The 225,775-nt window shown below is 39.7% G+C and overlaps 7 protein-coding genes and 1 long non-coding RNA gene across 16 annotated transcripts; 6 read left to right on the forward strand and 2 right to left on the reverse strand.

Moving 5' to 3' along the window:
* Nucleotides 1-3,398: 3,398 nt before the first annotated feature.
* caln1 (calneuron 1) lies at nt 3,399-61,461 on the forward strand. 3 transcript variants are annotated; one of them, XM_085244161.1, is made up of 7 exons: nt 3,399-3,614; nt 3,881-4,010; nt 12,135-12,256; nt 20,527-20,670; nt 28,103-28,215; nt 51,149-51,305; nt 57,528-61,461. In XM_085244161.1, exons 3-7 carry the CDS (start codon nt 12,142-12,144, stop codon nt 57,653-57,655), a joined length of 657 nt encoding a protein of 218 aa, XP_085100287.1. In that variant the 5' UTR covers nt 3,399-3,614; nt 3,881-4,010; nt 12,135-12,141; the 3' UTR covers nt 57,656-61,461. The 3 variants fall into 3 exon arrangements, with proteins under 3 accessions (XP_085100287.1, XP_085100286.1, XP_085100285.1); XM_085244160.1 differs by having other exon boundaries at nt 3,399-4,010; XM_085244159.1 differs by lacking the exons at nt 3,399-3,614; nt 3,881-4,010 and adding an exon at nt 5,211-5,597.
* Nucleotides 61,462-65,407: 3,946 nt separating this feature from the next.
* On the reverse strand, nt 65,408-88,419 carry galnt17 (polypeptide N-acetylgalactosaminyltransferase 17). 4 transcript variants are annotated; one of them, XM_085244163.1, is made up of 12 exons: nt 87,993-88,418; nt 87,168-87,880; nt 85,912-86,095; nt 81,050-81,216; nt 76,095-76,269; nt 75,013-75,210; nt 74,408-74,525; nt 70,334-70,519; nt 70,027-70,164; nt 69,586-69,681; nt 67,964-68,125; nt 65,408-66,950 (listed from the first exon to the last, which is right to left on the reverse strand). In XM_085244163.1, the coding sequence occupies exons 2-12, from the start codon at nt 87,409-87,411 to the stop codon at nt 66,816-66,818; spliced, it is 1,803 nt and encodes a 600-aa protein (XP_085100289.1). In that variant the 5' UTR covers nt 87,412-87,880; nt 87,993-88,418; the 3' UTR covers nt 65,408-66,815. The 4 variants fall into 4 exon arrangements, 3 of the variants coding, with proteins under 3 accessions (XP_085100289.1, XP_085100290.1, XP_085100288.1); XM_085244164.1 differs by having other exon boundaries at nt 87,168-87,671; nt 87,784-88,418; XM_085244162.1 differs by having other exon boundaries at nt 87,168-88,418.
* An 835-nt stretch (nt 88,420-89,254) lies between these two features.
* LOC146560228 (uncharacterized) lies at nt 89,255-90,762 on the forward strand. The gene is made up of 3 exons (XR_014888221.1): nt 89,255-89,342; nt 90,078-90,138; nt 90,625-90,762. It is a non-coding gene; the product is annotated as an uncharacterized LOC146560228 (long non-coding RNA).
* Nucleotides 90,763-96,325: 5,563 nt separating this feature from the next.
* LOC146560229 (rhomboid-related protein 4-like) lies at nt 96,326-102,974 on the reverse strand. Of its 2 annotated transcripts, XM_085244166.1 has the most exons (9): nt 102,721-102,974; nt 102,014-102,102; nt 101,739-101,903; nt 101,133-101,412; nt 100,805-100,937; nt 98,889-98,977; nt 97,995-98,060; nt 97,729-97,866; nt 96,326-97,615 (listed from the first exon to the last, which is right to left on the reverse strand). In XM_085244166.1, the coding sequence occupies exons 3-9, from the start codon at nt 101,889-101,891 to the stop codon at nt 97,509-97,511; spliced, it is 966 nt and encodes a 321-aa protein (XP_085100292.1). In that variant the 5' UTR covers nt 101,892-101,903; nt 102,014-102,102; nt 102,721-102,974; the 3' UTR covers nt 96,326-97,508. The 2 variants fall into 2 exon arrangements, with proteins under 2 accessions (XP_085100292.1, XP_085100291.1); XM_085244165.1 differs by lacking the exon at nt 102,014-102,102.
* Nucleotides 102,975-103,762: 788 nt separating this feature from the next.
* Nucleotides 103,763-106,779, forward strand: LOC146560230 (tubulin alpha chain-like). Its single transcript, XM_085244172.1, has 4 exons — nt 103,763-103,889; nt 104,557-104,779; nt 104,859-105,007; nt 105,553-106,779. Exons 1-4 carry the CDS (start codon nt 103,887-103,889, stop codon nt 106,528-106,530), a joined length of 1,353 nt encoding a protein of 450 aa, XP_085100298.1. The 5' UTR covers nt 103,763-103,886; the 3' UTR covers nt 106,531-106,779.
* Nucleotides 106,780-108,694: 1,915 nt separating this feature from the next.
* LOC146560231 (tubulin alpha chain-like) lies at nt 108,695-112,395 on the forward strand. Its single transcript, XM_085244171.1, has 4 exons — nt 108,695-108,849; nt 110,744-110,966; nt 111,046-111,194; nt 111,278-112,395. Exons 1-4 carry the CDS (start codon nt 108,847-108,849, stop codon nt 112,253-112,255), a joined length of 1,353 nt encoding a protein of 450 aa, XP_085100297.1. The 5' UTR covers nt 108,695-108,846; the 3' UTR covers nt 112,256-112,395.
* A 1,862-nt stretch (nt 112,396-114,257) lies between these two features.
* Nucleotides 114,258-146,157, forward strand: eml2 (EMAP like 2). Of its 3 annotated transcripts, none has more exons than XM_085244167.1 (22): nt 114,258-114,536; nt 125,624-125,851; nt 126,321-126,438; nt 126,800-126,901; nt 135,468-135,496; nt 136,817-136,946; nt 137,445-137,594; nt 138,525-138,594; nt 138,775-138,885; nt 139,421-139,516; nt 139,681-139,815; nt 139,946-140,045; nt 140,776-140,930; nt 141,142-141,267; nt 141,363-141,494; nt 141,595-141,662; nt 141,819-141,907; nt 142,021-142,118; nt 142,377-142,464; nt 142,626-142,721; nt 142,995-143,125; nt 144,554-146,157. In XM_085244167.1, exons 1-22 carry the CDS (start codon nt 114,464-114,466, stop codon nt 144,677-144,679), a joined length of 2,451 nt encoding a protein of 816 aa, XP_085100293.1. In that variant the 5' UTR covers nt 114,258-114,463; the 3' UTR covers nt 144,680-146,157. The 3 variants fall into 3 exon arrangements, with proteins under 3 accessions (XP_085100293.1, XP_085100295.1, XP_085100296.1); XM_085244169.1 differs by lacking the exon at nt 114,258-114,536 and adding an exon at nt 119,812-119,933; XM_085244170.1 differs by lacking the exons at nt 114,258-114,536; nt 125,624-125,851; nt 126,321-126,438; nt 126,800-126,901 and adding an exon at nt 129,895-130,013.
* Nucleotides 146,158-164,566: 18,409 nt separating this feature from the next.
* On the forward strand, nt 164,567-217,166 carry gpr4 (G protein-coupled receptor 4). The gene is made up of 4 exons (XM_085244173.1): nt 164,567-164,776; nt 211,008-211,703; nt 212,885-213,149; nt 213,804-217,166. Exons 2-4 carry the CDS (start codon nt 211,569-211,571, stop codon nt 214,517-214,519), a joined length of 1,116 nt encoding a protein of 371 aa, XP_085100299.1. The 5' UTR covers nt 164,567-164,776; nt 211,008-211,568; the 3' UTR covers nt 214,520-217,166.
* The last annotated feature ends 8,609 nt before the right edge of the window (nt 217,167-225,775 follow it).

Genomic DNA, 225,775 nt, shown 5'->3' on the forward strand with positions numbered 1-225,775 from the left:
AGATTCCATTTTGAAAAGTTACATGAAGCCACAGCAAAACCAGAGACATTGTGACTCATTCCATCAAGAACACACACACACACACACACACACACACACACACACAGGCTCAGAAATGCTGTCCCACTGACACATGCACATACACACACCTCATGGTGATGAGCTTTCTTTGGCTGAACTAAGCACAGATTGGTTTCGTGATGCATGGTAGCTGTATGTGCATGTTCGGATGTGTGTGTGCAGAAAAGCTAATATCAAAATAGCTTTCAACGCTGCCTGCTTGAGGTGTATCCTAAGCCCAGAGCTGAAAAAAACTGCTAAGACTGCAATTTATTCAAACATACTTCCTCTAAATTGCTTGGTTAATGACCTACCAAGCTTACTTGTTTACCTATTATAGGGGTTTCTTTATAGCACAGCCTCAATGAGAAGCTCCTTTTCAATTAGTTATAAGACAAACAAAAGATAATCTTGAGTTGGATTAGTTGTTTGTCTTCTCTTGTTGTTTTTACATTCACAGAACCAGCATAACTCCCATCCTATAAGCTCCTTTTAATCAATGGAATATATTTTTGTCACAACATCCACGTAAATCCAAACAGTAACCCTCTAATGCTGGTGTCACAGTGTATTTAAGCAGCTACGGAGTTACAGGCTGTTCCTACCAAAGAGTATTTATGTATGCACTTCTAACAGCATGAGGGTCAATCTGCAGGTAAATAATAGACCTCACCGGAACTCACAATCAGCTGGATCAGGGTGATTTCTCTACTCTGATTGCAATGTACAGGACACTGTAAAAAAAAAAAAAAATGAACTGTTTCATAAAAACATTTCTGCCTGTTGCTGATGTCTAGAGTCCAGAGCAGCAACACAGTAGATATGTGTTGAGGAAACATTACTGAACATAATGAGACATTAATTTTATAAATTCTGGTCCTCATTATAGTCATGGCAGGTATACTGTGTTACTGACAAGCTGTGACCCTAAAAACAAGCACTGTCCCTCACATTGCTCCTCCCTCATCACATCTGGATTCAAAACACCAATATGGCAACATTGAAACCACTCAACGTAAGACATGAAAACAGGATTCACTAACAGATGTGTTGATCTCATCCATCTTTTATATTCACAAGTAGTTTCTTGATAGTCTGTAACAGATCATGGACTGTGTATAAAACCTTTGTTTTTGCCTTGACCTTCTTGAACAAGAGTCACATGTACACTTGCTTCTAATAACCCCATGCAGTGCGTGGCAGCTTTGCAATGCACGGGGTTTTGTGCTCGCTTGATAAAAAGGAATTTCATGTTTATTGGAGAAAACTGTTATTAGTCAATATGCAGTACATCCAGCGTTTCTCAGACTACACTGTAACCAAATTGTCTGCCTGCTGACTCACTCCAAGTCAGACCGGGTGACTCCTTCCAAATGCCTAAAATGTGAAAAATAATTGTTGCAACCCTGACAGTATAAACGTGGGTGGCACTTTTGGCAGGACCTTTTTTGTCCTTTGGCATTCCTAGTGGGCACATTACCCTGAATCTAGAATACCACTATTAAACATACAATGCTCTGTTAGACATAGGCATTCATTTGATTAAACTGACAGGAATAGGAATAAAGAAAGTGAGTGGGTGTGTGGAAAGAGCTCTGCCGTCAGCCTCGTAGCCTTCAGCAGAAAACAGCCGCTGACTTCTAATCATTATTGAACAGAAAACCACGTATTATTTTCATTACTGGTCAGCTTCTTTAAATGACTTTAGCGACTCATTTGGAGATAAGTTCCCATTGTTATAGTCTTTCTGTATATAAACACTGCCTCAGAACTGAAAAAAATGTCAAGGTAAAATTACATTTGGTTAAAATTTTGTATTTGTATGCATAGAGGCTGCAAATAATCATCAAAAAAGCATTTCACGTACTGTATTGCAACAAAGCTGGGGCCTCCGGTTGCTGAAATGCTGGCTAATTGCAAACAAAGTCCTCATATTTAAACACAGACACTGAAAAGTATTTTCACCTGCAAATCACCAACTAAATACTAAGTCTCTCTGTATTTTGATTCCTTTGAAGAAAGTTTATTTTCTGGGAACAGCTTTCATTAACTATTAAAATGTGAACTGGCAACACTGAAAAGTAAAACGTATATCACTCTCACGTTAACCTTGAACAAAAAGCAACCAAACTGAAGGGCCACGTGGGCCTGCTGAGACATGAGAACCTGAGAAACACCTATCTAATGAGGTCTGCAGTGTATTCTGCTCAAACTGGTATAGTAAAGGAGGTTGAGGTAAACAACTTCCTTTCTCATATTAGGTACCAGATACTCTCAGACTTTCTGGGAGATGTCCGTGGTTTGCTCACGGCTGTTCTCTCACAGTATTTCTCCTCATTAAGGTAAACTAATTCCCTGTTTCTGTTTGAATCTGCCTGCATGTCCGCCAATAAGACAAAATATCCTTAAGGCAATATATCATATACATGATCAGTGCACCAAATATGGACATTTAATAGCGTGCAGTGAAAAAGAAGAAATTTGGGAATGTGGTGGTGGTAGTGATAAACAGAGGGGTGGAAAAAATCTGGGAAGCCTTTTAGTTAATGAGACACATCATAAAAAAAAGACTAATAATGACACAATGGGAAGTAAATACATCCATTTCTTTTCTTATGGGCTTTTTAGGGGTCTTTCTTTCTTCACATCATATTATACTGTATGGTAGATGACTGTCTGGCAGTGCACTAATAATCAGAATTGCTTTAGCTTTTTGTTTGGGCGACATATCAGGATAGTAACGTTATTTTTAGCAGCAGCTTTCAGCTATAGATTTCTTCTTCTTCTACTTCTACTCCTATACAGGATAACTTCATTCTGTAAATGCATGTCTTTGCTCAGTTCTGAACTTCATTCATTATAAATTTCTCTTTTTCTTAAGGAGACATGTTGTTCAAAAGAACACACTGCACCTGCAGAATGTCACTGCAAGCCTTTCTGATATATTCAGTCATTCATCAGAGAGTTTGTTGCCGTTTTTAGTCATCAGTCTTGTTTTGGGTTCTGGTAAACATAAGCCATTGTTCAGCAGTCTGAAGTGGAGAGAGAATGTGTGATTAAGGCTTTGTTTGGTGAAGCAGGGCAGAAATGATGACTGAGCGTTGGTGAAAAACCTGTAAAAACTAAGCTCTCTGAGGAGCAAATACATGAATATTGGAGCAGGGAAGAGAAATTGTTGTATTGTATTGGAAACAGAATGTATTAGGAAATATGTTTTCTGTTGCTGGCAGTAAATTAATTTGAAATAATCCTAACACACAAACTTATTTTGGCTGGTTTGGCACGATGTCACGTCTGAAATTCGGAGAAGAGGCGGGGTAACCAGAAGAAATGTGTCCGGTTAGGTGTTTTCAAAACGGTGCAGGTGTTTCCTCCGCTTGAAAATGAGACGATAGACCACGATATAAGCAAACAAGTAAAAACAGCCAATCCGCTGCTTTCCTGCTCGGTTGCGTATTGGTTTGGATTGAAGCGTCTCTGTTGGGCACTGGGCTGCTCTCATCAATCGTACTGACGCTCGGCACTTGTGTGTGTGGATCTTCACTCCTTGGATTGTGAGTTTGAAACAACAGACCCAGGGCAGTGATTTTTTTTTTATTAGATTCCGCAGTCTCTGTGAGTATTAGGGGCTACAGCTAGATGATAAAATATTTTAAATGCTGATGAGAGTTTGGCAAAAAAAGTGCAACTCGAATAGATGTGTCCAACTGCTGCTGGACTTCAGAAGCTATTAAAACACACGCTGCCCTGCCGGTGTAGCATGGCCACGCTGCACTGTCAAAACAAAGGAATAACTAACTAATAAGAAAGCAATCAACAGGATCACCGTCGTCAGGATCGATCGACACGGCTGATTGAGGAGTCCACCCCAAGTCTCTAAACTGGAGCCTACTGCGAGCATCGATTAACGGATTTGACAGCTCACCTTCAGACATCTAACAGCCTCAGAGGTAAGCAGTGGAATTCAGGGTATAAAATATCTTCACTGGGCAATGAATTGGCTGCAGCGTATCATTGGAAAATGGGGATTTTTTTTCTTTGTCCACATTTAATCACGCAAGTGCTGCGCTCAGCCCCACACCTGTTGTTGTTTGGCCCCGTCAGAACCAGCGGATGTCCACTCGTAAGAATCTGCGGGTGATTTTCGCTGCAGTTTTTTGTGCCTATGCAGACACTGTGGAGACTGGGTGAAAAATAGGCTTGAACATAAGTCCGCATGATACTTCGTTTTCCCTTCTATGCACTGACATTTGCGCAAGATTTCAGTCTAATAAAGTCTAGCACATTGTTCCTTAAAACAAAAACATGAATGTGGTTTAGCTTAAGCAAAATCGGGTTGAGATATATTTTCGACTGAAGTAGGTGTTTCTGAGACGCATGTGAGCTTTGACTCAAACAGCATAAGATCTGAGCTGAAGGTGTTTAAATGAGAGGGTGGATGCTGTTAGTGATGATGGTAGCTGTTGGAAAATGTCATTTCTATCACACTGATGACAAGAAAGCGCGGAAAGTGTCTGTCTTGTATGTATCTTGGGTCGATGTGAGGAAGGACTTCTCACTGTGGACCCCCTGCTGGGACGCCGCCCCCCTTCCACCATCCCCATCCTCCTGTTGCGAGGCGTCCAGCGCGCACTCCTGCTCCACACGGTGGCGCACGCTCTTATAAGACTCTCCCAACATGTTCCGCTCTCTGTGGTTTCTCCCAGCAGGTCCCCGTGTAGACCTGCAGAGCGCACTGTAAGCAAAACCCACTGGGTTATTGGGACCGTCTGTACAAAAACACCCTTTCAGCCTTTTTCACGTTACCTATCATTTTTCTTTCAATTTCCCTGTTTTTCGTCTTTTTTCGTCTCTAATTAATCTCTAATAATTCACGTGTCTTTATTTTCTTTTTCTTCCTCTGTATCTCTCCCTTTCTTTTCGCCTCGCCCTTTCTCCCTCTCTGTAGCTTCTCCGTGTGTACTTTGCCAGTACAGCCGCAGGCAGGCAAGCAGAGCTGAGTCTGTCATCGGGACTCACTAATGAGCCCTCACTCCATTTCCCCATGTGGAGGAATGTTTGCGCTGTAGAGTGAGCGAGCGAGTAAGGAGGGGGGGAACGAGGGAGACAGACAGGAGAGGGAGGGACGGCGGGAGTGAGTAAGAAGCCAAGAGTGGAGTGTGAGAGGAGCTACCGTACCTGCTGCTCTCACTGCTCAAATATTAACAACGGATTTCAGGGAACTGATGCTGCTGCTCTGGGACAAACCCAAACTGTGGAGGCAGCCGGGTTCAGTGGTTTGTGGACAGGCACTGTACTGCTGCTGCTGGAGGCACTGCATATAAAAGACTGATGGAGGAGGAGGTCACAGAGCCGGATCCTCAGATGGTGGAGCCCTCCAGCATGCCATCGCCAGAGACACATGCGGAGGTAAATGGAGACTTGCCGGGCAACCCATACCTGAGGGATGATGGGACAGTGGACGTGGTGGAGAGTCCGGCAAGAGAGCCTGTTGTGCTGCAGTATCCTACAGAGTACAATCTCAGCCACCAGTGTGGGTAAGAATCATCATATGGGAGAAACAGAGAAATGGTCTGTTGCTGCAGGGAGCAGCTGATAATATGTGCAGAGAGGTGGCACTTCTGTGGAACACTCCCGTCTTTTCTTTTCTCAGTTTGGAGATTGAATTCAGCTTTGTAGTGATGGTTTGATGAATTGGCTTTGCACTCACTTGGCCAATGTTTAAACCCCTTGTGTGCCTTTGCTGCCCAGTCGATGGCACTGGAAGTCATAGAGCCATAATTTAATTTCACAAAAAGTCCATATTTCATTGACAAATGGAAATGTTTTTCACGTTATGATTTCAACAGAAATTTGTTTCATTGCCTGTTGTGACTTGTCACCTTGCACACCATTCGAATAGATAAAGTTGAATGATCAAAAGCAACAGGCAATTAAATAAGTGTCACCATGACTTTTGAGAAGGGATTACTTTGTTTTCAGGTCTGTTTTAGCAGCTGTGTTGTGCATTCGCTGTATTGTATAATATCGTCTTATGGTCAATGTGTTTACACAAACTGAGTCATCAGATGGCACCAAAGAGCCTCACACCACAGAAACACCATTGTAACCGAAATGACCAACTTCTGGTTTGGTCTGGAAATTATTATTTTTTTCATTGTTTTTATTTTAACATCTGTCATTTCTCTAATTGGCAATTTATTTTATGACCAGTTGACAGACTATGCTCTCATTTTAATCTCTGTGATGAAAAATGATCTAACTACACACAAAGTTTCTGCTGCATTTATTTCTGTGGTTGGACCTTTTCAAGAAATCTGCCAGTGTAGCCAAACTTCAGTCTGTGACATCGCATCAGGTGGTTTTGTTTTGCTGTTACATCTTTGATGGAGAATGTATTTTTACACAAAGCTGTCACTGTATTATGTCCATTACGAAGCTGATCTTGTGGCTGGAGCGGCTGCTGTTGGTACACATTGTTCTCCTCGTGTCCCGCTCTGTATTGGCCCATTGCTGTTGGCTGTTGTGCTGCAGGGTCTGATGTAAGAAATTGCCATCTGGCCTCCTTGTCATGCAGGAAGCTCTGAGTAAGGCTGTGCTCTTTCATCAGGTTTTGCTTTTTTTCAAACGTGAACCCTCAGAAATGAGGACGGGCTGCTTTTGCACTTTTGATGCGGTCATGGGTCAATTAGTGATTTCTTATAGGAGAAGAGAGGTGAGGGATTCAAGGGACTGAGTTGTTTGTATAGTTATGAGGCAAAGCATCAGTATATTGGTGAAACTCAGTTTGATCATTTATATCACATCATATATTTTTTGTTCAGAGAGATAGTGACTGTTTCTGGACATTTACATACAGTTACAGCATGAATACACCTTAAATGGAAGTCCATTGTGCTTAAATTGTAGTGCTAAAATGGTATGAAAATTATTGAATTGAAAGAACGTATTTTTATTACAGCTCAATTCCATTATATTCAAACAAACATTAAAAGAGAGTATCTGCCCATAAAAATGAAATATTTAGTGGTTTATAATTTTTAACATTTGGGATTGTTTTGGCTTTTGATGTGCATGTTCAACATTTTTTGTGACTGTAATCTTTGGCATCCAGTTGATGGACAGTTTGCAGTGGAATGAGTTCGTCATGTCTTCCTGCCAGTTATTTGAGGACATAAGACATTTTAATGGCAGCTGCATAATTGCAGCTTCCTGCTTCTTCCTTTGAGGTCAAACAGTTTTGATTAGTCATGTCACCTTTGTATTATCCTTGAAGTGTCAGCACAAGTAATGCTTTCCCCGTAAGGCATGCAACTTTAGTGAGATTTTATTTATGTCTCAGGTGTAATAGGGTTCATTTTTGCAGTGACCCAGTCTTTACAGGACTAGAAAGTCTTAAGAGTATTAAATTGGTGCATTAATAGTTTGTTCTCCCTTCAGCTAATGTGTAATACTAATATTTAAAGTGATTAAAATGCTTTGAAAACAAAGCTGTGAATGCTCCAAATGGCATTTAATTTTCTTAGAGTTGCCACCTTCAAATAAAAAGTGGCTTTTAAAATGTCTTTATTATATTACTGATTGTCATCCGTATTTACACAACCATCTACCATGAGTCATCTGTGGGAACTTTAAGGAAAAAGGAAACATGAGCTTCACTTTGCTCATACTCAACTTCAGCCTTTTTTTTGTTTTTTGTTTTTTTAAAGCATGACTGTTAAAAACATTCATGGACTTTTATCCATCTGAGGAAGATCTGTTTTTAAAATCATGTTCGTGGTTAAGTTTTAATGTCAAGGTTTGTGGTTAGACATTGCAGAACAGTTCTGTGTTCTTTTTTTGAGCTTTTAATCTTATTACTTTTATCTTTGGGATGAAAGTTGAGGATCTAAAAAAATTAGAGACTTCAGACTTTTATCTGTGACCAACTCCTTCTCACCTGTCATATTTAGCTGTCACCTTTAGTACAGAACCTCTTAAAAAATCAAGACTCTTGATGTGACCGCTCGGCCCATGATTAAATGCCACAGGTCTAATCACAGCTAGTGCGAACATCAACAATAGTGTTCAGTCAATTCATACACTGTCCTTGAGCCAGATTCTGACTCCTAGCTCATTCCCTCACAGACTGAAAGTCACTTTGTGTAACAGCATCAGCTAATGGCCTCAACCTATTGTAAAATTTGAGTTACTATCCTATAAAACTAAAGGGCGGGTTTCATCTGCTTTTAGTGCCATGTTCTTTTGTGAATTTACATAAAATGTACTTTTGGGCAAAATATCTTCTAATCCATTCTAGTAAAAATGAAACAATTAGTGGATTAATTGCTTTATGGATGGTCTCTTAAATGTGTGAGGATATGGTGCTTTTCTTAATTCTTTGTCATTGTGAGCTGGATTTTAGGCTTTTTGTCAGTCAGAACGAGCGCAGTGATGACATTCGAGCGGATCATGTTGTAATATTTCTAAAACAATCGGTGATTTAAATAAGTAAACGAGTGAAACCAGTTGTTTGTAACGGTTTGTAATCGTCCATCTTCAAATACATATACAGAATTTGTCATTCTGTGCCATTTCAGTAAAATCCTCAGGAACATCTGCTGATTTCTGTGGTTCACTTTTATCAGGCACTCGATCTGAGTATTAAATTCCATGATCTTGCCTCCTTTTCCCGTTCATCTAATATATATATCACAGCATGCAGAGAGTGAGGATTAGATGAAGGGAAGATCACTTCTGATTTAAGTGATTACTGCATGCTTTGTTCCTGAAGGGCAAATTAGCTTCTTCAGCTGAGACCTTGATCAATTTAATCAGATCTAATGATGCTGAAAACTGTGAAGCGCTCTGTTCTACACTGTCTTTTTAAGGGGTTGAAGGTCAGTGTTTCATGGTCTCAGCACATTATTTCACACTTTATCTTTTCCGTTATTAAACACCATATCCTTGAGATATTTTAGTAAAGTGTTATCTAAATCGTATCCTTTCTTAATGTCCCATAGCCTTGATGTACGGAGCCCCGCAAGGGATATGGGAGAAAATAAAATTACGATAAACTTTTGCGACATCTCGCAAAACTAACTCGGGATCTCGCAAAAGTTTTGCGACATCTCGCAAATGTTGAATTCCAACAATGGCGGCAGCTACTTAGTTGTAATATTACTCTTTCTGGGTCACAAAATAAACTTTTAAAATATTTTGAGGCGTAAATGTAGCTGTGTAAACGTCAAATATCTGCTCGGATTAGAAGATCACATATTTGAAAAAGTGCTCCGACGTTTTCGGAGATGTCTGACACGCACCATCTCGAAGCTAACGGGAGGTCGAGACCTACTACAGCCGAACACCGTCCTCCCAGTCGGCTTTGAGCTGGCGGCCTCCGAAGAATGCGGCTAAAACGTTTGCAAGATCCCGAGTTTGTTTTGCGAGATCTCGCAAAAGTCCGTCTTAATTTTTTTTTCTCCCATGTCCCTTGCGGGGCTCCGTACCGTATTGATGTGTAATTACATTAGTCTATATTTATTTTTATATTTCATAGTCGTTTTTTTTCTTTACATTTTGAAATTGAAACGTAAATGGACATATTTGGCATGAATAAATATTTTGTGCCATTAACTGTAAGATGTCAGTCAGCTATTTCAATTTTAACATTTACATTAATTTCCACTGTCACTAAAAATACTGTATTACACCATAAATATGTGCAGTGGTAGGAAGACTGCAAGTAGCCAGTATTTACACAAGACAGTATATTCCTCTACAAACCTATCAGGAAGTGTTTTACAGTGTGCATTTAATTTAACAAATCTTAGTCAAATCAAATGATAGCATGAATAGCACATGAGGAAGAGATCGAAGGAATTGTGATGGAGTGGTGTGGGCATAACTGAATCAGCAGAGTGATAGCGGGAAGTGTCAGATTGAAACGTGTGAAGATCTGAAATGGCTAATACCACTGACTTCAGTGCTCTGCTTGAACTAACATCATGCTTCATTTATGTATTCTAAAATGATTCTTTACTCTATGAATGTGTGGAAATAATTGAATATGTCTGCCACAGCAGCATACCAGGTTAAACCTAGTATAACTTAAAGGTCATGCTTGATTTAGGGAATTTAAGGAAAAAATGTCACCATGTGATTCATTTTCAACCAAACAACTACTAAACTGGGTTTTTGGTGAGATCAGGTACACAGATGACTGATTTAAAAAAAATAATAATAATAACAACTCAACAATTTAATTACTGCTGGTGTTTAAAATTCCAGCAATCCAACAGACTAATAATTCTAGCTTGCACATAAACTCTTACTACCTGTTAAGATGCTCAACAACCATCCCAGGAATGTAAAAAGTAAGAATTGGATTTCTGCTGCTGAGTGTCATTATGTCATTCATTCTTAGTCTTGATTAGTGTGAGCTTTTCTGCTGAATGCAGAATCTAATGAAAGTGAGAAAACTCACAATGGAAGCCACAATTTCCCTCCACCCTGAGAGTACACACAGTGCTGTTTCATCCTACAAAACCAAAAGTTTGCACCACAAACTGCCTTTTAATTAATTTGTGTCTCCATTGTCTGCTTTCAAAATATTTTCAATATGATTCTTGTTATCATAATAAGCCATGTGTTGATTTCTGATATGAATTGAAAGTCGCCCTTACATGGTAGCCATTCTGATCAATAGTTCCCCAGGCAACACAAATGCAGAAAAGTACCTGTGTAAATCAGCTGATATCATGTGGGTTGGCTCGTAGCGATAAAGTTGAAAGAGCGGACAAGAGGGATGATTGTAATATTCAAAATGACAGCTGAGAAATGGCTGAATAATTGATGAATTAGGAAATGAAAAATCCTGACATTACGCGCAAGAAAAAGCTGCTCCTAATAGGCGGAGCTGCAGACGTCTTGATGTGCATGCTTATTAAACTGACAAACATGCAAGATGCAGAGGCCGGTTGTGAACTGCGAGGCGACAGATGGCTGATTGTTGTTGCAGGATGTAGGAAAATAAACCTTTCGAGATAAAAGAAACAAACAAAGAGGGAAATATTAATGTATAACTATAAACTCCTCTAAAACCTTCAGTGAAGGCTAAGAAAAGATCACCCCTGGCTTATGGTTGTTGTTATTTTGGTTTTGCAAGAAGAATGAGCAGCATGCCTTTGTCATAAAAACCTCTAAATATAAACTAACAGATTTTGAGGGCATAAAATTACTGTAACCCTAAGAGTGTAAAATCTTTTCCCTTTTCACATTTAAATGTATTCTAAATATTTTTGTCTAAGCTCTCATAACTGTGAGATGTATGAAACTCTGCTCTGCTGTCAACTTAACCCGTAAAGGAGATGAAACAATGAAAAATGTGATTCTTTAGTTTGGTGCAGATCATTCAGTTCATTCTAAAAATCCTCCATTATGTCAAAGAAGCATTTCCTCAAAGGGCTCATCTAGATGAAATCCTGTCGGAGATCTTATCACTAAGATCTCAGTGCTTTTACTTTCCCCCTGTGCCCTTGAGCTTTAATTTATTGAATAATTAATTACTTCAGACTCATTTGCACCTACATTGCACACAGGCATGCTCATATGCACCTAACGTAGACATGAATTCAGCACATTCACCTTGAGCTACACGCTGTGTTACTTTCCATTTAGTGAATGAGTTCTGTTTCATTTATGAAGCATGTTTATGCCGCACCTATTGGATTTGTTTTAGCAGTGCCAGAGTCACAAATGAGCGAAACTGTCGCTTTAAAATCTGATTATTTCTTATTTTCTTCTTGACTTAATTGTAAGTTTTGTTTGAAAGGGAACCTGCGCAGCTCGCAAATCAATTCTCAGTTTTTTCTTTTTCTGTGGCTAATTTGAAACCCTAATAAGTCAATTCTACAGTGATGTTGTGGGGACCATGAAATGTCACAAACAGAAGCTGCTGTTTTTAGAAATGTGTAAGGTGGGCTTTTAATGGTTTGTTTGTTTTTGGAATTAATCCTCCAAGAGAGAAGACTCCTGTACAGCTCCTCTTTTCTACCCTCACTGCTGTCTAAATGATTTCTTCTATTGTCTCTCAGGGAGAAGATGCCGTTCCACCATGTAACGGCAGGCCTGCTCTACAAGGGGAACTACCTGAGCCGCTCGCTGTCCGACAGTGACAGCGATGTGTTGGCCAGCATCTCTGTTGAGGAGCTTGACGGTAGGACTCTTCTGTAAACTGGCTACTGTCCTCCCTTCCTTATCCTTGATGATTTATTCAAAGTGAATAGGCTGCTTACAATCTTCCTACCAACATAGTAATTGGCAACATCATGCAGCTAATATATTAATATTCATTACTGCTATATGTTGTTACTCAAACCTGAGAAGAAAATCATCCATAAAGGATCTTCTATTAAAAAATAAATAAAAAATGATGTGTTTTGTGTCTTCAGCAAAAGCAAAGCCAGGTTTAGGCTTTTATTCACCAACTGTTAACTTATTTATGCAACAAACACAAGTCCAGGCCTTGAGTTAAAAAAACAAAACACACTTTTTAGACTTAAATAGTGTGACCTGGAAATGTTGCTGCATACAAATGATTATAAAGCCACTGTGGCTTCATGTTTAGTTACACTTCATGCCAGCTTAAGCAGGGTGTAGGAACAGAGTTAACCCTCTCCAGGCAGACGTTGCAGATTTGCAACAGTTAAGAACTAACAACCTGATTACCCCACATACATATTTTACGAGTTTTTTTTTCTCAGAAGTACCACTGCAGGACATGGTTGTGCATTAGCAACAAAAAACTTAGGAAAAAGTTACAAAAAGGTCAGAGAACAATTAGCCTGTAATTGAAACCCAACAAAGGTATTGAACATTTAAAGAATATTTGACTGTGTGTAAAGGGAAAAAATTATGTGTAAAATAAAAAAACAAGTATTTTGGACGATAAGCCTGTCCACACTGTAGACTCTAAATCTATGTGGATCTCTTTTTCCCCCCCAAAAGAGTCTGTTCTGTTCATTTTATTGCCAGAAACGCTTTGAGAGACAATGCGGCGCTACAACACGAGCAGCATCTGCCTCACCGAGTCAACCAGCCACAGAAATGCAGTATTCTCTACATAGCTTATCTTACCAGGAGCATTTGTGGTCTGCTGGCCTCTCTCTGTCCCAGACGCTGTGTTTATGAACCCTTTGTTTTGCAGTATGTCTGAGAGTAATCACCTGGGCCCGTACAACACAAACCTGATCAATAATGGTCTGCTGGAGTCAGCAATAGCAACCTCACAGGTAGCAAACAAGCTAGACTTCCCAAGACCTTGAAAATATTAATCTTTTGATGCAACATTAAGCTGCTGCCTGGAAAATTGGCATTGCAAGGCATGGTAATGGCCAGATACTCTGTCAGGACGGAGTTTTAATATGCACGAAGGGATTTGCTGTGTGTGAATTCCTCATTCCTGTTTCAATGGGTTCACGCTGTTTAGTGAATACGAAATGATCTGTGGTTATAGGGTCCTGATGAGGTCCATTTAAAAACGCTATGACTGAGTCACTGTAGCCTGCCAGCACTGTAATTACTGCATAAGTATTTACCCTGAATTATATGCTGGATGGTATTACAGTGGGTTTGCAGACAGGTCACTAGTTTGAATAGTGAAAGTCAGTAGAACCAGGTGTGACTCACTTAGGCCCTCATAACTGATATTGTTAACAAAATGTGTCTCAGTCGTGCAGGTTACTTTTCCCAGTGATGTCTGTGATTGCTACCAATGTCCACTATGTCATTTAGAAATTAAAGAAGAAACAAGAAGCTTTTCTGGGGAATTGCATGTCGGAATAAAACCACGACTTGTGGTGAGGGGAGCAACTGTGTGCTTGGCTGTCTGCAGGTGCAGTGTGAAGTTTTGTGCCAACTAGAGGAGATAAAGAGGGGACTGTCGGTGATGATCCTAATTTTTAGTATTGATTAGTTTTTGTTTTTTAAGCCATTTTTTAAAAACAACTATGGTGTGGTAAGGTAGTTCCAGAAGTTATACATCTTACAATATTCCAGAATATTAGCCTGCTTTCATGTGTATTTGGGATCTTTGTCCTGTTGGAACATCCAGTTGTGTCCAAGTTTTAGCCTTCCAGATGTTGATTTGAGGTGAAGTTGAGGAATTTGGAGGTAGTTCTCCTTCCTCAGTACTCCATCCACCTGTACCAGTACCACTTGAAACAAAACAGCCCCAGTGCATGCTATTACCACCACAGTTGATACAGAGTTTGAAAGCCTCACTTTTTTTTGCATGCAAGCACATCTTTTTTCATTGAGGCCAATCTTTATCTTGTCTGACCATAAAACTTTTCTCCAGAAGCCATTTGGCTTGTCCAAGTGGGCAGCTACAAATTTCAGTCAAGTTTGAAAGTGTTGATTTTTGGAGCAGGAGCTTCTTTTTTAAGCCGCACCCTCTTAGTGCATGGTGATATAAAACTCAATTTATTGTGGACAGTGCTGCTAGTGATCCAGCAGTTTCCTGGTCCCTGAACATCTCAGGCAATTTCCTCTCATCTGAGGGTGACAGTTTCAGTGTTCATCCAGACTTTGGTAAAATGGTGTCCAAATAACTTTGAACTTTGAATCTACAGTTGTTTAAAATTGACTCCAAGAGACTTTTCTATCTTGTGTTAATCTACAGTTTTCAATCATTAGAAGATCTTTAGATTATCACTGTCTTCACTGACTCTGACTTTCCCATTGTTATGAGTATTGTTTAATCCAGTGAGTGCTGTCTAACAAATCCTTCTTATCCTGACAAAGACAAACTGCCAGCTTTATTCAATAGTGATCACTGATAGGTTAATTGGCCTTGGCCTTGTAAAGTTAAACAACATTATAGAATCTTCAGCACTACTATTTGAGCCTGTATGTCCATCCAAAATAAATTCAAATGTGTGCACCCAAATTTTTTGGTTTTTAGAGTCATTAAAGATATTTGTGGGGCAATCATTCCACTCTGGAAAAATAACAGACTTGTAAACTTTTAACCCCTGTAGCCCTTCAGTTTCAGTCCCCTGATACAGATTACTCAGCCTCTGCGTTCTGCACATGTAACACTTCTGCTTCACAATATTTACTGTTTGTCCAGGGGTATTAAAAACCTTGCAGCTGCAGGCTGAGCTCTCATATGACTGGTAGTGTGGAATCATTCAGCTGTTGAGTTTGTTGTTTAGTTTGTTAATGTTTTATCTCTCAGGAGGAGCTGCTGCTGCCAGCAGGGATTACTGAAGATAACAGCAGGCTCTTAAGTGTTTCTCACAGTAGGTACACCACTGTGAGATTTAAAATATGTCAGTCATTACGAGACTGCTGGCAGTTGTTCACCAGAAGCTGCACTGGAAGAAAGGCAACTTTAATATGTGAGGTTGATCCTGACCAGTGTTTTCACTCCATGTTACAGCATCAAAGAGAGTTCACGTTTCCGTGTATTTTCTTATAACTAGAATGGGGAAAATCTCTTGTAAGATGTAGGATTTATAACTAATTCTCAGAAACGCACTCGATAAGCTGTTCTCTGATCATCTGAATGTGAAATATTGTTCATGCCATTCCACACAAGCCTTTTTGCAGCGTTGCCCTTGCTCTGTGACCTGAGTGTAATCTTAAGAAGCTCTAAAAGCCATTTGTAACCTCTTTGCACCTCATTGGTTTCTTTAAAAGTGGACAGTTTTTGTCTTATTCGTTACATAAATTTAATTATGGTGTAAGGAAGGCCCAGAAAAGAGCTTTTTGCAGAATAATAAGCCTTTCCTTACCAAGTACAAGCACAAACAACAAAACTTCAAGACTTTTCCTTCCCTGTGTACTCTCTGGTCCATCCGGAATATATCAGGGAAAACCATGTTAGTCTGTGGCGTTAGATCCTGGAAGAACAAACTGAGCATTTATTACAAAGATGTTATTATTACATGACTCTCAGTAATATTGGGGCTGTGAAGTTTCACAAAATTGATCATAATCTCATAATATTTGAAAACTGCTACTTACAGAAGATCAAATGATTAACTGTATGCTTTGACCTTATGTGATCTCTTAGTCATGCTGTTGCTGAGTGAGGTTAGTACTCCAGGGTGAGAGTTGCATGAGGTCATTGACCTTTGGTTGCATGTGTGAATTTACAGAAACTCCTAGAGAGTCTTCATCTTTCAAGTTTTATGCAAATCAGATGACTTCATCTGTTACCACAGGGCAGCTTGAGAGAACTTAAACTAGTTCAAAAGTTTGAATTTCAAGACATAATGAATTTTTAAATCTTTTATGACTGAAAACTAAATTTATTGAACTATTTTCATCACACAGCTGACATTTCATTCAGTGTAATTCTGAAGGTGCACTGGGACAGTTCTAATGTAATAGCCCGGATGACAGACACCATAATATCAAATAGTATCGAAACACTCCACCACAAATTCAGATGAATATGCATCCACAGAGGCAGACCTGGGTGAGTTCAGTTTTTTCTAAAGGTTTTGTGAGGGTGGTGCAAGAAATTCTTCCTGGCTCTTCTTTCACAAAGCATGCTGAGTTAGAGCAGATGGCAGGAAGTCTACGGGTAATTTAGAGTTCCTTCAGCCAACCTGAAGAGAGACTCAAAGAGACACACAACAAACATTTCCAACTCCAGTGGGATAAAAGAAGCTGTTCCCACTTCTGTTTTCTACGAGCACCAGGACAGTTACCAATAGGGAAGAAACTGGTTGTGCAATTAGCGCGGAGAGTACCTGATGTATAGTTCTTGCATCCTGCAACAAACACAAAGAATCACACATACAGTCACAGTTTTCAATAAACAACTCATCTGAGGAGGAGCTTGGGGAACTGTCCATGGTGCTGCCTGTGTTTTCCTTTACCCCAGTCACACTGGATAACACAGTACAGAATCCAATACTTAGTCATTAACACAGCACCAAACTCTAATAATAAGAGTTGTTGTTGTTGTTGTTGTTGTTATTTAAAAACGGTTAAAATTATAATTTAAAGTCAGGCAGCCTCTGAAAAATGTCTTCAGACATTTATCTAACAATGTAATGTTCATTCATTGTGTCTGCATCAATCAGTTATTTTATTCTCTCTGAAAATTGAAGTCAAACTGCACTTGAGGTATTATAAATATACCACTTAATTTTTTAATAATGTTCTTTAAACAATCCCACAATCCAAATCAGGCCTTTTGAGATTTCAGAAACAAAAAACATAATAAGAATTAGTGAAAAAAAAAAATGAAGGTACAAATGAATAAAATCGGTTTTCTATGTAACACAAATATACAACAATTTGTTAACATTAAAAATACTTAAATACATTAAAACAAATACCATTTTAAAAATACCCATGTAATACTGTGTTGGGGGTATGAATATAAGACCTCTCTCTAACACAGGGAGACAGGCATCTGCTCACACACACTCACACACACACACCCACACACACACACACACCTACACTTACAACTAATTAGAATCATAAATCAATCATTTATGCATGAGGTACACTGCAGGCAAACTAATATGTATGCCTTTGATGTGATGGGTTGTTAGCATTTGTGTGTGTGTGTGTGTGTGTGTGTGTGTGTGTGTGTGTGTGTGTGTGTCCTGGGACACATTATTTCCAGAAAAGTGTCTCGTGTTCTTGCAAACGATGATGATGTTTTACGTGCTCAGGACCAGCTGGTTGGGGAAGGAGTAGCGTGCCATTTTGAAAAAGGTCAACAGGGACAAAATCCTCTTATTTATCTACAGTTGGCACTCTTCTTTGCTTAATGGCACAATTCATTATTTACACACCATTTATCCTTTATTATTCCCAATCATTTGCGAGAAGATAAAATGCTTTTAGTGTGTTGCTTTGCAAAGCAGTTAATTGCAACACAATGTCATTTATTTAAGACTTTTTTTTTCTTTCTCATTTGTCATTAAAATATTTGCTATCATCCAACCATTTTTTGATTACTTTTATGCACTTGTGAGAATATTACAAAAACAAACACTAGCTACCATCAAATATACATTTTGTTTGCAGGGATTTGATTCTGAGTCTCGGATGTGATGTAAACTGATTGTGACTGTTTTTTATTGTTGTTGTTGTTGCTTCCATAGTGATTTGGTAAATGTCCTCTGCTTTTACATTTCCTGGGAAGGATTGGGTTAAACCATGGTAAATGGCCTGCATTTGTGTAGCGCTTTTCTAGTCCCTAAGGACCCCAAAGCACTTTACACAACCAGTCATCCACCCATTCACACACTGGTGATGGCAAGCTACATTGCAGCCACAGCCACCCTGGGGCGCACTGACAGAGGCGAGGCTGCTGGACACTGGCGCCACAGGGCCCTCTGACCACCACCAGTAGGCAACGGGTGAAGTGTCTTGCCCAAGGACACAACGACTGAGACTGTCCAAGCTGGGGCTCGAACTGGCAACCTTCCGATTACAAGGCGAACTCCCAACTCTTGAGCCACGATCGCCCCCATAAACCATCTACTGTGCTCTCCCGTCTCAAATTATTCAGTGCTCAACAGCGTGCTCATGCATGTCATGCAGTCATAGTGTTCTTCAGAGAAGTGACATTCCTCTTCTATTTAAAAAAAACACCAGACGCCTGTCCGTCTCTCTCCCTTTTCTTACCATGCATCCTCTCTTATCTGTAGGCACACTTATGAAATATGTATTTATTAAAGCACAGTGAAGCCTGCTGACTTCTTTTACTGATGGCTTGATCACACATCAAGCAGTTACTGAACCTGCTGTGTAAAAATAAGGCATTTTTGTCTCTGGTCTGAGAATTGGTGAGCTCAGCTTCAGTTGCTCAGATGACTAAAGAAGTCATTTGGATGAGTGATGAAACGTTTCTCCTACTGAAAACGGTACATCCAGATAAATGGTATTGAATATGCATGTTCATTATCAATTTAAAGCTTTCTCAAATCATTCTATAAAGCAGAAACAGTTTTTATATGACGAACTTATTCTCTTATCAAATGATGTGACCAGTGTGGGAAGCCGCATCTAGGAAGTCACCGGGTAACATTTTGGGGTTTCTGGTGTATCTGGGTCAAGATTTTCTGATGGTCACTGTGTAAGAATGCAGATCCACTCATCCCTTGTCTTCACTACACTGTCTTCACTGCTTTACTACACATACATTCACACCTGTGGCTGTGGGAATAAACTTTTTTTTCGTTCTGTGATGATGAATGGTCCATTAACAGTGCAAAATTTTTACATACCTTGTGAGTTTAAAAACACTGTGCAATGATAAACGGTGGCGACAAAAGTAGTCCTTCTCTGACTGTATGTTTGCAGTCTTATTCAACAGAAGGCAAACTACACTGTAAAATGATCATTTAGCTGAATCAACATTGCTTTCAATCGCAAAAGGAGCTGAACGTTACACAGGAGCTTCACCAAATTGGTATTTTCAGTTTTATTATTCCCCTGTAGTTTATCTTCCCTGCTGTTACATGTATTCTCATAAGCACTGGTGACTCGAACAGCCAGAACATGCTAAACCACACTACAGCAAAAAACAAGGCTTCAGTGTTTATTAGGCAACAACAAAGAAGGATGTTTAGCAGGATGGGAAGATGAAAATGTGTTTTTCTCTTATCTGTTGAATAGCATAGGTAGGGGTGTTATTCTACACAGTAAATGGTTCTATCGACTGAAGGAAAAATCCAATATCCTAAAGGTATCCTAAAGGACGTAATATACAGTTAAAAATAATAATAATTTGCCTCATAATCGGCCTCAGTGCAGTTCTTAAGTTCATTCATTGACTTAAATGAACAATTTGAATGCCTTTTCTCTCCCACTTTGAGCCAAGTTTCTCCTGATTGGCTGCCCCTCATAGACAGAAGGTTTAAATAGAAGGTGGATTCAGCTTTTCTGTTCACAGCCAGAACTACATGTCTGCGTTGACCCTATTAGGGATATTAGAGCATTCTGAAGTGTGAACCTTTGGCTCAAATTGATTTCTTTTTTGTGTACATTCCTCAAAAAGCGCCAATCAAAGATAATATCATATACCAGCAGGTTACAGTGGAGAAGGTGAAATCATGAAAAGCTGAGGTGACAGTGGCTGTGACAGCAGGTGGAGAAAATGAATCAATGGTCTGAATTGATCTTGTTAACTTGAGGCAGTGGTGCGAGACCAATTGCATCACACAGCCCAAAGCTAGGTCAGACAGGAAGTAAGGGAGAGGGAAGAAGATAGAGGAAGGACTGTGGATGATGATGATGATGAATGAGGTGAAAGTTTGACTTCATTGAATGTATTGTGAAATAAAAGTCTCAAGAAGCATATCATTGCCAAAGAAAGGAATCCCAGAAATGCGAAAGACCAAGAAAAATAACTACGCTGAATAAGTGTTTGATTCCCCAAACTGGGAGCAGGAGGGGTAAGCCCTATTTATAGATGCTGAGTCGATATCCTGTTTGTCTTGGCAGAGATCAGAGAGGCGTTTAAGGTGCTGGATCGTGATGGAAACGGGTTCATTTCCAAACAGGAGCTGGGCATGGCCATGCGGTCTCTGGGTTACATGCCCAGTGAGGTGGAGCTGGCCATTATCATGCAGAGACTAGACATGGATGGTGAGTCACATGTACACACACACACGTAAAAATGCTCTGTGCAGTGCAGAATGGGATCTTCCCTCATGTGTTGCATAATAAAAATGTACACACCGTCAGTTTTTATTGTCTTATCAACGGGTAACTTCACAAATATCTACGGTAAACTGCAATATTTCTCTGTTCACTCTTTAGGCTTCAGATGCACTGATTACATCTCCCACCGTCTCATGCATAAAACATTTATTCATGCCTGCATGACTTTGTACTATTCTTGTTTTCAGCTACTTGCTTTATCCTCTTGACACATTGAATTATCAAAGTGAAATTGATGCCCAAGGAGAGCAAAGTAAATGAAGAAATTTGGAGATTAATCAAAAGTATGCATGCGTGAGATGGGCATAGTTTTTGTCGGTTAGGTGGGTTTTCACAATGGTTGCCCAGCAAGTACAATTTGTATAATGTCATTGTAGTTCCTTCATAACTTGACAGTCTGGTGTGTGAAAGTACATTTAAAAAAATGCATTATAACAACAACATGTATAAGATTCTTGCAACATAAAGAAATTAGCTGAGTTTTATTTCTGCAGCACTGTCCTCACCTGAGACATTTGAACTTTTTGTCCTCAGAGAGAACACTCTCAGCACCAAGAAAATACAAACTTAAGCTTTCTCTTCTTTTGCACAGAGCATTTCTGCCAATACGGTCGTCTACGTTAACTGTGACTGACATTTAATAAAGGGTAGACTCTTAAAATTATATAAGACTGGGATGGGAAAATGCAATATGCAAATGTCAGATTGCTGAAAAAATATTCACATTTTTCATGTTTCTATCAGAGGCTTTGATAAGTGCTTTTCAGTCTCAGAAAGAGTGGAATACTATAAATGTTCAAGGCTGAATATTAAAGTTTAAGAAGTTAGACTGCCTTTATGCTTCTGACTCATCCACCACAGAATCCCCGGAGACCCTAACTGCTGCTGTGCCTCAGGGCCGGATCTTGTTGCATCGTCTGCCGCAACCAGAAGTTGAGGTTACTTTTGTCACAGCAGCTTTTGTCACCAACGTCCAGAGCTGTTTGTTTATTTATTCCCTTTCTTGTCATTTATCTTAGTGTATTGAATCTGAGTTTGCTGTGGTTTCAAAAACCTCTTTTAATCAACTAGGTCAATTTGTTTGTATCGATAAATGTCTTTAGCAAAATACTGGGGATTTTTCTTTATTTGGGCAGTATTGAATGCTGGAGCTGGCTGAATACAGAGTCAGGATACAGTCTAATTTTGAAAATGAACTTAGAATAAGGTAACTCGGATCAAAAAAGAGATGGCACTAATGCAGGAGGCCAGTAGGAGGTAGGTTGTGTTTCCAAATAGGCTTAAAACATGGAACTGTGGAGTACTGGGAGCTTAACTGGAAATGTTATGGGTATTGTCATCTGCCAACACACACATCAAATCCTGCATGAGCTAAATGACCTCAAAGAAACACACAGTGCACAAACAAATATAAGAAAAAAATTCAGCACATGTTGTTTGAAAGAAATTATTTTGCAATTCAGCAATTCTCTTCTCGTGTGTATGTCCAGCAATGTATTGATGAAGAGCGTCAAGGGGGCGCTGAATGAGGGAGAGTAAGGGTATTAGCAGATGAGTGGGAATGGATGATGGTGATTGTATCCTGGCCAGGTGGGCAGCTGTGAGGCTCTTTCACAGCCATTGATTCTTTGCCCAGCTGCCAACTCCAGCTGATCTCCAGAAGATACTGATCGGTTATGTGTTCTGCTTCTCTCTTCTGCCAAACCAATCCATGTGATAGTTGCTGAGCTCTGTTTGCCCTTCATGCAGAGGTGTGACTCCTCTTCTTTGTTCCTAATCACAGCATTGTACCAGTCTTTGTTGTTCACTCAGATTACACTTGTTCTTTGTTGTACTGATAATGGTCATGTCTTCAATCTGTCAATTCTGAATACCAACATTTGCTTTTATTCCCTCCTGTCATTTGCCTGATTTGTTATCTTTACATTGAGCAGGATTCTGCATATTTCTTTAATAATTCATTGTTCTGTTTCCAGCTGAAATGAAATGCTTGGTTGTGACATAACACAGGAAGAAACTGTTCAAAAGCAGGTGGCTTGGGCTATGACAGACACAGAAAGTGACTCAGCGACTTTGTGCATAATGTTCAGCTGTCAGAAACTGCGGATACATCAAAATGGGAGCTGAGATGCAACTGTGGTGTTTTAGGGAAGAGTGAATTACCCTGTACTGTGGTTTGTTTGTTTTTCTTTGAGGCTTTGTGCATGTTTGGTACAGCATCGAGGAATAATTTAAACAGTAGTAATTATCAAATTGGACAATCAACATGGCTTGTTGTCATTCAGTTTGCACACGAGTTTTTATCTGGTTTATCTTCTGTAATGGAAGTAAAAAGTTTGGGTGCTACTAAAACAACTGAACTAATGCATGTGTTAATGCACGTTGTAGAAGTATTCATGCACACAGGCTTGGAATTACATAAACCGATACAACAATGTAGCAAGAAGCAAACTGAACACATTGTTTCCCAGAGGAGCTGCCTTCCTGACAGCACCACTGGGGAGAAACACCTTCTTAGAAGTGGAGGGAATAAAATGTACAACACTGGGGTAAACGATTTAATGCTCGCTGTAGTAATATGCACATAAATCAGTGGATTTTGTGTGTATTGCTAAATCCTGAGATTGTTCATAGCTCCGCTTTCTCACACTGGAGATAATTTTTTAATGCCCTTAATTTTTTTTTACTGTTTTCAATTTCTGCAGGTTCATGCTTTCTTTTGGTTTTCAGACATTAAAGCTCTATATTCTTTATAGTTTTCTTTAAGCGTGTTATTTTTGGCTTTTTCGTGTTTATGAGGTTTTTGTTGTCTGTACCTTTTTTAGTTCTTGTTGATACCTTTTGTGTTGCCATTGTGTTTCTTCAATTTTGTCTCCTTGTGTCAAGTTAGTCTTGTTTTTCTGTTCTATTTGGTTGTTGTTGGGTTTTACTTCCTTTGTCTTGTTTTCTATATTCGTTTTAGCTCTCCTCCCACCTTTTACCTCTCCCCTTGTTATCTGACATATGCACACAAATCAGGCATAACACTGTGACCACCTCCCTAATATTGTGCTGGTCACACTACACTAGACTCCTGAAGATGTGTTGTGTATCTGGCACCAAGATGCTGGCAATAGATCCTTTGAGTCCTGTAAGTTATGCGGCGGGGCTTGATCAAACTTGTTTGTCCAGTACATCCCACAGATGCATGATTGGATTGAGCCTGGGAAACTTTTGAGGCCAAGTCAACACCTGAAACTCACTTTTGTGCTCCTCAAACCATTTCTGAAGCACTTTTCCTTTGTGGCAGGGCACATCATCCTGCTGAAAGAGGCCATAGCCTTTAGGGCAGGGGTGGACAATTCCAGGCCTCGAGGGCGGGCATCCTGCAGGTTTTAGATCTCACCCTGGCTCAACACACCTGAATCAAATGATTAGTTCATTACCAGGCCTCTGGAGAACTGCAAGACATGTTGAGGAGGTAATTTAGCCATTTGAATCAGCTGTGTTGGATCAAGGACACATCTAAAACCTGCAGGACACCGGCCCTTGAGGCCTGGAGTTGCCCACCCCAACTTTAGGGAATACCGTTCCCATGAAAGGATGTACATCGCCTGCAACAATGATTAAGTAGGTGGTAAGTGTCAAAGTAACATTCATATTCAACATAAATGGCAGAAGCCAAAGTTTCCCGGCAGAACATTCCCCAAAGCAGCACACTGCCTCGGTTGGCTTGCCTTCCTCTTATAGTGCATTTTAGTAGCAGGTATTCCCCAGGTAAGTACCCGACCAGCCACATGATGTGAAAGAAAACACGATTCTTCAGACAAGGCAATCTTTTCCATTGCTCCATGGTCCAGTTCTGATCCTCACATGCCCATTGTTGGTGCTTTTGGCAGCTGACAGGGGTCAGCCTGCCTGCAGCTATGCAGTCTCATCCAAACTGTAATACATTGTGTATTCTGACACCTTCCTATCAGAACCAGCATTGACTTTTTCAACAATCTGAACAACGGTAACTCGTCCGTTAGATCGGACCACACAGGCCAGCCTTTGCTCCCCACATGCATCAGAGAGCCTTGGTTGCCCATGACCCTGTCTCTGGTTCCCCACTGTTCTTTCATTGGGCCACTTTTGATATATGCTGACCACTGCAAACTGGGAACACTCCACAAAAACTGCAGTTTTGGAGATGCTCTGATCCATTTGTCTAACATTCACAATTTGGCCTGTGTTTAGACTCACTCAGATTGCTTGCCTTTTTTCCCCCCTGCTTCTAAGACATGAACTCTGAGGGCAAAACATTCATATGCTTCCTAATATAACCCACCTGTTAATAAAGAGACATCTTTTGTTATTGTTTTAGTGGTCACAATGTTATGCCTGATCTGTGTATATATTATCTCCTATTGTCCTTTGTCATGTCATCCCTCTTTGCGGTTTGTTTCCTTGCCCTGTGTGTTATGATTTTTGTACATTTTGGATTCCCTGCTCTGTGAATTGGATTACCTGTGAGTGATCAGCATTAAAGGTGGATTTTGCGTTTATTTTCTGTCTGCCAAGTTCTGCATTTGGGTCCACGATCTGCCTTCCATGCAGCAAATCCTTAAGAGTCACTTTAACTCACTTTTTAGTTGATGGGTTTCTGAGGAGCTGTCAAAAGAGAGCGGAAAGTTTTAAAAATGTTACATTTTTGGCATGACAGACAAATTGAGCAAACACAGAGAGGCAAAGATTTCAGTGACAAATTAATTTAAACCACATTTCTCAAAGATATCAGTCAAAAAAGAAAAGTTACCACCTATGTTCAGTAGTTTAGGCGTACTAGTTAAAAGTAGTAGGAGGAGGATTTTGGATTATTCCATAAGGTTTAATGTTTGTAGGTGTTATGGTTTGTGTGTTTAACAGTGTCTGTCCTACTTGGACCTCAAATAAAATTGACACAATCGTACGGGCATCTCAGGGCATCTCACATGGCCCCAAATGCCTTCAACAGCTAATTAACAGCTGACACAACCATTTAATGCAAGTTATTCCCCAGCTTACATTCTCCTTTTTCCTTTTTTATCACATTCTTTTACTATTTACAGCATTAAAAAGAAAATAACCTTCTAAAAAAAGAAAATAAAGGAAAACTTTTCTTTTAATTCTTTAAGCCCATCAATTCGTTCCAGTAAATGCAGACTGTCACTCCTGGGAAAGCAGGTGGCTGAGTGGAGTGCTATTTTAGTCATTACTTCAGAGCTACTTTAGAATTATTCATTCTGAAGCGGTTTCCTTCATGCCCCCATGCTTTGTGAGGAGCTTCTTCATATTCCCTAGAGCAGAAAATATCCTAGGATTGCCGCAAACAGGTATTTAACTCGCTGATCATTCGTTCATTCATTTATTTTTTTCTGCCCACTTGATTTCCACTCTGGACCTCCAGGGGGGCTGCAGCCTCTGCAGTGCAGAGTGCACCTTGTGTGGGAGGTGCATGTTACAATATGGCATATGGAGTATTATGATTCATCTTTGGTATTGGTGGTGGTGTCTTTTTTCCTGAGATGCTTTAGTCTTACCTAGTATAAAAACAATAGTGGCGCTTTAAACAACTTCCCATAACATGTGTGTATACTAGTCTGTTCTAAATGTATGCATGATTGTTTTTCATCCTGTCTTACCTTGAACCCTTTCACCCAGTCCACCTTCACCTCTACTGTCATCCATCCATCTTCCAAGCTTGACATCCTCAAATCCTGATGTTGCTTCATCTGGCCTGTAGCCCTGCATTTGCCCTGCTGAATATGTATGGGCAGAAGTCAATGACATGTTACTGTGCCAAGCATCCTCCAGAGTGGGTGTCGCTATTGAAGGGAGTGGTAGGGGCAGATAGAGGTGTCCTGCATCAGTAACTTTCCACTGACAAGGCCCGATACTCATCTGCACATAAAGCAGGAGCAGGTGGGAAGAAGAGAGAAGAGCAATTAGTTTACAACAGTGACAGAGAAACACAGGACACAAAAAAGAAAAGAAAGACAAACTAGGTTTTGAAAGACCAAAGATGACAAAGAATTCAACGTGTTTTGTTGTTCAAAATCAACTTTCTCTTTATTTAGGTTTTATGTCATGCCTTTGTTCAATAGGACTGAATTCAGAGTGTGTCTGTGAGCAAATTTATTTGAAATCCGGAGACTGCAATTCTCTATGGGCTTTGGTGATTTTGTTTCCAACTCATCTCATTTTTCACAATTCCCATAACCTATAATGTGCAGCAACTATTGTCAGTGTAGGTTTGGGTCATTTAAACACTGAAACTATGAAACCGGGCAAACGCTACAGAGGGAAGATAATGAAACCCTGCTGGGGGTTTCATTATATAAGACAAAAAAGGCTATACATTTAAGGGCATTCAGCTGGATCAATATAAAACTCTGATCTGTTTGTTTGAATTGTTCCCGTCTTCAAAGTTTTGATGCTTTGTTCTGGCAGTAGCTGTAACAACTATCAGCAGGCATCTGAGATCAGTGCTGCTGGAATTGATGTTCACGGCAGGACTCCATGTTTTGAGTGATGAAGTAGCTGCAAACTTTGATCTGCTCCACAGTCTGCATTATAGATCTAGTCAGAACTCAGTTTTTTTTCTTATGTCTCATCTCAATAGTAAATGTCATATTGAACTGTGTTATTTGAAGCATGCTGGCTCAAATAATATAGGGCGAAGACAGCGCAGCATCCAGAATTCTGTTTATGGTGGAACAACACTTTCTCCCACACATTGTAGAAACCTTTTGAATCCCCAGAGGCCTCAAGACTGTCTATACATTCACTTTTTTCCAAGAGGCCAGTCAAACTGGCCACATTCTTAATAATGCATAAATTAACTTTGTATTTAAACTGTAAAAACTGCACCCTCCACATGCTTTTTAATGAAAAGGAAGTTGCTGCATAGATCAAAATTTATTTTTTCTACCAGGCTGTAAATATGTGTATTTGTCCTTGATGTAAATATGTAAAAATTATTTATGTTTCTGTTCTGTGTCTTGTGTACTGTTAGTTTGTATATGTGTCTTCTTGCTGCTGTTACACCCAAATTTCCCCTTGTGGGACAATTAAAGGATTATTCTATTCTATTCTATTCTATTCTACTATATCTGCCACAAGTGGCCATTAGAGGAACTGCACTTGATTTTTCAGCTCCACAGGTTCCTGCTTACTAATAACTGCTTTCCTTTGTGCATCTGCAGCTCACAGAAGAAAAATAAATCACATTATAGGATAGAAAACAACTAACGATGATGGATTTTATTATTGGGAAAATTTTTAGATGTTTGTTAGATGACAAATGCCATGAGTGCTTCGTCATTGATCAACAATCTGTCCTCTCTTTCACCATCAGGGGACGGGCAGGTTGATTTTGAGGAGTTCATGACGATTCTTGGTCCCAAGCTCCTCTCATCTGAAACAAGAGAAGGCTTTCTGGGCAGCACAATCGATACCATCTTCTGGCAGGTAAATCTTGATTCTTTTTTACCTTTATTCTCTGTCACACATCTGTTTTGTTACCACTTCTGAGTCATGAAATGAACTGGATGTGATGATGAGACAGATGCTATATGTCTGAGCTGAAATATAAATGCAGCATCATTCTTCTACATCTTTGTTTTAACTGAAAACCAAGGAGCAGGATTTTTAAATCTGTTTACAAAAAAAAAGCTGCATGTTGGTCCAGGAATGCTGTCCTCAGTCTACTGTTCTCAGCCTCCTGTTATGTTGCGGGTCAGATTGACCCAGAACAGAAGAGATGTCACATGTCATCTGCATCACTAAAGGAAATGAAAAAAATCAAAATTATACAAGAAAATTGTAAAATAATCAATGCCAGGGTTTCTCACACTTTTGGATGAGTAAACATGCACGGGTCAAATTGACCCAGGAACATAATTGGTGTTCCTGGAAACCAACATAACAGGAGGGTTAAAAAGTGTGGTCGAGTTTGTCTGGTTTCCTCTAGATCTCTCACATTACATTACATGATTGGTTACTGCATCATTACGGCGCAAATGATGACCAACTGAAAAGGTACATTTTAATTTTAGTATTAAAGAATTAAAAAATAACAAAACACCAATGCCAAATTAACCTAATTACACTAATTAACTGTACTATGAAAGCAAAATAGAGCTCATATATATTCTACATCTTTAATGAAGCTGTGCAGAGTTTTAATTATTTTTGTTCTTACGCAATCAACTCTGTGAATATATTTTAGATTTTATGTTCCCGAAAAAGAATATTTGTGTTAAAGTGACGACATCCTGGAGCAGCTAAAGTGTGACGTGTCTTCTGTGCACTAATGGATTCTGCAGTGAAATACAGTCTTCTGAATTTAACTCCATTTCCAGATTTTTTCAATCCTTTTTTGAAGGGCAGTGCAAATATATATCCATCCATCCATCCATTCGCTTCCGCTTATCCTTTTCAGGGTCGCGGGGGGCGCTGGAGCCTATCCCAGCTGTCATACGGCGAGAGGCGGGGTACACCCTGGACAGGTCGCCAGTCTGTCGCAGGGCTGCAAATATATATATATATTATATATACTGATCTCCGTTGAGTTGTACTGTGACCGACTCACAGCATAAAGGGGTTTCAGAATCTGAGAACAGTAGTAAAAAATGTCTGAGTAAAATAGTTTTGCTTTGAGTGAGCTAGAGTGTTTAACACACACAGACACACAATAGAATGGAGGACAGAGCCTGAATGGGCATGTAGACAAATCTGGTATGTGTGAGAGAAAGAGCAGAGCATTTGGCACTGATAGTAACACTTGGCAAGCCTGCCCCCCTGATGTAATCATCAGCTTGACCCAGGCTTTTTCTCAGGGGAATGAGCTTATGGTTTACACCGTGAGGACACAAGTCTTTAGAGGTATGAGTGCAGGACGGCAAATGTACTGCCAGCCACATTTGGCCGATGCAGTGACCTTGGCTTGTAAAGAAGAGCGGTTGGCTTGAAACAGTGTGTTTCTTTTTTTTTTTTTTCAACCCCTCAAGTAAAACTGGTTGTGGTTTACGGTTTGTTACTCCTGCACTAATAAACCCACATTTCAAGTCAAGACGAATGCCCAGACGCAGAAATCAAACACCTCATCAAATGTGTGGAGCACATTCAGAGGGAAAATGCACTGCAGACCATCTTTTATCATAATAATTTCTTCACTCACCTCACAGATGATTACTTGCTTGAGACATTACAATTTTGTGCCTAGTTTATTGTTAATAGTGTATAACTGAGCCTTATTCAAAGAATTTGCTTCAGTGTTCCTCTTTGAATACATAAGTGTTTTTTTCCTAATTATTAGAATATTGGAGTAGATGTTGAATTTTTTACCTTGCATCCTAGTACCAGGGTGTTAAAAGTGATTTTTATGAAATATCTCAATAAATCTTGCATCCACTCTGCAGACAGTAACATGCAGTGTTTTGTGTTTGGTGGGACAATTGAAAAATGAAAATGATCTTAGCAATGCAAGTATGCATGGAGAAAAATAACACTATCAGCTCAAAAGCCTTCCCATCAGTTCAGCAGACGCTGAATAAACCATCAGCTGAGACAACTCATGCTGCTGGCTCATTATGTCCCACTCATTAAGATTCAGAATCAGCACTTCAAATCAACAGCTCTTACATGCTTAGAAAAATGCAATTCCTTTGTGGTCGTAAACAACAGGATAAAAAAATATATCACATTCATTTAAAAAAAAAAAGAAAGAGAGAGAGAGAGAGACAGGGAGACAGTAGAAATGTTTTTTTTCCTTCTTGCTGACAATGATGCTTAATGCATTCTAGTTTTACTCGCTGAAGATGCACAATTCAGTGCCATTAACAGGAAAGAAACATAATGACTATGTGAAATGTGAAAGATGTGGTAGAGATGAACCAAGAGCACATTATGAGTGTTTGTTGGTTTTTACTGCAGTAAAAATAGGCTGTTGAAGAAAATAACATCTGTTGTTTCAGCCCAACCATATTTCAATAGAAGTTGTTGGAGACAAAACAAATGCTAAGGAGAGTTGGTGTCAGATATAAACTGTAATCTTTAGTTCCAAATTAATGCTAGCTGTGATTTGCATCGGGCATAATGTGCAAATTGTCAGAGAATGCAAAGTTTTTAGCCATAATAAGCTTTTTAGTCGAATTCCATCCATTTTTTTTTACCTAACTAGAATTGCAGGATGTTGGAGTCAGTCCTAGCTGGGCGACGAGCAGGGTACAGCCTGAACATGTGTAATACAAAGACGCTGACAGCTGTTCACACCAACAGCTAATTTAGAATCAACCTAATATGTTTTCAGACACGTGAGAACATGCAAACTCTACACAGCGGACCAAGAGGTACAAACCCATGGTATAAAATGACATTGCTAACCATTTCATTATGGTGCCAAGGTAAAGACCTTAAAATATTATGCAGCACAACCCAGTCTGGCAGAACCAGACTGAGGGAAGATGGTTAAGCTCTACAAAATCTGGAATGAGAGGGAAGTCAAGAGAGGAGAGCAAAGACTAAAAAAATAAGTAATAATAAAACAAATAAATGATATAGTAAGTCAGTCAGCTAATATGTAATTTTTATTTTCCCCATAATGGTAACTTAGAGAAACTGGCACAAGTATAGTTCAGGAAACAACAAAGTAAATATAATACTCCACTACATTAGGAAACGGTATACTGTATGTGCAAAGTTGGGCTTCAATAATGACATTCATAATTCTCATCATGACATAAAACATTTTAAATTTTCAGTAGCTTTTAAAACCGTTGAATATATAACAGTTAAGAATAATTTCAATGATATAGACTCACAGCTGCAGATTTGTCAGTTTTATATCCATGAGGCAGATTCCCCAAAGCTCTGTTGAATGGAGATCTGTAGAGGTCATCTAAGTACATGGAGCTCATGCAGAAGAAACCAGTAGGAGGTGATTCGAGCTTTGTGACATGGTCCGCTAGTTTGCTAGAAGCAGTGATCAGATTGGTACACTGTGGTCACAAAGGGATAGTTAGGTTTCACCATTTAAACGATGCTCACATGGTACCAAGGGGCCTAAAGTGCCAAGAAAATACCCCCCACACCAGTAGACCATCAACAGGATGAACCGCTAATAATAGACAGGATGGAGCCATGCATTCATGTTGTTCATACTCAATTCTGAGGCTATCCTCTTAATGTTGCAGAATAGCTCGAGACCCATCAGACCAGAGACCGTTCAAGCCCATCTGCTTGAGGGTTCAACATGTTGTGTGTTCAGAGACATACCGTGGTTGTAATAAATGGTTATTTGAGTTGCTGTTGCCTTCCTATCATCTCAAAGCATTTTCACCCAGAGAACTGCCACTGTCTGGATAATTCCTTTACCTCATTCACTATAAACTCTGCACATGGTTGTGCAGGAAAATGCCAACAGATCAGGAGCTTCTGAAATAATCAGACCAGCCTGTCTGTCAACAACAAGGATGTTATGCTTACCTTTCTTACCATTCTGATGTTCCGTTTTACATACTTGCACTGACCATGTCTACATGCCTAAATGAACTGAGTTGCTATCCTGTGATTGGCTCCTTAGACATTTGCAGAGAGTTAAGAGCCGTTGAAGAGAGGTACATAACAAAGGGGCTGGTGAGTGTAAGTTCAGGTATAACAGTGATGTCTGCAACTGAATAGAAATCTTTAAAATCTTTAGAATATAGTATGTAGTCCCATGGACTGGACCTGAGGAGTCAAGAAATTTGTTCTGCCTTTACAACCAAGTAAAGCAGTCTCTGGCTGTATAGTATATGCTTACTATATGTTTCCCAGAACCTTTCCCAGACATGCTTTATATAACTTTTTATAATTATGCTTATAATTATTAGAATTAACATCCTTCAAATCTTGAACTTTACATTGATTTGGCACATCTTAATAATTTGCTTTGATGGAAGCAATATATTCAATAATCGTGACAAGGAAACAACGTGCACAATACTGATAATATTTTCGCTGTAGGCATTTTGTGCAACACTTAAACAAATTCAGTTTTCAAAGCATTTTACGGAGTACACTTTCCTTCTTTGCCAGCATTTGTTTTCTGTGCTCGTCCATCAGAGCAGAGCGGGATTCGTTCAGCAGGAGTGTGACACAAGCACACCCTGCACTCAAATGAACCTTATATTTTGTTGTGGTTCAGTCCTTTTGAACCCTGAGAGTAGCTCTGTTCTTGACTTGGAAGAGAGATTTTTTCATTCCAGCGATATCAAGCAAAGTGTCACATCCTCACCAGCTGGGGTGATGGGATAATGATTCACTCGCTGTCACACACTCACTTTCCTACTCACCCGTATCTGCTCCTGAACAGTTTGTTAATGTATCTAATTATCCCATTGGATAATTATGAGCTTGTATTTTAACAACTGCAAACATTAAAGTTGTTTTTTTAAGTCAGCAGCAGCAGCCTGATTAACAAGATAAACGAATAGTAAACAAAACAATGAACATTCGAAAAATCGTTTTTCAATGCCTGCTTGATTGAGATCAACATTATTTTAAATTTTCATTTTTCATGTGCAAGCACTTAATTCCTTCAACTGAAAATTACTGAAGATGTATGGAATACTTGTTATATAAGATCAAAGCTCCTCTGCACTTTAATTGCAGGTCAGTGTACCTTGCATTGTGCTAACTAATCCCTGAGTAGGATGGTGACTCACCAGTGAGAATAGTAGAAATGGAGATCATATAAGTTGTGAAGATAATGAGTCAGAGGTCAGATCTGGTCAAACGCAGTGTGTTTCCTCTTTGTGCACTTGAGATTTATCAGTTTTTAATTAGTGAACTTCAAGGTAATAGTGTGTACCTTTTCAAGGATCATAAAGGTACAATAAAACTTACTTATTTGCACCATTTCTCAATATTAACTATACCCATATGTTTTGAAATTTATATTCTGTTAAACAAAAATAAAAAAAATAATTTAATAAATTTCATTCAATAGACCATAGATTCTCTATCAGTCTTGTATGTCAGTGGCACGGAGTTACACTCTTTCCTAACAGCAAGAAGGTCTTTTTACTTTTGGGGTTTTCTTCAGGTGTTCTGGTTTCCTTTCAATTCAGTTCATAATTGTAACTTGGTGTACATGTTGATATGAATTGGATAAAGCTTTAGAGCAAGAGATTTTGGAACATGTACAAAATACATGAATTAGTGTTTTTGTGTGCATTTTATTTAAAGGTACTGTTGCATTAGCGTATAAAATTGTAAAGTTTGGTTTCTGTAAGTTGCAAACCACAAGGGTAAAAAAAAGCAGACCTGTGAAGGGTTCATCAGTTGGCCTCTAGAGCATACGCCCAAATGGCGAGTAAAACTTTATTTTCTTAGCCTACGTGCAACAAAATAACACCCTGCACTGGTACTAAATCCAAGGAAGCTTATGATAATGTTTGCAGTTTTTCAAGCCATGTAAGCAGTTCTTGTTCGGGAAAACTTGGCAGACACTTTCATGGTCCCAGACCTGACAGCATTAAAAAATAAAAAAATAAATAACAGTTTAGTTTGTCTAACGCTTTGGTACTGCTGAATAAGCTGTTTGTGAACAGCAGCAACAAACATTATATTCAGGTTCCAACATTTTACACTTGGTCAACAATCACACCAACCATAATAGACAGTCCCGTGTGTGTGTGTGTGTGTGTGTGTGTTTAAACAGCTTTGAGGACCAAAAACTGGCATTCCACTGTACTTGTGGGGACCAACTATCACTTGTGGGGACAAAGTTGTTTTAGTTTTCCTCATTTTTGCACATTTTTCACGCATAAAGTTAAATAAACTGAACATGAGCAAGATGATCAGGGATTTTAAGTTGTTTTTTCTTCACTGTGACACTCTAGAATGTATTTTTACATTTTTACAAAAATCAAAGGACCACTGTCAAAAAATAAAAACTATACCAATAGCCTTTCTCAGAAGTAAAACTGGCAGCCAGGAGAAATGAGTGACCAGGTTTCCTGTACCTCTTTGACAGGACACCAGGGGTTTTCTTATTTTAGAGCTATTTACCCTATAATTACCCCATGTGCTGCACACCCACTTTAAATAAGAAAAAAAATACACCAACAAAGTTTGGCTGTTATTGTTTAGCCTTCTGGCATGTAATTTGTTTCTTTCTTTCATTTATGATGATTTCTTTATTTTTTCTTAAAGGTAATAAGATAATGTTTTTTTCCTTATCACGTTGATTTATTATGGGCTGTTTCCTTTAAGCTTAGAGACAAAGTCATTTAGTCCAGTCAAGAAACCGAAGTATCTCCAGTGTTGTTCTTGTTATTTGGTTGATGCTAACTGACCGTGTCTTAAAGTCATATTTGTATACAATGTAACTCCACAGAACCGACTTGTAGTGCCTAATGTGAATACAAGTGTTAATGTAATCAGTGTTATTTCAATAGAATAGATCTTTATAAGTTTTATTTGTCGATCTTTTTTCTACTTTTAAAGACAAAGAGACAATACACATAAAAACTAGTTTTATGTGGTAATGCTAAATATAGCAGACCCTGATTTGGGTCTTTTTTTGTTTATTTTAAACCAATATGTGTCAGAGTGCCTCTGGGTGCTTTAACCCTGTGATAAAATATTACATCCCGCAAAAATGTCAGCTAATCTTCCCTGAAAGTTATTTTTGATGGAGAGACTTTAGTGTTGGTTTCTCTGAGGTGTAGCATGGTTTGGAGAGCAAATGTCAGGAGGAAGCAGTGCACAGCAGAGAGGTGTGAGGAGCAGTCAGTCTAACGAACAGGTATTCACCTCCAGGTTATGAGGACTCCTCAAATGAACTGAAGCGTGAGAGGACTTTGCTTTTTTTTTTTAGGCTGCATGTTGATCAGAAAACAAACCGCAGCCTGGACTGTAAAGTGTTGTTTACATGTTAGAACTGTTGGGCAAAAAATTTGTACCTGGTGATTTTGTAGACCTTAACTAAAAATTACTTTTAAACTACCACAAGTTAACAACTGTAAGTTGCTATGCACTGCTGTTCCTTCTTTCTAGATATGAGTGAGTTTGAAAGAGCAGTTAAAAGGATGCTGGGTTCTGAAACATAATCTGTTTCTCAATAGTGCAAAAGCTGTTCCTCTTTCTCAGCAATATATGCCTCTGGCATTTTGTTACACGTGACCAAATAATCGTTTATTATTAAAATTCAAAATGTTACAGTTGGCACGTTCCATAACACATTATCAGAAGTGCTTTTTAATGTAAGTCTACCAGTCATGTTAAAGTCATGGTGAAGAATCCAACTCCGGACATTTAGACATGTGGCCTGTCTGGCTTGTAAATGGAGATTTTTGCCTTAAATCAGATCCATTAATCATCTTTTTTTTCTCCCCTTGGCGCCAGGGCACAATCTTGGATTTATAATGACTTTAGAAAATCATCTGTGATGAATAATATGCATGTCACAATGATTTTTCTTGAGACATTTTAGATTAGGTTAATATTTGTGTTGGCCCCTGCAGAGTTACCCTGGAAGTGAAAGTCTGCCATGAGCGCTGTAATTGTTTCTGTGCTATGGTTGTCTCTGTGGTGTATGTAAAGATCATATGCAATATCATATAATAGGCTTATTCCAAATGGGATGTCCAGGTCAATTTCATTTATCAGTTGGGATGGTCAAATTCTTATTACAAACTTTTATTGCATCGAATACAGTGGCTTGCACTTTTCAGTTATTTATTTGTGAAAAATGTTTGGAATCATGTATGATTTTCGTTCCACTTCTCTCGTGTGCACCGCTTTGTGTTGGTCTTTCACCTGGAATTCCAATAAAATTGATTCATGTTCGTGGCTGTAATGTGACAAAATGTGGAAAAGTTCAAGGGGGCCGAATACTTTTGCAAGTCACTGTATTCCTATCATATATTAAAAATATATTTTTAACAGCATTAGTGGTTTTATGTTTTTTATTCAGTTCCCCTTTGTTTTGTTTTTCCATCTAGCTTTTGCAATAAAAGAAAATGGTTGCAGTTTTCAGCAAAGTGGCATCATAATTTAATCAAAATCTTGTTTTTGAGACTGGCTAAATCTGCTGGTGCTCTAATCTGCCTGCTTTACTTTCTGATAATGCTCTGCATCTGCTAAATGGGTCCGTTATGGACCAATGGGCTTGTTGAATGTTTCAACAAGCCCATTTGCTGCTGATTAGTTAGTAAAAATAATATCCAAAAACATCCGAGCCTTTGAAAGATTTCTGCAGGTACCCACCAAAAGGGAATGGTTTGTAGGAATGTTTTTGAGGCTTTTCTCCTGCCTCAGATTGTTGTGTAAGTGTTCTGTCAGATAGTGCTAACAACACAACAACCACTCACAGCAAAGCATCCGTCCACATGACATTTCTTTTCTGTTATTTATCTGGTCATACACTGCTTACACATGTCTGTGGTTTTGTTGTTGAAGTTGAATGTTTAACATAAACCTCTGCTGTACTTGACTTTAGCTTGACTTCCTGTGCCCATGCAGGTAGAGCCTTCAATAATATCCATGCCTTAGTAATACAGCAGGCTTGAACTGATTCAGGATCAGCGTTTGAATTTGCCAAATAGATACATTTGATAAATGTCCTCAATCATTTTCTTTTTTCTTTCTCATTCATTGCAATGATTAGTTATAATTCCAAGTTTCTCAGATTGCCTTGCTAAATTACTGAAATTTAAATAAGATGTCTGCTGATGAAGAACTGCTGACTGTCAGATGTCCTGCTCCAGGCAGGTAGTATGAGAAGAGCCAGCACTTCTCTAACAAGCAGCTGCTGGGTGCTTGATAGATTCAAGGCCAACGTGCAGGATGTAAACAAATTCTAAGGGCGTTCACTCACCGGCTGGGAAGGCTGAGACGAGCGAAAAATCACTTTCCCTCGCCAGGCATGGCCTTGAATGGCAATGAAGGTGGCACAGAGACACAGCGTTACAGACAGCTAATCAACACCCACACGTGTGCACACGCATGCACATGTTCTCCGTTTCGTTCCATATGCCTAATCATCCTCCTTCCAGCAGTCTGATCTACTCTAATGTGATCCTCCTCACATTGAAGCACAGAGGTTGGGGGGTGAATTATAGAGGATTATCAAAGTGAAAATGACTCAATTTGTCTCATGCATCAAGAAGGGCATTACTTTTGATCCCTGGCCAGAATCTTTTCCTTGAGGCCGTCAGTGCCTTTGCGAGACAGAAATGTATTTTCACGATGACCTCCACCTGAGTTTTCAATGCTGACTTTGAATGAGAGCAAGCAGTAATCTCTTCATGCTTAAAAAAGAAGCCAGTGTTGTAGTACCAAAAACTGTAGTTCTTCAAGTCAAACCCTTCAGTGTTACCAAGAACAACTTCAGCCATAAAAATGGCATCTTTAGAGCCTAAATGGTTTTATCTCCATGTGAAATTTCCCTCTTTGTGGCCATTTTTATTCTTTTGAGCCTTAAAGCTTTGGGCGTGGCCATTGTGATTGACAGGTACACCATTACGGGTTGCTGTAGCCAATCACAGTGGCTCCACTTCCTGAATAATAATAGTAAAATAATAATAATAACTTCATTCAAATAGTCAAAGGAGCTTGCAAAGAAAAGCGTCTGGACTTCTTTAAGTTGCTTGAAGACGTTTCACCTCTCATCCGAGAAGCTTCTTCAGATCTAAGGTCAAATGGTGGAGAGTCCCAGATTTAAACCTAGTGGGAGTATCCCCCCACAGAGGGACAAAAGGACCCCCTGATGATCCTCTAATCGCCTGAGCCAAGGTGTGAAACTGGGTGTGGGTCCCAATCAGCCAGAGTTTCGGGTGAGCTCATTGTGAAACCTGGCCCCACCTTATCATGCGATTTCCTGAGGTCAGATGGCCCAGGATGTGAGTGGGCGTTAAGACGTCTGGGGAGGGATCTCAAAACTGGATTATAGATGGCAGAGAGTTGGTGTCGTAAACCACCGCCTCTGTTCAAAGATGGTCGCTCACAGTGGACATAGATGGCTTCTTTCATAGAATTAGTGCTTCACAGTTTGAATAATTCAATTTCAATTTAATTTAAACAGCGCCAAATCACAACAACAGTCGCCTCAAGGCGCTTTATATTGTAAGGTAGACCCTACAATAATAGATGCAGAGAAAACCCAACAATCATATGAGCCTCTATGAGCAAGCACTTTGGCAACAGTGGGGAAGAAAAACGCCCTTTTAACAGGAAGAAACCTCCAGCAGAACCAGGCTCAGTGAGGGGCGGGGCCATCTGCCACGACTGGTTGGGGAGAGAGACAGAAGATGGGAGAAAAGACACGCTGTGGAAGCGAGCCAGAGATTAATAACAGGTATAAAAGTATACAAGTAATAAAAGCTACACATTAAAGATAAGTGTATGCAACAAACATATACACACACATAATCAACCACATGGCCTCACATTCATTCCAAAATACACATACACACAACTGAACTGAACCTTTCAACTGTCTTTGGGCTGTCGGTGCCTTTTAGAGTGTTTTTTAATTACCTGATAATTTGCTGACTTCTTTTTTGGGCTGTAAGCTACACATCAGTGTTCCAATTTTGGTTTGTGTTATTTTAGTCTGCTACTTGGCACTTATTAGCAGGTATTAGTGTCTGTGTGATCCAGTTATACGGTCTTTGGATGCCGCTTATTAACCAAGTGTTAATAAGTTAGCACTCCATCTTCATTTCTAAAATTGTCACATCCGTCTCCTAAGGACAACAGAATGCATCATGTCAGAGGGGCTGCTTCCATCTGTAGTTGGCACATTGGTTTTATTGTTTGTTGGCTGTTTTCATTTTTCTTTTTACGTAATCTTTGGGAACGCTGACACTTTTCTCGAGACACCTCACCTCATGTTGCTATTGATTATAAAGTGGCAGGTTGCAGTAGGATTATGACTTTATTTATTGGTTAACAGAAATATATAACATAGAATACGCTGTATCAGTACGACCATTAATAGTAGTAAAACTTTAAAGCCTTAAACTTACTGTATCTACATCCATGCTGTTCGTGATGAACACTATATTGCTACTGTACTGTTGAGTCAGGCTGATAACTTTTCTTCTCTTAGCTCTGAAACAAGAAAGCTGCTGTTTGAAGTTTTGCTGCTCGTGGAAAAGCAGCAGCAAGCACCCTCAGGCCTCCTGCTTCAACTCTTAATTTGATTCCTGCCTCTGCCTGCTCCCTTCATCATTTGGAGCCTCGTGTTTTTTGTTTTTTTTTGTGTACACTATGACATTTTTGTTCCTCTTCCTTCATCCTAACTCACGCTCCTTATGTTCCATGTAGCTTTAATTGCGTGTGAGTCAGCTTGGCTCCTTCAGTGATTCACTTCATTACAGCTCTTTCTCATCCACGATGCAGCTCTGAGAAGTGTCAGCACCACATCACTGTATTTTCTGCACAATTGCTTGACTTAAAATATGCACAAAATTGCATGTGCACACACACACACACACACACACACACACACACACACACACACACACACACACACACATACTGTGGAGGAGCATTTGTGTTATTGAGTGTCCAGAATTTTAATGATGTGTCTGCCAATCAGAATAAATTTCTTTGACTACATTACACTGACACTGATTTACTTGAGGCGATCTTATTCATTTTTATCTACCAAGCAATCACAGCGTATAGCCCTATTTAGATATATATAGAGAAAATCATTTGTCAGCTAAATGTAATCAAAAAGACATAGGTCTGTTTCCCACTATTCATCATTTCACAGCGCTGTACTTTTATCCTCCGAGCTGCACTTCAAAGTCCCATCAGGCCTGCAGACAGAAAGGATGAAGAGTGAATATGGATGTATAGGACTTCAAAAGATTTGCACCCCATTCACAAAACCTTCTTTATTTATTTATTTATTTACACAAAATAGTCAGAGTTCAGGCGTTTTTACTAGCCAAACTCACAATACTGCATGAATTAACATTTCCCCTTGACTTTTAAGTACAGGCTTGGTGATGCAGTCCTTGACATACTGAAAAAGAACACCTTATGTGACATTTCTTTGAAGATGATTTTAATTTCTGCAACACAAATAAGCAGGTGGGTAGACAGATCTCTCAGCTTTCCCCTGCATCTACAATGACGTTGAATGTTTTCTTTGGGGAATTATTACATTGGTGCTTCTCCAACTTTTTCCATGTTACAGACTAAAAAAACAAAATAATTTTTTGTGATAATCTGCAAAATTTTCATTTTGCAGTACCTTATAAACTGTATAAACTGAACTTAAATTGAAGGTTTCGATGGAAGTTAGAGTTGCCTATGTTGCACTAGCCGATATAAGAAAACTTCTCTGTTTGGATCGAGCTTTAATTAGATTTTTCTACCACTTTAAGATGAGAAATACAATATATAACCAGTCGTCCTTTAGCAGGGGTCCTGCTACACCGTGGGTTTAATTAAACCATGTTTTAATCTGTACTATCAGCTATTGAACTGCAATTCAATGCCAACACCTCCAAGTAAAATTGTGCTTACGATTTATTTGGTTGTTTACATTTCTTCCTCATCTTTGTGTGTCTCTCGCTGTACTTCATTCTCATATCTTTTATCTCTCTTCCCTGCTGTCTCCTCTGTTGTTCATTCTTCTGCAGTAAAAGGTAATGAATTACATGAGGCACACCACATAGATCCACTGAAAGCCAATAATAAGGGCAGTGACCCTCAGGCTGCTCCTGTAGTCTGCTCCAGTATAGGGGTTAATGGGAGTAATCTCACCTTGATTAATCATACTAACAGTAATTGGCTATTGGTAGCTTTCTAAGTGGCCTTAGGCATTTTCCCTTCTTCCCGTATTTTCCTCAAACTGTCTGTGAAATAAACTGTCTAAAGTCTGCTGTCCTGATCCAAGTATCATGCCAGGATTTGCAGACTTTAAGTGCCTAATATGAACATTTATCTGCAACTGTTCAATCAGATATTACTGCTTGTATATGAAAAAGCTGTAAAAATTCTTAGGATGAGTTTTTTTGTTTTTGTTTTTTAATCTACCGTGTGTTGGTCGTGGGGCTATAATGAAATGTGCACTGGAGCGTAGAGGTTACAGACCTCAAGACAGAAGTAACTCTTTTTGTGGCCCATAAGAGTCTCACTGCAAGTCATTTTCGTCAGTTTCATCATGTGGCCAATGTTTGTGTAAATTCAAAACACTACATGACTGGTTCCAGAAATGAGCTACAATTCATTTTCCCGCCTGTTGTTACCCTCGTGGTACGTGTTATGTTTTATTTTGCTCAATTAATCTTCTGGCCTTTGACGGCTTGGTGACGCAGCGGTAATGGAGACATAAATTTCTCCTGAAGGCTTTGGGCCTTTTAACGGAAACAGATAGGCTGCAGAGATCGATAAAGACGCTGAGCATTCATTTTAACAGGGAAGAGAATGTGTGCATGTTAGACCTGGGTGTTGAGCAGAGGAGGGCATAAATAATTGACTAAACTGAATTGCCTTACAGGTTGCATACTTAGTGTTAGTGAAGATTTCTATTCTCTTTACTTTACACTTCCAAACTGCACCATCCCACACTGCAACAAGTGTACCTGTGTGTAGTCACAATGTCGATTGTTGAAGGGTCTCTTAATAAGGAGCAGGGTAGAAATACACCAACCAGCTTTTGGATGCCGTCACTTTTCTCCAGTGGAACTCACAAATAACATCTGCAGTAATTTATATACTGCTGTCAGACTGATGTTTTAAGATCAGGGGCTGAACTTGCTTGAAAACACAGCTAGTTATTTACAGTGTCAGTCAGACAATAAATCCAACATTTACGAAATGCTTCCACTTCTAATCCTCCTTTTCTTCTTTTTGGTTTCCTCATCATTAGCATTTATATTAATAAATTGAAGCGCTAATCAAAAACGTCTATAAAGTCATATGATTTAGTCTTCACTGAAATAATTACACAGAAATCACACTTGTAAGTTTGTGGAGTTTCATCTGTATTTAACATAAAACAGATGTGCACCATCACAAGTTTTGGTTGTTAAGGATGTAACTGTGCAGACTCCGTAGTGGAGGAGTCTGTTTCCATTTAATACTAGTTGGATCAGCAGTCTTTCTTTGCTTTTTCTTCTTCTCCCTCTATCTCACTTCCCTTACCTTTGATTTTGTTGTCACTCTACGGCTCTTGTTTGTTCTTTCTTTATCACTCCCGGTCATCCCGATTACACCAAATCGCTCCTCATTTAACAAGAGAACTGCCTTTTTCTCACACTCTGACCTTTATTAGTTTCAGTCTTCAGCTCTGCTTTTGTTTTCTTTCAGGAGTCAGTTTTTTTTCCATTTGTGTTCTGTAACTGTAATTTACTTTAGAAAAAACATTTAATTTTAAAGGTCTGTAATTTCAATGCTTTCTTTATTCCCTTTATTCTAATTAGATGCATGTTTTGACGGTAAGCCTTTTTTTCTGAACATCCTAATTAGGACAAGTATTTTAATTTTCAGATTTAGAAAATTTATATTTTTAAGCAGACATGATATCGTGAAAATACTGAGATTTGGATATATGAGTAATGGATGAGTGTTTTTTGTTTTGTTTTGATTTTGCAGACAGTGCACAGCTGGGAACACCATACGTGCACAGCTGTTTGCGTATAAACCTCCTTTCAGTATTGCACGTGTGTGTGATCTTGCACTATAGAGGCCATGCCAGGTGTCTTAATCAACTGTAAGTTTTTGTTACTTACAACCATTTCGTCGGACTTGGAAATCACATTACATATTTGACATATTTGAAGCCTTGTCTGTCAAGCTTCTGTAAAATTCTCCCCCAAAGTCCAGAACTCTCCTTTCTCCAGCTTGACAACAGCATCCACAGATTACATGATCAGTTTCTGTTACTGTCATGTTGCCCTGCAAAAAAACAAACCAAAACAACAAAAACCCTGGTGCAGTCAGATCCCTGGAAAACCACCACCTCACACTTTCTTATAATCAGCCTCTGACAATACACTGAAATGAAAAAAATGAAATATCTCTTATTTCTATAGATAGTGTTTACATTAAAACAAGCATAGAGCATGTTCTTCTGCATTCAAATCAAACAGGGTTCAAGGATGTGCCTCCTCAGCTGCAGCACGTTTTAAATGGATTAATATTTCTACCATTTGGAAAAAATAGGACTTGCAAGTTCATTGCATTAGATTTACATTAGCAAATGCATATAATTGGATTCGTCAGTGTGTGGAGAATGTTATCTGTAGCTCTATAATTTGGCTGTACTGCAAAGGGCTGAACTCAGCAGATGGATGGATGCTGGCTCTTGGCACCTTCTCACCGCCTGTGTGTGTGAGCAGCTGAGTACGCCTCATTTATGGGTGTAAAGATGAACATGGCTTTCTCCACAATCCCAAATCCACTTTGCGGTCTTAACAAATATTCAAGAGTTTGCAAAAAGTCAATAAATTCATGGTTTTAATTCAAGGATAGTGCTTCTGTATGTGTGGGCAAATACGATCTCAGTGCATCTCCTTACACTGATTTTGATGAATTTTATGGTAGTTACAGTTTTAATGAACTTCAAGACTCTTTTAGTAAAAGTGTTTCTAAACCTTGCATCAAAGGCTCTCACAGTGACTCAGATATGTTATAGTACAGTTATAATATACCCACTGTTCCCATGAAATAATTGAGGAGAATATTAAAAACAGAAAATCCACATTTTGAAATATAACCTGTCCACTTCTTAATAAGTAACTGTATTATTTGAGTCTTTATGACACCTCATGCATTTATTAAAATGGTATAAAGTTATGTCAATGCAGTAATATTATTAGTGGTGTGATTGTAAGGGCCTGTGTCCATTTTCTCTACTCAAAGATTTGTCAGTTGAAAACTTTTGGAACAATTTCTCCCGCAAGCCAATCAAATTCAGAAAGGAGTGGGACTTATGTTATCAACACTGTAAAGAGTTTATCAGCATTATACACTGGACCCTAAACTTCTGTGAGTCCAGCTATAATAAACAAACCCAGTCTCTCTTGCAAATAGTTTGCATCTGTTCTTGTTGAAAATCTTTGAACTTTAGCATTGGAGAAGAGGAAAACCTGACAACCACAACAGGTGGTTTTTCACACACAGTGTATGTGGTGCAGCATGGAAGCGCGATGGTTAGCACTGTTGCCTCACAGCAAGAAGGTCCTGGGTTTAAATCAACCATCTGCTTCTGTGTGGAGTTTGCATGTGTCTACGTGGGTTCTCTCCGGGTACTCCAGCTTCCTCCCACAGTCCAACGACATGCAGATAGTGAGGTTAGGTTAATGTCAGTGTGAATGTTGTTTGTCTCTCTGTTAACCCTGCGACAGGCTTGTAGGTTTAGGAGTCACAGTTATGGTATATCCCTTAAATGTTCAAAATGGGAGGGACTTCCGACTAATGGCGGTTTGGTGCGAGTAGCGCTTTTGGTGAGCTCTTGCAGGGTCGGCCTTTTTTAAATTATTATTATTCTCTGACTCGACCCCAAGCGATATCTATCTCATTTTAAAATAGTACATTTTTTGATTTTGCTCACTAAAATGCCACCAAAGCTGACTAAAGGAGGAAGCTCGGTCTGGCCTCACCTGCAGCCTGCTTCTCCTGACTACCCTTTTACCCGTCCTGAATCGGGGACTGCGGCCCAGGCCGCCACCAATAGCGATGTCAGCGCTCTCAAAGCGGTGCTGCTTTCGGCTCTCCGCGAGGACTTTGCTGCTACACTTAAAACGGAGTTTCAAGCTATCCTTGGTGAATGTCTTTCCTCCATTAAGTCCGAGCTGCTCTCCTTCAAAAAGGAATTAAATGTTCAAAATGTAATTGTAATGCCTGTGTAACATATTGGTTTAATAACCCCTGGATTTGTCCGTCAGTCATACATGGCTTTAAAAAATATGCCAGTTGTCCATGTCGGATCCAGACCAATCAACATAAGGTTTATTATATATATTTGATCTGTTCATTTACTTTTACCAAAGCTCCTTGTGCTGTACAACACATATCTACCTTAGAGTCTAAACGGGGTCCTGCAAACTTTAGTAGTCCCTAAGTTCCTTCAGTTTGGACACACAAAAGAGGAACATGTCTTTCAAGAGTTGGAACAGCTATGAAAACTTTGCCAAAAGCACCTACCAGAAATGGTTCATGCTTTAAAGATTAGTTCAAAACGGCACAGTAACATTCCTGCTATTTGTTACCAGACATTTTTCTTCTCTTTAAATATCAACAATGAAAATGTCAGTTCAATCACAGGATGTTAATGATCACGTGAATCTGTTTTATCCCCATCACTCTGTCACGGATTCAATTCATTTCAATTCAAGGCTCCTTCTGAGCTTTGACCACAGCAGACCTTAACAGTATGTGACATTTCCAACTTCTCCAAAGTCTCCATTAAAGTTCTCTGTGCCTGAGGCATGTGATTGCACTTCAGACTGAACTTCTTAGGAGAATGTGTAACAAAGAAGACTGAAGGTTTCCAGCGTGGGCTCCAGTATGAAGCTGTAGGTCACAAACCACTGGGTGTCCTACTAAAGGTCTTTTCTGTGGGAGTCACTTTAGGTTCAGGTGTGTAATTCTTTTCTACTCCCCTTTCTTTCACCATATTCTCCATAAAGGTCAGTCCATGCTTGAATGTGAATGTAGGTTGAGAAAGTCTGTGGGATATGGGAAATGAAAATAAAATGGCTTTTTCTTATCTTCTACTGTAGTGCTCTGTGAATAGAGCTATCCTCTGGCTCATCCCTCTTTTTCTTGGCAAATGAAGTTCTGCCAGTCTCTTGATGGGTGCCAGCGATGCCGTCTTTATTGGGAAGCGAGGCCGCATAAAGGTTGGGTAAACACAATTAGGCTGCCGACCTTTTCCTTTGGGGGGGAAGTAACACAAAAGTTGGCAGTAACTTTAAGTGACAGATGCTGCAGGGGCACTCCAGGTAGATCTGTCTGTTTAGTACAGATCCTCTCTCTGTTTTCCAGAGGGAGATGCGAGGAGAAATAAACAGAGCTCTGCAGTCTGTGAAACATCGCATCCATTTCTGAAACAGGAGGCAAAACATCTTTTTATGCTGCTGTACATGGTGGCTGATGTGAGATTGTTGCTGTATGAGCTTTCCAGTTAGGACCACAGCAGCAGCAGTGTCCTGAAGAGAGCAGGCGCATGAAAATGATCAAGTCTAACACATACAAAGGAGAATGATGGGTTGTGAAGAGGCTTGCAGATGCATGGCTCTGTTTGAGATTCACTAGTTGGTTGCTTGGAAGAGTATTAGCTGAACGGCTGGGATTATGGGCTGAGCTCGACTTTGTTTCCTGCCTAAACTAATGCCATACTCTATTTAGTCTCACAAAAAGTTTGTGTTTGTTTATGTTTGTCAATACTGAACTGTGGGGCTCTTTATTATCTGAAAAGTATGTTCAATACTAATGTAGAAAACTTTGAGTTTGGTGGTCAACAAGGAGTCAGTGTTTGAGTTTCAGTGGTCATCATAGTTTTTTCTGCTTACTGTGTTATTCTTTTAAATGATTGATAAATTTTATTATTTTCTTTTTTTATCAGTTTTTTTTTTACACAGTATAGAGTAGAAAGGCAGATGGGTTGTATGTGAGGGGGAATGGCACATAGAAAAGCACCTGGAGCAACCTCGAACCTGCAGTGCAGCACTAAGGACTAAAGCCTGCACAGCATGGGTCACCTGTTCAACCAGGTGATGCATCGTGTTGCTCCTTCTGTCTTTTCACAAAAATGCAGTAAAATGAAGAAAATCAAATAACTGAAGAATATTGAAGTATCAGTTGTTGTATTGGTATAAACCTTTAGTTGTACTGGTGGTTTCAGGGGAAATATTTAGTAACTGTACCTTCTTTTTATGGGTTTATGTTTTCTGTCACTGTTATATTTACATTTCCACTGGATTAACTGTACCTGCTTTTAAATTACATTTCACAATGTATGTGATTTATTAGTCTATTGTTGCATAACTTTATTTTACTTTTGTCTTGCCAACATTTACATTTACGTTCACCTTTGATTAATGAGCCGGCAAACAAAAGACGAAACATTGACCCAAAATTTTAATTACCTCTGATAATGAATCTTCATGAAGGCTGATTAACATTTGAGGTGTGATTGGTGCGAGTGTTCATTAGCTCACTCTGAGAAGGCTGAGCGATAACAAATCTCATCGATGGTAAGTGTCCAAGTGTGATTTATGCAGTGGGCTTGCCAGAAAGTCCAGTGAATGTTACCCTTCACTCTCTGGACGAGTGTCATTCATCATAATATCACCGAGTGCACCAAACACAATCTGGATTTGGTGTTTGTAAACTGAGATCAAATGTGTTGAGAAGCTGGATAAATTTAGTAAATCATATAAACTCTATATGAATGAATAGATAGATACATAGATAGATGTAGATATATATATATATATGGTCTGTGAAGAAGCTCTCTGGAGTTGCTTGACTGAACCAGAATGGAAACCTTTCTGTTTATACTAATAATTATGTTAATAATAAAAACTGTATTTGTATAGCAGAGAGAGATGTGGTGTTTCTCACCTCGTTCACAAAGTTTCAAAAACAACATGTTCAGTGAGAGCCTTTTATGATCATCAAAAATGTGAATATGCATTTACATTTCTTTTTTATGTAAATGCTTATTGATGTTGTATTTTCCATCATCTTATTTCCTGTTTTTGTTAAAAGAATGGGATCATTGTTGATTGCATATTTTTGATATCACCAGGTATTTGAACCTTATTGTTTCCTCACGCACATACTTCACTCTCTCTTCACTAGCAGGTCTGCATTAAAGAAGACAGATCGGGGACTGCTGTAGCCCGAGGTCATTCACTCTCTCCCCACTTTCCTGTCTATCCCTCTGCACTGTTCGGTCTCATAAATTCAAAAAAAAAAACAGGAGACCAGGATTAACACTCATTCAGCTCATGAGACTTGATGAGACATGATTCCTTATCTAAAAAGATTATATGTTTATTACAAATTGATGTGTCATATTTGGTCATTTTACTGTACTAGTGTCACAGTTTGAATTTGTGCACTCCATACTAACACATATGAGGCCACAGAGCAGGCAAAATGAAATTATTTTGTAATAGAATGACTTGGGCCGATGTTGTATTTTGTTATTAATTATTTATGTTAATTAAGTTTTTTTTTAAATATTTGGTTGGTTTAATATAACAGAGTTTTCTGCTTAATTTTTTTTAGGTTTATAAAGATAACAGTGGAACTTTTGCAATTATTTCACTGTTATCATTGTTGTTATTGCTACTATTTTAATGAAGACAGAGCTGGTGTCCCGTTAACGCTGACTTCCTAGATCTCCTTGTGCTTCTGCCTGTCGTAGCTTTTTATGCTCCACTGATTTGGCTCAGCTGTTGTTACACAGCTTATCAACTTCAGGGTCATACTGGGGCAGTTCCCATCCATGCATGTCCTGGGTACCGCGGTGAGTGTGTAATACAGATAACAGAGAAAAGGCCTAACCACCTGATGTGTTCAAGGCCATGGTATTTGACAACAGCGGCAAAGGTGATAACCACTGAGTAAAGTAGTCTAACCTGTTTGAAATGAATGCGTGGACCATTTTCCCAGTTTGAGATGAGAATTTTCAAACTTTCAATATGTTTTGAAGTGTGTGTGTGTGGAGGGGGGGGGGATAAAAATGAACGCATTTTTGGAACAACAACAAATATTTCTGGTTTCTGCAGAGCTACAGAGAGACCGTCAAAACAGAGTACTCCTCCAGAGTAGAGAGCTCACACTCTTCTACATGAAATAGTACACTGACAAAAAAATCTATGCATATAATGTGCATTTTATAGATTGATACAGATAAATATCCTCTGCATAAGAATGGTAAGATATATTATGATTTCTTTATGATAGTACAAAGTGCGAGTGTGTAAAGTTTAAAGAGTAGCAGACCAAGAATTGACCCTTGCGGAACCCCTCAATTTTTGAATTGAATTGAAACATAAAATGTTCTGGTCCTTAGATATGATGAAAAGCAGTTATGAAGGCTTTGGATTAAAATATCATAATCAAGAGTGTCGAAAGGCAGTGGTGAGATCAAGCATAACTAAGACTGAACGACTGTAACTCAGTGCTCTTAAATAATCTTTCTCACTGCAGAATGATGGACTTCAGTTTACTTGTAAGGTAATTACTGATATCTTTCCTCGTTAGCATTGTGTTGGCACACACCTGAATCCACCAAACCTGCAAACTGCTAAAATATCTGCTTTTATAGAGGTGATCACACTTGCTGATGATCAGTTAATTAAAGCGAATTTGAATAGCAGCATCTGGCAGCTACTCATGTCTTAATTCCCATGGAGGCAGTAAGGATATACTTAATACTTAATGACATGGTGTAATATGTTATCTGTTGTTAATCTGATGCTGCACTTACCAAAATTTAAGACCAGAATAATTTTGTAATATCCTGATACATGAAACCTGGGAATTGAAAGCAGATGCATTTTGCTTTTACCATGACTTTCTTAATCCATTCATTCTTTTCTGTAGCTCTATAAACTAAAAGTGTTACCAAATTTTTATTCCTACATGTGCACAATGGACACAACATCAATATAGGAACAATATACGTTGCCTTTGTTGAAAGTAAATATCAGTGAGTTTATACAAGCGTTTAGACGAATTCAGAGGAACTCGCTGTCCTCGCAACTGGCTCGGGACACACTGCTCTTTGTGATTTCATTATGAGTCAGGTTTGTATCATAGTCCGGCTCTGAAGCTTTTCTTGTTGCAGAATAAAAAGTAAATTAAATTATCCTACTGCTCCTAAGTAAAGCACTGCTTTCCAGCAAAGCATCGCTCGCCAGCAAGATCTTCTTGATCTGACCTTCAGACACCTCTGGTTTAAAAGTGGGTGTGTCTGTAAACACTCAAACAGAACCATAAATCAGCCACTCTTTGAACATAACTCTACCTCATTCAATTTAATCAATGCATCAGCGTTACGCAATGCTCAGATTAAAGTAAATGTATAGGAGTGACATCTGTAAGATGTACAGGGACGTACTGGAACATGAAGAGTGATTTATTCATTTGAACTTTTTGTCCTTTCTTACAGGGAACATCACTTATTGTAAGTCGCCCTAAGCAAAAATCTACTCAGATTTCTTTTTTTCTTTTTTGTACTCCCCAGCTTAGGGCGATAGAGACTGTATTTGTAATGTTTTATTGAGGTTTGCAGTCTAGTGGAACTCCTAGTGGAAGGATTGTGTCACGCACTACCCTGCCAGGCACGTACGGCAAGCTTATTTATGTGAAGGGAAAATGGTCTCTTTCTTTTTAAAAATCTCCTCCTCATCTCTTTCTCCCTCAGTTCGACATGCAGAGAATCACCCTGGAGGAGCTGAAACACATCCTGTTCTGCGCCTTCCGTGACCACCTCACCATGAAGGACATTGAGAACATCATCATCAATGAGGAAGAAAGCCTAAAGGAAAACTCTGGCAACTGTCAGACAGAGTTTGAGGGAGGTGAGCTGAATTCCCTGAGCTGGCTTTGCACATAGGCACGAAGATATATATATATATATATGCCGGCGTGTGTGTGTGTTGGGCTAGTCGTGTGTAGGTAGAGACAGAGAAAGTAATCCATTCTGTCAGGAAGAATTTGATCTGTCTCATTGAGATCTAAAGCCAACACAGTCACAGCACACCTGCTGATTTATTAATTTGGGGGCTTTCGTGGGAACTGGTGTCAGCTGGTCACCTGTTTAGAAGCGGCACAGATGAAATATACATGAATTCACTCTGCAGAACTATCCAAGATCCATCCAAGATTCATGGATATCAGAGCAGCAGAGCGTATTATAAGACTTTCACTCTTATCATAAAAACAGGAAATGCAATTGTTTCTTTCAAAACCATTTAAAATGTTTTTTAAATGCCAGGTTTGGAGTCAGATTTGATGAATCATCCCTTTCAGTCATCTCTGCTTTGGGTGCTGAGAGAAATACATTTTAAACAGACCACAAAGTGACTCAATTTGCATAAAACATTTGCAGTTTGAAATGAAATGAAACTTGGCAGTGTTTTGTCACAGCACTCGGCATTCAGGCCAGGCAGTTCTGAGCATGTATGTGGGGGGGATCGTGTTAATAATCATCTGTTTGGCTGTAACTGAACAGATGCTCTGCAAGCGAGAGATATGTTCAAGCAAACTTTGTTACTAGAATGTATTTATCTTCTGCTCCCCACTTAAAAAAGCTTCAGCCTCTTCAAAACTGCACATAAAAAGTTATGTTTTGGAATTTTTTTCCCAGTTTCTCACCTAAACTCATGTGTCTATTCAGCCTTGTTACATTTTAGCATGTGCAAATTAATTGATTCCATGTGTGTTTTGAAAGCAGATTAAAAAATGGCATCTATTGTGTTTCAACACCAGAAACATGACTTTTAGAAGCACAGAAATCTGAGTCATAACACCAGCAGCTTCTACATGTCCCAAAGCAGCGTCCCAGCCTGCTTCGTTATGCAGTGAGTCTGTGCTTATCAGTCTCTTAGGTTAATACTGTGTGAATTAAATTCCAATGTGTTGAGATTTGTCTTTGTAGCCACGGCCGTTTATATTTCTTCTGTGGACCAAAATGACTCTCAGAAGCATAAGAGACTTTAATGTCTCTCACAAACACACGTGCCTGTGAATAAAAAAGGGATTTACTAGGCCAACACTGGTGTCACTGAGAATGGACAAAGATTGCACAAGCACTTTATCAAGCTCTTAAAACTGGTGTAGAGTGATGACAACATGATGACCCTACTAGGTTTATGATTAAGGCTGCCCACTGCAGAATCTATTGAGCCCAAGGTCTTCAAGTACCACCTGCCACACAGGGACACCAAAAAAGTGCTCAGTCATGGAGAAATCGATACATCAAGTCATGGTGTGATTCATACTGAATACGATTCATCATGCTACACTTGTGCTTATTACTTCAGCTTTCTGATATATGAGGTAGCACAAGAGGCAGTTGATTTCCCTCTGGCTTTTCCTCGTTCTGGATCAATATGGTGGGAGGCTGAAAAACAACTGGAAAAAAATGTAACCACTGATCCATAGAAGTTCACCAGACGCTGATTCATTGCTGAACAAATTGCACCAATAGCATAAAGTGCGGAGAAACATGCTGGAGCTGCAGCAGCCATCCAGAGTGCCACTTGCAAGTGTGGAAATCAACTGCGATCCATGAATGTCACAGCTGCCTCACAGGTGTGGAGATTTAAGGGCATATAGATTGAATCTCTATATTGCATACGCTGGTTAGTTTGTGCACTTGCGCTATGTAAGGTGTGATTTCTGACTTTTTCAAAATATCAGCGTTGTTGTTGCTGCTTTCAGCATAAAAGAAAAATCCCCCTGGAACACATTTAACAGGTTCAACTAAAAAGCAACTAAATTACGCAGCAATTCCCAGTTTAGCCCTCAAAACTCTCTTTTAACTCGCTTTCCTTTTTTAATGCCTTTATCACCATTTTGCACCACAGATTCTGCTAAAGGCTTCAGGGCGATTGTGGCTCAAGAGTTGGGAGTTCGTCTTGTAATCGGAAGGTTGCCAGTTTGAGCCCCTGGCTCGGACAGTCTCGGTCGTTGTGTCCTTGGGCAAGACACTTCACCTACCGCCTACTGGTGATGGCCAGAAGGGCTGATGGCGCCATATGGCAGCCTCGCCTCTGTCAGTGCGCCCCAGGCCAGCTGTGGCTACAACTGTAGCAGTGTGTGAGAGTGAATGAATAGTGGTATTGTAAAGCGCTTTGAGGGGTCCCGAAAAGCGCTATATAAATGCAATCCATTATTATTATTAAAGCATTTTGTGTGCTTTATTAAACCTCAACTCTTCAACTGCAGCCTACAGCCTGACCTGCTCATATTTAATTTGTGACAAATATGTTTATAATATTTATTGTGACAAATCATACTTTTGCACCACCGTTCTTTTGTAGCCATGAGGTTGGGAATCTATTACCTTTTCAATATTTCTTAAACCTTCTTAATTAAAAATGCATGGTGTTTACAAGCAGTCAAGCACACATTTACTTTTCTGCAGGAGTCAATGTATTTTGATTCTTCTCAGTACTGAACAAGAAGAAATGTTGCTAGTAGCTGAACAAATACAAACAAATACAGAATCACTGCATCATAGTCTGCAAATGCTCTTTGATTGTCTTTTAATAGCAGTTTGGAAATCAGCATCACAACAGTAACAAGTGGAAGTGTCATAAATTAAACCAACACAGTATGGATGTCAGCTAAAGTTACCCCGCTGGATAAGGACAGAAGGATGAATGCATTAGTCAGCAGCCACTAAGCCACCGAGCACTTTATTACCTTGAGACCACAGTGGCCCGGAGAAAGTCCTCTGTGGATATTTGGCAGTTGCATCATTAGGCTGGGCGGCTGCAGAGGTGTTTTATGAGGCCGACATTGGATTCAGTTGACTGGACTTAGAACGATTGTCTAGACCACAACTCTCCTCCCATCTTCAGTCCAGCAGCTGAACACATGTTCTTTCCATTTGTACCCTGCTAGCTCATCCTCAGAGATGTATGTGAAAGATTGGGCAGATTTTGTTTAAGCAAGACTTTAAACGAAACTGATTTAACAAAAATTGTGACATGTGTAAAGTCCCTGAACTCTATTAACGCCATAAGATTTAATTGACTTGTTTGGAGCTGGTTGGGGATAAACTGCCTTCAGACGTTGTGGTAACATTCAACAATCACAGGCTCCTCTGAAGAAGAAGAAGAACTTAAAAGAAAGCAAATTTATGACTACAAAGCCGGGGAAGGCTATGAAAAAGATTTAAAAGCACTTCCAGCTTGCAATTTCCACTGTCCAAAATGTCTTTAAGAAATAGTAGCTTAGAGAGATGGTGGAAGTCGTGAAAAAATGGGAAACAGGAAGATTTAGCTGTCTGAAGACTCATGGTGCACTTCTCCACTGAAACTGCAAAACAATTAAAGATCATTTCACCTGCCAGCAGCGCTGTTTTGTAACAGATGAAGACTTTCATGTTGTGTCAGCAGTAGATTAAGATTTAGGGAAACAGGTTTATGGAGGGTAATACTGAGCGGAGAGTGATTTCTCTACCAGCTCCTTAATTTCCATCTATGTGACACAAATGTCTAACAGATGACACTGTGAATGTGAGTAACTGTCGGTGTCAGCATGCTGTTCCTCAAAAGAAGCAGCCAAAAGATCTGTTCTTAGAAAACTACCCTAAATTGTTTGTGTACAAGGAGCAAACCACATTTAGACTCTTCACTCACCCAGTGTTGGGTTATGTAACCTTGGCATTTCAGTTTGTGGTCTAAGATGTGGATAAAATGACAAGTTTTATATAAATTTGAAAGCCTGGAAAATAATTATTCAGCTCAAAATTGCCAAGTAATGAAACCACCTCAGCCAAAAATGATGCAGCCTTTTCTGTCCCACATTCCACATTTTCTTTGGAGCAGCACTCAAGAAGCATTTTTGATGACTTTTTTGTGTGAAAGTTAAGAATAGTGCCGTGTGTCTGCAGGTCTTTGGCTCAGCCTCCCTAATTACTGTGGCCCGGAAAATCATTTCACTCACTGCAGGGAGGATGAGCTGCTAAATAACTGGTCAGGGAAAGAAATTGATCGAGCCAGAAGTAAAAACCTGGCCTGCTGTTGTGAAAATGTGTGTCAGTTTGAAATCCCATTTCATGACCTTCAGTTCAGCATCCTGTCCTTTAGTCTAAACTCAGGGTTTATGGAGACGAGATTTTAAAATCCTGAGTTTGAGGTTTTTCGATGAAATACAGAAATCTCCCCCAAACACATTATACCCCCTCACTGCTCATTATTATACAATAATACTCTTCCTTCCTGTTTATGTGAATGAGTAGAAAAAATATTAAAACCTTCTCTCAGTGTGATGCGGTTAAAAAACAGCACAAACTGCAGCTTTCAAATGGCTCAAGAGTCGAATCGCTACCTTTCAGACAGTTTCAATTAAAATGAAAGAAAGAAAAGAAAATTATTACCTTTGAGAAGGTAATTAGGATTTTTTTGCATGTATTAGACTATATTAGCCATGAATCTGGTGTTCCTGACTAAAGGTGACTGGGTGGGTTTTTCAGTCTGAGCCCCCGAGCTCTGAAACTCCCCTCTGGTAAGCTGCACAATAGGTGAAATCATTAAAAATACTTTTTTTAAAAAATCTGTTTTTCTCCTCCAGTCCATGTTCTGTACTTTTCTTTGGGTTTTACTGACCCGTTTCTGCTGGTTTTATCTGAATATCTCATGTAAAGGAGTTATTTAAAGGTGCTTCAGGAAAAGAGTTGATATATAACGAGGTACAGCGAGCCTGTTTGACAGAGTTAAAAGGAAATGTTAGAATACATGCTATTTATTTAAATAATCCAATCTTTAGCTTAAAGATTCTCCTATCACTTTAAAGCCGCTAGACTAATTGGGCTCTGTTTTGTGAAATTTGGCTGTTGCTGTGATGTCTGGACCGCTGAGTTGTGGCTTAGTGGGCCTCTCTGTTGCTTCTTTCAGCTGGGATCCAGAGCAATAATTCTCCTTGTCATGGCCTATGGGAGATCACACCTCAGGGTTATTTCTTTTGTTCTCGGCTATAGTAAAACATTTCACAATAAATTATATTTATGTGCTGAACCCAATTCGAAGTAGGTTTGTTAATAAGTTATAAGTTAACGGAGGAAGCTGGGAAGGAAATGTGGAAATTAAATGCTAGAGATGGGAATGAAGGGAAGGGAGAGGGCACAAAAACAAGGAAGCTCACAAAGAGACTGAAGTAATGGACGAAGACGTAAAAAAAATTAAAGAAGAAAGGCTTCAAGAAAGAAGGGAAGGAAACAAAGAAGGGAAGAAGATCGGAAGGAAGGAAGGGATGGAGAGAGAGATGAAGAAGCTACCACTGGCTGCTCTCTTATTCAGGAGTCACCACATATTTGATTTGGCAGATTTTTCCAAATTAAATATTCATGCAACCCACAAAGGATTTGTGTGTCCTTCTGGGGTCAAGCTGGGAAATCTTTTGTTTGTTAGCCGATGGAGATGGTACGGATATGAGGAAAAGATGAAGATGGTTAGGAAACAAGGAAGTGAGAAAGGGAGGGACACATAGCAAACCAGGAGTGGAAGGAATGAGGTAGGAAATGAGGAAGAAAGGAACGGAGGCAAGGCGACCAGCGAGGAAGATGAAAAAAAGAAGGAAAAGCCAATATCCTGAATGCTTCTTGTGCGTGGGTGTGCTCATATTCAGATCTTTTTCCTCCAAGCCCCAGAATTCAACATCTGCCCTCTAATAATCCGGACTCTTTCCACGTGGGACCATCCTTTGCTCTTGGTCCAAGCTGAGTTCTTATCCTCGACACCAAACCACAAAAAAGACAACAGAGCAAGACTTACATTTTAAGCATCTTAGGGCACTTTGTAATACTATTCAGCTTTGAATGGCATTAATCTTTCCTGGGAGAGAAGTGTTGACCAATGAGCTGAAAAAGTAACACTTCACAGCAAAATAAACCATTGAAAGTCTGATGTGTGTCAGTGAGCCCTCTGTTTTTCTTCATTATCGTTGTCTGGGCACAATAAATGATTTATCCAGAGTCTTATTAGAAGCAAAAGTGGTACCATCATTTAAATCTGCTTATTTTTTATTTATGTCCTTCATTTGTGTTTGTCCGCTTCTCACATCTCTTTCAGTTCACCCCTCAAAGAAGAACCGTCAGACGTGCGTGAGGAAGAGCCTCATCTGCGCCTTTGCCATGGCATTCATCATCAGTGTCATGCTCATCGCAGCCAATCAGATGCTGAGGAATGGCATGGAGTAGCTGTGCCCACTGTGAGCTGGAAACAAGCCAGCCTGCATGTGCATGCCAGTGGGTGAGGTCGTGTCCCTGTTGATTGGAAAAGAACTGCAAGGAGCAACGCTCGAAATAATCAACGAAATCTGTTTTTAAAATTGTTTTTAGTGTTTTTGAACGAGGGCCACGTCTCCACCCGACGTCCAATAAAACCATGAAGCCAGCATGAGGAGTCGCGCAGGACTCCTCCCCCTTTACTCTGACAGGGACACTCAAGGGCTGACATTACACATAACATACTGTTGTCTCTGTTTCCCTGGTGTAATAAAAAATAAATAAAAAATCCGACAACGATGCAGGAGTTAAGAGCTGTTCGCTTTCCCAGCAGCCGAAAGTGATGCACTTCTGCTGATCTGTCACCCACCAGAAGACTCACGAGCTATCAGGGCTGCAGTCTGGCTCCCAGGAGAGAAAGGAAGGAAGGAAATATTTGCCCTCTTATTAGTGCTCCTGAGAAAAGATGATGGCAAAGCTTGCCACCACTGAAGCAGGAGGATCTGTACAGGCCACAGCTTCTCTCACGTTATAATACTCCAGCACTCCATCTAACTACTCTCTCTGGGGGCTAGTAGGTGCTGGCATCAGTTCATCAGCCCTAGAAGCCAATCAGTCAAGCATCTGAAATGTTATATGGTAACTCCGGGCTTGTCTTTTGAAAGAACAGAGAACATTGGGAAATATGTTATTTTTTCCTCTTCCTGGACACTGTTGGGTGAACAGTGTGCAGAGTGTGAAGAAAAAGTCCTATTTACAGAAAAAAAATCCACCCTCCAATGCTCTAGGTACTGTGTGTGTGTGTGTGTGTGTGTGTGTGTGTGTGTGTGTGTGTGTGTGGTATACAGGTGTGAATCCATTGCATTCAACTGTGTCATAATGTGTAGGTGGAAATAGCGAGGATAATGGTAGAATCAGAGTGGCGAGACGTTTTTCCAGCTGAGAAAACTTGAATCTTGCCTTTTAATCTAAAAGTAAAATGTCTTGTGGCGTTGAAGCATTCAGGCTTCATGTCAGAGTTCCAGCACCATGTCTTTTGCTACTCTTTGATGACAAGGGACTGCTACCTAACCCTAACATATCACTGTTTTAAATACTTATTTAACCAAGATTTTATGATCTGGAAATACATCTGTGACACCATCATGTGGCATCGTCATCATAACTCGTTTAGGAAGAATACAACCAACCAAAGACAAGTCACCACCAAGAGAGTGATAAAGTGTTTCAGGGTGGATTTTTTTCATTTGAATTTTGGGTGTTTTTTGTTTTTTTTCTTGTCCTTTAAATCACCCCACATCAATTTAAAGATTTCTTAATGCTGTGAAAAATTGCTGAGCAGTTCTAAAACCCAAATTTAAAAGTTTAGTATCATCATAAATGTGGTATATATTATTAAAATCAAAGGGTTTTTCAAAATTAACAAGGTACACTTAGATTTTTCAGCTGTATTAACTTAAATCTGGGTGGCTCCACAGTGTAGCGCTTTATGCATTATTTGCCTTCTAAACAAAAACTTTCAGGTTTGATCCCAGGAGGAGGTTTGAGTCCCTTCAGGGCTGCGTCAGGAGGAGCATCCATTATGGAAAAACTGACAAATCGAACATGTAGAGCTACCTGCTGCAGTGACACCTTGTGATTAAGGGAGCAGCTGAAAGTAGCTTGCATTATTTTAATCTTAATCCAGTCACACATGACTGGATTATCTGCAGAACCAAAACTGTACAGAGTCCGCTGATTTATAAATCTTCTGATTTATAAACTATTTTTAAAAAATCCTTATTGATTTTAATTACTTTTCACAGCAAGAGTAACTAAAAGAGTCCACTCGTACTCTTGTTTTAGATAACTAGATCTTTATTTCTGTTCTTTAAAGATGCATAATGCTCTCTGTATCTGTTTGATCCTGGGAAATTTCCCTGGACATGACAGTTTTAGATCACACCTTCTGACCGCTTGAAGAAAAAAATCTGCAAATTAATTGATACTAATAACAGTTTTAAGTTGCAGCCCTTTGGCTGCAGAATAGACAGAATAAGAAAAATGTAATCATGTGCACATTAAATGCAGCTTCAAGGCTAGAACCCAACTTGTGTGGAAGAAAAACATGTCACTGACTCACTGACTCAAGTACTCACCATAATGAAGACTATATTTTATGACTACAGCGATAGAAGTCAAATCGTGCCACTCTTAAATAATTCGGAGGCAAAACAAACTCTCTAAGGCGATGTACAAACATTCTCACAGCACTGAATAATTTGACGGTTCCTCTCCCACCGAGGACAGCTCTGAACTCCTGCACTGACTCCCCCCCAGGGGTCAGAAACACCCCTATTATCAAGTGCATGCGATCAAGTCAGTGTCTTCTGTAAATACTGTAACCCATGTCTGAAATGTCTCCAGTGTCTGTTGAAGTGTACAGTATCTGTGTGTGTGCATGACCGTCGGTGCTCTCTGCTCACTCGGGTTCAGAGGTACAGGGAGGAGGCTCAGCAGGAGTAGAGGCGGCTGCTTCATCACAAACATGCCAGGTGCAGGCGGTAAAGGCCCTTTCTGTTTCCTCTCAACCCTCCTGCCAAAGCCATAGAACTCTGCCGAGGTGAACCAGACAACACAATATAGACATTTTTCCCTGTTCCTACATGGAAACACAAGATCAAACGGGCATTTTTTTTTTTGGCATAAATATGTATATCATATCGGACTCAGTTTGTTCCTGTTATTGTTTTTGCACTGTACCTGTCATCCATTCCAGTGAAACGATGCAGAAGGTTGTAGGTTTGTGCAATAGTGCCATCTAGAGGTGAAGTAACATCACACTGGCCGTGCTCTTGTCTCGTCACGGTGTTTGCATGTTTCTCCCTCTCTGCACACTCATGGGAATGTGCTGTCAGGCAGGACTCAGCGTTATATTCACAATATGTGGAAAATATATTGATATTGAATGTTCAAATATGAGGATATGTATAATGTATAGGTTGACTTTGCTCTACCTACACTTCTGGCAGAGCAGCACTTGCAATGCGAACACATAATTAAACGGTGTATTTATAGGAACAGATTTCTTGCCTATGGCAGACAAAGTGATTTTAAACGTGTAAAAGGTTTCATTCACAGATGATTTATTACTATCGCACCCTGGAGACTTCATAAAGAGCACTGCTGCAAAAGCAGCCTAAACAAACTTGTACAGTAGGTCACGCTGGTTTAGTTTTTCATCAAAATGCTTTTTTTCTTTTACTATTATTTTTGAAAACGTTACAGCACTGGTGGACATTTCCTACCAAAAAAGAACTAGACACTACTGTTATGTAGTGGTTAATTGGAAAACTGTTTTATCACGAATTTCTTATTTAGAAATAATTAAAATTTTATTTGATGTTTTTTTTTTTTTTTTTTTGGGATGGATACTGTTATTGCAGTGATGCTGTAATTAAACTGTCTTCACCCCAGTAGAATGATTGCATGACTCCATCACTGAAGTGGATGGTTTGTTTTGGAGGGGAAACGCACAGTGTCTCTTTAGTAGCATGGTGGTTGGATCCCACATTTGTTTCTTATGTAACATTGTAAATAGCTACTAAGACAGCATATCTATTGGACAAGCACATATTATACATACTTTGCACGTGCAGTATTTAAACATGTAGGCTAGAGAATGACTTTCAGTTGTACTATTTATTAGAGGAATACTAATTATCACTGTAAATATGAAAATCTGTACAAAACATCAAAGCATTAAGAATACTTGCAATAAAAAGACATTTTCTAAATGGTGCTGTTTGTCTTATTATGCAGTAGACTTGAGATCTCAGTAGTTATTAGTTCAAGATCAGGACACAGTGTTTAAGGGATTGTACATTTCAAAATATAATTTACTTTGAAGCTATCTGATCCTATGCCATGACATTTAAAACATTAACATAATGCTCACTTAAATTAAAAAAAATCTCTCACTTTGTGATTTTTAAAAAAGCAAATAGAATGCATTTATCAAACACTTTTAGTTAATGTTTGTTATGGAGTACTGGCAGAAATCTTTAGCCATTCCTCGTTGCCTCAGGGGCAATGATTTATTTGAACATGTGCAAACATAAATGGAAATATACGTAAAATAGAGTTTATAACAATATAACAAGCTTGAAAGTCAATATTTGGCATTGTAACTGTTATTCTTCAGTTCTAGTTTTCTTGTCATTTCCACAGGAACAGTTTTCCAGGCTTCTTGAAGGATATTCAGAGCTCGTCTTTGGGTGTTGTCCGCCTTTTGTTCCGTTCTCGTGTCACAATTATCCCACACTGCTTCAGTAATATTGAGGTCCGGGCTCTGGGGAGGCCAAGCCATGACTGATGCTGTTCTATTGTACGTTTTTCTATCCAGGTATACTTTTACTGTATTGACAGTGTTTTGGGGATCATTGCTATCCTGAAAAATGATGCATTTGCCAATCATATGCTTTCCAAATGGCATTACATTGTGGATTAAAATCCATTGTTACTTTTCTATATTCAAGATTCCATCAATCAAGAGTTTCCCATCCTTAAGAATAGCTGCTTCTTCTTCTAACAATTTCTGACAAGGGTTCAGCAAACGGTAGATGAATCAGCTGAAGGGCTGTCTTGGGTCTTAACTCGATTTTTCCCTCTTATTTCTTAAGGACATGACTTTCAGATATTGTTAATATGCTGTAGAGGGTGTGTGTGGTTGAAAGGCAAGGCCTGAAGAGGAAATGAGGGTTAGGTGAGAGGAATGGTGGAAACATTGGGGTAAAACATGGATTCACTTATTATTAATTATTAAACACTTATTATTAATGGAGCAGTAACACTGAGAAAAAAATCATCAAACTTTTACTCCTACTGACAAAATTAATCAAAAGCATTTTTAACTATGCACATTAAAAGTACTATTGAATGGGAAAAATCACATCTATCTGGATTTCTTTGCTTGTTGATTTCCAAACTAATATAAGTATTTTTCTGTACCTTTGCACTGATTTTCCCCTTTAACTGAATTTATCCTGCCAATGCTTTTTTGCATGTGCCATTTGCTGCCAGAAATCAGATCATCTTTTTCATATAAATCTATGTACAAAAAAAACAAATGTAACCATCCCCCTTTTAAAGCTGGAATCGGTCTTTGACTTTTCCTTTATTCTTCATTGCTGTATTACCTTTCCTCCTTCTGACCTTACTCTTTATGGCCACTTTTAGCATAAATATAGCATCTGGTTTAGCAAACCTTATAAAGGGAAAATTGATCTGAGGAATGGGAACAAAGCAAAAGTCATCATGAACGTGTCAGTTGAGGCTGTTAATCAGTGGGATACTGCAGGTCACCCTGCTTAAAAGCAGTCCAAATCCCTCTTTACGTGAAGCCTTTGCTTTTATTATATACTTCATATAACATATCATATTTATTTCTAACCACCATGACACCACAAGAGGGAAGCATTAGGCACTGAGATGGTGAAACTGCAACTGATAAAAATGCAGTTCATACATATAATGCAGCAAGCTAATCGATCTGTTGAAATTCACAAACACTTCTGCAGAGTAGATACATTCATTTCATTTTGTAGAATAAAAATATAATTTCCTGCCTTGTTTAGTATCACTATAATAGAAGGACACCGGCGCTAACAGCACCCTGAAATCTACTCTGCAACAGCAATGAAACAATGATGGAGATAGAAAGATAAAAACCATACCATAGACCATAGAACCTTATTTTGGTGCAAAGTCAGCAAATTTTATAATTTATAAATTTTTCAATTTTATATTTTATATTCCCCTTGCCATAAGAGCTGGGTAACACCCAAATTTCTCATCTGTGCAGTATTAAAGGTTTATTCTATTCTATTCTAAAACTTTAAAACTGTTTTTATTCTAGTATATGACTTTTATGATCACTGAAATTAAAGTTAATATAGATATAGCTTAAAAATAATTGGACAAATAAGTGCCTGGAGATGTTACCAAAATGGCTCCAGAGTGTGAGAACATGTTTAGTACAAAAGAAAGAAGAAACAGATTTTGGTTCTCACTGTGAAGTGAGGATATAGTATAAAAATAATTGGTATCAATAGCTTTTACTCAACAATGAACACATAAGGTGAAGTAAACGTAAATCACAGTCTGATAAAACCCTTTAATAAAGCACATTCAGTACATGTTCTGAAGCTATTACTCTGGCTCTGTTTGGGGTCATTGTCACGCTACAGAATGAACTTAAGCGATCTGATTATTTTGCATGATAAAAGATCTAATTGTAGTTCTAGTCTCTAGTTTTGACACGCTCTCTGCAAAAAAAACCCCAAAACAACAAAAACTAAAACAGCGGGATGCTTCACCATGCTTCGCTGCCAACATCTGTGCCTAAAGAGTTGTGCACAGTATTGTGTGTTGTATCATCTGTTACCCTTGCTGCAGTGGGTTTTATGAAATTGTCACATTTTCATACAGTGTTGCTGTTCTGTCAAGTAATTACATCTGTATCTCTGCTGCTTTTTTCCCGAGGCAGAGCAGAGAGCAGGCTGGGGTGACAGCTGCAGTGACACTACCCTCCAATCACAGAAAACATACAGCACCACATGGTGCATATTAGAGCAAAATCATATTTGACAACTGTGAGTTCTCTGCTCTGACATTAAACCATAACCTCTTTCATTAAGTGCTCACAGGGAGCTGCAGGACACTGCTGGTCAGAACAATGCAAACTATGATACAATAATGTCAATGAATTACATTCATTTTCTAGATTTTTTGTCATCCTTTAAAAATAGCTCCATTTTTTTACATGCTAAAATCTACAAATTATACAAATTTCCATCCCCATAAATACAACCTTATCTAAGTAACGCAGCGAGTTTATTTGATCGGTTTGTCCTTGTTAGTATTTACTGCTGGCTTACATTTAGCAGGACTTTAACCAACATATGGTAATCCTATTTCACGCCAGAGAACGATGAGCAGTCTCTTCGTTAAGAGTCTGATCAGCATTCAGTGTTATGTTAGCATGCAGGCTCTGTCCCTCAGAGCCGCCTCACTCCTCTCTCCCCCTCTCTGCTAGAAACAGGCCCTTGTGCTCCCAGCAGTCTCCTCCTGTTTTATTTACATCTTAAGCATTTAAGCTGATGCTTCATCCAGAGCAGTTTAGCGAGAGTAAGCAGTAGGAGGTCAGTGTCTGATTCAAGGACACTATTTACAGGACATATGGTTGCTTCAGGATTGAACCCATAACTTGTCATTTATAGCACAGTCCCTTTAATGTTCGGCCACCTGGCTACTTCATTTGTGGCTGGGTAATATTGTGTAGAAGCGCTTTTATAAAAAATGTGATGAAAGTACTCTTAAGTCGAGTTGGTGTAAGTTACAGCAGATGCCATGCAGCTGGAAGCTGAGGGTGAAATCTCTTTTGAAGTAGTCTATTTTGGGGGATGATTTTGAGGACTAATCTCACAGCATGGGGAAAATATTTTGACCACAACCATGAAAATGGATGGAGCAGTTAAAAGGAGAGCAGCCCAGCATGGTAGCTCATCTTTGCTGTCTCTACCTTATTTATAGTCCAGAAAAGCAAAATAAAGCATGAGTTTAGCAGCAAAAAATTACAAACAAGCTTGAAAATAAAATTAAACTGAAAAAAATAAGCATACTAATTAAAGTATGACGAATTTAAAGACTGCAGATGTATCCTAAAACACAGTAACAAAGCACAACCCAGGAAACCAGTTGTTTATTGGAAGACAATCTTGGGAGCAAAAATCCAGCTGATCACACTTATGCAATTTAATATATGACATCATATACATCTCAGTACGTTAATAATTTCAGCCTTTAAGGCCTCCTGCGTTTCCACTATTGGTACTTTTGTGCATTCCTGATTCAATCCTCCTCTCTCGTTCATGTTCCAACCCTTTGTCCAAAAAGTGCTTCCTATGTTTGACTAGGTTTTCAGTAGTTATGGCACACAGCAGTTAACCAAATAAATTAACTTAGCGCAAAGAAACTTTGTACCCAACTGCTTATAGTACTTCATGCTACGAGATATATTGCATCTGATGCTACAGAATGCTTGGTGGAAAAATAGCAATAAAAGTCAGAATCCATAAAACATAGAAGTGAGATTTAGCCCAAAGTCCTTGTTGGGGTGATTTGAAAAAAAAGTACACCAAGTAATATTTTTAGCATATTTTTCTTCAAATTATAAATATTTACAAGGATTTGAATTTTCTGAAAAACATAAGAATCACTTTTCAGGCATTTTTGCTAAACTGTGTAAAATTTTCTCCTGTCACGAGTAGCCATTCCTTAATTTCTAAGTACCATAGACCAGCGGTCCCCAACCCCCGAGCCATGCACTGGTCTGTGAGTCGTTTGGTACCGGGCCGCGAGTGTTGAGGTTCAGGTGTGCAATTTATGGTTTACCGGGGTTTTTTTTCTTCGCTTTATCGTTCATATTTATTGTTTTTATCGTTACCTCAGTTCCCCTGTGTCTTTTCCCGTGTGTTATGAACACATTTTAGTTATTTAGGGCCGGTCCGTGGCACAAAAAAGGTTGAGGACTGCAGCTATAGACTAAAACCTTCATGATGTTGAAAACTACAAATGTAGTTTGATCAGTGCATATAACTGAAATTTAATTCCAGGTATTTTATTGTTTTTTTTTTTTTTAATATCTCAAAAGACAAAGTACGTCAGTAAGAATGAAATATTGCAGAAAGACTGATGGAAGATGGAAACTTTTTTTCCCCTTCACATAAGAAAGAGCACGCTTTTGGTCGATTAAATGTCTACTAAAACTTAAACACTGTAAAGAAGTGGCACACAGGAATTATGGCAACATCACATTGAAAGTTTGTAAAATTCATATAGAGAAATGGTCCTCATGCTAAACTTTCACCACGTTGAATGTCCATGTTTTTTTTAAAAACTAACAAAAACAAAAAAACATCAATTGTTTCCAAACCACCTCATCACTCGTCTCCTTAAAGCCATCTATTTTTGAGTCTTATTTCAAAAGCTAAGGAGCCCCCGCATCATTGATTGTCCACTGGCCAAGGTAACGTCAGGTGACAGCTCTTGGAAATAGCCTTTGTAATTGGTCCCAATGAAACTGGCCAGGCGATCACTGCTTCATAGTGTTCTTGATGGTCCACCTCTGCCCCGAGCAGGGCTGCAGGACCAGCAGGTGGCCGAAGTAAACATTAGCCGGCACCACCTCCAGACAGCGTCCAGTAGCCCGATTTATGATCAATTCGTTCTGCAAGGCAGAAGGAGATACAATACTTTGGTTTTAACAGATTTCACAGATGGTCTGTGAACAATGCGTGATGGTGACAGAACAGTATGTAACCAGACCGGGCCTTATGTGAACTGTTGCAACCTCTTTCTTGAACAAATGGCACTAACTTTTTACCTTACATCTATATAAAATAAGTAAGGTCTCCCTATTTCCCTAAGACTTCTACGTCTGCAGGACTCTTCACTGCTTGTCCTGCTGTGTGACAAAGAATCGATGTGGCAGAAGGTCTGCAGCATCACTGTTCAAGCTCTCCTCTTCCCGTGCAAAGACAGCTACAGGCTGTGACTCTTTAGTTTTTAAAGGTTACCCAAACAGAACTAAAAGACCAATGGAAAATTGACTTACAAAAGGTTTTTCACATTAAAAGAAAAAGAGAATCAATGCCAAAGTAAAAGGTACATTGAGTCGCTTGTTACCCTTTAAGCAGTCTGGGTTTAGTTCTCTTAAAAGGAGCCCTTATTTTCTAGCATAAATATAATTTTACAACAGTTATTGTTCATATTAATCATAGCCAAAGTCTCAGTTTATGTGCAAATAATCCCCGTTAACCAGACTGCTTTGATTTCAGTAATAGCAGAGATGATATCCTAATATAGTCATCACAAACAGACAGATCTATCTGTGAAGTCCTACTGGCCCCGGTGTTAAAACCTTCTGTTTGTGAGGGTTTTAACACAAAGAAAGGTGGCTTCAACGGAGGTATTCGGAATATAAAGGCGGTTCTGTCAGATAAAGCATGAACTACGGGGCTGCAGCAATGCTGAGTATGAGAGAAATGAAGATTCATGCAAAGCTACTCTCATATTAGAGTCCAAGAGAAAAAAGAATGGACCCAGACATGAGCTCAATAGGTCCCTTTTAAAATCTGACATATAGATACTTTTCCTCTCAACTCTATGCCAGTAAATTTTAGTTGTTCTTATAAACACTCAGTTATATCATTGAAAAAGAGATTTCTTTACACTTCTGACCTGAGAGAAATGCCATGTCTTCTGTTTCACGTTGGTCACCTTTTCACAGTTGAGGAGCTGAGGAAAGTTGCTGATCTGATCGTCCACCACACAACGAGTGTCCTCACCAGTGCTGCCTAGGGGTCCCAGAAACAGCTGACCTTCTTTAGTGTAGCGTCCTAACTAAGAGAAAAACAGATACGTCACACATACAGTAAACGGAAAGTTACTGAACTGGCTGAGTGAATACTGTTCTCTTTATTAGCTAACGATGAAATAAGTATGTGATGATGTACAAGTTGAAGGTAAACTAGCAGGAATTTTCCTTGATTATGCAAGCTGTTGGGTTTTTTTTTGCTGCTTTGAACAAGAGGATGGTGTTGTTCCCAATACTGCTGAGAGGCAAAACATGTCTTTGTTCTTCACTGAGTGCTAAACACAAAGATGTTCCTGTACATCACTGCTAATCACAGTGTTGTTTCAGCAGAGTTCTAACCCACATATAGCCCTAACATTTTATATACACCAAATTCTGCAGTTTTCTCAACTTGACAGAAAGAAAAAGCAGAAGTGAGTCAGATTCTTCCCGCTCTGTTTTCTAACCTTTGTGTCTTTCACTTCAGCTTTTTCGTTCAGATTAATAGTAATTTCCACTTTAGCAGTGCAGATAAAACAGTTCCTTTGGTTGCATCTAAAGCTCTGAGGCTTTGAGTGTGGTGTGAATAGTGGTTGCAATGCCTTGCAAAAGATATAAAGATAAAGCTTTCCATCAACCACCCAGTCAGCCCAGTTTGGGTCTTTTTGCAGAGTAACTGCATCCTGTTTGCAGTACATCATACAAAAGTTAGGTGCTTTAACAGCGTTTGGACTCAAAATCTTAAAAAATCCCACTTGTGGTCCCTAGATGTCACTGCTTCTTCTTAAGAACAGAGTATTTATTAAAATGTTTTTCTAGTATCTCTGACCACTACAAGTTACATTCATCTTTTCACAGATATTCATATCGCACTTTATTTTATGCACTTATGTGCTTTATCTGTTTTGCATACACACCTACAGCCAGTCACCATTTAACCTAACGTGCATGTCATCGGACTGTGGGAGGAAGCCGGACTACCTGGAGAGAACCCACGCTAAGACACCATGGGGTCGCTTTTATCTCCGTGGAAGTGCAAGTGTGAAAAACTGGTGGTCTAATAAAAACTGAAGACTTTTTGTTCCATGAAAAGGATAACTTTAAAAAATGCAACTGAAGCATGTCTTGTGAAGAAAGTGTGATGCGGCACTCATTTTTCCAGAATTGAATTGAAATTTTAGCTCTTTTGGCATTTTACCACTGAAGCCTTGACTTTCTGCCTAAAGCACCTGTTTACCACTGTGAGCTAAAAAGAGAGGCCCTTAGGGCTGAAGGGATGAAGAGCTGACACTGGCTGACTCAGGGCTTCAACACAAAAAGTGCAAGACACAATTTTATTCTGACAGCAGAACTCGCTCCTTGGAGGATTTCAGCTGAGCCTGTGATTGAGACACAGCTGCAAATCACATCACCGGAGAAGCTCACTGTATGTTTTCATGAGAAAGCAAAGCAACTGGAAAAAGATGGAGTATACTCTTTAGTATGGTGGTGAGGAAGAGTGTTGTACCTGAGGACCCCACCCATGGCATGGGTGCAGGGTGGCTGTGTGGTTCTCCTTCACACCCTGATCCATACACAGGTGGCTTGCTTTAGAATTGCGGACCTTAAATACACAAAAAAAAGAGTCAGACATAATTCATAAAATATGAATATTCCCCAAAATAATTACTGATTAAAAATGTATAAAGGCTAAAAACAAGGATGTGTCAGTGTGGATCAGACAAAGTTCTAAATCTCATTTCTTTTCTATTAACAGCTGAGAAGATGTGGATGTACATGCTCTCTGAGTCCCTGCTTTCTTGTTATATTTTGGTCTGTGGAGGAGATACACAAAGTCCTAAGAAACTTGTAAGTCTCATTTATTTAATTTCAGTGGTTTAATTTGTACATCAGATCTTACATCTACAAACTGTTACTTTTTCCTGTGTCTTTGTCCTTCATGGCTCACCTCACCGTAGAACAGCGTATCGTTGTACCTCCTCATCTCTGGGTAAACGTTGTCTAGGTACCAGTGAAAGCTCTTACATTGCAGACTCTTCCTCAGTGCAACCCTCTGTGATATGTCTCCGTAATCAATACCGTGGTTCTGCAAGAGCAAAGGAAGTTATTATGCCTAAAGTCTCTACATAAATTGTGGAACCAAAAGAAAAACTGTTTGGCTCTGAACATGGACATCTGATAGTCACAAACAGACAAGCATGACTGACAGCATCCTCTCTAAGAGAGGTCTTGCTGCAGAAAAATGCCGTTCTCACCTCCATGGGGATGTTCCAGGCCAGGTAGACATTGGACTTGTACTCATCCATCCAGACCTCTGCCACACGCAGGGCATTACGGCGTGTGTGGAAAGCTATGTTACTGTGGTAAGGTTTCTTCATTCGTGCAATATGAGCCACTCTGGAGCAAGGCAGCACCTCCATACTGCCTCCACACAGCCACACCTGTGGGTAGTAGGAGTATGAATTAAAGCTCACAATAATATACTGCTGGCTGCTGGGCAGCAGGAAATATAAATAGGCAGATGCACAGTCGCCGCGATGTCCTGATTTATAAAGTCAATTACAGCTAACAGCTGGAGCATAGAGCACCTGGAAGGACGTGTTTTCTTTGTGCTGGAACTAATGAAAGCTATATCTGTACATTTAGCAGTCCTTCTCGGTTTTTCTTCTTTTCTGTTATATAAAAAATATCTAATTGTTGCTTTTATTCATTTTTTTCTAGCCAACCTTAAGAGGCATCAAGAGGAGCTGAGGTTTTCGGCACTTCAGGACTGGGTTAACTTTTAAGCTCCAACTGTGAGTATACATACATAAATGCATGTTTTTTTACTTATATTGTTTGCTGTGACAACGTATCATCCAGGGCACTCTCCCAGTCAGCGAATACACCATGATGAGTCCAGGCATGTCATTAAAGATCAACAAGAAGAGACGGTCAGAAGCCCAAGTCATGCTTGAAATGTGGCCAAAACATCTTCTACAGTTCACCATGCTATTTCCCAGCTTTGATGTAGGACAGCGGGCCAGAACAATAAGACATGAATGCTAGCATAGCCCCAAGAGCTACACAACAACAGCTTGGTCAAATGATTAAAGTTACTATTGCAACCCTTAATAATAATAATAATAATAATAATAATAATAAATTTTATCTGAAAGCGCCTTTCAGAACACTCAAGGACACTGTACACGGCAGAATAAAAAAAGAAGCATAAAAGCAAGCAGTTTACACAATCATAAAAGCATAAGACAACAAGTGAGTTTTGAGTTGGGACTTAAAGAGAGAGACGGAAGAGATATTTCTTAAATCAGGAGTTAAGGAATTCCAGAGTCGTGGAGCAGAGCAGCTGAAAGCCCTGCTCCCCATGGTGGCAAGACAGGGGGAGGGGACGGAGAGAGAAAGGGAAGAAGAAGATCTAAGACATCGAGATGGGGCAGTGATCTGAACCAGATCAGAGAGATATGGAGGAGAGAGATGATGAATAGCCTTAAATGTGTACAAGAGTATTTCTTCTTCTGCCACCTTTTGTTGCTTCTCATTAACAGAGGTCAAAGAAAGTTTAATGATAAAGTGGAGAACTACTGGACATCATTCATTTTTGGTGCTAAAGGTTTAAGAATGAACTGCAGCAGAAGAGCTTCACCTGCTTGTGAAGTGGTTTAGAAAAGAAACCTCAGAGCATGAAGGTTGAATCAATTATCTCCTCATACAAACCACCCAGCAGCTGAGCTGAAAATGATATCAGAATGGCTAGAACAATGTTATGGTGCATGTAGAGCTACTGAAACAGCTCTTAATGCAAAACTTTAAAAAAGAGCTTTTTGACCTAGCAGATTTGCTATTGAAGAAATAGGAAGCTGAACAAGATAACTTCCTCCCAGTATCCTCTCTGGAAACAGCCAGTGGTACTCATCCCTTTTTCCGAAAGCTTCTACACAACCTCAGGAAAAATGGACATGCCCAAATAAGGGCATCATGTAGCTATAATCTCTAAGTTGGTGGAATCCAAATTTGAAATGACCTAGCTGTAATCCTTACTTCATTCACAATGATAGCCATCAAAATCAGCAGGTCAAGACTGAGGTATCCTCTGCAGGTTTGGAGAACAAATGTGCAAAGCCAGCAACTGACCAATTAGGAACTATCCCAGCCACAGAAAAACACAGCCCTTAAACAAACACAGAGGCTTCAGAGGAAAACCCCTTGAAGAACAGATGAGAACAGGACATGGTGCTGTGAATTCATTCATGCAGGACTGTGAGTGAGATCAAACCACTGGACCCTGAATTGACCTCTCACTGTTAGGTAGAATTGTTGTGCACATCCACACGCTTCAAAAGGAGATTAACTGCTCTCATAATGAATAATTTACCCAGAAAGTGGATCTCGGCAGGGTACTCACAGAAGAACTGAGCATCAAAATGGAAAAGAAAGAAGATTTAAGACACGTTAGGCATGGTTGTTGTTGACAGAAGGACTGGTCTGAGTATTTTGGAAACTCCTGATCTACTAGGATATTTCTGTATTACCATCTCTAGGGTTATCCCAAGGGATGGTCCAAAAAAGAGGAAATATCCAATGAGAGACAGTTCTCAGGGTGAAAATATCTTGTTGATACCAGACCCGACCAGAGACTGCTTTGAGCTGAGAAGAAGGCAACAGTAAAACAGATAACTCCTTCTTAAAAACCACTTTTGCATTACTTTGAACCGTGAACCTTGAAGAATTTGGGCTAGAGCAGCAGAGGACCATATCAGGTGCTACTCTTGTGAGCTAACAGGAAAGTAGTTTCTTGAATATGACAATGAGTCCAATGGTTTCAAATGGCCTCCACAGTCAGGGGATCTCAATCAGATAGATCACCGTTGGTATATGGCGCAATGGGAGATTCCCATCGTGAATGCACAGCTGACAAATCTGCATCAACTGCATGAGGCCATCGTGCCAAGATCAATCTTTGAGGAATGTTTCCAGTACTTTGTTGAATCTATGCCATGAAGAATTAAAACAGCTCTGAAGGCAAAAGAGTGTCCAACCTAATACTGACAAGGTGTATCTAATCAAGTATCTGCTGAGTGTGTCCAACCCACGAGCCTTCTGCTGTGAACATAATGAAGACATGGATATCCAAGCTATCTGAACCCACGTCAAAGTGATGTGAGCGTAACAGAAACTTCAAACTGACAGGTCACCAAACAATTGCACAGATGCAACCTATTTCACTCCTGACAAACATTCCTACTGGATAAAAAGTAGGTCCGTCAGTCTTTCTTCACACTGGGAACAATATGAAACATGTTCCATCCACAGATAAGGAGCACTACAAACAGAAAATGGGCACATAGGTTTTAAAGATAACCTATGTGTTTCTGTTACACAGCTGCTAACCAACAGAGGGTATGCCAAAAAAAAACATTTTACTGCTCTCTGCCACACTCTAAGATAAATAAGCAGTACTATGATTTCATGTAAAAGATGTTGGACAACAACCATGCAAAATTGCCCCATAGAGGTGCTGATATCTACCGCTTAACATTCATTATCCCAAGAATCCTGTTAAAACCCAAACAGTCATTGATTCAAGTGCTTGTTATGAAAGAGTTTCTCTGAATGAGGGCCTTCTCCCTGGACACATCCAAACAATCCTCTTGTAAGGGTTGTAGTGAAATGTAGAAATGTTGTTGTCGCAGGGCGAGTGTGTCCCACTGCTTTGTAGTAAAAGAGGAACAGAAAGAAATGTGGTTCTTGAGATGTGACATTGTGGGCTAGATTCATGTCTTTGCTAATACTTCATCTCCAGCAGTTGTAATATATTTATAGGTGCGTTGAAGCTGAATTTTAGCTGTTTTATTGCATCTGTACACGTTTACTTATCTAGACTTAATTTTGGGGGGAATCTTGATATTTTTGATGACAAGATATAAGAACTTTCCATTTCAGATTCAAGTTATGACCAAGTCAACTCAAAGACAAGTTTTTGTCTTTCTAAAAATATTTGATTGTTTAGCTTGCTGGATAAAAGCCAACACACTCGGGTTGTGAAAATGTTTGATGTTATTTTTTCAGGAAAAATCTAATAACCTTGCAGAAAAACAAAAGACTCTCCAATCTCTCAAAATGTACAGAAACAAACTCCAACCTTCCTGCTCTACATGACCTATTTATCTCCATTGCCCTGCTGTGAGCTGCTCACACAGGACTGGTCCTCCAGGACTCTTAATGGGGCCTCATTTATCAGTGGTGCCACGCTACGGTGGCCACTGCTCCACTTAAAACCTACAGGGGTAAAGAGGGAGCAGGAACAAGAGGAAACTGGGTGACACACAAACCCTGATGCCTAGTTCGATGTTCTCCCCTCCGTAGACGTCCATGCCTGAGTCGAGTAGACCGAGTTCTCCAAAGTAGTCCCGATTGGCCACAAAGGAGCATCCAATCATGGCAGGCGTCCTGCAGCCAGGAAAACACACTATCATGTGACACTGAGCGTTTGCAAACACCAGAATGTGTTTTTTTGTGGCTTTATCTGATGTTTATTTTGGAGTACTTTTCTACAACCCAAATCTCCACTATGCAAAGTTTCACACTTTATATTTCAGCCTATCTAAACATTTTTGTGCATACTCATGCGATTTATTCTTATTTTTAATTAAAGAATGGAAGGAAATCCAATTTAACACAAATATATGGGTGATAATCAGATAATTAAAATCCTATTTTCACTCTCCACTCTCTAATTTAGGCTGTAATTTTTTTATTGCTTTAATGAAGTCTGGTTTCCCATCAGGAGCTTTTTTTCTTGTTTTCCCCTAATCTTCCCCAAAACTAAAAAAAGAACTTGGTGGCAGTTTTATTGAAAATCTTAAAGAAGTGGAAAAAAATACATCTCAGAAGTGTGAGATCTGTGTTCACGTTTAAATGGGAGAAGCTGGCGTACCTTATTGGTGCAGACATGTCTCCCTCCTCCCACCACTCTTTGGGTGGATTAATGTACATGCACCACAGTTCCCAGTTGTAGCCATGGCCAGAGTTCTCATAGCGCTCCACCTCGAAGGTATCGTGCTTGATGTTGTCGATTGACGGCAAGATAATCCTCTTGTGGTTTTCTTTTATTCTAGCTAGAACTGGTTCTGCCCTGAAAAAAGTGCAAACACACACACACTCACACATTTAGTTGACTTTACTTTGTGCAGAAACAAATTTTATAACATCTTTTAAGAGCACCACTTTTTTCATCCACTTCAGTCAAATAGAAAGTTCCTTGTGTCGTCCCAGTTTTATCACTAATTCTGTTTGATTCAGCCGAGTTGAGCTCTGCAGGGGGCAGTGAGAGAACTGCACGGTATACCTTAAGTTATGCACTGAGCTCGAAAATGAGATCCACAAAAAGACATCAACAGGATGTGGCAGTTGTCTTAGCGGGGTTAATAAGATCCCTCATTGCAGGCTAATTTCTTGACAGTATTTAGCCTTTGATTCAGTTCACCACCAAGCGCTCAGCTTTTTTGAATCAGTACAAAACCTTCATTTTTTATGGTTACTAAAAATTTACTTTTACGACAAGTTCTCCAAGAGGGGTCCTGTTTTGGTGTGTGTTTTATGTGTGCTTGTGATGTTTTTTTTAAATAAAATCCGTTCAACCTGATCCCACAGCCTCAAGTGTCTCATTTTAAAACTTCTCAGGCGTGAAATAGCTTGGCTCTTCCTTTTATGCAGCTTCAGCTATCCTTTGTCTTTTCTTTCCATGGTTTCTTTGCACTTTGTAGCACTCTTTTAACACTGATACCCAAAGCTCTATTATTGTCATTGTTGTTATCATGAATAAGTTATTCCAATGTTCATACATTTGGCAAAGATATGTTTTTTTCCAGATTTAATTTTGAGTACATGTCATTTTTGTTTTTGAATGCTTTGTTTCACTTTAATTTACACTAAAATAAGCCTTTTTCCAAATACCAAAAATTCACTCCTGACTGTTAATAACACTGTGCTTCCCGCTAGATGATAGGACCCACTCACCATGATGGGGTGAACTCCACATGGGCATCAAAAAATCCTGTCACCTCAGCAGTGGCTACCTTCCAACCCTCGATCCTGGCCCTGATCAATCCCTCTCTCTTTTGGTTCCTTACAATCTTCACCAGGCCGGGATAGCGTTTGTTCACATACTCCTCCAGTGGACCTTTCAGTTGCTCTACAGTTCAGAAAATGAAGATAACACATCAAACAAAACAAGTCAGAAATGCTTATAAAGACTGATCTTTAGTTGATCTTTGAATCTGCAGTTTAGCTTATAATCTGCACATGTATCCTTGAACAGTCTGCCAGCTGGAGTTTTCCAGTATTTGATCTGATGTCAGGACTAATAAAGCCTGAAAAGAATATATCACCATTGCAGCTAAGTTGGCGAGTTTAAGAAGAATCTCTACATGCTAAAGAAAGTGCTTGTATTTTTTTCTTAGCTTCTCTAACATCAGATCCATTGCAGCCCTCTTTACTGAAGAAAGGAGGAAAAAAGAAAAATGCTGTTCCAGAGTCCCCTCTGGCAGCAACAATCAAAGCCTGACACATTATGCCTAGCTTGCATAATTATTTTCATGCAATCATAATAATTGGAATTCATGTCGATAAATATGAAAGGACAGCAGAGTGAGCTTAAGCAACCATTCCCAGTATGACAACTCTTTTGTCTCACTTCTCTCACTGGCAGCCTGCACTCCTTTATAAACCTCACATCAAGCCTTAGTATTGGTTGTGTGAAACAACATGATAAGAACACAAAGGGCAACCCACTAAGCACTAAGCAGTGTTTTTTATTTTTATTTTAGGCTGTCCAGAGACAAAGAACTAAAAAATATTTAATATACCTATGAAAATATACCTACTGTATATATATAATCAAAGCATTTCTTTAGCAAAGTGCACATACTAGCCCTTTTTAAGTTCGTTGACATATGTGCACTCAAACAGGCCCAATGAGATTGAGGGTTATACCCCAATTATTTGTGTTAGGTTTGTAAGCTTTTCCAAATGAATACACAAAATCAGCAAAACCACCATAAAGAAAGCTTATTTAAATAAAGCTGATATTGGGAGAACAAAACCCAAGGGGTGGAAAATGAGTAAAAAACCTGTGAAGCAGAGAATAACACGAGGGACTGTTGCAGAGCGCATGAGTGAAACAAGCTCACAGATGAGCTGACAAAGATTGGCAGAAATCACTTTAGAGCAGCCGGGTAATAAGGAACAGGTGAACATAGAGTGGAGCAGATAATTACGAGCAAAAACCCAAACAAATACTTTCAGACAATCCTAAAGCTCTTATGTAGTTGCATAGAGCCATGTGTGAACATTTTGTCTTTACATTTTGCTTCCAAGGAACCGAACTGTCTTTTAATTCTGTAATTTATTTCACGTTCTTCAGGCTTTCTGAAGGTTCTTCAAATTTTTCTTTGGACATCATTTTATTATAATTTTCAGTGCAGTCCTTTATTTGTTTGTTCCTATGAATCATTCACACATAATAAAAGCACCTAACTCAAGGGACAAATTCGTTACTGGCACATTACCAGCAGCTTGTCACAAATACACAATTTGTTTCCTGCACAAAAAATGACAACGATAACACACCAGCAAGGTGATTAGCAAAGAGCTATTAGCCAAAAACTTGACATATGTCAAGAAACTAAACAAGTAGAGGACAAAAGAACTGGCAGCTTAAATAAAAACATCTACAGCAGACGAACAGAATTTGAAAGTTGTGTCCTTAAGAAATAACAAAAAACTGACACACAACCTGAGAGATGCATCTGGCATCTTATGTTTGCAAGTTTCAGTAAACTGCTACATCTATTTCCCATTTTCCTAGCAAAATACAAAGACATGACGGCTTATTAGCTCATCCTATCCTAAATAACCACTAATGTATGCCAACTATTGTCAGCTTTTGCTACACTATCAAAAGCTGAAAACAAACATAAAAAACATACAAATTCATCACCACAACAACACAGTTTATAAATAAAGAAATAAAGAAGCACACATACAAATAGAGAGATGACATAAAAGTTCTCACTCAGCTCCCTGCGGTGCTGTTTTAAGCTCCAACTCACTCTAAACAACACCAACGGGGGTCTACGGCTTCCTGAGCATCAACGACCGCGCCACCTTTGATCTCTCAATCAACTCATCAGCCTTTTCCCTCCGGACCAAAACACTCACAGCCCTTCTTCCTCTGTATCACACACACACACACACACACACACACACACACACACACACACACACACACACACACAGAGCAACATTCCTTCAGAGAAAAACACATTTCTCGTGCTCTGTCTTCCATTTCTTTCTCTCTGTTCTCGTACTTCTTTTTTTTCACACATACTCTTCATCACAAACTCATTTCACATGCGTGTTTTTTTTCACATACAAACATATATGGCAAGAGCATGGCGGTGGGTGTCTTTCAGGCAGTAAGAGGGGTAAGCACTATTTGTTCGCTCGCCTCGCCCTGTGCGCCACTGCAATGTCTTCCTCTTTGTGATGGATAGCTGGCTGTCAGCCAACCAGCAGTGTCAAGTGAGAGAACGCCTCAGCTGTCTCAGTCCTTTCACTCTCCCACTGTGTAGCTCCGTGTTTCTTATACTAAGTCCCATTGTTTTATAAGAATGATTAAAATACATCTGTAAGCTGCACTGTCACACATGCTTCTTGATAATGTATAACTTGCTGCATTACCAGATGCCAAAAAGAAATTAACACTCAGACAGCACATTCATGGCTAAGACTAGTTTTTGCGATCCACATCAACACATCCACTTCCATTAAATAAAGCGATCCACATCCACAGCAAAATTTCTTCCTATTCTTTCTTTATCCGCGATGCACCACTCCACCGGGTTTTATAAAATCTCAGCAGGTAGTTATTGTGTATTCTTGCTACAGACAAACAGCACTGACAACAATCATCTGCCAAGGTGATTCTTGGAGTATAAATTACACCAAAAAATACACAAAGAAGTCCAAAAATGTGATAAACATGAATCACGAATGAAACTAGTTCAGAACCAAAGACCCATGTCCAATTTTCTATTTCCTGCTTGGGCAACATTTTGTAAAAACTTCAGCACACAGCACTTTTAGAAAATGATGTACCCTTTGTATAAGAATGAAATCATGTATTTGCGACACTAAAAGCCAATTGGCTTGGGGAGTGAAACTGAAAAGGTAGGGAAGTCAGAAAGTGTTGGGTGTGAGACTAAGGCGTTGTTGGCTTTGATCTTTTCATGGATTTGTTGACAGTACATGAATTAGACATTGGCAGCCTAATCCCCTAAAGCCTCGACTATCTCATCTCTTTCTTCCTGTTTCCTTGTTATTTTTCTTTGCTTTCTGTTGCTTTCCGTTCTGTTAGATTGCTTCTTCTCCCTCTTCTAGATATTCATTGCCTGCGCTCTCTCCCCTCCTCTCTGTCCGACCTCATTTATCTTAGAGCCTCCCTGTCTCTCATCCTTTCCCTTTCTTGATGCCACTTTCTCTAATAGCCTGGTTTGCTCTCTGAGCCTCTCCTTCTCATCTCCCTTTTTCTCTGTTCTTCATTGCCCCTCCTTTCACTTTGCCTGTTTTCAAACCCTTCAGCTCTCTTCATTCTTTGACCTTTTCTGTCTTCTACGTCATCCCCTCTTCTCTTATTTTTCTCCACCAACACCTCTTTATCTCTGCTGTGCCTCCCCTCTCCTTTTCACTTTTCCCGATTTATCTCCTCGCCCTCTCATCCCTTGCCGTCTCTTCATCTTCTCACCCTGCCCGGTAAATATGACAGAGACATCTCTCCTGTGACATCCAATTGTGTGTTCTGCCTCTATCTGCCTGTCTGCCTCCACAAACACTTGACACCATCAGTCACCTCAGAAAATGCCTCTTTTCAAAAGCAATGACCACAGCTTTTGTCAAGGAGACACTCGTCCCCATGACATGCAAACACAGCCCCATCAGAAGTCTGATGCCTTTCATCCTTTAGAAACAATGTTTCAATATATCTGCATGTTTAAGTGTAACAGACATGAAAAAAGTATGAACACATGCTTTGTGTTACATTTATAGTGTGTTTGTGTCTCATTGTGATCTGCCCCAAATGATCAGTTAATGTACATGTCTGCATAGTTATGGTTGTTCCCACCCTCAATCCTAGCCCAGGTTCAACAGTAGCCATGTCTACTAAAACATAATTACTGGGAACAAAAATGTGCTTTGGTGTGTTGCTATATTTAGTTTATTAAAGTCCTTTTATGTCTTGCTTTCAGCTCCTTTATCACAGTGAAGCTGGGTCAGATTAGGACACAAATTTGTCATGCCAAAGTCAAAGAGGGTAGCTCTATAGGAGACTGTGTATGCAATAATCTTCAAACAATACTGGTTTTAGAGGGCTGTAATGCTTTGCCCTAGTTTCCAATGATTGTTTTGACATTTGTAAAACAAGTCTTTTGCCTGGTTGTAACTTCAATCTACAAAACTCGCTTACACAAACTCAGAAGCATTTAAAAAAGTAAAAATAAAGAAAATACTACACATATATCTAAAAACTGGAATCCTTGATGCTGACAGATTGAAATCATTTCTTTGTAACATTGACAAGAATATTTGTTTTCATATGCCGATGCCTGTATGAGAAAAAGTATTCAAATATTCTCTTTTTCACTCACTAGTTTCAGTTTTATAATATAAAACTTAATTATATAATTATATTCACGTTACATGATACTTATTGTATAAGATAATTATTTCTGGGATGCTGAATGACAATTTGATGTGTATTTTGTTGCTTTCAGTAGAAATCCTGCTGATGACTCAGTGGATTTTAGATGGAAATTCTGTGTTTCACTCACTATAAACCATCTTCTAATCAGAGGGCGAAAAAGCCACTCTTCTTATTTGGTATTAGCTGAAGAAAATATTTAATCTATACTGACCGTCATCGCTGTTGTCGTCCACCAGGATGACCTCCTTGAGCAAGTGCGCCGGTGTGTGATTGACAGCTGAGTGGACTGAGCGCAGGATCACTGACAGAGCCTCGTTGACGAAGATGAAGATGAGGGAGATTTGGGGAAGGTCTCTTGAGTAGCTGACCTTTCTACATCTGTAGAAAGACACGACACAACACCTGTAAACTACTTGCATTAAGTAATACGAGGTGCCAGTGGAGCACTAGAGTGATGGTTTGGGAAAATTAGTCTACAAAGTTATACAATTAAAAAGACAATCATGATTTTGTATTGATGAGCCCATTTACCATGATTTCTAACATTTCTGATCAATTGAATGTTATATTAAATAACAAGGAATATGCCTTTCTTTTTAAAAAATGAGGACATTTCTCAGTGAACCTTAATTTTTGAGTGCTCGCATATTTAATTTTGAATTTGTAAAAAAGACCAAACTACCTCCATAGAGCTGCTGACGTCTTGTTCAATGGGGCTGAAAGGCAGAGCAAGTGCCGCTTCCTGTTCAACTATAATCGCAAGGATTTTTTTTTCCACATTGGCCTTTTAACTGCATGTGCTGCTTCAGATAGAAACCCTATTTTTAAGTTGTTTTGTTTAAACAACTCTAATGAAGCGGAAAGCGGCAGGGTGAGGCTTTGGCTCTAAGTTTAGCACATGTGGGAAAGGAAGGGGCTTCTTTTATTGTCTCCTTTTCACATCTTTTTTTCTTTTATCGATTATCTTATTTCCTCTGTGAAATAATAGCTAATTAGAAGTTATTCTATAACAAATCCAGTGTTTTCAATTCACGAGGTTGGAGAACACTTTTTTAGGGTTTTTGGCAGGAAACCATTAGAAAACAGAAGGCAACATTAACAAGATTAACCACGAAGAACTGGGACATTTGTCACCTTTTTTCTCCTTCTGATACAATATTGCAAAAGTCTTGAGGCATCCTCATTTCTTTATATTCTGCTGGGAAAATGGGAAATAGGCAGAGCAATTCACTGAAACGTGCAAACATAAATGGAAATACAGTACATAAGGCAAAAATGTACTTGAAAGTCAATATTTGGTATGGCCACCTTTACTATCGAACATAGCCTGAACTCTCTCTTTCCTGAACACACTGCTTTAATAAATGTTGAGGTCTGGGCTCTGGGGAGGCCAATCCATGACTGATCTAGGTATACGTTTACTGCATTCACCGTGTGTTTGGGATCATTGTCGTAATTAATAAAAATATGCCTTTTCCAACTAGATGCTTTTCAGCTGGGACTGCATGATTGATGAAAATCTTAATATGTGGTTCATATTTCCATCAGCTTTCTCAAGATTCCCAACACCACTGGCAGAGCCTTCATCGTGTTTTACAGACGGATGTAAACACCCTCTGTTGGAGTCATATCAACAATTATTTGAACCAAAAATGTCAAATATGAATTCATAATGCTGTAAGACCTGTTGCCACTGATATAGTCCAGTTCTCGTGTAATTTACCATACCTCAGCCTTTTCTCCCTGTTTCTCTTCACTAAAAATGGCTTCCTGACAGCCTTCCACTGAGAACATTTCTGATGAGGCTTCAGCAAACAGCAGATGGATCCATTAAAGGGCCAGTGCATCTCTCAGGTACTTCAGGTCTTTGCTTTTCTTTATCTTTTTCTACATCTTAAGGACATGATTTTCAGATACAGTTCATCTGCTGTACAGAGTTATTTAGTCCTGCTACTTTTCCAGTTTCCTCAATTTTTTTAAGGACTCACAGCACGCCAGATTTTTGGGAACCACCTAGTTGGTTCAAAATGTTATTTTTACCTATCAGATTTTGTTATCTTTTAGATTCTTAAAGATTCAACTAAACGAAAAGAAAATCTGGCTCCTTGAAAGCAAAATGTTTTTAAAAATTAGGCACATCTGAATATTTTTTGCACTGTGCCGTATATGTGACAGAGAGGATTCCAGAAGATCCCTTAGGTTCACATGAATAAGGCTTAAAAAAAATCTACAAACATGATCACAGTCTAGTGGAAATATAAAATGTCCAAAAACATATTTTAAACCCCTATATTACAATCATGGAGGGGATATACTGCATGTACATACACTGCAGGTAGGAGATACTACAGCAATTTTGTTAATACAAATTGAGAACAGGAGGAGGCAGTGACGGTGCAATCAGCGTAACCAGTTCCAGCAGTGTGTAGGAGATAGAAGGGAACAGCATGAATGATTGCAAAAGTGGGAGTGTGAACTTGTCACTTTACAAGTACAGCTTCATTGATTAATCTGAGTATGACTGTGATTATGGCTGTAGGAGTCAGCTCATCAGCTGATGGCCATCCTAATGGCACTTATCAGACTTAACATCACTACAAACTAATGCTGTCACATCTATGATCGGTATTGATGTGCAGTACGAGTCCACTTTTATTTCTACACATGTACCACATTGCTGAAAAGAGAAGCAAGTTTAATAACCCTAGAAAAGCTGAGCAGGTTGACAGAAGATCATTTAAAATGCTGTTTTTATTTTTTCCTATTTCTGTTTCTCTTGCTCCTCTCATACTTCTCCACAATCTCCTTCAGTCAAACAGAGTAGACTCCTCTGACCCCAGCTTACATGCTGTCTATGTCTGAAAATGCCGCACCCCAACGTGCTTCACTGGCCACATTGATCGAAGCAACATAAAAGACCTTCTAGAAGAAAAGTGAGGGCACTGGAATTTCATCTAGACCAAGGATCCAGTCTTTCTTGTCATCAGTGATTTTCAAAAAAAGGGTCTGTGACTTGCTTCACTATCAGCTAGCTGGAAGCTACAAACCCTTAACTAAGAATTACTGAAGACATAATACACACGGCTGTTTGTATATGACGATAAGACATGAAGACCATACACATAGAAACGTGCAGTCATTACATAAATAAAACCATGTGCAAACGTGAGGTAAGCATTTTGTACCCAGGCACTGACTTACACATGCACACACAGCACACTGTGAATGTGTACGTGAACGCCTGCTGACCGATGTCAAACCAAGACTTATAGTGCAACTTCATCAGATATGAGCATAAGAGGCTGGGGGAGAGTAATAAAGACTAAAAGGGGGGGACGTGAAATATATGGAAAAATGAGCCAAAGGATTCATGTATGCTGTGAAAAGCAGCTGGTACAATAAGAGAGCCACCAAAGCACATACTCGACCCAAACCTCTGCACCTCTGTGCATATACTGTTACTACCTAATACTATAGGGTTGGGATTTTCCTATGATAAACTAAAAATGCAAAACTATAGCATATCGAGCACAGATGAGGCTGCCTGGGAGAGCTGCGTTACACCACTGTGCCCCCTTATAATGGCTGTGCTCTACACATGCATGGATATGATTAGACATGACTAGTCTGCTGATTGCCACACAGATGTGAATTACTCAGTTACTGTGAAGCATGAATGAAACAGCTGATACCAATCAGCTAATGCAAGGCCAACCTCAGTGCTCTATGCAAAAGTGTGGGCACTCCTGGGAAAATCACACATTTATCAATTCACTTATTCAACAAAGAGCAGTTTGACACAGCATATCTCTGATGCACACCTTTCCATGATGAACAAATTGGATCCTTGGATTCAAACAAATATCTAGACTCAGATTTGTTTGGGTTATTGCCTTAAAAACATCAAGATAAAGTCTCTCATTTTTATTATTGATATTTGATAGTTTTTGTTATTTTTTTTTTTAAAACATAAAAAAAAAATTACATTTTGAGCTACCTCACAATGGTAAAGAATCCAGAACCAGGCCGACTCTAGAAGTCAATCCTTTCTACGTTAAGCCAGCCCCTTAAATTAAATTTTAATGCACATTCATGCTTCACTTTTTGAGCTATACTGCTATCAAACAAACAAACAAAACCAATGAGCAATCATTTATTCAGTTGTTAAATATACGTCACTTTTTATTTTAGGATCTTAGAAATAGGACTGGAGCATGTGCAAACATTTGGGCTGGGCTATAAAATAGTGAGAAGTCATTAAGTCGTAAGGCTGGAGGCAGGTCAAAAATTCTCATCTGAAGTTCGCAGCTGATGGCATTTCCAGAGTTGATAAAATCTATGAGTCGTCGAACCTTGTGGTGACACTCAACAGCTCTGGGCTCCTCTTAACAGATGACTAAGGATCAGAAAATGAACCTATCTAATGCCTACAAAGCAGGGTGGTGCTATAAAAATATCAAAGTGCTTCCAGCTTGCAATTTCACCAGATGAAATAACATAATGAAAAGGGAGTTGAGGGGCACAGTGGAAGTTAAGACAAGATCTGCGAGAGTAGAGAAACTCTGGTGAAACTGAATATTTTCTGGGGAGAAATGAAAAACAAATCTTACATATGGTCGCAAAAAAGTCAACATCTTCAGTATGCAAGCACAACATTTGGATAATGCAGGCAATAAGTTTTAAGACTCATTAGCTGAGTATTACTGACGTGTGTGTGGGGGCTATATTTAGAAAATAAATAACACTGCATTAACATTAAAAGGTGTGTTATCTGAGACTGAATTTATTCATACATCCACACGTACATCAGTTTTTACTGGAGCAAAATAAAAATTAGGACTGTTTTCAGGGAGTTCTACATTATCCAAAGCAACTGAGACACTGATTATGGAAAAATTATGCTGCTCATGTATTTTCTTTTTAATGCTGAAACGACCCCAAGTGAAACGTCAACCGTGTCCACTGTGTTAGGCTCGAGGAGGCTATCTCAGAAGCAAAGAAAAAAATGTAAAATTTGGATGACTCAACCATCTGAAGCGCAATTTAAAGTTTCCTCACTTGACTTGTACTCACTTGCTAGGCCGATGGTCTGGTATTGTGCGATCCAGAGAAATTCTGTCACTGAGGTAGGCATTATAGCCGTACTTCTCCCTAAGGTATTTAGCGTCACTCTCCTCAGCCGGTGACAGCGTGGCGGGGAGGCCGCCTTTACCCCGACCCCCAAAGCCCTCAATCAGGCCCAGAGATTTGGACAGACCTAAGCAAGGCAAACAAGAGAAGATTACATGTCAGGATCCTTTAGTGTGCCTGAGTCACTCTCCTCTCAGTAATGCATTATACTGCCCACAGCTGATAGCCTGCCTTACCATCACAGCTCCAAACTCACATGAATATACAGTATTTTGTCAGTGGCTGTCAAAACAGGTGAACTTCTGGGCCGAGTTCATTAGAACCAGAGTTGGCACAGAGTCACAGAGAATATCTTCAATCTATGGACACAATTTACAAATAGGATGTGTGAAATATTCCCAATCCAAACCCTCCTATCCATTCTGAGGTCAGTAAGCCTTCATTTAATGATGGGGAAGAAAATTAAACTCTAAACATAGGCTAAACTACACAAGTGAAGGATTTAAAGCTTTCGCTCTGTCTGTAGGGGGGACAGAGAACAAACACATACCACACCATCCTTCACAGTGTTTGAACCTCTGTGTTGGCAAACATCCGGCATCCTGAAGACACCAGAACCCTGAAAGCTCCTTCTCGGAAGTTAACATTAAACTCTAACCTCCCGGAGTGCAATAAAGACATTGTCTTTTCAGAGATTAATTAAAGTACAATTCTGGATAACCTTACTACTGTTGCAGGGAAAATCAATTCACTGGATCCTATTGTAAACAGCCCCATGTATCCATTTAAACCCAAACCCGACACACTTGTATTTAAAATTAAACATTTTATTGGAAACTTAATTACCATTGGTGATCTCTGCTGCTCTACGCTGGAGTATTAAATATGCTTGGTAGTTGCTGACTCTTTCTTCAGTGGTTCAGTAGATGTAGACTTTCTAACAGAGAGCACACTCTCATCATGCATGACCCATAATTACTGAAATAATGTGAGAGGAGTGCCAGATCCAGCAGCTGACTGTTAGACAATATTAGGGACAATGCAGGGAGGCTTATTCATTAGTTTCTAACATGTCATGTCAGGGCTCCAGAGGGAGTAAAAAAAAAGTCAGACAACACTGACTTTTAACTTTTTCAGATTCTTTGAGGGGAAATCAAGTTGACACGTTCTTTCACTTTAAATGTTAACGTGCTCTTTACCGTTTAGCTGCCTGTACACCACGTCCTCCAGAGAGCTGAGCCTTTTCAGCAGCACCTCATGGCTGACGCTGGGCCCCTGTGCCGTCCCGTTGCCCCGGGCTCTCTTCCCATCACCCGCGGCCTCTGGACCGGTGGTCTGGATGCTGCGTGCGTTGTTGCACTTGGCCCAGAAAGTAATGAACCCGGCAACCGCGAGCACGTTCAGCACCAGTAAGACCCTCCATCTTCTGAACACAAAAGCCATTAAAAAGTCACCAGTGTCCGGGCTTCCAGTGCGTAAGAGGTCAGGAGGAGGGACAGTCTCAGGAGAAACCTGAGGCGCGTTATAGTTACAATGCGCCAACTATGCATGCGCCCTTCACCCTGACTTCAGAGAAGTGTGACAGAAAGCAATGCTCTCAACCGCGGTGTGTGTAGCTGTCTCAGTCCGCAGCCGCAGCAGTATACACTCGCCCCGTAACGTGTCGAGATTCAGGTCTTCTTTGCCTTGCGTTGCGTGGAAAGCTGCAGGGATAATTCACATCAACAGACCTTACGAGAGCTGCAGAAACTCACAGTTTTTTTTTCTCCACTTCTGAGCAAGTGCACGGATTCTCGACATAAGCTGCGCTCTTACCATTTGACACTGGGGTTATTCTAGGTTGCATCCCCCTTCTGATGAAATTCGGGGCGCCTGGCCATCGGCTTTCATCCGTGTCACCGCCACTTCGAGCCTTGCTTTACAATCATGTAAGACAAAGATACGAGCATATGTTGGGCTTGAGGAACAGATACTCCTAAATAATTTAACAGAGAGGAGAATATCAAGTGTGTCTTTTTTTTTACCCTCTCCTTTGCGTCTAACACAAGTCGGCAGTGATGCGACTGAAGCGGGCAGCGCGCAAAAAAATTCTCTCGCGGATGCTCAATGAAAACCTTCTTAATGTTCACTCCAAATTTCTGCTCCTTGTCTTGTTCGCACGTCGTCTTTTACTCCCGACACTCGTTAATCACAGTGAAACGTAACTGAGGAGACTGAGATAATGAGCGGAGGGCAGCGATTCCGGGGATGCAGCATCCTCTCCCCGGTGAAGGTAGTCCGGAAACGCAGCAGCGGCAACAGAAGCAAAGAAAAACGACGCTTTCTTGTTATTCTCTAAGCGCTTCTTGTTTGTTGTGCTCTGTTATTTCCTCTAATTCTCCCTACAGTGTGTACAGCCCTCATCAGGAACGCAGGAATCAATCCGGCAACGTTTCACTTACAGCAGGTCAGGGTGGTGGTGGGTGGGGTGTCTGCTTACTGGCACCCAATTAGCTGCAATTATCCAACATTAAATACTGGATTTTACAGCAGGTCACAAAACGTGGCACAGTTTTAATTGATAATTTCACCACAGGAGTCTGAACAGTTTTTCTTTTTCTTTTACACATCTGTTTCACACATGTCGTTAAAATCACAAAACCCGAATAGACAGTAACCCAGTTCTGCTTCTATACTAAATTCTCTCACGTGGCGTTCCTGTTATTTTCTCTAGTTCTCGGTTTAAAATAAGATCTTCCACTACTGAGCAGGTGAAATGAGAAACCAGCAATAAAATTATAGTAGCCTGTGTTATTATGATTTTTTATTGTAACAAAACTGCAAAAAAATGTCTTCTAATTTTACGCATAAAGTCAGTAAATTTAAATATAAAAAATGAAAGCTGATTAAATTTTATCGACACATTTTGGATGGTGTTTTGCAGGCGCTGCCTAATTACATCCTAAGGAACTTGGAAAGAAAACCGACTGGACTTCTTTAAGTTTCTTGAAGACGTTTCACCCTCTCATCCCAGAACCTTCTTCAGTTACACTGAAAAAAGTCTAACATGCAGTCATTCATTCAATCTAATAAGTGCCATTCAAAACAGAATAAAATCATTGATTTGATTGTGAAACCCTTTCTTTTTGCATTTTAAAATACCACTTTTGATTTGGATGAAACTAAATATCTGTACAAAGGACACAACGCAAAGTTTTTGATTTCTCTCAAAACATATATTTCTTTTCATGTTGAACAGATAATATCTTTAATTTGAGTCAAAGTGATTTGCACTTGAACACGCCCACCAGAAATAGACCGGGACCCATTTTAATTCTGCATGGCTGCTGGAAACATCATGTCACATCTTTGATTAATTTCATCTGAAAATAAACGTAAGTAAAGCCAAGTGTGTTACAAAAGCTTTTATAATTTGTATTGCCAAAATTGCAGAAAATAACCCCATTTAAGCTGGGTCGACAGCCACCCCTAATTTTTGCATGATTGTAGCTGCTAGCTATAAGCTAGCTAGCTATCCTGCGCAACGTTAGAACTGGTTACCAGAAACCGACCATCACAGTCGGGAATACAAGTTAGTATACTGGTAAAAAACGGCTTTTTGCCTAACTAGCTAGCGTTACCACGATGTATCGGTGGTGGATAAAGCTAGCTAGCATAAGTTCATAGTTCATAACATTCATAGTATAACTCCGTGCTCCGCTTCGTTTGAATTTTTCTGGTGAGCTCGCGGTTTCTAGACACAAGCTTGTGTTTGTGCGCGCACGTTTGTCTCTCTTCATATAAATATCTGTGTGTTATGTGTGTGTACACCGAGCGCAAAAGATAATTATTAATGTGCATGATTTAGAGACAGAAATAACAAGCCAGCATATAAGATCAATGACATAAGACTAATTCCTTCAATTGACTTTCAGGCGCGGCTCGGAAAAATGTGCATTTTCTGAAGAAATTGTAATTTTAACAGCAAAAAATTGACCCTATGCCAAACTTAGTCGCTAATGGCTGGTCTGTAGACTGTTTGGTATGTCATGTTACGTATTTCTTGGTTTTTCTATGTAATGTGTTTTATAGAGAAGTAACATTATTCTTTTTTTTCTGTATGCTTTCAGAACCACAGATCGCTCCATCCATTCCATGGCTGAAGCATACATTTTCATTTAATCTGAACAGGTATCATTTTGCATTTACACTGCACATCCTTTTTAAACATTTCATAATAATCTAGACTCTCCCTCATTATCCTCTCATTCACCTTGCTGACGTGTTGAGGACTTGATAAAAGAATACATGGTATGTCCATATCTGTTCTGTCTCTACATGAGATGCAGTCTCTTGATGTAAATTTGACAACTCTGCTATTAAATGCAGTGATTAATGTAGGACAGCAACGATTAATCAACTCATCAAGTTAATATCTTAGGGTTCTGTATTGTTTTCTTTTTTTTTTCTTGGGCTTTGTGGAACATTTATGAAAATGTTCCACCATTGATTTAATTTAATGATTATGCAATTCACAATCTGATTAGTCAAATAATTGTTCTAATAGTCTGTGACCAAACAACTATCAAAATAGTAGTTTATTATGGTCAAAGATTTATCAGGTGTGCCAGACTTCAGTTCTTCACTTGTACATTTTGTTCCATATTTTACCTCAAGATATCCCAGAAAGATGAAGCTGAGGAAGAGCTGCAGAGTACCACCATGGCACTCTTCGTCTTCAGGGACAACTCAAGCCTCCTACATCAGCCTCGAGACATCGGGATAATCATTGATGGTGTGGAAGTCCTGAATGAGTTGCCTTCTGTGGCAGCTGGAGTGGCAATGGTCTTTGGACTCTGTTATGCTCTTAATATGGAATATCCACGAGGATTCAGGTTCACCTTTGAGGCTCTTCAAAAGATTATGATGGAGCTTGACTTTAACAAGATGACCTCTAAGATTCGCAAACTTAATTGTGAACTTAACACTGCACAGTAGTGTGTTTGCATGCATGTGTGCATGTGTATGTGCACATGCATGTGCATGTGTGCTTGGTTATTTTGCTTGGTTGGCCTGCAGTGGTATTCTACATTCAAAATTTATAAGAACACCCATTTGAAAGGGAGATTTAAGTTGATTTCATTGATACATGTGTAGATTTTTTTTTTTTTTTACATTGTACAGGCACAGTGCACATATAAACATTTTTGAGTACTTGCAAATTGGTTTAAAAAGAGTTTTTATAATGGTTTTATGCCAGTTTTAGACAGGTTGCAGGTTTTATACTGGTTTTCAAAAGATTGCAGGTTTTATACTGGTTTTCAAAAGATTGCAGGTTTTATAAAACAAACATTTCTCTAATCATTTCTGCCGTAGCACTAAATCTGTATATTACTAATCCTCTCTATTGATTATAGTTAAAATGGTTTGGAACAATAAATAATTTTGAAATAATTGGTTGGCCAACTGTCTTGTTTTTTATAGGAAATGCAGAGCATTTTTGAACTGAAATGAAATGTAAAAAATATAGTTTGAATATATGTAAATCAATTACCTGGCTTCAACACAAACATATTAGTTCATGTTAATTTGGTTCGATGTGAATACATTAGGTTGGTTAAATTTCAATATATTAGCTTGGTTCAATAATTAAAATATGGTTCTATGTAAAAAAATCAATTTGGATCAATGCAAAATATAAAGTTTCAGTCAAGTCTAGTAATATTGTTTATATCAACATAAAAGTATCAGGTCATATCAAGTGACTCAATTTGGATTCTATAAAGCCAAATATTTTGGATGTGACAACTGGACATCATTTTTTTTAATTTGAATAGGGTTATTTTTTTTACAGTGTATAAGACCAAATGGCGGAGAGCAGGTGTTTAAGTCCAAGTGGAAGTTCACCCATTATTCACGTGTCTCATCACATGAGCCGAGGTGGGAAAAGGGTGTGGGTCATTGTCGGCAAAGGTTTCCTGTAAAAACATTGTGAGACCTTGCCTCACCCTATCATGTGACTTCTTGAGATCAGCTGATGCAAGATGTCACATCTGCTCATGATCACCTTTCTGGTCGTTTTATATTTTTCCATTTCTACATAACTGCAGAAACAGTTGTCACTTTCTCACAAAGCTCTTGCTGATGGTCTTGCAGCCCATTTCAGCCTTTGCAGGTTGATCTAGTCCCTGATGTCCTGTGATAGCTCTTTGGTCTTGACTATGTTGGTGAAGAGGTTGGAATGTAAGAATCTGATTCTCACAGGTGTGTTTTATCCATGTAACAAGCTGGTATCAGGAGTATCAATAACTGATTGAGTGATTGATTGAAATCTCTGTGCCACGTGGGTAATCTGTGGGAGTCAGAATTCTGGCTAGGATGTAAAGGATTACATACTTATTTCACTCAATGACATGTTTTTTTCTGGATTTTTGGTCTCTCGTGGTCTTGGAGTGTCTCTCTTCATTAAAATTAAATACCAAAAAAGTTAGCGACTATTCATTTAAGCTAGCAAACTTACACATTCAGCAGGGGACTGAATGATTATTTCCTCAATTATAGTTCCAGCTAATATATAAAGTTCAGTCAGGTTTTAGACCAGGATACTCTACCGATACTGCTCTTACGTACCTTTGTAAGATTTAATATGACTTGTGGTTTGTACACTGGTTCTGTTTTAATAATCTTCCAAAGGCTTTTGAGACTCTGGATCATTCTACAAACAAAATTAGAAGCCACAGGTTTACAGAATATATTTGTAAGATGTTAAAACAGTTAAATGCTCCAATGAGGGCAGACTATTTCACATAAAAACTGCTCCATCATATTTTGTGGCATTGCCTCGCTCTCTCATGGTATCCACATTTGTCACGTTACTCCAAATGTCTTTTTTTTTTAAAACAAAATGAAGACTACATAATTTTAATATGTTTTTTTAAGTGAAGTGTATTAGCATTATGTGATGGTTAAATAACATGTAATATTTGATCTTGATCTTCATGATTACTTTTTGCTGCTCCTTATTCTGGTATTTACTGCATGTACTGTATCATGGGCTTAATTTATATATGTTTTTTCTGAGATATGTACAGATAAAAAATACAGTTAATCATTTATAATCAAGCTATAAAATAGCAAAAAGGGTTCTATCCTTTTTTATCTTGTACTAGTGGTTCCCAAACTGTAGGGCACAGCATTAGTTGAGCACAGAGTCAATGCAGGGGATTCATGGATGATCAGGACCCAAACTAAGCTGAATGAATATGCTTTATGACTTTATTTAGCATGTTTAGTATAGTCCTCATAACAAGGTCTACCTCCACATGGTGGACCATGCGGTCGTCCCCCCACCCCCACCCCCACCCTCCCCGTACTCCACTGAATGTGCCAAACCCAAATTCAGATAATCAGAAAGAAAACCACACTGAGGTAGTTTACTTGTAGATGTACTGTTGAATTAAAGCAATAAAAACACAGCACTGTGAGCTTGTGCAGAAATGGGTCACCCAGATAGCTGGTATGAATCAAGAAGCTTGGTAACTCTGCAGCTTACTGAGAGACACGCCAACTGTGATCTGCAGGCAACTTGTGAGAAGAGAGTGTCTGTATGCGTATGTGAAACCGAGAAAGACTGAGAAAAAGAGAGACCTAGTGAGTTCAAAACCAACGCTAGATAGTGTGAGACGAATCAAGAGACAAATGGAAAAAAAACATCAAGGGAAAAGCAGAGAAGAGCATCAGTGAGATGCACAGAGGAAAGGGGAAAAGAGAGTTTTTAGAAAAGGTGGGTGGAGAGACACTGGGGAGGAATCAAAATTCAAAGGAAAAAAATTCCTAAAGCAGTAGAGAGAGACACGCTGAGATGGAGGGGAGAACAAAAGACAGGAATGTAAAAGGGAGAGATTGTGTGACAGCAACACAGAAGGCAACTGGGTGCAAAAAAAAGTAGGTGTAAGAGTAGACTTGACTTGATATTAGAGGAACGAGTGAGCATGATAGGCTCAACTCAAGGACTCCCGTCAGCCCCTCAAGTTGCTGTCGAGAAGCTAGTCAAGTGGTGGACAGTTCAGGGCTGAAGCAGACAAGTTGAAGCAAATATCACCACTGAAAAAGAATAAAGACTCTAAGCTGGCTGTGCTCGAGGGAGCCAATCAATTCCATGTTTTTACGTGTCTGTCAGTGTTTATGTTTGCTTTATTTGCCTCGCTATCTTTAGAGCGTGCACTACATTTTGTTGTGAGCAAACACATTTCCCTGGCTGGTCTTGCGGTGCAGTCTGAGCTGAGCGTATACACCAGAAAGAGAGGCTGAAAAGAAATCTAACACTAGGCAGGCAGTTTTTAAACATACAAGGTGCATTCTGCAAAGTTCAGTTTCAGATTTGGAAAACCACTCCAATGTACACACAGACATAACGCGCTCATCACATATTATTATAATAAAGAGCACTGATGCATTAGCCTACTGCAGAACACAGGTATCGTATTGTATGCGTCACAGAATATTGAAATACACAGTTACTGGAGTTTATATACTGTGTGCTACATAATGAACACAAGCAGGACTAAAAGAAAGAATAGTTCACTACTATTACAAGATTGTGCAAATACTAGTGTTATTAGTATTTGCACACTGTATACATTTATAATCTTCCATCTCAAGAGCTTTTTATAAATTTTTTCAAAGTAGGGGTAATCTTTGTATGAAAAAGACTTATTTTAGACTACATGTGCCTATATTTACAGACAGTGCAAAACCATTCCTATTATTTGATTGACCACATATCAAAACTGTGTGTTTGAAAAACATTTCCTGCATCAGGAATCTTTTGCTTATTGTTTCTTTAATCAAAATAACTAAAAAATACCCGCGTTGACGTGCAGGACTGTTGACCGTGAAAAAGGATGGTCCACATCGTTCTACTGCGGGGCAGGGAAGAAGAAGCAGAGAACAAAATCAGCAGGAAACTATGTGAGGTCAAGGGTGGACTTGGAGTGATAAGGGAGATTTCACCCCAGTATGTAACTCTGGCACACGGGTGACATAACTGTTCTAAAAGTTATCCCTGGGCTTATACCTCTGCACAAGTTAATACCATTCTCCACGAGACTTTACGAGTTGCTGAGCAGGATTTGAGTGTGATGAAGTTAATCACAGTGCAGTGGGGAGGGGGAAGAGTCATTAAAAAAATGAGAGCTTCCTCTTTTAGCATGGGCTTATTTCATTTATGCAGTGGCGCTGGTCCCGTGGGACTCTATCGTGATCTCGGCTGGCTTTGGCGGATGCAAAGACAAATTGACCTTCACGCCGGATCGACTGGAGTGGGTGTTTCTTTTCTAGTGGATTAGAGTGGGTATGCAGAATGTGTTAGCCAGGTGGCCCTGCTTGGCTAATAAGCACAGTCAGAGAGCTGACGGGTATTTTAGGCTAGTCACTACCAGGTTCTTTGGCCACTTACAAAAGAAATTTTATGGTGTGTTTGGTCACCGGTGGTTTGAAATTGACCCACAAGGCAACACATAAAATGATTTTATATTAAAAAAAAAATCACATATCTAACACTCCAAACCTTTGATTTAGGATCATCTGGTTTGTGTGTATGTATCGCTGAACCTCTCTAAATCCTCAGCCGAACTCAGCCTCCATGGGTGAATCAGGAGATGAGCATTTCTTACTGTTTCCTCTCTAATGCTCAGTGACAGTGTCACAGCAGGTGGAGCTCTTCACAGAACTAATCAGTCAGATCTGTTAACAGAGGAGGTGCGATGTGAGATGACGAACTGAAACAGAACCGCCAACATGTCAACAACTGCCTTTAATGTGCACCCGCGGTCCAGACAGACAACTCAGACACCTCTTCCTCGTCCCCATCCTGTCATCCCCTCTGTCACTCTTCAGCCTCACTCATTCATGTTCTGCCAGGCCCCCTCTGCACCGTTCAGCTCCCACGCTCCTCTTGGCAGGTTGCAAAAATCAATCTATGTAAACTGTCAGCACACATCTGATATAAAAATATTTAAATCCACCTACTGTGATAGTGAGCCCGGATGTGTAATGCCCAACCTTTTGAACCTCTCACCACTTGAAATGGTAAGACTTTATCAAATCTACTGTAATATTATGGTTTTGGACCCATGTGGGCTGAGGTATGGTTCGTTGGGTTTCTTAGCTCTAATTTTTAAGCTGTCCTACTTCCCATCATGCCTCAGGGTTTTAGGGGAAATCTGAGCCAGCAATGTACTTCTTAAACGTTCCCTCCTAACTTTACTTACAGACAGCATCAGTCTAGCTCGGTGCCTTTTTACAAAGGTTAGAGTATTATGGTGTTGGATTTGTTTTGTTTAAAAAAATTACACATAACTCCATTTTATTTCCTATAAAAATATTTAATTGCGTATACATGATGTAATTCGGCTGTAGGTATACATGGATTATTTCAACTCAAAAGAGTGAATGAGCAGTATGTATAAATAAATGTACGACTGCAAAGACATACTGAGCATTCATGAAAACAGATGTTTTGTGCACCAAAAAGCAACATTTATAACATTTATAAACTTCAAGAAAACAAAAAAGAAAGCAAAAACATCAAGAAGAATTTAGAAACTTTTGGCCCAATGTGGCATATTTTTGCAATCTAATGATAAATGACTTGAACTTAAACATGACATAACCAGTAAACTTTACTGAAGAGCGAATGCATCATGAGCACATTGTTCATATCTTTTGCTGAACTTTGCTGAACTTTCTTGAAAATACTGGCCTGTTAAAAATCTAAAGGGATCTTAGGGGAAATTAAAAAAAAGACATAATTTAAAATTTAATACCAGCTTCATTTTTGCCTTTTGTAGTTGAGTAATATAAGTAGAGGCTTACTGAGATCAGAAGTCTTGCTCACCTCCAGGATAGCTCCTGCAACATTATGTTTCAGATGTCAGTGGATTTCATCATCCAGACTCTTAGAATTTACAATCACGGCTTTCCGAAGTTTGGAGCACACGGATAATAGCTCTGATTCTATTGTCTTGTCGTTGGATCTCTAAGTTGATGAACATATGCTGAAATATCACAGTAAACATTTTGTAGCCATTTAAACAAAACCTTGTCTCGTCTTTATTGCTTGTGTGAAAAAAAGAACACTAGCCGACTGGAGTAAATATAGTGGTGTTTAAGTAAGACTTGTTGCAGTTCTCCAACTCAAGTATAGACGTAAAGCAGCATTAAACAGCATTTTTAATACCATGTCTGCTACCTACTTCAAAACTAATATTACCTTTAATCTCTGCTACCGACGTGCATCTAAAGTTGTCTTCAGCGTCATCAGACAGATCAAAAACTGCTCATTAGCCTTTGAACTCTTATAAAGCATCACAGCCATTTTCCATAGGTGACATTAATTCATTTTAGTGCCACCTTAACAAAAAGCGCCACACAACAAAGACCTCTTAAATATGTCAGCCTGTGATTTTGGATCTTCTTATTCAGGACACTCATCCTCAGCTTGTGGTTGCAATATTTGGAACTTTTCAGTAAAAAATTCTTCTTCCTTGCCGCTGTTTCATTCATCTGTCAAACCTCCTCAGTCTCATTTGCCTGATTTGCTCAGCTCTGGCATCTTCGGAGAGGTGGAAACCATAAGGAGGGGGGGCTCCTCTCTGCCGGGTTTGACCTAAAAAAAGAAAAGAAAAGAAAAGAAAGATAAACCAGTGACATCAGATAGATATAAAAAATAAATCACTCTAACCCTTTTCCACTTATCAAAACTGTCCCCTCCTGCCTTACCTCTGTCATTCAGGCTGTTTCTGATGGCTTCCTCTAACTGCTCCTCCTCTGTCAGTCCACCTGTATAAGATGGATCTGCTGTGTAACCTGGTGCATACTGATAGTTTCCTGAGAGTCCTCTACCAGTGCCAGTGTAGCCTGAGACACACATACACACCAGGTTAAGTCTGGCATATTGTATACTCTCGTTATTGTCTGTAAATCCCGTGAAGACAGCAAAGCCTACAATATATTAGTCAGTATACAGTCATTTTCTGCCATCATACCCGAGTAGCCCGAAGATCTGTAGTAGGCACCGGGCTGTGAGTTATATCCATTCGATGTCACAAACCCTGGTGAAAATATATGCAGATTATTTCAGTTTTCCTCTCAATAAGCAGATTCTATATAAATATCAGGTACTTGTAGGAAAGGTATTGTAAGAAAGCTTGATCTAGTCCATTTGTAGTTTGCTTTAGGTTGAACCTATTGACCAACCTCTCTGTTTAGAGCAACCGAAGAATGACACTAGCTATCACCTGATGACAATTTAGCTTTCAATTCGCCTCACAAAGTTTAGCTGCATTTACGAAAGTCTTGCTCTCATTTGAGGGAGCTCCGGTGTAGCTCCCCCCAGGGGCTTGTCAGCAGAGCAACTGAAGGGCTCCCACATTGTTTCCATTTAAACAAATCAAATCAAATCACTTTTATTGTCACATCACATGTGCAGGTACATTGGTACAGCACATGTGAGTGAAATTCTTGTGTGCGAGCTTCACAAGCAACAGAGTTGTGCAGAATACAATAATGTAAACAAGCAAAATTATTGTATTCTGCACAACTCTGTTGCTTGTGAAGCTCGCACACAAGAATTTCACTCACATGTGCTGTACCAATGTACCTGCACATGTGATGTGACAATAAAAGTGATTTGATTTGATTTGTTTAAATGGAAACAATGTGGGAGCCCTTCGGTGTTACTTCAAACAGTGTTACTGACAAATATTTATATTTGTACATAGATTAATTCTCAAAGCTGACTCTAGTGTTCTATCACATATTTTCTATCACACTTGAATCTTTAGACTTTGGTCCACTGTGTTTTTGCCATCTTACGAGTGGCTGCGTTAATATAAATGTAAGAAAACAGGTGAGAAAAAAAAAAAAACATGAATTCAGACCTGCACATTTCTTCATGATTTTCTTCAGTGGTCCGGTGGTGTAGAGGAGACCTACCAGGATCCCTGACAGGTGACCAACAAAAGAGGTCCTGAAGAAGAGAAGCATAGATTATTGCTATTTAATCAAACACTGCCATCTACAGGACATTTTAATTCAACACCTCAAACAACAGGTTCCTAAAATAAAACATTAGTAAGTAAGTAAGTAAGTAAAATTTTATTTATATAGCACATTTCTAGATAAGAGATCACAAAGTGCTTTACAAGGTATAGGCACAGATTAAAAAGACAAAATACAGTCAAAAGTTAACAAAATGCAATTTTAAAAAGATGTTTTTTTAGCTGTTTTTTAAAAGTAATCAGTGAATCAGCAGATCTTAAGTTCTGAGGAAGAGAATTCCACAGTCTGGCGGCCACAGTAGCAAAAGCTCGATCACCCCTAGTTTTCAGTCTCGTATACTTAATAACAAGTAGGCCCTGACCACAAGACCTCAGAGACCTACTAGGGGCATAGGGCTGTAAGAGTTCAATGATGTATGATGGTGCTTGTTCTTGAAGAGCCTTAAATGTGAGAACCAGAATCTTAAAGTGGACTCTGAATTCGACAGGGAGCCAGTGTAACTGTATAAGCAGCGGTGTTATATGTGAGTATTTCGATGTTTTCGTCAGAAGCCTTCCTGCAGCATTTTTGGACATTTACTAATTTACTAATTGTCATTGAGCCTAACTGCATACTAATCACACATCAGTGAGCAGAAGAAATTGTATCTGAATCTGGAGCAGTATTAGATTAGAGAGAAGTCGATGTGTATGTTGATTCAGTCATGAAATGACATCATATAGCCTTACCCTCTGTGGATACTGACTGATACTAAAATATAATTAAAAAAAAAAAACAGAGAACAGTTGAGCCATTTTCGGAGGAACCCGTTTTGCATTTTTATTATCTGTAACACAAATACCTGATTCTGTTCAGCGACTGTACCGGAGTACTTGTGCTTCTTAATGCTTCTTTCAGGTACCATTTAAAAAATATATTAAACATCCCCATCCCCTTTTTATATCCACTTGCAAGTAGGGCTGGGTATTGTCACTGATTTCTACAACTGACTCAATTCTGATTCACAAGATCCTGATTGAATTGGATTAAATGCGATTCAATTTTGACTCAGAAATATTGTAATTATGATAATTTATCTTGGATTTGTACTGTCGAAAGAAGCCTCTAAAACTTGTAAATTAAATATATTCTTTTTCAAATTAATAACACATCCTAAAGCAGTTACAATATTGCACTTTTTATTTTATTCCTGGGGCTTAACAGTTTAAGCCCCAGGAGTTTTTCTAAGGTTCCTGCTGAAAAATAGCATGCCCAAAGTGAATCGACTATTTCTCTGCAATTACAAACTCAATATAACTATAAAAATAAAGGTGACACTTTGAAAATTCTTTGGTATTGAATTGGTCTTGAAGTACACTGAGAGAGAGCTGTGCAGGAAGTGCAATTTTATCGTGGTGGAAGCAAAACAGCAAAAATAAGAGGGAATTCATTGCAATGTTTTTCAAAAGTCTGGTTTGTCTCCTTTTGCTGCTGGTTCAGTGAATTTTGGTCAGAGAGTGACGTGCAGCTTTGGAATCTGTCAGATGTCTACTTTCAACACCCAATGCCATGTTTTAGCTGAGATTCTGATGCTTCTGGCAAAATCCATTTAAAAATGCATTTCAGGATTTATCGAATCGATGTTGGATTATTCAAATTCAAATTAATTTGAAATAGAAAATCAATTTTTAAAGCAGAAGAGCTGTTGCCCTGCTAGGTGCATCAGTGTTCACACTGGTATCTCTATATTTTAACTGTGTAGTAAATCCATAGTCCTGATTAATTTACAGATACGAATTACAGACAGGTAACTCACCCGGGTGATGTTATGTGGATAAGCACCAGCTCTACCCAGCTAGCATAGCGACTAGACACAGATAATCCCATCACATAGGTCACACTTCCGGGGTAGTAATGGTTATTGAGTACCTTCAAAGCAAACAGGACACCTAGAAGCACAAACGTTGCAAAGATAAATACACAAGAAAAAGGAAATGTTGCCATTTTCGGAAAAAAAGATCAAATAGTTGGTCATGACATATGGAGGAAGATAATACAATATATGTTTACAAATATAGAGTGATCAAATCTTCTATATCAGTTACAACATAAAGGATTATAGAACTTTCCCCTATAATTTATACCTGAGAAGCCAACAGCACACGCCATGCTGTACGACTGGTCCTGCATGAGCTCTGTTAGCAACGCCTCCAACACTAGATAGACCAGTCCAGTAAGCAGAGAGAACACTGAGAGCAGGTAAAGGAACCAGGGCCCACCCAGCCGTTGCTCCAGCCTTCTACCTTTCCAGAGGAAGGACACCATGTTGAAGTAAAGATGCCAGTCGTCTGCATGGTGCAGTGGGGACAGCAGGAGTCTGCGCCAGTCTTTAAACCAGTAGGCCTGCTGCACACTAACACAGGCCTAGGAAATTAGGAGATAATACATTTTTTTACATTTTTTAAATACTAATTAGAATACTATCATAAAAAGTTATTATTATTATACTTTAGTTATTATGAGATCTGCACATAATCTTTCTACTTGATAAACAACTTTCCCATTAATGTAATAATATCTTCCTTGTTGATTATATTCTAACATTTTAGTAACACAGTTTAAAACAATTATTTCAGGGCTACTGCACTGTATAAAACAAAATAGCCAACCTTGTGCTGTATAAATATTGGTCGACATTAAAAATGGACAAACTCTGTCTCCATCATTAGAAGTGTATTTGGTGTATTTACCTGAAACAGTGGGGCAGCAGGGAATAGGTAAAGGTACACATTGAGAGCCAGGACAGCCAGAGTGATGGGAGGGATATTGTTCAGACCCAATTGAAACACCTGGGAGGCAAGGAGCAGCAAGCCCAGCTGGGATCCCCTCTGTCTGTTTCGCATACTGAAAATAACCTAGGGAAAAACAACTGCCTGATTATTTTTCAGACATTTTCGGTTACCATAAAATTCACATTTATAAGTTATTAGAGAAAGGCTGAAGATTAAATCATGGTAATGCTCACACAATCTCTGAGTATCAGCTTTGAAAGACTCGGATGCACGGAAACTCCCTCTACTAGACTATTAGTTGTATTAATAAGGAAGTGTTGGGCTGTTGTTAAAACAAAACACAAACATTAGAAATTAGAAAGAAATGTCAGAGAAAGCTCAAGTGGTTACAGTTCACATTAATTCAATTACTAGCAGAAGTCCAGACTGTAGATTTGATCTGAAGCCTTTATAAGAAAAAGAATACCACTGCTTGTCGTGCTTTAATATGATGAGTTAAAATGCCTTTTGCTGATATCTAACACATAAGAAATTTAACTAATATTCATTATTAAAGACTGAGTCCTCCTTCCCCCATGAGCTTATAAATGTTCAGGAAATGTCAGTCACATGGCGGTGCATATGTACAGTCAAACCATACACACAGCCTTAGATATCATACAACCCCAACACCGCGATCCAGAGTATAAGTAGTAGTAAGTAGTAATATAAGTAGTATAAGAAAGGTATCCCTCTGGTTAATGTTATTGTAGTTGAACAGATACAGTCAATAATAATTAGCAATTAGAAAAAAGTCTGCAAGTCAGTTTAAAACATTCAGTAGCTTAACAACACTGATGCTGATGTTCTTTGGAAAAAAACAATATTCCATTACTAAAGAATAAAATGCCCCACAACATACAATGACATTCACTTCACGGGGAACTAAAAGTAAACTTACTGTCAGCGCTGACAATCGTTGGAAACGCTTCCTCGTTCAGTTACTTTCGCTACCGCAAACTTTAACGTCAGCCCGGTGTTTAACCAGGTGAGCACAATTTAACGCTGATAAAAAACATAAAGTTTCACTTATATAACTCTTAATCAAACGTCAGCAAAACGTATTACTAGATATTTCATCATTTCTAGCATTTACCAGTAACAACTCGACAAGTTGGCGCTGTGTAAACGTCAGAGGTCACGTGACAATAACAAAGCGCAGCCGCATTCGGGTTTGCGAGGTAAAGGTCAGTTTTTCCTTCTTCTTCTTCTTCTTCTTCTTCTTCTTCTTCTTCTTCTTCTTCTTCTTCTTCTTATTATTATTATTATTATTATTATTATTATTATTATTATTATTAACAAAGGCAATAAAACAATACCTACAAGAACCTATGATAATAACAACAACAATCACTCTGGCCAAGACAGGGGAAAAAGGGAGAAAGGCGCAATAAGAACAGTAAGCATTATTAGGGTAGGGTAAATCTACAAGCTGGGTATTTAGAAAAACAGTATTTAGATGGATCGTAATAGATATAGTAGACTGAATAAACTTTATAGTTTTGAAATTAATCTAAAAACAAACTTTGCCACTTGATAGTGATCTTAGTATATACATGGAATTAAGAGAACTTTAGAGCTTGAAGAAGCTTATCGGATGAGAGGTGAAACGTCTTCAAGAAACTTAAAGAAGTCCAGACGCTTTTTTCCCAAGCTCGTTAGACTACGTTCAACATCCAGCGGGCGGTACGTAAAAAACGTTATAGAAATGTGGTCAGAGCGATTCTAAGGCTTTGTGAACTAGGGGGGGTTAAGAAAGATATAGATTCACTAAAAATGTCGCTTTTAGTTATTATAATGTTAAATTATTATATTTTAATTTATATACGTTATTTTACTTTATTCAGAATTAACCTGGCGGTTAACTTTCTTTTCTAAATTTTGGGGGGTTAAAATTAAGCATACCAGTGATCCACCTCCACCCTATTGTTCAAGAAATGGTTCAATCCTCTTTAGGCGGGGAAAGCGTCATCTGCTTCATTATTTCCTGTTACGTCGACGCTTAACGGTCGGTTTGTAGGACTGAGATTTTTCAGCCATTTTTTAGCGTAAACACCAAAGAGCAAAATGGTAAGAAACCTTGTAAAAGCAAACTTTTAGTAGTCAGTTACGGGCGATATGTTTCTTCCGCATTTTTTGACCTCCTCCCAGTTCTAAGGAGCGAGGAGGGAAGTGTTGCCTTTAACTGCAAAGTAGAAATGGGAAAATGATGTCTCTACACTGACATTTACTTTATTCTGTGATGGTTATGCAAGAGGTGTGGTTTAAATATATAAATGATTAGGGGGGGTTATTGTGTTTTAGGTTAGTAAGTGTCTTGTAAATGGTGAGCAGATCAGATATGGGGAAAAAAATAGTGGTTGAAGTGTGAACGGAGAGAATTGTTTTGTTTTGTTCACGATCACTTGAATATTCGGTTTCGTTAAAGCGTTTTTTCAGTAATAGATTCCAAGTGAAAAGGGCGCACATTTTGAAATTTCAACAGCACGTACGTCATCGGTAGTTAAGGAAGGAAAGATTTGTCGCATAGCAACACAATGTATGGAGAAAACAGTCAAGTGAAGACTAGTATGCTTGTGATTGGGATACTTTTTAAAGACTGTTTGGCCCAAAAGCAAGGAGTAATTGGCATTGTTCCCATGTATGCAGTTTTTCAATTTGTGTCCCTTTACTCTGATCTAAAAGAAAAAGGTGTACATCTAATTGACTCCCCCCCTCTCCCCCCCCCCCCCCACAGCGTGAATGCATCTCCGTCCACGTTGGACAGGCTGGTGTCCAGATTGGGAATGCCTGCTGGGAGCTTTACTGCTTGGAACATGGCATTCAGCCAGACGGTCAAATGCCCAGTGACAAGACCATTGGCGGAGGAGATGATTCCTTCAACACATTTTTCAGTGAGACTGGAGCTGGAAAGCATGTCCCTAGAGCTGTTTTTGTGGACCTTGAACCCACTGTGATCGGTAAGCGTTGTTACCATTGGCTAAATGTAGCAGTGCAGTATGTGAGTCAGTTTAAATAACTGTCTGTCTGTTTCCGTAGATGAGGTGCGGACTGGGACGTATCGCCAGCTGTTCCACCCTGAGCAGTTGATCACTGGCAAGGAGGATGCAGCTAACAATTATGCCCGTGGACACTATACCATTGGAAAAGAGATCATTGATCTTGTTCTGGACAGGGTTCGCAAACTGGTGGGTAAATTCAGAGCCATTATCGACAAAGTAAACTAGATAACTGTATCGCATGAACTTTGTCTTTCCCTCTCCATCCTTTTTGTTTTTTTTTGATTTGATTTTTTATTGATTAGCATTCAAATATCTCAGTGAAGACAGAACAAAGATCTACCACAAAGCAAGAAAGCATGAGACAAGGCTAATCAAAAGGTATTGGCTGAAGCATTTGCTTATTACGCCAACCCTTTTAACAAAAGATCTTTTTGCATGCAGCTCCTGTACACAGGGCTGGAAGCAAATAATAAAACAAAGCAAAAACAAACAAACAAACAAGAAAAAAAAAACAACAACAACTTTCCACCACACAAGTAACTACATCAAAGCAAAAGAATCAAGAGGGTTTTTTTGCTCTTTTCATTCTTGATATATATTTTTCTAATACTCTATTTTTAAACATATTTTTAAACAAGGAAAATGAACTACACCTTTTTAAATCACTGTCATGACTATTCCACAGGTTAACTCCTCTAACAGAAACACATCTCTGCTTTATATTTGTCCAGGCTGACCAGTGCACTGGTCTTCAGGGCTTCCTGGTGTTCCACAGCTTTGGTGGTGGGACCGGCTCTGGTTTCACCTCCCTGCTGATGGAGCGCCTTTCTGTCGACTACGGCAAGAAGTCAAAGCTGGAGTTTTCCATCTACCCAGCTCCCCAAGTGTCCACTGCTGTGGTTGAGCCCTACAACGCCATCCTGACCACCCACACCACCCTAGAGCACTCTGACTGTGCCTTCATGGTAGATAACGAGGCAATCTATGACATCTGCCGTAGGAACCTCGATATCGAGCGTCCTTCCTACACCAACCTGAACAGGTTGATCAGCCAGATTGTGTCCTCCATCACTGCTTCGCTCCGCTTCGATGGCGCCCTCAACGTTGATCTGACAGAGTTCCAGACCAACTTGGTGCCCTACCCTCGTATCCATTTCCCCCTGGCCACCTACGCCCCCGTCATCTCTGCAGAGAAAGCTTATCACGAGCAGTTAACTGTATCAGAAATCACAAACGCTTGCTTCGAGCCAGCCAATCAGATGGTGAAATGTGACCCTCGCCACGGCAAGTACATGGCCTGCTGCCTTTTGTACCGTGGCGATGTGGTGCCCAAAGATGTCAACGCTGCCATTGCTGCCATTAAAACCAAGCGCACCATCCAGTTCGTGGACTGGTGCCCCACCGGTTTCAAGGTCGGCATCAACTACCAGCCACCCACTGTGGTTCCTGGTGGAGACCTGGCCAAGGTCCAGAGGGCTGTGTGTATGCTGAGCAACACCACCGCCATCGCTGAGGCTTGGGCACGACTTGACCACAAGTTTGACTTGATGTACGCCAAGCGTGCATTTGTTCACTGGTATGTGGGTGAGGGAATGGAGGAGGGTGAGTTTTCTGAGGCTAGAGAGGACATGGCAGCTCTAGAGAAGGATTATGAAGAGGTTGGAGTTGACTCTGTTGATGGGGAGGGAGATGAGGAAGGTGAGGAGTAGGTTCATTGCAATAAAATCATCAAAGTTATGCAAGTTCACTCAGAAGCACTGTTACATTGGTCTACCAAATCTTGTTACACATTCCTGTGTATAATTTTCAACTTTAAATAAATGTGGTGTTTTAATGCTATGTGAGAGTGTAACATGGAGACATGACCACTTTGTTTTGTAGTTCTGTTCTGTCAATATCAGCACTTTCTTTTATTAAGGTGCTGCTTAATAAAGAGTACATGAGCTGTTTAAAGAGAAGGTGTCAGTGCATTAATTTTTTTAAAACACTAATACTCAAAAACTGTTAAGAACAGTTTTAAAGCTTTACACCTTAAATATTTAAATACATAAAACAGCAGTTGCTTGGGGCTGTAAAATTTAATCTGGTTTCATCTAATTATGTGTTTGGGGCCTAGTGTGGAAAGTCTATAATATTTAAAAAAAAACTAATTTGGGAATCAAAGGTGTGCATCCGGCAGTATATGCTGATGTGTCGTAATGTTTTTTTAGTTCTATCCCGAACGGCCACCACAGAAAAATGGAAAATAAAATACATCTTAAACATACATGCACAGTCAGCATATAAAACAATCATATTATTTCATCTAAAAAATATTTACTTTAGATAACTGAAGTGTGTTTTGTCGATACTGCCGCTGTTATCTTGTTTAAAAATAAGTTGGCAGAACGTTTAAATACCAGTCAAAATTCTTACCTCCTTCCATGTTTGTATATTGTTATCAAACACCCATGCTGATTCCCCACAGTGGTCACACTTAGAAACTACAAAACAGAATTAATCACATGCTTACAGTATTAAATATTAAATATATTTAAGGCTGTGTGCTTTATACAGTCACTGGTACACTAATTTATTATTAAATTAAAGGACAATGATTTGGGAAATAGTTACCGCCACCCAACGGAGATATTAATATTATTTTAAGTTTTCATTATACCATCTTTTAGTAATGATGGACGGATTCTTTGATTCAATTTACTTTTTAAAAGTAATATTTCTGGGCAATATTGCCCCAAAAAGATATACCTAGTAAATAGGTCAAGTGATCAATTAAATTATATTTATTTTAAAAAGATGAGTAAACAAATAAATACTTTAAGTGGTTGTAAGTAGAAATTACTTAATAATCGTAACTACAAGCAGGCACTGCCTGCCAAACATGTTCAGAGGCTTCAGCGGAAGAGGTTTAACCTCCCGCTCTGTCTCACCGGTTTCTGGCATCGATTGTAAACACGTGCGCCAGGTGTAGCTCACCGTTTCTCCGTCAATTATTCAGGAATCCTACCTAGGATCAGCTTTCTCGTCTCACAAACACAAACCTGTTTCATTTAGCTCGCAGTTTTCTACACTCTACAAACTGTATAGCTTTCCTGCCGCCAACGATCATTACCCGGACTGCCGGAGCATCTGTTGCTTATAGGAACAGCGGCATATAGATGGGAAGTTTTTGTTTTGTTTTGTTTTCATAATTTTGAACTTCGTATTGTTGGCTTAAAAAAACCTTTCTGTAAACAACGTGATCATTGAACGACAACACAATAATATAGACATAATAATATAAAGGGAAATGTGAGTAAATGTGAAGCAGCGAGTATACTGTGTTTTTATGAAGAAAATAAATACGTATAAAAAGAGAAAGAAAACAAAAACACATCAATTTATACAAAGGGATTGCTTGGTGGGATACACCTTTGTATTTTTGCATCTAACAATAGTCTTGATCGATTTCTTTTCGCAGTGTGACCTGTTTGGCTGTTTCATCTTTTCACGTATGTAATTGAAGGCAGAGCTATGAAGACACAGAAAGAAACACATTTTTAAATTCAGTTTTATTGTACTAATACTGTATTAAAATTTTAATTACTTGGTTGTACTCAAATTGTTAAAAGTTATACATGAGTTACATTTATCATCCAAACCGCCAGGAGGCGATACGTAAAATGATTCTAGAAATGCGGTCCGAGGAAGTCAGGGCGAATCTAAGGGTCTAGAAATTAGGGAGCCATTAAAGATATTTGTACGTTTAAAATTTACATTTTTTTATTATATAATTAATAGAAGACGCATTTGCTTTATTTTGGATTAATCTAGTGATTAGTTTTTTTGTTTTTGGATAAAATTAAGCATATTGTAATCCGCGCACCTCCTAATTTATAAGAAATGGTTCGGTCCCGTCCGCAAGCCAGGCGCGAAAGCGCTGTCTGCGTCATTATTTCCTCTTAGATCGGCTCCTAACGGTTGGTTTGGAGGATTTGTTGTCGAGTTTTTCTTCCTATTCTTTACTCTAAGGACCAACGAACAAAATGGTAAGAAATTTAAAAACCGCTGCTAAATGTTGGCAGTTGGTTATTGATGATATGTCGGTGCGCAATTTTTAATCTGCTGTTCTAAGGAACGAGGGAGGAAGCGTTGCCTTAAACCGAAAAGTAAAAACGGGAACATGGAAGGCAGTATACGGAACTACGTTTTACTCTTTGATAATCAGACAGGTCGCATAATTTTAGGTATCAGTAAGATTGGAGGGTATAACTGTGATTTGGGGCGTGGGGAGATGACTTTGCGCATTTTTGGTGGTTGTGACAACCCATTCCTCCCCGCTTTCCGTTCGGCCTTTTGTGCACCGGAGAGGTGTGGTTTATATCCAGTCAGTGACAACATCTGGCCCAGCGTCCCACTGGACTGTAAAAGCTCTTAGTGATTGATTGATTGGTAATTTATTTCAACATGTGAACAATATACAAGTACATTTAGAAAAGAAATGAGAGAAAAAAAATATACTATACAAATTACATACAAAAAAACATTCTGATTAATTTACATGTTGAAAGGGAGTGGGAAGAAGTATACACTTATTTAATCCCACCCCTGTCCCATAAATTATCAGTGAATATTTAGTCAGCTTCCTTACTGATATAATTTGTAATAAAAATAGTGAACAGATTTCTGATATACTATATACTATAATATCACATCATGAATTTTTTGTTTGTTTGTTTTTAAATAGAGACATTCACTTAATTTAAATATTTTCCTTTTCTTTATAGATCGAGAAGATCATATTTTTATAACTCTTTTTGAACAGTTTTATGTTTGGACATTGCTTTAATTCCATATTCAGTTTGTTCCATAGTTTCACTCCTTGAACAGAAACACAAAAGCCTTTTCTTGTAGTACGTACCTTCATTGTTTTGAAGTTACAAAAACCCCTTAAATTATAACTTCCTTCTTTCAAAAAAAACATACTCTGAATATTACCTGGCAGTTCTTTATTTTTTGCTTTGAATAGAATTTGTGCTGTTTGGAATTTCACTATATCGTCAATTTTCAATATTTCAGACTGCAAAAATAGTGAGTTTGTATGTTCCCTATAACCTGCATTGTGGATGATTCGAATTGCTTTCTTTTGAAGAGTAAAAAGTGAATGTAATGTGGTTTTATAGTTATTGCCCCAGACCTCTGCACAATAGCTTAAGTATGGTGAAACCAGTGAACAGTAGAGAATATGAAGTGATGTTCTGTCGAATACCTGTTTTGCCTTGTTTAGTGTTGCAATGCTTCGTGATACTTTGGAATGAATATATCTTACGTGAGCTCTCCAGTTAAGTTTTTCATCTATTATTACCCCCAGAAATTTATTTTCACTGACTCTTTCAATATCAACACCATTTATTTGAATCTTTGCATTTGTATTTAAACTACTATTTCCAAATAACATAAGTTTAGATTTATTCAAATTTAATGATAATTTGTTTTTATCAAGCCAGAACTTCACTTTACTTATTTCATTAGTCATATCCTCCAATAAATTCTGCAGATCATCACCAGAGCAAAAAATGTTTGTATCGTCAGCAAAGAGAACCATTTTTAATACTTTGGACACTTTACAGATGTCGTTAATGTACAAGTTGAAGAATTTTGGACCCAAAACTGACCCTTGGGGTACACCACAAGCAATGTCCATACATAAGGAGCAACCACCATTTATTTTCACAAACTGCTTTCTGTGCTCAGTTGTTGGGTAGCTATCTTCTCTAAGACACCTTTTGAATTAACTTGCTCTTTAGTTTAGGTTTTAGGTTTTTGACCTGGATAAATGGTGAACAGGTCGGGAGGGGGAAAAAGTGATAAGGTTTTTGGTACCCATATCATCTGTAGTGAAAAAAGTGTGAACATCTAAGTGACCTGTCTTTCTTCCCACAGCGTGAATGCATCTCCATCCACGTTGGACAGGCTGGTGTCCAGATTGGGAATGCCTGCTGGGAGCTTTACTGCTTGGAACATGGCATTCAGCCAGACGGTCAAATGCCCAGTGACAAGACCATTGGCGGAGGAGATGATTCCTTCAACACATTTTTCAGTGAGACTGGAGCTGGAAAGCATGTCCCTAGAGCTGTTTTTGTGGACCTTGAACCCACTGTGATCGGTAAGCGTTGTTACCATTGGCTAAATGTAGCAGTGCAGTATGTGAGTCAGTTTAAATAACTGTCTGTCTGTTTCCTTAGATGAGGTGCGGACTGGGACGTATCGCCAGCTGTTCCACCCTGAGCAGTTGATCACTGGCAAGGAGGATGCAGCTAACAATTATGCCCGTGGACACTATACCATTGGAAAAGAGATCATTGATCTTGTTCTGGACAGGGTTCGCAAACTGGTGGGTAAATTCAGAGCCATTATCGGCAAAGTAAACTAGATAACTGTATCGCATGAACTTTGTCTTTCCCTCTCCATCCTCAGGCTGACCAGTGCACTGGTCTTCAGGGCTTCCTGGTGTTCCACAGCTTTGGCGGTGGGACCGGCTCTGGTTTCACCTCCCTGCTGATGGAGCGCCTTTCTGTAGACTACGGCAAGAAGTCAAAGCTGGAGTTTTCCATCTACCCAGCTCCCCAAGTGTCCACTGCTGTGGTTGAGCCCTACAACGCCATCCTGACCACCCACACCACCCTAGAGCACTCTGACTGTGCCTTCATGGTAGATAACGAGGCAATCTATGACATCTGCCGTAGGAACCTCGATATCGAGCGTCCTTCCTACACCAACCTGAACAGGTTGATCAGCCAGATTGTGTCCTCCATCACTGCTTCGCTCCGCTTTGATGGCGCCCTCAATGTTGATCTGACAGAGTTCCAGACCAACTTGGTGCCCTACCCTCGTATCCATTTCCCCCTGGCCACCTACGCCCCCGTCATCTCTGCAGAGAAAGCTTATCACGAGCAGTTAACTGTATCAGAAATCACAAACTCTTGCTTCGAGCCAGCCAATCAGATGGTGAAATGTGACCCTCGCCATGGCAAGTACATGGCCTGCTGCCTTTTGTACCGTGGCGATGTGGTGCCCAAAGATGTCAACGCTGCCATTGCTGCCATTAAAACCAAGCGCACCATCCAGTTCGTGGACTGGTGCCCCACCGGTTTCAAGGTCGGCATCAACTACCAGCCACCCACTGTGGTTCCTGGTGGAGACCTGGCCAAGGTCCAGAGGGCTGTGTGTATGCTGAGCAACACCACCGCCATCGCTGAGGCTTGGGCACGACTTGACCACAAGTTTGACTTGATGTACGCCAAGCGTGCATTTGTTCACTGGTATGTGGGTGAGGGAATGGAGGAGGGTGAGTTTTCTGAGGCTAGAGAGGACATGGCAGCTCTAGAGAAGGATTATGAAGAGGTTGGAGTTGACTCTGTTGATGGGGAGGGAGATGAGGAAGGTGAGGAGTAGGTTCATTGCAATAAAATCATCAAAGTTATGCAAGTTCACTCAGAAGCACTGTTACATTGGTCTACCAAATCTTGTTACACATTCCTGTGGAGGAGAGTGCATATTTTTCATCTGTGAATAAATGCGTATGAAAATTAAAATGCATTGTTTTTATTTGACATAAGAGTGTAACATGGAGACATGACGACTTCATTTTGTAGTTTTATTCCTTCAACGTCATCAGTTTTTTCTTCCAGGTGCTGCTGATCTTTAACAACGAGTACATGAGCGATTAAAAATCAAACTTGATATCTACTTGACTAGCGATTGAGATGAATCATTTTCATAATTTCTACATCTACTCAAGAGCTCCAAAGTGTTTTACAGGTTTGCTTTACAATATAAAGAACAGAGGTATTTATTGTCTGAAAAGCTGAACTCTTAACGAGAGTGTTACAATGGAAGGTGGCTTCTGATTGTAGATTGTATGACTAAAATAAGATCTGAAGGTCAGGATCAGCCCACAGACCATCTCAATATGACTTCTGATGTCATTTAAAGGAAAACTGGAAACAAACCCTCCTGAGAGGGAAAAAAAATGGATAGCCTTGGAGCTTGAGATTAAATCAATTTAATAAAGTTGTACTGCCACTGACTCATTTCAACAGACTAAACTGTGTGCAAATAAATTATCAGTGACAAACTGAAACACCTTTATTTATGTAGCACTAACCAACCATAAAGATTTAAAAGTATTAGATCAAAGTTGTCAGTAACAGACACAAGACAAGTCAGCTTCTCTGACATGCTGATCATTTCTTCGTGCTCTATCAAATTGAATCTAGTTTCATTTAATTATGCATTTGAGGCCTGGTGATGAAATTCAGTCACATACAGTCTGCATTTTAAACCAATCATTATATTTATTCAAAATGTGTCCTTTAGCTAACTGAAATGTGTTTTGCTTTGTTAGCAATAAAAACATTAATACAGTTTTTGAAAGCATTCTTTCTTTTCAATATTTGTCCCAAAGCATCTACCTAATAATAATAATAATCATCAACATCATCATCATAGGGCAATTTATTAAATTATGATTTTATTACTTACTCTTAAAAAAAACCCCCAAGGTATTCATTCGTAAGTCGAAATGTTAATAATCGTAACTAAAAGCAGGTACTGCCAGCCGAACATGTTCAGAGGCTGCAGCGGAAGAGGTTCAACCTCCAGTTCTGTCTCAACGGTTTCTGGCATCGATTGTAAACACGTGTGCCAGGTGCAGCTCACCGTTTCTCCGTCAATTATTCAGGAACGCAACGCCTCCCTGCGATCACCTTTCCCGTCTCACAAACACAAACCTGTTTCATTTAGTTCGGTGTTTTCTACACTCTACAAACTGTATAGCTTTCCTGCCGCCAATGATCGCTACCCGGACCACAGCTGCCGGAGAGGCTGTTGCTATAGGAACAGCGGCACACAAGGCAGACAGACAGACAGGAAGATGTCAATTAGATTATTGCCGGAAGAAACATGGTTCTCCCTTCAAAATAAAAGCGGGTCCCATCGCAAAGGAGACCCAAAACTAAGGAAAAACAAAAGAAAGTAAATAAATAAATAAAAGTAATGTAAAAAAGATAACAAAAAATAAATAAAAATGTCCCCAGAAATATGAATTTAAAACATTACAGATAATTACCTTTTTATTTACTTAAAAGAAGAAAAGTCAGATTAAACTGCTTATATCCTGCTGACCAGTAGAATTGAATGTCTTTTAAGTTACATAGTGTTTCAAAATAACTTCACTACAGAGTCTTTGTCATTTGTATAAATTAAGGTGACTATATATATATATATATATATTTAAATATATAAAATTTGAATCTGTATTGTTTTGATATTGTATTAAAATCTACATTTAATCTAGTCCAAAATTGACATCACAATCGCATAAGTCTTCCAAATCATATTAAGTGGCTAAGAAGCATTGTTGAATATTACTTTGAAAGCAGGCAGAGGAAGTGCAGTTTGTCCCACAGGTTGCACTTGACGGTGACAGTAAGGCTGGAGCGGGAATAGCCGGAGAGCCGAGGCAGGTAAAAGTGTGTATGTGTTTGTATGATGAGACAGAAAGGGGTAACGGCGTGAAGAAGAGAGGGAGAGAGGTGAAAGGAGGACAAAGCAGACGAGTGAGAGTTGGAAAAACAGAAGAGATAACAAAAGGAGGAAAGGATGTCGGAGCGGGTAGCTTCGTGTGGGAGCCTGTATGACAGCACCAACCTGCTGCTACAGTACTGCAACAACGGTGAGCTGCCTCTCATTCCTCTCCATCACACACAACAGGGGGAAAATAAAAAACCACCGCCGTCCAGACAGCTGCACAGCTCTCCAATTTCATTCAGAAAAATCGAGAAAACAAACAAACATGTTTTTGCATTCTTCTAGAGGACGTTTTAAAATATATTTCAAAAATATCAGAAGAGATGTTGAAAATATTTAGTGTCTTCTGATTTTGCTTACGTGGTTTGTGTTTGTGTAATGAGCTTTGTATGATTTTACTCTTTTATCATATTAGATTACTGCTGGCTCTTACACACACACACACACACACACACACACACACACACACACACACACTATGTGTATATGCGTGTATATATAATGTACATAGCTGTCAACGTACAGTTTTTTAGTTGCAACAATAACAACAGATGAACACATTTTAAGTGAACTGCGTTTGAAGGCACAAAGGTTTCGATTATTTTAATCTGTTTATTTATTTATTTTATTTATTACAATTTAGATATGGCTTATATTCATTTCAAAAGTTCCCAGCTGTTTGACACTTTCAGGATCTCTTTCTGACAGCGTTGTGTTTTTAATAGTTAGAGAGTAAAATTTATTGAGTTATCATCACTAAGTCATTTACATGAGTGAAGAACCACACTTTAGGGCTACAAACCGCTGTTAGAAATACAATTGACCTGTTGCCTTTAGCACTAAAGTGGTGGAGGGATTGTGGTTGCCATCATGAATAGGAACTTTGTCTTGTTCGCAATATCAGCAGCTTAATTTTTTACACTCATGGCCATTTGACAGTTTCCTTACCCCCCGCCTCGTCTGCCTGTGTCGGTCACATCCTGGTTAACAAATATGATGCAAATGCTCGCCTGATGCTGCTAGAATAGATCGTATCTGTGGTCACGCTGGAGGATTGTGACAGGCGTACGAGGTGGTGATGAGTTTCTAAGGCTGTTTTAGACAAATTGTCTCTGTGGAGAGATTCATGTGGAGATGCGAATACCATCAGTGGAGCAGTTTAAGGCGTTTGAACTGTTGTTATCTTAGGGAAGTATCTGTGGATTGCATTAACCCTGCAGTCAACTAAACTTCACAGACAGCCATATTGAGAAGCAGGTGGGGAGACAGTGAGGGGTCGTGAGAGTCTGATCAGAGCTGTGATGTGTGTTATCCAAGAAGGAGCATGTGCCAATCAAAGCATTTGGTGGAGGCGGTGGTCCAAAGCCTCCTGCAGCTTCCTGGATCATAACGATTTCAGTTAAACTGTAAGACAAATGCACAGCCTCGGCTCGTTGATCTTCACAGTAGCTGAGCTCAAATTAAAACAAAAAGAGGAAAATTTTGCTTGTAAGTTACAGTGGAGGCTTGTTGAGTGACAGCTGGTCCTGCAGCTGAGGGTCAACTGCTTTATTTGGACCACTTTGGACGCATAATGACTGGCTTTTTGGCTTCTTCACTTTAAATGTTAAAACAAAAATAGCACTTTGATTTAAATCAGCAGTTAATAATATGAATACATTGCTGTTTTTTTATATGTAGGTTATTGTCATCTGATAAAACTGACAAGTTTCCTTTTTGGACTATTTATTTGAAGGACAAGTGGGTACGTTAATGAGGTGTCACAGTGTGCCATGAAGGCTGTAGGTTCTCATCCAATTAAATGCAGGCAGATTTCGTACATTATGGTTGCTGTATTATTTTCAGACTGTATTTTTTTTACCTGCTATTCACCACAGCATTTTCATGCACGGACATGCCATGGGGTTGTTTTTAGCTGGTTTGGATTGTGACTTTGAGTGGGGACTCTACTGCTAAAATTATTGAAAGCAAAAACAGAAGTAATTTGCACCCTCCTTGGTCAACAGGGTGAAGCACAGTATTTAATCTGTGTCTGGATACTGCAGTCAGACAATAAACAGTGTTTAGTTTTAAACTAGGTGCTGAAATATGCCTGTGTGAAGTGTGAATCAGTCATAAGAATAACATGAAGGTGTCTTATTGCAGGTAGCAGGCTGCAGGTAGACAGGAATGAGCTAAGTGGAGAACAGAGTGTGTTATAATTCTGTTATTAGACTCTGTTAGCAACAGGAAGCTCTAGAGAGTTTAACATAGCCAAAATGTGTAATCTTTTATGTGTCTATTGAAGCACCCTGTTTCGTTCCCTTTCCTTTGACCTGTCTGTCAATCTTCTTGTATCTGCCATCTGTCCTCTCACTGCTGTAACCAGAGATCCTCCATCCTGATCCGATCTGTTGTTATGTCCTGGTCAACGCTTGAGCCAAATGCAGTTTGGATTCTCCAGTGTTTAAAAAATTTTCTAGTCAAATTAAACACATAGTCTCTTTGAACATGTTGAACGTCTGGCTCCAATAAAGCTGGATGTTCTATTTGTAGGGCAGTATAATGAGTTAGTTTAGCATTTCCAGTACTGACAGGTTTTATAGCTTTTATCTAAATGATGCTGTTGAGGTAAATACAACACATCAGGCTTCTTTATACATTCTGTCTCAGTCCTCAGAGCTTTTACTCTTGAGCTCATTTCAGAATTGCACAGTTGTCCTTTGAATCGAATATACTTGTTCATATTGTGACACTTTAGCACAGAGACATATGAGGACACACTGTACAGGCATTAAGTGATTCTCAGCTATTAAAGTCTGCACACAGACGTCGTTAATGGCCTCACAATAAATTTCAGTGTGCCTCACTTCTCTCCGTGCTGTTGTTTTAGAGTCGACAGGAGGTTTACGCTACTAACTAGCAATTTAGTTTGTTTTGTTATTTGGGTTCCGGTTTTAATAATAGTTTGCATTTCATATGCAAATTTAATTTGGTCATCAGTGGGGAATGAAAAAGATTTTTAACTAAATCTCATATCTCACTATTTTATCTGAAGAAACAAGACTCTAAATGGGCCATTTCCCTTTGCACATCCATATTTTATGATTCATCTTTGTTGCAGTGGTGTATTTAACAACATGCACCTGTTACAAGGTGACAAGGTGATTAGCAACACAGGGGCACCACAGGGGACTGTCCTCTCCCCCTTCCTCTTCACCCTCTACACCACAGACTTCAGCCACTGCACAGAGACCTGCCATCTTCAGAAGTTTTCTGATGACTCTGCGGTGGTTGGATGCATCAGCAGGGATGATGAGACAGAGTACCGGGCTATGGTCGACTCCTTTGTCACGTGGTGTGAGCAGAATCATCTGCAGCTCAACGTGGCAAAGACCAAGGAACTGATCGTGGACTTCAGGAAGACCAGGAAACACTTGACCCCTGTTTCAATCCAGGGGGTCAGTGTTGACATTGTGGAGGACTATAAATACCTTGGAGTACACATTGACAATAAACTGGACTGGGCTAAAAACACCACAGCACTTTACAGGAAGGGCCAGAGTCGTCTCTATTTTTTGAGGCGACTGAGGTCCTTCAACATCTGCCAGAAAATGCTGAGGATTTTCTATGAGTCTGTGGTGGCCAGTGCGATCCTCTATGCTGTTGCATGCTGGGGGAGCAGGCTGAGGGTCGCAGATGCCAACAGACTTAATAAACTGATCCGTAAGGCCAGCAATGTTGTGGGGATGGAGCTGGACTCCCTCAAGGTGGTGTCGGAGAGGCGGATGCTGTCCAAGATAAAGACAATGTTGGATAACACCTCCCACCCACTCCATGACATGTTGGTCAGTCACAGGAGCTCGTTCAGTGAGAGACTGAGATTACCGAAAAGCACCACTGAACGACACAGGAAATCATTCCTGCCTGTGGCCATCTCCCTGTACAACGCATCCACTTAACACACTGTTTACTGCTACAACTACACATGTTTCTTTTCCAAATATTTATTTATAAGTGACTTATGTATGTATGTATGTATATATATGTATATATTGTACTATTCTTAGTTAGCGTATTGTCTGTCTTGTCTTAATGTTGGTTTAAAATGGAGCACTGTAACAAAAAATAATTTCCCCCAGGGATCAATAAAGTATTCTGATTCTGATTCTGATTATCTCTATGAAAGTACGCACATGAGTGCATGAATCCATACTGACATCTGGACCACGTTTACAGTGCAAAGTGATGCTGTGCAACCTGCAGAGTGCCACTTTACCAGTGCAGAGTACAGTCTGTTCCTCCAGCTGAAGACTGAAATGACTAGCGGCTGAAGCAATGTTTGAGCGTTACAGCGACAAACCCATCAATCGTGGCATACTGTATGCTGCACAGCTGCCATTTGCAAACTCTGTTTAGTGGCAATAAAAAGAAAAAAGCGTCACGCACCAGTCTGCTGAAAAATTCCTTTCTTCATGGTACGCTGAGGTTTCAATTCAAATGGCAAGTGTTTAAAATGTAAGATTTACTGTATTATTTATTTAAATGTTGGTATAGGGTGAGGAAAACACTTCACAAACACATATTTTATGTTGTGAAATGAGGTTTCTTCTTGTTGAAGGTTCTTCCTCCCAGTTTTCACCAGGTGCTGCTCATTGGGGATCATGCAAGGAGTGGAGTTCTCTATAATATTGTGGGGTGTTGGCATTATAATCTATCGTCCCTTAAGCAGGCTGCAACAGCATACAGTGCAGCACAGAAGATTAAGCTGTGTCACACTTTAGCTACATAGACTGGAAATCCATCTGTTATCATTGGTTTTGACCTTTTCCTGTCTGTAGAACATCACAGACTCATCTTTTAAAGCACCAAAATCGGCCATACTCTTGTTACCAGTTTGAAACATTTCCAGATGAGTGCATGTAGATCTTGAATGAGAATATACTGCATGGTAACTGGACAGTTTTTACATTTTTACCTGCAAGGACACAGACTACAGTGGTGGCATTTATTCTCATGTGGTGTGTATCCTTTATGTGGGTGTGTGAGTGCATGTCATTGATCCTGGACGTCGCAGCATCTCTTCCTGGTGGTGCCTGGCTGTGCTGATGCTGATGCTGGTGCAGTGTGTTTGTGTGGCCCTAAGCCAGGCTCCACCCCTTCTGCCTCGGCTTTCTCTCTGCTTGTAGCTAATTAATGAGACAGGAGGAGGGATGTAAGGGAAGGAATAGAAAAAAAAGAGGAGAGAGAGAGAGGCAGAGCAGGGGATGGGAGGAGGAAGAGGGAGTGGCCCAGGAAGGAGGAAGTGGAGGTGGAGGAAGGAGTGGGTCAGCAAAAGAGGATGGCAGATGATTTATTTTTGTGTGTGTGTGTGAGATAGAGAGGGAGCGAGAGGGTGAGCAAGCACCGGTCATAGATGGGAAGGGGAGGGAGTGGGAGTCCAGGAAGTCTCTAAGGAGGAAGAGTGAGGGCAAGTGGACTGACTGACTGACTGCTCTGTGGATTGAGTGACTGGTTGATTGACAGGAGGAGTGACCAGGCACTCAGTGTGGCAGTATGGCAGGTAGGCACGTCGAGCTCCACCTTCATCATCACTTCACTGCAGCATAAATATTCCAGCAGCCAACAGTCTTCTTATTGTCCTGTGCCGACCTCCCTACCTCTTTGACAGGATCACACTTACACATTCCTCTGAATTTCATCATCCACATTTTTCTTCCATCTGTTTTTCTTTTTACTCCATTCCCTCTGATTTCTTCTTTGTTACTTTCTCTTTTCCATCCATCCTTTTCTTTTGTCTACTACCTTTTTCCATCTGTCGGCATGTTTCTGTTCCCTGATAGCAGCCATGTCTGTATTATCCTCACGTCAGCTTTGCTTAAAGTACAGTGCTGTGCTGGGATGGAGATGGAAGTTAGCTCGTATTGTGTGTGTAATGCTTACTGAATGTCAAATAGATCCGGGCTTAGGTTTATATGACAGCAAGAGAATACCACTGAGGTGTGTGTGTGTGCGTGTGCGTGTGTGTGATGATTCAAGGGCAAATTGAAAAGTAGCCGGTGCTGCAGCGCTCTTTAAACAGGTGTCCTGTCAGTAGATGAGATAAAATCAGCAGAGGTGAACTCTGCTGATCTCTCTTTGTTTACAGTTTCCTGTGCCACCATATGCCTCCTTGATTACTTTGTCTCTTAAGTAACATTTAACAAGTCTAGTGCAAACTCTGCAACTCATCAGGCAGCAACACAAACGCACCTCAAGGGGAATAAAGTTAGATCTGTACACATCATATAGGTGCACAGTATCGACTCTTACAAATGTGTATTCTCATATTAAACGTGGACAAAGTTTCAAATAAAATCAGTGTACAGTAGGGGCAGAGGCTGTCTTGTTTGCGAGGCGCAATCAGTCAGAAAAGGTTGGGTTAAAGCAGTGGTTTCAGGCAAAGCTTAAACTGGAGGTTTACACTGTATTATGGGATAAATATGGATTATTTTAAGTTGCCAATCATGCATTTTCCAATAAAATCTGAAGCTGGAAACAAGTGTAATATGTTTCCTTTCATGACCATATGACCAAAACCAGTGGATTTTGTTTTTCATCACAATATTCACCATGTTGGTACCTTGGTTACCACTGTTCCTTAGAGCCAGAAGGTCCTGGGTTCAAATCCAGTTGACCAGTCCAGGGTGTACCCCGCCTCTCCTGTGACAGCTGGGAAGGCTCCAGCCAGAACTGGATAAATGGAAGAAAGTGGATGGATGGTCACAAAGCTGATGTTAGCAGCTTTATGACCAGTGTTAGCAGCACAGCACACAGTGCAATTATGAAAACAACAAATAAACCTACAGCAGTTTGTGTCTTTTAATATTAAATGCTTTTTACAAGTTTCGTATAAACACTTTTACGAGATGCTCGCATGAATGGCTGCCATGTATGTCAACATAATAAGGTTAGCACATTAGCATCAGATTACACGACTGAAGCTCAGCTCAATCTGTTGCCAGCTGATAAAGCTCTGACATGAAGAGGCTTGTGTGAGCGGTGCTAAAATAGCCCCTGTAAAGGAGATGAAATCCTCTGATTTAGGGACCTGAATTTAAGTTACAAATATTCATACCCTTAATATGATCCAAAATCAAACTAGGAAAGTATTTTATATTCTAAGGAGTTCATGTTGTAGCTGTCTGAGTATTGGACGATTGCAGACAAAGCCCTGTTAAGGCAAAACTGTTCATTCTAGGTTCTTTCATTTAGTCTCTGCAGCAGTCTCTCCTGCCTTCCACCTCATTCTGTTTGTCTCCTCAATTAAGTGCACTCAGTAGTTGCAGTAGTTTAGATAAACGTGATTACTGCAGTAGTCAGATAAAAATGAATCATTCTTCTCCCACCTCTTCATCCTTTCTCGGTTAGTTCAACTCGTGATCTCCTCCCACCTACATTCTGGCTTCTCCCTCTCAGCTGACAACTATTCCTAGTTTTGTGTCTCCATTTTCAGCTTGTTTTAATTATTTGTACTCATTCCTTTTAAAAAGAACAACAAACAAAAAAAACATTATTTGGGGGAAAAGTCAGCAAACATTGTAAACAGTTTCTATTGGGGCTGAGTGGCAACTCTGTACATGCAGTAATTATGTCCTGGTGACACTGAAATGACATTATTTAATTTATACAATGTGTCAATATAACTGCATTTTAAGCCAGCGGGAGAGTTTCTTGCTTCTTTCTTGTAGATGGACTTTTGTAAGTATTGTGAGTTATAGTAACTGTGATGGTTCTTTTACTTTGCCTGTTTATTTTTGAGTTTTCAAAACCAACATTTAGGTCATTATGATGACTAGCTGTGTTAAACAGGGAGACCCAAACTGCTTTTTCATTGAAGAAGAGAAACAATGATGGAGGCCTGAGACAATCTTACCTTAGATGCTGGTCTGCGTAGGTCAACTCTGCCATGCAAATCTCCCCTGAACTTCATGTTTGTATGTAAATCTGAAGCTTAATTTCCTCATGGCTTCTTCCTGTGTCATTTGACTATGAAATGTAATACAGTAAGGGTAACAGTACTGCCTGTGTCTCAGTTTACAATGCTGAGCATTGTGTTGCCTTGTGCTGAAGCAGTGTAAAGTATAAAATCCCTTTTTGAAGAGTGGCGCTCTTTTACTGCAAGTTTATAAATAAACATTTTTGCACAAATGCTGCGATCACATGATGACTTAAAAATAACACGGATCAGGGAGGAAGTTTGTGGTAGATCATCTCATTTTTTTCCATTTATGATATTTCTGGGTTATATGAACATGTCATGGTCTTTTTTCTGCATATGCATCTTTAATGCAGCCTGGTTGTTTTTGTTGTTGTTTTATGGTGATATTTGAATTATTTGTAAATAAACGATAGCTTCAGCTGTCTTTTCCACACTACTACCACTGTGTAAAGTTGGAGCAATACCTGATGTTTACAAATATTGCTTGTTTTGTTTGTGATCTCACTGTTTGTTCCAGTGAAGTAGAAAAATCTTTATTATACCTATTAACATTCATTTAAACCCTTTTCAGTCTTTCAGCAACCAGTTAATGAAACTAGATCTCAAAGATAAAAGATAATTATCATCTTACACTCACACATTGCTTTGTTGGGTACACCTCATCTATTCAGCCTGTCCATTTGACAGGCTGAAGCAGGACCTCCTTCTTTTTCCATACTTATAAGATTTTGAAAGCATTAACGTATGAATGGAAATATGTATTTTTGATCTGGAGATGGTGGCCGTGAGATCAGAATTCAGACCTCATGAACAGTTGTGATGATGTGTCCAACTGAAAACTTGTCTTTCACTTTATCAGGTTGTAATCGGATAATGTGGGTCACAGATTTAAATAATCCACACCGGGCAGTTTACCTTTGATAAGCTCGCCAGCCCACGATGATGTCATCACGGTGGGGGGAAAGATGATGTGCGATTAGGCTGAAAAGAGTTGGAGAGGACCGGAGGTAGTCAGCTTGGTGGATGTGTGTGGGTTGAGGTCAACAGGAGCTTATATGAATTCCTGTACGTGTATTTATTAGCAAAAAGTATTGCTTTAAAAAATGCATGTTTTTACTAATACATACATTTACTGAAATACTCATTTTGAAATATCACGTTTCACACTGAACCAGTTAGTCACTATACCAGGCTGTTTGTACTGTAAATGATTTGGGAAACAAAAGTGTTATACAGCATATCCAAACCAAAAAGACTGAGTAACAAATTTACAGTCATGTTGAATTCATGTTTTCATCGCTCACATCCGTGTTTGTTTCAGCCAGCAGTCGTTTTCCTCTGATTACTGCCCTCTGCAGTTGTCAGCAGTGGTTGCATAAACAAAAAAGGCACAAATGCTGCAAACAAATGCACAGACTGCACAAACATGTCGGGTCTGCCAATCAAAAGATTTTTCCACACAGCAAGCTGTGGTTGATAAAAATCCTCAGGGTACCTTTAAGTTTAAAGGATAGTCTCCAAGAACGCTGTTAAGTCACTGTCTTACAGTAATGTATTAATAAAAAGTCTGTGCCTGTGGTGGCATTTCTGGAAAAATAAATGCAGTTTAATTTACTGTCCTCATGCTGCAGCTCCACAGATAATGTAATATGTTTATCTGCGCTGAGAACTTGCCAATATTATTCATGGAAAAAATGCATCTACGAAGAGGAAACGAGGAGCTAGTTTGTTTTTCTGCTTCCAGATTTCTCTGACCTGCAGTGTGAAACCCCATTTTCTAAATGTTCTAATATATTAGAACTTAAATATTCATAATTTCCTCTTTAATACACAAAAACATAATAAAAAAGCTTAGTTTCTCTGTCTTATCCCTCTTTGTTTTTTTCCTCCCCGTCTGTATGTCCTTGATTGGTTTTCCTTCCTGCTGTTATTCTTCTTCTGTCATTTACACTCATTCTCAGTCTAAATTATTGAAAATGGTCACAATACCTTTAAGCTCTTGTCCCCACCTAGAAATTTAACACCACTGATTTACAAAGCAGCAGCCACAGCAGTGGATATCCATAACACCGAAACAGATGCTTGCTTTTAAAGAATAACCCCAAGAGTTCCCGTATATAGCTGCGGTCATTAGTTTACATGCGCTTATCATGGGTATGAATGTCATGGTAATCCTGGGCTTTTAATGATTTCTTTGAACTCTTCTTTTTCCGGCATGGAACGATTGTACGACACACATCTTTAATGACTTTGAAAATTAGGTGCACATGTTGGGATTTATTTTTGATTTTCTGTTATCCACACAGGATCAAAAGTCCACCTCCAGGCTGCGTGCACTCACTAATGAGTAGTACTGAAGGTTCTATAGTGTCCTGTAACTTACCAAGGCCTATTAATGTCTCATTAATGGTCATAATTGACTACAGTTGGTAGTTTCTCTTTGTCAGCATAAAAAAGATTTGTTTGACAGCACTCACTGAATTCACTAATCCTCTGAAAGCTGGGAAAGCCCCCCTCCCTGAGCCTGGTTCTGCCTGAGGTGTCTTCCTGTTAAAAGGGATTTTTTTCCTTCCCACTGTCTCCAAGGGCTTGCTCAAAGGTTGTCATTTGATTGTTGGTCTTTACCTTACAATATACAGTGCGTTGAGACCAATCCGCTATATAAATAAAACTTAATTGAATTGGAAATCAGTATTTTCTGAAGGTCTAACGTGAGCTTTGAAGCACCATAGACTGGGAAAGTGCTGACCAAGAAAGAAGCTCCTGCTCCAAAATTAATACTTTTAAGCTCAACTGAGTTTGTGGACTAAAAGCGGGGTCCATTCAAGAAACCAATCACTTTAAGTGAACTATAACAATTCTGCCAAGAAGATTGGTCAAATGTGCAGCCAGAATTATGCCAGCAGCTTGTTGATGGCTACCAAAGGGGTTTGGTTGAGGTGCAGCTTGCTAAGGGACATTTAAGCAAATATTAGTGGGTGTTTGAAGGTGTATGTATACTTTTGAACCTGTGTGGATTAGAGAAAATCCAAAATAAATTAAAAAATGTGCACCTCAAGTTCTGAAAACTCATTGTGATATTTGTTTGTTTGTTTGTTTTGTAAACATTTTTAGGTTCTTTTTTATTTAAGTTTTTTATTAAGTATTCTTTTCTCACAATCCCATATGCAGCTGCATGTGACTCCTTTATCTCTATGGTTTAACTCTTAAAATCTACATTATAACCCCTAGAATTCATTAAAACTAAAAGGTTAAACACTTAAACTCTCCAGATGACACTGTGTCGGCGAGCAGTAACATGGACATGGAGGACCGGGTGTCTCACCTGGAGCAGAGGCTGCAGTTGCAAGAGGACGAGATCCAGCTGCTGAAGGCGGCTCTGGCTGATGCCCTGCGCCGGCTCGGCTATTGTGAGGAGCAGAGCCAAGGGAAGCAACCAGCAGGCGTTCATGCTGGGAGGAGATCTCTGGCCACTACAGCTGCGGCACCACCTACCAAGGGTAGGTAACATCAGTGCTTCTGTAAAGCTGAAATATGTTGCTGCTTTTCATATTCCAAGATAAATGTCATTGCTCTCCAATCAGGTGGTTTCAGATCCCAACTATATCTGTGCTGCAGTTCTTAACTTTTACTATGTTAGTATTTAGAAATGATATAAATACCTTAAATTGACTTAATCCTGCTACTGCTAAACTATTCACAAAAAATACATGCTGATATAAAATCATACTTTCTTTTAATTTACGTTTGTCACAAGTCAGAATGGCCAGCCACCGCTAAAATGAAAGCTTTGTGTTGTCAGTTGAACAAGCTGAGCATGCAAATCACATTTGCTTATATGCCAAATATAGAAATCTTCTGTTTCCCTTGATGACATTGATCTGGAAGTGGTAAATTAAAAGTTTAACTGGGGTCTGGAACTGGGAAGCTGTACGCACTTTGTGCTCATGGCATTTTCTTTTCTTTCAGTGCGACAGCTCCTGCAGGCTCTTCCCTCCCGACCTCTGAGTAATGGCTACATTCAACAGAAACGTCTCCTTTCTTCGCCTTCATCTCCAAAGAAAGAGGTGCTACAGTCTATAAAGAGGTAGGATTAAGAATGGAAAGCAAAGATGCTGAACACAACATAACAAGACTTTTCATTTTTCGTTTGCAAGGGTGTCCTATTTTTTAATCCCCTATTCACGTTAATAAAAATGGAACTGCAATTTGATGTATTCTTTAATTGACAGTTAAAGTTAATTTACTTTTATGTAAAATAGCATCATCAAGTACACTTTACTTTCTCTTGTTTGATACTTTAAGTTTAATTGAATAGGCATTAACTTAGCAATCAACTGTTGTTTTTAATCCTCTTTTAACCCAATTGTAACTTCATGTAAAAAATGGTAATGTTACAGTTTGTTCATCAAAACATCAAGAGTTCTCCCTCCTCTTCCCTTCTTCAGAAAGAGTATGTCCACAGAACGTCTCACCCTGGTGAGGAGAGAGATGGGGGCGGAGAGTCGGAGTCGAACAACATCCTCCAGCAGCTCCTCTGGTGGCAAAAGGTAACAGCCTTTATCTGAGAGCTGGTGTGAAAACATAGACGTTTAATGCAAAATCTATGGACAACTCTTAATGTTTGGGACACTAAAGTACTGACCACAGAGTAAACCCTGTTGTTTGTCAGATAATGCAATAAAAGTGCTCCAAAAGGCAACAACACACAAATATTTTAGAGCGAGTCAAAGTGGTGAAGCTGAAATCCAGCAGAGAGCCAAAAGCCTTCCTGCTTCCCACAGGTTTATCCCTAATAATGCATAACTTAAAGCCTTAATGCTTACATGGGTGAGTTATAAGAAAGGTTCTACCTCTACATTTGTCCTTTAGGGGAAATCTACCAAAATAATGCTGCACATGTTCTGCTCATACATGCCACCCCTTCAGATTTTTCCGGGGGAATCCCGAATTTCAGTGCCCCTCCCGAAAATCTCCCGGAGCCACCATTCTCCCGAATTTCTCCTGTTTTTCCACCTGGACAACAAAATTGAAAAACCATATCACAGCCAATTCCAGTTTCCAACAATGGCGGCAGCTACTTAGTTTTATTACTCTTTCTGGATTGCAAAATAAACTTTTAGCACATTTTGAGGAGGAAATGTAGCAGTGTGAACTTCAAATATCTGAGCCGGCGAGAACAGCAAACTCCCGGCACATCGTTTTCAAACCCCCGCGGTCTTTCGCTACTCAGGTTAAACATGATATATAAATCACTTAGATAACCTAAAAATGATATTGTTTGACTTTTTTCAAGGTTCTATTTGTTCCTCAGTAAAACGGTTTGGCTGAGATTAAAGTTATTACATTAGATTAAATACAACTTTATTAATCCCTCGGGGGGGGTGTTCCTCCAGGGGTTTTCGCACAGCTGAATAAACGTCAAACAGAAAACAGAAGTGTGAGATGGTCCCAAATTTGCGCCAGCGTCCGGTTATATCTGGATAGCAAGGAGCAGACGGCAGAGTTTCACTCCACCGAGAGAGCCCGTGACGTAATTCTGAAGGCTAGACCGTCACAGTCACTCACTTCCGGCCTACCTGGCTTTTAGAGGACCTGGCCCACTTAAGCCACGGAGGGGTCCTCACGTGGATGCAGCCTCTGAATTTGGAAAGCCACGGCTGGGGACAGTAATAACGGTGACATTTAACTTTAAATAAATAGTGTTAAATAAATAAATACTGTAGAATGCCAGTTTTTTTTGTATATGTATAACCTACACTCCCCTTTTTGAATGCCTCCATAATTCTGAGGTCTTAAGATTGGCAAGTATGGTTCTGCTGTGAGGCTGAGCCTTGCAGTGGAAAAACAGTCATTATAAGTCATTAGGTTTGGGCGTTACAGCATGGGAGTCTGTCTCAAGTGGTCATTTTAGGGATTGCAGTTTTCACCACATCCAAGCAGGCTTCATTTTTCATCCCTGGAGATTGCTGCTCGACTGCGTTGCCATGACAACCAGTCTGAAAACTTTTTTTCTAACAAACTGTGGGTCAGAAGGACTGTGATGAAGTTCAGTGGGTTAGTCGTAATGAGCTGTCTTATCGCTGCACTGTCTTCTGTCTGTAGGCAGACTCAAGTGGCAGTAATTGAACCAGTCTGGCAGTCTGTCCCAGTCAGATGCTGGAAAAACGGTGAAGAACGAGTAAAATAATAAGCAACCTGACCCTTTACAATGTATGTGGAGATACTCTCCTCCATTGTCATCCCGGAAAAATGCAAAAAAATTGTTATTATAAAGAAAGCAGTGTCAGTGTAAATTTAAGTCCTAATATAGTATCTAGAGAAGATCATAGTATTTTAGGTATAACAGTAGGTTCAGTGTCGTTGGCGTTCCTCCGGACAGGCTGGAGGAGGCCATGGAGCTTCTCTGCTTAGGCTGCTGCCCCCGCGACCCGGCTCCTGATAGGCGGAAGAAGATGGATGGATAAATGGATGGATTTTTCATCATACATCAGTTCAGTCTTTGGTTTTACTCGTGTTGTTTTAAATCATCCTCTCAGAGGTGTTGATACCATCTAAAACTGGGAAACAATAAAAATGTTGCTCTTTAATAGGATTATTTTTTTTGACAAGGGCATAGTTACATTTTTGAAAAGGCAATTTAAAAGAGAGAGCACAATTTTGGGGGGAATTTCAAGGCACCGGTGTTTGTTTGTTGATTTTTTTATGTATAATGACCACAGTGATCACCACTGACAAAACTGCAGAAAGCGCATAAAATGGGCCACATACAAACTACTTTAATCTTAGGTGGGTCAGACCAATGAAACTCTGCTTCCTGTCGGCTCAAGGAACTTTTTTACACATTTAATCGCTGCGATATCTTAATATAAGAAAAAGAAGATGCATTTCAGCAGTGCGTGTCAGTTTTTTTTACATGATAAAGAAATGCTGCTGTGGTAAATTAAAGAAATCTGTTAGCAGAACTCTCTGGTTCAAATTGGAAGAAACTGTAAAAGTAAAGTAAAACTTTACTTCACTGACTGTCCTTAATTGGAATTTTACTGCTGTGTAACCATGGTTTAAAAAAAACCCCACAAAACAAAACAAAAACAAAAACCCAGAAATGTCTAAATAAACATTTTCCAAAGCATCCAGTGGACTCGATTATAGTCTTTGGCGGCCTGATTCTGATCCTTATCTCTACTCTGCTCTACTCTACTCTACTCTACTCTGCTCTACTCTACTCTGCTGTCTCCTTTACTCCTTTCATTCAAGTATCATGTTTAACAGTTCTTGGTAAAAGGGAGGTGTGGTAGTTGTGCAGAAAGGGGCGTGCCTGTACAGTAAGGAAGTGGATTCTGATTGGATGATATGACCTGATTTCTCTCCTCTCCTCTACTGTCTCCTTTACTCCTTTCATTCTGCTGATGTATCATGTTTCTAACAGTTCTTGGTAAAAGGGAGGCGTGGTAGTTGTGCAGAAAGGGGTGTGCCTGGACAATAAGGAAGTGCATTCTGATTGGATAATATGACCTTTCAGGCTGAGCTAAAAGTTTGCAGAGTGAAGGAGGAAGTCCGTGTGTTGGTGTGGCTTTGGACAGGAGAAGAATCGCTCTGACTGCTCACCAGTGTTGACGTTTAGTGTAACGGAAACCTTGCAGACATGAAGAAATCACCCAGGTAATTTGCTGCTTTACAATGAGTAGTCAATGATTGACTAGAATTGAGTAGAAGCAGACTTTAAGCAGAGATGGTATATTTGGGAATCATTTGAAAGGCAAAGACATGCTAATTACGACCTAAGTTGTTTGCATGTCATAAAGGAAACTGTGTAGCTTTAAACCTTGGATGGCTGGTTGGTATCTCCATTATGGAAAATGAATACACAGCTTTTATAAAGAGAGGTACTTGTTTTTGTTACAACTAGTCCCTCAGCTGCAGTTTAAATGAAAAGAAAATTAAATACAGTTTTTATTGGTAGGTAAATGCATTCAGGCTTTACCCTCTGAAATGCTTGGTTGTTTTCACTCCAAACAAAGTCAGCAGTCAGTGCTTAGGTTCGAAGACATTCAGGGGAAGTGGTGCTGCTTTTTGAAACCGTTGTCACGCAAACCATTAGATGCAGTCGGGTTCTCTGTCTGCAGGGCTGTGGGGAGGGGCAGCTGCATGGTTACATGAATAAAACAACACAGCTTGATGAGTTCATCGACCATGAGCCTAATGGCAAGGGGCAGGTCTTATGAAAAAATGCTAAACTGTGTGATACTTTGAGTTTTAAATGTTTGGTTCAAACAAATATGAATAAGGTGAGTTACAAATGCTTATTTATTTAGCTAACATTCACATAACAACCGCATTCAAAGTAAAAACCATCTATCTGGCTGTTGTGAAAATATTTATTTTCCTGAAGTGTATTTCTTTATTACAAACTCATTACATTATGCAAATGCTAAACCATTTTAGGCGTAAGCTGCTGTTTTGGCTGCTAATGAACATTTCTGCCTGGTTATGAAACGCACACAGACAGATGGGACTCAGTGAATGTGATGTGACATCGGACCAGTCGCTCTGTACTCAGCAGATCTGTCGGCTAACTCATTATTCTGTTAAACCTGACTGACTCTGACAGCAGATCAGACAGAGCTCCTGCTTTACTGGACACCCTGAACTTCAACAAGAATATTACACATGTTCAGGTTTTACAAAGTACCCGTCATCATCTGCTCTACTTTAATTTGCTACTGAGCTTGGTGCACTTTTATATACTAATTAATTTTCAAGTTTTCCAAATTAATTCATTGATTTCCGAAACAAGTTAAAAGTAGCTAATTGAGCATCAATTCAAAATGCTACTAAGACTTTTGTTTTGTAATCCTCTGTAGCATTATGACCAGAGATGGGAAGCTGTGGGACTGATGTTACCATTATCAATTCTGCACAGCTTGCAGAAACATTGATAACATTGATTGAACATCCTGCTCTACATGCAGCAAACATACTGAGCATGTGTCTGATTGGAGAGGACTATTTTGCACCACATTGAACCAGTTTAACATCAATGTGTCTGTCTTTATTTTCATATAATAAGTCATTTCAAAGTTAGGGTAGCACGAGTATTGTACAGGGTTTGCATACACTACGGAAAAGGAAAAGATTCATATCACGTTCAGTCTGTCATCTCCTTTTTGTGTTTGTATCACTTGGATCTAGAATGCATTACATGGAAAAACTGTGCCTTCCTTCTTGCTTTTTGAGGTTTATACTTTTACAGGAAATCTGAAGTTGGTTAGATGAAACTCTAATGATTGTTAGAATCAGAATAAAGCATAACATTGGATTAAAAATGCAGATTTTTCTTATTTTTCTTCCTCCCCTTTTGCTATCTGGACACTGTCTGATGCCTCATAAGTGTCAGAGTTGATTAGTTTATGACTAAAACAAAATACACTAATGTATTTTGCGCACAAGTGAAAATATGAAGAAAGTCAACTATGTTCATGTCTATTGTTATAGCTGCTGCAGTACTTAAGTCCTAATTGAGCAGGAAATGGATGCATGCACTCTTGACCGCTCCCACCACTCCCACCACAGTTCAGGGGGATGAGTCCCATTACTCGGACCACAACATCTTCTGCCTCCCTGTGTGCATCACTCTAATCTCCCAGATGGATGGAACTAGTACTTAAGAGTTCCTATAAGAAAGAGAGAAGGTGTCTCTTGTAAACAGCAAAAAATGATAACCAAACAAATGCTCTTTGCAAGTTTGATCTGCAGGAGTAAAAATATCCGTTTATTATTTCAAACCACTAAGTTTAGGATAAAATATCCTAAACTTAGACTTAAAAACTTAAAATATCCTGATTTTGTTGCTTGCAAAAAGTGGTTTAAGTTCAATATATTCAAAGTGACAAGTGGCCCAGCACAAAAATGTCGGTCCTTTTAATCTTTCTGCAGATGCACCGGTGCTCATTAGTGCCCTCTGGTTCTTACAAGAACCCTTTGTGTTTTCAGAGAGCCCACAGAAAAGGCCAACTACACCCTCGGTGCTGCATGTTAATGAGAGGTCTGTTTGTGCGTTCCCTCTGCCTGGAAACCCGGTGACTAGTGACGGCCGCTGCCGTTGGGTTGTAGAGGCAGAGTTATGAGCCCTGTCCGGCTGCCAGTTGCGCAGCATGGACCGCCATAATTACAGGTTCTGGATCAATTGTGTTCTGTTATTGGCCAGAGCCATGCCACGCCTCATCTTCCTGGCAGACCACACTTACACATGCACACAAACAGAAACACATGCTCGCAGTTCAAGGAACAAACAGGGCTTTATGTGGTTGCTTTAAAGAGCCGAAACCCCTCCTGGTCGCCTCTAACTGCCCAGAGACACAACAGACGCCACACAGGCCCTCGGATGACTCGTCTGTTTGCTCTGCTGTCCTTTAATCTTCTTCAAACACACACGCAGGCTCTCATCTCATTTTCCTGTTTTCTTTTTGCATAGGTCCCTTGTTCACATTGTAACAAACCTATAAAAGAAATCTCAAATCATTGTTTCAGTTGACCCGTAAGCTTAGAGAGCTATTGATATGTCTCAATACTGTCAAGATTTTATTTAGTAAACTCCCCATTAAACAAATATCAGGATACACACGGCACAGCCTGGGGTCTTTTCATGTTTGTATGCCGCAGTCTTTCCCACTCACTCAGTTTCTTTATGTGTTACTTTCATAATGCAGCCTTGGTAAAGCTTCTTTTTGTCAACTAGTCTGTTTTTTTTGTTTTTTTTAACCGACCCACCAGGTATGGAGGTTTCATGCTTTCAGGTTTTCCCTCTGTGGTGTTAACAATTCTTTTGAAAGCCTTCAGGGAGTTTCCTCATATTTGACATAAATGTTCAAAGAGGTAGTGATTAGAATATGTGGCAAAATGTCTCCTCACAAAACGCATATCACCAGGAACCAAAAGATAGCTTGTGTCCAAAATCATTCACCTAATGTGGAACTACTGGAAAAATGAAAAAGGTTGAAAAAGACACATTCCAGGTTTTTGTTTGTTTGTTTTTCTTAGTCATACTCCTCCTACAGATCCATGCATAACAGATCAAGGCTGGATAACTTAATAAGTACAGCAAATAAATGGATATTGTATTGAAATTATTAGTGAGTACTCAGGGTTTCAGACCAGCCATGTGTGGTTGGTGATGATCTTCAGTGCCTGCTTATTACATTCTTCCCTTATGAGCCTGAACAGATATTGGATTTAAATCTAAACTAACTTTGCTATAGTAAGATGTTGATTCTAGTTTGAGTGGTTTATCTTTGTTTATCTGTGAACCTGAGACAAATGTTCTGTGTCACTGCAGTTTTCCTCATAGTACTCTTCTGTATTATATGACTTGCTCTGTGGTTGTACAATAAATCTACATGAGAAGAAGTGTGTTCGCTGCTGTTATTTGTTTGCCTGTGTTTCCATAGAAATACTCAGAAAAGTCAAGCACGTCTTTCTTGATTCGCTTGTTGCTTTGCGAGGACCAAACATCCATTTCCCTCTTATCATATCAAGCCTTACCTTTATTGCTGTTGCCATGGTGACATCCAGCTGTCAGCCGAGGCAGCGCTTCAACATCCCGATTGGTTGATAGCATCCAGACAGGTTAGGTTGAGTTCTCAGCATGCGCTGAAATGCTTGGCAGGCAGTTCTGATTGGGTGACAGCAGATTCAGGGACATCTGCAGCTCTCGCTGATGTGGCAGGTTTTGATTGGCAGGTCTAATCACGGATCCTGGCAGAGTGGCTGACTCGCCGGTTGTCATTTTTACTTGTAAATGCATTTAGCTTGTCTGTGTGGCATCTTTTAATTCTGACCACTGCGATGCTTCTCTGTCACACTGTTTCACATCTGCCGTGTGTTTAACTGATAGGCGCTGACACTGTCTGCGAATACAAGTGGACTTCTGTTTGCTTTGTGTCTGCTGACTCGTCTTTACAAACCTGTTTACACAGCAGAACTAGCAAGTTGGAAAGTTTTAGGCATCAAAGATAATGTTAAAGAAATGTGTATCAACTTGCCCGGCCCGGGGCAAATACAAGCTACTTTGTTGTTTGCTTTATTTGTTTCGCCAAGTTGAGGATAAAAGAAATTCATCAAATTTTTATCAAACCAGCCTTTCAGTATCAGGTCTTCTGGTCCTCTGTGTATCCAGGCCTGTTACTTACTATTCCCAGGTGATAGTTTATATTCATATTCTAGGAATATAAGAAATGAACCTTTAAATCCTAATCAAACCTTTAAGACCAGTCGCTGTGTTTGATAACTGTGAACCACAACAAAGCCGCACGATTTATACCCCAATTCCTGTTTTGTTTTATGTTTTTTCTATGAATGTTCAAAGAAAATTAATCTGTTAGATATTCTTTGATATGTTTTTTGACACGGCATGAGTTTGACCAGACTACTGGTCAAAGCCATCCATCCTATGAATGACCTACCCGCAGAAATCTCTACAGCACCACTATTTCTTTTCTCAGGTGAAGACGTTATTTACATTAAAGTGTGCCATACTGCATCGTAGCTATAATCGTATGCACCAGATCTGATCTTTCCAGTTCCTGCCTCAACTGTCAGCTGGTTGTTGACATGTCTGGGCTGATTGAAAGCTCCTCAGGCCTCTGCTTATAGTCCTTGCCATCAGTGGTGCAGTTTCTAAAATAATCTAAGGAGTGTAAATAATCACTTTTCTCAAAGGTCATACTGGAAATGTTGCGTGTCAGGTATGACTCGTTTTGTTAAAAATATGCTTTTCACTTTGCACATTTTAGGTCTTATAGTATTTAGTGTGAATGTAATATTCAAACAGGATTTCTAAATAAATGGGTCTAAATCCTGTCTTCAGACTACATCATCTGATCCTCTGAAGGCGAAAAGTTGTGCACATCTTTGGACATGTGTGGTACACTCTGTGTGTGTCTGCCCTCTATTTTCAATTAACTGTGGGTAAGAGATGTAGCATGAGTAAATAATTTATAAAGACATAATATACCCACCTCTCAGCACTTTCGGAAAATGATTGTAACCTTCATGCTGTTTATCGTGTAATGTGCAAAATAATATTAATTGAACACCATTTTTCTTTTTGTGTTCCAGCAAATCCAAAGAATGCACTTTCAATGCAGGTAAAATAAAATTTTAATCCCACCATTGCTTTGCTTTTGTCTGTACTGTTCTCTGTGTGTGTGTGTGTGTGTGTGTGTGTGTGTGATAATTGCGTTAGCTGTTATGTCTCAGCCTCCAATTACTGTCACACTTTAATTTGCTGTAAAGGGGATGAGCAGCCTCTCATGTGTGAAACTCAATTAGGCTTCAGGAGTCCTCGAAGAACTCTTGAAGGATTCTTCTGACTGTCATTTCAAAGAAATGCATTTTCTCATTAGAGATAGTGATGTCCCATTTTAATTATTTTAGAGGATGTTGGAAATGCAGAGGATCTCCCATTAAGATGAGTACGAGACTACTGGAGATTTTGAATACGTTGTAAAACAAAAGATCTGTAATTGCTGGAAAGTGTTTAAGCATGTGAAGCTGTTTGTCTGTTTATACATTTTCCCATTAATATATATATTTAACAAGCAAAAATGTGACATCTTTTTAAGCACTGGTAAATTGTGAGGTGGTGTGCTGTTTTGCTATTTTACGTCGTTGTTTTTTTTCTGTTGGACATTTATGCAAATTAGGTCAAATTAATTAAACTTATGCCTCATTGCATGCAAGACTTTATATGAAAAGATAATCGTCTACATGCAAGGAAGCAGCTATGAAAGTTTTATGCTGCGTTACTGTATCCTTGTTACATTTTATACCAGCAAATTGCTTTTTATTCAATTAAAAAAAAAAAAAAAGGTATAAACTTTATATTACATGGATTTAAAGTCTTTTAGAAAAACTTCAGCAACTCTTACATACAACAAATTTTCCAGTTTTAGTCCTGTCTGTATTCTGAAAGGATTTTTTGTGAGAGGCTGTTAACAATATTTCCTCATTTCCATTTTGAAGTCTTAATGTGCCACCAAAGAGACATGATAATTATGAAGCTGGCTTTATTCAGTGTTTAATTTTCTCTTCTGAAGCATGCAAAGTAGCACAAATTTAGAGAGAGATGGCCTCGTATGCATATTTAATCACAAAGTGTCTGAAAATTTATACCAAGCACCAAAGAAGGAAAAATTATTCTGATGTCAGGTGTTGAGTTGGGAGGTTTCTAGACTTCCTGCTGCGTCCGCTGTCTTCAAATTGGCATTACTGGGGTGAAACTTAAAGAAGTATTTCAATCAATTATGTTCTTACTGACACAAAATCATTTTGGTTATAAAGTTAGTAAAAAATGCTGTCAAAGCTAGAGAGGGTGATGGTACAGAGGTCAAAACTAGTGTTACTTTGTCCTTCTCTCTTTCTTTAACTGGTGATCTTGCTTTTCCTCCCTCCCTCTTTAACTGCAGAGGACAGCTACGTGAGGATGTTCCTCCGCGGCCGTCACGTCACCATGCACGTCCCAGACCAGCAGAAGGGGACTTACAGCCTTGACCAGAAGGTGGCGCTGCCTGACCATAAGCTCAAACTGCAGTGGGTGTATCCTTGATCCAGACAGAGAGAAATTAAGAAGTACACGAACAGTTTACTTAAAGATTCGGATGGTTTAGATATTTAAAATATCTGATTAATAGACTCAGGCTAGCGTTACTTTATTTTTAGGTTTATTTAGATTTATTCTGCTGTGATTCATACAACATGCAACTGTCTGTGGCTCACCAATCAACCTGTTAGACCATATAAACGTAATGGACGTGACCTCCGGTGTGGAAGTACATTTTTCTAATATAACTAATAACTAATGATCATATCTTCTGTTTTCACAGCTGTTCTGACACATATTTGTCTGTAAGATAAATAATAGGGGTGAAAGCACAAACTGTATCTCTGAAAACCAAGAAATTACAAAAAATAAGATTTGGTGTTTCTAAGTTATCTTAGTAAGAAGCATCAACAAAATATATAAAATAAAATTGCTGAATATTCTGGTAATCCTGTCCAGCATCAGCCATCTTCCTTAATCTAACCGTGGTCCAGTTATGGCTACCGTGGTCGTGACTGCCGCTCCAACCTGTACCTGCTTCCCACGGGAGAGATTGTCTACTTTAATGCTTCAGTGGTGGTGCTGTACAACACAGAGGAGCAGCAGCAGAGACACTACCTGGGCCACAACGATGACGTCAAATGGTGAGAAAACAGCAGGCTGATGAGAGCAGCCATTAAAGTGTTTTAATCTTTACAGAGACTGTGCATTTTCCTGCATCATCTCTGCTTTCCTCATTTACTCTAAGTCTTGTAAACAGATCCCGTTTGATCAAAAGCTGTGTTTAACTAACACACCGTGATATAGATGGTTTTGTTTAAACAGACTCACTTGATGTTATGTCTTTTCATACAGAAGAACTAACATAACAATCATCATTCAAATGAATAAAAACTAGAGGAAACCTCTTTAAACAGTAAAAATGAAGCTAAAATGAGCAAATCTCCTCCCAAAAGAAATTAAAATGAAAAGAAAATGTAAAAAAGCAAAACTCTATTCGACCCCACACGTGAGACAAAGAGAGAAACGAGCTGCTCAGAAGTTGTTTTTGTTTTTGCGTAACACGTCATCGACAGCTTCTGTGTTTACCATCAGTGAAATTTGTGCTGTACTTAATGAGCACCAGTTGACATCCTGTGCCTGGAGACACTGGGATGTAAACATTAAGGCCCCCTGGGGCATGCTGGGAAAGCTACTCCGCTCTGCAGGGAAACAATCGTGCTCTCCTCTCCCACGCCGTCACGTGGAATCCGCCTCTTCACGTTGTCATTTTTTTTGTGTTTTAGAAATGCAAACTATGATTCACATTGAAATAAATATTGTATATTTGTTTTTATTGACTTGGAAAATGTGAGTCAATCGGTTTGTTTATATGCCTGTTGTTTATACGTGTCAAGTGTCTATAACGTGCTTCTGAAAAATACTCGAGATTTCCTGTAAAAGTCAGAGACCAGAGAAAACGGCGTGTGTCACGATAAACATTTTTAAAGGCATCGTGTGAAAGAAGCAGAATGAATGAGAATTAATAATCACAAAGCCACAAATATAATTAATATTTTCTCATATCTTCTTAGCCTGAGTGTGCATCCTGACATGGTTACCATAGCAACAGGACAAGTGGCTGGAAACTCTAAAGATGGAAAGGTACTGCGAGCATCTCCAATCCTGCCGTAGCGTTGTCTCCTAATCACTAAATATGAAACTGAAAGAGCTTTAAAACTTCAAATAAAGTTTTGTTTTGTTTTTTGTGGAAACCAGAAGAAGGTTTGATATGAATCAAACAACTTTACTATGTCTCCTCTTTTTTTGTGTGTGTTTGTTCAGCTGCTGGCTCCCCATGTTCGCGTCTGGGATTCTGTGAGCCTCAACACGCTCCATGTGCTTGGAACGGGAGTGTTCGATAGAGCGGTCACCTGTGTGGCTTTCTCAAAGTCGGTAAGGAGCGTCTCACCCTTTTAGACTAGAGGTGTCAACATCATTCTAGTTCAGGGAATTACACCAATGAATAATGACCTCTAAAGAAAAAGGGGATGCATTTGGAGGTGTTTTATTTTAGTGTAAAGACATATATTCCCCTAAAACTTCACATTTAATCAGCCAACTATTTATGTGTCTCAGTTTTTCTACATCCATCATCTACGTCAGTCGGTGTCATAAATCACAGGCTTAACAACGTTACTTGAGTGTGTTTTGGCAGGCGATGGTTAATGTCTTTGTCAGTAAGAAGCCCGTTAAACTGATGAGTCATAGTTCTGGCTCAGATATAATCAATGCTTTAGTCAGCCAGACTCATGATGTGATCTATATATAACACTGCAAGTGTAATGCTTCCTGCAAAATATAATACAATCCCAATAACTATGCACTTATCCAAATACCCAGTTTTTACACAAGTCATTCAGGCCCCTTTCTATGTTTTCATGCTTTATTAAGATTTAATCAGTTATTTATTCATTCATTCATTCACCAGAATGGCGGCACCTTCCTTTGCGCTGTGGATGATGCCAACGATCACATCTTGTCAGTCTGGAACTGGCAGAAGGAGAAGCAGCTGGCTGAAGTCAAGGTATGGCCACCTGAGTCTGATCTCATTCATACAGCTGTATCATTATTGATCTCCTGGTTTTAAATTTTTTTGATAACATGCATGGATGAAGGATTTTAATGGTATGTTTTCATGAACGTAGCAAATAGAATGAAACAATAGCTTCCTGGCTTCTGTCCCTGCAGTGCTCCAATGACTCTGTGCTGGCCGCTGTGTTTCATCCCATGGACACCAACCTGATTGTTACCTGTGGAAAATCTCACATCAACTTCTGGACCATGGAGGGGAACACTCTCACCAAGAGACAGGGCCTGTTTGAGGTATCGCAACTATACACAAGTTGTTTGTTCTTAAAACCCTGCTGTATATTTAGTTTTATTTCTTAAGGTGCAGTCTATGACAGCAGTCTTTTCTGTAGTCCTTGAAATCCTTATTTGTCTGGCTTTGTAGAAACACGAGAAACCAAAGTATGTGTTGTGTGTGGCATTCGCTGAGAATGGAGACGCCATCACAGGAGACTCCAGTGGGAACCTCTACATCTGGGCCAAAGGTACGATCAAAGTGAAAGTTCTGATCCAGCTTTTTTTTTTCTTTTCTTTTCTTTTTTGACAAAATTTAGAGATTCAATCGCCAATCACAGAAATCCTGGCTGCTTGAATTAACGAAGGTTTGAACACGTTTATATTCATATATGATTGTTTCAATAAAACAGGAATAACAGAACATAAAATTAAGCATTTGTGGAAACAGCTAACAAAAAAGAAAAAAAACGAAGGGAAACACAAAAACTGGTTACATTGAATACAAAACAGAACTTCTCACGTTAGAACATAGGTTAAAAAAATTAACAAAACTCCAGAACTCGGAAAGGTCGATTGGTACTAACAAAACCTTTCCTTGCAAACGACACTAAGTTAGCAGCAACACAACTGAGCTTCACATTCCCATTAACACAGTAAAGTTGTAGGTCATCGGCCCTCGATGGAATAAGCAAATCTGTTAGTCAACAGGAACATCCTTAAATTGAAAGTTAGAGAAGTTTGTCAGAAAAAGACCCCAGATTTTACCAAATGTGCCCTTTTAATTCTGGGTGGATCTTTTCAAGACTGAGACACGACATAAGATCAGCAAGCCACTGATAATGGGGGGTGGGGCATCTGACATAGATACGGCAGTCTGGATTTTAAATGAAATCATTCATTTATCATTACTGTGAAGCACAAATGTAAAGAGGCAGGATATCTGCTGCTCACTCTCTGATTCCCTGTGTCGTCTGACAGGTGGTACCCGCATCAGCCAGGTGGTGTCAGCGGCGCACGAAGGCGGCATTTTCTCAGTGTGTGTTCTCAAGGACGGCACCATGGTGTCTGGAGGGGGGAAAGACCGCAAGGTGGTGCTGTGGGACCACGATTACAGAAAAAAGGCAACGATGGAGGTGAGCGAATTCTCCTCTGAGGGGAAATCGGAGGTCGTGAAACTTCTGTGGAACCCACTTAAATATTATTTTAAACTTTTCTCAGTTTAGTGATTAAACTGTCAGTGGGTGTCTCTTGTGCTGCAAGTAAATAACTCCAAAAAAAAGTTTTATTACTTAATGTTTTGAATATTGTGCTTTCTTTGACTCTGTGCTGCATGTGTGTGTCCAGGTGGGAGAGTCCTTCGGTCCTGTTCGTGCTCTGGCTGAAGGTAAACCCGGAGAACTCTTTGTTGGAACCACCAAGAATGCAATCATCAGAGCTGCCTTCCCTGATACATTAACACCTATTGTGCAGGTACATGCTGATAACATTCACAGGCTGACTACTAACAAATATTTTAACTTTATGCATGCTGCATTTTAAATAAGAAATGATATGATGTGCTACAGGGTCACACCGATGAGCTGTGGGGTCTGGACATCCATCCCACCATGGAGCAGTTTGTTACCTGCTCACAGGACAAACAAGTTCACCTCTGGGATGCCCACTCCCACCAGCCCCTGTGGAGCAAGACCATCGAGGTGAGGAAGATTTTTGTGAATGAAGACAGCGTTAGGGACTGAGCTTCCCGTTCAATCACAAGTACTAAATAACAAGTATGTCGTCTTCTCTGTGCTTTAGGATCCAGGGAGGTCTGCAGGCTTCCATCCCAGCGGGGCTGTTCTGGCTGTGGGGACCATGACTGGAAAGTGAGCCTTACAGCTGAAACAAGTTAAAATTCAGAAACTGAGCATTGACAAAACATTCACTAACACTGATCTCCTTTAATGCTGGAGATATTAAAGCCTTCCTATTTGGATCCTTGTCATGTGCATTTTCCCAAATCTCTGCCTTGTGTGTTGCAGGTGGTTGGTGCTGGACACTGACACTCGGGATCTTGTTTCTATGCACACAGATGGCAATGAGATCATTTCCAATGTCAAGTACTCTCCGGGTAAAACATCATCTGCTCACCTCGCTGACACAGATCCATAAAATGTTAAAGTTCAGACAAAATTTCATATTTCAGTTCATTGATTTTCTGCTAACTTCACTTTGTGTCTGCAGACGGTAACTTCCTGGCTGTCGCTTCCCATGATAACTTTGTTTACATCTATGCTGTAACTGAAAACGGCCGAAAGTACAGCCGTGTGGGGAAATGCACTGTAAGTAGATGCTCACATGGAGCGCCAGTTGTAAATGTCTGTTTGTAAATGAATTCCCATTCTTACAGTGATCTCTTTTCATAAAATCAGATCACTAGTGTCTGAAGGCTTAAGTAGTTTATGGAGGTTGAAAAGTGAATTGATATATTGCTGTTCTTTGGATGAGAATTTCACTCAAAATTAACATCAATAACATTAAAAGAGAGTTTTAACAAAAAATGTTCAATCGTCACTCTGCATGATCTGCCTCTTCCCCAGGGACACTCCAGCTTTGTTACCCATGTGGACTGGTCGAAAAACAGCCAGTACCTTGTCACCAACTCAGGAGACTATGAGATCCTCTTCTGTAAGTCATACTTCATGTCTGTTCATGTGCACTTTTAGCTCCACCCTCTGATTTTACTGTCAATATAGGAATCTGGTAAAATATGAAACTCATATCACTGACTTCTCAAAGTTATGTTCATATGTCAAGGAATCTTTTGGGGGGGTTTCTTCGGCTTTTAGGGGAGGCATCCAGTGGTAAACATGTGACCAACATGGACACAGTGCGCAACCTGGAGTGGGCCACCTACACCTGCACTCTGAGCTTCAACACGTTTGGTAGGTTGATAAAACTTTTTAAATTCATCTATTTTATCACACTAGTATTTTGCAATGTTTGCCTGAAGCAAGCGTAGCTCTCACACAGTCGTTTCTTCTTGCGAATTTGTTTTGATGGAGAAGAGCACGGTGTTTTTATGTGGCCGCAGCTAAAAAAACACGAAGTGACTGAAGATGCTGTTCCACTGTCTTCGTCGCCCTCGTGCTAACTCTGCCGCTGGCGCTTTCTTTTTGGGGTTTTTTTTTTTTTTTTGGTCTTTTTGTGTCTTGCAGGAATCTGGCCAGATGGAGCAGATGGCACAGACATCAATGCTGCGTGCAGGTCACATGATGGATCCCTGCTGGCCTCTGCTGATGACTTTGGCAAAGTGCACTTGTTCTCCTTCCCCTGCTCTCAACCAAGGGTCAGTCATGTTAACTCACAGTGACAAACACAAAGCACATCAGAGCCGGGGTCTGCGTGTTTGTATGCTCGTGTTGAAATTTGTTCCACTTCGCAGACACGCTGACTTTCAACACTGCCAGAACTACGTAGCTATGGTGTTTGTCTCTCAACTGCATTGTGATTAAGTTTTAATGAAGACTGGGGAAACCCAATGAAAGCTCAGCAGAAATAACAGAATACCTTATCATTATCAGGCCTGTAATGTGCACAATGTCTGCCAGGTGTTTATATTGTGCTCACAAACCGTTGCAGGCTGTTAGACACCTTTTTTACAAGTTTTCAGTTAAAGCCTTCTAAACTGGGGCTGTAAACTAAATTGTCCATTAAGACAAACTGGCTGCCATTAGCGCAGAAAATCACAAGCTGTAAAAAGTTACAACATATTTTAAACAGATTTGGAATGAAAATGAGTGTTTAGTGGCTTAAACCAGACAGTTGTGTTTCATGAACAGCTGGTACGAATGTAAAACCCCCCACATTATACATTTGTTTTTCATTGCAAATAACCTTCATGATTATTGAAACTTAGAAGGTTCATGAGGTGATTTATGTGACCAAGAAGGTTAACGTTGTTTAAAGAAGATAATTTTCTTCTCCAGTAGTTTATATTTGGTATTATTGGTATTGGACCGCTGTTCCTGTAGCTTCCATGCAAATAAATCTAAAGCTGCAATAAGAGCCCCCGTCAAGAGGAGAGCATGGATTCGTAGATTAAATAAGTCAGGCTCCTATTGAATCAATGGAGTTGAGGTCGAGATGGGTTGCAAAGTGGCTTGCAGGGGCAGCAGCAGCTCTAGCAAGACTACAGCAGCTGAAATAACTTCCCATATGAGATTGTTCAACTTTATCTGAGTAAGATGTCACTGGCTATGATGCACACAAATTTACACATGCATAAACAAGAAAAAGAAAAGGGTTACTATTAACAATGGAGAACTTAAACTCTGTTATTGCTCTTGGACTCTACTAGAGAATCTTTGCTTGAGTCACAGTTCAAAATAAAACTTTTGTATCTTGTACTTGGTTAAGCACCTCAGTTCATCCTGAGTCTGGAAGGATCAGTTTTAGCTCCTCCTTCCTTAGGTCAACTCTCTTATGATTGGCTGCCCCTGACAAAAGGGAAGGTTTGAACTGCAGGTGATTGGGGATTATTATGACTATATTATCATTTGCTCTCCATGACATCTTACAAAGCACAGAGTAGGATGAAACCGAGCATTTAGTGCAGTAATGTATCCACCAGGTTAACAGTGCATATAGTTTATACATCCTTCAAATAAAGAAAACCGTGAAACTTTCATTTAAAATTCCCAAAAGAGCATGTTGTTCACTTTTAATTAATTACTCCTTAACTTTTTTTTTTGTCCTGCTTTGCTTTGTTATCCAGGCTCCAAGTCAAGAATACGGTGGCCATAGCAGTCACGTGACCAACGTTGCCTTCCTGCACGATGACAGTCACCTGATCTCCACTGGTGGGAAGGACACCAGCATCCTGCAGTGGGTGGTTGCCTAGGCAAAATTATACACCTGCATCTCTGACTTCCACTGGAATCCTGTCTGACCCTCGTCACATCTTCTTCACCTCATCTTTATCCTCGGGCTACCACGGGGCAGCAGCTCCTCTGTGCCTACTGGAATTTAAAAAAGTAAAGAAAAGGAAAAAATGCACCACCGTAACTTGAGAAACCCAGAGATGTGACACCAAATGAGTATCACTGGAATAGTTTAAAGTGTACTGCTGTTTCTTATAGACTGTAGAGAAATTACTTGTTGTAATGGAGGAAATTACTAACTTTTACCATTACAAAAAATAAATAAATAAATCAACTACTGTAAATCCACCTCATCTGACAACACAATAAATCTGCAATTTTTCCATTAATACTAACTGGGCCTGAACTCTTTCAACCCTTTAAAGGGAAGTACATCTGTTCTAAATTACAAGCCTGTCAGCAAGGTTAAGATCATGTATACTGCAGTTTGTTAACCATTTTAAATGCATGCAACACAATGAGGGTGAAAGATACATTAAGATTTTAGGGTTTGACATGATGGTATTTTTCAGACGTTGGTTTCCATAAAGTGTACATTTCTTGAAACTTGTTTGGGGTGTATAAACTAACACAATACAAAAATAAAGGAGGCGTGACACGTTGAACTGAGGTACTTAGATAAATTTTTTCATATCAAATTTAAACCAAATTTTATTTAGTTCTGTAAAATATCCATGATTTGTAATAACAGAATTAAAACATGAACCTTTTAGGAGTGCAAGATTTTTTTTTTTTTTCTCCCCCAGGAGTGTGGAGTAGATCCCTGTGAACATGCAGTGATCTTTCCTACACCTGGAAAATCACAGATAAAATTTCAAACTTGTGCAAAGATTAAGTACAGCAATACATGAAGGTGTGATACTCTAAAACCATAAAGAGTGATAAATATTGGCCTGCATTTGAGCAAATTAATATTGCATTAAATGGGTGAAATCTTCCTTTTAAAATGCTTATAATAACCCCTCTGCCTTCTTCTCTTCACTGTTACATCACTCAGCATTTCCATACTCTTAAGGTGCAGATTGTAAGTATAGTACAGATTGCTGTTGGAGATTGTAAACGGTACAAAGTGTCTGTTTTGTCCCGAGCCTTTTGATTTCTCCTTCTACTGCTGGGCTGTTGTGTTTCTGATTGTACTACTACTGTAAATGTGCTGAGATGGCACTAGATGGCGCTACAGCGCAAGAGAATGAGCATGACTTGGGCTCCCCTCCTGTAGATGTTGTCTAAAAGGTCTTTAGAGTAAATATATATTATGCAGTATATCCGAGTGGCTGTGTTATTTTAATATTTAACTGTAACAACGATGGATGTTAGAATTATTATACTCGTGGCACTTTTAGTGATTGACAGCGAGGTAATGTAGGCTGCTGTGCCATGGAAGCTTGGGCTGTGCTTTGCCTTCTTGTTTTGTTAATAAAGTTTTTACCCAAATGCACATGATGCTTTTTTCCCCCCCCTTTATTTCATCAGCCAAAAAGCCGAACATGATGCATTGATGTCAGTGATGTAAATGAATAAAAACTAACACAATATTCCCAAAAGTATTCACTGATCTGCCTTTGAATGCATATGAACTTGAGTGACATCCCATCTTGAATCCACAGGGTTTAATATAGCAGCTTCAACTCTTCTGTGAATCTCCAGAAGTGCATTTTATTCCTACAGAAGCACTTCTGTGAAGACTGCTATTGATGCGGACACATCAAACATGTCTCCGCTCCAGTGGTGGTGTGCTTTACACCATTGCATCCTACGCTTTGCATTGCACTTGGTGATGTAAGGCTTGGATGCAGAGCCGTTCCGTGAAGCTCTCTACCCACTGTACTTGAGCTAATTTGAAGGCCACATGAAGTTTAGAAGTCTATAGCGATTAACTCTCCAGAAAGTTGCAGACCTCCGTGATTTTACATTGCCTACTACAGCTGAGTCGCTGGAATTCTCAATCACTTTGTTAAAATACCGCTAACAGTGGAATATTCAGCAGTGAGGAAAGTTCACGACTGGACTTGTTGCACAGGTGGCATCCTGTCACGGTATCATGCTGAATTAAATGAGCTCCCGAGAGGGACCCATTCGTTTACAAATGTTGCAGAGGCAGTCTGCATGCCTAGTTACGGTACTTGATTTTATACATGTGTGGCCATGGAAGCGACTGGAACAACCATTTACTTGTGCTCCTTCTTCCTGATGCTGCTCTCTGCTAAGATTGCCACATCTGTCACAACTGTGGTCTTCTGTTCCTTTTCAGCCACCACTATGTGTGGTTGGTTGGCCAACAGATGCTTGTCTGTCTGGAATGAAGGTCCTTGTTGTTCTCAACCACCTTTGGGGGCGTCTTCCATCGGGACTAGGGTACTTAGTAGTCCATATGTGGCACAGATGTTCATGTGCACTATCCCAGTCACTTGGTTGTGCCTCTGTGTCAATTAGTGTTCACATAAACAAGCAACTAAATGCAACACATTACTCACCAAGCTCATGATATCAGATTTACATACATTTTCATATGATTAATAACAGATGGAAAATATTTGACATGAATACTGGGATAGTTGAGAGGAAATCAGCAATCAGTGGTATCAGTGGTAATCAGTGATGGTTATTTGCAACAACACTTCCAACATTGTTATGATGTACAGCAGCAATTCTGCAGTTTTTTACTTTAAAAAGCATGAAATGGAAACCCAAAGAAGATGATTCCAGTGTTTATCCAAAGAACAGCAGAATGCAATAAGCATAGTGACACTGCACTGGTGTTGTCATGACGGTCAAGTTTACCTATATCCAATGTTCCCTTCGTAAGAAGAAACAGGGCACGGTTTATCAAACAGGCCCCAACTGCTGCTGGCACAAATGTACTGTCCTCTTATGAAAAGTGCAGACTCCTTCCTCCATTTCCATTTCCATGTGGCCTAATGCAATCTTCTCTCACAAGGATTCTAAAAATAATAGTTTAATCTCATTAGAAAACCCAGTCAGCATAGAGAACTCATGGTACTCTTTTCTGTGCTGGTAGGTTCCTAATCTTTATTTTTTTGTGGGTATGCATTTTCATTTTACTATTTTTACGTGTTTAAGGGTTTGTTTGTTTGTTTTGTGTATTTGCATTTGATTGTTTTTAGTTTTTCTCTTGTCTTAGATGTTATTAACTTGAGCCCCACTTTTCCCTACCAACTGTTGCCCAGTAGGTGAGAATGCAACCGGTCTTGAGAGATTTATATTTTTATCAAGTCTTGTTTAAATTCCTTCTTTTATTGGATATGTGGGACATATAAATATATAAATAGGGTCATAAAACTTCAGAGTTAAGATAGTGAGTTTAATTGCACCAGCGAAAGAATTAAATTTGGGCAGTTAGATAAAATCAACAGAAATTACAGTAGTTTGTATACAGTCCTTTGATATACAACGTTTTTGCAGAAGTCTATACTCTGTACTGAAAAAAATAAATAAAAATATGCCCATAGAGGGAAAGTAGCAGCCAGGTACTACTAATGAAATGCACAAGATTCACTGATGATCAGCAAGTGTCACTACCTCTGTGTGTTAACACAATGCCATGATCCCAACAATTTCACCCCAAGGTCAGACCGTGCAATTCTCAGAGAATATTGCAAAAGCCCAAGAGCTCCATTGGAGACTCTCCAGGCCTTAGTTACCATGCTAAAGGTCATGATTGTAGTGATTTACACATTCACTAAGCAAGTGAAAGGCTGCTGTTTTGGAGAGACAAATCCCTTTGGTGTTCAGGCAACGGCTGAAAGTGAGCATTATTTTTTTATGATAGTAGAATAATTAGAAAATGCTCTGAGCAAGTCATTTGACTTGCTTGTGAGGAGGAAGCCTCTTCTCTCTGAAGAAAGCATGAGAGCATGACTAAGACTGCAAAGGTGCATCTGAAGAAACCACAAGATTTCTGGAACAATGTCCTTTGGACAAGGTAGAAATGTTTGGCCAAAATACGCAGTGAGACAAAAAATAGAACATATCAGCTCTGTTTGTCAGGTCATATCAGTATGCTGGTAGTAGATATCAGCACAAAAATCTCATACCAGCTGACAGCACGGTGGTGGAGGGGTGATGATTTGAGTTTGTTATGCAGCCACAGGACCTTAGCCGGTTGCATTAGACTGTAGCAGCGGACCATGAACTCCTCAGTATCCTAGTATTTTAGAATCAAACATGAGTCTTTCTGGCTGAAATGTTATTGTGACCCCTGAGGACACGAGTGCATAAATAAGTGTTTGAAAACATCCAGAATAATGTGAGAGTCTGATAAATTCATCCTTGAAATTGTTAATTTAAGTTATTGCTGCTGGACTACAGAATCGTGACGTATACTTACAGTATACGATATAGTATAAGTATATCTGATGTGTCCTACATGAACATAACAGCTGACCTTATGCATTACTGAGGGCATTCACAAGATATATGCAACATATACCCAGCTCTACCCGATTAAATACAATAACACTTATGTTTCTATTTATATTTGTAGTTTATATTTGTTTTCATAACTCAACTGTGATATGACAACAAATATAATGAAATCATGAGGCCAAATGATCATGTGATGACTGTGATTTTAACTAGAAGGGTTAAAATAAGCTCAAGAACTGGAGGAATACATCCTCTCAGTCCTGCATAAAGCATTTATTAAATCAGCTTTTGGCTTTGCATCGGACCTGAACGTCACTCACAAAAGTGAAAATCTTCTAATTAATCTATTTCACTATCACATTGTATTTCCTGCATGCTCTTTAGTCTTTATACAACACAAACTACTCTTCCGATCTGGTCTGAGGACCTTTGATTGTCAAAGATCCCTATCACCAGCAACACTTTAGTTAAAACCACTTGAATTGCAGTCTTGAATGAGTATTATAGATTTCTTTTTTCCAATTACACTAAACAGCATTTTGCCTGCCCCAGCTTTAATGCTACTGTAGAGAAATACTGGTGTGGACAAAGTGATTACAAAGTGAACTTTAGAAGCTGCAGAAAAAATCAATGAAAGTCAGAAGCAGACGCAAACTAATGACAGAATTAGCTTTTTGTAGCATGACTCGTGTAAAGACCCGTGAGCTGAAAATAGTTCAGTTTGAAACCAAATACTTAGAAAGCCTGTCTTAACTCAGCAAAATCGTAAAATGATTGAATAGAAAATACTGATAAAGAGTTATTCATGTTGTTATTTTTCTTTTTTAGACTTATTCTTTCTCTTATATCCTTCTATAGAAAAACACTTTCACATGATCTTCTGTATTATTGATAGGGTACAATGTAAAGCGCCTTGAGGAAACTGTAGTTGTGATTTGGCGCTGTATAAATAAAACTAAACTGAATTCTGTAAACAAAGTAAAGCGTAACAGGTTAGCATCCTTACAGTCACTGATAACAGATCATCTTTTTATCTCTGGATCACCGAGGCCTGCTTTCTCATGATCAATCTGTGAGTATTTACTGTTCTGGTGGGTTCTTCTAAAAATGGCATTAGATTCTCTGAAAACATTCAATTTTCTGGAGGGGCTGTAGCAGTAGGTGGTGGAGGTATTATTGATGTATGATTCATGGTTGGGGATGATTCATCGCTAATTCAGTTTTATTAAGATACCAGCAAGTGTTTTATTCTTGCTGAGCTCCCTCGACGGGGGACGCACATTTCCTGTACATGGAAAGGATGAGACCGAGACATACAAGACCCTAAATGTTAACATAATAAACATCGATGTGTAGGAGGAGGGGGCATGGAAGAGACAGGAATGCTTGGGCTTATTAGACACATTCGAAGATGGAAGATAAAATATTCCAAGTGTTTTAGTAAGCTTCTTGTAGTTTACTTTGGGTCTGTACTCAAGGACAGGGTCGTGCATACTACAGGAAGAAACTGGAGCTACATGAATATGCATACCTGTTTACTTTAAATCCTTCCCACAGCGCAGTGCTAATGCTAATTCTGTGTTGACCGATCGGACCATGAAAATCTGTCTGTAAAGACATAATGTTTGCCCATTAACTGATTCATTATGCTTTCACGGCACATTACTATGAACTGGCTGATGTATGTGAGTGTAAATAATTCACAGATGAACTGCACTGTCTTTCAAATGTGTCTTACTGATTAAAATAATTATTTTTAGTAATACATCAATCTTATCACTTGGCCCACCTGTGGAGGGTTCATGTGTTTTATGTGCAGCAGCAGCATCTGACAGACTCAAAGCTGCAAAGTGCTCTGGATGTGGATTTCATCCCAAAGTCATTTGTGTGGGATACACAGCCAATGTCATTTTATACATACCACATGTCCTCCAGAGGTTTAGAGAGCGAGAAAGCTGGACCCAGATGTGCTATACAGAGACTGGCTGTGACCAACATCAGTTTCATCTTAGACACACTCTGATGTAAGGGTCTGAAGATGTTCAGCTCTTGTGGATGAAAGAGACAAACAGAGATGAGGGTTATACAGGGAGTGCAGAATTATTAGGCAAATGAGTATTTTGTCCACATCATCCTCTTCATGCATGTTGTCTTACTCCAAGCTGTATAGGCCCGAAAGCCTACTACCAATTAAGCATATTAGGTCATGTGCATCTCTGTAATGAGAAGGGGTGTGGTCTAATGACATCAACACCCTATATCAGGTGTGCATAATTATTAGGCAACGTCCTTTCCTTTGGCAAAATGGGTCAAAAGAAGGACTTGACAGGCTCAGAAAAGTCAAAAATAGTGAGATATCTTGCAGAGGGATGCAGCAGTCTCAAAATTGCAAAGCTTCTGAAGCGTGATCATCGAACAATCAAACGTTTCATTCAAAATAGTCAACAGGGTCGCAAGAAGCGTGTGGAAAAACCAAGGCGCAAAATAACTGCCCATGAACTGAGAAAAGTCAAGCGTGCAGCTGCCAAGATGCCACTTGCCACCAGTTTGGCCATATTTCAGAGCTGCAACATCACTGGAGTGCCCAAAAGCACAAGGTGTGCAATACTCAGAGACATGGCCAAGGTAAGAAAGGCTGAAAGACGACCACCACTGAACAAGACACACAAGCTGAAACGTCAAGACTGGGCCAAGAAATATCTCAAGACTGGTTTTTCTAAGGTTTTATGGACTGATGAAATGAGAGTGAGTCTTGATGGGCCAGATGGATGGGCCCGTGGCTGGATTGGTAAAGGGCAGAGAGCTCCAGTCCGACTCAGACGCCAGCAAGGTGGAGGTGGAGTACTGGTTTGGGCTGGTATCATCAAAGATGAGCTTGTGGGGCCTTTTCGGGTTGAGGATGGAGTCAAGCTCAACTCCCAGTCCTACTGCCAGTTTCTGGAAGACACCTTCTTCAAGCAGTGGTACAGGAAGAAGTCTGCATCCTTCAAGAAAAACATGATTTTCATGCAGGACAATGCTCCATCACACGCGTCCAAGTACTCCACAGCGTGGCTGGCAAGAAAGGGTATAAAAGAAGAAAAACTAATGACATGGCCTCCTTGTTCACCTGATCTGAACCCCATTGAGAACCTGTGGTCCATCATCAAATGTGAGATTTACAAGGAGGGAAAACAGTACACCTCTCTGAACAGTGTCTGGGAGGCTGTGGTTGCTGCTGCACGCAATGTTGATGGTGAACAGATCAAAACACTGACAGAATCCATGGATGGCAGGCTTTTGAGTGTCCTTGCAAAGAAAGGTGGCTATATTGGTCGCTGATTTGTTTTTGTTTTGTTTTTGAATGTCAGAAATGTATATTTGTGAATGTGGAGATGTTATATTGGTGTCACTGGTAAAAATAAATAATTGAAATGGGTATATATTTGTTTTTTGTTAAGTTGCCTAATAATTATGCACAGTAATAGTCACCTGCACACACAGATATCCCCCTAAAATAGCTAAAACTAAAAACAAACTAAAAACTACTTCCAAAAACATTCAGCTTTGATATTAATGAGTTTTTTGGGTTCATTGAGAACATGGTTGTTGTTCAATAATAACATTATTCCTCAAAAATACAACTTGCCTAATAATTCTGCACTCCCTGTATGTACGTTCTTAATCAATGCGCATGCTTCAAGACACTCGTGCTGATTGTGTTTCCCACTGACACCTCGTCTGTGACACAGGAGGTAGAGCAGGTCATCTACTAACTGCAAGGTTGGTGGTTCGTTCTCTGGCTGGCCAAAATAGTCTGAGCCTTGAGTTTCTTTAGATGGAGTTATCAGCAAGTGTGAATGCCTGAATAACGCTCTTGTAGAATAGAAAAGCACTGCATAAGAACCAGCCTGTTTACCATTTGGATTTCAAACCTGGGGTGAGCATATTGAATGGTCCAAATTTTGGTTTGCGAAACAGAATTGATCCTGTGTAGGTGCCCTGTACTGGAAAATGTGCAGTGAAATTGTTGACATCAAAAATAGAAAATGACAGACTGCACACAAATAAACTCCAGGGGCCTTCTCTGCTTCAGTGAAACTTGAGTCATTAATTTCCTTAAAAGGCCGATTCAGTTCATGAGCACAAAATAAGGTTAGGTCTCAATGTCTTCCTTAAGGTCACCTTTGGTTTGTGTCCTCTGGTGTCCTTTGAGGTAAGGGCTGAAAACTGGAGTTGGTTGGCAGCTGCTTCCTGTTTTCTTAAAGTGGCAGAAGATGTGAGTGTGAATGGTTATCTCTGTTGCCCAGTCACAGAATGACAACATGTTGAGGGTGTAACTCACCCAAACAGATAGGCACACACCCTCTGTGACCGCAGTTGGATAAAATATTTAAGGAAATTAGGAAAATGATCGTATTGCATGGCTGCAGTTTAGCCGTAGGAGACAGAGCCATCTGTGTCTCGTGACAAACACTGAGAGACTAGCAAAACTATATTAGCAGATTTAATGCAAATCAGGGAAGACATGGGCTGCAATTTATTGATTTTCAGTCTGGTCTGGTTGGCCTTTTCTTCACTGTGACAGCAGAACAACGGAGAGGTTGACTGGAGAGTGGGGTTTAATCCAACTATACCACTGGTGTCTGTCTGCTGGGACCAACAGAGCAACAATATACTTAAATTAGGACAAAAAAGCGGAGCAGACTGACCTCGAGACAAAACTGCAGAAACCAACAATCACTTAATCATCTGACATCACAAAACTAATTCATCCAAACAAAATGTAAGTTTTGCACCACTTTGCACCCACACTGTTGGGTCTGAGGGACAACTGTGAAGGAGTTACTTAGAAGAAATAAGTCACACAAAAACATGAAAAATGTGACACTTTTCTGATGGGAAACAAGTCGTGAGAACAGAGAATAGACGGAGCCGTTCTCAGAGACCCTACAAAATGACACAGGATGGAAGATTCTGACAGTCTGGGGTCTCGTCCGCAAATGATACAACCCTGAGGCTACAACACTTGCACACATACAGACACACATGCAGACCATTTCATTAAAACTACACTGACTCACAGTTCCCGATCACTTACACAAACCCTAAATAGATCATCACCTCCATGTTATTTCTTCTTTCGTGTCCTCTTCCTGTTTTAGTTGCACATGTTTTTACTGGGAGATTTCACAATTTATGCCAGAATTAAACGCTTGGAGAGACGCATTCTTATAGTATTCGTTTCCTATAGTCATTACAGAGTAAAATCTGCATTTACTTCATGTGATTATCAGGGGGAGTCAAGACAATGTGGGTGGAAGTTGACTAAAAACATTCCAAGGAATTCTAAAAATATTTTGATTTTTTTGCATGAAACTGTAAGTACTAAATCACATATCACTTACTGGAAGCTTTTTAGCCGCTTACACGCTGAACTCTTGCACCGCTCGACTGTTTACCATCCGTGGATCTGTTCCGGTTTAGTTACTGGAGGGTCTGCCAAGATGCTGTGTTTGGCCTTATCAAAACATCAATTAATATTCCAGACACAAAACAATAACGGACACAGACTGAGCAGGAGGGTGTCAGATAATCAAAACATGATAAAAGTGACATAATATGTCATAAAATTAGTGCATGAAATGTTGGTGTGTGTTCAAATACTGACATGCTCTTTCAATTTGTTTACTGCATTGTTTAGGAGGAGCAACGCTACCCATCTTTACCTCAAGAAACTGTTCTTCACAAGGACGGAGAGCAGGTAGTTGTGTTTGAAAGAGGCAGAGGGGTAAATCTAAGGAGCGAAGAGGAGAAGACATAATGGAGCTGGGAAGAGGAAGAGCTCATGGAGAAGGCTGATAATGCAGAGCATATCGAGCTCTCCATTCTTTACCACCGGGGTGTCTGAGCTGCTGCCGACAGCCTGTTGAGCAGTGTGTTGATGTATGGGGTGTTGCTTAATAACAGCAGTCTGTCTGCTGGTCAACCCACAGAGCGGAAAAAACCGCCAGGAGTCATTTTATGTACTGTAGGATTCAAGTGGCTGCATAAAAGAGTCACGCAGCACTTGTCTTCTATTCTAACTACTATGTACTGTAAGCATCTGTACAGCTTTATGGCTGCAGGAACAGATTGCACGTAATCCTCGATCGATACCATTTTGTTGTCATGTAGAATTAGTAGATTTTTTTCAGTACTTTGTTGTTGTGAAAGGCAAACAGAGCACAGAGCACAGAGCACAGGCGGCTTTGACATGAAAATAGCTCCAAAACATCAAATACTTTTCAATAGGATGTAATATGTTAGTCAAAGCAGGAGTTTGGAGGTCAGGTCTGCTTGAACTTGAGCTGTGTGAACCTAAACAAGACTAAACACACACAAAAAAACATAGTTAGCATTTTCCAGCAATGCATTTACATTTATTTTGCACGAAGCCTTAAAGCTTCAAAGAGATCCAGACTTACTGTGCAGCTTTGGTACTGAGTTTTGCATTATAATTAATACAAACATTGCATGTTAATATGCTCACATACTGTCTCTCAAGTCCTGTTCTTCCATAAATGCATTCATGCCCTCAATTGTCACCATGATGACAATGATGTGGATAGGGCCTCATTGTGATTCATTGTGTAGCTAACAGACAAATTTTTTTAAGACATTTCAGGTAAAACCACACATCATCTTTGTTTTGCTGTTAGCGGTAATGCATTTTAAGCTGGCATCTTCACTGCAGGAATTTAGAATAATAAGTGGTCAGATGTTTAGGGTTCAAAAAGTGCTGTAGATAGCACGACGACACAGTCAAACCAGAATGTGGCACTCACACTTTCTTTTGGTTAAGGTTCCAGACTATAGAAGCCTCAAAAATGTCTGTCACATTTCATGCCACTCCATCTCATTAAGATATTTTCAGTCAGGTCAAAGTTTGCCATGATCAGTCAACTGACTCCATTTCCTCTATATGTAACATGGGCCAAAGTGGTAGACTCAAATTTCCCACTCAAATATATGGCTATTCCAGGGCTGCAGATGAATATGCTGTATTACAGAAGAGTTTTGTTCCAGGCTCACCCACCTCACTGAAAATACACCAGGTTTTCCTGAAAAATGCTGTGGACTGGCCCCAGATGAAGAGGAAGCTTTAATCTCTGCAGGGTGTTTATTTTGTCTGTGTTTCATGGTGATCTGGATCCACTCCAGTGTTTGGGAGACTCCACCTGTCTCAACAGAGCTGGTACTGCTCAAGGGTGTGACACATGTGGAGAAACTAAAGTACATGCTGATGTGAGCACTTTAGATAACATAATGCCACGACAAAAGCACACAAAGTTGGGAAGGGAATGTTCAACCGGCACAGTTTACATTACTCATACAATGGAAGATAGTTGTGGAGAAAAGATTCAGTCCTCTTATTAATCTGCAACGTCACTAATCTTGTGACGTTATAAATAAAACGAAATAAAAGCTGCAAACATTGTCCAAAAGATTTTTTGGCCTTCTCAGTTTCAAGATGCAGTTTATGTGAAAACACGATTCAACAATAGTGATTATTTAACATTTTTACAGTGGATGAAAGAGCTGCTTATTGGGGTCAGACTGAGAAAACAGTGGCCACGTAACATCACCAGTGATGACTCAACTAAGTGAAATGCTGGTCACTTCACTAAAGATGCACATCATTCAAGCACAGCAAGATTTCTCATTTAGCTGCTCATACCTGTATTTTTCCAGCTGTGACATCCACCCCACTGCTCGAAAGTCAGAGGTCACTAGAAAAGAGCCATGCTTTTTAAAGAAAATCGTTGGATTACATTTGAGATAATACATTTGACTAGTTGAGTATCTGGAGCATCAGTTTGATTAAAGTTGCCAAAAAAAAGGAAACAAAAAAACCTCTTTTTCAAAAACAAAACGCTGTTATATCAGGGGAATTGCCAGAATAGTTTTAAAACTGCCTAAATTCACAGAACAGCACAGAGGTGGAAAGCTGCAGTGTACCTCTGACCAAGAAGGAAAGTCCATCAGACTCTCAGTTTGAGGAATAGACATCTCACAGTTCCTCCGCTGCCAGCTTCATTATATAAATGCAATCCATAAGAGCCATATTCTGCTAGATTGTGAAGGAAGTAGTACACTGTTGCATGAAATCTTCAGTTTTTAGTCATTTTTATCTACAGTCAGCTGCCATATTTTTCGGACCATAAGGGGCACCAGATTATAAGACGCACTTTGATAAACGGGTCTGTTTTTATACATAGGGTACCCTGGATTATAAGGCGCATTAAATCAAGCAAAACAGTCAGATAAGTCAAACTTTACTCAACTCATTCTTCTTGCCTCTTCTACTTCCGTACCATTGATTCATTAATGTTGAATTCTCTAGCAGCTGCTCTATCCCCATGTTGTTGCAGTATATTAATGAGTAACCTCGTATCGTGGATGGATTATCTCAGTTGTTCTCCTGACTGAGGTTTGGTCTCTTTACAGCATCCTGCCATGTGATTGCATTTGTCCCTAACCATTGGGAACCCTCATGTTAACTTTTATCGAGTGGAAAAAGGTTAGCATTAATCCTCCAGCTTCACTGTGTTTATGTTATGCTAACATAGCTGTGTTGCTAGCGATCACGTAGGATAACGTTATATACCAGCTAGCACAACTTCAGTAACCCTACAAAAGTCACTGCTGTTTAGTTTTCTGTCTTCATTCATGTTAGAAGTGATAGCAGAGATGTACGTTTTATTTTTTTCAGAAATCTCTCAGTCAGAACATGCTATATCATGTTTAGGTGGAAACTAGCGAGCTAACTTCCTGCTAACTTCTAACTCCGTTAAATTTAATAAATTCTGTTTTCATGGATGCCTGGATGTTAAACACAATTGTTACACCTGATAAAGCAGCAATGCTGATCATTTTATTAAAGATGAAAGAATTTAGACAGTTTTTAACTCTCAGTGATGCCACAGTGCTTGTTTGACTTTGGGACCTGAAGCGGACGGAGTTTTGGACCCGCGAGGCTCTTGACTACCGTAGCTGTAATGCTCCGACAATCCATGAAGCAGTGCGGCTTCATAGCTTACCAAAGTCGTACTAAAACATTTTTTGATCTATTTTTGAGTGCTGTGTACCACATAAAATCGGTTCGAGGTCAGTAAGCACAACCAGAATTCATACATAAAGTGCACCGGATTATAAGGCGCACTGTCGATTTTTGAGAAAATTAAAGGATTTTAGGTGCGCCTTATAGTGCGGAAAATACATTATTTAAAATTGTTACTTCTAAAATTGTTACAATTTTCAGCCCCTGCTAATGTGATTAATAACACTTTTAACATTACAAACTGGAAGAAGACTGGAACGAAGGTTGTTGAAAATAACCCTCTACACCTGGGTAGATAATATTGCCGTCAACAGTTTATGTAAATGTTTATTAGAAATGTTTATTATTTATATAATAAACTATGACTATTACAATGCTTGTGCAAAAGCTGACTTATTTAGTATGCTGTTTATACTGTTTTTATACAAGACAGTATACAGTTGGTATAAAGGCTGAATTCAGTGAATGAAGCTAAGCATCATCACCTTAAATTCAAATTAATCGCTGCTGGATTTACCCTAACACTGACCATGAACACCACAGCTGCTCAACAGAATGGCTGTGGTTCAGGAGTTAGAGCTGGCCATCTACCAATCAGAAGGCTGGGCAAGATACTAATCCTCCAGGTTGTTCTCCGATGAATCCATCAGAGTGTGAATGGGTGAATGAGGCAAGTTGTATGAAGTACTTTGAGTACTCAGAGTAGAAAAGCAATGTATAAGAACAAGTCCATTTACCATTTACCAGTCAAATGCAGTGCATTTCTCTAAATTTGCCACAGTACAGCACTAAACTGTATTCTGATGCAACCTTTGAATAACACAAAGTTCATATACCTTAGTTTGTTTTGCAGGATGTTTCACCAATCTTTGATTTAAAGAACTGGGATATTACATGTAAGCTTTAAATTTCCTCTAAGCAGTCCCTACCTTTAAATATAACTGCTCGTGTCCGGTCTTTCTTACATCTTTCTCCCTCTCTGAGAGAAGAAGCTCTCATTCTTTTGTCTGCTTGGGAACTACAGCAGCTGGACCTTTAGCTAGCAGATACACTGTGATGATGTTGATGTTTGAAGGCAAACAGTGAATAATAATATCTTCCCTCAGCTTAACTATAAGCTCTTTTTTTGGTGCTTGAACTTTACAGAATGTTTTTTTCATTTCACCAATTTTCCCTGTAACCAAATATAATTTTTGCCTTTTTGATGCATTCAATATTTTAAAAATCTGTGATTGCCTTTTGTTGTCTTCTGACTTTGGAGCGAGCGTGTACACTGCTTCATTATACTTAAGTAGATAAACAAAGATGTTATAAAGGTCTGGGAGCATCTTGCAATGTTTATAGCAACAGATAACAGGAAAAACAGTGCGATCAACCATGTAAATAAACAGAGTTGACTGGTGGGAGACGTTTTACATCTTCACAAGAAATTAGATTGTATGTCTTACACCGAAAGTCAAAGTTGTGCTTTTAGTGTTTTAAGTCACCTTTCCCTAATGAATATAATTCCGATGCATGATGCTTATTAGCACCTGTAATCTTTTATATGAAACCCAAACAAAGAGCTTTAGAGTCTATTTAAAATTTTAATTGCTTATTTGTGCAAAGTTAAATCAGCTGCACCAATCAAAGGGTGGCATGTTTTATCTTTTATTTACTCCTGCCCGATAAGTCAATTGAACCAGAAATGAGGCCATGTTTCCAGAAAACAGTTCAATCACAAATGATTTACTTTTTGACAGCAGTTAGATGTCATTAATTTTCTCACCATGCGGTACATCATTTCTCATAAAGATTCAAAATACTCTAAAGAGTTCCCCACAGGAAATCATTTTAGTACTGAAGCACCAGATTATTCCTGTTTACACCTTTACAGGGTTAGAATAACAAGAATGTCCTCCACCGTGTTCGTGGTGTTTCACCCAAAAAGTAGATTTGATGTTGACACGCTTGATAAGCATTTGACAGGCACTGCAGAAGGAGTGAGGGTGCACAGAGACATCCTCCCACAGCTTTCACACATGTTAATCATCAAACACAAAATACATGGAAGCCCACGTAGCAACGCACAGACATCAGTTTGTGATTTCCCACAGAAACAACACCATCGTCCCCCATCTCCAGACTGTAGAAGGGACACGAAAGTGCCTGTTATAAGAGACCGTCATGTCCAGAGAACAGTCCTGTTATTGCACAAAATGACACAGCCTGCAGTAAAAATTTCCTACCTCCACACACACACACAAATAAAAGCTTCTGTGACTGTAACGTAAAATAAACTGAGGATCACCAGCGCTCTTCATAAAATCGTCTCTTTGTAAAAAACTTGTAAACAAGAACAAGAGCAGTGCTTCAGTCTTGTTCAACACAAACCTTAAACAGATGCAAGAACAATCACAGCAGCACTCCGTCAGACCTGCATGGTGGTTTGGCTAGATGAAATCCACTCTTGAGTAAATGACATATGACAGCCCACTTGGAGATTGCCGAAAGTAACTCAAGAGGCATGAAGACAAAAGATTCTCTGTTATAATGAGCCAATAAAAAAAAATCAGCTTTTCTTTAAGCAGAACTCCAAACAGCTGTCTGATACAGACTCCTGCAGTGAATCTTTGTAGAGCACTAATTGGGAGTTTATGGATCGGCAGGAAATCTACCATGTAGCTCCTCTGAAACCCCACGCCGTAACCTGACGTGCATCTCACTACAAATTTAATTACACGTCATATTAATGCAGTCTGCATCTAATGTGATTGGTCTGTTCAGTGTTGTCAATTTGTCCTGTGTGTTTCTAGTGCTGCAGTTTTTGAAGTTATCAGTGACGGTAACAATAATCATCTCACTATAGGAATATTAATCATAGCATCAGTGTAAGGACTCACAAATGCCAGCATATTACTGCAGAAACTATCAGAATACACAAATGTGATTGGCCCCGAAAACCCCCCCAAAACTGACCACAACAAAGAGCCGGGATTGAGAGGGGAAAAAGTCCCGGCTTTTTATCCCACGTAAACAGCTGACGTTGTAGCATTTATGCTTGTGTTGGTGCATTTTGTTTTAATTACCTTGTGGTCACGTCCAGGTGTTTTTATGTGTCCCACGAGACACAGGAGAAAAAAAATATAATGCCAGGGCTTTTTTCCCCCTTGGAGTGGAGTGGATGCCCACTCTTTGTTGTGGTTAGTTTGTTTTGGGGGGCTGCAGACATATTTGTGCACATCCATTCCGGTAGATTTATCAATCTCCTTCCAGGAATATGCTGAGATTTGTGAGTCCTGATCGGGACTATTTAATGGAGCTGTCAGTAAAACACATAAGAGTTTCAGTTAAACTGACACGACAATTCTCTATGGTTTGACATTTTGAATGTATCGTATCAAATTGTATTGCATTGTATCGTATTGTGTGGTATCATATCATCATATCCTAGTCTATGACATCACATCATATTGTATCACATTAGGTCATATTGCACTGTAGAGCAGCGGTCCCCAACCTTTTTCGCGCCACGGACCGGTTCATGCCTGACAATATTTTCACGGACCAGCCTTTAAAGTGTTGCGGATAAATACAACAAAATAAAACTAGTACCGGTACCGTAAAAAAGAAGATTTATTCATAACACACGTGAAAAGACCCAGGAAAACCGAGTTAACGATAAAAACGATAACAAAATAACGCTCAAAACCGATAAAAACCCTGAAAACCTGTCATGAAACGCTGTGTGGCAGGCAGGAGATGAGGACTCAAAGTGCAGGACTCAGACTCAGGGATGAACTCAAAATCACAGCCTTTTTTTGCTGATCACAGAAAAACGAGCATACAAAGTAAAATAGGCTAAACTGGGAAACAATGAACTAAACCACAGGGAGATCCACACAGCATGAGGGACGACGCGACACTGACTCAGAGAAACACAAGGGTTTAAATACACTGGGAAGTAACGAGGGGAATGAGACACAGAAGGAGAGCACAGCTGGGAGAAATCAGAACTGACGAGACAAGGGAGCAAAGTAGGATACACTCACATGAGACACAGACCTTCAAAGTAAAACAGGAATTAGCACAGATGCAAACTAGCCAAGGGAGACAGAGCAACTAAGAAACACAGAGGGCAGCTACTAAATACTCAGAGAACTAAACAGAATACAAGAAAACCAAACTAAGACACTACACTAAAGAATAAGCTGGGACAACAAAGAGAACTAAGAACATAATACAGAAAACTCAGAGGCACAAGAAACTCAAAACACTGGGTCACTGACCCAGGACCGTGACGAAACCATACATTTCACACCTGAGCCTCAACTCTCGCGGCCCGGTACCAAACAACTCACGGACCGGTACCGGTCCGAGGCCCGGGGGTTGGGGACCACTGCTGTATAGTACAGGGGTGGGCATTTCCAGGCCTCGAGGGCCGGCGTCCTGCAGGTTTTAGATCTCACACTGGGTCAACACACCTGAATCAAATGATTAGTTCATTACCAGGCTTCTGGAGAACTTCAAGACATGTTGAGGAGGTAATTTAGCCATTTGAATCAGCTGTGTTGGATCAAGGACACATCTAAAACCTGCAGGACACCGGCACTCGAGGCCTGGAGTTGCCCACCCCTGGTATAGTATGATATGTTGTCATATGACATTGCATCATATTTCATTCTGTTACATGGTAATGTGTCTCATTGTGAGGCATCTTACAGTATTGCACTATGTTATCTCATATTGTTTCACATTGCATCATATCTGTGGCAGACAGGTGTGCCAAACTGACAAGTGAGACTTTTTCTTTTTTTACTCCAAGATCCTTTGAATTGAAGATCATTTAACTGGATTTCATGAGTGGGACAACACCGCACACATTCTCTGTCTATATATGAGCCCCCTGCACTGCAAGCTGTTTGTTTTCGTTTTATGCCCCATCCCAGCCCCCTTTTTCAATTCATTCACCTCTCATTAGTGCATGGGGATCTGCAGTCCTCAAGGCATTCACACTATTGAGATCCTGTTTCTCTTTAAACTTTATTCTACCTTATTCTAGTTGCTCCGACCTTTGCTGGTCAACTACTCCCTCAGTTTTCAGCCGATTTCCACATTTAAACTTTAATCTGTTCTGCTCCATGCTAATGCCAGCTCTTTTGGTGCTCATACCTTTCATACTTTTTGAGATATTAAGCTTTTTTATGCCATTTTTTGGCAAATCCCGCTTATGACAAAAAAAATTGCAGTAAACAGTTCAACTTTTTTTTTAACTCTTTTCAACACAAATTTCAGCTTTTTCACCTCTTTTCAGCAGAATTTTCCATTTTTCAATACTTTCCAGCACAAATTCCTGCTTCTTTAGCTGTTTTCACTGCAAACTTCAGCTTCTTTACCTCTTTTCAGCAGAAATTCTGCTAATTCACGTCTTTCTTTCTTGACTCTCTTCAGTGTAGTCTTTCAAATAAAGACGTTTTCAGCGGAGTTCAGCTTCTACACAGAGTTTTCAGCGGAGTTCTCCTTCTGCTGTTTTCAGATTCCACTACACAGCATTCACACTGCATTTTTGCAGGAAATGCAACTTTTTCTAGTTTTAATACTGGGAACGTTAAGCCATACTCAAGCCCAAACATTGGTAAATTTCAGAAAAATCACACCGTCATATTTTACACTGTTGACTGTTTCCAAATGGGGGGGAAAGGCGTTCTTCAGACAGAGGATAGAAAATGCAGGTGGAAGTATGTGTGAGTTTATTAGTGATATTATTCAAAACCATGGGCTACACATCCTGCAAACTTTGTACTAAGGGACCGCTAAGTTAAAAAACTGGCTAATTTCAGACACAGCTGAAGTGGGCGTGCGATCTCACATGCCCTTCTGCTCGGTGATGTTCAGAAAAGGTCAGGGCAGCAGCATGTGTGAAAAAAGCATTAGACAGACAGACAGAGGTAAAAAAAAAAAAAAAAGCAGACACACTCCAAAGTTTATATATAGCAAGGTGAAAGGTCATAAGTTGCTGCTTTTTATATATATCAACATATGCCACAACCTTAGGGACCTGGAATGACACACAACAACACAGGCATGCAGGCACATCCGCACACGCACACACACACACACGCACACACACACACACACACACACACACACACACACACACACACACACACACACGCACAAACAATTAATGTATGAATCTATAATTTTAAGATCTCAATTTTCTGTGGACTATTGTCTAAATTATATTTTGCTCGACAATATTACTTATTTAAATGTTTCATGTAAAGGCGCATTGAAGCGACGTAACAGAGTACAAGAAGAGAGGGAGGGAGGCGGAACTTAGAGTCTCACTTAGTGACGGTTACTCTCTCTCTGGCTCACTCTCTCCCTCTCACTCCGTCTGTGTGTGCATGTGTGTGTTTGGCTGTGTGTGTGTCTCAGTCTGCCGGCTGTTGTCGCTGTGCTCACACTGTTTGGTACTTTCACAGCCACTGTGCCATCTGTCCGAGCATTTTTCGCGGAGGTTGAATGAAACTAAACGAGTTTTCGTCCCCCTATCTGGATAGTCTCCTTTTTTGGGAACTGACTCCAAGACTCCAGGAACCTAAACGTGAGTACAGCATCGCATCGTTTAATGACAAGCGTCTTTACCGCTCTATTTGCGCTTTGCTTTAAATGCAAGTGAAACTGTCTTCTACAACAGAAAACTAGAACTGAGCTCGGTCGTTGAGGATTTTTCCTGATAGATCATTAGATCACCGTTTTCACATCCTGTAACACAGACATCGCGACAAAGTTTAGCGTCTGCATTAAATAGTGATATAAAAAACTAGAATTCTTGATGCACAGAAATAAAATAAAGGGAGATTTTACTATTCATATTCACGGTTTTTGCTGTTTCCTTTTTATTGTCAACTTCCCAACATCCCATCCACTCTGGGTGTTATTTTTTGTGATCCCATTAACCTGTAGCAGCGGGAAATCAGCTGAGCTGGCACCACTGACATTGCGGTACAGCAGGCACTAGTGTCCCTGCCACAGCTCCAGGGGTAATGAGTGCAGACAATTAATAAATTATCAGATTGAACGATTAAATCGGCTGCTTGTGTCACTGAATCCCTCCAGCTCCATATTACTCTGGGAGCGACCATGCACTGTTTGTGATGTTGCAGAACCAGCTTGGGCACTGTCAAGAACCGTTCTGAGTGCAGTTTATTGTGTGCTGAAGCAGACTGGGAGCGTTCTGTAATGAGTTTGTGAACTTTAAAGGGGGATGCCTGTACTAGTAAAGCCCGTAGCTCATTTATCACCCCTAGCAGAAAATGTCTCAGTTGTGCATAAATGAATAATAATATTGTCCTTTTTCACTTTAAAAAGGACAATGGAGAGTGTGCATTAGTTAGTATTACAGTACCAAAGTCTGCTGTTCAAATGACAAATATCACACAGAGGTTACATCTAATGCAAACAGACTGCTTCTAGCAGAGAAAACAGTAGATTGGTCCTTAATTCATGCATTCTTTGGCCTACTTAGGATCTTTACAGGAAAAAAGTGTGTTGAGGCGACTACTGTGTTATATAAATAAACTTGAATTAAACTCAATTGAATCTGTCACATGCAGATGATAACAAAAGAAAATAAAACATAAGTGTCAGAGTCAGAGGTGATCTGAGCACAGCGTGCTGTAGGTTCACCTCTGAGTGTTGTGTGTGTCAGTCTGAAATTCACTGCTTGTAATTCTTATCATTTAAAAGAAGAATTTGAGGATTTATTCACTAATCAATAATCTTCCACTTATTGTAGTGTATCTTAAAAAGAACAAGAAGCTATGAAAACTATGAGGATGAATGACCAATGATGAATTATTGATTTATGCTAAGCGTGATGAATGATCTTCACATGCAGAAGTGATTTTCTTGCTCTCAGTTCCTGAAAGGTATCGATACTTTGTTTTTAACTGAACATTTTGAGATCAATTATATGCATTTACAAAAATATCTGTGTATGAAAATCTACAATGACTTCTGCACTTTCATTAGACACTCGAGCAGCTGAGCCACCTCAGGCAGAGAGAGGGAGAGAGAGACACAGGGACAGCGATCTCGGAGAAAATGTCATGCTTCACTAGGATGCGGGGAGATGTTTCGATGGACCTTAATGGTCTTTTTTAGTCGAAAATCGAAACCATGAATCCTCTGTTCCTCCTGAAGAATTCCTGTTTTCTACTTCTACAGTTGTAATGTTAAAATCAATAGGATCTCATCTTCTTCTCCCCTGTGTCTGCACCGCCCCCCCTCCCCTGTTTTCTCTTTCCTCGGTGAAGATGGATACAGTCAGTCTGTCCCTCTCTTTCACGTATTTCATCTTTCCCTCTTTTTCCTTTCCTGGTTTCCTGCTTCACTGGCTCATTAACCTAAAGTGTATTACAAAGCAGTGAGGGGGAAATTACATTTATTTTTAAATGATCCATTAAATTTAAATGCAATTCTCCCTCATTTCTGTATTGGTGCATGATTTAAAACATTGCAAGTAAACATCCCCTCCTCATTCTTGACCCCTGTCACCTCACCGGAAAGATAATCTGTGCAGGTTTAGCTCCGACCTTCAAGGCAGATGGATGACTGTGGTTAGCCGAGCGCCAGCTTTACTTACCTGAAGTTCCTTTTTCCACCACTTCACGCCCTCTCCTTTCACCCTTAGTCCAGATGAATCTCTCCTCTCCTTCCTTCTTCAAGGTTCAAGGTTTCCCTTAGAAGTCAGATTTTGATGTGACCTTTAAAAAACCCTGAACACTGAACAAAAACCCACTTACATCTGACTTTTGTCTTCAGTGTGAAATTGTATAATAGGGATTCAGTCCGGGTCAAATGACTCTGCAGCTGTCACAGTTATTAGCGGTTCCAGCTCAGATCAGCAATGATAGAAACATGACACCCAGGTTTTGACCCCCTTTTCACGCTGTGATGGGCGTTTGTGTTGTCATTCTGTCTTAACTTATCCAACTCTGTCATCTCAGCCCCAAATTCCATCAGTCTCCATTAAAGCAGCAAACTAACATTGTTTAGTCAGCGCTGAAGCTGAAGAGACTAAAGTAAAAAACACCAAAAACGTAACCACAGTAACACTATCAGTGGACTCTATGTGGCTCAGTAGAGTTTACTGATCTTATTTTCAGGTTGTTTGTGAAGTTAAAACACAGCTGAAAAACAACCGTCTAACTCATCTTGTGAATATCTTTTACAAATTAAAAAAAAAAAGCATATATGGCACACCTGTCAGTGCACGTGTGCCATAGTTTTTATGATTGCCAACAATATTTAGTTCACTGGATGGATTAAGATTGGCACAAACACAGTGTTTGGTGCTTTTAGGGTTTAGAGTATGGGCTATTCTTCACTTTTCCAACAACTCTAGCAAGTCACAGCTTTCACTCATCTGTGTAAAACGTCAAAGAGGATTAAGAAAATTGGATTAAGAAATGTGATTCAAGTAAAGGTGATGTGGGACGAAGAGCTGAGAAATGAGTAGACAGGACAGAGTTTTTAAAGGACAGGAGAAACAAAACTGAGATTAAAGTAGGTGAGGTCAAAGGGAGTGGAAAGTGGAAGATGGATGTTAGGATGAGGACTGGAGGATAAAAAAAGAACTTCAGAGGTGGGTTAATGTGAACGAGATAGCAGTGAAGGTGTAATTGGTCTCCAGAGGAGCTCTGATAAGCAGCACTTAAGAGCCTTTGTGGTTAAGTAATCACTGTGATTAACGGCTACAGCGCTGGAGAACGACACTAACAAGTAGCCTGACTGTAGGATCGCCACCCACCGTGGTAAATTATCACATTATATTGAAACATAACAGTGTTGTGGTGTGGTTTCCTCTCCAGTTTTTTGCAATTTTCTGAAAAGACTTAGACTTCAGATCCTCACTTCAGATCCTGCGTGGATCTGAAGTGAGGATTTAAATGCAGCTTTACATCAGAACTCTTATTTATCTGAGTTTGTGGCTCATCACAGAATTGCTTGGTCATTGCTTCACACTTCATTTTATATTTGCATATTATGTGTTAACTATCTTGGTACAACATCTTCTCTGGTTCCTTTGGCCCCACACTTACTGCTTTTTCACACATGCACAGAGGAGGAAGTTTGTTCTGCTCCACCAGCATTTGACAACATTTGTCTGCAGTGCTTGTGTGGCAGATTAGAAGTGTGTTTCCATGCAGTGCCATTATCCTGTGAATAGCTTTTAGCGCATCCAACTGAACAACTACCCACCATTATGGGCCAGTTATGTGTTGGTTGTTTTTACAAATGGGGTAAAATTAACTGGCAGGCAGTGGAATAAAGCCTTACTTTATTCCTCTAATGGTGGGCGTTTCCTTTAATGATACAACATCACATGAAAACTGTTAATAGAGTCAGTGTGCAGCTGACATACTAAAATGAGGTAAAAGATGTGTCTTGCTATTTAGAAATCAGAAAGGTCAAGATTTTTTACCCTCTACTAATGTCACGGTCCTGTGTCGGTGACCCAGTGTTTTGTGTTATTGTTAATCTTAGATTTCATCATGGTTCATCATTTTTGTTTATGGTTCAGTATTTCTAGCTCTAGAGTTCTTTTTTGTTTTGTGATTTCTAGTTCTTGGGTTTTGTTCCTGTGGCCCTCATGTTTAGTGCAGGTTTAGTTCTGTCTTCATGTTTATTTTCTTGCTCCCCGGTCAGTCGTGTGTCATGTCGGAGTTTGTCACTCATGTCTCTGTGCTCCGTGTTCAATCTGTTGAGTGTCAGGTCCATGCCTGTCGTGTTTTTCCTGTTTTATTTTGATAGTCCCTGTCCTGTGTGCAGTGTGCCTGGTTTTGCTTCCCTTGTCTCGTTGGGTCTGATTTGTCCCAGTTGTGTTACCACCTGTTCCCCATCCTCTCATTGCCCTCATCATGTTGTGTTTTTCCTCTGTGCTTCTGGTAACGTTCTGGTTCTCTGTTTCCTGGTTTTGTTTTCTAGTTTCTCAGTTTTCCAGTTTAAGTTTTGTGTTTCTAGTTTAGCTTTCCTGTATTTCATATTTGAATGTTCCCCTGCAAGAAAGCTGCTGCTTTTAGTTAATTATTCTCTCTCCGAGTCCTGTGTTGAGGTCCTAGACACAGCAAACCCTGACAATTAACCTGATTGTTTTATGTAGGCTTATATATTGATGCTGATGATCTAGTTATTGAATCGGGGGAATGTGTGCATGCAAAGTTTTACAGTGTTTATGTGCTTTGTGAGTGAGAGTTGGGCAGGATGGCTTTTATACTATGTTTACATCAACCAAGGAGGCGATGTTTCTGGTAGCGTTTGTGTACATGTTTGTAAACACGATAGCTTTGAATAAATCAATGTTAACAGTCCATTAAAATTCGGCTGACGTCCACCAAGATATTCTGATTTATTGGTTGAAAATTGACAAAAAGCCTTATAACTTAGAGACTATGTTTCTTACAAGTGTGGTGTGCATTGTCAACACATTGAAAGGACTGTATAAAGATTTAAAATGTGTCACATGTGACCTCTGACCTCTCCTTCAAGGCCAATATCTTTAAAGAAAGTCTTGCCAAGAGAAAATGACTGAGCTGCCTATTAGTTAAAAATGTTCTGAATGTATTATATAATAAACACAATCAATACAGATGATCCATTACCTACTCTACATAATGTTTGTGTAATCAAAATAAATGTGTCATGCTAGGCTAAAGTAAATACTGCCCAGAGAGTGAGCTCTCTTGTACTCTCTCTTACGCTAATACTTGGATATTTTTGTATTTTATGCCTTTGTTAGCTGTTTTAATGCTCCGTGTATCTGCCCATGGTGTGCAGATGCAATTCAGGAAGTACCTAAATTGGTTACACAGCATCTTTTCTCCCATGAGATCAATTTTTGTGCCTGTTCCCTGACAGAATAAACCTACAACTAAAGTATAAGTGATGCATTTTGTGCTGTTTGATCAACACTTAAACCAACATTATTATACAGACAATCAAAAACTTTTTAGAATACAGACAATAACATGTGAGTTTGTTTACTGGCCACGATGTACAGACTGAACATTTTCGGTAGATAGATAGCAACCTCTGGGTTCACAGCGTGCCTAATTGGACGATTGTTCTGGAGATGGCATGTGCCACAGTCCTGGTTTTTAATTAGGGGGGTGACTCATAAACGAGTGTGCGTAGTAGTGCTTTGTGTCACACCTATAAATCCACCCACTCTCACCCACGCTGAGACTGGTCCGGTGCCACGTGTAGCTACTTGTTTAATTGGAAGTCCCTGTGCAGAGTTTTGTTTTTGGCCAGTGCAATTTGCTGTGCTTGCTTTTGCTTTCCTGTAGTCAAGAGCTCATTTGCAGGAGCAACAACACCTATGACTAATTTATGCTTTGTTGGTTGTCAAGATAATTATTTGTCTGTTTTTTCCACAGCGTATCGGAAATATCAATATATCTTTAAGCAATAGAGGGTTTGTAACTTGCGTTAGTCATTTATTGAACAATATTTTAAATATTAGCTGGTCCAACATTAGTGGTTTGCCATTTTACTGCCTCATTACTTCATCAACTGAGTGAGATGAATTAGATGCAGCCTATTATTTTCTAATTATGAAGATAAGGGCAAAAAATGTAATAACCCTTAATTAGATGTTGGACAAGAATTAATATGGTTATAAAGTTTTGTGTTAGTTACAGAATTTCATTGTTTTGGAAATCTATGCAGCAACAACAACAAAAAGACAAAGGAAAACGAGATAAAACTTTATTTGCCGTTCTTATTCGTGCTGTCTTGTTCTTTTAAACCCTGTCTGTGGTGAGACTGGTCTTGCCCTGGGAAAATATGAATAACTCGAATAACCACTGAGGTTAAACCTTGTGTGACTGGCCTGGTGTGTTTTCAGTTGCTTTAAGAACAGTACCAGGGAATATTGCATGACTTGCATCTGCATAACAAAACATTTGTTGTTAGAAGGTGGTTAAGTGAGGAATCCATGTTGTATGAATAAAAATGCAGTTTTCCCATGCACCGCAGTTGAAATCCACACAAATGAGACTTATTATAGGCCCTATAGTGTTCGTATTTTTTACATTATAAATGCAGATCCCCACTTTTTCCACACTAAACTCTGGTTATGGTTGATGCAATGGTCACTGCTTGTATGACTTGTGAAATCAACACAGTGTCACAACTCACAAGTACAGTCTTTTTGGAAACAAGAAGTGTTTCATAGAGTTTTTAGTACTCTGCAGAATACCTAATCTTTTCCATGTGTTGCAATAATTTCCATTTGTGCCATTTGGCAATCATTTTGGGTCCCTGCATTTATAAATTGCAGAGACAGACCAGCTTGCAAACCCATCCCTTGTGCAGGTTACAAAAATTTGAACACATAGAGCAAACAAAAAACAAACAAACAAAAAGGCAAGAATAACAACACAACACTCTGACATAGCTAGTTTGAAAAACCTGTTCGGGAAGGCCAATGTTTGAGTAATGATAACTTACCCATAACCCTAACCCCTAACGCTAACCGTGCATTGGGTAAACAAATTGGATAAATAAATACATTTTCAAGGCCTCATACAATTTCATGTTTGTCTGGCCAAACAATGACCATCAGGCCATCAGGGCAATGCTTTGGCCAGTCAAAAGTCCAGAGAGTGCTGTTGCAGTTATAGAAGAACATGCTGTTATTTAAACTTTTTTAGGCCTTAAAATGCATTATTACTATTTAGACTGGATTTCCTGGTTCCTGTTACATTTCATCAGAAGCTACTGGCATCTCAGATAACCTCAAGCTGTCTTTAGTATCTGTCCTGATTTGCTTTGTGAATAAATGCTGTTTGCTTTCGCTTTAGCTGCTTGGTTAGGGTTTGGGAAAGATCAGGGTTTGGCTTTTTTTTATGCTGCATGTTTAAAAGTGATGCTAGCTTCTACATTACAGACCAAAAGGAACTAAGGGATACATAGTGTACATAAGTGATAAGAATGGGATTAGACCTGTGTTACAGTACTGTAGATATCTCTGACATGCAAAGGATTTTAGCAGAATGGCAGTGTCTTGACTGTTGTGCAAATGATAATAATTTTATCTGCCAGCACCTCAAACAAAAGACCACCACACACAAACCACTGTCCTGTTTAAAATTGTGTTGTGTTTTGTGGTGTTGTGTTGTGTCTCCAGCCACTTCCACTAAGTGAGGTTGTTCCTGATCACGCATTACTGAGTGGCAGTTCAAGTTTGTGGCTCCTTTTTTTTAAATGGAAAAAAAGACACCCTGGCATGTACATATTTTGAAGGCCTTCCTGGAACATTGCTGTGTGAGTTTAGTAACGTAATGCAATGGAGCGCATCTCTGTGTGTCGACCGAGAGGGAAATTTAAACAGGAGAGGACAAAGGGAAACGAAGGAGGGACACACAGACACAGAGTTTAAATGTGTGTTTGTGTCTGACGACACTTGTAAATGAACCAGGTTGTGCTGAGGTCACTGCTGTCTGTCAGTAAACACTGTTAGCCCTGTTAGGCAGACACACACACACCTTCACACACATACTAATGTTTCCACTGAGGAGACAGCAGCACCTGTGGCAACCATTAGAGCAGTTTCAGATGGTCGATAACCATCTAACCATCACGCCGGTTTTTTTTTTCCCCATTAAATGTTGAGCTCTCTCCACTTCTACAATATCAATGTCACCTCTATTTCTCCTCCATTGTGTTTATCTCCTTTTTTCCTCCCAGGTTAACTTTTTCCGCTCTTTCTTCTTGTTCATCTTCAGTCTCCTGCATCTCTTCTATTGCTCTATCTCTATCGTTTGTCCAGATAACATTACCAAAAACTCCTTTTCTAACCATTTAGCCGTACACACTTTCTATCTCTCATAGTATCTCTTTATCTTTTTCCACTTCTCCTGTCTCCTCTTCCAGTTTATTCATCTATTTGTCTTTCATTTTCTGTTCATCAATAGTTTTCTTCTTACCCATTCTTCTACTTTGTCTTCATGTTTCTTAATTTCAGTAACTCATATGATCCTGACTTAGACAATCTGATGATGTCAGAAAAATTAAAGTGCAGGAAAGGAGAAGCTATCCCTCTCTGAGTCACTTTGTTTCTTTCTCATATTCCCCTGTCTCTCCAAGGTTCCTCATCAGGTCTGTGGCTATTGATTGTTTTAATAATAGATTACCAAAGATGATCAGATGAAACTCTAATGATACCTGAGGAAAGAAAGTAGACTGTAGCCAGTTTACAAAAACAGAAAGAGGCCCAGAGATCAAAATAGAAGACATAATGGATGAATGATGTGCCTATATGGACAGGTTTAGGTTTATATTTTGTGGGAGGAAGGCTTGTGCATGAGCATGCTCTCATTTTGTTATACAATATGAATGCAAAATGCAGGTGCCTCTTAATACTTTGATTTTAAATGTTTAGTTAATAGTGTATTTTTTAATATATAAATTGAACAAAATTTTGGATTGATTAGTATCTGAGAATTGATTTTTGGCAACCCTAATTGTTACAACTCTAGCAGGTTTCGCGTTGTGTAGGTGTGTCCCGAGGAGCCAGTGGACAGCTGGCTTCATGCAGCAATCAGCCACACAGCAGTATATAACCTTGTGAAGAGCTTCTCAGTCAGTGTTCGGACTAGTCTTGGCTGGTGACTTTTAATGGCATATTCTGCTTATTTTTACTAAGCTTGGAGGTTTCTTTGGGCTGCTAGTGAGTAGCAGGTATTTGCTGGCAGCAGAAGCATACCTTTTAATTTGGTTAACCATCTCTTTTGCCTATCGTTAGGATATTTTAGTTTGTAGATGGCTTTTGTTTAGTTGAAATAGTGGTGTTCCCGTATCGTTATTCTTTTTAATAAAAATCTTAATTAAACAATTTGCTCTGTTTGGCTTCGTCTTTTCCTGATCATACCATTGTTCCTCCTCTCATCCCGTAGCTTTAGTCTTGAGGACGGAACAATAATGATCAATTACAGAGTGCTCACTTACTTGCTATCACTAGCTCTATTTCCAGAAACGCTCAGATCACAACTGATCTCAGAGCAATGAAAGCAATAGCTAGGAGTAGCTGTTCCAGCATTCTGGTCTCCAAACAGTTCCTGACAAAGACCAGGGATTCATTCACAATGTGCATGAAGGCAAGCAGAGAAACAACAGGCTACTCCAGCAACAAGATGGCAGATGCTTGTGTTAGATTTCACTGGATATAACACTACAAACAAGGCTTGCCTTGCTTGCCCTGTTGGAATACCATCCATTCTAAGCATCATAAAGGAGGATTATCGATGATATGTCTGCTGGCAAATGATTTGTCAATCACAAGAACGTGTGGTTCTTAGAGAATGATTAACAGAACACAGCACTTTGACATAGCTAGTTTGAAAAACCTGTTCAGAAAGGCCAATGTTTGAGAAATGATAACTTAGCTGTAACCCTAACCCCTAACTCTAACCCTGCATTGGGTAAACAAAGGGCCAGCATGGGTAAATAAATACATTTTCAAGGCCAAATACAATTCCATGTTTGTCTGGCCAAACAATGACCATTGGGGCATCAGGGCAATGCTTTAGCCAGTCAGAAATCCTGAGAGTTTACCTTAGCAACTCCAGCAACAACATGGCAGATGCTTGTGTTAGATTTCACCGGATGTAACACAACAAGCAGGGCTTGCCTTGCTTGCCCTTTCGGAATACCATCCATTCTAAGCATCATAAAGGAGGATTATCGATGATATGTCTGCTGGCTAATGATTTGTCAAATCACAACAAGAACATGTGATGCCATAGTAAATGCACCCCTTTTCATTATATCTGGTTTAAAACACCAAGGTTATGATACAAAGACTTTATAAACCAGTGAGTGAAGTCATACTAGCTATTTCTATATGTATATCTTTTATATTGTCAGTGGATGGAGCTTTTAAGCTCAGGCTTTTATTGTAGTAAGAACCAAATCTGGGTAATCTTCATGAAGGGATCTTCAGTTATATTAATAACTTAAAGGTGGTTGTAAATTTATATAATAGTAAGTTACTTTTTACCCTTATGTCCCTATGCTTCATTATTGACTTGGTATAGACATCTTTCTCAGCGTTTCAGTTCATTTTTTAATTGACTCCAACCAATATATTGGCCGTCATTAGCTTTCTAGATATTTAGATATGACATTTATAACGGCCAGTAAGTGAAAAATTAAAAAGTAAGAAAGAGATTAGAGAAACACGTTTCAACCATGTTATGAGAGTTGATCCTGCGTTGTTTGTCCATCATTAAAAACTACGTGTTTAGAACAGTACAATAACAACAGTTAGCTGATCTGAGTCAGCTAGAGCATCAACAAGTAACTCACGACTTGTTGTAACTGTAAAACAAGTTTATTTTTAAACTGCACTTATATATTATTTAGTAAATAACCATACATGACATAAACCTTACGTCTTTGGCAGCAGGATGTCTAATTTTATGTCATGTACTTAGATCTGAGGGGAAAAAAAGCTTTTTAAGACTTCTACATATCACTCAACACCATGAACTTCAATAGAATTAACCAATCAGATGAGATGAGGCACAACAGGAAGTGCCTCAGGAAATAACCGCGTCCTCGCAGCCCACCAATGTTGGCAAACACATAGATATCGAAACTAGTGTAGACCTTCACTGACATTACGCTTTCCCCAAACACTCGCTAAACAACTTTTAGCCAACTTCTATTAACCTATTTGAATATCAGTTTACCACTGTGACACAGGCCAATGTGTCTTCATTCTCTATGTCTAAAACCTTGGTGCTCGTAATATGCAAATGAAACAAAATCTTGATATAGTTTAAAGATTTAAAGTTGGCTGAATCTGTCGGGTAAAGTTTGGGATTTACAAAGTGTCTGGTTGATAATGCTTATTGCAAATAATTTATTTCTATATGCATATATTTATTAGTTTATGTCCTCTATATGACTTTATTTAAAAGTTTTGTTTACATAGAGAGGCATGGATTCCAAACTAAGGCCCCTTTGTGTGTGTGTGTGTGTGTGTGTCTGTGTATTGTAAGCCAGCCATATCTGTCATCACTCACATACTCACTCATTTACACACCCACACATACTCTCGACTCAACAGAAATTCAGACAGTCTTACATTTGTGAGTGTGTACTTGACAAACACACACACACACACACACACATGTCTGCCTTGCTATCCTCGTGGGGACATCCCATTGACATAATGCTTTCCCTAGTCGCTTACCCTAACCCTAACCATCAAAAATAAATGCCTAACCCTTACCCTTACCCTAAATCTAACCATAACCTAATTGTAACTCTGAAACTAAAACTACATTTTGAGCGTGAAAAATGCCTTCAACCCCGTACATACACACACACACACACACACACACACACACACACACACACACACACACACACACACACACACACACACACACACACCAGGCCTCAGTGGGATTAGTCTGACAGGCTGCCTCAGAAATGAGTGCAGGTTTTCTGCAGCCTGTTATTAAAACTGCTGACACCTCCACATCCAGACCTCCACTGGAATATCATTTGTCTGAGGTGCACTGAGCAGTGAAGGACTTAGTTTACAAATCATCATGTCACACCGGCACAGTGCAAAACACTCCCAGCATACTGCAACATACTGCTGTGTAGAAAACAATGTGAATCTCATTATTAGGTGCCTGTTTCCATACTGTTGTGGCAGAAATATTTTTTTACCAGTATAAAAGCACATCTGCTAATTCAGATGGCAGTTAATCAATGGAAATGTCTCTACAATTATCCCCGATGCATCTAAGTGTATGTGTGCCAGTGTGTCAGAAGTAACCATTGACACTGTTTTGTCTCGACACCAAAATAGTGTGAATGGTGCAAATAGCATTACTGAGGAGTTTCGATATCAATAAGCATGGGTATCATTAAAAGCCTTCTGATCCTGATTGATAAGCCGATAGATTACAAGTGTTCAGCCTTAGAGACACACGTAATTCATCTTACCTCATGTATTGGATGTAGTCTCATGTTAATTATTTGTGTATTCATGCAGACACACAAAACACTTACTGCATGTCTGAAAACAAATTAACAAGCTCTGGTCATCTGATCAAAGCCAAATTTGTCCAATAAGGCTCGATGCGGGAGGGATCACGGGAAAACATGGCACTTTTAATGAAGTCATTAATTTTCCCTGCAGGGTGTCAAGTCAAGCCTACGAAGGCTCTGACACATTGATGGCTACATGATCACTCAAGCATGAAATGAATAGCCAAGATTAACTACCTGCAGCCTTCAACTTTCTCTCTGACTGCTTCAGGGTCTGGACTGCATTTCTTTTTACTAGTTTCTGCTTTTCTGCATTCCTGTCTCCTTCTTTTCCTCCTGAATGTGCACATTCAGTTCTTTTCCTCCTGCAAGGTGAGGATATTGAGCAAATGTGCCACATGTGCTAGCTGCATTGTCTATATTAAAACATTAGTAAATTAATGGTTTTGAGAAGTATTTCCCCTTAAAGCAATTTTGGGTGATCAGGTTTGTGCATCAAAAAGTTGGAAGCTTTGTGTTCTGTTTAGTTGAAAAAGAGGAATGTGGGAATATGTGATGTAATAAAGAAAAAATATCATAAACTATTTAGCCTAACCATTTTCGATGGGTTAATCTTGGTTATTGCCAATCCATCCATCTCAACCATGTTAAGGAACTTTGGAGCATGTCCTAGCTATCATAGGGTGAAAGTTTGTTGTCATTGTTGTCAAAAATGAATATTTCTCCTCTAGATGCACAAATTAAACACTTGCTCTACTAGATGTGTTGATTTCTCTTGAGTTATCTATGTTGGCATGATGTAATTCATAAATGCAAAACTTAAATTCCCCACTCAGTGTGTTGTGTTTGTGTATGGACAAATACAAACCCACTTTTATCAAGAGAGAGACATTTGGTTTCCTCCATGAGTCAATAAATCATCCAGATACACCAGGGCAGTTTTGCATTTGTAATACAACAAAGTTTACAAGTTCACTTTCTCATGGTGTGAACCAGAGAGCATTCTCTACCATGTTTGTCAAGTAGCATCGTACATTAGGCAGGATAGATGTCCTGTCTAAAAGTTTGTGTTTTTCAGCAGAATCTCAAACATTTTTTGGTTTCTAGTTGTTGTTCCACTTTAACAGAACCAACGAAGAAGCCTCACTTCACTACTAACTCCTACTTCCATTACAGTAAAAGTTTATGAAGGGTCAAATAAATGAGTCAGTGAAAGCACTAAGAGAAAATATGGAAAAGGTTTCTAGAGGATTGTTCTGTTTTTGTATCCAGTTCACCTTCGATGAATATCTCTTTGTTTGATTTTATAGCTCGGTGTTGCTGTAAACAGGCTGCTGGTCAGCAGAAGGCTGTGGATTGAGTTTTTAGGCTTCCTGGAGCCTCACATAGAAACAGGAAGTGAAACCTGTGGGTGCAGAACAAGTTCTGAGCTCTACATTAGAGAAAAAAACAAGCCTGTTTCAGTAGCCACGCCCCTTAATTGTTAGTTATTGAATAAGTGTGATATAAACATACTGTACATACAATAACAGTATTCGCATAGTGTAGAATCCTTTGACCAAAACCGAGAGATAATGCATGCTGTTATGGTAATGAGTTTGACTCTTAAACCATAATTTACAAAATGAACATCCCACTGTACTTAATAAGACTTTAAACTAGCGATGGAGACTGTGGAGTCACCAGGAAAGGCTGGATCCATATTTCAGTATGGTTCATGAAGCCCAAGGGCTGGTTCCCCATAGACTGCATATATAGTGCTTTGAAGAAGAATTTGCCCCCTCCTCATTTTTTCTCTTTTTTGTGTACTTGTCTCATTTAAATGTTTTATATTATTAAACAAATTTTAATATTATTCAAACACAACACAAGTAAACATAAAATGTAATTTTTTAAATGATGATTAGCTTTATTTAGGGAAAGAAAACTATTCAAACGAACACTACCTTGCCCTACGTGAAAAAGTAATTCCACCTCTTGGTAAATCAAAAACTCAAAAAGCAACATATCATAAACAATTGATCCAAAAAAACCTCAAACAACAGATGAACGGAGTTAATGGAATCTATCTTAAAAGGATTATAAAGTCATTGCTAAGGCTTGGGACTCCAGCAAACCACAATAAGAGTCAATATCCACAAATGGAGAAAAATTGCAACAGTGGTGATGCATCCCAGGAGTGGCCGGCATACCAAAATTACTCCCAGGAGTGCATTAACGACTCATCAAGGAGGTCACAAAAGAATCCAGAACAACATCTAATAAAATGCAGGCTTCACTTGCCTGAGTTAATGTCAATGTGACTGAACAATAAGAAGGAGGCTGGCCTAAACAAAAAGAAGAGTTCAAAGACCAAGAAGTAAACCAAGGTTTGTCTTATATTTGACAAAAAGCATCTCAATCATCACCAAGACTTCTGGGAAAATTTTGGGTGAAATGACAAGACAAAAGCGGAACTTTTTGGAAGGATTGGATCCCATTAATCTAGCATAAAAAACACAGCATTTAATGGAAAGAAATACCATACCAACAAGTATGTTGTAAAGCCAGTTGAAATGCTTTAGCCCGACCTTAAACCGGCCATTCATACTCAAAAACCTTCAAATGTGGCTAAAAAACCCAAATTCTGCACTGAAAAGTGGACCCACATTCCTTCACAGAGATATAAGAGGCTCATTGCCAGTTACCACTAATACTTGACGGTAGTTCCTACTGCTAAAGGTGGCACAAGCAGTTATTAGGTTTAGGGAGCAATTACTTTGTCACACACTTGTATTTACTTGGGCTATCTTATATTTGGGTTATCTAATATTAACATTTATTAAATCTTTTAAAACACATAAGTGGAACCTAAATCAGGAAATTGGCAAATACTTTGTCATAGCACTGTAAAAGATGGATGTAGCTATTGTGTCAACATTAGCGTTTTGGCCATGTTGGTTATTTTGCAGCCAAAATTGAGTATATTTAGAGCTAAGGGTGGCGCGATATTGTGCTAGCTTATGCTAACATGCTTAGCTAACTATACAGGTGCAGTACACAGACAGACATACAGCACATATCTACCTTGTAATTAGTGTTAAATACAAAACTGTAGTACTATATAAGACTTAAATAATATCATTGAATTCACCAAATTTTAAGCACAAACTTCTTATACAGTGTTTGACTCAAATTATCGAAGTTGAGACCGAGGCCTAGCGGACAGCTACCAGCTACACCCCCTCTGTACCTCCAGCACACATGTCAGTGATAAAGCCCATACAGGGTTGTTACAATGGAGTAAACAATTCATAGCTATCAAAACCATTTATGTACTGGCCTGTATTTTTGTGTCTTTGGTAAGAACAAAACACGCAGCTTGTTCATGTCTTTTTAATTAGAGTCAGTTCAAACACTGCAGTTTGAAACATCACAGACTTGTGCTTCAGACACATGGGATGTTTCTTTCTCTGCTGTGAATACTTTGCTCTGTTTTTCTTTCATTCATTTAATCTTTGTTGTTCTTTTAACATCTGTGTGTAAGTGTTGTTGTTTTTTCTGCATACATAGAGAGGTATTCTTGTTTTACTTGACAATGCCTGTGAGAGAAATTGACAAAACTCACTGCCCTTCTGTTTCTTGCTCTCTCAAACACATTACATATGAGCATAGTTAACCAGGTGAGACGGCCACATGACGAGGAGCGCGGGCCCTCAGGCTTCAGTCTAATGACTCAGCACGGCAACTGATGACGGGCTAGAAGCTGTTATCATGTGGTTGTTCCTGGTTGTTGTTCTTTGTAGCTCTCAGCAGTGCTGTCATCTTATCTAACATGTATTGTGGTGACAGACGCCATGTTCAGAACGTGCCATAACAGCAGCACATCCTGTTCTGATTATTGTTTTCTCTCATAATGTAGTTGTGTTTGCTCATATGTAGTCGTTATGAGTCTCATTGATGATCTGTTGTGGAAAAAACTGACTCATTGAGAGTTTCATTTGTTTTTTTTGTTGTCAGGATAGTCAGGATAGTAACATGTAGGATTATTAGGATTTCTTCCTCAGCATTGGCACTATGAATTGAGTTTATTTTACATACTTTATAAACTACTTATTAGTTGCACAATGCAGGTAGAATTATTAGCACTATTGATTTATGTAGATGGAGGATACTTGTGTGGCTCTCACCACTAATTCCTACCAATGCAGTCCTCCTTCTGTTTATCCCAATTTGATGCATCGCTTCCTGTTGTAATAAATGTTTTATTTTTTTCCCAGAAAACAACTTTTTCACATAATAATTACTGTCTGCGTGGCTTCCTGATCACTGGGCCTCCTTCAAGAACCATACACACATGCAAATTCTTGATCTTCTACTTAGGTGAAAGTAATCCAGACTTGTTTTATTTATTATATACATAGATACACAGCAGTATGAGGAATATTTTAACTTAAATTTTCTTAACTGTTTTTGGAGGAGGACTAAAAGTTACACCAGTTGAGGTTAGGCAGGAGGCCTGGATATGTTGCCATTTCATCATAGGGCTAACACAGTGAGAAACAACCATTAAGACCTAGTACCAGTGTACTGACACTAATTAACCTTACATGTGTCACTGTAAGAAAAACCCAGAGCACCCAAAGGACATGCAAAATTCATTCAGCAGGGCCCGGGCTGGTGTCCAACCACATTCTTTTCACAGCGAAGCAATTGCTAACCATCCCACGACTCTGCTGTCCCACATTTAAGGGCCCATTACACCCGCAATTGTCGGCCTCAGAATGGCAGCGCATGCCAAAGTGACATTATATCTGATGGTGCAAGGTATACCTTGGTGCCATTTTGATACGTTGTGCACCTCCCAATTCTTGGAACCTTGTGTAGGTTCCACACCTCGTACGCCCTAGCTGAAGACACAAGTGTGCCACTGTTTCGATTTTTACTACAAAGATGTACTAGAGCAGACTCAGACTCCCAAATTATATGGATGATACTGCAACAGCATAAAATATAAGACTTCCTGGGGAAATCTATTAAAAAAATCTATGCTTTCTACTCCTTTACCTTCACTGACAATTTGGAGAATACTGGACTGCACTGAATACCCATGCCCTCAGTGCTGGTATAAATGGTGACAGGGCTGTTTTTTGTGCCCAGTATGATTAATGTGGCAACTTTAATGAGCTTGTTAGGCTGTTATGCTTTAATCAAAGTGATTTTGCTTGAAATATAGTGCAAAAACAACTAAAATAAATTAAGTACATAAATAAAGCTCCCTTATTCACAGTTTTCGCAGAAAACTCTGCATATTTGATTTTGCAGATTTTGCAGGATGCCCTTCATGGTGCAAACCCAAAGGAGTTTCTGTCTCCCCCTGGGACTGATCAATTGATCACATAAACCAAATAACTGTAATGCAAATTGGATGTTGTTCGATAAATCTAACGCAAAGTGTGTGACGATGTGTATCATTATCAAGGTTTGCAAAGCCAAGAGTTACTATATATCTTAGTAAACCTTTAAAAGTTTGCTATCCAGTGTCATAGCAAACTCCTCTAATATACGTTTTATGCCCGACAGAGTATCACCAGCTTCTGTGATCACCTTTAGTATGCTAATGTTCTCCTGCTCAGTTTCTGACCGACACGTTCCTTTGGCTACCTGCTATTTATGGCACTGACCACATTGTTTCTTAAAGACATTTTAACAGTCTATTAAACTTAATGTCCCTCTTTATCTCCATCACAGTATGGCTCTGCTCTGATCACGTCCTTAGCAGCTGAATTAATAGACCAATTTGGAGGGGCCGTCACGGTAACATGATTACAAAATCCAGACTTTGTTCCCTCATCGTTCATTTATTCAAGGCACAGTTGCTGTATGGAAGTGCATTGAGTTTACTTTCAGCTCAGTTGTGTCCTTGCCTCTGGCTATAAGCACTAAATTAGTCAGAAAGGACAGTCAATAAATCTTCGAGGTAAATATCGAAAAAACGTCTCTGATTTGATTTGCAGTTTTTCCAGAAACATGCTGCTCATAGTCACTTTCCAACACCCATTTGGCTTTGGTGACACAATATGCCATACTGATTTTCAAACATTAAAAAAGTCTGTATTTTACAGTTACTGTTTATAGACAAAATTATATATTTAAATGTATTCGAGGGTCCAACGACTCATGGGTAGGTAGCATTTACAAAGTTGAAATTTAGATTAGAAGTTTTGAAGTTTGTGCAGTTTTAGTTTTAAAAACCGGATTCAAATATTCGGACAGTTCATTTCATGCATCAAAATGAGAGGACAATCACAAACGTGAGCCAATAGCATTACACACACATGCATGCACACACACACATCTGATCCTGACACATTACACTCTTCTCTGTGGGACCAGTGCAGGCCGATGTGACGCACAATGTGCAACAACTTCTTGCTGAGCTTTACAAATTTAGCACATGCGAGACTGTACAGCAGACATGTTCTGGTCTGTGTTGATGACATAGGATGACTGCTGCACTGTGCTGACTCACGCCTTGCAGGGTCAGATGCCATAGTAGTGCATTTTACTCCAAAGATATAACAAAAACAGATTACCTTGCTGAAGACTGAGCCTTTCTAATAACACAGTCTGGTTTGTTGGTCCAGATATACCCAATCATCTTTGCTGTAATCTCATCTGAAGTCACTGTCTGTTGTGACTCACCTGTAAACGGATTAGGCCTTTGATGGATTGTTGTAATAACTATGACCGTAGGCGGCTGCACTGCTGGTGACAACAGTCTGTCAGCACTTCCTGTAAGAGAAGATTTAAACAAGTTGATAGGTAGCTCATGGAGATTGTTGTGCATATTATCACCCGAACACTATACTAATAGGAACACAAATAAAATAATGTGTACGTTGGAAGTTTGTCTCTTCAACACCTGATCCAGTTATTATGTTTTAAAATTCTTATTACCCCAGCGATGAAAAGCTTCACTACAAAAAATAAAATATAAACATTTAGAAAATATACAAAAGATTGTGTAATGTAATAATGTATATTAACATATAACATATAACAATCACGCTAAATACATAATAATAAATATTAATAAAATGTCCACTCCTTCTAGAATGGCCATCTTCAGAATCAAATAGATTCAATTATTGGATCAATGAATAATTAACCGGTCTTTAAGTGATGACATATGAACCCTGCTTCCAAAATACTCTGTGTTTTTAAAGGCTGTTGTGTTTGTAACTTAGTGATGTCTCAGTGTTCGTTTGGCTTTGGGACCTGAAGCGGAGTTTGGAAACAGTTAATGACGTCAGACTTAGGCTACGTCCACACGTACCCGGGCAGATTTTTCTATGCGTTTGCACCTTTCGTCCAAACGTAAACGGCGTTTTCGGTCACTGAAAACAGAGATTTCTAAAAACGCCTGCCGGGGTGGATATTTTCGAAAACTCCGTTTTTGCATTTACGCGTGGACGAGAAAAACGGAGAAAACGCAGCGTCAAAGGTGTGCGCCTTTTTTGATGTCACACTGTGCGCCACGTTATTGTTTCGGTGAAATGAATTTCTACAATACTGTTACTGTTAATTCTACTCTCTGCAGTGTTTAAATGCTTACATATACACACAGTTACTGTCCCTCCACACATACGACTCGGTTCTGCTTCTATGCCCCAGCTTTGTTTACTATTTCCCACCGAGGCTTCTAGACTTCTGATTGGCCAACATTTCTACACGGTTAGGAATCTAGCGCCACCTGCTGCTTTGGCATGTTCATAGCAGCGTTTTCCTTCATTTCTGCCTTTATGTGTGGACGGGATTATTTTTTAAAACGAAAACGGAAAATCTCCGTTTTCAAAAATACCCGTGTACGTGTGGACGTAGCCTTAAAGACCGGATTGATGCATTAATGTGTACACGACTTTTGCAGCTGAACATGATCTTAAATACTACATGCTGCTGAATAGCTTATCTCTAATAGACAACACAGTATGTCGATAGAAACTGCAAAATAAATTAAACCATTACAAATAAATGAATGATACACGGCACTTACAAAATACAAAATATAGACAAGCAAACGACTAAATGTTTCAAGTTACTTACACCACTGTCCAGTCACATTAGTGGACTACCACAGTGTTAACTTGTAGTAAATGCTAATGTAATATATCAACATGTAATATAACACTTGATGGGTAAACATTTTCAAAAAGAGAACCCTTAGAGCTGTAACCTGCTCATCGTTAAACCAGACTCACTGTATACAGAAGCAGAGAATTTACAGGCCGGGTCCCCTGACCTTTAAAACTGTGCCTTCAGTTGCATACTACAGAACACGTCTAAGAGCAGATGTAGATCATTGCTAGCTGCTCTTTTGTGTTTAGGCACATATATGCATTCAGTAGAGGAAATGAGGAAGGAAGAGAGGCTGTGCTGGTGTTGTTATTACAGTGTTTACATCTTCAGTCAAAGTGGTACTTAAAGTTTTGTTTGGACCAGCGTGATTTTAGTACTAACGATGCTGAGAGCATGCGTCACTGTACAGTTGCAGATACTTATCCTAACATAAATACAAGAAGTCATCCAATGTGATCAACAATATTGCTCATTTGTCTCTTTCTATCTAATGATTGATACGAGCAGCAGCGAAGATAGCACAGATATTTTTCATGTGTGTTTAGGGTCAGACAATAAGACGTTGAAGGAAAGATGTAACTTTGGGTTAAAACTGAAGACTTTTGGCCTTCATGTTTATAAGGATATTTAACTCTACTTAACAGTGTTTAACAGAAATATTGACTTGAACTTTGGTCCTTCTTGTTGTAATTATAATCAGAGCTGGACAATACTTACATTTTTTTCTCAGTTGAAACCGGAAACAAAGAGTGGTCTCTTGAGTTTAAGTCCACAGTTCTGTCAATTTGTCAACCCGTTCAGGCTCCTTCCTATGTGGACTGTGGCTGTGTAACATCAACTGTGTTCCCTCTTCACTTGTGTCTTAATTACAATGGAATTAATTGTCAAGTTTATGGTAAACAAGGACCCAAATACAAAACTCACAAGCAAGCATCAAATAAGAATAGACCGTTATTCTAGGTGAGGTAGGAATTATTCAGAAAGCAGAAGAAAACCGTGAAAACAGAAGCCACACCGCAGATAACAACACGAGCATAGGAAACATCAGTGGGCAACAGTGTGATGTGACAACCAACAGAACAAACTAAACGTATAAACACACACAGAGCTAATCGGGGAAGGTGAACGCACAGGTGCAGAACAGTCGAGGAAACAAGACTAAAGGAAAAGTCAAACTAAATACAGAAACAAGTCACAAAACTAACAAAATTAAACAGGTAACAAAACCAGGACCCCTAATGCAAAATACAAGGAACACGAGGGAAGCAGAAAACTACATCTAGAAAATTTAAACATTAAACTGAGAGTATAATCAAGACGAAATTAACAAAATACAAAATAAAGAAAACTCAACGCACCATAATCCAGCAGCCAAAATACTGGAGAGATACAAGATGAAAAAAGATAAACAATAAACTGTTAACCAAATATAAATCTGTCAACATATCAAATTCAAATTCAAATTTTATTTGTCACGTACACAGTCATACACAGTACGATATGTAGTGAAATGCTTGGACAACTGCTCGTGACCTAAAGAAAACAAAAAAGGAAAAGGCTATGAATAAGATAGGAAATAAATATGAAAAATTAAAAAGGGTAAATTTAACTAGGAAGGAATAGAATATAAATTAAGGTTAAAAATGAAATAACTGTACAACACAAATTAGAATGAAGGGTAAATTTAACTGGGAAGAATAAGATAAAGATAAATATATAAATTAAAGTTGAAAATAAAATAACTGTACAACAAAATACACAATACACAATATAGAACTATATAAGAATGTATGAAGAAATCTAAATATAAATAAATATATACACAATAACAGCAGCTGTACAAGTATTAACCGGAAATGAAGAATATAGTGACCAGTGTTGTGCAAAACCAAAGTCCAGAAAGTCCAGTGTGTGTGTAAGAACCATATGTGTGGGTCAGTACTGTGTGGTGGTGTGATTGAGAGACCGTATCGCCTGCGGGAAGAAGCTCCTCCTCAGTCTCTCTGTGTTGGTCTTCAGGGAGCGGAATCGCTTTCCTGACCTCAACAGAGAGAACAGTCTGTTGTTGGGATGGCTGAGGTCCTTCACCATCTTCCTGGCCTTGGTCCAGCACCGCCTGCTGTAGATTGAGTGCAGGTCAGGGAGCTCGGAGCGGATGGTGAGCTCAGCTGACCGCACAACCCTCTGTAGAGCTCGTCTGTCCTGCATGGTGCTGTTCCCGAACCAGGTTAAGATGTTTCCCGCCAGGATGCTCTCTATGGTGCATGAGTAAAAGTTCCTGAGCACCTTGGAGGGCAGTTGGAAGTCTCTCAAGCGTCTGAGGTGGTAGAGACGCTGTCGGGCCTTTTTCACCACGGTGTTGATGTGACAGGACCATGACAGGTCCTGCGTGATGTGAACTCCGAGGTATTTGAAGCTGTCCACTCTCTCCACTGGGCACTCGTTGATGACGGGGGTCTGGTAGTTCCTCTCCTGCTTAGTGCTGAAGTCCACTATCAGCTCCTTTGTCTTACTGACGTTTAGAAGGAGGTTGTTCCTCTGGCACCAGTTCTCCAGATTCCTAATCTCCTTCAGGTAGGCCGTCTCGTTGTTATCAGAGATCAGGCCCACCACGACGGTGTCGTCAGCAAACTTGATGATGGTGGTGGAGCTGGTAGTGGCCACACAGTCATATGTGTACAAAGAGTACAGCAGAGGGCTCAGAACACACCCCTGGGGGGCTCCAGTGCTGAGAGTGGTGGAGGCTGAGACATGTCCGCCCATCCTTACTGCCTGTGGTCTGCCAGTTAGGAAGTTGGAGATCCACTGACACATAGATGAGCTGAGTCCCAGATGCTCCAGCTTGGTGGTGAGTGTGGAGGGAATTATGGTGTTAAATGCAGAGCTGTAGTCTATGAAGAGCATTTTAACATAATTCCCCCTTCTAGTGTCCAAGTGAGTGAGTGATGTGTGGAGGAGATGAGAGATGGCATCGTCTGTGGAACGATTTGGACGGTAAGCGAACTGTAGTGGGTCCAGTGTGTCTGGTAGTGAAGAAATGATGAAGTCTCTGACCAGGCGTTCAAAGCACTTCATCACTACTGAGGTGAGGGCTACAGGGCGATAGTCATTGAGAGAAGCAGGGTGGGGTTTCTTCGGGACAGGAACAATGATGGACTCTTTGAAGCATGTGGGGATCACCGAGTGAGATAAAGAGATGTTGAATATCTCAGTGAACACAGGAGCTAGCTGGTATGCGCAGTCTCTTAGGATACGACCTGGGATGCCGTCTGGTCCTGCTGCTTTCCTGGTGTTCACTCTCTTGAAGGCTCTCCTTACTTCATGCTCGGAGATGACGAGCACGTTTCCGGTGCTGGCAGTATCTTCCTATCTGCAGCCGTTAGCGCCGCTAACACTAGCATTGTTGGAGACCTTAGCTGCAGCCTCGAAGCGAGCATAGAAAGTGTTCAGCTCGTCTGCCAGAGTCACGGCCGCGTTCGTCATACCGGTTGTTGGTGCTTTATAGTCCGTTATTGTCCTTAGTCCCCGCCACAGGCTCCTAGAGTCACTCTGTTGGAGTTGTGACTCTAGTTTCCTCCCGTAGCGCTGCTTCGCCTCTTTCACCGCCCTCCGCACGTTATATGACGCGGCTTTGTACGGGTCCATGTCCCCCGTCATGAGTCCCGTGTTGTAGGCAGCGGTGCGGGATCTCAGAGCGTCGCGGATGGTTTTATCCACCCACGGCTTCTGGTTGGGAAACGTTGTGATAGTCTTTGTCTCCACGGTATCATCCGCTAGTTTCCCGATGAATCCCACAACCGCTTCCGTAAACACGTTGACGTCATCGTCGGAGCTGTTTCTGAACATGCCCCAGTCTGCGTCATCGAGTGCGTCCTGTAACGCGGCCACCGATTGATCCGTCCAGCGCGCGACCTTCCTCTGAACCGGAACTTCCTGTTTCAGCCTTTGTTTGTATTTTGGCATGAGGAAGATGGCGGCGTGATCAGATTTGCCAAACGGGGGGCGGGATTGTGCCTTGTAGCCGTCCTTGACCGTAGTGTAGCAGTGGTCCAGTGTCCTTTCACCCCTGGTGGGGCAGGTGATGTGTTGATAAAAGTTCGGCGCTGCGCGTTTGAGGTTGGCGCTATTAAAGTCCCCCGTCACAATAAGCGCAGCGTCCCGGTGTTGTGTCTGGTGCTGTGTGAGTGCCTCATGCAGCTCGCATAAGGCGGTGACCGTGTCCGCTTGTGGTGGAATATAAACGGCACTTACAATGACCGATGTAAATTCCCGAGGTAGATAAAAAGGACGACACATGATGGACAGTAGTTCCAGATTTGGTGTGCAGGAGCGTGTGAGAGGAACAACGTTCGCACTGTTGCACCAGTTGTTGTTCACCATTAAACACACGCCGCCTCCCCTTGACTTCCCCGAGTCCCGTGTCCTGTCCATGCGGTGAACCGAGAAGAACTCGGCCGGCTGGATGGCGTGGTCCGGCACCGCTGGGTTCAGCCATGTCTCGGTGAAGCAGAGGAGATTGCAGTCCCGAATGTCTCTCTGGAACTTTATCCTGGCCCTGAGGTCGTCAAGCTTGTTCTCCAGTGACTGGACGTTGGCGAGCAGGATGCTAGGCAGAGGTGTGCGGTGTGCACGAGCTCTCAGCCTGTTCCTGACGCCGGCTCGCTTCCCTCTAGGCCGCCGCCGCTTCCCTTTGTTCTCCCTCGAGATCTCACTCGGCCAGCTCGGATCCGGAGTTAAAAACTTCGAATTGTGAGTACATTGTATACCAATAGAAACAAGAGTGTCACTGTCATACCTAATGTACCCAATGGTGATGATTTTGCCGATTTAGAAACGCTGAAAACTAACTTAAAAAACAAAGACAAAGAAAAAGTGGTCGGAGCAGTCGTGACGGCAGCCGACCTCACCGGCGCCATCTTAATCTTAATCTTAAGACATAAAGGTGAAAACTGAACAAAAGGCAAGAATCAAACTAAATTTAATAAAAAAGAAACTGAACTCCAGGATGATAAAACTAATTATGGGTTCACTCATGTTCACTCTAGCCTCTGATGGGTGTTTGTTTTTTTAATGTTTTTTTTTAGTAGAAAACTCTATGTAACTGCAACATTTTCAAGTTTTCCACCCATTCTGAACTGGTTCCACGTGGCCGAGCAGATGTATGTGTGCATGCTGCAAGCCAACCGTGTGACTATCACAGGAACATCTTTCTATCAGCCCCGAGGCAAGCTGCCTGTGAAAGGAAGCAAACAGAACCCACACAAACTGATGGGAGATATTTAAGGACTGTCTTAAACTTAAGTTAGTTTTCTGCAGTTCCTCCTGTTTTCTGGCAGTTTTCTTCCACGCATGTTCTCAGTCAGCCGCTTCCACAACTCCCTTCATGCCCCCCAAAGACTGTTTTTCTACTCATGCCCTTGTTTTTGGAGAGATAAGCACCGTGCTTTTTAGATTCATGCTTAATCACTTTGTGCACAGATTTTGCCTGTTTTACAATTTGAAAAATTAAGGAGAAGACATTGAATTCAGTTTTTCAGGCAAAACTTTTAGTTTTCACTACCTGTCAGGTGCCGTGCTGGATCAAAATGTGCATTTGACTCCTACTATCATGCATTGTGTAACTGTGCTTCACAGAAACTGAGTTGCAGCCCATTTGTAGAAGCATCACTGGAACAGAGCCAAATGGCACCTCTTTCAAAGCATGATTTAATGCGACAACAAAAGACAGTAACAGTTCCACAATGGATTGCTGTTGTATGTGTTTATTAGTGGGTAAAGTTTTCTTTTGCAGTAATGGCGCTTAAGGGAATTACAATAGGAAGCCATCCAGGCAGTGTAAAGTCCCATAAGCCCTGCAGGAAGACAATAAAATATTTCAGCCATCTGGAGGCTGCTGAGCCTGAATGAACAGTTACACTGTGGTTTCACCAACTGGAGCAGAACTCAACCACTGACACTATTTTCTATGAGCTTTTCTTTGTCTCTTTCTGTGGTTTTGGGCGTAATTTCTCACCTGTTTTTGCTGTGACCGTCAGATAAAGATATTACTAAATTTCACTTGAAAGATAAAGCAGCGAAAAAAATGATGAGCCAAATGATCAGTTTGTAAATAATCACGAAAACACAATTTATTTGTTAGTGTCCATGGACATTTTTTTCCTTTTTTTGTGACATTTAGCACGAGTTTGAAACATAGGAAGCACATTCCTGCAGCACGTATGTTGTGAAGACACTAAAGCAGGATGTGTAACTAAAGGACTTGTGGTCTCTCTAGAGTGGCCAGCTAAAGAGTCACAAATAACATGGGTGGAGGATTCATATCAAGGAATATGAAAAACAAACAAACAAATAACTCAGAAACACAAAACAGCAGATCAAAAGTTGTGTCCATTTCACAAATGACTAGGAATAGAAAAATCCAGAGATCCTTGAACTCAGCATGAGGTGGTCTCAGACTAGTTTCAAACAAACAGATCACTTTGTTTCTGGCGAGAATGCGACCCAACCTTGATCTGACACAACTACCATACGCAGCAAGTCTGAATTAAACACCTTCCTGTAAACAGGTATGCTTTGCACTCTCAGATGTGGCATAGCATAGACGTGCAGAGTACAGAGTAAAATTAATAAAATTGCCCAGACGTTGTCCAGCAGACCACAACACGGAAACTTCTTCTACTTCTTCTACTTTTTGTTGTTGCCTCCGCCTCAGACACATCTGGCCAACAAGCAAGCAGAATGTTCTCTCGTGATTTGTAGTGACACTATGTGGTTAGCCTGAAGTTCACTGTGTGTGAAAGAAGCCACTGCCACAGAAAAAAAGCTACAAATTTACAAAGTCATCAACTGATGCAGCCCAGACGAAATGAACTACAGGTGTGAAAATACCCTTTAAATCTCAGGAAATTCATTGTGCGTTTACAGTTACAATGAAACTCGAGTCATTTGTAAGATGTCTCAGTTTGCTCTCATTCTCTTTCACCAGAAAGGTTATTTTCAGTGTCTGTGATTGTCTGGGTATTCTTTTTCCTCACTTGGTTTCTTTTCTCGCAGCTGAAACATCACACTGAGATGTGCATTCATTTTTTGAATGATCACATTCCACAGGGAGGGGCACATTTCTTGGCTCACTGAGCATTCATTTACATGTAATCTGTGTGCCAAACATAGACACACGATGTGAAACTCAGTATTTCCTGTTTGTGCACATAACATTTTGTTTCCTTTTCCTCTGTCTTTCTTGTCACTTGTAAATAAAACTCGGATGCTTTATTGTTTTCTGTCTATAACAGAGGCTTAAAAGAAAAAAACTTCTCCATTTTGCCTCTCAGTCATCATTTTTCCTCTTGCCGCTTGATCTTTTTCCATTTTATGTTCCCTCTCCTTCATCTCTCTTCTCCTCACTCGTCTTTTCGCCTTTTTTCATTCTCCCATTTTCTTATTACATCCTGCATTTGCGTCTTCTGCTTTGATTAATCATTTTTAAGCAGTGACTTCCTGTTTGCCTTCCTCTTTCTATTTGGAGCAAATATCCGTTTTCTGCATTTTTATCTTTGCATTGTTTTTAATTGAATAACGTGCTTTATTCAGAATTGTTTGGTTCATCTGAAAAGATCAGTTACTTCAGAGGGTCTAAAGATTATTGTAAAAAAATATCCTGGTAGTTTCCTTTTGCTGGATAAAGTGTAACCTGTCTCAGTTCATTCACATTATCTGTCACTAAATATGGAAGGAAGTAAATGATGATTAAGAAACCTGCTGTGGTAATTCCATACTAGCCTTGTTTGCACCATATGAAAACATTTGTCTAATAGCTAGGACGTATTAAGATGGAGGAGAGCAGATCCATTCCCAAGTGACCACACGTTAAATGTTTTCTATCCAGAAAACTGGTACTACATAACCTGCATCTCTTAGCCAGCAATTCAGAGTGGCTTGTGCTTGGAGCCACTTTCCAATGAGCCAAAACAGTGATGCACACATCCTGCACTGTTGTTTGTGCTGTATATTGTGTACGTTTTATAGTGCAGAGAGTGGTCACTGCAGGCAAAGTTGGACAGATTGAAAGTTTGACTGCTATGTGCTGCAATGACTGTCCGGATGGCCAGTAGAAATGAAACATCCAGCCCAAAGCAGCCACTGACAGCAACAAGGAGCAAAAGCTAATATGTGTTCATTATTTAACTATATATTAGGGGTGCAATGATACACAAAATTCACAGTTCGGTTCGATACTTTGGTGTTTGATATTTTTTCGATACAAAAAAATGTTCATGGCTTTTTAATTTGTCATTTATTAAAATTATAAATATATATTTTAACTCAAAAGTACAGTTTTTAAATTTAATGTTGCTGAAACAACAAAATAATTGAAAAAAAATAAATCTATCTGATTGAGGAATCACTCATCTTTGGAAAAGAGAGTTTATTACAGAGAAATGACTCTTTCCAAAATAAAAGCTATACTATATGCTTCTTCTGGGCTATATTCTCAGCAGCATATTAAACATATCAGGTCCCCATAAGGAGAATCACGTGCTAACGACTGTCTAAATGACTCGGGTAAAGTTTGTAGCATGCGTGCTTGTTGTTTTTGTCTGCTTCCACTTGTCTTTGCACTAGGATGATGTCGGCGTAAATGTGCAGTCATATTCATTTTGTTCCCACTAGTGCTGTCAGCGTTAATCTCGTTAAAATGACGTTAACGCCATAACGCGCCAAATCTCCGTTAACAAGTTACCGCGGATCGCCCCGTGCGTGGGGCCGGACGGCACATCCGACATACTGTTTTACTTTTGTCCATGACGCGCTTACCATCAGGGTCATGCTTCACATGAAAACCAAGATAGTTCCAAAGGCCAGATCTGAATGAGGGTGGGGGAGGTTCAATTTGCCATGTTGCAACGAGCTTAGCTTCTGTCTTGCTAGCTTGCGCTGCGCTCAGTGGATCTGCGCTCGACAGTGCAGCCTAGGCGGAGTAGTTGAACGCAGATCCACTGAGCTCTCAACACAGACAGCATCGTCAGAAGAAAAGTTGATAAAATAAATTAAAAATATTGTATTGTTCGATACATATGCGTACCGAACCGAAAGCACTGTATCGAACGGTTCAATATCGAAACATGTATTGTTGCACCCCTAATATATATATATATATATATATATATATATATATATATATATATATATATATATATATATATATATATATAACTCCATACCTAAATATTAAGAACAATCATATTAGGATAGGAATTTGTGTTGGTGTGTGGGATTGTAGCCTCACGTTTATATTTTGTTAACTGGCAACTATGAAACAATGCATTTCAGGTCATTTTACAAAGAAATGTGAAAGTAATTTAATAACTTTGTTATTAGTTAGTTCCCATGTCTATTGCCAGTCTGTGCAAATGTGAACAACTGTTCTGTGACGATATAACAGGGGACTCAACAAGTGGTTGTCAACTGTGGGTTTTCAATTATTTACAATTTCTATTATGTGGGTTACCAGTTATTTACAGTTAATTATCACAAATTGGCTGACCCCACACTCGACCCCTTTTTTTAAAAGACCACTTTGTTGCCACCGTCATGCAACAAAGTCCTTTTGAAGATGGCAACTAATTGTGAGTAGTCATAGATCTTCAAAGCGATCAAAGCAGTTACACTATTGCTGTGTTTCACGAACAAAATCCATTTCTCAATTTCTAAGCTTATGTTAATGCCAAGGTACTTGCCATATAAAAATTCCATGAATTTAATATGACTGAGTCTTTTTTTAAGATTCAGATTCCTTTATTGTCACACAGTTGATACATGACACATGCTGAACAAAAATGTACATAGAAAACAAGAAAATCATAATAATAACGGGACCATGTTTAAAAAGCCTGTAGTCCAACTGTCTGTTACACAGTAGTCGAATAAAATAAAAATAAAGATGGTATTGCACATGTATAGAACATGAAAAAAATAAAAACAATATATGAAAAAGAAAATCATTTTCAGAGATTAGAGGAAACAGAGTCATAAGACTGTATCCATCTTTTCATGTAGCAAATAATTTGCTCAAATCAGAAACTCTAACTCATCATCCCTTTACTGCTTGACAAGATGTCTGCACTTCTCAAAAATATCTCTTCTCTTGAAGGCTGAACTCCAGCGTCCTACAAAAGGACAACAAATACACAAAAAGAAACACAGGCAGTTCATCTTGACCCAGTCGCTGTGTCTGCACTAGCTGTCATGGCGCTGATAAGTCAAGATCTTCACAACAAACCTCCTCTGCTCTCTCTCCTCTCGTCCTGCTGTGCTTATTGTTGCGGGGTTCATGAGAGTGATGCCGGGACTTTCCCACCACACTTATGGGAGCTGACACTGAACTGTCCTCCCTTGTGTTTACAATTCATTATGACAATAAGACCCCTCTGGGACACCCGTCTCAAACTCAGACCCATGAGCTTGGAGATGCAGCCCAAGTGTCTTGTCTGATGCGGTTGGTAGTCCTGAGTGCTATAGCCTCGAATCTCATGAACAAAATGCCAACATGGAAGTCAGGTAGGTTTGCAAGATCAAAGAGGAAATATACAGAAAAGTGTTCCTGCAAGTAAACAAATTTGATTGGCAGCTCCATACATTTTAATGTCAAGCCAGTTTATTGTGTTCTGTTGCCTGGAGCTACTTCCATCAAAAGCCACAGAGATAATCACACATATCAAAAAGGACAGAGGCAGAAGATGACAGGCTATTTTCTAAGATAGGAACTACTCAGTAAATAGCTTTTAATAAATTGGAAGAAATGCAAAGCTTGAAAAAAATGATGCTATTGATTTTCATGCTGCCCTCGCAGCGTTTTCAGCAGAGCTAGACGTAAACCTACATGTCCTTGATCCCTGGTAAAGAACGCCAGGCTTTAAGCTAAATGACCACCTTCATTGGGGGCTCCATTGACGAGTATGTATATAGATGCATCAAGCTGATTGTTTTTGTATTTTTGTTCCTTCTATTTGTCTCTGCTGTTTAAAATATAGGTAATGTGATTTATGAAAAATGCCATGAAGGCAGCAAGCTGAAATGCGATGGAACAAGTAATAGAGTTATTTTATATACTAGCAAATGTTTCTGGAGTTATAATCTTCAGACTATATCCAATCAGCTCTTAGCAAGTTTATTTGCATCATTTTTGGTAATAATCCTGTAAAAGCAAAGTTTCTGTAAATTAAAATAGAATGCAATGATTTGCAAATATTGTGAATCCATATGTTATATATAATAGAATATAGACCTTTTTTCACATGTCTGAACTGAGAAATTGCACCATTATAAGAAAAATATTAGCTCATTTTGAATTCAACAAAAGCAGGACTTTACAAAAAAGTTGGCATGGAGGAAGCAAAAGACTGGAAAAGTAAGCTGTCCCAAAAAGAAAGATTCAAAAACATTTGCAACTAATTTGGCGGATCAGCAACATGATTGGGCTTAAAAAGAAGTGCAGAGGTTCACCTGGAATTCTACAATTATACAAATTGTGGAAAAAATTCAAAGTAATGTTCTTCTACATAAACTATGACTATATTTGTGTTGTGAACACCATTAGTGTAACACAATGCAATTCAACAGAATCTTAGATTAACCATAGAACTGGACAAATCTCCTTCTTTAAACAGTTTCAATGAAGCATGAATATCTCCCTGAACGGGGACGTAACAATCAACAGGGATTGTTGGATCCATTGCAACACAATTCTGACTCCCAGTTGCAGCTGAGTGCAGAGTGCCCATTTACTACAATGCTTCAGGCAGTGTTTTAAACCTTTGGCTTTGTATGTAAAGGATCTCAATGATATGTTCACTGCAGCCACACAGTCAAGGCTGTAAGCGAGGAAGGCCCATCTGTCTGTCTGTCTGTCTGTCTGTCTCTCTCACCATTAAGAAAAACAGGACAAAGGTCCTGTGGGACTTTAAATTCCAGACAGACAAGCGGTTGTTGGTCTACCAACCAGATAAACTGGTTGTTGACAAGGAGCCGAAGACAGCAGTTGTGATAGATGTGGCAATTCCAGGAGGGGGTGTGTGTGTGTGTGTGTGTGTGTGTGTGTGTGTGTGTAGGTATGTGAGTGCGTGTGTGCGAGGATCTCTGGCTCTCTTCCACATTGTGTCTTTTGTCCCATCTTCCGCCCCCTCACCACCAACCAGTTGCAGTAGATTGGTGCCCCTCCCTGGTTCTGCAAGAGGTTTCTTCCTGTTAAAAGGGAGTTTTTCCTTCCTACTGTTACAAAGTGCTCGCTCAAAGGGGGCCATTAGATTGTCTCTGTCACTGTCGGGTCTTTATCTTAAAATAGAAAGTGCCTCGAGGTGACTGTTAACGTAGTTTAAAAATTTAAAAATATAAAAGAATGGAATTGAATTGTGTGGCCGTGTATGTCTTTGTGTGCTTGTGTGTCACCATGTGACATACCTGGACATACCTGGAGCTATACTGACTGAAACACCCGGACTCAGTCTGTTTATGTTGTAAGTGCAATTTAACATCAATCATTACTTATTTAACTCATATGATTAACTGAATAAAAATAGCAGCAGATAAAACTCCAATTACTGGTGATAGACTCTGCTCAAATTTCATTGGACGGACTGATACAATCAGTGAGGCATCCTGCCAGTAATGTAATAGATATTGTCCGGACTTACTCCATGTCTATAAACACTGGCTGTGTAGCCAATACAATAGCAGCAGCTGCAGGACGCCAGCATTGTTTACACCAGAGCTGGTCACTGCTATGCTCTCGGATGTGGTTTGGTGTTTTGTTTCGTTTTTTGGTGTGTGCGTGTTTTAATTAATGCAAATTAAAATCAATAAAGCTACAAGTGTAAGACACACATAATTTAGTATTAGAAGTAGACGCTGTAGGATATATGTCACTACATGATAGACAGGATGTTTAAATATGTTTTGTGGAAAAAATATAAACTCAGTATTCTTTCCTTACATGAGCCTAATTACACCCAGCCTTTCAGTTCATGGTAAGCTAAGTAAGATAAGTTAATGTTGCCCTGCTAATAGTCATTACAAAACTGTCACTCGGTAAAGAGGTGGTTTAAAGTTTGGGAAGGAGGGGCTTTATTTCAATCTTCACAGTTCAGAATAAAAATATGGGTTTTAATGTATTTGGGAATTCAAATGGGTACCAGCCTTCCTCAAGTTTAACACAAGTTAAAACAAGTGTACATGAGACCAAATTAAGTGAGGATCAGGTCCTTAGAACTTGTTCTGCTAGTCTCCTATTGTGCTTTGTTACTTTATCCCAAGGGTGATGAGGAGGGGGATGATGAGGGGGATGAAGGGAAAAACACATAGAAAAGCTTTATTAATATCACTAATATGATTGTTAATAATGTGTGTGTAGACATATTTGGAATGAGCATAAAGAAAAAAGGATGTGGGCCAGCCAGACTGTCAATATTCACTCCAAAATGTAAAAAATGTGCAAAATGTGTCTGCTCAGGACTAGGGATGGGTATCGTTTAGGTTTGATACCAGTGCCAAACCGGTACTTTTGAAACGGTGCTCGAATTGGCCCATATGGAAAAGATATATATAAATCTTATAAAGTTTGTATCTGTCTTGTGTGAAACTTGTATGAAAAGCATATAAGAGTGAAAACAGATATAAGATCCCTTGAAAAATTATATAATGAAACTTGTATGTTTTGGATACTTACTAAAACAATGTATGAAAGTAATGAGAAAGTGGCCACTTTCATGAGTAATCACATATAAGTTTTTACTATTTCTTTTCCATATGGGGGTGCTTAAAGAATGGAGAACACAAACTTTGTCAAAATCTTACGTACCACTGCTGTCACTGCGTTACAATACTATATAGAGTAAAGGTTTCTGCGTAGGATGGAAATGTGATGCTTTAGGAGTGGCTCATACAATCTAGTCTTTGTTTTTGTACAAAGCTTCTTGCAGTTCCCACTAGACCTTTAAAGTCCCCCTCAAATGTTCCCAAGATCTTGTTCTTTTATCCTTTAAAAAAATGCCTGAGAAGAATGAACTTCCTGTCTGAGTACCAGTGGAATAACATTTTCAATGATAAGTCTTCCCTGCTCGTGTAGAAATACTGCCATAGCAGGTAAGCTGTTTCAGTATCTTTGTACGAGATAAATGTCAGGTAAGCTTAGCGGTTGTTTGAATTGACAGGACCTGACAAAAAATGGAAGAGAACCCCAAATGATGTAAGTGAGAATAATACAATTCAACATATTTAAAATATATTACAAGGGATGAGTGAGGAAGCCAGAAGGAGAATGGGCATTGTGCCTACTTATGATGTGATTTAGATGGTCCGGGGACACTTGTATGTGACAAGTGACAACCTTCATTTTTTTTCAAATGATAATTTAAACATAACAGATAATTATAAATATAAAATGTAAAAAATAAATATAAAAAATGTCTGTACTGTACATGTTATAATAGTTGGTGGTGGGGTTGGGGTCTGTGTCCTCTCGTTTGATTCAGGAACTGTAATTTCTTGAAATTTCATAATCCTGGACGCTAAAAATCTACAAGGAATGAGAGTCGTCTCTAATATTTACAGAATTATTTCATTGTTTTTGTTAAATTCTACCAGTTCCATAAACAGTTGAGCTCATCTTTCGTGGCGTTATCACGTTGAAGTGATAATACAGTGAGCATTTTACTCGCAGTTAATGGGAAATACTAATAAATACAGTTTAACATCATCTGTGTCCCACAGAGCAGCGTGCAGACACACCATCAACAAGCTGCCCACACAACAGTGTAAGAACGTCTAAAATAAGAGTGACGATATTGAACTTGCTGAACTCTAGCTCTTCTAAAACTATCAAAAATGTTATAAATGTTGGGAAGTTGATGTCAGAAACATGGGAACATGGGTGGGCCTAAACCGAGAACAAGGGGCCACGGTGACTCTGCTGTCATCAGGTGTCCGGTTCTCTGTCACCACTTGGCTGCAGCCCAAGTTCTTTTCTTGTCCTTATTATTTGTCATTGAGCTCGAGTTTTTGAAAAGCCAGGGTGAGTGAAAGTATTTGGCAAATGCACCGTGAAATAAGAATTTTAGAGGGTGGTAAATCCAATTTCACCAAACAGTTAACTTCATTATCATAGATTGTAGCTGTGCTGTCAGTTTGTTAACAGTAACAACTGCAGCTTATGTCTGAGTCTTTCATGTAAAGTTCGCTTGAGAAATAATTAAACAGTAAGCCATTAGAAATATTGACTGTGATTATCCTGAGTGCACGCGTTTCTCAGCAGTTCTGACTCTGTTGTTCACTAAGATGCTCTGGGATGTCTAGTGGTTAATTTCCTACTTCTCTCTCCATTTCCACTACATAACACGTCTCCAAAATAATACAAAGGGAGCTGTGGATTCTACCTGTTTTGTTTTTAATAACTAGTAAACTGAGTGTAAGTGTTCACCTAAATGTTATTCAGTATTCTTTAAGTTTGTTTTTATATTTAAAGACTTTATCATGGCTTCCTTCTTTCCTCAGCTAAACTAGACTGTTGAGATCATCACTGACACGTTCAGCGTGTCCAGTAATGATGATGAACCATCTGACTTTGTTTTATTTCATTTTATTGCCAGAACTGCAATTTGGCACATAACAAGGCTGCACTTCCACTGAACAAGTTAGCTGTGACTCCTGGCAACTCGTATCGTAATCGGATGTATTTATAACCCGACAGTGTGTACAGTAAAGACGGCATTTTTCACTCTGGTTTAAGAACAAGAAAACAAAGAAGGTGTGACAGCACGCTGATGCTGACCTTCACATATCACCGATACTGATGAGGGTTTGTGAAGAAGCTGAAAATAAAACACAGCTTTAAAGTATTATTCATATGAACTGTGCTAATAAGCTGGTGTAACACAAATTTAGCCTCCCCTGTGAACTCAGGGTGCTCGGTTTTTAACAAAATGAACAGGCCTCACAGGAAAACTGCTTGTACCTGCGGAAGATTGCCATTGTGTGGTTTAGATGATTTTTTATGAGCGTTTGTGTATGCATATGCGTGCATGCTTGTGTCCTGGAAGAGGCCAAGTTGTTTTGTGAAGTGTGCAAGGTGTTTCAGCACGGCTGATAGTGTTGCGTTACTGTCTTCCTGTTTCCGCTGTTTGACTGTCAACAGGAATGTTTGGCAAACAGCCACCTAGTGCCTCAGTACTGACCCACACACACACACTTTACATTCATCTTTTACATTCCTCCTAATCTAACACTATCCAAAACTCAGATCTACTTTGCATGCTTAAAGCAAAAACCTGTTTAATTGCAGTTCATTGTGGAAACAATTGTATGCATCCAGATTTCTTTTGCATAGCAGGATAATGATATTTTGTTACCACCGGTTATGATACACTTGGCAATGAGGCTTTGTTTTAACATTTTCAACTTGTTTCCAGATCTCAGATCTATTCTTAACAGCACTTTTACAAGTGAGAAGCGGAGCTCACATTCCAAAATCATCTTTGTTCTCAAGGTTAGATTTACAGTTCAGACAAAGTCACACACACGTGACTCCGACCTTTTCTCAGACACAGGTCAGGATCTTGTGTCTAGATGCTCCACTGTCTCGTATTACGGCGCAGACACTAGACTAAAGAAAGAATAAATAAAGGGTTATATTACTGCTGCTAACCATGGTGGAACAGTGGTTAGGACGATTGCCTCACAGCAAGAAGGACCCGAGTTCAATTCTTCTATCTGACTTATTTATAAGCCACTGTTCTCCCCGTGTTTGGGTCGATTCTCTCCGAGCACTCTGGCTTCCTCCCACAGTCCAAAGACATGCAGTTAGTGGGGTTAGGTTAATTGGAATCTAAGCTGCCCGGAGGTGTGAATGTGAGTGTGAATAGATGTCTGTCTCTATGTGTTGTCCCTGTGACAGACTGGCGACCTGTCCAGGCTGTACACTGCCTCTCGCCCTGTGGTAGCTGGGAAATGCTCCAACCCCCACGCATCCCTGAATTGGAAGAGAATGGATGGATAGATGAACTATTAACTAACCTAGACTTATCTTAAAGGCATGTTTTGCTCACCACACTTCATGCTTTGGAGCACAAATACAGATTTATAACCAACTTTTTTAAGTTTCCTGTTTAGGCTGAGATTAATGGGGGGGGGGGGGGGGGGGGGGTCTGTTATGCAAAGATGAAAGTGTTTTAAAGATTTTCTGAAAAAATGACTTTGTGGCCATATTCTTTCTTTAATATGTTTACAAACCAAAATACAGAACAACCGATGGTCACATAAATATCAGTGTTAAGAAATACATACATACACCTTACCAGTAAAATAGCTACTGTAATATGAGATTATAAACACTGAACAACTGTATAAACATCATAGAAAATGAAATTAGACTGAAACGGATATTGAGGATTATAAAGAGAATTTGATATTTTGTACATCTGAATGTATAATCAATATTACTGTATCATATCTAATGCACTCAGAATATCTTATAACAAAAGTAGCGTACTACAGGTTTTGCTGATGAGCTCACTATGTAGTCTTCTAACATAGAACATCCTACATAAGCAGTAGGAACATATTAATATATTATCTTATTAAGTGGTGACAAAGTACACTGATCACATGACTTCAACTCGCTGCTACTGACTTTATAATGATGTAAAAAGCTTTGACTTGTATGGGTGCGCTAAAGTATGAAAATAAAGTATGTTACATTTCATGTTATCCTGCTGAATGTTGCTTTGTGACATATTAAGAGTTGGTTACCTAGAGAAAAACCACAAACGCCAGAGGTGGCTACAACACAGGTGCACAATGAGAGGCACTTTGATTCGTTGCAGCATGTGGGGATGTGTCGTGGGGACTTAAATCTGTTTACTAAGGCACATTATGGGGACTTTTCTCCTTTATGGGGATAAAAAGCAAATCCTCATAAAGAGAAACAATAATATTTAAGCTGTAGACATGCTGAGGTTAGACTGAGGTTACATTTGGAGGGAAAATTAGTTTAGGCAATGACTAATTAAGGCGAAGGTTTGGAGTTAGTATCCTTGAAATGATTGAAAATCACAGTAATGTCCTTGTAAGTCTTGGGAACACGACATTGTAATTGTGCTGCTGCCAGTGCTGCCTTGACCTAATCTCCTCTGGCAGCAGATCAGACACTGCTGTGTTTTACTCTACTGCCCCAAACAGGTCGAAAGAGGCCTTCATTGTTCATACATGCACACACATTTCTAATTCCTTATTACTAATAAACCTGTTGAGCCTGTGGCCTCAAATCTTCTTTCACATAACATCTCTGCATAACTGTACCTTATGCAATATTTTTTCATAGGAATGTTAGGCGTTTTTAAAAATAAGTTTTTTTTAATACAACTGGGACTGCACAGAGAGCCTAACAGCAGGGAAGAAAAAGAAAGAAAGGGAAAATAAAGATGCTATCTGGATGAAAGAAAGCTGTATTTCTAGACCATGTGTAAAACTGAAATGAGAATTTATTAAAACTACAAAAAACTTTTGTTTGTTTTATTATTTATTTATCTCTACATTAACAGAAGCTACAAACAACTCACCCTCCCTCTGGTAATGACATCAAAGAATTTGTCTGAGAGGTATTTTTTTCAGTTTCTATATTTGCCAGCACTTATCATATCTATTTAAATGTGCACTGAACAGATAAACAGACACAGTGAGGTGAAGCTTCTTCCTAATCTGCAGATTTACATTTTAATAGGAATCCAAGTTTGGATGTTTATAAAAGCGACAGCGCCACACTTGGAAGGCTTTTGTTTAAGTTAAACAAGCCCATGTAAACTGGGAGCTCAGCCTTTACACTTAACTCCTATTCGAGTTATTGTTGCTTAACTATCAGCGCAGAGCAGTTATTTTCTGACCATTATTTTCTGACCTCTGGCATCAACACAGCATTCTTGCCCAGAAAACCACCGCTCACTGAATATTTTCCCCCTTTTCAGGCCAATCTCTGCAAATCCTACAGATGATCCCAGTGGCAAATCCCAGTAGATCAGCATTTTCTGAACCCTGTCTGACACTGGCAACCATGCCATCTTCAATGGGATTTTTGTGCAATTCATTGCTCACAATTTGTTGCATCCATTGCACAAGACGAGTGAAGAAAAGAGTGTAGGCAGGGTGGAGATAAGTGTCAGGGGTGATTTGTGACAGAAGGATCAGAAGGAGTGCTCGGGTTGAGTGGCTTGGAGACAAAGTTAGAGATTCGAGGTTGAAATGGAGGGAGGGATAGTGGATATACTGAAGGAAGGATGTTGAAGATGGAACTGAGAAGGTGGAAAACAGGAAGACCTCACAGAGGTTCATGGATGTAATGAAGGAGGACATGTAGAAGTTGCTAGGGGTACTGTGAAAGAAGATGTTAGATGTACGCATCCCCTTTCTTCATTGCAACAACATGGAATATATTTCTTGTGTTGTAAGAGACCATCTCATCGGACCTCTATTGTACTTGGGAACAACGTCAGCGTTGCCCTTTTACATAGTCCGGCTTCTGCCCTCATACTGCAATCAGCTTTGAGCAAGGAGATAACGCCACTGTTTCAACTGCGTTTGCTGGGCAACCATTGCACCACTGTGTTGCCTCCACGCTTGCATGCTATCAGTTTTTTAATCACATTGGTCGCTGATTGTGCAAGGTTTTTAAATGTTATCACCAAATGTGTATTAGTGAAACACTGTGAAAGTTGAATCATGCATCCCACATTTTGTGAACATTGCAAACAAAGAGGGACTCGCTCATTAAAACCATCCACGCACTATTAACGTTCAGGACCTATTCGAACATTTATGTTGACACTGTAAATTATGACATGAGCAGCAGCAATAGGACAATTAACTAGTTCAAAATCTTAAATCTAAAAGAATAAAACAGTGTTTGTCAATACGCTCTGTTGGTTAATGCAATATGTTCACAGTGACTGGAGATGAGTGTTGACTTTGCATCAGAAAGAAGAACTTCTGACTGCTGACAGGTGGCTTAAATGTGTGCATACATTTCTCAGAAAGCACATGCATGTGCATCACTCACATGGAAATGAAGCATGATAAATATCTGCAGCTGATATTACAAACCATAGTTGTGGTGACTGAGTGGAGAAAGATAACAGAACGGAGACGTGCTGGAAAATAAGCCCATGTCACTCTGGTTTATTTTACTTCTGTAAATAAGGACTGACAGCATGTCCGTGAGCAAGACTTGATCCTCCAGTTACTCCACTGTGGCTGCTGGACAGTCTTTATGTTACATTAACTTAGTTTCTTACCCTTTGATTCCATAGTTTGATTTGAGTACTAACCCTGCGCTCTGTGATGGGAGTTTAAGACGTGAAGGTTTTGTCACTGACATGTGGCTCTGCTGTTATCTAATGAGGAAGTGAAGTCTTTCATCTGTGCTCAGTGGGGACAGATGTGATCACAGTCCTTTGATTGTCGAGTGCTGTGAACACAGCTGTGAAAGAGAGTCTTCAAGACAACGGCTCAGTGGGATCGCATCTAAACTGTCTTTCATATTATAAATATTCATCTTCAGGAATGCAAGGTAAAAAGTCTTTTAGTGTTGATGTTTTCTTTCTTCTTCATTTACACTTTTGCATTTCTTCTTGACTTTTTTCTTTTCTTTTTTGCACCCCCCAAACCTCTTCGTTTGTATTTCCTTCCTTTCTCGTCTTGCTTCTTTCCTCCTCATGTTTCTTTCCATTTATTGAAAATAAAAAAAACCCCTCCCAGCTGGACAGGAGAGTCTTAGAGATTCTTTATTTATAATTAGACATCTAATATAATCACTGCAGGGCTTTGCTCTTCTATTGTAAGCCTGACACAATAGAATTTTAATAATTATCCAATACAGGTGTCCATTCCTATTCCCAGGGTGTCAAATATTGCCATTTTGTCACAGATACTGTATCTCACAGATATGCACAAGATGCCCTTCGGCACTGTTGCTGTAGGAGAAGTGTCATAGTGTTTCATCGAGACCCTTTGAGGTTAGATTTTAACACACCGGGAAATCTCAACAGTTGATAAAGTGCAATATATTTTCCTATCACTAGCTAAGAAGGTGAAAGGAAACAGCAATTAAAAGTCAAACTAACAGAACAAAGGGAGGCTCTCAAACAGGATGTTCTTCTAGTTGACAGTCTGGTAATTTATGCCACTTCCACCTTTCCTGCCTCCGTATGTCACTCGAGTGTTTGCTTTCTGGAATAGTACCATCACATCACCTTGTACATATTTCCGTGACACCAGCAGCTTCTGACCAAATGGTGCAATTTGCCAAAGAACGTAAAAACGGAATTACCTACGGAGGCCACAAAAGGTCACACATTTAGCTAATGCAAATGACCCGTCTACATACCTCGCGAGTTTACTGTTGTCATGGTAACGGCCGTGTATGTACCACCCGATGCTAATGCTAACTCTGCCATGGAGGAGCTGCACAAGACAATAAGCAACCAGCAGAACTCCCATCCAAACGCAGTGCACATTATAGCTGGGGACTTCAACCATGCTGATTTAAGGTCAGTATTCCCCAGATTTGAACAGCATATTAAATGTGCAACGAGGGGGAAAAACACATTGGATAAAGCCTACAGCAACATCCAAAAAGGCTACAGAGCAACCCCTCTACCACATCTAGGTTTGTCAGACCACATGTCCATGCTGTTGATCCCTGCATACACTCCCATTAGGAGAAGAGCCCCCCCAGTCACAAAAACTGTGAAAACCTGGCCAGAAGGTGCATCACATCAGCTGCAGGACTGTTTTGAAAACACGGACTGGAGCGTGTTCGAACATCAGGACCTTGAAGAGCACACAACATCAGTGCTCTCATATATTAACTTCTGTGTCAACAGTGTCACTGTGGACAAACGTCTCCGGGTGTATTCCAACCAGAAACCCTGGATGACTAAAGAGGTCCAGGTCCTGCTGAAGCAACGTGACGCCGCTTTTAGATCCGGTGATGGTATGCAGTACAGTGCAGCCAGATCTCAGTTGAAAAGAGGCATCAGAGAGGCCAAGGCAGCGTACAAGAGAAGGATCGAAGACCACTTCACCACCAACAACTCACGACAGGTATGGCAGGGAGTTCAGCACTTAACCAACTACAAACCTGGCAATACCACGTTGACTGAGGGTAACGCGGAGCTTGCAGAGGAGCTGAACCACTTCTTCGCACGCTTTGAGGTGAAGGGACCAGAGGCAGCAGCAGCAAAAACATCGGACAGCAGCAGCCCAAGCCTCATAGTGCAGGAATATGAGGTGAGGCGCACACTGAGGGCAGTGAACCCCAGGAAGGCCACCGGACCAGATGGGGTAACCGCAAAGGTCCTAAAAGAGTGTGCAGACCAGCTGGCTGGGGTCTTCACTAAGATCTTCAACACTTCACTGTCCCAGTCCTGCATCCCGCCGTGCCTAAAGTCAGCCACAATTGTCCCACTGCCAAAGCGTACTAACATTAGCAGCCTCAACGACTACCGACCAGTTGCTCTAACACCTGTTATAATGAAGTGCTTTGAGAAACTGGTCCGACGTCACATCATGTCCTGCCTGCCACCCACACTCGACCCGCTCCAGTTTGCATACAGAGCTAACAGATCAACTGAAGATGCCATTGCTACAACGCTCCACACCACCATCTCTCACCTGGAAGTGCAGGGCCGTTACGCCAGGCTGCTCTTTGTTGACTTTAGCTCTGCTTTCAATACGATACTCCCGGACAGACTAATAGATAAACTGCTGGAAATTGGACTTCCTTCCACCACCTGCCGCTGGATCAGAGACTTCCTCTCAGACCGTGTACAGAGAGTTAGAGTGGGGCCTCATCTTTCCTCAGCCCTCAGCCTCAACACCGGCTCTCCACAAGGCTGTGTACTGAGTCCCCTACTGTACACTCTGTACACACATGACTGTGTTAGTTCCCACCCAGACAACACAGTCATCAAGTTTGCAGATGATACCACCGTGGTGGGGCTCATCTCAGGGGGAGATGAGACTGCATACAGAGCTGAAGTTCAGAGGCTGTCAGATTGGTGTGCAGACAACAACCTGGACCTCAATACCACCAAAACAAAAGAACTGGTAGTTGACTTCAGAAGGAGGAAGTCCGAGCTGCAGCCTGTCAGCATCAACGGGGAGTGCGTGGAAAGGGTCTCCAGTTTCAAGTTTCTGGGTGTGCACATAGACACAGACCTCCAATGGAGCTCTAACACCTCTGCGGTCTTAAAGAAGGCCCAACAGCGTCTCCACTTTCTGAGAATCCTCAGAAAAATGGACCTGAAGAAGGAGCTGCTGACCGTCTTCTACCGCTGCTCCATTGAAAGTGTGCTGACATATTGCATCGGTGTGTGGTTCTCCAGCTGCACCACAGCACACAGAAAGGCACTCCAGAGGGTCATCAACATGGCCCAAAAAATCATTGGACATCCTCTTCCCTCCCTGAAGGACCTGTACAGCACTCGCTGTCTCAAGAGGGCACGCAGCATCCTACGGGACTGCACACACCCAGGACACCGGGTGTTTAAGCTGCTGCCGTCTGGCAGGAGGTTCAGGCTGCTGAGGTCCCGAACAAATAGACTCAAGGACAGCTTTTACAACAGGGCAATAGCCCTGATCAATGTAAATAGCTGACCTGACTGGATACCTCCCTGGACTTTTTAGGGGGAGGTAACAATGTTTAAAACGATAACAATAATATTTATATTTATAACAAGGTGCAATAATAATTAATGTGCAATAATAACAGTGTGCAATACACATACACTTATTCTTCTTTTTTATACTAAGTTAATATACTGTGTTGTGTTGTTTGTTACGTTGTGATGTGTCATATCGTGTCGTGTTGTGTTATATGTAGTGCCGACGTAGGACAGTTTTTCCAATTTCATTGTACTACTGTACTATGTATGACTGTGCAATGACAATAAAGAGTTATCTTATCTTATCTTATCTTATCAAAGTACAGTGGGTGTGCTCACAGCTAGGAATGAACCAAAAAATGTGTTGCATAACTGGCACATCAGCTCCTCTTCCTGTATCACCTATAGCTCATTTCCTTAAAATGCCAAGCTTTGTCTTTCACCGGGGTTACAGGGGTTAGTTTCTCTCTTATGGAATTAACAAAAATAGCAGAAAATATTAAAAACGAGCAGAAACATGAAACATTCATCTATCAGCTGACACACCTTTGACATTTTAGAACATAAAAAATGACAATTTACCACAAGAGTGATGAGTAATTATCTCTGCAACGAACGTGTGTGTTTGACAACAGATTAGGGCAGAGCTGTGGCCCAGTTGTGGTCACCTTATCAAAATCAATGTTTCCTAAACATAGCTTTTTTTAATCGTGTCACTGTGGAAATGTCCTAGCATAGCACTCTCCTGTGTTTGTATATATGACAGTAGCTGTCAGCTCAGTCCAGAATCATTGATCACTGAACTGGCATCTCTGAGGCCTCTTCCTGGATTTGCAACCGGGAAGTAAGCTCACTTGTTCAGCATGTCTGCCAGTTGCAGTCTCCCCTAATTATGAAGTATGGCATCATTTTTCAACACTGCTACCTCAGTAATGTTGAGGGATTTTTCAGCTGAAGTTCTGCGGTCTGGTCTCTTTCAGTACTGACTAATAGATTTCCATAAAATTTTCTGCGTATTTCCCCAAGTAAGAGTTTTGCACCAAACATTGAATTTGCTTCCTTTGGATCCTTTGGAGCAGTGTGGTTCATAATGTTCAAAAATATATTTGATTAAAAAAATACATCAAAGTTATCCAATACGTGAAATATAGAAATTAAAGAGGTAATCAGCTTCTCGTCCTGCTCCTTCTGTCATTGTATGTGTTTGGGTGAAAATTCTGTCTCTCTCTGACTTTATGTTTGCATGTTATGCAAAAGCTTTGTGATTTACGGTTTGTCAGCATGTGCTGTGTTATTGTGCTGGGTAGTAGAGATTGACTGTTTCACATGCTTTGTCTTTTCTTGCACACACTTTTCTGAATGTTTGGAGCAGCAAAATTCAATATATTAGTAGACAAGTGCTTGTTGTGTTATATGAAGGGTGTGTTCATTCCACGCAGTTTTGAGTGGTCTGTTTTCACCAGGAGAAGGATCCCATTCAGTTCAAATATCCAAAGCAAATACCTGAAAATGCTTGTTGGAGTTTTCAGTTATTGCACATTAAAAATCTATGTAAAAGGCAAATAGATGCAAGACAAGACAGAATAAACTGTCTTTTGACCAGTACAACTCTGGGGAATGTAAATTTCTGCAAAATTATTTTAAATATTTTAAGTTTTAGTCACAGTTATTCCAAATTCATGCTTTCCCAAAATCCCCCAAATACCAAAACTGTCATCAAAATAGATATAAATGGTCCAAAAGATAAGACAGTACTGTAAGATGTACCACTTGTTTAAATGGCCTTGGATAAATGTTGGATAAATAGACCCCTATAAGTTTTTTTTATATAGTTCTGTTTCAGTATTTATATTATTATGCAAAAACAAATAAAAAAAAACATTTTCTAATTACAAATTATCTTAACTTATTGCTCTCTCTTTCTCTTTCTTGCAGATTTTCAGAACTTGCGAATAAACAGGTCCAGTCCACCGAAGCTGTGTAAAGTCATTCCTGCCTCACCGGCAGCATCTCTGAGGGGTTTTGTATGTCATCAGGACCTTGAGACACAACGGCACACACAAAGTGATGCTCAGGCTCATCGCTCTCACGGTAGACCTGGCAGACCTCTAATCTCTAAAAGATTGATGAGGTCTTCTCCAGGCTCAGGAAGCCTGGCATGGCACTGATAAGGCAGCTTTCATTTCACCACATCATATAGCTCACTCCTTCCCTTCTTCACCTCTTATACTGGAGGACAAAGGCCGGCCTGGAAGCGTGAAAGAGGATTATAACATGTCAAGTCAAGAGGACAGTGGTTTAAGAATAGGAGAGATTCCCTGGAAATAACACGTATGTTTTCCTCCATTGCCTCGTGTGGGACTGCTGAGCAGGACGTCAGAGTCATCATGTCACTGTCAAACTGCTGGAGCTGGAACATAGTGAAACTACAGAAGGGGAAAATGCAAAGCTGAGAGTAGCTGAACACACTTCGCACACCTGCAGATAGTCTGATACATGACAATGTGCAACATCACCTTCTGTAATGTGGATAGTAAGGTGGACCAGTTCTTTCAGCCCACACTCTACATCATAGTCATCGTTCTTGGGCTGCCGACTAACTGCATGGCCCTGTGGGCCGCCTACATGCAGGTGAGAGACACATACCCACAGTTTTCCACCTCCAATGGCCTCAAATGTATCAGACTATCAGACAGTGGTTTCCAAATTGGGGTTAGAACCTGCCACTTTGATTTCACGAGACATTTTGGGAACAAATAGGTCTTATTTTGGGTCTTTTTTGTCTTCCAAGGAAATCTCCCTGCTAATCTTTCTGTTTATTCCCAAAGTGCATAGTAAAACAATCCAAGTGTTCATCCACTTTAGATGTCTGGCATACGTATAAGTCATTCAAATATCTTTTTTTTTTTCTAGCCATAGTTCTTGGATTATGACAAATCCAGTAAGAAGAATCATCACAAAATCAAACTCTGGTGGTTTCTGGGGTTCCCTTTGTAGAAATCCAGAAACATTCCTATGACTGCACTAAAAACAAAACAGTTCACAAAAAGCAACACAGCACTGAGTGTAACTAAGGGTAACACACAATTGTGGTTAATGACGCTTGTCAATTACGTCGCATGTTCAACGTTGCCTGCCAGATACGGTCAAAAGAGCCTTTGGGATATTTTCTCACCAGCATCAAACTTGTACTGCGTTTCCCACAGACTGTCAGTTTGCTTTGGCAGCAAGAGGAAGGATTGTTAATGACTTTTATTCATAAAGCTCAGCAACTCGTGTTTTTCAGAAAGAGCCATCATTAAAGTAAGCAACATTTCATGTTACATTATTTGTCTTTCATGTCAGCATCAGGGCACATTTTTACGGTTCAGATGACCATAGGAGTGCTGGGTCAGGTGCATTATGGTCATTGTTGCTACCACGCTTTGCAGCATTAACCAGATCACCGGCTTCAATAATGATAGTACTCAAACTGAATACCAGTTATACCTAAATACTTTGTATATGCAGTAATTCAGTGTTCAGCCAAAAACATTTTCTAAGGCATGTGTGAGCCAGACGTTCATTGCACAACACTAAAGGTAACAAAGGGCAAATATTCAGACCAAACACAATCAGCCTTTCAAATCTCCTGTGTTTTGACTTCCAGGAATCCAAATCATTTGCAGCTGAGGCAAATATGCATCGCACCTTGTTTGCATTCTCTGATCTGTTGGAGAGATTGCATGCAACGGATAGCTGGCTCACCAATTTTAAGCAAACATGTTAGTCTTGTTCAGATTTGAATCTTCACCTTCTCCCCTTTGCACCAGGTACGCCAACGCAATGAGCTTGGCATCTACCTGATTAACCTGTCGGTGGCTGACCTCCTCTACATTGCCACTCTTCCTCTTTGGATCGACTATTTCCTTCATCACGATAACTGGATCCACGGTCAGGAGAGCTGCAAGCTATTTGGCTTCATCTTCTATACTAATATCTATGTCAGCATCGCGTTCCTGTGCTGCATATCACTGGACAGGTACCTGGCTGTGGCATACCCTCTGCGCTTTGTGAAAGTTCGACGAATCAAAACAGGTTTGTATGCAACATAAACTTGATCCCTGTGAAGGGAAGAATCTAAAAACATGTTGCACTAAGAAAACTTGGACCTCTTTACACGTGTTCTGCGAGTTTTTCATTTTAAGTCCAATCAAGTCATCTTCCCATTCACCTCTGGACCACTTCCAGCTGTTTTTAGATCACTCCAAGGATGCCTCTCTCATGTGTTTGTGACAATTAATTTGTCCCCATGATCCAAACTGGCTGTATGCATGTATATATGAGTGTGAATGGTTGTCTGCTTTTCTGTCAGCCCTGCGGTAAACTGCTGAAATGTCCAGGGTGTGGTGTGCTTCTCGCCCTGTGAGAGTGGGGATAGACTAAATGGATGGATAGATGGATGGATGGCTCAGACTTACTGTAATGGCTTGTGGTGTTTGAGGGAGAACAATCAGTGGTTCATACACTATACACACTGAGGTTTTATGCGTTCCTATAATTTGTCTGTGTTACAAGAATTACATTCAAGAAATGGACAAGATCCAGCACATATTGCAATGCTCAAATTCAATAAATAAGGGAATTGGACGTCCACAGAGTGACCAAAATGTACATGAGATATAGAAATGGAAGTTATCAAGGTATTTAATGTTTGCTCTCTTTGTCTTTCCTCTCCTCTGCTTCCTGCAGCTATCCTCGTCAGCACCATTGTGTGGATCATTGAGATTGTAGCAAACTCTGCTCCTCTCTTCCATGATGAGCTCTTCCAGGACCGGTTCAATCACACCTTCTGCTTTGAGAAATATCCAATGCAGGACTGGGTAGCAGGCATGAACCTCTACAGGTCATTTCTTGGCTTCCTTGCTCCGTGGACGGCAATGCTGGTCGCCTACCGAGGGATCCTTGCAGCAGTGCGTTGCAATGTCTCAACAGAGCGCCAGGAAAAGGCCAAAATTCAGCGGTTAGCTTTGAGTTTGATTCTCATTGTTTTGTTCTGCTTTGGACCATATCATATCCTCCTCCTGGTGCGGAGTGTCATGTTTTTACAGAAGCCATGTGACTGCAGCTCAGAGGAAACCTTGTTTGCAGCATACCATGTATCGTTGGCATTGACCAGCCTGAACTGCGTAGCTGACCCTATTTTGTACTGTTTCGTTAACGAGGGAGCTAGGAATGATGTCGGCCGAGCCCTGTCGGCTTTACTGTCAGTGGCCTGCAACAGGCGGCCCTCTTCTTCGCCTTCACATGCTGACATTCTCAATGCTGGTTCAGTAACCATGGACACACCGCTGTCAACAAAGAAGCAGCCTTGTGTGTATGCGGATCCAGGCAAGACCAACAACTACAAGACGGAACTGGTGGCTCTGAAGGAGGAGTGTCTACAGATGACCATCCTCAGGAAATAACTTAACTAGTTGGAACAAGTAGTAGCAGGTCCAAACTGATCAGCTCAGTGAGAGGCCGGCAGCTCCTAACAGTTCCAGGGTCTCATTTCTGACGGCCTAACGGGCTGAAATCAGATGCAACCAGTGGCTGCGGATGCACAGGGTTCAGTCAGTAGGTGACATATCAAAACGGCAGAATAAGGATGGGATAAATGAAATAACAAAACACAGGGTCTGTGGTCATGTGAACAGACATGTGGGAGGATGAAATGCTTACGCAGCAAAACACAAAATTGTTAGGTGAATGAAAGATAGTCAAACCACTGGTTAGATTCTCACCACTGGTGATGCAAAAAGTAAAGTGTAGTCTGAGAGTGAAACCTGAGGACAGATCATGCTGTCAATTTTGTCTGCTAACAAAAACCTTTGGACATTACATAAAAAACCCGTTAACACATCAGGCTCAGACAGAAAGGTCGCGAAGCTCAGTTCTGTCTCATGGATTGAATGTTTTGTATTTAGAGCTGCAGTTTAACAGCCTCCACACAGCTACAGTGCATGCAGATGTTAGCATGCTAATGTCCTATTCTGCCCTAGCAATCTGGCTATGGTCATCATGAAGTATCATCATGATAATGTGAAGTGTCTGATCAGAAGAAACTTTGGGCTGCTGAGTCAGGGGATCTCAAGCATCTGCAGGATTCAGCCACAGCAGACTTTTGCATTGGCCAATCTGGCCAGCAAATCGTTTTTGTCTTCAGTCTGAACCAAAGTGCAAGAAACACAAGCTGACAAATCTGATGTCTGTGGGCGGTGTGGCTAATAAGGATTTTATCAACAAAATTTGATGACTTGGATTTTTGGACAATTTTTCCAGCGTGCCAGGAATCATTCACAAAGATACCGTTGAATATTTTTGAGAAATCCTCGAACAGACCACGCTCTGCATGGCTGAGTCCTATTAGTGGTCGAAACTCAAATGCACTTAAGAATATATCCCCACTTTGGGATATATAGAAGAAGCAGGATGGCGATTAAAAGGACAGAGGATTAATGGTCTCTTGAAAATGTCTTTATTATGGTGTTCAATTTTTAAAGGAATTTTTAAAAAGCCTTATGAAGTACCTCAGCTTGTAAACTGTGATGGCAAGAAGGCTTACAGTAGAGTTGTTGTATACCATGAGCCATGTTTTCTATTTTATTTTTTACAACACACAGCAAATAAACCTCCCTCCAGCGGGATATCAAAAAGAAATCTTAAAAGCCTTCAGATAAGTTTGAAAGTTTATTATTTTCCATTATTTTATGTTGTGGAGCTGAAGATCAGTGTCATACTTCAGACAAATGTATGTGTATGCAATTAACAGTAGCTACTGGAATATGTGAGCATACATACCGCTAAATGAAAAATGTATTGCTTAAAAAATAATCAATGAATTCAAGCTGCACACTTGGGCTAAAGAGTGCACACAGTTGACCAACAGTGATAACGTTTACATTGCAGTTACAGACAGGCCTTCTGGCTTAAACTATCCAGACTAATCTAATTTATATGTAGTACAAACTTTCAGATGAGTTTTTCCTCCATTTGCATGTGCACCACTGCACAGCACTCATAATTAATCCTCGGCTTCCCTAAAATGGAAAGAAAATGTGCATTCGGCTTTGATTGAAGTGACATCCCTGGCTGCTAATAACCTTTGTTATATTAGTGAAACAGATTAATAGATTTTTTATTTTCTTTATTTTGAAAGGCTTGATAAGGAAATCCTTCAGTAGCTATAACTATTAAACCACTTTCAGAAGAACCAGTAGCAGGTTAAGGTTGAATTTAAATAGGAAATTGACTGTTATTGATGATTTATTTAAAATTAAAATATTAAAAATATATATACTTGACGCTGATTGTTTTAAATGTAAATATGGCTGACAATTTCTTAAATTTTTTTAATGATAAGCTTGGTCATATAAAGTAATTGCTACTGAAACCAGTGATGCACAAGCCCCGTATTAGGATGGATGTTGGTTCAATCCCGACTTTAAAAGATCACGCCAATCTACGTGTTTAGGAAAAAAGTTCACTTCAGTTGTCAGACTGATCTATAAATTTTATTTCAGTTTGGATTTGTTTACATCATACGATGCCCTGCTGGATGTTTAGAGACAAAGCAATGTGAATTTTCTGACGTGCGGTATTGCGGCTCAGATTATTCCAGTGCAATCAAATTATTTTGTGGATTCAGGTATCATGTTGCTGTTCCACATGCAGTATGGGACATATTTCGGAAAACATGTTTATGTTGTGCTGGCATGAAATCATTGCTAAATTCAGTGGAATAATGTAAAGTATCTGGACAAGTTCAGCTTGTTAATGTTGCCCTAAGTGTTGTCCTATGTGCCACTGGTTTTAATGTATCTATGTGTCAGTCCAAAGCAGGAGGTGCCAGGCTTCAAAATGTGTATTTGTTCAATAACAGTGTCAGTGAGAAATAAATTATGCATATAAAAAACTGCATCTTCCAGCGTGCATTTGTTTTGCACTTGCAAGCTAAAGCTGAAGCAGCTTTCTCGTGCTGGTGGCTTTTGAAATGGAAATTATTTAAGGGAAACAAGTCTATGCTTATCAGCATATTCTAATCTTTTCTTTCTTCTCTTTTAATGTCTTTTTTTCCTCCTGTTTTATCACAAGAATTAAACTGTTGACATTGTGATACAATTGGTAAAGAAAGGTCAAGCATTGAGGCCCAAAGGAAGTGGCTAAAAGGTAAAATTACTACTCAAAAGTAAATACCCAGTTGAGACACTACAACCTCTCACTTCACTTTTCTTTTAACACTATTTACTGTAGACAAACCTACACAGAAGGATTGATGTCATGAGATACAAATAAAGTGTATAGTCTGACTATTGTATTTACAGTTTTTTACAGACGCTAGGACACATTTCTCAATACTTAGGTCACGTTTGCAAAACTCCTCACACAGTGAGCGCAACAGAAGTCTATGTGGGCTAAACTGAGGATCAGTTATCATTGTTTTGGCACAAAATACATTCAATGACTACATCTCTCAAATTTCATGAATTATCTTCTCACTCAGACACAACAACTGCCAAAAATCTTTGTACGTACAGGACATTTTGCATGTGCTTACATACTGTTTTCAAAACTGTTAAACTTATGGCCAAAACAATAACACAATGCAAAACTTAAAAAGACAGCAAAATCCAACAGCAATATTTTATTGAAACATATTTTACAGTTTTTTCTGATTGCTTAAGCACATTTTTTGTAACTATTGGCTAATTTTGCAAAACTCTTCACACAAATAAGAAAACCTGTCACCCAATCATCAAAACATTGTAGTTCTCTTGCAAAAGCAAACACAGCTGGATTAACTCTTCACACCTTCGTAAAAATGGTGTTTCCGTATCAAACAGTACACACAAGCCATCATCTACTAAGCACACAATGCGCCAACTGCACACTGATGGTATGAATACAAAACACATCTGGCCTTTGCTTTCTCTGTGCACAAGGTAGGCTATGTCAGTTTGAGCTCATACTTCTGTCATAGATCCATAAGCATAGAGGGATCCAAACTTCAAGTACTGGTGTTTATTCAAACACATCAAAACAAACACAAGTGTTTATTTCCAAGTATAGGATTATTTGCAATCGCCATAATGACTATATGGGTTACTTGGTCTGCAGTGAACATGCTTCCTCTGCCCCAGCATCTGGTCATCTAGCAATTCTGTAAAGTAACAATTTCAGTATTTTTACATCAATGGTATTGGTGTGTTTCTCATTGGCATATGGCGGTGATACAAATCTTTGTGCGAAGTGACTGTACTAACCGATTCTCATTTCAAGATGTCCCTATGGTACTTGCTACAGTGTAGCGGCTCGAGTTAGGCTGGACCCGTTGGCCAGCTACCCTCAGGGTCATTCCACGGTTGATTACATGGTCCACTATTGTAGCTCTGATGTCATCAGCAATTCTATTTCTTACTCTTCCTACCCTTCCTCTCCCCCCTCCTCATCTTCCTCTCCCCCTTCCTCGTCTTCCTCTTGCTCCTCCTTGTCCTTGTCGTCCTCTTCATCCTACTTCTTCACCTCCACGTCCTCTTCCTCGGCCTCCTCTACTTCTCACTCTTTCTGCTCCCTCCATTGTACTCCGCACACACAGCTTACCTGTATTATAGTGCTTAGGCTGATTGCAAAGTGAACTGATTATCTAAAAAAGTTTTCACATGTGAAAGTGTGCCAGACAGTTGGCAAATTAGTGTTAATGATAGCCATACATGTGTATACTTTTGCTAGGAGTGTGTTGGAAATTTGGTAATTGAGTGTTGTGCAGTGAATTGTGCCTACAGTTTTGCAAAGTGTGTGTTACAAAATGGCAAACTGAGTGCAAAGCAGTTTTTGTGCTTTTAGTTTTGCAAACTCAGTGAGTGGTTTTGCTATAAGTCTGAATAGTTTTAGAGATTGTGCTACAGGAATCACAGTTAGGGTTTAAGCATTCAGAAAAAACTGTAAATCTAAAAATGCAGTTTAACCAGCCACAGCTGATTCTCATTGTAGATGAACATCTACACAGGTGTTACTCCTTCAATTTTTCAACTCCTTCAATTCTGGCATGCCAGACAATTCTTTCCTAGGTGTATTGCCCTAGATGACATAAGATTTGATGTGGATGGGAACCTGTGGCCAAATGGAGAAGACCAAGTAGATTAGCATTACTATTGTATGTGTATCAGTGGATGGTGTGTATACAAATTCTTGTATTTTGGGATTACTTAGTGCAAAAAAATAAAAATACATAAACAAATATTAACGAATTCTGCATGATGTCTGATTCATTCCAGTAACATATATTGAAATTATAAACAGAGATGCGTCCTTGTTTTACACAAGAAAACACTGTAATGCTACATGTTGTTAGTGTTTTTTGGGTCATTGTTTTGTGGGTGTCAAAGTGTGTTTGTCGGCTGTCAACCTTTGCTAGTGTTCTGGAAGAATGAGTTTATTTGAGACCTGAATAAAGTGTTTTGGTAGTTGTAGTGCATTTTGAATGTGAAATGAACTGCTTTGCCAAGCTGAAGGTCAGTTAGGAGAATTGTGTGAAGAGTTTTGCAAAAGTGACCTAAGTATTGAGAAATGTGTCCTAGCGTCTGTAAAAAACTGTAATTTAGAAAGACTTCACACAACTGCTTCTGCTGTGCTCTGTGAATTGCTAAGGTACTGGAGAAGAGAGTCAAACCTCAGTTTCAGGAGGAACAATGTGTTTTTGTCCAGCGAACACACAACTCTTTAACTCTTCGAGGATACCTGAGGGTCTGTGAGAGTCACTCTACATGACTCAGGGTGATAGCTGTACATGTGTAACAGTAACAGTGGGATAAACATATCTGCATTTATAAATGGCATAAAAAGGAGGAGTAATGATATATAAATAAATAATTCCAAACCCTACTAATGCTTAATAGTGTGAAATTGTTATACAGTCCTACTGAACCCTCAAAATAAATGCGAAGTTCTGGCAAGTCATTCCTGTGTGTTTTAGGGATTTTTTTTAAATGAGATTTCGACCATAACTTGGCAGCGTTAAAGGAGACAGCTCTACCCAGCAGACCTTTAAAAAATCCAGGTCAAAATTATTTGCCGAGATAAGCAAAACGTCTGCAGTACACAGAACCCTGCAAATGCAGGTAACAGATCACAGAGCAGCAGACAGAGCAAGTCTGGGATCCTGCCAACACAAAGTCACCTTCTTCACTCTTCACATTGTCTTGTTCCAACCTTCCTGTAAAGCTAATGAACAACATCAAGGTCATGCTGTACAACCTCTGTGTGTGTGTGTGTGTGTGTGTGTGTGTGTGTGTGTGTGTCTGCATGCATTTCAATGAGTGTCCTGCGTGTGCTTGCTTTTTTTTTTTAATTTCTGACACTGTGAGATGCGTCCTTCCTACTGTGATGCTTTAGATGCAACCCTATACTTACAGCCTGTCCTCATAAGGATGGACACATTCATAATGTCCTATACAAAACAGGCCAGTCTAAACAAGGAAGTATGAGAAGTGGGGAAAAAAGGCAGATGTATTTGTGTGACATACAAAATGCACATACATATATCTATCTGTCTATCTGCATGCTTCCGTGTGTGTGTGTGTGTGTGTGTGTGTGTGTGTGTGTGTTTACTTTTCATTGGTGTTTTACAGCATTAAGCAAAAGGAAACCGAGCGGTCGCACATGCCTTTATGTTCTTAAGAGGAGAGAAAGGACAGACTCTCTCTCTGAGGGAACATTGTCTCTTGTCCTCTATGCGTCACTAAGTTCCCCTACTAAAGATTTATATATAGAAGCTCACCAGAGGTCACGCTGTCATTACCAGCAGCTCACCTGATGATGAGAGTGATTTATTATCTGATAAGAAACTCCGCTGGGACATAAAGAACAGTTGTGCAGGCTTTTTGCATTCAATATCTATTTCTATAGGCAGATAATATGTAAAAGAGCTTCAAAACAGCCGGAGAGATGAAACTTTTTGTTAAACAAACAATTCTGTGGAAGTTTTAGGCACACAAGGACAGGATGAGCAGTATAACACAACATTAAGATATTCTCTTTTAAGCTGATATAGATATTGATATATACTAATATAGAGCAATTCTGAGTAACAACTTTGCAGCAGATGGGCTACAGCAGCAGAACATCTGACCAGGTGCCACTCCTGCCAGCTCAGAACAGGAAAGTGAGGCTCCAGTTCAACTGTAAAAACATTACCTGATCTCAAGAGTCTCGATTTCTGGTGTGGCATTCAGATGGAAGGGTTGGAATTTGGCATGGATAACATGAAAGCATGAATCCATTCTACCTTGTAGTGACAGTTCAGGCTGGTGGGGGTGATGTCATGATGTGGGGGATACAATCTTGGCACACTTTTTGCCCTCTTAGTACCATTTGAACATTGTTTAAACTCCAGAGACAACCCAGGTATTGTTGCTGACCATGTCCATCCAGCCATCTTCTCACACACCACGTCACAAAGCTCAAATCATGTCAAACTGGTTTCTTCAACATCTCAGTGAAGTCGTAGCAATAAGTTCATTGTGCTCAAACAGCCTCCACATTCACTAGATCTCAGTCCAGCAGCGCACCTTTAGGATATGTTGAAATGATTTGCGTCATGGATGTGCAGCCAACACATCTGCAGCACCTGTGTGATGATATCATGTCAATACAGACCAAAATGTATCCAGCATCTAATCAAATCTAAGGACTAAGGTAGTGCTGAAAGCAAAAGGGCTCCAACCCCAAACTAGCAAGCTGTAACTAAAACTGCCTGGCAGGTGTATATTACCTCTTGAAGCTTACTATAGATATTGAGTTTTTAAATTATTTATTTATTGTTTTATATTATTGAAAAAAGTTTTTCCAGCTTCAGTAGTTCACAGGATTATATAGATATATCCACAGATACCCAAAAGACAGCAAACTTGTAGTCTTCTGTTCTTTAGCATCTAACAACACTTTAAAAAATCCCTCAAAACAAATGGGAGTGAATGTGACATATTCAAACTTTACATGGTAAAACAATAATAAAGGTCAGTGCAGCAGAGGGTCAGTGCAATAGATCCTGTCTATAATAAAAGGTAAAATCACAACACTCACAAAAAAGTATGCATTTAGGTACCTTGCCCTTAAGCAATAATAAAATTGTGCTGCACACATATAATCCTCTTACAACTGTATCTAATGTGACCCAGCATCCTTTTAAGATCCTTGTTATAATCTCATTAACCCATTCAGTTGTATACTATGGAGCCCCTCTGATGACATATGGTCCAAAAAATAAATAAATTGTGGCCACAAAATACTACTTCGTGCCCTCGAAATACTTATTTGTGGCCATGAAATACTATTTTGAGGGCACGAAATAGGTATAACGTGCGCACGAAATGCTAATTTGTGGGCACGAATTGGGTATAACGTGGCAACGAATTACGCATTTGTGGCAACGAAATAGATAACGTGCGCACATCATATTGATACAATTCCTGGACAGTTGCGTAGAGACATGAGCATAAGAGTAGGCTAAACCTATACACCATGGCCAGAGACAGTATGATTGAGTTTTATTTTTTGTCATGGTCTGCGTGGCAGACCGTGGGTGTGTGGGGAAGGAGGACTCAAAATGCGGAACCCTGTGCAATTAATGCAGTGCGTTTATTTACAGTGAAGTAAACAATACACAATAATAAATCCCCGTGCGTTTCCAACTCGTGTCTCCTCCTCAGTGCTCGTGCCCGTGCTCGTGTCTCCGCTCCCGTGAAAGTTGTGCTCGCTGCTCTCCCGTTCCTGCACTCCTGCTGGAAAATCCACAGAGGAAGCCGTTAACACACAACTACAAAGCGACAGACTCGCACTCACTAATTTAGCTGGGAACACTGACGGGTCACTCAACAATCCAGCGTCGAGGAGCTCTCAGCCACACTGTTTTGCAGCTGCTCCGACGAGGCTTGATCGGCGCCAGGTGTGTGTGAGGATCCTTGGGTGTGACCGGTCAGCTGGCAGGGCCACACCCACCAGGCCTGAAGGTGCCTGTCACGACCGCACCCACACACACACACCGACCCACACACACACACACTTGCCAATACACAAACATGGAAGAACACACACACATAATATAATAAGTCCACAACTGTTCAGGGACCCTAGGTCACTCAGACTCAGATCCCTGACAATTTTAGGCTGGGAATGAGCTACAAATGCATTTTGAAAAGCCTGGCACTGAAAGGAACCATTATTACGGAGAAAATTTTAAACAGGATATTGAGAGCCCAGTTGCTTTGCAGACGTAAGTACGACCCGGACGCTGGGATATATTTTATTGTCAGCCAACTGCAAGGGCCTGGGAAGGATCAAATCAAATCAAATCAAATCAAATCACTTTTTATTGTCACATCACATGTGCAGGCACACTGGCACAGCACATGCGAGTGAAATTCTTGTGTGCGAGCCCCACAAGCAACAGAGATGTGCAAACACAACAACACAAACGAGCAAAATACAAGAATGGCCAACCTGAAACTAATAAATATATGTACAATATATAATAGTGTATGCATTTCTGGATGTGTATACTAAATATTTTCCTACGTGTGTGTGTGTGTGTGTGTGTGTGTGTGTGTGTGTGTGTGTGTGTGTATACACATTTTTACAAATTAAATAGTAAAAAAATAAAATAAAATAATAATAATAATAATAAAATATATAAAATATACAGAGTTGAATATGTGCAAAACAAGTGGCATTTATATACAGTGTGGAGTGCATAATGTTGAAATACAGTGTGGAGTGCATAATGTTGGATCACGGTTATTGGTGAAGTGTTTCGTGCCCACAAATTAGCATTTCGTGCGCACGTTATACCTATTTCGTGTCCACGAAGTAGTATTTTGTGGCCACAATTTATTTATTTTTGGACCATGTCATCAGAGGGGCTCCGTACTTCCATCCTGGCAGAGGACAAAGAGCCTGGACAAATATACAGAACAGTTAAAAAAAACAGCTAAAACTCCCACTGCACATAGATGCTGACCATGTATTGTGAGTCTAATACAATGACCCCAATTTCAGACTGACAAAAAATGCATTTTTCAAAGGTTATTGCATGTTTGGTGATGCATTCAGGGTCTCGTGGGCTTATGAAAATCCTTTTATCTATAAAAGACCATGTTAACCTTCAGTACTTATGCTTACATGTTTAAATAAAGACGCCCGTGCTTGTGATCACATGATCACCTTCTTCTTATTGTTGTAGGTATTTATGTGTTTACTTATGTTTGTGTTCTGTCTACACTGTAGCCAATGATGTTTGTAATTTTCATATTTTTGCTGCTTTGCTGAAGCAAAGACGATCGAACTGCTTTGCATTTAAAAATATAATATACCGTAACATTTTACATGATGCTTTAGTTTACTTTCATTTTTTAGCATGTAAAATTGATATTGTTAAAATGGATATAAAAAAGGGATCTATGCCAAATGCACTCATTTAAAAAAATCTGAAATTTGTGAGCAGGTAAAGGCTTGTCATTGTTAAGGTTATTGTTGCAGTGTGAATGGCATTTCCAATTTTATCCATAGCTCATAACAGTGTATATTAGCACACATATTGGTTTATCTAATTTGAATAAGGTGAGGCCATCTAGACTCTTAAAAGTTATCCCCCAGCCCCTCAATAACTGAGACTCTATTTATTCAAATAATCCAAAGCCTTATTATTCATATCCAGAACTATTTCTCATTCGAAACACAAATTCATGGAGAGTGAATCACGCACAGCCTTTAGCTTTGGGATTTGGATTCATGGTAAGTTGAAAGAGGTCAAAGAGAGAATTGCAAATGACCAAACATAATTCATGTGCTCCCAGACCTGGTTGTTCGTCTCAACTTTTAAGGTCAAGACATTTCCATGAATGTGGGAATCTACAGGCAAGTGCCCTAAATAGGCTACATTAACATTTGTGTTTGTGTGTTTATTTAGAAATTAGCTAGCTGAGCTACGACCCTTTTCCAGTAGAATTTAAAGGTTTTATTATAAATTCTTTTTGTAGTAACAGCTGTGGCTCTATATTGTGTTGAAGACGTGCCAACTAAAGTTTTGTGTCATAATACTTTATTCCACGATGAATCAGTGTAGTGTCTTGTCTGCTCAGAGTCAAGCAGCAGAGGATATCATACCAATGGAGAGGATGAGGAAGCACCAATGCCAATGTGAAATAAAAGGATTTCTAGTGGGACAGCTAACAGTGGCTGAAGCTCCTGGAAAGCCACTATGTTCATGAGCAGCATTAACTTCCAAAACAAGTAAAAACATGCTCATTTGCAAAGAAGAGAAATTTAAAAAACACAGGGGCAAAGCCTCAGTCACAGTCCTAGAGAGTGGTTGTGTGACGGTACTGTTTATAAGGTTGGGGAAAGCTGCAGTCAGCTGAGACTGAAGAAGTCACTTGGATGAGTGACGAAATGTTTTGGAACTTCCTAACCTGGATGATTGAGCATGCATCAAAACAGTTAGCTTGTAATGTTATGTTGTTGCTTAGCCATCTTTGGTCAGATGTCCAGACACGAGAGGGTTGCATGTTTGATCTGCTAACAATAACTAATTAGGGAGGAAGAGGATGAGATGGAGATGAGAAGGCAAGAGTAGTGCTGCGGGAGGCAGATGAAGGAGATGAGAAATAGAGATGAAGATGAAAATATAA

This window comes from Mchenga conophoros, linkage group LG14 (genome assembly GCF_057382185.1).
Source record: "Mchenga conophoros isolate Kocher_MC1m ecotype Shallow Benthic linkage group LG14, M_conophoros_male_GT1.1, whole genome shotgun sequence".
Lineage (NCBI taxonomy): Eukaryota > Metazoa > Chordata > Actinopteri > Cichliformes > Cichlidae > Mchenga > Mchenga conophoros.

What these genes read in the sequence shown, in the direction of transcription:
- caln1 (XM_085244159.1), top strand. Translation starts at nt 5,392, where the DNA reads ATGGAGGAGGAGGTCACAGAGCCGGATCCTCAGATGGTGGAGCCCTCC. An exon ending in CTCTGTTGAGGAGCTTGACG is followed by an intron (nt 12,257 to 20,526) that starts GTAGGACTCTTC and finishes TTGTCTTGGCAG; the next exon opens with AGATCAGAGAGGCGTTTAAG. An exon ending in GCAGAGACTAGACATGGATG is followed by an intron (nt 20,671 to 28,102) that starts GTGAGTCACATG and finishes TTTCACCATCAG; the next exon opens with GGGACGGGCAGGTTGATTTT.
- galnt17 (XM_085244163.1), bottom strand. Translation starts at nt 87,411, where the DNA reads ATGGCTTTTGTGTTCAGAAGATGGAGGGTCTTACTGGTGCTGAACGTG. An exon ending in GACATGTCTGCACCAATAAG is followed by an intron (nt 74,526 to 75,012) that starts GTACGCCAGCTT and finishes TCCTGGCTGCAG; the next exon opens with GACGCCTGCCATGATTGGAT. An exon ending in AGACATGGCATTTCTCTCAG is followed by an intron (nt 66,951 to 67,963) that starts GTCAGAAGTGTA and finishes TCTGCCTTGCAG; the next exon opens with AACGAATTGATCATAAATCG.
- LOC146560229 (XM_085244165.1), bottom strand. Translation starts at nt 101,891, where the DNA reads ATGCGAAACAGACAGAGGGGATCCCAGCTGGGCTTGCTGCTCCTTGCC. An exon ending in CAGATCTTCGGGCTACTCGG is followed by an intron (nt 97,867 to 97,994) that starts GTATGATGGCAG and finishes TGTGTGTCTCAG; the next exon opens with GCTACACTGGCACTGGTAGA. An exon ending in AAACAGCCTGAATGACAGAG is followed by an intron (nt 97,616 to 97,728) that starts GTAAGGCAGGAG and finishes TTCTTTTTTTAG; the next exon opens with GTCAAACCCGGCAGAGAGGA.
- LOC146560230 (XM_085244172.1), top strand. An exon ending in CCTTGAACCCACTGTGATCG is followed by an intron (nt 104,780 to 104,858) that starts GTAAGCGTTGTT and finishes CTGTTTCCGTAG; the next exon opens with ATGAGGTGCGGACTGGGACG. An exon ending in TGGACAGGGTTCGCAAACTG is followed by an intron (nt 105,008 to 105,552) that starts GTGGGTAAATTC and finishes ATATTTGTCCAG; the next exon opens with GCTGACCAGTGCACTGGTCT.
- LOC146560231 (XM_085244171.1), top strand. An exon ending in CCTTGAACCCACTGTGATCG is followed by an intron (nt 110,967 to 111,045) that starts GTAAGCGTTGTT and finishes CTGTTTCCTTAG; the next exon opens with ATGAGGTGCGGACTGGGACG. An exon ending in TGGACAGGGTTCGCAAACTG is followed by an intron (nt 111,195 to 111,277) that starts GTGGGTAAATTC and finishes CTCCATCCTCAG; the next exon opens with GCTGACCAGTGCACTGGTCT.
- eml2 (XM_085244167.1), top strand. Translation starts at nt 114,464, where the DNA reads ATGTCGGAGCGGGTAGCTTCGTGTGGGAGCCTGTATGACAGCACCAAC. An exon ending in AGAATGCACTTTCAATGCAG is followed by an intron (nt 135,497 to 136,816) that starts GTAAAATAAAAT and finishes CTTTAACTGCAG; the next exon opens with AGGACAGCTACGTGAGGATG. An exon ending in CAATGTCAAGTACTCTCCGG is followed by an intron (nt 141,908 to 142,020) that starts GTAAAACATCAT and finishes TTGTGTCTGCAG; the next exon opens with ACGGTAACTTCCTGGCTGTC.
- gpr4 (XM_085244173.1), top strand. Translation starts at nt 211,569, where the DNA reads ATGACAATGTGCAACATCACCTTCTGTAATGTGGATAGTAAGGTGGAC. An exon ending in TGTGGGCCGCCTACATGCAG is followed by an intron (nt 211,704 to 212,884) that starts GTGAGAGACACA and finishes CCTTTGCACCAG; the next exon opens with GTACGCCAACGCAATGAGCT. An exon ending in AGTTCGACGAATCAAAACAG is followed by an intron (nt 213,150 to 213,803) that starts GTTTGTATGCAA and finishes TGCTTCCTGCAG; the next exon opens with CTATCCTCGTCAGCACCATT.